The 282461-nt window shown below is 45.4% G+C and overlaps 1 protein-coding gene, 1 long non-coding RNA gene, 96 other non-coding genes and 7 pseudogenes across 100 annotated transcripts; all 105 read right to left on the bottom strand.

Moving 5' to 3' along the window:
• Window positions 1–5101: 5101 nt before the first annotated feature.
• Window positions 5102–5292, bottom strand: LOC130331829 (U2 spliceosomal RNA). Its single transcript, XR_008874635.1, has one exon. It is a non-coding gene; the product is annotated as a U2 spliceosomal RNA (small nuclear RNA).
• Window positions 5293–7373: 2081 nt separating this feature from the next.
• On the bottom strand, window positions 7374–7564 carry LOC130331828 (U2 spliceosomal RNA). Its single transcript, XR_008874634.1, has one exon. It is a non-coding gene; the product is annotated as a U2 spliceosomal RNA (small nuclear RNA).
• A 2087-nt stretch (window positions 7565–9651) lies between these two features.
• LOC130331825 (U2 spliceosomal RNA) lies at window positions 9652–9842 on the bottom strand. The gene has a single exon (XR_008874632.1). It is a non-coding gene; the product is annotated as a U2 spliceosomal RNA (small nuclear RNA).
• Window positions 9843–11927: 2085 nt separating this feature from the next.
• Window positions 11928–12118, bottom strand: LOC130331824 (U2 spliceosomal RNA). Its single transcript, XR_008874631.1, has one exon. It is a non-coding gene; the product is annotated as a U2 spliceosomal RNA (small nuclear RNA).
• A 2086-nt stretch (window positions 12119–14204) lies between these two features.
• On the bottom strand, window positions 14205–14395 carry LOC130331840 (U2 spliceosomal RNA). The gene has a single exon (XR_008874645.1). It is a non-coding gene; the product is annotated as a U2 spliceosomal RNA (small nuclear RNA).
• Window positions 14396–23598: 9203 nt separating this feature from the next.
• LOC130331823 (U2 spliceosomal RNA) lies at window positions 23599–23789 on the bottom strand. The gene has a single exon (XR_008874630.1). It is a non-coding gene; the product is annotated as a U2 spliceosomal RNA (small nuclear RNA).
• A 2080-nt stretch (window positions 23790–25869) lies between these two features.
• Window positions 25870–26060, bottom strand: LOC130331822 (U2 spliceosomal RNA). Its single transcript, XR_008874629.1, has one exon. It is a non-coding gene; the product is annotated as a U2 spliceosomal RNA (small nuclear RNA).
• Window positions 26061–28148: 2088 nt separating this feature from the next.
• LOC130331821 (U2 spliceosomal RNA) lies at window positions 28149–28339 on the bottom strand. The gene has a single exon (XR_008874628.1). It is a non-coding gene; the product is annotated as a U2 spliceosomal RNA (small nuclear RNA).
• A 2094-nt stretch (window positions 28340–30433) lies between these two features.
• LOC130331820 (U2 spliceosomal RNA) lies at window positions 30434–30624 on the bottom strand. The gene has a single exon (XR_008874627.1). It is a non-coding gene; the product is annotated as a U2 spliceosomal RNA (small nuclear RNA).
• Window positions 30625–32709: 2085 nt separating this feature from the next.
• Window positions 32710–32900, bottom strand: LOC130331819 (U2 spliceosomal RNA). Its single transcript, XR_008874626.1, has one exon. It is a non-coding gene; the product is annotated as a U2 spliceosomal RNA (small nuclear RNA).
• Window positions 32901–34987: 2087 nt separating this feature from the next.
• LOC130331818 (U2 spliceosomal RNA) lies at window positions 34988–35178 on the bottom strand. Its single transcript, XR_008874625.1, has one exon. It is a non-coding gene; the product is annotated as a U2 spliceosomal RNA (small nuclear RNA).
• Window positions 35179–37262: 2084 nt separating this feature from the next.
• Window positions 37263–37453, bottom strand: LOC130331817 (U2 spliceosomal RNA). Its single transcript, XR_008874624.1, has one exon. It is a non-coding gene; the product is annotated as a U2 spliceosomal RNA (small nuclear RNA).
• Window positions 37454–39531: 2078 nt separating this feature from the next.
• On the bottom strand, window positions 39532–39722 carry LOC130331815 (U2 spliceosomal RNA). Its single transcript, XR_008874623.1, has one exon. It is a non-coding gene; the product is annotated as a U2 spliceosomal RNA (small nuclear RNA).
• A 2086-nt stretch (window positions 39723–41808) lies between these two features.
• On the bottom strand, window positions 41809–41999 carry LOC130331813 (U2 spliceosomal RNA). The gene has a single exon (XR_008874621.1). It is a non-coding gene; the product is annotated as a U2 spliceosomal RNA (small nuclear RNA).
• Window positions 42000–44094: 2095 nt separating this feature from the next.
• On the bottom strand, window positions 44095–44285 carry LOC130331812 (U2 spliceosomal RNA). Its single transcript, XR_008874620.1, has one exon. It is a non-coding gene; the product is annotated as a U2 spliceosomal RNA (small nuclear RNA).
• A 2083-nt stretch (window positions 44286–46368) lies between these two features.
• On the bottom strand, window positions 46369–46559 carry LOC130331811 (U2 spliceosomal RNA). The gene has a single exon (XR_008874619.1). It is a non-coding gene; the product is annotated as a U2 spliceosomal RNA (small nuclear RNA).
• Window positions 46560–48651: 2092 nt separating this feature from the next.
• LOC130331810 (U2 spliceosomal RNA) lies at window positions 48652–48842 on the bottom strand. The gene has a single exon (XR_008874618.1). It is a non-coding gene; the product is annotated as a U2 spliceosomal RNA (small nuclear RNA).
• Window positions 48843–50932: 2090 nt separating this feature from the next.
• On the bottom strand, window positions 50933–51129 carry LOC130331850 (U2 spliceosomal RNA). Its single transcript, XR_008874651.1, has one exon. It is a non-coding gene; the product is annotated as a U2 spliceosomal RNA (small nuclear RNA).
• An 11727-nt stretch (window positions 51130–62856) lies between these two features.
• On the bottom strand, window positions 62857–63047 carry LOC130331809 (U2 spliceosomal RNA). The gene has a single exon (XR_008874617.1). It is a non-coding gene; the product is annotated as a U2 spliceosomal RNA (small nuclear RNA).
• Window positions 63048–65149: 2102 nt separating this feature from the next.
• On the bottom strand, window positions 65150–65340 carry LOC130331808 (U2 spliceosomal RNA). Its single transcript, XR_008874616.1, has one exon. It is a non-coding gene; the product is annotated as a U2 spliceosomal RNA (small nuclear RNA).
• Window positions 65341–67428: 2088 nt separating this feature from the next.
• On the bottom strand, window positions 67429–67619 carry LOC130331807 (U2 spliceosomal RNA). The gene has a single exon (XR_008874615.1). It is a non-coding gene; the product is annotated as a U2 spliceosomal RNA (small nuclear RNA).
• A 2097-nt stretch (window positions 67620–69716) lies between these two features.
• Window positions 69717–69907, bottom strand: LOC130331806 (U2 spliceosomal RNA). The gene has a single exon (XR_008874614.1). It is a non-coding gene; the product is annotated as a U2 spliceosomal RNA (small nuclear RNA).
• Window positions 69908–71994: 2087 nt separating this feature from the next.
• Window positions 71995–72188, bottom strand: LOC130331846 (U2 spliceosomal RNA). The gene has a single exon (XR_008874649.1). It is a non-coding gene; the product is annotated as a U2 spliceosomal RNA (small nuclear RNA).
• Window positions 72189–79069: 6881 nt separating this feature from the next.
• On the bottom strand, window positions 79070–79260 carry LOC130331804 (U2 spliceosomal RNA). Its single transcript, XR_008874613.1, has one exon. It is a non-coding gene; the product is annotated as a U2 spliceosomal RNA (small nuclear RNA).
• A 2087-nt stretch (window positions 79261–81347) lies between these two features.
• On the bottom strand, window positions 81348–81538 carry LOC130331803 (U2 spliceosomal RNA). Its single transcript, XR_008874612.1, has one exon. It is a non-coding gene; the product is annotated as a U2 spliceosomal RNA (small nuclear RNA).
• A 2082-nt stretch (window positions 81539–83620) lies between these two features.
• Window positions 83621–83811, bottom strand: LOC130331801 (U2 spliceosomal RNA). The gene has a single exon (XR_008874610.1). It is a non-coding gene; the product is annotated as a U2 spliceosomal RNA (small nuclear RNA).
• A 2059-nt stretch (window positions 83812–85870) lies between these two features.
• Window positions 85871–86053, bottom strand: LOC130331843 (U2 spliceosomal RNA). The gene has a single exon (XR_008874648.1). It is a non-coding gene; the product is annotated as a U2 spliceosomal RNA (small nuclear RNA).
• A 104-nt stretch (window positions 86054–86157) lies between these two features.
• On the bottom strand, window positions 86158–89037 carry LOC130331781 (uncharacterized). The gene is made up of 3 exons (XR_008874593.1): window positions 88982–89037; window positions 87087–87249; window positions 86158–86265 (listed from the first exon to the last, which is right to left on the bottom strand). It is a non-coding gene; the product is annotated as an uncharacterized LOC130331781 (long non-coding RNA).
• A 4205-nt stretch (window positions 89038–93242) lies between these two features.
• Window positions 93243–93423, bottom strand: LOC130331852 (U2 spliceosomal RNA; annotated as a pseudogene).
• Window positions 93424–96618: 3195 nt separating this feature from the next.
• LOC130331857 (U2 spliceosomal RNA) lies at window positions 96619–96778 on the bottom strand (annotated as a pseudogene).
• A 4514-nt stretch (window positions 96779–101292) lies between these two features.
• On the bottom strand, window positions 101293–101483 carry LOC130331800 (U2 spliceosomal RNA). The gene has a single exon (XR_008874609.1). It is a non-coding gene; the product is annotated as a U2 spliceosomal RNA (small nuclear RNA).
• Window positions 101484–103578: 2095 nt separating this feature from the next.
• LOC130331798 (U2 spliceosomal RNA) lies at window positions 103579–103769 on the bottom strand. Its single transcript, XR_008874608.1, has one exon. It is a non-coding gene; the product is annotated as a U2 spliceosomal RNA (small nuclear RNA).
• A 2089-nt stretch (window positions 103770–105858) lies between these two features.
• On the bottom strand, window positions 105859–106049 carry LOC130331797 (U2 spliceosomal RNA). Its single transcript, XR_008874607.1, has one exon. It is a non-coding gene; the product is annotated as a U2 spliceosomal RNA (small nuclear RNA).
• Window positions 106050–108144: 2095 nt separating this feature from the next.
• LOC130331796 (U2 spliceosomal RNA) lies at window positions 108145–108335 on the bottom strand. Its single transcript, XR_008874606.1, has one exon. It is a non-coding gene; the product is annotated as a U2 spliceosomal RNA (small nuclear RNA).
• Window positions 108336–110423: 2088 nt separating this feature from the next.
• On the bottom strand, window positions 110424–110614 carry LOC130331795 (U2 spliceosomal RNA). Its single transcript, XR_008874605.1, has one exon. It is a non-coding gene; the product is annotated as a U2 spliceosomal RNA (small nuclear RNA).
• Window positions 110615–112704: 2090 nt separating this feature from the next.
• Window positions 112705–112880, bottom strand: LOC130331845 (U2 spliceosomal RNA; annotated as a pseudogene).
• Window positions 112881–119684: 6804 nt separating this feature from the next.
• On the bottom strand, window positions 119685–119875 carry LOC130331794 (U2 spliceosomal RNA). Its single transcript, XR_008874604.1, has one exon. It is a non-coding gene; the product is annotated as a U2 spliceosomal RNA (small nuclear RNA).
• A 2091-nt stretch (window positions 119876–121966) lies between these two features.
• LOC130331792 (U2 spliceosomal RNA) lies at window positions 121967–122157 on the bottom strand. The gene has a single exon (XR_008874603.1). It is a non-coding gene; the product is annotated as a U2 spliceosomal RNA (small nuclear RNA).
• Window positions 122158–124254: 2097 nt separating this feature from the next.
• Window positions 124255–124445, bottom strand: LOC130331791 (U2 spliceosomal RNA). The gene has a single exon (XR_008874602.1). It is a non-coding gene; the product is annotated as a U2 spliceosomal RNA (small nuclear RNA).
• A 2092-nt stretch (window positions 124446–126537) lies between these two features.
• LOC130331790 (U2 spliceosomal RNA) lies at window positions 126538–126728 on the bottom strand. The gene has a single exon (XR_008874601.1). It is a non-coding gene; the product is annotated as a U2 spliceosomal RNA (small nuclear RNA).
• Window positions 126729–128827: 2099 nt separating this feature from the next.
• On the bottom strand, window positions 128828–129018 carry LOC130331788 (U2 spliceosomal RNA). Its single transcript, XR_008874599.1, has one exon. It is a non-coding gene; the product is annotated as a U2 spliceosomal RNA (small nuclear RNA).
• A 2103-nt stretch (window positions 129019–131121) lies between these two features.
• LOC130331787 (U2 spliceosomal RNA) lies at window positions 131122–131312 on the bottom strand. Its single transcript, XR_008874598.1, has one exon. It is a non-coding gene; the product is annotated as a U2 spliceosomal RNA (small nuclear RNA).
• Window positions 131313–133401: 2089 nt separating this feature from the next.
• LOC130331786 (U2 spliceosomal RNA) lies at window positions 133402–133592 on the bottom strand. Its single transcript, XR_008874597.1, has one exon. It is a non-coding gene; the product is annotated as a U2 spliceosomal RNA (small nuclear RNA).
• A 2086-nt stretch (window positions 133593–135678) lies between these two features.
• LOC130331785 (U2 spliceosomal RNA) lies at window positions 135679–135869 on the bottom strand. The gene has a single exon (XR_008874596.1). It is a non-coding gene; the product is annotated as a U2 spliceosomal RNA (small nuclear RNA).
• Window positions 135870–137949: 2080 nt separating this feature from the next.
• Window positions 137950–138140, bottom strand: LOC130331784 (U2 spliceosomal RNA). The gene has a single exon (XR_008874595.1). It is a non-coding gene; the product is annotated as a U2 spliceosomal RNA (small nuclear RNA).
• Window positions 138141–140232: 2092 nt separating this feature from the next.
• Window positions 140233–140423, bottom strand: LOC130331906 (U2 spliceosomal RNA). Its single transcript, XR_008874698.1, has one exon. It is a non-coding gene; the product is annotated as a U2 spliceosomal RNA (small nuclear RNA).
• Window positions 140424–142509: 2086 nt separating this feature from the next.
• On the bottom strand, window positions 142510–142700 carry LOC130331905 (U2 spliceosomal RNA). The gene has a single exon (XR_008874697.1). It is a non-coding gene; the product is annotated as a U2 spliceosomal RNA (small nuclear RNA).
• Window positions 142701–144783: 2083 nt separating this feature from the next.
• Window positions 144784–144974, bottom strand: LOC130331837 (U2 spliceosomal RNA). The gene has a single exon (XR_008874643.1). It is a non-coding gene; the product is annotated as a U2 spliceosomal RNA (small nuclear RNA).
• Window positions 144975–147060: 2086 nt separating this feature from the next.
• Window positions 147061–147251, bottom strand: LOC130331903 (U2 spliceosomal RNA). Its single transcript, XR_008874696.1, has one exon. It is a non-coding gene; the product is annotated as a U2 spliceosomal RNA (small nuclear RNA).
• Window positions 147252–149341: 2090 nt separating this feature from the next.
• LOC130331902 (U2 spliceosomal RNA) lies at window positions 149342–149532 on the bottom strand. The gene has a single exon (XR_008874695.1). It is a non-coding gene; the product is annotated as a U2 spliceosomal RNA (small nuclear RNA).
• Window positions 149533–151624: 2092 nt separating this feature from the next.
• On the bottom strand, window positions 151625–151815 carry LOC130331901 (U2 spliceosomal RNA). Its single transcript, XR_008874694.1, has one exon. It is a non-coding gene; the product is annotated as a U2 spliceosomal RNA (small nuclear RNA).
• Window positions 151816–153916: 2101 nt separating this feature from the next.
• LOC130331899 (U2 spliceosomal RNA) lies at window positions 153917–154107 on the bottom strand. Its single transcript, XR_008874692.1, has one exon. It is a non-coding gene; the product is annotated as a U2 spliceosomal RNA (small nuclear RNA).
• Window positions 154108–156202: 2095 nt separating this feature from the next.
• On the bottom strand, window positions 156203–156393 carry LOC130331898 (U2 spliceosomal RNA). The gene has a single exon (XR_008874691.1). It is a non-coding gene; the product is annotated as a U2 spliceosomal RNA (small nuclear RNA).
• Window positions 156394–158484: 2091 nt separating this feature from the next.
• LOC130331854 (U2 spliceosomal RNA) lies at window positions 158485–158680 on the bottom strand. Its single transcript, XR_008874653.1, has one exon. It is a non-coding gene; the product is annotated as a U2 spliceosomal RNA (small nuclear RNA).
• Window positions 158681–159028: 348 nt separating this feature from the next.
• Window positions 159029–163875, bottom strand: LOC130331780 (uncharacterized). Of its 3 annotated transcripts, XM_056553722.1 has the most exons (6): window positions 162303–163875; window positions 161919–162053; window positions 160788–160836; window positions 160656–160697; window positions 159903–159992; window positions 159029–159240 (listed from the first exon to the last, which is right to left on the bottom strand). In XM_056553722.1, exons 1-6 carry the CDS (start codon window positions 163593–163595, stop codon window positions 159179–159181), a joined length of 1671 nt encoding a protein of 556 aa, XP_056409697.1. In that variant the 5' UTR covers window positions 163596–163875; the 3' UTR covers window positions 159029–159178. The 3 variants fall into 3 exon arrangements, 1 of the variants encoding a protein (XP_056409697.1); XR_008874592.1 differs by lacking the exons at window positions 160656–160697; window positions 160788–160836 and having other exon boundaries at window positions 159179–159240; window positions 159934–159992; XR_008874591.1 differs by lacking the exons at window positions 160656–160697; window positions 160788–160836 and having other exon boundaries at window positions 159201–159240.
• A 2033-nt stretch (window positions 163876–165908) lies between these two features.
• On the bottom strand, window positions 165909–166112 carry LOC130331848 (U2 spliceosomal RNA; annotated as a pseudogene).
• A 5026-nt stretch (window positions 166113–171138) lies between these two features.
• On the bottom strand, window positions 171139–171271 carry LOC130331858 (U2 spliceosomal RNA; annotated as a pseudogene).
• A 2094-nt stretch (window positions 171272–173365) lies between these two features.
• Window positions 173366–173556, bottom strand: LOC130331897 (U2 spliceosomal RNA). The gene has a single exon (XR_008874690.1). It is a non-coding gene; the product is annotated as a U2 spliceosomal RNA (small nuclear RNA).
• A 2093-nt stretch (window positions 173557–175649) lies between these two features.
• LOC130331783 (U2 spliceosomal RNA) lies at window positions 175650–175840 on the bottom strand. Its single transcript, XR_008874594.1, has one exon. It is a non-coding gene; the product is annotated as a U2 spliceosomal RNA (small nuclear RNA).
• Window positions 175841–177905: 2065 nt separating this feature from the next.
• On the bottom strand, window positions 177906–178096 carry LOC130331896 (U2 spliceosomal RNA). The gene has a single exon (XR_008874689.1). It is a non-coding gene; the product is annotated as a U2 spliceosomal RNA (small nuclear RNA).
• A 2095-nt stretch (window positions 178097–180191) lies between these two features.
• Window positions 180192–180382, bottom strand: LOC130331895 (U2 spliceosomal RNA). The gene has a single exon (XR_008874688.1). It is a non-coding gene; the product is annotated as a U2 spliceosomal RNA (small nuclear RNA).
• Window positions 180383–182479: 2097 nt separating this feature from the next.
• LOC130331894 (U2 spliceosomal RNA) lies at window positions 182480–182670 on the bottom strand. The gene has a single exon (XR_008874687.1). It is a non-coding gene; the product is annotated as a U2 spliceosomal RNA (small nuclear RNA).
• Window positions 182671–184757: 2087 nt separating this feature from the next.
• On the bottom strand, window positions 184758–184948 carry LOC130331892 (U2 spliceosomal RNA). Its single transcript, XR_008874686.1, has one exon. It is a non-coding gene; the product is annotated as a U2 spliceosomal RNA (small nuclear RNA).
• A 2094-nt stretch (window positions 184949–187042) lies between these two features.
• On the bottom strand, window positions 187043–187233 carry LOC130331891 (U2 spliceosomal RNA). Its single transcript, XR_008874685.1, has one exon. It is a non-coding gene; the product is annotated as a U2 spliceosomal RNA (small nuclear RNA).
• A 2096-nt stretch (window positions 187234–189329) lies between these two features.
• Window positions 189330–189520, bottom strand: LOC130331890 (U2 spliceosomal RNA). The gene has a single exon (XR_008874684.1). It is a non-coding gene; the product is annotated as a U2 spliceosomal RNA (small nuclear RNA).
• Window positions 189521–191620: 2100 nt separating this feature from the next.
• On the bottom strand, window positions 191621–191811 carry LOC130331889 (U2 spliceosomal RNA). Its single transcript, XR_008874683.1, has one exon. It is a non-coding gene; the product is annotated as a U2 spliceosomal RNA (small nuclear RNA).
• Window positions 191812–193895: 2084 nt separating this feature from the next.
• Window positions 193896–194086, bottom strand: LOC130331887 (U2 spliceosomal RNA). Its single transcript, XR_008874681.1, has one exon. It is a non-coding gene; the product is annotated as a U2 spliceosomal RNA (small nuclear RNA).
• A 2092-nt stretch (window positions 194087–196178) lies between these two features.
• LOC130331886 (U2 spliceosomal RNA) lies at window positions 196179–196369 on the bottom strand. The gene has a single exon (XR_008874680.1). It is a non-coding gene; the product is annotated as a U2 spliceosomal RNA (small nuclear RNA).
• Window positions 196370–198459: 2090 nt separating this feature from the next.
• On the bottom strand, window positions 198460–198650 carry LOC130331885 (U2 spliceosomal RNA). The gene has a single exon (XR_008874679.1). It is a non-coding gene; the product is annotated as a U2 spliceosomal RNA (small nuclear RNA).
• A 2095-nt stretch (window positions 198651–200745) lies between these two features.
• Window positions 200746–200936, bottom strand: LOC130331884 (U2 spliceosomal RNA). The gene has a single exon (XR_008874678.1). It is a non-coding gene; the product is annotated as a U2 spliceosomal RNA (small nuclear RNA).
• Window positions 200937–203030: 2094 nt separating this feature from the next.
• On the bottom strand, window positions 203031–203221 carry LOC130331883 (U2 spliceosomal RNA). The gene has a single exon (XR_008874677.1). It is a non-coding gene; the product is annotated as a U2 spliceosomal RNA (small nuclear RNA).
• A 2095-nt stretch (window positions 203222–205316) lies between these two features.
• LOC130331881 (U2 spliceosomal RNA) lies at window positions 205317–205507 on the bottom strand. Its single transcript, XR_008874676.1, has one exon. It is a non-coding gene; the product is annotated as a U2 spliceosomal RNA (small nuclear RNA).
• A 2094-nt stretch (window positions 205508–207601) lies between these two features.
• LOC130331880 (U2 spliceosomal RNA) lies at window positions 207602–207792 on the bottom strand. The gene has a single exon (XR_008874675.1). It is a non-coding gene; the product is annotated as a U2 spliceosomal RNA (small nuclear RNA).
• A 2090-nt stretch (window positions 207793–209882) lies between these two features.
• LOC130331879 (U2 spliceosomal RNA) lies at window positions 209883–210073 on the bottom strand. Its single transcript, XR_008874674.1, has one exon. It is a non-coding gene; the product is annotated as a U2 spliceosomal RNA (small nuclear RNA).
• A 2096-nt stretch (window positions 210074–212169) lies between these two features.
• On the bottom strand, window positions 212170–212360 carry LOC130331878 (U2 spliceosomal RNA). The gene has a single exon (XR_008874673.1). It is a non-coding gene; the product is annotated as a U2 spliceosomal RNA (small nuclear RNA).
• A 2088-nt stretch (window positions 212361–214448) lies between these two features.
• On the bottom strand, window positions 214449–214639 carry LOC130331877 (U2 spliceosomal RNA). Its single transcript, XR_008874672.1, has one exon. It is a non-coding gene; the product is annotated as a U2 spliceosomal RNA (small nuclear RNA).
• A 2097-nt stretch (window positions 214640–216736) lies between these two features.
• LOC130331875 (U2 spliceosomal RNA) lies at window positions 216737–216927 on the bottom strand. Its single transcript, XR_008874670.1, has one exon. It is a non-coding gene; the product is annotated as a U2 spliceosomal RNA (small nuclear RNA).
• Window positions 216928–219015: 2088 nt separating this feature from the next.
• LOC130331842 (U2 spliceosomal RNA) lies at window positions 219016–219205 on the bottom strand. The gene has a single exon (XR_008874647.1). It is a non-coding gene; the product is annotated as a U2 spliceosomal RNA (small nuclear RNA).
• A 2093-nt stretch (window positions 219206–221298) lies between these two features.
• On the bottom strand, window positions 221299–221489 carry LOC130331874 (U2 spliceosomal RNA). The gene has a single exon (XR_008874669.1). It is a non-coding gene; the product is annotated as a U2 spliceosomal RNA (small nuclear RNA).
• A 2092-nt stretch (window positions 221490–223581) lies between these two features.
• On the bottom strand, window positions 223582–223772 carry LOC130331873 (U2 spliceosomal RNA). The gene has a single exon (XR_008874668.1). It is a non-coding gene; the product is annotated as a U2 spliceosomal RNA (small nuclear RNA).
• Window positions 223773–225861: 2089 nt separating this feature from the next.
• Window positions 225862–226052, bottom strand: LOC130331872 (U2 spliceosomal RNA). The gene has a single exon (XR_008874667.1). It is a non-coding gene; the product is annotated as a U2 spliceosomal RNA (small nuclear RNA).
• Window positions 226053–228144: 2092 nt separating this feature from the next.
• On the bottom strand, window positions 228145–228335 carry LOC130331870 (U2 spliceosomal RNA). Its single transcript, XR_008874666.1, has one exon. It is a non-coding gene; the product is annotated as a U2 spliceosomal RNA (small nuclear RNA).
• Window positions 228336–230436: 2101 nt separating this feature from the next.
• LOC130331869 (U2 spliceosomal RNA) lies at window positions 230437–230627 on the bottom strand. The gene has a single exon (XR_008874665.1). It is a non-coding gene; the product is annotated as a U2 spliceosomal RNA (small nuclear RNA).
• Window positions 230628–232719: 2092 nt separating this feature from the next.
• Window positions 232720–232912, bottom strand: LOC130331855 (U2 spliceosomal RNA). The gene has a single exon (XR_008874655.1). It is a non-coding gene; the product is annotated as a U2 spliceosomal RNA (small nuclear RNA).
• A 693-nt stretch (window positions 232913–233605) lies between these two features.
• LOC130331856 (U2 spliceosomal RNA) lies at window positions 233606–233765 on the bottom strand (annotated as a pseudogene).
• A 2083-nt stretch (window positions 233766–235848) lies between these two features.
• Window positions 235849–236039, bottom strand: LOC130331868 (U2 spliceosomal RNA). Its single transcript, XR_008874664.1, has one exon. It is a non-coding gene; the product is annotated as a U2 spliceosomal RNA (small nuclear RNA).
• Window positions 236040–238123: 2084 nt separating this feature from the next.
• LOC130331867 (U2 spliceosomal RNA) lies at window positions 238124–238314 on the bottom strand. Its single transcript, XR_008874663.1, has one exon. It is a non-coding gene; the product is annotated as a U2 spliceosomal RNA (small nuclear RNA).
• A 2093-nt stretch (window positions 238315–240407) lies between these two features.
• Window positions 240408–240598, bottom strand: LOC130331866 (U2 spliceosomal RNA). Its single transcript, XR_008874662.1, has one exon. It is a non-coding gene; the product is annotated as a U2 spliceosomal RNA (small nuclear RNA).
• Window positions 240599–242693: 2095 nt separating this feature from the next.
• LOC130331865 (U2 spliceosomal RNA) lies at window positions 242694–242884 on the bottom strand. The gene has a single exon (XR_008874661.1). It is a non-coding gene; the product is annotated as a U2 spliceosomal RNA (small nuclear RNA).
• Window positions 242885–244976: 2092 nt separating this feature from the next.
• On the bottom strand, window positions 244977–245167 carry LOC130331863 (U2 spliceosomal RNA). Its single transcript, XR_008874659.1, has one exon. It is a non-coding gene; the product is annotated as a U2 spliceosomal RNA (small nuclear RNA).
• A 2095-nt stretch (window positions 245168–247262) lies between these two features.
• LOC130331862 (U2 spliceosomal RNA) lies at window positions 247263–247453 on the bottom strand. The gene has a single exon (XR_008874658.1). It is a non-coding gene; the product is annotated as a U2 spliceosomal RNA (small nuclear RNA).
• A 2098-nt stretch (window positions 247454–249551) lies between these two features.
• LOC130331861 (U2 spliceosomal RNA) lies at window positions 249552–249742 on the bottom strand. The gene has a single exon (XR_008874657.1). It is a non-coding gene; the product is annotated as a U2 spliceosomal RNA (small nuclear RNA).
• Window positions 249743–251832: 2090 nt separating this feature from the next.
• LOC130331859 (U2 spliceosomal RNA) lies at window positions 251833–252023 on the bottom strand. Its single transcript, XR_008874656.1, has one exon. It is a non-coding gene; the product is annotated as a U2 spliceosomal RNA (small nuclear RNA).
• Window positions 252024–254117: 2094 nt separating this feature from the next.
• Window positions 254118–254308, bottom strand: LOC130331851 (U2 spliceosomal RNA). Its single transcript, XR_008874652.1, has one exon. It is a non-coding gene; the product is annotated as a U2 spliceosomal RNA (small nuclear RNA).
• Window positions 254309–256407: 2099 nt separating this feature from the next.
• Window positions 256408–256598, bottom strand: LOC130331841 (U2 spliceosomal RNA). Its single transcript, XR_008874646.1, has one exon. It is a non-coding gene; the product is annotated as a U2 spliceosomal RNA (small nuclear RNA).
• A 2097-nt stretch (window positions 256599–258695) lies between these two features.
• On the bottom strand, window positions 258696–258886 carry LOC130331839 (U2 spliceosomal RNA). Its single transcript, XR_008874644.1, has one exon. It is a non-coding gene; the product is annotated as a U2 spliceosomal RNA (small nuclear RNA).
• Window positions 258887–260988: 2102 nt separating this feature from the next.
• LOC130331826 (U2 spliceosomal RNA) lies at window positions 260989–261179 on the bottom strand. Its single transcript, XR_008874633.1, has one exon. It is a non-coding gene; the product is annotated as a U2 spliceosomal RNA (small nuclear RNA).
• A 2084-nt stretch (window positions 261180–263263) lies between these two features.
• Window positions 263264–263454, bottom strand: LOC130331814 (U2 spliceosomal RNA). The gene has a single exon (XR_008874622.1). It is a non-coding gene; the product is annotated as a U2 spliceosomal RNA (small nuclear RNA).
• Window positions 263455–265547: 2093 nt separating this feature from the next.
• Window positions 265548–265738, bottom strand: LOC130331802 (U2 spliceosomal RNA). The gene has a single exon (XR_008874611.1). It is a non-coding gene; the product is annotated as a U2 spliceosomal RNA (small nuclear RNA).
• A 2090-nt stretch (window positions 265739–267828) lies between these two features.
• On the bottom strand, window positions 267829–268019 carry LOC130331789 (U2 spliceosomal RNA). Its single transcript, XR_008874600.1, has one exon. It is a non-coding gene; the product is annotated as a U2 spliceosomal RNA (small nuclear RNA).
• A 2076-nt stretch (window positions 268020–270095) lies between these two features.
• LOC130331900 (U2 spliceosomal RNA) lies at window positions 270096–270286 on the bottom strand. Its single transcript, XR_008874693.1, has one exon. It is a non-coding gene; the product is annotated as a U2 spliceosomal RNA (small nuclear RNA).
• Window positions 270287–272368: 2082 nt separating this feature from the next.
• Window positions 272369–272559, bottom strand: LOC130331888 (U2 spliceosomal RNA). Its single transcript, XR_008874682.1, has one exon. It is a non-coding gene; the product is annotated as a U2 spliceosomal RNA (small nuclear RNA).
• Window positions 272560–274654: 2095 nt separating this feature from the next.
• Window positions 274655–274845, bottom strand: LOC130331876 (U2 spliceosomal RNA). The gene has a single exon (XR_008874671.1). It is a non-coding gene; the product is annotated as a U2 spliceosomal RNA (small nuclear RNA).
• A 2084-nt stretch (window positions 274846–276929) lies between these two features.
• On the bottom strand, window positions 276930–277120 carry LOC130331864 (U2 spliceosomal RNA). Its single transcript, XR_008874660.1, has one exon. It is a non-coding gene; the product is annotated as a U2 spliceosomal RNA (small nuclear RNA).
• Window positions 277121–279218: 2098 nt separating this feature from the next.
• On the bottom strand, window positions 279219–279392 carry LOC130331844 (U2 spliceosomal RNA; annotated as a pseudogene).
• Window positions 279393–282461: the final 3069 nt, after the last annotated feature.

Genomic DNA, 282461 nt, shown 5'->3' with positions numbered 1-282461 from the left:
ACATATTGCACAACCCGAGTAAAAACATCTTTTAAAAGAGGCCAAAATACAACATAAAACTCAGCTGGAAGGCCGTCACTACCAGGGGTTTTACCTTTTGCCATTCCATTCAGCGCCATTCTAATTTCATTTTCACTAACATCTTCCACCAAAAAAACTTTCTCCTCATCTGGAATTTGATCCTCTAAAATGTTACAGTAGTCTTCCATTTCATTAATAGCAGCTTTACTTTCATTACTAAAAAGTGTTTCATAAAATTTACAAACCTCCTCCTCCATCTCCCTACCAACCACCTCACCACTTGAGGTTAAAACTGACTTAAAGACCCCCTTTGGCTTAAAACACTTTTTAAAAAAATATCGACTACATTGTTCATTCTCCTCCAAATGTTGCACCTTAGCCCTGTAAACAATATTCCTTCCTCTTTCCTTCAACCTTGTCTTCATCTCTTCCTTAATTTCACAAATTTCAGCATCCACCTCTAGACCAGCGTTCTTAAACTTAAAGAGAGTCTCCAACTGTGAAACTAAAGTCTCATCTCTCCGCCTCTTCTCCTGTGCTCTCTTAATGCAAACAGACTTAAAATAACCAGCAAAGTTCACTTTAGCCCAATCCCACCAGTCTAAAATATTTTTAAAACAGTCTTGTTTAGCAGCACAGGATAAAAATATATTTTTAAAACCTGCCATTACCTCCTCTTCTTCAAGTAAACTCACATTCAACTTCCAGAGTCCCCTACCAAAGGCAATGGACTCTGAGATGCTTATTTCAGCAGATAAAATTTTATGATCTGAGAAAATCGACATCATCTGATTACACCGGGCCACCTTCATCCCTTCAGACACAAAAATATAATCTATTCGGGATTTACAGTGACCACTATCCGATACATATGTATATCTATCATCAGTGTCAATCATCAGTCCAGCATCTATATAGTGTAAGTCTTGTACTAATTGATTTAAAGCATTAGAGGTAATGTCAGTTCGGACTGCAGCAGCACTCTCACGGTCATTAACAGTACGGATACAGTTAAAATCACCAGCCACTATAGTACTTTCCCGACCAGGGATAAAAAACTTCAAGGACTCTAAAAAAACCAACCGCTCTTTCTTATCTGCTGGGGCATATACGTTAAAAACTCTAATCCTCTGGTCTAAAAACTCAAAGTTTAAAACCATGCAACGGCCTGGTATTAAAATCTGGCAATTTAAAACTTTGATATTGTTATTTTTGATTAAAAAACCGACTCCTTCATTCTTGTTATCCGTACTAGTTGACCAAAAAGATTGTCCCATCCTCCACTCATCAGCATAAGGTGCAGATTTAATTGCACACTCCTGTAAACATATTATATCAGCTCTCACATTCTCCAACACCTCAAAAATAGCAGCTCTTCTTACTTCTGATCCAATACTCCTGACATTAAGGGTTGTTAAGATAAGAGTCATAATAACTAAAATGAATAAAATCAAAACTTTAATATCCATCATAGTTAAAAATTACTGCTCTGACTCTCAACTTTCCTTAAAACATTTTCATAACAATCAGGCGACCCTGGATCAGAGTCCCTGTCCATTTCAACTCCTCTTCCAACCACTGGGTCCTCTTGATCCCCAGTCCAACTTCCTTTTTTACTTCTTTTACTTTCCACCCCCACCTCATCCTCCTCATCACTGCTGACAAATCTCTGAGCAGGTGTAAGGGACTTCTCAGATGACTGCACATTTTCTTGGAATTCCATTCCCTCCTCCTCCCCCACAACAGGGTCTGGACATTCCACATCACCACTCATGCTTCCACAAGGAAACACATCACCATACACAGTTTCAATCTTCTTGACCTCCACCCCCTTTGCACATGTTACTTCACTTGTGGAGACCACTTTCTTATACTCCTGTTCAACCACCACACTTGTCTCCACAAAAGCCTCTTTAATCACATCCACCTGAGCAACAACATTTTTAACAATCGTACCACCTGCGCTCCTCCCGACTTCACATTCCCCCTCCACATTAGATTTTTCACCTCCATCCACACCTCCATCCACACCTCCATCCACACCTGTGGCTTCTGAAAAAGACCTCCTTCCCATTCCCTGTTCATTGCTCTGTCCACCTTTACTTCCAGCCGCATCAGCATAACTCCTTCTCTTGTACCATAAGTGACATCCTCTTGCCAAATGGGAATTACTCCCACAAATATCACAAGTCTTTTCCTCAACGCAAAAACTTGTTTCATGCCCAGTCTTGCCACAGTTCCTACAAACAACACCCTTCACAGGACATGCGTCCTGCACGTGGCCATATGCTTGACATTTGCGGCAAAACTGAAGCTGCCCCTCATAAAAACAAAAACCACGCTCTCCTCCAATGGAAAAAACTTGAGGAATACTCTTAATTCCCTCCTCCATAGACTCATCCTTCTTGAACTTCACAACATATTTCCTTTTACAGTTAAAAAAACCATGTCTGTTCTTTAGTTTTCCAAAAAACTTCACTTCTTCACAATAACGATAAAGAAAATTTGTTACCATTGAGTCTGTAACTTTGGGATTGTACATATGTACGATGACCACTTTCTCTGTACTCAGAAACAAAGGCTCTACTTTAACTTTCCTCATAATATCCGGCTCATTCTTTCTCTTCATTCCTTCCAGGTCCTTGTAGACCCTCTGACAAATCTCGGAATTAACAAATGTAACATCATAAATACCCTGTCTAGGGAAATCTTGCATTGCAAATACATCTGTTACCTTTAGGTACTGGAGCCTGCGTAGAATCTCCAGCACAATCTGGTCCAGGCCAACCGTTCCCCGATGTTCCGTTGGGACGAAAATCCTGACCGTGTCTTCCATTCCGCGAATCCTCTCTCCTCCACTCATTTTTGCAGGCGATGAAACCCACTATCGCAACTCCGAAATAACCCAGGGCCCCCCGCAAAGAGGGCCCCGATCACCACCCCCTTCAACTCCTAACCCGCCCGGTAAACCGCACGGGATCGAAGCCAAAAGGCCGAGAAGCGATAACCGTGAAAGGGGCGGGCCCAACAAGGTCCCCTTCATGGGCACTATCACTGCTTGCTGTCAGGGAGGCTGCCAGACAATTTTCCATGCACACTCTGGGCTGGGGGGCAGTCAACCACCAGTACACACAGCAGAACCTAAACCCATACCATTATTGCTAAGCAGCAAGACAGGGGCCCATTGCACTCCCACGGGGCCTTTTTAAATGCAATCCATAACCCGGATTTGCCAGGAACCCTTCTTACTCCTCCTACTTGCATGTGACACTGGGCTTAGGATCTGCATAGGAAACACACACACAAGCACACACCTACCTTTGTTGCCTGCAGATGCCTCCTTGGCTGTCCCCAAACGGTATCAAACCAACACCCACGGGAAGCTGTAAGCATAGAGGACATGCCTGCACCCCATTGGACTTACCTGTGTGGGTTAAATCCGGGTTATTTGACAACCTATGGCGGTGATGGTTCTGCTCAGGCAGAGCAGTGCTGATGCTCCTCATAAAGCTGTCGCTGCTGTGAAGGTTCTAGGTGACATCACAAATCCCTTTGGTTACATACACAACAAAGCTGGGTTGTTGTTGTTTACACTCTGCAAGGCCTGTGGAAGTGAGTGACATCATAGCACTGTAGTTCTGAGGGTTCAAGATGGATGCAACAATCTCCTGTTGCTTCTATGAAGGCCGTAATAGACGACATCACCAAACAGCTCCATAGTCACATACACAGCAAAGGAGAGATGTTGTTTACACCTAGTGATGTCAGTGGTATTGAGTGACATCACAGCACAGTGCTAAGGCTCCTGGGCCTGGACACAGCAGCGGCTGCAATATCTCAACGGAGAATACGTTTATATCTATGTGTGTGTGTGCGCATATATATATATATATATATATATATATATATATATATATATTTCTCCGCCGAAATCACTTTTAAACCCATTTCCACCTTTTTTTCCCTTCTCTTCCTCTTACTTTTTTTTCACGTTTTTTAACGTTTTTCTCCTTTTCGCCTCTTTTCTGGGCGTATTATTCTTCTTTTTCTTCTTTTTTTTCGTCTAATGCATACCCCATCAGTGCAGCAATGCTTATTCAATACCGCCAGCAGATGGAGACACTGGGGGATAATTTTCTAAGGATTTATACTGATTTTTCCTGTCTGAATTTGTCGCACAGAAAGTTGCAGGCCAAATATGTGTGACATTTCTGCGACTTTAGCTTCTAGAGCATTTTTACAACATTATACATAGGTGCTGAATACATAAAAAGCGACTGTTCAGCGACAGACAAGTCGCATCGGCTGAAAGTAGGCCAGAATGTCAGTCCATGTTGGAGCAGGTTTAGATACAGTCTAAAGCATAGATCTCAAAGTCTGTGCACAGAATTTAGCAAGGGCCTCGCACCTTCTGATGCATCAGGTAGGTGCACAATAGCATAGCCTAACCCTCTGTACTTTGGTCTATATTGATGCGGGACATAGACAGCCAGCTGATGACCAATCCATTAGTGCAATGGATGGCTGGAAGCATTTGTCTTTGCCTTTGCAATACCACAGAAGCAATGCATGGTCAATGTACAGCAATGACACACCTGTGTGAACAGCCAGGAGACCCCCCCCATGTTATGTTACATAGTTACATAGTTAGTACGGTCGAAAAAAGACATATGTCCATCACGTTCAACCAGGGAATTAAGGGGTAGGGGTGTGGCGCGATATTGGGGAAGGGATGAGATTTTATATTTCTTCATAAGCATTAATCTTCTTTTGTCAATTAGGAACATTCAGCACCCACCCGCTATCAAGGCAGCTGCCTATCATGTCATGCCCTACCTGCACAGGTGTGCTGGCTACTCAAATGATCCAATTAAGGAGGCCATTTAGTCAGCAGCAGCAGAAGTCCTGTGCCTGGACGCTCCAACAGGGGCCAGACACAAGCAGAAGCAGCAGAAGCAGCAGCAGCACCACCTTTTGTTTTTTGGCTGCAGCAGCAGCAAGGCCCACAGGGCTGGCTAGCTGGCTAGCCAGCAAGCAGGTAGCAATGAAAGTAGGAATCTTTCTTTTTAACCCTGTAAGGGGGTGGTGCACTGTACCCGAAGATACTGCCATATCGGGTCAATGCATAGGGCGACGGAAGCAAGCTTCGAAATCGGCCCCCGTTCTCAAAAATCCATTTAATATATGGTCCCCAGATAGGGGACGTATCAGATATTAAACTGATAAGAACAGATACTACACTTGATCTTAGCCAAAAGGCCGAGAAGCGATAACCGTGAAAGGGGCGGGCCCAACAAGGTCCCCTTCATGGGCACTATCACTGCTTGCTGTCAGGGAGGCTGCCAGACAATTTTCCATGCACACTCTGGGCTGGGGGGCAGTCAACCACCAGTACACACAGCAGAACCTAAACCCATACCATTATTGCTAAGCAGCAAGACAGGGGCCCATTGCACTCCCACGGGGCCTTTTTAAATGCAATCCATAACCCGGATTTGCCAGGAACCCTTCTTACTCCTCCTACTTGCATGTGACACTGGGCTTAGGATCTGCATAGGAAACACACACACAAGCACACACCTACCTTTGTTGCCTGCAGATGCCTCCTTGGCTGTCCCCAAACGGTATCAAACCAACACCCACGGGAAGCTGTAAGCATAGAGGACATGCCTGCACCCCATTGGACTTACCTGTGTGGGTTAAATCCGGGTTATTTGACAACCTATGGCGGTGATGGTTCTGCTCAGGCAGAGCAGTGCTGATGCTCCTCATAAAGCTGTCGCTGCTGTGAAGGTTCTAGGTGACATCACAAATCCCTTTGGTTACATACACAACAAAGCTGGGTTGTTGTTGTTTACACTCTGCAAGGCCTGTGGAAGTGAGTGACATCATAGCACTGTAGTTCTGAGGGTTCAAGATGGATGCAACAATCTCCTGTTGCTTCTATGAAGGCCGTAATAGACGACATCACCAAACAGCTCCATAGTCACATACACAGCAAAGGAGAGATGTTGTTTACACCTAGTGATGTCAGTGGTATTGAGTGACATCACAGCACAGTGCTAAGGCTCCTGGGCCTGGACACAGCAGCGGCTGCAATATCTCAACGGAGAATACGTTTATATCTATGTGTGTGTGTGCGCATATATATATATATATATATATATATATATATATATATATATATATATTTCTCCGCCGAAATCACTTTTAAACCCATTTCCACCTTTTTTTCCCTTCTCTTCCTCTTACTTTTTTTTCACGTTTTTTTACGTTTTTCTCCTTTTCGCCTCTTTTCTGGGCGTATTATTCTTCTTTTTCTTCTTTTTTTTCGTCTAATGCATACCCCATCAGTGCAGCAATGCTTATTCAATACCGCCAGCAGATGGAGACACTGGGGGATAATTTTCTAAGGATTTATACTGATTTTTCCTGTCTGAATTTGTCGCACAGAAAGTTGCAGGCCAAATATGTGTGACATTTCTGCGACTTTAGCTTCTAGAGCATTTTTACAACATTATACATAGGTGCTGAATACATAAAAAGCGACTGTTCAGCGACAGACAAGTCGCATCGGCTGAAAGTAGGCCAGAATGTCAGTCCATGTTGGAGCAGGTTTAGATACAGTCTAAAGCATAGATCTCAAAGTCTGTGCACAGAATTTAGCAAGGGCCTCGCACCTTCTGATGCATCAGGTAGGTGCACAATAGCATAGCCTAACCCTCTGTACTTTGGTCTATATTGATGCGGGACATAGACAGCCAGCTGATGACCAATCCATTAGTGCAATGGATGGCTGGAAGCATTTGTCTTTGCCTTTGCAATACCACAGAAGCAATGCATGGTCAATGTACAGCAATGACACACCTGTGTGAACAGCCAGGAGACCCCCCCCATGTTATGTTACATAGTTACATAGTTAGTACGGTCGAAAAAAGACATATGTCCATCACGTTCAACCAGGGAATTAAGGGGTAGGGGTGTGGCGCGATATTGGGGAAGGGATGAGATTTTATATTTCTTCATAAGCATTAATCTTATTTTGTCAATTAGGAACATTCAGCACCCACCCGCTATCAAGGCAGCTGCCTATCATGTCATGCCCTACCTGCACAGGTGTGCTGGCTACTCAAATGATCCAATTAAGGAGGCCATTTAGTCAGCAGCAGCAGAAGTCCTGTGCCTGGACGCTCCAACAGGGGCCAGACACAAGCAGAAGCAGCAGAAGCAGCAGCAGCACCACCTTTTGTTTTTTGGCTGCAGCAGCAGCAAGGCCCACAGGGCTGGCTAGCTGGCTAGCCAGCAAGCAGGTAGCAATGAAAGTAGGAATCTTTCTTTTTAACCCTGTAAGGGGGTGGTGCACTGTACCCGAAGATACTGCCATATCGGGTCAATGCATAGGGCGACGGAAGCAAGCTTCGAAATCGGCCCCCGTTCTCAAAAATCCATTTAATATATGGTCCCCAGATAGGGGACGTATCAGATATTAAACTGATAAGAACAGATACTACACTTGATCTTAGCCAAAAGGCCGAGAAGCGATAACCGTGAAAGGGGCGGGCCCAACAAGGTCCCCTTCATGGGCACTATCACTGCTTGCTGTCAGGGAGGCTGCCAGACAATTTTCCATGCACACTCTGGGCTGGGGGGCAGTCAACCACCAGTACACACAGCAGAACCTAAACCCATACCATTATTGCTAAGCAGCAAGACAGGGGCCCATTGCACTCCCACGGGGCCTTTTTAAATGCAATCCATAACCCGGATTTGCCAGGAACCCTTCTTACTCCTCCTACTTGCATGTGACACTGGGCTTAGGATCTGCATAGGAAACACACACACAAGCACACACCTACCTTTGTTGCCTGCAGATGCCTCCTTGGCTGTCCCCAAACGGTATCAAACCAACACCCACGGGAAGCTGTAAGCATAGAGGACATGCCTGCACCCCATTGGACTTACCTGTGTGGGTTAAATCCGGGTTATTTGACAACCTATGGCGGTGATGGTTCTGCTCAGGCAGAGCAGTGCTGATGCTCCTCATAAAGCTGTCGCTGCTGTGAAGGTTCTAGGTGACATCACAAATCCCTTTGGTTACATACACAACAAAGCTGGGTTGTTGTTGTTTACACTCTGCAAGGCCTGTGGAAGTGAGTGACATCATAGCACTGTAGTTCTGAGGGTTCAAGATGGATGCAACAATCTCCTGTTGCTTCTATGAAGGCCGTAATAGACGACATCACCAAACAGCTCCATAGTCACATACACAGCAAAGGAGAGATGTTGTTTACACCTAGTGATGTCAGTGGTATTGAGTGACATCACAGCACAGTGCTAAGGCTCCTGGGCCTGGACACAGCAGCGGCTGCAATATCTCAACGGAGAATACGTTTATATCTATGTGTGTGTGTGCGCATATATATATATATATATATATATATATATATATATATATATATATTCTCCGCCGAAATCACTTTTAAACCCATTTCCACCTTTTTTTCCCTTCTCTTCCTCTTACTTTTTTTTCACGTTTTTTTACGTTTTTCTCCTTTTCGCCTCTTTTCTGGGCGTATTATTCTTCTTTTTCTTCTTTTTTTTCGTCTAATGCATACCCCATCAGTGCAGCAATGCTTATTCAATACCGCCAGCAGATGGAGACACTGGGGGATAATTTTCTAAGGATTTATACTGATTTTTCCTGTCTGAATTTGTCGCACAGAAAGTTGCAGGCCAAATATGTGTGACATTTCTGCGACTTTAGCTTCTAGAGCATTTTTACAACATTATACATAGGTGCTGAATACATAAAAAGCGACTGTTCAGCGACAGACAAGTCGCATCGGCTGAAAGTAGGCCAGAATGTCAGTCCATGTTGGAGCAGGTTTAGATACAGTCTAAAGCATAGATCTCAAAGTCTGTGCACAGAATTTAGCAAGGGCCTCGCACCTTCTGATGCATCAGGTAGGTGCACAATAGCATAGCCTAACCCTCTGTACTTTGGTCTATATTGATGCGGGACATAGACAGCCAGCTGATGACCAATCCATTAGTGCAATGGATGGCTGGAAGCATTTGTCTTTGCCTTTGCAATACCACAGAAGCAATGCATGGTCAATGTACAGCAATGACACACCTGTGTGAACAGCCAGGAGACCCCCCCCCCCCCCCCCATGTTATGTTACATAGTTACATAGTTAGTACGGTCGAAAAAAGACATATGTCCATCACGTTCAACCAGGGAATTAAGGGGTAGGGGTGTGGCGCGATATTGGGGAAGGGATGAGATTTTATATTTCTTCATAAGCATTAATCTTATTTTGTCAATTAGGAACATTCAGCACCCACCCGCTATCAAGGCAGCTGCCTATCATGTCATGCCCTACCTGCACAGGTGTGCTGGCTACTCAAATGATCCAATTAAGGAGGCCATTTAGTCAGCAGCAGCAGAAGTCCTGTGCCTGGACGCTCCAACAGGGGCCAGACACAAGCAGAAGCAGCAGAAGCAGCAGCAGCACCACCTTTTGTTTTTTGGCTGCAGCAGCAGCAAGGCCCACAGGGCTGGCTAGCTGGCTAGCCAGCAAGCAGGTAGCAATGAAAGTAGGAATCTTTCTTTTTAACCCTGTAAGGGGGTGGTGCACTGTACCCGAAGATACTGCCATATCGGGTCAATGCATAGGGCGACGGAAGCAAGCTTCGAAATCGGCCCCCGTTCTCAAAAATCCATTTAATATATGGTCCCCAGATAGGGGACGTATCAGATATTAAACTGATAAGAACAGATACTACACTTGATCTTAGCCAAAAGGCCGAGAAGCGATAACCGTGAAAGGGGCGGGCCCAACAAGGTCCCCTTCATGGGCACTATCACTGCTTGCTGTCAGGGAGGCTGCCAGACAATTTTCCATGCACACTCTGGGCTGGGGGGCAGTCAACCACCAGTACACACAGCAGAACCTAAACCCATACCATTATTGCTAAGCAGCAAGACAGGGGCCCATTGCACTCCCACGGGGCCTTTTTAAATGCAATCCATAACCCGGATTTGCCAGGAACCCTTCTTACTCCTCCTACTTGCATGTGACACTGGGCTTAGGATCTGCATAGGAAACACACACACAAGCACACACCTACCTTTGTTGCCTGCAGATGCCTCCTTGGCTGTCCCCAAACGGTATCAAACCAACACCCACGGGAAGCTGTAAGCATAGAGGACATGCCTGCACCCCATTGGACTTACCTGTGTGGGTTAAATCCGGGTTATTTGACAACCTATGGCGGTGATGGTTCTGCTCAGGCAGAGCAGTGCTGATGCTCCTCATAAAGCTGTCGCTGCTGTGAAGGTTCTAGGTGACATCACAAATCCCTTTGGTTACATACACAACAAAGCTGGGTTGTTGTTGTTTACACTCTGCAAGGCCTGTGGAAGTGAGTGACATCATAGCACTGTAGTTCTGAGGGTTCAAGATGGATGCAACAATCTCCTGTTGCTTCTATGAAGGCCGTAATAGACGACATCACCAAACAGCTCCATAGTCACATACACAGCAAAGGAGAGATGTTGTTTACACCTAGTGATGTCAGTGGTATTGAGTGACATCACAGCACAGTGCTAAGGCTCCTGGGCCTGGACACAGCAGCGGCTGCAATATCTCAACGGAGAATACGTTTATATCTATGTGTGTGTGTGCGCATATATATATATATATATATATATATATATATATATATATATATATTTCTCCGCCGAAATCACTTTTAAACCCATTTCCACCTTTTTTTCCCTTCTCTTCCTCTTACTTTTTTTTCACGTTTTTTTACGTTTTTCTCCTTTTCGCCTCTTTTCTGGGCGTATTATTCTTCTTTTTCTTCTTTTTTTTCGTCTAATGCATACCCCATCAGTGCAGCAATGCTTATTCAATACCGCCAGCAGATGGAGACACTGGGGGATAATTTTCTAAGGATTTATACTGATTTTTCCTGTCTGAATTTGTCGCACAGAAAGTTGCAGGCCAAATATGTGTGACATTTCTGCGACTTTAGCTTCTAGAGCATTTTTACAACATTATACATAGGTGCTGAATACATAAAAAGCGACTGTTCAGCGACAGACAAGTCGCATCGGCTGAAAGTAGGCCAGAATGTCAGTCCATGTTGGAGCAGGTTTAGATACAGTCTAAAGCATAGATCTCAAAGTCTGTGCACAGAATTTAGCAAGGGCCTCGCACCTTCTGATGCATCAGGTAGGTGCACAATAGCATAGCCTAACCCTCTGTACTTTGGTCTATATTGATGCGGGACATAGACAGCCAGCTGATGACCAATCCATTAGTGCAATGGATGGCTGGAAGCATTTGTCTTTGCCTTTGCAATACCACAGAAGCAATGCATGGTCAATGTACAGCAATGACACACCTGTGTGAACAGCCAGGAGACCCCCCCCCCCCCCATGTTATGTTACATAGTTACATAGTTAGTACGGTCGAAAAAAGACATATGTCCATCACGTTCAACCAGGGAATTAAGGGGTAGGGGTGTGGCGCGATATTGGGGAAGGGATGAGATTTTATATTTCTTCATAAGCATTAATCTTATTTTGTCAATTAGGAACATTCAGCACCCACCCGCTATCAAGGCAGCTGCCTATCATGTCATGCCCTACCTGCACAGGTGTGCTGGCTACTCAAATGATCCAATTAAGGAGGCCATTTAGTCAGCAGCAGCAGAAGTCCTGTGCCTGGACGCTCCAACAGGGGCCAGACACAAGCAGAAGCAGCAGAAGCAGCAGCAGCACCACCTTTTGTTTTTTGGCTGCAGCAGCAGCAAGGCCCACAGGGCTGGCTAGCTGGCTAGCCAGCAAGCAGGTAGCAATGAAAGTAGGAATCTTTCTTTTTAACCCTGTAAGGGGGTGGTGCACTGTACCCGAAGATACTGCCATATCGGGTCAATGCATAGGGCGACGGAAGCAAGCTTCGAAATCGGCCCCCGTTCTCAAAAATCCATTTAATATATGGTCCCCAGATAGGGGACGTATCAGATATTAAACTGATAAGAACAGATACTACACTTGATCTTAGCCAAAAGGCCGAGAAGCGATAACCGTGAAAGGGGCGGGCCCAACAAGGTCCCCTTCATGGGCACTATCACTGCTTGCTGTCAGGGAGGCTGCCAGACAATTTTCCATGCACACTCTGGGCTGGGGGGCAGTCAACCACCAGTACACACAGCAGAACCTAAACCCATACCATTATTGCTAAGCAGCAAGACAGGGGCCCATTGCACTCCCACGGGGCCTTTTTAAATGCAATCCATAACCCGGATTTGCCAGGAACCCTTCTTACTCCTCCTACTTGCATGTGACACTGGGCTTAGGATCTGCATAGGAAACACACACACAAGCACACACCTACCTTTGTTGCCTGCAGATGCCTCCTTGGCTGTCCCCAAACGGTATCAAACCAACACCCACGGGAAGCTGTAAGCATAGAGGACATGCCTGCACCCCATTGGACTTACCTGTGTGGGTTAAATCCGGGTTATTTGACAACCTATGGCGGTGATGGTTCTGCTCAGGCAGAGCAGTGCTGATGCTCCTCATAAAGCTGTCGCTGCTGTGAAGGTTCTAGGTGACATCACAAATCCCTTTGGTTACATACACAACAAAGCTGGGTTGTTGTTGTTTACACTCTGCAAGGCCTGTGGAAGTGAGTGACATCATAGCACTGTAGTTCTGAGGGTTCAAGATGGATGCAACAATCTCCTGTTGCTTCTATGAAGGCCGTAATAGACGACATCACCAAACAGCTCCATAGTCACATACACAGCAAAGGAGAGATGTTGTTTACACCTAGTGATGTCAGTGGTATTGAGTGACATCACAGCACAGTGCTAAGGCTCCTGGGCCTGGACACAGCAGCGGCTGCAATATCTCAACGGAGAATACGTTTATATCTATGTGTGTGTGTGCGCATATATATATATATATATATATATATATATATATATATATATATTTCTCCGCCGAAATCACTTTTAAACCCATTTCCACCTTTTTTTCCCTTCTCTTCCTCTTACTTTTTTTTCACGTTTTTTTACGTTTTTCTCCTTTTCGCCTCTTTTCTGGGCGTATTATTCTTCTTTTTCTTCTTTTTTTTCGTCTAATGCATACCCCATCAGTGCAGCAATGCTTATTCAATACCGCCAGCAGATGGAGACACTGGGGGATAATTTTCTAAGGATTTATACTGATTTTTCCTGTCTGAATTTGTCGCACAGAAAGTTGCAGGCCAAATATGTGTGACATTTCTGCGACTTTAGCTTCTAGAGCATTTTTACAACATTATACATAGGTGCTGAATACATAAAAAGCGACTGTTCAGCGACAGACAAGTCGCATCGGCTGAAAGTAGGCCAGAATGTCAGTCCATGTTGGAGCAGGTTTAGATACAGTCTAAAGCATAGATCTCAAAGTCTGTGCACAGAATTTAGCAAGGGCCTCGCACCTTCTGATGCATCAGGTAGGTGCACAATAGCATAGCCTAACCCTCTGTACTTTGGTCTATATTGATGCGGGACATAGACAGCCAGCTGATGACCAATCCATTAGTGCAATGGATGGCTGGAAGCATTTGTCTTTGCCTTTGCAATACCACAGAAGCAATGCATGGTCAATGTACAGCAATGACACACCTGTGTGAACAGCCAGGAGACCCCCCCCCCCCCCCCCATGTTATGTTACATAGTTACATAGTTAGTACGGTCGAAAAAAGACATATGTCCATCACGTTCAACCAGGGAATTAAGGGGTAGGGGTGTGGCGCGATATTGGGGAAGGGATGAGATTTTATATTTCTTCATAAGCATTAATCTTATTTTGTCAATTAGGAACATTCAGCACCCACCCGCTATCAAGGCAGCTGCCTATCATGTCATGCCCTACCTGCACAGGTGTGCTGGCTACTCAAATGATCCAATTAAGGAGGCCATTTAGTCAGCAGCAGCAGAAGTCCTGTGCCTGGACGCTCCAACAGGGGCCAGACACAAGCAGAAGCAGCAGAAGCAGCAGCAGCACCACCTTTTGTTTTTTGGCTGCAGCAGCAGCAAGGCCCACAGGGCTGGCTAGCTGGCTAGCCAGCAAGCAGGTAGCAATGAAAGTAGGAATCTTTCTTTTTAACCCTGTAAGGGGGTGGTGCACTGTACCCGAAGATACTGCCATATCGGGTCAATGCATAGGGCGACGGAAGCAAGCTTCGAAATCGGCCCCCGTTCTCAAAAATCCATTTAATATATGGTCCCCAGATAGGGGATGTATCAGATATTAAACTGATAAGAACAGATACTACACTTGATCTTAGCCAAAAGGCCGAGAAGCGATAACCGTGAAAGGGGCGGGCCCAACAAGGTCCCCTTCATGGGCACTATCACTGCTTGCTGTCAGGGAGGCTGCCAGACAATTTTCCATGCACACTCTGGGCTGGGGGGCAGTCAACCACCAGTACACACAGCAGAACCTAAACCCATACCATTATTGCTAAGCAGCAAGACAGGGGCCCATTGCACTCCCACGGGGCCTTTTTAAATGCAATCCATAACCCGGATTTGCCAGGAACCCTTCTTACTCCTCCTACTTGCATGTGACACTGGGCTTAGGATCTGCATAGGAAACACACACACAAGCACACACCTACCTTTGTTGCCTGCAGATGCCTCCTTGGCTGTCCCCAAACGGTATCAAACCAACACCCACGGGAAGCTGTAAGCATAGAGGACATGCCTGCACCCCATTGGACTTACCTGTGTGGGTTAAATCCGGGTTATTTGACAACCTATGGCGGTGATGGTTCTGCTCAGGCAGAGCAGTGCTGATGCTCCTCATAAAGCTGTCGCTGCTGTGAAGGTTCTAGGTGACATCACAAATCCCTTTGGTTACATACACAACAAAGCTGGGTTGTTGTTGTTTACACTCTGCAAGGCCTGTGGAAGTGAGTGACATCATAGCACTGTAGTTCTGAGGGTTCAAGATGGATGCAACAATCTCCTGTTGCTTCTATGAAGGCCGTAATAGACGACATCACCAAACAGCTCCATAGTCACATACACAGCAAAGGAGAGATGTTGTTTACACCTAGTGATGTCAGTGGTATTGAGTGACATCACAGCACAGTGCTAAGGCTCCTGGGCCTGGACACAGCAGCGGCTGCAATATCTCAACGGAGAATACGTTTATATCTATGTGTGTGTGTGCGCATATATATATATATATATATATATATATATATATATATATATATATATTTCTCCGCCGAAATCACTTTTAAACCCATTTCCACCTTTTTTTCCCTTCTCTTCCTCTTACTTTTTTTTCACGTTTTTTTACGTTTTTCTCCTTTTCGCCTCTTTTCTGGGCGTATTATTCTTCTTTTTCTTCTTTTTTTTCGTCTAATGCATACCCCATCAGTGCAGCAATGCTTATTCAATACCGCCAGCAGATGGAGACACTGGGGGATAATTTTCTAAGGATTTATACTGATTTTTCCTGTCTGAATTTGTCGCACAGAAAGTTGCAGGCCAAATATGTGTGACATTTCTGCGACTTTAGCTTCTAGAGCATTTTTACAACATTATACATAGGTGCTGAATACATAAAAAGCGACTGTTCAGCGACAGACAAGTCGCATCGGCTGAAAGTAGGCCAGAATGTCAGTCCATGTTGGAGCAGGTTTAGATACAGTCTAAAGCATAGATCTCAAAGTCTGTGCACAGAATTTAGCAAGGGCCTCGCACCTTCTGATGCATCAGGTAGGTGCACAATAGCATAGCCTAACCCTCTGTACTTTGGTCTATATTGATGCGGGACATAGACAGCCAGCTGATGACCAATCCATTAGTGCAATGGATGGCTGGAAGCATTTGTCTTTGCCTTTGCAATACCACAGAAGCAATGCATGGTCAATGTACAGCAATGACACACCTGTGTGAACAGCCAGGAGACCCCCCCCCCCCCCCCCCATGTTATGTTACATAGTTACATAGTTAGTACGGTCGAAAAAAGACATATGTCCATCACGTTCAACCAGGGAATTAAGGGGTAGGGGTGTGGCGCGATATTGGGGAAGGGATGAGATTTTATATTTCTTCATAAGCATTAATCTTATTTTGTCAATTAGGAACATTCAGCACCCACCCGCTATCAAGGCAGCTGCCTATTGATAGGTCCGAGCCAGAGGAGAATACATTTTTATTCTTTATAGACTTCATCTCCATTCTATATAAGACTTTAATTTTGACTTGTGTCCTTCTTCTGAACTTTGACTAAAGAGACACTCAGTGATTTATATATTCAAGATCCTGGAGAGAATGCTGAGCAAGAGACTTCTTATCTTTTCCTTCACATCTGTAGCAGAAGACAATTTAGGGGAACCTTCAACCAACAAACGTATTTAGTTTTTTTTACTAAGTCTAATGATTATGTAAAGATTTATTGCTTCCTTTCATTGTTAAAATCTACTACGCAAGTCCAATTGAATGTCATGTATATAAGCAATACACTGAGAAAGAGAAGTCAGTCCAGCTTCTGCTTTCATTTCAGTTACAACCTGTGTGTGTTGTATCTTTATTGGGAAGCACTATTGGGTATCCACCGGCAGAAGACGACTCAACCATTGGGGTTGAACCTAACATTATTTGGCGCTCGACTCACAGGGACCCACTGCCGAATCACAAGGAGCATCTTAGATATAGTGCGGGACCACTATGGCTCGGGCCTCCGGAGACCACAGACTACACAAAACCTGGCCAGGTAAGAAAAATATTTATTTTTCTTATATCTGTGCCCTCCTGAGATCTGTGGCTGTGGGTCCTGCACTTAGACTGGGTTTTAGAATAGCTAAACTCCTGTGATAGTGGGTCTATTTGAATAGACAATGAACCCATATACCTTCTGTCGGTTGGATAAGTACAGTGTTACTCCGCAGGGAGACATGGAATGAATGTATGAGCCAAGAGAGGATGGTATGTGATTTTATGAGGGTATTGCCGAACTGATCTGTGAAAGCGCCTAACGGGGTCACAGATTATGCTTAAATCCCATATTATCACATAAACCATTATCTGGTTGCTAGCATGAGCCTGGAATACATCATAAGTCCAGGACAGGATTCGTGTGATAAGCCCGTGTATTCTGGGGGAATAAGGTGCGGAAAAAAACAAAAAAAAACACACCTAGACGGACACTGACCCTATAAGAGTGATGTGGATGACGGTGAAAAGGCCAGGTGAGCCTTTTAGCAAATTAGTCGCCTAGGAGGATGGCAACGAGGGAAAGACACCTTACGAGGGTTTCCCCAATAAGCTACCTAGGAACGGACGGCTAGTATGAGTTAGCTAATATCTAATACAGAATTGTCATGCATCACAGGTAAAGGCCAGGAGAGCCTTTTAATCAGGTAAAAAGGCCAAAAGAGCCTTTTTAACCTACTAGCCGCCTAAGGAGAAGGCAATGAGGGGGACATACTTTCCGAAGTTCCCCCCAATAAGCTACTTAGGACCGGTCGGCTAGAGATGGGTCAGCAAAAGTCCAAGAATGCAGACGGAGAACCCCAGATACAAGCTCTTAAAACAATCCTTGAAGAATTACACGGCAAGGACAGGTTGTCAACCTAGCCCCTGTACACCTACTGAGGTACGAGGTTAGAAAGATGATAGGAGATAACCAGTATCAGACAGTACCTTTAAATAGGCACCCGTATAAACCATGGAGCCCTGCGGAATGTATGGCTCTTGTGCAAAATGCCCCTGACCCACTTACTAAGCCTTTGGGTTTTTGTAGGTACCTGACTCAGGTCATGGAATCTCATAATGCCACATGGCAGGATGGGGAAAACCTTTGTAGGTTAAAAATGCCACCCACCATGTTCTCTCAATTTATAACTGTCACTCATGCAGCTAGACCCAATGAACCCAGGGGAGAGGCCTCCAGACAGACGTTTACTAACTCTCTTAGAACCTTTTGCACGCAAAGACAGAGAGAGAGGGGGACGGTAGCAGTGGGCACTCAAACCCCGACCCAGACTGTATCTGACTATTACCTTGGTCTAGAGCAAGATTACTTAGACGAAGGATTAGCCATGGACAGTGACGTAATACAGAGACTGTATGTACGTGCTTTTGTGGACGGTTTAAGACCCCAGAGAAGGGAACAACTGAAAGCCCAGGGGATAGGACCTGACCTACGGGGAGCCCCTAAAAAGACTACAATAGCATATGTCTCTGAAAAATCCCAAGGTGGGGGTCAGAATAACAAAGGAGACAGACCCCGGAAACCCCCAATTTGTTATTATTGTGGCAAGTCAGGACACATAAAAAAAAACTGCAGAAAACGTATTGCTGACGAGGGGAGTGACAAGCAGGACTAAAGGGATGTATGGAGTTAAGAATGAAATCAGAATGTGACAGTGATGGAATACAGAGTAATCAGCGTTTGGAAAGATAGCAGGTTATGGGAATGTTGACAAGTTGAGTTGACTAAAGCTAAGTGAAGGAAATAGAAGCTTTCTGTGAAATCTATGTGTATGTTTGTTATTGCCATACAAATTGTTTTGTCAAGTTGTGTTGTCCGCTGTGTATGCAGGACATGGGATGTCTAACATGCTACATTTTTACGTGAGTCTTGTGATGGTAGAGAACGTGAATTGAAACTCTTTTTTTTCTTATGTGAGGTATGATACCTTTATGGTCTAAATATGGCGTCTAGGGACTAGCCAGCGCCAAAAATTCCAAGAGGAGGGGCTTGTACGTCACATACTGTAGACAAAGAAATAAATGTTTACCTTATGGGATAGTTTGTGAATACTTTTTAGTAAATGTGGAAGTTGCCAGATTAGTGGAAATTCTGGAGTATGCAATGTTTTAGTTGAATGAAGTGGAAATAATCTCTCAGTGAGACTGTTTTAAAAGGCTACTGATAAGCTTTTTGCGTATATATATATATATATATATATATATATATATATATATATATTTCTTTGTGTCAATATTAGGTTTGTTTGGTTGTGATTTCTGATCTCCAAAGATAATATTCAATGTTTGTGTTTGAACACTTGGTCTTTGTGACTTTTTTGTTTACTAATCCTGATCCTGTGTCACGATATCAGTTTAATATTTTAGTGTTCCCTATCTGTATCTAATTGTAATTGTATGTCACAGATCATTCTTGGATTAGTTCTTTAACCCTTGCCTCTTCTTGCTTATGCTGTTCTGTTTAACACCCTTGTATTGTAGTTCAGGAATAGGCTGGTGACTAGTTATCATGCAATCTGTGATTTATTGCTATGTGAATTCCTTTTTGTGTTTGTATTTTTTGAGTCTTTATGGTCCGTCCGTGTAAAAGCTGACACAGCATTCTAACCTGTGTGTGAACAGCTCGATGCTGCAGAGGGGGGCAGCCCCCCTTCCTGTCTTTATCTCTGAAGATTTTCTGTGTGAGAGCGGCATTCCTAGTTTGTTTTCATTTGTTTTTCTTGTGATTATTTAAATGTAGTTTATCTCTTATGATAAAAATATTAAGTCACCTTTTATTTTGCGTAATTTTGCCATAGTGCTGAAACCTTGTTGTCTTATTGGGTTAAAATTCTGTTCTTGTGAAAGATTGAGATAATTTCAGAATTACATTTTGGTTTGGGAGAGGGAGTCAACCTGTTGATTCCATTCACTGACTTGTAGCAGCTTGGTAGTCTGGTCTTCTTTCCAATCCAGTACACTCCTCTCCACGCTAGATAACTGTGCCCTTGAATCCAGCTTCATTGCTCTCTGGTGGAGAATGACTGGATTCAGAGGGGGTAAGAGATGATGGGAGAGGGGCATCATTTATTACAAACTCTGTGTATAATAATAATGATGATGAATGCCTGTATAGAGTTAATATTACAGGAGACAGCAGGGTTCTCACATGATGGGGTATGTATTCTGCATGACACCAAGTAGTCAAAAGAACAAACTCTCTACCTGCTTGCCCAGGGCAATAAGGTAATGAGTTGGCTGCACTAACTGGAACTTACAGACTTGTCTGGGGTAAAACCGCTAACAGACTTATCTGAAAGACTTTTCTCACCTCTTCAGGCAGACCAATAAAAGATGCAGAGAGTTGGAGCACACATGGAGGGGTCTGCTAATGTCAGAGGAGGTGGGAATTGTCAGAATTAGGGCCCATATGAAGACTGGTACCTTAGAAGCCAAAAATAATGAGTTGGCTGACACCACTACAGAGGCAGTCGCCGCACTGCCAGTGATATCTGTCAGAGACGTGAAGGTGAGCGTGGAAAAAAAACCTTCACAACAGGCAGATGTTGCTGTAAAAAGAATCTTGGAGGATGTTAAGGGACAGAGGAGAAAAGACGGCATATGGGGGACTTCTGCAAAAGTCTGCCTGCCTAGAACTCTGCTTCCCAATGATAGTCCAAGTAATAAATGGTAAAACACATTTTGTCCAAAGGGGCCATGCTGCAAGTCATAGACAAATCCTGGATAGCCCCTGGTATCTCCACTACCGTAGTAGCTTTTCTTCAAGCCTGTATGACCTGTGCTTCATACAATCCAGGGAGGACTATACCAGCCCCCTGAAAGTATTCCCAAAGCCACTCTGTCTGCTCTAGAGAGTCCAGGTAGATTACATAAGCTTGACCCCTTGTTCAGGCTATGTGTTTTGTCTTGGTGTGTGTTGATCTCTTTAGGCTGACCTGAGGCCTACCCCATGGGAGGATGTATGACATTAGTATGAGAATCTGTCCTCATATGTGCAGTTCTTGTGAAAGTATCTGAAACTAACATGTGGGCAAGTGTTGTCTTTCCTTCCCAGATCCGAACAGCATTGAAGGAACCCACACACTACTGCCTGGAGACTACGTGTATGTAAAGAAATATACCAGGAAGTCCCTCGAGCCCCGATTTGAAGGACCATATCAAGTCCTCTTCACTACAGCAACATCAGTCAAGCTGCAAGGAAAAGCCAGCTGGATTCATGCATCACACTGCAAAAGGACGGTATCTGACCATGACAACATGACAACTGTCTAATATGTTACATCACAACCTTACATGATGAGCTAGAAAAGCATCTAGATAACAAATTCTTGAAACACCACTTAATGTTGGCAAAAAATCTCACAGTGAAAGATTGCTGGATATGCACACATGCTCCTACATCTGCCCAGAGTATGCCTTATTTGGCTATCCCTGTGCCACCACATGAGATGTTCCAGGGGAATTGCTTCGACACATTAGCAAGCAACAAGCCACGGTATACAAAAAATTGGAACACTTCAGTGGGGATTCCAATAGTGGGGTGGATTGGGCAACCCTGGTGGCAGGGAAACCTGAGCAGTTATGGACAAGGACCACAGCAGATACTGACCTTTAAGGGGGGCTCCTGGGTAGCACGTGAAGTCACACAAATACTAGACCTAGGACGAATACCCACACAGGGGATAAAGGTCAGTTTTAGCAAAACATCTGTAAGTACTGATACATTTAAGCCTAGTCAAATAGAGAGGTGCTTACATGACAAAAACTGGCTGAATAATACACTTTTTCCTCAAGGTACCGGAGAAGAGTGTCATAACATGATAGGACATCAAAGATGTAATGAATCCTCATATTACCAGCCCTATGACCCGACATGTAATAACCCAGATATTGGTTACTGTGGTACATTGGGACAGAAACCTGGATGGTGCTACATGACTAACGCCTCAAGACTGGTTGACATAGTTAACAAACTGATAAATCAACATTCCTCATATTGGGAACTCCCAAGAGACACATATTGGGTATGCGGAAGAGGGGCCTACAAGTGGTTGCCAGTAGGGGTAAATGGCACATGTACCCTAGCAAGACTCACTCCCTCGACTTTTGTGATACCCAACAAAGACGTTGATATGAGAGCAGTCCCAAGACACATGCTATACCAGAGAGCAGCAAACAACAAGGAAAGAGAAAATGGAAGACCACACGTAGTTCAGATGGGAACAGCCAATAAACTCTTCAGCACTCTCTTTGTATACCCCATGATGATGCAAATATGGGACAAATTAGTTGAGACAACTGACTACCTTGACGACCAAATATATGACATTCTGGAAATCACTAACACCTCTGTGTCTGTACAACTAACCAGCACACAATAGTTCTTGATTACCTTACAGCTGCTCAAGGGGGAATGTGTCAGATTATAGGCCCCACTTGCTGTCATTACATAGACACCACAAGTACCATCCAGATGCACCACCAACTTGAGAACGTACAAAAACTAAGGGAACAGTACACTAAAGACAATGACCAAAATAAAGATAAATGGTGGGGGGATACTTTCTCCATAATGAACCCAGCTACCTGGTTGAAAGGTATTGGGGGATGGGTAGGAGGTGCCATACATTTTATATTACAAGTTGCAGTAGTTATTCTTTTATCTTATTTAGTTATTAAGCTTTTGATGATATGCATAAGTCGCTGCAAATATAGAATCGGTAAATACTGAGTATTGTTTACTTCAAATGAATGGGTTAACATAAACATTTTATGTTGTTTTCCCAGGTTGTAGAAGGAATAATGATCGGCATTTGTTTCCAGGTTCTCATGTCTCCTCTCTTTTTCGTTTGTTTTTAGATTGACATCACACCTGAAACACTCTTCCTGGTGAGGATGCCGGTCCATTACTCAGGGGACGGAGCCAATTTAAGAAGACTTGGTTCCCTCAGACAACTCGCGGTCTGGGATAGTACCTGAGGAAAGACCTGCTATGCACCTGACCTGGAGGATCCAGTTCTTTCAGATGATGATGTCAAAGGGGGAAATGATAGGTCCGAGCCAGAGGAGAATACATTTTTATTCTTTATAGACTTCATCTCCATTCTATATAAGACTTTAATTTTGACTTGTGTCCTTCTTCTGAACTTTGACTAAAGAGACACTCAGTGATTTATATATTCAAGATCCTGGAGAGAATGCTGAGCAAGAGACTTCTTATCTTTTCCTTCACATCTGTAGCAGAAGACAATTTAGGGGAACCTTCAACCAACAAACGTATTTTGTTTTTACTAAGTCTAATGATTATGTAAAGATTTATTGCTTCCTTTCATTGTTAAAATCTACTACGCAAGTCCAATTGAATGTCATGTATATAAGCAATACACTGAGAAAGAGAAGTCAGTCCAGCTTCTGCTTTCATTTCAGTTACAACCTGTGTGTGTTGTATCTTTATTGGGAAGCACTATTGGGTATCCACCGGCAGAAGACGACTCAACCATTGGGGTTGAACCTAACACTATCATGTCATGCCCTACCTGCACAGGTGTGCTGGCTACTCAAATGATCCAATTAAGGAGGCCATTTAGTCAGCAGCAGCAGAAGTCCTGTGCCTGGACGCTCCAACAGGGGCCAGACACAAGCAGAAGCAGCAGAAGCAGCAGCAGCACCACCTTTTGTTTTTTGGCTGCAGCAGCAGCAAGGCCCACAGGGCTGGCTAGCTGGCTAGCCAGCAAGCAGGTAGCAATGAAAGTAGGAATCTTTCTTTTTAACCCTGTAAGGGGGTGGTGCACTGTACCCGAAGATACTGCCATATCGGGTCAATGCATAGGGCGACGGAAGCAAGCTTCGAAATCGGCCCCCGTTCTCAAAAATCCATTTAATATATGGTCCCCAGATAGGGGACGTATCAGATATTAAACTGATAAGAACAGATACTACACTTGATCTTAGCCAAAAGGCCGAGAAGCGATAACCGTGAAAGGGGCGGGCCCAACAAGGTCCCCTTCATGGGCACTATCACTGCTTGCTGTCAGGGAGGCTGCCAGACAATTTTCCATGCACACTCTGGGCTGGGGGGCAGTCAACCACCAGTACACACAGCAGAACCTAAACCCATACCATTATTGCTAAGCAGCAAGACAGGGGCCCATTGCACTCCCACGGGGCCTTTTTAAATGCAATCCATAACCCGGATTTGCCAGGAACCCTTCTTACTCCTCCTACTTGCATGTGACACTGGGCTTAGGATCTGCATAGGAAACACACACACAAGCACACACCTACCTTTGTTGCCTGCAGATGCCTCCTTGGCTGTCCCCAAACGGTATCAAACCAACACCCACGGGAAGCTGTAAGCATAGAGGACATGCCTGCACCCCATTGGACTTACCTGTGTGGGTTAAATCCGGGTTATTTGACAACCTATGGCGGTGATGGTTCTGCTCAGGCAGAGCAGTGCTGATGCTCCTCATAAAGCTGTCGCTGCTGTGAAGGTTCTAGGTGACATCACAAATCCCTTTGGTTACATACACAACAAAGCTGGGTTGTTGTTGTTTACACTCTGCAAGGCCTGTGGAAGTGAGTGACATCATAGCACTGTAGTTCTGAGGGTTCAAGATGGATGCAACAATCTCCTGTTGCTTCTATGAAGGCCGTAATAGACGACATCACCAAACAGCTCCATAGTCACATACACAGCAAAGGAGAGATGTTGTTTACACCTAGTGATGTCAGTGGTATTGAGTGACATCACAGCACAGTGCTAAGGCTCCTGGGCCTGGACACAGCAGCGGCTGCAATATCTCAACGGAGAATACGTTTATATCTATGTGTGTGTGTGCGCATATATATATATATATATATATATATATATATATATATATATATATTTCTCCGCCGAAATCACTTTTAAACCCATTTCCACCTTTTTTTCCCTTCTCTTCCTCTTACTTTTTTTTCACGTTTTTTTACGTTTTTCTCCTTTTCGCCTCTTTTCTGGGCGTATTATTCTTCTTTTTCTTCTTTTTTTTCGTCTAATGCATAACCCCATCAGTGCAGCAATGCTTATTCAATACCGCCAGCAGATGGAGACACTGGGGGATAATTTTCTAAGGATTTATACTGATTTTTCCTGTCTGAATTTGTCGCACAGAAAGTTGCAGGCCAAATATGTGTGACATTTCTGCGACTTTAGCTTCTAGAGCATTTTTACAACATTATACATAGGTGCTGAATACATAAAAAGCGACTGTTCAGCGACAGACAAGTCGCATCGGCTGAAAGTAGGCCAGAATGTCAGTCCATGTTGGAGCAGGTTTAGATACAGTCTAAAGCATAGATCTCAAAGTCTGTGCACAGAATTTAGCAAGGGCCTCGCACCTTCTGATGCATCAGGTAGGTGCACAATAGCATAGCCTAACCCTCTGTACTTTGGTCTATATTGATGCGGGACATAGACAGCCAGCTGATGACCAATCCATTAGTGCAATGGATGGCTGGAAGCATTTGTCTTTGCCTTTGCAATACCACAGAAGCAATGCATGGTCAATGTACAGCAATGACACACCTGTGTGAACAGCCAGGAGACCCCCCCCATGTTATGTTACATAGTTACATAGTTAGTACGGTCGAAAAAAGACATATGTCCATCACGTTCAACCAGGGAATTAAGGGGTAGGGGTGTGGCGCGATATTGGGGAAGGGATGAGATTTTATATTTCTTCATAAGCATTAATCTTCTTTTGTCAATTAGGAACATTCAGCACCCACCCGCTATCAAGGCAGCTGCCTATCATGTCATGCCCTACCTGCACAGGTGTGCTGGCTACTCAAATGATCCAATTAAGGAGGCCATTTAGTCAGCAGCAGCAGAAGTCCTGTGCCTGGACGCTCCAACAGGGGCCAGACACAAGCAGAAGCAGCAGAAGCAGCAGCAGCACCACCTTTTGTTTTTTGGCTGCAGCAGCAGCAAGGCCCACAGGGCTGGCTAGCTGGCTAGCCAGCAAGCAGGTAGCAATGAAAGTAGGAATCTTTCTTTTTAACCCTGTAAGGGGGTGGTGCACTGTACCCGAAGATACTGCCATATCGGGTCAATGCATAGGGCGACGGAAGCAAGCTTCGAAATCGGCCCCCGTTCTCAAAAATCCATTTAATATATGGTCCCCAGATAGGGGACGTATCAGATATTAAACTGATAAGAACAGATACTACACTTGATCTTAGCCAAAAGGCCGAGAAGCGATAACCGTGAAAGGGGCGGGCCCAACAAGGTCCCCTTCATGGGCACTATCACTGCTTGCTGTCAGGGAGGCTGCCAGACAATTTTCCATGCACACTCTGGGCTGGGGGGCAGTCAACCACCAGTACACACAGCAGAACCTAAACCCATACCATTATTGCTAAGCAGCAAGACAGGGGCCCATTGCACTCCCACGGGGCCTTTTTAAATGCAATCCATAACCCGGATTTGCCAGGAACCCTTCTTACTCCTCCTACTTGCATGTGACACTGGGCTTAGGATCTGCATAGGAAACACACACACAAGCACACACCTACCTTTGTTGCCTGCAGATGCCTCCTTGGCTGTCCCCAAACGGTATCAAACCAACACCCACGGGAAGCTGTAAGCATAGAGGACATGCCTGCACCCCATTGGACTTACCTGTGTGGGTTAAATCCGGGTTATTTGACAACCTATGGCGGTGATGGTTCTGCTCAGGCAGAGCAGTGCTGATGCTCCTCATAAAGCTGTCGCTGCTGTGAAGGTTCTAGGTGACATCACAAATCCCTTTGGTTACATACACAACAAAGCTGGGTTGTTGTTGTTTACACTCTGCAAGGCCTGTGGAAGTGAGTGACATCATAGCACTGTAGTTCTGAGGGTTCAAGATGGATGCAACAATCTCCTGTTGCTTCTATGAAGGCCGTAATAGACGACATCACCAAACAGCTCCATAGTCACATACACAGCAAAGGAGAGATGTTGTTTACACCTAGTGATGTCAGTGGTATTGAGTGACATCACAGCACAGTGCTAAGGCTCCTGGGCCTGGACACAGCAGCGGCTGCAATATCTCAACGGAGAATACGTTTATATCTATGTGTGTGTGTGCGCATATATATATATATATATATATATATATATATATATATATATATTTCTCCGCCGAAATCACTTTTAAACCCATTTCCACCTTTTTTTCCCTTCTCTTCCTCTTACTTTTTTTTCACGTTTTTTTACGTTTTTCTCCTTTTCGCCTCTTTTCTGGGCGTATTATTCTTCTTTTTCTTCTTTTTTTTCGTCTAATGCATACCCCATCAGTGCAGCAATGCTTATTCAATACCGCCAGCAGATGGAGACACTGGGGGATAATTTTCTAAGGATTTATACTGATTTTTCCTGTCTGAATTTGTCGCACAGAAAGTTGCAGGCCAAATATGTGTGACATTTCTGCGACTTTAGCTTCTAGAGCATTTTTACAACATTATACATAGGTGCTGAATACATAAAAAGCGACTGTTCAGCGACAGACAAGTCGCATCGGCTGAAAGTAGGCCAGAATGTCAGTCCATGTTGGAGCAGGTTTAGATACAGTCTAAAGCATAGATCTCAAAGTCTGTGCACAGAATTTAGCAAGGGCCTCGCACCTTCTGATGCATCAGGTAGGTGCACAATAGCATAGCCTAACCCTCTGTACTTTGGTCTATATTGATGCGGGACATAGACAGCCAGCTGATGACCAATCCATTAGTGCAATGGATGGCTGGAAGCATTTGTCTTTGCCTTTGCAATACCACAGAAGCAATGCATGGTCAATGTACAGCAATGACACACCTGTGTGAACAGCCAGGAGACCCCCCCCCCCCCCCCCCCATGTTATGTTACATAGTTACATAGTTAGTACGGTCGAAAAAAGACATATGTCCATCACGTTCAACCAGGGAATTAAGGGGTAGGGGTGTGGCGCGATATTGGGGAAGGGATGAGATTTTATATTTCTTCATAAGCATTAATCTTATTTTGTCAATTAGGAACATTCAGCACCCACCCGCTATCAAGGCAGCTGCCTATCATGTCATGCCCTACCTGCACAGGTGTGCTGGCTACTCAAATGATCCAATTAAGGAGGCCATTTAGTCAGCAGCAGCAGAAGTCCTGTGCCTGGACGCTCCAACAGGGGCCAGACACAAGCAGAAGCAGCAGAAGCAGCAGCAGCACCACCTTTTGTTTTTTGGCTGCAGCAGCAGCAAGGCCCACAGGGCTGGCTAGCTGGCTAGCCAGCAAGCAGGTAGCAATGAAAGTAGGAATCTTTCTTTTTAACCCTGTAAGGGGGTGGTGCACTGTACCCGAAGATACTGCCATATCGGGTCAATGCATAGGGCGACGGAAGCAAGCTTCGAAATCGGCCCCCGTTCTCAAAAATCCATTTAATATATGGTCCCCAGATAGGGGACGTATCAGATATTAAACTGATAAGAACAGATACTACACTTGATCTTAGCCAAAAGGCCGAGAAGCGATAACCGTGAAAGGGGCGGGCCCAACAAGGTCCCCTTCATGGGCACTATCACTGCTTGCTGTCAGGGAGGCTGCCAGACAATTTTCCATGCACACTCTGGGCTGGGGGGCAGTCAACCACCAGTACACACAGCAGAACCTAAACCCATACCATTATTGCTAAGCAGCAAGACAGGGGCCCATTGCACTCCCACGGGGCCTTTTTAAATGCAATCCATAACCCGGATTTGCCAGGAACCCTTCTTACTCCTCCTACTTGCATGTGACACTGGGCTTAGGATCTGCATAGGAAACACACACACAAGCACACACCTACCTTTGTTGCCTGCAGATGCCTCCTTGGCTGTCCCCAAACGGTATCAAACCAACACCCACGGGAAGCTGTAAGCATAGAGGACATGCCTGCACCCCATTGGACTTACCTGTGTGGGTTAAATCCGGGTTATTTGACAACCTATGGCGGTGATGGTTCTGCTCAGGCAGAGCAGTGCTGATGCTCCTCATAAAGCTGTCGCTGCTGTGAAGGTTCTAGGTGACATCACAAATCCCTTTGGTTACATACACAACAAAGCTGGGTTGTTGTTGTTTACACTCTGCAAGGCCTGTGGAAGTGAGTGACATCATAGCACTGTAGTTCTGAGGGTTCAAGATGGATGCAACAATCTCCTGTTGCTTCTATGAAGGCCGTAATAGACGACATCACCAAACAGCTCCATAGTCACATACACAGCAAAGGAGAGATGTTGTTTACACCTAGTGATGTCAGTGGTATTGAGTGACATCACAGCACAGTGCTAAGGCTCCTGGGCCTGGACACAGCAGCGGCTGCAATATCTCAACGGAGAATACGTTTATATCTATGTGTGTGTGTGCGCATATATATATATATATATATATATATATATATATATATATATATATTTCTCCGCCGAAATCACTTTTAAACCCATTTCCACCTTTTTTTCCCTTCTCTTCCTCTTACTTTTTTTTCACGTTTTTTTACGTTTTTCTCCTTTTCGCCTCTTTTCTGGGCGTATTATTCTTCTTTTTCTTCTTTTTTTTCGTCTAATGCATACCCCATCAGTGCAGCAATGCTTATTCAATACCGCCAGCAGATGGAGACACTGGGGGATAATTTTCTAAGGATTTATACTGATTTTTCCTGTCTGAATTTGTCGCACAGAAAGTTGCAGGCCAAATATGTGTGACATTTCTGCGACTTTAGCTTCTAGAGCATTTTTACAACATTATACATAGGTGCTGAATACATAAAAAGCGACTGTTCAGCGACAGACAAGTCGCATCGGCTGAAAGTAGGCCAGAATGTCAGTCCATGTTGGAGCAGGTTTAGATACAGTCTAAAGCATAGATCTCAAAGTCTGTGCACAGAATTTAGCAAGGGCCTCGCACCTTCTGATGCATCAGGTAGGTGCACAATAGCATAGCCTAACCCTCTGTACTTTGGTCTATATTGATGCGGGACATAGACAGCCAGCTGATGACCAATCCATTAGTGCAATGGATGGCTGGAAGCATTTGTCTTTGCCTTTGCAATACCACAGAAGCAATGCATGGTCAATGTACAGCAATGACACACCTGTGTGAACAGCCAGGAGACCCCCCCCCCCCCCCCCATGTTATGTTACATAGTTACATAGTTAGTACGGTCGAAAAAAGACATATGTCCATCACGTTCAACCAGGGAATTAAGGGGTAGGGGTGTGGCGCGATATTGGGGAAGAAGGGATGAGATTTTATATTTCTTCATAAGCATTAATCTTATTTTGTCAATTAGGAACATTCAGCACCCACCCGCTATCAAGGCTGCCTATCATGTCATGCCCTACCTGCACAGGTGTGCTGGCTACTCAAATGATCCAATTAAGGAGGCCATTTAGTCAGCAGCAGCAGAAGTCCTGTGCCTGGACGCTCCAACAGGGGCCAGACACAAGCAGAAGCAGAAGCAGCAGAAGCAGCAGCAGCACCACCTTTTGTTTTTTGGCTGCAGCAGCAGCAAGGCCCACAGGGCTGGCTAGCTGGCTAGCCAGCAAGCAGGTAGCAATGAAAGTAGGAATCTTTCTTTTTAACCCTGTAAGGGGGTGGTGCACTGTACCCGAAGATACTGCCATATCGGGTCAATGCATAGGGCGACGGAAGCAAGCTTCGAAATCGGCCCCCGTTCTCAAAAATCCATTTAATATATGGTCCCCAGATAGGGGACGTATCAGATATTAAACTGATAAGAACAGATACTACACTTGATCTTAGCCAAAAGGCCGAGAAGCGATAACCGTGAAAGGGGCGGGCCCAACAAGGTCCCCTTCATGGGCACTATCACTGCTTGCTGTCAGGGAGGCTGCCAGACAATTTTCCATGCACACTCTGGGCTGGGGGGCAGTCAACCACCAGTACACACAGCAGAACCTAAACCCATACCATTATTGCTAAGCAGCAAGACAGGGGCCCATTGCACTCCCACGGGGCCTTTTTAAATGCAATCCATAACCCGGATTTGCCAGGAACCCTTCTTACTCCTCCTACTTGCATGTGACACTGGGCTTAGGATCTGCATAGGAAACACACACACAAGCACACACCTACCTTTGTTGCCTGCAGATGCCTCCTTGGCTGTCCCCAAACGGTATCAAACCAACACCCACGGGAAGCTGTAAGCATAGAGGACATGCCTGCACCCCATTGGACTTACCTGTGTGGGTTAAATCCGGGTTATTTGACAACCTATGGCGGTGATGGTTCTGCTCAGGCAGAGCAGTGCTGATGCTCCTCATAAAGCTGTCGCTGCTGTGAAGGTTCTAGGTGACATCACAAATCCCTTTGGTTACATACACAACAAAGCTGGGTTGTTGTTGTTTACACTCTGCAAGGCCTGTGGAAGTGAGTGACATCATAGCACTGTAGTTCTGAGGGTTCAAGATGGATGCAACAATCTCCTGTTGCTTCTATGAAGGCCGTAATAGACGACATCACCAAACAGCTCCATAGTCACATACACAGCAAAGGAGAGATGTTGTTTACACCTAGTGATGTCAGTGGTATTGAGTGACATCACAGCACAGTGCTAAGGCTCCTGGGCCTGGACACAGCAGCGGCTGCAATATCTCAACGGAGAATACGTTTATATCTATGTGTGTGTGTGCGCATATATATATATATATATATATATATATATATATATATATATATATTTCTCCGCCGAAATCACTTTTAAACCCATTTCCACCTTTTTTTCCCTTCTCTTCCTCTTACTTTTTTTTCACGTTTTTTTACGTTTTTCTCCTTTTCGCCTCTTTTCTGGGCGTATTATTCTTCTTTTTCTTCTTTTTTTTCGTCTAATGCATACCCCATCAGTGCAGCAATGCTTATTCAATACCGCCAGCAGATGGAGACACTGGGGGATAATTTTCTAAGGATTTATACTGATTTTTCCTGTCTGAATTTGTCGCACAGAAAGTTGCAGGCCAAATATGTGTGACATTTCTGCGACTTTAGCTTCTAGAGCATTTTTACAACATTATACATAGGTGCTGAATACATAAAAAGCGACTGTTCAGCGACAGACAAGTCGCATCGGCTGAAAGTAGGCCAGAATGTCAGTCCATGTTGGAGCAGGTTTAGATACAGTCTAAAGCATAGATCTCAAAGTCTGTGCACAGAATTTAGCAAGGGCCTCGCACCTTCTGATGCATCAGGTAGGTGCACAATAGCATAGCCTAACCCTCTGTACTTTGGTCTATATTGATGCGGGACATAGACAGCCAGCTGATGACCAATCCATTAGTGCAATGGATGGCTGGAAGCATTTGTCTTTGCCTTTGCAATACCACAGAAGCAATGCATGGTCAATGTACAGCAATGACACACCTGTGTGAACAGCCAGGAGACCCCCCCCCCCCCCATGTTATGTTACATAGTTACATAGTTAGTACGGTCGAAAAAAGACATATGTCCATCACGTTCAACCAGGGAATTAAGGGGTAGGGGTGTGGCGCGATATTGGGGAAGGGATGAGATTTTATATTTCTTCATAAGCATTAATCTTATTTTGTCAATTAGGAACATTCAGCACCCACCCGCTATCAAGGCAGCTGCCTATCATGTCATGCCCTACCTGCACAGGTGTGCTGGCTACTCAAATGATCCAATTAAGGAGGCCATTTAGTCAGCAGCAGCAGAAGTCCTGTGCCTGGACGCTCCAACAGGGGCCAGACACAAGCAGAAGCAGCAGAAGCAGCAGCAGCACCACCTTTTGTTTTTTGGCTGCAGCAGCAGCAAGGCCCACAGGGCTGGCTAGCTGGCTAGCCAGCAAGCAGGTAGCAATGAAAGTAGGAATCTTTCTTTTTAACCCTGTAAGGGGGTGGTGCACTGTACCCGAAGATACTGCCATATCGGGTCAATGCATAGGGCGACGGAAGCAAGCTTCGAAATCGGCCCCCGTTCTCAAAAATCCATTTAATATATGGTCCCCAGATAGGGGACGTATCAGATATTAAACTGATAAGAACAGATACTACACTTGATCTTAGCCAAAAGGCCGAGAAGCGATAACCGTGAAAGGGGCGGGCCCAACAAGGTCCCCTTCATGGGCACTATCACTGCTTGCTGTCAGGGAGGCTGCCAGACAATTTTCCATGCACACTCTGGGCTGGGGGGCAGTCAACCACCAGTACACACAGCAGAACCTAAACCCATACCATTATTGCTAAGCAGCAAGACAGGGGCCCATTGCACTCCCACGGGGCCTTTTTAAATGCAATCCATAACCCGGATTTGCCAGGAACCCTTCTTACTCCTCCTACTTGCATGTGACACTGGGCTTAGGATCTGCATAGGAAACACACACACAAGCACACACCTACCTTTGTTGCCTGCAGATGCCTCCTTGGCTGTCCCCAAACGGTATCAAACCAACACCCACGGGAAGCTGTAAGCATAGAGGACATGCCTGCACCCCATTGGACTTACCTGTGTGGGTTAAATCCGGGTTATTTGACAACCTATGGCGGTGATGGTTCTGCTCAGGCAGAGCAGTGCTGATGCTCCTCATAAAGCTGTCGCTGCTGTGAAGGTTCTAGGTGACATCACAAATCCCTTTGGTTACATACACAACAAAGCTGGGTTGTTGTTGTTTACACTCTGCAAGGCCTGTGGAAGTGAGTGACATCATAGCACTGTAGTTCTGAGGGTTCAAGATGGATGCAACAATCTCCTGTTGCTTCTATGAAGGCCGTAATAGACGACATCACCAAACAGCTCCATAGTCACATACACAGCAAAGGAGAGATGTTGTTTACACCTAGTGATGTCAGTGGTATTGAGTGACATCACAGCACAGTGCTAAGGCTCCTGGGCCTGGACACAGCAGCGGCTGCAATATCTCAACGGAGAATACGTTTATATCTATGTGTGTGTGTGCGCATATATATATATATATATATATATATATATATATATATATATATATTTCTCCGCCGAAATCACTTTTAAACCCATTTCCACCTTTTTTTCCCTTCTCTTCCTCTTACTTTTTTTTCACGTTTTTTTACGTTTTTCTCCTTTTCGCCTCTTTTCTGGGCGTATTATTCTTCTTTTTCTTCTTTTTTTTCGTCTAATGCATACCCCATCAGTGCAGCAATGCTTATTCAATACCGCCAGCAGATGGAGACACTGGGGGATAATTTTCTAAGGATTTATACTGATTTTTCCTGTCTGAATTTGTCGCACAGAAAGTTGCAGGCCAAATATGTGTGACATTTCTGCGACTTTAGCTTCTAGAGCATTTTTACAACATTATACATAGGTGCTGAATACATAAAAAGCGACTGTTCAGCGACAGACAAGTCGCATCGGCTGAAAGTAGGCCAGAATGTCAGTCCATGTTGGAGCAGGTTTAGATACAGTCTAAAGCATAGATCTCAAAGTCTGTGCACAGAATTTAGCAAGGGCCTCGCACCTTCTGATGCATCAGGTAGGTGCACAATAGCATAGCCTAACCCTCTGTACTTTGGTCTATATTGATGCGGGACATAGACAGCCAGCTGATGACCAATCCATTAGTGCAATGGATGGCTGGAAGCATTTGTCTTTGCCTTTGCAATACCACAGAAGCAATGCATGGTCAATGTACAGCAATGACACACCTGTGTGAACAGCCAGGAGACCCCCCCCCCCCCCCCATGTTATGTTACATAGTTACATAGTTAGTACGGTCGAAAAAAGACATATGTCCATCACGTTCAACCAGGGAATTAAGGGGTAGGGGTGTGGCGCGATATTGGGGAAGGGATGAGATTTTATATTTCTTCATAAGCATTAATCTTATTTTGTCAATTAGGAACATTCAGCACCCACCCGCTATCAAGGCAGCTGCCTATCATGTCATGCCCTACCTGCACAGGTGTGCTGGCTACTCAAATGATCCAATTAAGGAGGCCATTTAGTCAGCAGCAGCAGAAGTCCTGTGCCTGGACGCTCCAACAGGGGCCAGACACAAGCAGAAGCAGCAGAAGCAGCAGCAGCACCACCTTTTGTTTTTTGGCTGCAGCAGCAGCAAGGCCCACAGGGCTGGCTAGCTGGCTAGCCAGCAAGCAGGTAGCAATGAAAGTAGGAATCTTTCTTTTTAACCCTGTAAGGGGGTGGTGCACTGTACCCGAAGATACTGCCATATCGGGTCAATGCATAGGGCGACGGAAGCAAGCTTCGAAATCGGCCCCCGTTCTCAAAAATCCATTTAATATATGGTCCCCAGATAGGGGACGTATCAGATATTAAACTGATAAGAACAGATACTACACTTGATCTTAGCCAAAAGGCCGAGAAGCGATAACCGTGAAAGGGGCGGGCCCAACAAGGTCCCCTTCATGGGCACTATCACTGCTTGCTGTCAGGGAGGCTGCCAGACAATTTTCCATGCACACTCTGGGCTGGGGGGCAGTCAACCACCAGTACACACAGCAGAACCTAAACCCATACCATTATTGCTAAGCAGCAAGACAGGGGCCCATTGCACTCCCACGGGGCCTTTTTAAATGCAATCCATAACCCGGATTTGCCAGGAACCCTTCTTACTCCTCCTACTTGCATGTGACACTGGGCTTAGGATCTGCATAGGAAACACACACACAAGCACACACCTACCTTTGTTGCCTGCAGATGCCTCCTTGGCTGTCCCCAAACGGTATCAAACCAACACCCACGGGAAGCTGTAAGCATAGAGGACATGCCTGCACCCCATTGGACTTACCTGTGTGGGTTAAATCCGGGTTATTTGACAACCTATGGCGGTGATGGTTCTGCTCAGGCAGAGCAGTGCTGATGCTCCTCATAAAGCTGTCGCTGCTGTGAAGGTTCTAGGTGACATCACAAATCCCTTTGGTTACATACACAACAAAGCTGGGTTGTTGTTGTTTACACTCTGCAAGGCCTGTGGAAGTGAGTGACATCATAGCACTGTAGTTCTGAGGGTTCAAGATGGATGCAACAATCTCCTGTTGCTTCTATGAAGGCCGTAATAGACGACATCACCAAACAGCTCCATAGTCACATACACAGCAAAGGAGAGATGTTGTTTACACCTAGTGATGTCAGTGGTATTGAGTGACATCACAGCACAGTGCTAAGGCTCCTGGGCCTGGACACAGCAGCGGCTGCAATATCTCAACGGAGAATACGTTTATATCTATGTGTGTGTGTGCGCATATATATATATATATATATATATATATATATATATATATATATATTTCTCCGCCGAAATCACTTTTAAACCCATTTCCACCTTTTTTTCCCTTCTCTTCCTCTTACTTTTTTTTCACGTTTTTTTACGTTTTTCTCCTTTTCGCCTCTTTTCTGGGCGTATTATTCTTCTTTTTCTTCTTTTTTTTCGTCTAATGCATACCCCATCAGTGCAGCAATGCTTATTCAATACCGCCAGCAGATGGAGACACTGGGGGATAATTTTCTAAGGATTTATACTGATTTTTCCTGTCTGAATTTGTCGCACAGAAAGTTGCAGGCCAAATATGTGTGACATTTCTGCGACTTTAGCTTCTAGAGCATTTTTACAACATTATACATAGGTGCTGAATACATAAAAAGCGACTGTTCAGCGACAGACAAGTCGCATCGGCTGAAAGTAGGCCAGAATGTCAGTCCATGTTGGAGCAGGTTTAGATACAGTCTAAAGCATAGATCTCAAAGTCTGTGCACAGAATTTAGCAAGGGCCTCGCACCTTCTGATGCATCAGGTAGGTGCACAATAGCATAGCCTAACCCTCTGTACTTTGGTCTATATTGATGCGGGACATAGACAGCCAGCTGATGACCAATCCATTAGTGCAATGGATGGCTGGAAGCATTTGTCTTTGCCTTTGCAATACCACAGAAGCAATGCATGGTCAATGTACAGCAATGACACACCTGTGTGAACAGCCAGGAGACCCCCCCCCCCCCCCATGTTATGTTACATAGTTACATAGTTAGTACGGTCGAAAAAAGACATATGTCCATCACGTTCAACCAGGGAATTAAGGGGTAGGGGTGTGGCGCGATATTGGGGAAGGGATGAGATTTTATATTTCTTCATAAGCATTAATCTTATTTTGTCAATTAGGAACATTCAGCACCCACCCGCTATCAAGGCAGCTGCCTATCATGTCATGCCCTACCTACAGGTGTGCTGGCTACTCAAATGATCCAATTAAGGAGGCCATTTAGTCAGCAGCAGCAGAAGTCCTGTGCCTGGACGCTCCAACAGGGGCCAGACACAAGCAGAAGCAGCAGAAGCAGCAGCAGCACCACCTTTTGTTTTTTGGCTGCAGCAGCAGCAAGGCCCACAGGGCTGGCTAGCTGGCTAGCCAGCAAGCAGGTAGCAATGAAAGTAGGAATCTTTCTTTTTAACCCTGTAAGGGGGTGGTGCACTGTACCCGAAGATACTGCCATATCGGGTCAATGCATAGGGCGACGGAAGCAAGCTTCGAAATCGGCCCCCGTTCTCAAAAATCCATTTAATATATGGTCCCCAGATAGGGGACGTATCAGATATTAAACTGATAAGAACAGATACTACACTTGATCTTAGCCAAAAGGCCGAGAAGCGATAACCGTGAAAGGGGCGGGCCCAACAAGGTCCCCTTCATGGGCACTATCACTGCTTGCTGTCAGGGAGGCTGCCAGACAATTTTCCATGCACACTCTGGGCTGGGGGGCAGTCAACCACCAGTACACACAGCAGAACCTAAACCCATACCATTATTGCTAAGCAGCAAGACAGGGGCCCATTGCACTCCCACGGGGCCTTTTTAAATGCAATCCATAACCCGGATTTGCCAGGAACCCTTCTTACTCCTCCTACTTGCATGTGACACTGGGCTTAGGATCTGCATAGGAAACACACACACAAGCACACACCTACCTTTGTTGCCTGCAGATGCCTCCTTGGCTGTCCCCAAACGGTATCAAACCAACACCCACGGGAAGCTGTAAGCATAGAGGACATGCCTGCACCCCATTGGACTTACCTGTGTGGGTTAAATCCGGGTTATTTGACAACCTATGGCGGTGATGGTTCTGCTCAGGCAGAGCAGTGCTGATGCTCCTCATAAAGCTGTCGCTGCTGTGAAGGTTCTAGGTGACATCACAAATCCCTTTGGTTACATACACAACAAAGCTGGGTTGTTGTTGTTTACACTCTGCAAGGCCTGTGGAAGTGAGTGACATCATAGCACTGTAGTTCTGAGGGTTCAAGATGGATGCAACAATCTCCTGTTGCTTCTATGAAGGCCGTAATAGACGACATCACCAAACAGCTCCATAGTCACATACACAGCAAAGGAGAGATGTTGTTTACACCTAGTGATGTCAGTGGTATTGAGTGACATCACAGCACAGTGCTAAGGCTCCTGGGCCTGGACACAGCAGCGGCTGCAATATCTCAACGGAGAATACGTTTATATCTATGTGTGTGTGTGCGCATATATATATATATATATATATATATATATATATATATATATATATTTCTCCGCCGAAATCACTTTTAAACCCATTTCCACCTTTTTTTCCCTTCTCTTCCTCTTACTTTTTTTTCACGTTTTTTTACGTTTTTCTCCTTTTCGCCTCTTTTCTGGGCGTATTATTCTTCTTTTTCTTCTTTTTTTTCGTCTAATGCATACCCCATCAGTGCAGCAATGCTTATTCAATACCGCCAGCAGATGGAGACACTGGGGGATAATTTTCTAAGGATTTATACTGATTTTTCCTGTCTGAATTTGTCGCACAGAAAGTTGCAGGCCAAATATGTGTGACATTTCTGCGACTTTAGCTTCTAGAGCATTTTTACAACATTATACATAGGTGCTGAATACATAAAAAGCGACTGTTCAGCGACAGACAAGTCGCATCGGCTGAAAGTAGGCCAGAATGTCAGTCCATGTTGGAGCAGGTTTAGATACAGTCTAAAGCATAGATCTCAAAGTCTGTGCACAGAATTTAGCAAGGGCCTCGCACCTTCTGATGCATCAGGTAGGTGCACAATAGCATAGCCTAACCCTCTGTACTTTGGTCTATATTGATGCGGGACATAGACAGCCAGCTGATGACCAATCCATTAGTGCAATGGATGGCTGGAAGCATTTGTCTTTGCCTTTGCAATACCACAGAAGCAATGCATGGTCAATGTACAGCAATGACACACCTGTGTGAACAGCCAGGAGACCCCCCCCCCCCCCCCATGTTATGTTACATAGTTACATAGTTAGTACGGTCGAAAAAAGACATATGTCCATCACGTTCAACCAGGGAATTAAGGGGTAGGGGTGTGGCGCGATATTGGGGAAGGGATGAGATTTTATATTTCTTCATAAGCATTAATCTTATTTTGTCAATTAGGAACATTCAGCACCCACCCGCTATCAAGGCAGCTGCCTATCATGTCATGCCCTACCTGCACAGGTGTGCTGGCTACTCAAATGATCCAATTAAGGAGGCCATTTAGTCAGCAGCAGCAGAAGTCCTGTGCCTGGACGCTCCAACAGGGGCCAGACACAAGCAGAAGCAGCAGCAGCACCACCTTTTGTTTTTTGGCTGCAGCAGCAGCAAGGCCCACAGGGCTGGCTAGCTGGCTAGCCAGCAAGCAGGTAGCAATGAAAGTAGGAATCTTTCTTTTTAACCCTGTAAGGGGGTGGTGCACTGTACCCGAAGATACTGCCATATCGGGTCAATGCATAGGGCGACGGAAGCAAGCTTCGAAATCGGCCCCCGTTCTCAAAAATCCATTTAATATATGGTCCCCAGATAGGGGACGTATCAGATATTAAACTGATAAGAACAGATACTACACTTGATCTTAGCCAAAAGGCCGAGAAGCGATAACCGTGAAAGGGGCGGGCCCAACAAGGTCCCCTTCATGGGCACTATCACTGCTTGCTGTCAGGGAGGCTGCCAGACAATTTTCCATGCACACTCTGGGCTGGGGGGCAGTCAACCACCAGTACACACAGCAGAACCTAAACCCATACCATTATTGCTAAGCAGCAAGACAGGGGCCCATTGCACTCCCACGGGGCCTTTTTAAATGCAATCCATAACCCGGATTTGCCAGGAACCCTTCTTACTCCTCCTACTTGCATGTGACACTGGGCTTAGGATCTGCATAGGAAACACACACACAAGCACACACCTACCTTTGTTGCCTGCAGATGCCTCCTTGGCTGTCCCCAAACGGTATCAAACCAACACCCACGGGAAGCTGTAAGCATAGAGGACATGCCTGCACCCCATTGGACTTACCTGTGTGGGTTAAATCCGGGTTATTTGACAACCTATGGCGGTGATGGTTCTGCTCAGGCAGAGCAGTGCTGATGCTCCTCATAAAGCTGTCGCTGCTGTGAAGGTTCTAGGTGACATCACAAATCCCTTTGGTTACATACACAACAAAGCTGGGTTGTTGTTGTTTACACTCTGCAAGGCCTGTGGAAGTGAGTGACATCATAGCACTGTAGTTCTGAGGGTTCAAGATGGATGCAACAATCTCCTGTTGCTTCTATGAAGGCCGTAATAGACGACATCACCAAACAGCTCCATAGTCACATACACAGCAAAGGAGAGATGTTGTTTACACCTAGTGATGTCAGTGGTATTGAGTGACATCACAGCACAGTGCTAAGGCTCCTGGGCCTGGACACAGCAGCGGCTGCAATATCTCAACGGAGAATACGTTTATATCTATGTGTGTGTGTGCGCATATATATATATATATATATATATATATATATATATATATATATATCTCCGCCGAAATCACTTTTAAACCCATTTCCACCTTTTTTTCCCTTCTCTTCCTCTTACTTTTTTTTCACGTTTTTTTACGTTTTTCTCCTTTTCGCCTCTTTTCTGGGCGTATTATTCTTCTTTTTCTTCTTTTTTTTCGTCTAATGCATACCCCATCAGTGCAGCAATGCTTATTCAATACCGCCAGCAGATGGAGACACTGGGGGATAATTTTCTAAGGATTTATACTGATTTTTCCTGTCTGAATTTGTCGCACAGAAAGTTGCAGGCCAAATATGTGTGACATTTCTGCGACTTTAGCTTCTAGAGCATTTTTACAACATTATACATAGGTGCTGAATACATAAAAAGCGACTGTTCAGCGACAGACAAGTCGCATCGGCTGAAAGTAGGCCAGAATGTCAGTCCATGTTGGAGCAGGTTTAGATACAGTCTAAAGCATAGATCTCAAAGTCTGTGCACAGAATTTAGCAAGGGCCTCGCACCTTCTGATGCATCAGGTAGGTGCACAATAGCATAGCCTAACCCTCTGTACTTTGGTCTATATTGATGCGGGACATAGACAGCCAGCTGATGACCAATCCATTAGTGCAATGGATGGCTGGAAGCATTTGTCTTTGCCTTTGCAATACCACAGAAGCAATGCATGGTCAATGTACAGCAATGACACACCTGTGTGAACAGCCAGGAGACCCCCCCCCCCCCCCCCATGTTATGTTACATAGTTACATAGTTAGTACGGTCGAAAAAAGACATATGTCCATCACGTTCAACCAGGGAATTAAGGGGTAGGGGTGTGGCGCGATATTGGGGAAGGGATGAGATTTTATATTTCTTCATAAGCATTAATCTTATTTTGTCAATTAGGAACATTCAGCACCCACCTGCTATCAAGGCAGCTGCCTATCATGTCATGCCCTACCTGCACAGGTGTGCTGGCTACTCAAATGATCCAATTAAGGAGGCCATTTAGTCAGCAGCAGCAGAAGTCCTGTGCCTGGACGCTCCAACAGGGGCCAGACACAAGCAGAAGCAGCAGAAGCAGCAGCAGCACCACCTTTTGTTTTTTGGCTGCAGCAGCAGCAAGGCCCACAGGGCTGGCTAGCTGGCTAGCCAGCAAGCAGGTAGCAATGAAAGTAGGAATCTTTCTTTTTAACCCTGTAAGGGGGTGGTGCACTGTACCCGAAGATACTGCCATATCGGGTCAATGCATAGGGCGACGGAAGCAAGCTTCGAAATCGGCCCCCGTTCTCAAAAATCCATTTAATATATGGTCCCCAGATAGGGGACGTATCAGATATTAAACTGATAAGAACAGATACTACACTTGATCTTAGCCAAAAGGCCGAGAAGCGATAACCGTGAAAGGGGCGGGCCCAACAAGGTCCCCTTCATGGGCACTATCACTGCTTGCTGTCAGGGAGGCTGCCAGACAATTTTCCATGCACACTCTGGGCTGGGGGGCAGTCAACCACCAGTACACACAGCAGAACCTAAACCCATACCATTATTGCTAAGCAGCAAGACAGGGGCCCATTGCACTCCCACGGGGCCTTTTTAAATGCAATCCATAACCCGGATTTGCCAGGAACCCTTCTTACTCCTCCTACTTGCATGTGACACTGGGCTTAGGATCTGCATAGGAAACACACACACAAGCACACACCTACCTTTGTTGCCTGCAGATGCCTCCTTGGCTGTCCCCAAACGGTATCAAACCAACACCCACGGGAAGCTGTAAGCATAGAGGACATGCCTGCACCCCATTGGACTTACCTGTGTGGGTTAAATCCGGGTTATTTGACAACCTATGGCGGTGATGGTTCTGCTCAGGCAGAGCAGTGCTGATGCTCCTCATAAAGCTGTCGCTGCTGTGAAGGTTCTAGGTGACATCACAAATCCCTTTGGTTACATACACAACAAAGCTGGGTTGTTGTTGTTTACACTCTGCAAGGCCTGTGGAAGTGAGTGACATCATAGCACTGTAGTTCTGAGGGTTCAAGATGGATGCAACAATCTCCTGTTGCTTCTATGAAGGCCGTAATAGACGACATCACCAAACAGCTCCATAGTCACATACACAGCAAAGGAGAGATGTTGTTTACACCTAGTGATGTCAGTGGTATTGAGTGACATCACAGCACAGTGCTAAGGCTCCTGGGCCTGGACACAGCAGCGGCTGCAATATCTCAACGGAGAATACGTTTATATCTATGTGTGTGTGTGCGCATATATATATATATATATATATATATATATATATATATATATATATATATATTTCTCCGCCGAAATCACTTTTAAACCCATTTCCACCTTTTTTTCCCTTCTCTTCCTCTTACTTTTTTTTCACGTTTTTTTACGTTTTTCTCCTTTTCGCCTCTTTTCTGGGCGTATTATTCTTCTTTTTCTTCTTTTTTTTCGTCTAATGCATACCCCATCAGTGCAGCAATGCTTATTCAATACCGCCAGCAGATGGAGACACTGGGGGATAATTTTCTAAGGATTTATACTGATTTTTCCTGTCTGAATTTGTCGCACAGAAAGTTGCAGGCCAAATATGTGTGACATTTCTGCGACTTTAGCTTCTAGAGCATTTTTACAACATTATACATAGGTGCTGAATACATAAAAAGCGACTGTTCAGCGACAGACAAGTCGCATCGGCTGAAAGTAGGCCAGAATGTCAGTCCATGTTGGAGCAGGTTTAGATACAGTCTAAAGCATAGATCTCAAAGTCTGTGCACAGAATTTAGCAAGGGCCTCGCACCTTCTGATGCATCAGGTAGGTGCACAATAGCATAGCCTAACCCTCTGTACTTTGGTCTATATTGATGCGGGACATAGACAGCCAGCTGATGACCAATCCATTAGTGCAATGGATGGCTGGAAGCATTTGTCTTTGCCTTTGCAATACCACAGAAGCAATGCATGGTCAATGTACAGCAATGACACACCTGTGTGAACAGCCAGGAGACCCCCCCCCCCCCCCCCCATGTTATGTTACATAGTTACATAGTTAGTACGGTCGAAAAAAGACATATGTCCATCACGTTCAACCAGGGAATTAAGGGGTAGGGGTGTGGCGCGATATTGGGGAAGGGATGAGATTTTATATTTCTTCATAAGCATTAATCTTATTTTGTCAATTAGGAACATTCAGCACCCACCCGCTATCAAGGCAGCTGCCTATCATGTCATGCCCTACCTGCACAGGTGTGCTGGCTACTCAAATGATCCAATTAAGGAGGCCATTTAGTCAGCAGCAGCAGAAGTCCTGTGCCTGGACGCTCCAACAGGGGCCAGACACAAGCAGAAGCAGCAGAAGCAGCAGCAGCACCACCTTTTGTTTTTTGGCTGCAGCAGCAGCAAGGCCCACAGGGCTGGCTAGCTGGCTAGCCAGCAAGCAGGTAGCAATGAAAGTAGGAATCTTTCTTTTTAACCCTGTAAGGGGGTGGTGCACTGTACCCGAAGATACTGCCATATCGGGTCAATGCATAGGGCGACGGAAGCAAGCTTCGAAATCGGCCCCCGTTCTCAAAAATCCATTTAATATATGGTCCCCAGATAGGGGACGTATCAGATATTAAACTGATAAGAACAGATACTACACTTGATCTTAGCCAAAAGGCCGAGAAGCGATAACCGTGAAAGGGGCGGGCCCAACAAGGTCCCCTTCATGGGCACTATCACTGCTTGCTGTCAGGGAGGCTGCCAGACAATTTTCCATGCACACTCTGGGCTGGGGGGCAGTCAACCACCAGTACACACAGCAGAACCTAAACCCATACCATTATTGCTAAGCAGCAAGACAGGGGCCCATTGCACTCCCACGGGGCCTTTTTAAATGCAATCCATAACCCGGATTTGCCAGGAACCCTTCTTACTCCTCCTACTTGCATGTGACACTGGGCTTAGGATCTGCATAGGAAACACACACACAAGCACACACCTACCTTTGTTGCCTGCAGATGCCTCCTTGGCTGTCCCCAAACGGTATCAAACCAACACCCACGGGAAGCTGTAAGCATAGAGGACATGCCTGCACCCCATTGGACTTACCTGTGTGGGTTAAATCCGGGTTATTTGACAACCTATGGCGGTGATGGTTCTGCTCAGGCAGAGCAGTGCTGATGCTCCTCATAAAGCTGTCGCTGCTGTGAAGGTTCTAGGTGACATCACAAATCCCTTTGGTTACATACACAACAAAGCTGGGTTGTTGTTGTTTACACTCTGCAAGGCCTGTGGAAGTGAGTGACATCATAGCACTGTAGTTCTGAGGGTTCAAGATGGATGCAACAATCTCCTGTTGCTTCTATGAAGGCCGTAATAGACGACATCACCAAACAGCTCCATAGTCACATACACAGCAAAGGAGAGATGTTGTTTACACCTAGTGATGTCAGTGGTATTGAGTGACATCACAGCACAGTGCTAAGGCTCCTGGGCCTGGACACAGCAGCGGCTGCAATATCTCAACGGAGAATACGTTTATATCTATGTGTGTGTGTGCGCATATATATATATATATATATATATATATATATATATATATATATATATTCTCCGCCGAAATCACTTTTAAACCCATTTCCACCTTTTTTTCCCTTCTCTTCCTCTTACTTTTTTTTCACGTTTTTTTACGTTTTTCTCCTTTTCGCCTCTTTTCTGGGCGTATTATTCTTCTTTTTCTTCTTTTTTTTCGTCTAATGCATACCCCATCAGTGCAGCAATGCTTATTCAATACCGCCAGCAGATGGAGACACTGGGGGATAATTTTCTAAGGATTTATACTGATTTTTCCTGTCTGAATTTGTCGCACAGAAAGTTGCAGGCCAAATATGTGTGACATTTCTGCGACTTTAGCTTCTAGAGCATTTTTACAACATTATACATAGGTGCTGAATACATAAAAAGCGACTGTTCAGCGACAGACAAGTCGCATCGGCTGAAAGTAGGCCAGAATGTCAGTCCATGTTGGAGCAGGTTTAGATACAGTCTAAAGCATAGATCTCAAAGTCTGTGCACAGAATTTAGCAAGGGCCTCGCACCTTCTGATGCATCAGGTAGGTGCACAATAGCATAGCCTAACCCTCTGTACTTTGGTCTATATTGATGCGGGACATAGACAGCCAGCTGATGACCAATCCATTAGTGCAATGGATGGCTGGAAGCATTTGTCTTTGCCTTTGCAATACCACAGAAGCAATGCATGGTCAATGTACAGCAATGACACACCTGTGTGAACAGCCAGGAGACCCCCCCCCCCCCCCCCCCCATGTTATGTTACATAGTTACATAGTTAGTACGGTCGAAAAAAGACATATGTCCATCACGTTCAACCAGGGAATTAAGGGGTAGGGGTGTGGCGCGATATTGGGGAAGGGATGAGATTTTATATTTCTTCATAAGCATTAATCTTATTTTGTCAATTAGGAACATTCAGCACCCACCCGCTATCAAGGCAGCTGCCTATCATGTCATGCCCTACCTGCACAGGTGTGCTGGCTACTCAAATGATCCAATTAAGGAGGCCATTTAGTCAGCAGCAGCAGAAGTCCTGTGCCTGGACGCTCCAACAGGGGCCAGACACAAGCAGAAGCAGCAGAAGCACCACCTTTTGTTTTTTGGCTGCAGCAGCAGCAAGGCCCACAGGGCTGGCTAGCTGGCTAGCCAGCAAGCAGGTAGCAATGAAAGTAGGAATCTTTCTTTTTAACCCTGTAAGGGGGTGGTGCACTGTACCCGAAGATACTGCCATATCGGGTCAATGCATAGGGCGACGGAAGCAAGCTTCGAAATCGGCCCCCGTTCTCAAAAATCCATTTAATATATGGTCCCCAGATAGGGGACGTATCAGATATTAAACTGATAAGAACAGATACTACACTTGATCTTAGCCAAAAGGCCGAGAAGCGATAACCGTGAAAGGGGCGGGCCCAACAAGGTCCCCTTCATGGGCACTATCACTGCTTGCTGTCAGGGAGGCTGCCAGACAATTTTCCATGCACACTCTGGGCTGGGGGGCAGTCAACCACCAGTACACACAGCAGAACCTAAACCCATACCATTATTGCTAAGCAGCAAGACAGGGGCCCATTGCACTCCCACGGGGCCTTTTTAAATGCAATCCATAACCCGGATTTGCCAGGAACCCTTCTTACTCCTCCTACTTGCATGTGACACTGGGCTTAGGATCTGCATAGGAAACACACACACAAGCACACACCTACCTTTGTTGCCTGCAGATGCCTCCTTGGCTGTCCCCAAACGGTATCAAACCAACACCCACGGGAAGCTGTAAGCATAGAGGACATGCCTGCACCCCATTGGACTTACCTGTGTGGGTTAAATCCGGGTTATTTGACAACCTATGGCGGTGATGGTTCTGCTCAGGCAGAGCAGTGCTGATGCTCCTCATAAAGCTGTCGCTGCTGTGAAGGTTCTAGGTGACATCACAAATCCCTTTGGTTACATACACAACAAAGCTGGGTTGTTGTTGTTTACACTCTGCAAGGCCTGTGGAAGTGAGTGACATCATAGCACTGTAGTTCTGAGGGTTCAAGATGGATGCAACAATCTCCTGTTGCTTCTATGAAGGCCGTAATAGACGACATCACCAAACAGCTCCATAGTCACATACACAGCAAAGGAGAGATGTTGTTTACACCTAGTGATGTCAGTGGTATTGAGTGACATCACAGCACAGTGCTAAGGCTCCTGGGCCTGGACACAGCAGCGGCTGCAATATCTCAACGGAGAATACGTTTATATCTATGTGTGTGTGTGCGCATATATATATATATATATATATATATATATATATATATATATATATATATTTCTCCGCCGAAATCACTTTTAAACCCATTTCCACCTTTTTTTCCCTTCTCTTCCTCTTACTTTTTTTTCACGTTTTTTTACGTTTTTCTCCTTTTCGCCTCTTTTCTGGGCGTATTATTCTTCTTTTTCTTCTTTTTTTTCGTCTAATGCATACCCCATCAGTGCAGCAATGCTTATTCAATACCGCCAGCAGATGGAGACACTGGGGGAATTTTCTAAGGATTTATACTGATTTTTCCTGTCTGAATTTGTCGCACAGAAAGTTGCAGGCCAAATATGTGTGACATTTCTGCGACTTTAGCTTCTAGAGCATTTTTACAACATTATACATAGGTGCTGAATACATAAAAAGCGACTGTTCAGCGACAGACAAGTCGCATCGGCTGAAAGTAGGCCAGAATGTCAGTCCATGTTGGAGCAGGTTTAGATACAGTCTAAAGCATAGATCTCAAAGTCTGTGCACAGAATTTAGCAAGGGCCTCGCACCTTCTGATGCATCAGGTAGGTGCACAATAGCATAGCCTAACCCTCTGTACTTTGGTCTATATTGATGCGGGACATAGACAGCCAGCTGATGACCAATCCATTAGTGCAATGGATGGCTGGAAGCATTTGTCTTTGCCTTTGCAATACCACAGAAGCAATGCATGGTCAATGTACAGCAATGACACACCTGTGTGAACAGCCAGGAGACCCCCCCCCCCCCCCCCCCATGTTATGTTACATAGTTACATAGTTAGTACGGTCGAAAAAAGACATATGTCCATCACGTTCAACCAGGGAATTAAGGGGTAGGGGTGTGGCGCGATATTGGGGAAGGGATGAGATTTTATATTTCTTCATAAGCATTAATCTTATTTTGTCAATTAGGAACATTCAGCACCCACCCGCTATCAAGGCAGCTGCCTATCATGTCATGCCCTACCTGCACAGGTGTGCTGGCTACTCAAATGATCCAATTAAGGAGGCCATTTAGTCAGCAGCAGCAGAAGTCCTGTGCCTGGACGCTCCAACAGGGGCCAGACACAAGCAGAAGCAGCAGAAGCAGCAGCAGCACCACCTTTTGTTTTTTGGCTGCAGCAGCAGCAAGGCCCACAGGGCTGGCTAGCTGGCTAGCCAGCAAGCAGGTAGCAATGAAAGTAGGAATCTTTCTTTTTAACCCTGTAAGGGGGTGGTGCACTGTACCCGAAGATACTGCCATATCGGGTCAATGCATAGGGCGACGGAAGCAAGCTTCGAAATCGGCCCCCGTTCTCAAAAATCCATTTAATATATGGTCCCCAGATAGGGGACGTATCAGATATTAAACTGATAAGAACAGATACTACACTTGATCTTAGCCAAAAGGCCGAGAAGCGATAACCGTGAAAGGGGCGGGCCCAACAAGGTCCCCTTCATGGGCACTATCACTGCTTGCTGTCAGGGAGGCTGCCAGACAATTTTCCATGCACACTCTGGGCTGGGGGGCAGTCAACCACCAGTACACACAGCAGAACCTAAACCCATACCATTATTGCTAAGCAGCAAGACAGGGGCCCATTGCACTCCCACGGGGCCTTTTTAAATGCAATCCATAACCCGGATTTGCCAGGAACCCTTCTTACTCCTCCTACTTGCATGTGACACTGGGCTTAGGATCTGCATAGGAAACACACACACAAGCACACACCTACCTTTGTTGCCTGCAGATGCCTCCTTGGCTGTCCCCAAACGGTATCAAACCAACACCCACGGGAAGCTGTAAGCATAGAGGACATGCCTGCACCCCATTGGACTTACCTGTGTGGGTTAAATCCGGGTTATTTGACAACCTATGGCGGTGATGGTTCTGCTCAGGCAGAGCAGTGCTGATGCTCCTCATAAAGCTGTCGCTGCTGTGAAGGTTCTAGGTGACATCACAAATCCCTTTGGTTACATACACAACAAAGCTGGGTTGTTGTTGTTTACACTCTGCAAGGCCTGTGGAAGTGAGTGACATCATAGCACTGTAGTTCTGAGGGTTCAAGATGGATGCAACAATCTCCTGTTGCTTCTATGAAGGCCGTAATAGACGACATCACCAAACAGCTCCATAGTCACATACACAGCAAAGGAGAGATGTTGTTTACACCTAGTGATGTCAGTGGTATTGAGTGACATCACAGCACAGTGCTAAGGCTCCTGGGCCTGGACACAGCAGCGGCTGCAATATCTCAACGGAGAATACGTTTATATCTATGTGTGTGTGTGCGCATATATATATATATATATATATATATATATATATATATATATTTCTCTCCGCCGAAATCACTTTTAAACCCATTTCCACCTTTTTTTCCCTTCTCTTCCTCTTACTTTTTTTTCACGTTTTTTTACGTTTTTCTCCTTTTCGCCTCTTTTCTGGGCGTATTATTCTTCTTTTTCTTCTTTTTTTTCGTCTAATGCATACCCCATCAGTGCAGCAATGCTTATTCAATACCGCCAGCAGATGGAGACACTGGGGGATAATTTTCTAAGGATTTATACTGATTTTTCCTGTCTGAATTTGTCGCACAGAAAGTTGCAGGCCAAATATGTGTGACATTTCTGCGACTTTAGCTTCTAGAGCATTTTTACAACATTATACATAGGTGCTGAATACATAAAAAGCGACTGTTCAGCGACAGACAAGTCGCATCGGCTGAAAGTAGGCCAGAATGTCAGTCCATGTTGGAGCAGGTTTAGATACAGTCTAAAGCATAGATCTCAAAGTCTGTGCACAGAATTTAGCAAGGGCCTCGCACCTTCTGATGCATCAGGTAGGTGCACAATAGCATAGCCTAACCCTCTGTACTTTGGTCTATATTGATGCGGGACATAGACAGCCAGCTGATGACCAATCCATTAGTGCAATGGATGGCTGGAAGCATTTGTCTTTGCCTTTGCAATACCACAGAAGCAATGCATGGTCAATGTACAGCAATGACACACCTGTGTGAACAGCCAGGAGACCCCCCCCCCCCCCCCCCCCCATGTTATGTTACATAGTTACATAGTTAGTACGGTCGAAAAAAGACATATGTCCATCACGTTCAACCAGGGAATTAAGGGGTAGGGGTGTGGCGCGATATTGGGGAAGGGATGAGATTTTATATTTCTTCATAAGCATTAATCTTATTTTGTCAATTAGGAACATTCAGCACCCACCCGCTATCAAGGCAGCTGCCTATCATGTCATGCCCTACCTGCACAGGTGTGCTGGCTACTCAAATGATCCAATTAAGGAGGCCATTTAGTCAGCAGCAGCAGAAGTCCTGTGCCTGGACGCTCCAACAGGGGCCAGACACAAGCAGAAGCAGCAGAAGCAGCAGCAGCACCACCTTTTGTTTTTTGGCTGCAGCAGCAGCAAGGCCCACAGGGCTGGCTAGCTGGCTAGCCAGCAAGCAGGTAGCAATGAAAGTAGGAATCTTTCTTTTTAACCCTGTAAGGGGGTGGTGCACTGTACCCGAAGATACTGCCATATCGGGTCAATGCATAGGGCGACGGAAGCAAGCTTCGAAATCGGCCCCCGTTCTCAAAAATCCATTTAATATATGGTCCCCAGATAGGGGACGTATCAGATATTAAACTGATAAGAACAGATTTTTTTTTTTTTTTTTTTTTTTTTTTCCTCAGTTACAGACTATTGTTTGGACGATCATCAGGTCACCTACCAAGACTCGTCACTTAAAACAATATCTGAAAAAACATCATACGGAAAAAACTAACTAAGGGAACCGAGTGCCAAGAAAAAGTGACCAAACAACAAAACAAAAAAACATGTCAAAAACAATCACAGAAATTGGTCAAAAACTTACAGCTTTCTCCTTTACGTACTTCTTATAAATTTTTCCATCGTGTATGCATCCAGATTTTCTCCGCTTCTTCTTCACCAATTCTCTTTTTGTCCAGTAGAAAGATAGTAAAAATCCTTCCTAAAAACAATCTTTTCAATTCCCTCGGAGAAATAACAACATTTTTAAAAACAAGCAAATTGCGTGAGTCCCATAAAACCTCTTTAAAAACAGAAAAAAGAATCCAATTAGTACGTGTATCTTCCTTTTTACTAAGATCTTGACCAATAAAAACTTTCTCAAAAGAAAAACTGTTATATCCAGTGAGTTGGATTAAAAACTTCTTTAAAAACATAAAAAATTCTTTTGCATAAAAACAGTCCCAATAAAGGTGCACTAAGTCTTCTCTACCTCCACAACCCTCTCTTGGGCATCTGTCACTTATTCTCAAACCTCTTCCATTTAAAAAAGATCGGGTTGGGAGGCAGCCATGAAAGGACATCCAACTAACGTCTTTTTGTCTGTTTGATAGTCCAATAACTTTAAAAAACTTCCAAATCTTCACAGACTGAGCATTAGTGCAGAATGGTACTTCATATAATCTCTCATTTTTCCTTATTTCTTGTTCTATTTTCTTTTTATCAGGTTCACCTAAAGAGCTCAAACCAAATTGATCATTGAAAGACCTGAGGAGCACATAGAAGGTAGGTATCACATGTGCTATGGGTCTCCTCAAATCCCTCTCACACCAGCCCCATTTGGAAAACAACCATCCTGCAAGGTATTTACTCATGTCTGCCGCCCTATTATTGCACTGTATCAATTTAAAAATTAAAACAAAATAGTGCACCTTTAAAAACAGATCAATGTGTGGAAAGTTATATCCGCCCAAATTCATACTCTTCATCACTTCTTCTCTTCTCATTTTCTCCATCTTAGACCCCCAGAAGAACACAAAAAGCTTCCTTGTGACTCTCCTAGTCCATAACTTCCCTGGAGGAAGCACCATAGCCGTATACAAGAGAAGCGGTAGGATTACAGACTTAATGATAAGAACTTTCCCTTTAAGTGACAAGTTCCTTAACCTCCAGAAGGATAGCTTCTTCTCAATTTTACTGTCCAAAGTCTCATAACTTTTCTTTCCTTTGAGGTCTTTATCAAATATCACTCCTAGCACTTCAATGTCTTCTTTTTCCTTAACACCATCCACTACTATATTCTCTTGGTTCCCAAAACTGCATAATTGGCACTTCCCCCAGTTCACATTCATCCCAGCCACACAACAAAAAATCCTCACATGCAAATTTACTCTGTTGAGATCTGCTTGGGATGTACAAGTAAAAACCACATCGTCCATATAACTTAAAACCTTTAACTTACTACCATCACTACCTGGAATAAAAACACCACTCACACATTTATCTTTCTGCACATTCTTCAACAGGCCCTCTATAACGCATATAAACAGAATTGGGGAGAGTGGGCATCCCTGTCTGACTCCAGACAAGACATTAAAAGCAGGCCCCACATGCCCATTTACTAAAATCTGACTTGTCACCCCATGATAAAAACTCATAATAACAGATAATAACTTTTCTGGAATACCTAAGTGTTTTAAAGCAATGAACATAAAATCATGTGCAACCTTATCATAAGCCTTTTCGAAATCTATGGACTCAACAAACAGTGCATTCTTGTTAAAGTTACTGTAATAAATAGAGTCTCTTAAAAGCAATAAATTATCTGTTATTTTTCTTTTCGGTACTGCACAAACTTGGTATTCTCCCACAAGGTGGTCCACTACATCACTCAGTCTATTAGCCACAATCTTAGCAATTATCTTGTAGTCACAATTTAATAAAGTTATAGGTCTCCAATTTTTAAGATCTCTGCCATCACCTTTTTTATGAATTAATGTTATGACCCCTTTCTTCATAGATTCAGCTAAAACACCTGAGTTAAAAACATATTGCACCACCCGTGTAAACTCTTTACTTAAAATATTCCAGAACGCGGAATAAAACTCAGCGGGGAGACCATCACAGCCTGGTGTCTTCCCTTTGGCCATCTTATCCAGGGCCTGCTTGATCTCCCCTTCACTAACATCATCAATCAAAAAATCTACTTTTTCAACAGGAACATTATTCTCCAAAATATTACAATAATCATTCATCTCCGTCTCACTGGCTCTGCTCTTATTACTAAAGAGTGTCTCATAAAATCTGCCAATCTCCTTCACCATCTCCTCTCCAAAAACTTCCCCCGTAGGGGTAAAAACAGATTTAAAAACACCTTTAGCATTAAAACATTTTTTAAAGAAATACCGTGTACACTGCTCATTTTCTTCTAGGTGCTGCACTTTAGACTTATATACAATATTCCTTCCCTTTTCCAACAACCTTTTTTTCATCTCCCCCTTCACCTTAACAATCTCATCCTCCACCTCCACACCAACACGTTTAAACTTATAGAGAGTCTCTAACCGGGATACAAGCCTTTCATCACTCCTCCTCTTCTCTTGTGCTCTCTTTATGCAAAACATCTTAAAGAAATTAGAAAACTCTCCTTTAGCCCATTCCCACCACACTAAGACATTACTAAAATCAGGTTGTTTAGAAACACAGGATAAAAACACATGATTAAAACCAGCCATTACTTCCTCATCTTCCAATAGACTTACATTTAATTTCCAGAGCCCCCTCCCAAAATGAAGGGACTCTGTGACACTTATCTCAGCCGACACCATCTTGTGGTCTGAGAAAGTTGACATCATTTGATTGCACCGGACCACCTTAATCCCATCAGAGACCAGGATGTAATCGATCCGGGATTTACAGCGGCCACTATCTGATATGTACGTATATCTTTCATCAGTGCTAACCATCAGTCCAACATCAGTAAAATGCAAGTCTTGAATAATTTGATTTAAAACATTGGAAGTAATATCAGTTCTAACCTCAGCAGAGCTCTCACGATCATTGACGGATCTAATGCAGTTAAAATCGCCAACAATAATAGTATCTTCACGACCAGGGATAAAAAACTTAAGGGACTCTAAAAAAGACAAACGTGCTTGTTTTTCTGCTGGAGCATACACATTAAAAATTCTCATCCTCTGGCCCAAAACCTCAAAAATTAAAACCATACAACGACCAGGTACTAAAGTTTGGCAATTTAAAACTTTAATGTCCCTGTTTCGCAATAAAATCCCAACACCTTCATTTTTGTTTTCTGCACATGTGGACCAGAAGGACTGCCCACACTTCCACTCATTTGCATAAGGTGCTGACTTTATTGCACACTCCTGTAAACATATCACATCACTTCTAACATTCTCAAGAATATCAAAAATTGCAGCTCTCCTAATTTCAGACTCAATACTTCTTACATTAATAGTTGTTACAACCAAAGTCATAATAACTAGGAAAAGAAAACCAAATGCTTTAAAATCCATCTTAACTTAGAAATTAACATTTTGGCCTTCAACTTTCCTATGTAAACTTGCAAAACAATCAGGCGACCCTATGTTAGAGTCCCTGTCTATTTCATTATCACTACCAAGAACAAGGGCTTCCTGATCCTCAGACCAGCTCCCTGTCTTACACCTTTTATTCACAACCTGCACATCCTCATCTTCCTCCTCCTCTTCTTCCTTACTGCGAGAAACTCTCTGACCAGGTGTTAGAGATCTCTGAGATGACCCAACAACTTCCATTCCCTCCTCCTCCCCCACAATTGGGTTTGGACATTCAATATCATCCATAGCCTCTTCACTAGAAAGAACATCACCATACACTGTCTCAATTTTCTCCACCACTTTCACTTTTTTTGCTTTTTTCTTTTTCACCAAGGTAAATTCACCTCCCACACCTGTCTCCTCACCAGTCACAGCAGTGGAAACACCCTCCTCCCCTGACCTCTCCTGAGTGCTAATGTGCTCCACTATCACAGAACTTTCCTCAGCCACCTGTGCCACATTAACACTCACACTCACACTCTCACCAACTCCAGGAACAAACCTCCCTCCCCCTTTTTCTCTTTGTTCTCCTCTATTCCCAGCTGCATCAGCATAACTTCTCTTCTTTTTATACCACATATCACAGCCTCTTGCCAAATGTTCCTCACTTCCACAGATATCACATGTCTTCTTCTCTGTACAAATACTTGCTTCATGACCAGTTTTCCCACAATTTCTGCAACATTCTCCTTTCTCAGGGCAATAATCCTGCACATGGCCATAGGCATGGCACTTTCTACAATATTGCAACTGGCCTTCATAAAAGCAGAAACCTCTCTCTCCTCCGATAGAAAACACCTGTGGTATGCTCTTCCTTCCATCTTGCATTCCTTCATCTTTTTTAAATTTTACAATAAACTTTCTCTTACAATTAAAGTACCCAAACTTGTTCTTAAGTCTTCCTATAAATTTCACTTCCTCGCAATACCGGAACAAAAAGTTTGTAACCATTTCATCAGAAACCTTAGGATTATACATGTGGACAATTACTACCTTTGTTACATAGTTACATAGTTACATAGTTAGTATGGTTGAAAAAAGACATACGTCCATCAAGTCCAACCAGGGGATTGAAGGGAAGGATGTAAGGGGATAAGGGAAAGGGATGTAGTTTTATAATTCTGCATAAGCTTTAATGTTATTTTGTTCCAGGAATGTATCTAACCCTGTTTTAAAGCTGTTAATTGTTCCTGCTGTGACCAGTTCCTGAGGTAGACCGTTCCATAAATTCACAGTCCTCACGGTAAAGAAGGCGTGCCGCCCCTTTAGACTAAACCTTTTCTTCTCCAGACGGAGGGAGTGCCCCCTCGTCCTTTGGGGGGGTTTAACCTGGAACAGTTTTTCTCCATATTTTTTGTATGGGCCATTAATATACTTATATACGTTTATCATATCCCCCCTTAAACGTCTCTTCTCAAGACTAAACAATTGTAACTCCTTTAATCGCTCCTCATAGCTAAGATGTTCCATGCCCCATATTAGTTTGGTCGCGCGTCTCTGCACCCTTTCCAACTCTGCAGTGTCCCTTTTATGAACAGGCGACCAAAACTGAACAGCATATTCCAGGTGAGGCCGTACCAATGCTTTATAAAGGGGGAGTATTATGTCCCTGTCCCTTGAGTCCATGCCTCTTTTGATACATGACAATATCCTGCTGGCTTTGGAAGCAGCAGCCTGACATTGCATGCTATTCTGTAGTCTGTGATCTACAAGTACACCCAGATCCTTCTCTACCAGTGACTCTGCCAGTTTAATCCCCCCTAAGACATACGACGCATGCAGGTTATTAGTACCCAGATGCATAACTTTACATTTATCCACATTGAACCTCATTTGCCAAGTGGATGCCCAGACACTTAGTCTATCCAAGTCATCTTGTAACTTATACACATCCTCTATAGACTGTACCGTGCTACAAAGCTTGGTGTCATCTGCAAAGATAGAAACAGAGCTGTTAATACCATCCTCTATATCATTGATAAATAAATTAAACAGCAGCGGGCCCAGTACTGAACCTTGGGGTACACCACTAATAACCGGGGACCAATCAGAGTACGAATCATTTACCACCACTCTCTGGGTACGATCCATGAGCCAGTGTTCAATCCAGTTACAAACTAAAGTTTCCAAGCCCAAGGACCTTAACTTACCTGTCAGACGTCTGTGAGGGACAGTATCAAACGCTTTGGCAAAATCCAGAAACACTATATCCACAGCCATTCCTCTGTCAAGGCTTCTACTCACCTCTTCATAAAAGCAAATTAGATTGGTTTGACAACTTCTATCCTTAGTAAACCCATGCTGGCTATCACTTATAATACTATTATCCCCTATGTATTCCTGTATGTAATCCCTTATAAGTCCTTCAAACAATTTACCCACAATGCACGTTAGACTTACCGGTCTATAATTGCCTGGCGAAGACCTAGAGCCCTTCTTGAAGATTGGTACCACATTAGCCTTGCGCCAGTCCCTTGGCACAATACCAGACACCAGAGAATCTCTAAATATCATGAACAAGGGTACAGATATTACTGGACTTACCTCTCTAAGAACTCTTGGGTGTAGTCCATCCGGCCCTGGAGATTTGCTTACATTTACTTTACTTAACTTACCTTGTACCATCTCTACATTAAGCCAGTTCAGTACATTATATGATGTGTTACCAGCACTGACCTGGCCAATGTCAGCTCCTTCTTCCATAGTATATACAGAACTAAAGAACCCATTCAGTAGCTCCGCCTTCTCTTGATCGCCTGTGACAACCTCCCCATTATCATTATTAAGGGGTCCTACATGCTCTGTCCTTGGTTTTTTTGTATTTATATATCTAAAAAAATATTTAGGATTAGTTTTGCTTTCTTTGGCCACCTGTCTCTCATTTTGAATTTTTGCTGTTTTTATTACATTTTTACAGATTTTATTAAGCTCCTTGTACTGTTTAAATGTTATAGCTGACCCATCAGATTTGTATTTTTTGAAGGCTATTTTTTTGTTGTTTATTGCTCTTTTAACCTCATTTGTCAGCCATGTAGGATTTAGTTTTAATCGTTTATATTTGTTCCCCTTTGGTATATATTTAGCTGTATAGTTATTTAGAGTTGATTTAAAGATGTCCCATTTACCTTCTGTATCAGTATTTGAGAACACCTCCCCCCAGTCTATGTCCTGTAGTGCAGCCCTCAACCCAGGGAAGTTTGCCTTTTTAAAGTTATATGTTTTTGCTTTCCCCGTCTGTCTTTGTTTTCTACATTTTAAGTCAAAAGTAACTATATTGTGGTCGCTATTACCAAGGTTTTCCCGCACAGTTACATTACCAACCAGCTCTGCGTTGTTGGAAATGATCAGATCCAACAAGGCATCACTTCTTGTTGGGTCCTCCACAAACTGGCCCATAAAATTATCCTGCAATAAATTTAGGAATTTTCTCCCCTTTGTAGTTTTAGCCAACCCCGGACCCCAATCTATATCTGGATAGTTAAAATCTCCCATTATTACCACTGTACCTGCCCGGGCGGCCCTCTCTATTTGTTTATACAGCCGACCTTCTATCTCTTCAGTGATATTAGGGGGTCTGTAGATTACACCAAATATTATTTTTTCAGTATTTCCCTCCTTTTGTAATTCTACCCACAGTGATTCCACCTCCTCAGAATCATCACACACTATGGCATCGTTCACATTGACTTTCATACCACTTCTTACATACAGACAGACTCCACCACCTTTTCTGTTCATTCTATCCTTGCGAAACAATGTAAACCCCTGCAGATTGACAGCCCAGTCATGCGAGGAGTCCAGCCATGTCTCAGTGACCCCAACTATATCAATATGTTCCTCCAGTATCAAGGCCTCAAGCTCCCCCATTTTATTTGCTAGGCTTCTGGCATTTGTGAACATACACTTTACATTTCCATTAAGTTTTACACATGTAGTCTCACTAATGGGATTTTCAGAGTTATTGGGGTTAATGTCATTTTTTGAGTTATAAGGGCTAATTGTACTATTTAAGTTATTGGGGCTAATGGGATTTTTTGAGTTATTGGGTCTAACGTTATTATTTAAGTTATTGGGGCTAATGGGATTTTTTGCGTTATTGCGTCTAACGTTGTTATTTAAGTTATTGGGGCTAACGGTATTTTTTGAGTTAATGGGGCTTATTGTAGTTATTGAGTTATTGGGGCTAATGGAATTTTTTGAATTATTGGGATTACAATTTTTCGGGCTACATTTATTTTTACAGCTGGTTTGTAACGCATGAATCTCCTTATCCACTGCTCTTAACCTCCCCCCACAGGACTCCTCTCCACCCGCCATTATGTCCTGACCCCTCTCTAACCTATCCATCCCACTGTCTGCTTTCTTTGCTTTATTATCCTCCCCCCACTCACCTAGTTTAAATACTCAGCCACCCCTTCCAGGATTCTCTCCCCCAGCACAGCAGACCCCCTTCCATTCAGGTGCAAATTATCCGTAGAATAGAGTTTGTACCCCAATGAAAAGTCAGCCCAGTGCTCTAAAAACCCAAACCCTTCCCCCTCACACCACGACTTAAGCCATGCATTTAACTCCCTAAGCTCCCGCTGTCTTTCCTGCGATGCGCATGGCACAGGAAGTATTCCAGAGAACACAACCTTAGAGGTCCTTCCCTTCAGCTTGGCACCTAGTTCCTTGTAATTATTCTTCAAGGACCTCCACCTACCATGTATTCTGTCGTTGGTTCCCACATGGACCACGACAGCTGGGTCATCCCCAGCCCCCCCTAGTAATTTGTCCACCCTTTCCACCACATGCCGAACCCTGGCACCAGGGAGACAGCAAACCATTCGGTTGAGGTGGTCTTGGCGACAAATTATTCTATCCGTCTTCCTGATTATAGAATCCCCTACCACAACTAACTGTCTTGGCCTACCTGCGTTACCATCCCCCACACTACTAGTTGAGCTGTTCCCCCGGCTGTTAGGGAGAACAGTATCCACTAGGGTTGCCATCTCTGACACTGAGGCCCTCGCATCATCGCCCAACTTGGCAATTTTACTTGGGAGATCAGAAGCAGAAGTGACCTTCCTTTTCCTTGCCCCCTTTCCAGTCCCTCTAACTACATTAACCCAGCTCCCTACTTGGGCCTCCTGGCTAGTTTCTCCAACCTCCATTTCTGCCCCACTAACTGCTTGCTCTGTAAGATTGTCAATCGCCCTCAATGTTGCATTTTGCTCCTCTAGATCTCTAATACGAGCTTCCAGATGGGCAACATGCTCACATTTGTCACAGCGGTATTCACCCTGAAGCTGCTGCTCCAGAGATGTATACATGTGGCACAATGTGCACTGAAGAAAACCTCCAATCCTGCTGTCCATATCCTTGGTGACAAACAGCTGTTATTAACTATTAAGAAAAACTACTTTTATCAAGGGAGTGTAATACTTACAGTTACAGTGGGTCCTGCTTACAACTCCTGCTTTCTAAACTTCTGCTTATAAAACTTCTCAAATGTAACACTTAATAATACCACACTTTAGAATACAGACCCAGCTTCAGCTAGACTCAGTCAGAGCATAAATAACGGTTCCACTTTAATCTTCTTCATTATAGCAGGCTCACTTTTCCTCTTCATTTCTTCAAGATCCATATAGACTCTCTGGCAAATCTCAGAACCACAAAAAGTAATATCATAAATTCCTTGCCTAGGAAAATCCTGTATAGCCAATACATTCCATACCTGTAGGTAATCAAGCTTGCGAAGAATCTCCACAACGATTTGGTCAAGTCCGATCGTCCCCCGGTGCTCGCCAGGAACGTAGATCCGCACCGTGTCCTCAAGTCCACGCGCCTTCTCGCTCATTTTTGCAGGTAAAACCCACGATCGCAGCTCAGCAACAATCCAGGGCCCCCCGTAAAGAGGGCCCCGATCACCACTCCTTTCAACCCAAACCACGCACAGAAATCCACACGTGATCTTAGCCAAAAGGCCGAGAAGCGATAACCGTGAAAGGGGCGGGCCCAACAAGGTCCCCTTCATGGGCACTATCACTGCTTGCTGTCAGGGAGGCTGCCAGACAATTTTCCATGCACACTCTGGGCTGGGGGGCAGTCAACCACCAGTACACACAGCAGAACCTAAACCCATACCATTATTGCTAAGCAGCAAGACAGGGGCCCATTGCACTCCCACGGGGCCTTTTTAAATGCAATCCATAACCCGGATTTGCCAGGAACCCTTCTTACTCCTCCTACTTGCATGTGACACTGGGCTTAGGATCTGCATAGGAAACACACACACAAGCACACACCTACCTTTGTTGCCTGCAGATGCCTCCTTGGCTGTCCCCAAACGGTATCAAACCAACACCCACGGGAAGCTGTAAGCATAGAGGACATGCCTGCACCCCATTGGACTTACCTGTGTGGGTTAAATCCGGGTTATTTGACAACCTATGGCGGTGATGGTTCTGCTCAGGCAGAGCAGTGCTGATGCTCCTCATAAAGCTGTCGCTGCTGTGAAGGTTCTAGGTGACATCACAAATCCCTTTGGTTACATACACAACAAAGCTGGGTTGTTGTTGTTTACACTCTGCAAGGCCTGTGGAAGTGAGTGACATCATAGCACTGTAGTTCTGAGGGTTCAAGATGGATGCAACAATCTCCTGTTGCTTCTATGAAGGCCGTAATAGACGACATCACCAAACAGCTCCATAGTCACATACACAGCAAAGGAGAGATGTTGTTTACACCTAGTGATGTCAGTGGTATTGAGTGACATCACAGCACAGTGCTAAGGCTCCTGGGCCTGGACACAGCAGCGGCTGCAATATCTCAACGGAGAATACGTTTATATCTATGTGTGTGTGTGCGCATATATATATATATATATATATATATATATATATATTTCTCCGCCGAAATCACTTTTAAACCCATTTCCACCTTTTTTTCCCTTCTCTTCCTCTTACTTTTTTTTCACGTTTTTTTACGTTTTTCTCCTTTTCGCCTCTTTTCTGGGCGTATTATTCTTCTTTTTCTTCTTTTTTTTCGTCTAATGCATACCCCATCAGTGCAGCAATGCTTATTCAATACCGCCAGCAGATGGAGACACTGGGGGATAATTTTCTAAGGATTTATACTGATTTTTCCTGTCTGAATTTGTCGCACAGAAAGTTGCAGGCCAAATATGTGTGACATTTCTGCGACTTTAGCTTCTAGAGCATTTTTACAACATTATACATAGGTGCTGAATACATAAAAAGCGACTGTTCAGCGACAGACAAGTCGCATCGGCTGAAAGTAGGCCAGAATGTCAGTCCATGTTGGAGCAGGTTTAGATACAGTCTAAAGCATAGATCTCAAAGTCTGTGCACAGAATTTAGCAAGGGCCTCGCACCTTCTGATGCATCAGGTAGGTGCACAATAGCATAGCCTAACCCTCTGTACTTTGGTCTATATTGATGCGGGACATAGACAGCCAGCTGATGACCAATCCATTAGTGCAATGGATGGCTGGAAGCATTTGTCTTTGCCTTTGCAATACCACAGAAGCAATGCATGGTCAATGTACAGCAATGACACACCTGTGTGAACAGCCAGGAGACCCCCCCCCCCCCCCCCCCCCATGTTATGTTACATAGTTACATAGTTAGTACGGTCGAAAAAAGACATATGTCCATCACGTTCAACCAGGGAATTAAGGGGTAGGGGTGTGGCGCGATATTGGGGAAGGGATGAGATTTTATATTTCTTCATAAGCATTAATCTTATTTTGTCAATTAGGAACATTCAGCACCCACCCGCTATCAAGGCAGCTGCCTATCATGTCATGCCCTACCTGCACAGGTGTGCTGGCTACTCAAATGATCCAATTAAGGAGGCCATTTAGTCAGCAGCAGCAGAAGTCCTGTGCCTGGACGCTCCAACAGGGGCCAGACACAAGCAGAAGCAGCAGAAGCAGCAGCAGCACCACCTTTTGTTTTTTGGCTGCAGCAGCAGCAAGGCCCACAGGGCTGGCTAGCTGGCTAGCCAGCAAGCAGGTAGCAATGAAAGTAGGAATCTTTCTTTTTAACCCTGTAAGGGGGTGGTGCACTGTACCCGAAGATACTGCCATATCGGGTCAATGCATAGGGCGACGGAAGCAAGCTTCGAAATCGGCCCCCGTTCTCAAAAATCCATTTAATATATGGTCCCCAGATAGGGGACGTATCAGATATTAAACTGATAAGAACAGATACTACACTTGATCTTAGCCAAAAGGCCGAGAAGCGATAACCGTGAAAGGGGCGGGCCCAACAAGGTCCCCTTCATGGGCACTATCACTGCTTGCTGTCAGGGAGGCTGCCAGACAATTTTCCATGCACACTCTGGGCTGGGGGGCAGTCAACCACCAGTACACACAGCAGAACCTAAACCCATACCATTATTGCTAAGCAGCAAGACAGGGGCCCATTGCACTCCTACGGGGCCTTTTTAAATGCAATCCATAACCCGGATTTGCCAGGAACCCTTCTTACTCCTCCTACTTGCATGTGACACTGGGCTTAGGATCTGCATAGGAAACACACACACAAGCACACACCTACCTTTGTTGCCTGCAGATGCCTCCTTGGCTGTCCCCAAACGGTATCAAACCAACACCCACGGGAAGCTGTAAGCATAGAGGACATGCCTGCACCCCATTGGACTTACCTGTGTGGGTTAAATCCGGGTTATTTGACAACCTATGGCGGTGATGGTTCTGCTCAGGCAGAGCAGTGCTGATGCTCCTCATAAAGCTGTCGCTGCTGTGAAGGTTCTAGGTGACATCACAAATCCCTTTGGTTACATACACAACAAAGCTGGGTTGTTGTTGTTTACACTCTGCAAGGCCTGTGGAAGTGAGTGACATCATAGCACTGTAGTTCTGAGGGTTCAAGATGGATGCAACAATCTCCTGTTGCTTCTATGAAGGCCGTAATAGACGACATCACCAAACAGCTCCATAGTCACATACACAGCAAAGGAGAGATGTTGTTTACACCTAGTGATGTCAGTGGTATTGAGTGACATCACAGCACAGTGCTAAGGCTCCTGGGCCTGGACACAGCAGCGGCTGCAATATCTCAACGGAGAATACGTTTATATCTATGTGTGTGTGTGCGCATATATATATATATATATATATATATATATATATATATATATATATATATATATATTTCTCCGCCGAAATCACTTTTAAACCCATTTCCACCTTTTTTTCCCTTCTCTTCCTCTTACTTTTTTTTCACGTTTTTTTACGTTTTTCTCCTTTTCGCCTCTTTTCTGGGCGTATTATTCTTCTTTTTCTTCTTTTTTTTCGTCTAATGCATACCCCATCAGTGCAGCAATGCTTATTCAATACCGCCAGCAGATGGAGACACTGGGGGATAATTTTCTAAGGATTTATACTGATTTTTCCTGTCTGAATTTGTCGCACAGAAAGTTGCAGGCCAAATATGTGTGACATTTCTGCGACTTTAGCTTCTAGAGCATTTTTACAACATTATACATAGGTGCTGAATACATAAAAAGCGACTGTTCAGCGACAGACAAGTCGCATCGGCTGAAAGTAGGCCAGAATGTCAGTCCATGTTGGAGCAGGTTTAGATACAGTCTAAAGCATAGATCTCAAAGTCTGTGCACAGAATTTAGCAAGGGCCTCGCACCTTCTGATGCATCAGGTAGGTGCACAATAGCATAGCCTAACCCTCTGTACTTTGGTCTATATTGATGCGGGACATAGACAGCCAGCTGATGACCAATCCATTAGTGCAATGGATGGCTGGAAGCATTTGTCTTTGCCTTTGCAATACCACAGAAGCAATGCATGGTCAATGTACAGCAATGACACACCTGTGTGAACAGCCAGGAGACCCCCCCCCCCCCCCCCCCCCATGTTATGTTACATAGTTACATAGTTAGTACGGTCGAAAAAAGACATATGTCCATCACGTTCAACCAGGGAATTAAGGGGTAGGGGTGTGGCGCGATATTGGGGAAGGGATGAGATTTTATATTTCTTCATAAGCATTAATCTTATTTTGTCAATTAGGAACATTCAGCACCCACCCGCTATCAAGGCAGCTGCCTATCATGTCATGCCCTACCTGCACAGGTGTGCTGGCTACTCAAATGATCCAATTAAGGAGGCCATTTAGTCAGCAGCAGCAGAAGTCCTGTGCCTGGACGCTCCAACAGGGGCCAGACACAAGCAGAAGCAGCAGAAGCAGCAGCAGCACCACCTTTTGTTTTTTGGCTGCAGCAGCAGCAAGGCCCACAGGGCTGGCTAGCTGGCTAGCCAGCAAGCAGGTAGCAATGAAAGTAGGAATCTTTCTTTTTAACCCTGTAAGGGGGTGGTGCACTGTACCCGAAGATACTGCCATATCGGGTCAATGCATAGGGCGACGGAAGCAAGCTTCGAAATCGGCCCCCGTTCTCAAAAATCCATTTAATATATGGTCCCCAGATAGGGGACGTATCAGATATTAAACTGATAAGAACAGATACTACACTTGATCTTAGCCAAAAGGCCGAGAAGCGATAACCGTGAAAGGGGCGGGCCCAACAAGGTCCCCTTCATGGGCACTATCACTGCTTGCTGTCAGGGAGGCTGCCAGACAATTTTCCATGCACACTCTGGGCTGGGGGGCAGTCAACCACCAGTACACACAGCAGAACCTAAACCCATACCATTATTGCTAAGCAGCAAGACAGGGGCCCATTGCACTCCCACGGGGCCTTTTTAAATGCAATCCATAACCCGGATTTGCCAGGAACCCTTCTTACTCCTCCTACTTGCATGTGACACTGGGCTTAGGATCTGCATAGGAAACACACACACAAGCACACACCTACCTTTGTTGCCTGCAGATGCCTCCTTGGCTGTCCCCAAACGGTATCAAACCAACACCCACGGGAAGCTGTAAGCATAGAGGACATGCCTGCACCCCATTGGACTTACCTGTGTGGGTTAAATCCGGGTTATTTGACAACCTATGGCGGTGATGGTTCTGCTCAGGCAGAGCAGTGCTGATGCTCCTCATAAAGCTGTCGCTGCTGTGAAGGTTCTAGGTGACATCACAAATCCCTTTGGTTACATACACAACAAAGCTGGGTTGTTGTTGTTTACACTCTGCAAGGCCTGTGGAAGTGAGTGACATCATAGCACTGTAGTTCTGAGGGTTCAAGATGGATGCAACAATCTCCTGTTGCTTCTATGAAGGCCGTAATAGACGACATCACCAAACAGCTCCATAGTCACATACACAGCAAAGGAGAGATGTTGTTTACACCTAGTGATGTCAGTGGTATTGAGTGACATCACAGCACAGTGCTAAGGCTCCTGGGCCTGGACACAGCAGCGGCTGCAATATCTCAACGGAGAATACGTTTATATCTATGTGTGTGTGTGCGCATATATATATATATATATATATATATATATATATATATATATTTCTCCGCCGAAATCACTTTTAAACCCATTTCCACCTTTTTTTCCCTTCTCTTCCTCTTACTTTTTTTTCACGTTTTTTTACGTTTTTCTCCTTTTCGCCTCTTTTCTGGGCGTATTATTCTTCTTTTTCTTCTTTTTTTTCGTCTAATGCATACCCCATCAGTGCAGCAATGCTTATTCAATACCGCCAGCAGATGGAGACACTGGGGGATAATTTTCTAAGGATTTATACTGATTTTTCCTGTCTGAATTTGTCGCACAGAAAGTTGCAGGCCAAATATGTGTGACATTTCTGCGACTTTAGCTTCTAGAGCATTTTTACAACATTATACATAGGTGCTGAATACATAAAAAGCGACTGTTCAGCGACAGACAAGTCGCATCGGCTGAAAGTAGGCCAGAATGTCAGTCCATGTTGGAGCAGGTTTAGATACAGTCTAAAGCATAGATCTCAAAGTCTGTGCACAGAATTTAGCAAGGGCCTCGCACCTTCTGATGCATCAGGTAGGTGCACAATAGCATAGCCTAACCCTCTGTACTTTGGTCTATATTGATGCGGGACATAGACAGCCAGCTGATGACCAATCCATTAGTGCAATGGATGGCTGGAAGCATTTGTCTTTGCCTTTGCAATACCACAGAAGCAATGCATGGTCAATGTACAGCAATGACACACCTGTGTGAACAGCCAGGAGACCCCCCCCCCCCCCCCCCCCCATGTTATGTTACATAGTTACATAGTTAGTACGGTCGAAAAAAGACATATGTCCATCACGTTCAACCAGGGAATTAAGGGGTAGGGGTGTGGCGCGATATTGGGGAAGGGATGAGATTTTATATTTCTTCATAAGCATTAATCTTATTTTGTCAATTAGGAACATTCAGCACCCACCCGCTATCAAGGCAGCTGCCTATCATGTCATGCCCTACCTGCACAGGTGTGCTGGCTACTCAAATGATCCAATTAAGGAGGCCATTTAGTCAGCAGCAGCAGAAGTCCTGTGCCTGGACGCTCCAACAGGGGCCAGACACAAGCAGAAGCAGCAGAAGCAGCAGCAGCACCACCTTTTGTTTTTTGGCTGCAGCAGCAGCAAGGCCCACAGGGCTGGCTAGCTGGCTAGCCAGCAAGCAGGTAGCAATGAAAGTAGGAATCTTTCTTTTTAACCCTGTAAGGGGGTGGTGCACTGTACCCGAAGATACTGCCATATCGGGTCAATGCATAGGGCGACGGAAGCAAGCTTCGAAATCGGCCCCCGTTCTCAAAAATCCATTTAATATATGGTCCCCAGATAGGGGACGTATCAGATATTAAACTGATAAGAACAGATACTACACTTGATCTTAGCCAAAAGGCCGAGAAGCGATAACCGTGAAAGGGGCGGGCCCAACAAGGTCCCCTTCATGGGCACTATCACTGCTTGCTGTCAGGGAGGCTGCCAGACAATTTTCCATGCACACTCTGGGCTGGGGGGCAGTCAACCACCAGTACACACAGCAGAACCTAAACCCATACCATTATTGCTAAGCAGCAAGACAGGGGCCCATTGCACTCCCACGGGGCCTTTTTAAATGCAATCCATAACCCGGATTTGCCAGGAACCCTTCTTACTCCTCCTACTTGCATGTGACACTGGGCTTAGGATCTGCATAGGAAACACACACACAAGCACACACCTACCTTTGTTGCCTGCAGATGCCTCCTTGGCTGTCCCCAAACGGTATCAAACCAACACCCACGGGAAGCTGTAAGCATAGAGGACATGCCTGCACCCCATTGGACTTACCTGTGTGGGTTAAATCCGGGTTATTTGACAACCTATGGCGGTGATGGTTCTGCTCAGGCAGAGCAGTGCTGATGCTCCTCATAAAGCTGTCGCTGCTGTGAAGGTTCTAGGTGACATCACAAATCCCTTTGGTTACATACACAACAAAGCTGGGTTGTTGTTGTTTACACTCTGCAAGGCCTGTGGAAGTGAGTGACATCATAGCACTGTAGTTCTGAGGGTTCAAGATGGATGCAACAATCTCCTGTTGCTTCTATGAAGGCCGTAATAGACGACATCACCAAACAGCTCCATAGTCACATACACAGCAAAGGAGAGATGTTGTTTACACCTAGTGATGTCAGTGGTATTGAGTGACATCACAGCACAGTGCTAAGGCTCCTGGGCCTGGACACAGCAGCGGCTGCAATATCTCAACGGAGAATACGTTTATATCTATGTGTGTGTGTGCGCATATATATATATATATATATATATATATATATATATATATATATATATATTTCTCCGCCGAAATCACTTTTAAACCCATTTCCACCTTTTTTTCCCTTCTCTTCCTCTTACTTTTTTTTCACGTTTTTTTACGTTTTTCTCCTTTTCGCCTCTTTTCTGGGCGTATTATTCTTCTTTTTCTTCTTTTTTTTCGTCTAATGCATACCCCATCAGTGCAGCAATGCTTATTCAATACCGCCAGCAGATGGAGACACTGGGGGATAATTTTCTAAGGATTTATACTGATTTTTCCTGTCTGAATTTGTCGCACAGAAAGTTGCAGGCCAAATATGTGTGACATTTCTGCGACTTTAGCTTCTAGAGCATTTTTACAACATTATACATAGGTGCTGAATACATAAAAAGCGACTGTTCAGCGACAGACAAGTCGCATCGGCTGAAAGTAGGCCAGAATGTCAGTCCATGTTGGAGCAGGTTTAGATACAGTCTAAAGCATAGATCTCAAAGTCTGTGCACAGAATTTAGCAAGGGCCTCGCACCTTCTGATGCATCAGGTAGGTGCACAATAGCATAGCCTAACCCTCTGTACTTTGGTCTATATTGATGCGGGACATAGACAGCCAGCTGATGACCAATCCATTAGTGCAATGGATGGCTGGAAGCATTTGTCTTTGCCTTTGCAATACCACAGAAGCAATGCATGGTCAATGTACAGCAATGACACACCTGTGTGAACAGCCAGGAGACCCCCCCCCCCCCCCCCCCCCCATGTTATGTTACATAGTTACATAGTTAGTACGGTCGAAAAAAGACATATGTCCATCACGTTCAACCAGGGAATTAAGGGGTAGGGGTGTGGCGCGATATTGGGGAAGGGATGAGATTTTATATTTCTTCATAAGCATTAATCTTATTTTGTCAATTAGGAACATTCAGCACCCACCCGCTATCAAGGCAGCTGCCTATCATGTCATGCCCTACCTGCACAGGTGTGCTGGCTACTCAAATGATCCAATTAAGGAGGCCATTTAGTCAGCAGCAGCAGAAGTCCTGTGCCTGGACGCTCCAACAGGGGCCAGACACAAGCAGAAGCAGCAGAAGCAGCAGCAGCACCACCTTTTGTTTTTTGGCTGCAGCAGCAGCAAGGCCCACAGGGCTGGCTAGCTGGCTAGCCAGCAAGCAGGTAGCAATGAAAGTAGGAATCTTTCTTTTTAACCCTGTAAGGGGGTGGTGCACTGTACCCGAAGATACTGCCATATCGGGTCAATGCATAGGGCGACGGAAGCAAGCTTCGAAATCGGCCCCCGTTCTCAAAAATCCATTTAATATATGGTCCCCAGATAGGGGACGTATCAGATATTAAACTGATAAGAACAGATACTACACTTGATCTTAGCCAAAAGGCCGAGAAGCGATAACCGTGAAAGGGGCGGGCCCAACAAGGTCCCCTTCATGGGCACTATCACTGCTTGCTGTCAGGGAGGCTGCCAGACAATTTTCCATGCACACTCTGGGCTGGGGGGCAGTCAACCACCAGTACACACAGCAGAACCTAAACCCATACCATTATTGCTAAGCAGCAAGACAGGGGCCCATTGCACTCCCACGGGGCCTTTTTAAATGCAATCCATAACCCGGATTTGCCAGGAACCCTTCTTACTCCTCCTACTTGCATGTGACACTGGGCTTAGGATCTGCATAGGAAACACACACACAAGCACACACCTACCTTTGTTGCCTGCAGATGCCTCCTTGGCTGTCCCCAAACGGTATCAAACCAACACCCACGGGAAGCTGTAAGCATAGAGGACATGCCTGCACCCCATTGGACTTACCTGTGTGGGTTAAATCCGGGTTATTTGACAACCTATGGCGGTGATGGTTCTGCTCAGGCAGAGCAGTGCTGATGCTCCTCATAAAGCTGTCGCTGCTGTGAAGGTTCTAGGTGACATCACAAATCCCTTTGGTTACATACACAACAAAGCTGGGTTGTTGTTGTTTACACTCTGCAAGGCCTGTGGAAGTGAGTGACATCATAGCACTGTAGTTCTGAGGGTTCAAGATGGATGCAACAATCTCCTGTTGCTTCTATGAAGGCCGTAATAGACGACATCACCAAACAGCTCCATAGTCACATACACAGCAAAGGAGAGATGTTGTTTACACCTAGTGATGTCAGTGGTATTGAGTGACATCACAGCACAGTGCTAAGGCTCCTGGGCCTGGACACAGCAGCGGCTGCAATATCTCAACGGAGAATACGTTTATATCTATGTGTGTGTGTGCGCATATATATATATATATATATATATATATATATATATATATATTTCTCCGCCGAAATCACTTTTAAACCCATTTCCACCTTTTTTTCCCTTCTCTTCCTCTTACTTTTTTTTCACGTTTTTTTACGTTTTTCTCCTTTTCGCCTCTTTTCTGGGCGTATTATTCTTCTTTTTCTTCTTTTTTTTCGTCTAATGCATACCCCATCAGTGCAGCAATGCTTATTCAATACCGCCAGCAGATGGAGACACTGGGGGATAATTTTCTAAGGATTTATACTGATTTTTCCTGTCTGAATTTGTCGCACAGAAAGTTGCAGGCCAAATATGTGTGACATTTCTGCGACTTTAGCTTCTAGAGCATTTTTACAACATTATACATAGGTGCTGAATACATAAAAAGCGACTGTTCAGCGACAGACAAGTCGCATCGGCTGAAAGTAGGCCAGAATGTCAGTCCATGTTGGAGCAGGTTTAGATACAGTCTAAAGCATAGATCTCAAAGTCTGTGCACAGAATTTAGCAAGGGCCTCGCACCTTCTGATGCATCAGGTAGGTGCACAATAGCATAGCCTAACCCTCTGTACTTTGGTCTATATTGATGCGGGACATAGACAGCCAGCTGATGACCAATCCATTAGTGCAATGGATGGCTGGAAGCATTTGTCTTTGCCTTTGCAATACCACAGAAGCAATGCATGGTCAATGTACAGCAATGACACACCTGTGTGAACAGCCAGGAGACCCCCCCCCCCCCCCCCCCCATGTTATGTTACATAGTTACATAGTTAGTACGGTCGAAAAAAGACATATGTCCATCACGTTCAACCAGGGAATTAAGGGGTAGGGGTGTGGCGCGATATTGGGGAAGGGATGAGATTTTATATTTCTTCATAAGCATTAATCTTATTTTGTCAATTAGGAACATTCAGCACCCACCCGCTATCAAGGCAGCTGCCTATCATGTCATGCCCTACCTGCACAGGTGTGCTGGCTACTCAAATGATCCAATTAAGGAGGCCATTTAGTCAGCAGCAGCAGAAGTCCTGTGCCTGGACGCTCCAACAGGGGCCAGACACAAGCAGAAGCAGCAGAAGCAGCAGCAGCACCACCTTTTGTTTTTTGGCTGCAGCAGCAGCAAGGCCCACAGGGCTGGCTAGCTGGCTAGCCAGCAAGCAGGTAGCAATGAAAGTAGGAATCTTTCTTTTTAACCCTGTAAGGGGGTGGTGCACTGTACCCGAAGATACTGCCATATCGGGTCAATGCATAGGGCGACGGAAGCAAGCTTCGAAATCGGCCCCCGTTCTCAAAAATCCATTTAATATATGGTCCCCAGATAGGGGACGTATCAGATATTAAACTGATAAGAACAGATTTTTTTACGTTTTTATTAGTAAAGTGCAAAAACAAGAAATACATACAAGTAAACTTTCACTACTATTCAAAATGCATCATATTACATATCACATTATTGCATTCCAACGACTAAAGTGCCAAAGTGAATTAGCTTTCTGGGCCCCCAGTCTCTTTTTGTCCAATAAATAGTAGACAAAAAGATCACTCAGTGCAAGTTTAAAACAGTCACTTTCACTAATCAAGTCTTTCTGGAAAACCAAAATATTGCGAGACTTCCATAAGGCATTCTTGACGGTATTCACAACAGTCCATATCACTCTCTCTGTATCTTTATTTTGACTCGTAAAATTCCCGAATAAAACAACTTCATGATTAAAAGTCTTTAGACCGGTAAGAAACATTAAAAGACTCGCCACACTTTTCCACACCTCTTGAGCATAAAAACAGTTCCAAAACACATGTAAGACTGTCTCTTCTCCTCCACAGCTTCCTCTTGGACATCTTGAAGTATTGCACAATCCCCGTCTGTGCTGAAAGTGTCTGGTAGGTACACACTCATGTGCTATTGACCATGCAAGATCTTTATTGCAATTCTCCAGATACGGTGCATTAACCATCCTCCACACTCTGTCACATTTTGTTTTAGAGAAGTTTAAAATCCCAGAGGTTTGCTCCGATCTCCTGAGCTCCATCTCTATTCTTTTGGGATGCTTGAGAATCTCAATGTCCATGTCTTTCAAGTTATACAGACGAATCACTTTCTCTAAAACCATATAGTGCTTTGGAGGTATGATTAAAACAGGGGATGTCTGAGGTAGGTGAATCCATTTTCTTTTTCTAAATATATCACCAGCAGCATACTTTAGATAAAATGTCCATTGTTTAGAGGATAAAACAGTCTTAAAACACATGCTAAAAAACTTCAGGTATAAAAAATTTTTAAGATTAGGAACGTTTTTACCTCCATTTTTGTGCAGCTTGTACATAATGTCTCTCTTGAGTTTTTCCATCCTTGAACTCCAGATAAAATGAAAAAATTGTTTTTGCAGGTTTTTAAGAACAGTCTCTGATGGAGGAAACACTGTGTTAAGGTACAATAAAACAGGTAAAAGCAAGGAACGTATAATTAAAAGCTTCCCTTCAATTGATAGTTTCCTAAGCTTCCAAAAGTCAATTTTTTTCTGTACCTTTTCTTTAATAATGTTCCAACTCTCCTCTCCATCATTTTTTGCATTAAAAACCACTCCTAAAACCTTTATTTTCTCACTCTGGATCTTTAGTTGGGGGATGTCTGTATTTGACCACTTCCCAATCCCCAAACATTCACATTTAGCAATATTTAGTTTAAAAGCAGATGCTTGGCAAAAAAATTCAGTCTTCATCAAGGCTCTTCTGACAGATACTTCTGAGTCACATAAAATGGTCACATCATCCATATATGCAAGGGTTTTCGTAAACTGTCCATTACCCCCTGGTATGGGGACCCCTCTGATCACCTTGTCCTTTCTCAGCATAGCCAGTAGGGGTTCTATTGCACATATAAATAGCAGCGGTGACAAAGGGCATCCTTGCTTAACGCCCGAACTCAGTAAAACATCTTCAGATAAAAACCCATTGACTAAAATTTTGCTAAAGCAGTCATTGTATAAAAGTGCCACATGCTTGATAAAACTCTCTGGAAAACCCATCTTTTTTAAAACAGTCCATAAATGCTGGTGGGAAACTCTGTCATATGCTTTCATAAAATCAAGAGATAACACTGCAAGCTTCTGTTGGCGCTCCTGCTGGTACCAGATGGCATCTCTGATGACATTGAGATGCTCCCACACTGCACGCCCTGGGACACCACATACTTGGTCAGGGTGGATCACCGTCTCAATCACTAGCTTCATGCGGTTGACCAAGATTTTTGCAAAAATTTTATAGTCCACATTGAGTAGAGTGATTGGTCTCCAATTTTCTAGCTTTGTCTTGTCTCCTTTCTTGTACAACAAAGTCACCACACCACTCCTCCAGGACTCAGGCAGCTTCTCACAGTTAAAAACCTCTTTAAGAACAGCATAAAAATCAGACTTTAAAATTTCCCAAAAAGACAGGTAAAATTCTATTTGTAATCCATCAGATCCAGGAGTTTTCCCTTTTAAAAAACTCTTTACTGCACTTTCCACTTCAGCCATATTCACACTATTGCACAAAACATCTTTGTCCTGATCACTCAGACAATATTGCACAGAGTCCATTACTTCGGGTAAAAAGTCAGAGTCAATGTGTTTTTCACTAAAAAGATCATGATAAAAACTGTGTGCTTTATTTAAAAGTCCATCTTTAGTAGTCTCACCATCAAGATTTTTTATTAATTCTTTCTTTTCAACAAGTTTCTTTAAAAAGAAGCGTGAGCAAGTCTCATTTTTTTCCATATGTTCCACTTTTGCATTATAAATAATTTCTTTACCTTTTCCTTCCACAGCTTTCTTTATCTCCTCTTTCACCTTTACAATTGTATCATCCATGTTCACACCAATGCTCCTCAGCTGGTAACAGGTTTGCAGTTTTGTGTTTAGCCTTTTAAACCACCTTTGCTTCTCCTTGGCTTTGTTCACACCAGCACGCATAAAAAATTCTTTTATTTTGGCCTTTGCATGCTCCCACCAGTCCAGCATTGATGCAAACCGCTGTTGGAGATTTTTTAGTCTTTTATAATAAATAACAAAGTCTCTCTTTATGACTTCATCTTCTAGGAGCTGTGAGTTCAGTCTCCAAACACCTTTCCCTTTGATGACATCAGGTAAGTAAATTTCCACAGAGAGAAGTTTGTGGTCAGACAAGACATTATCTGTGAGTTTAGCATTATTTATTTTTATATTTTCAGAAATAAGGACAAAGTCAATTCTGGATTTATAGATGTTACTTTCCCAGGTGTAACCAGGGTCAGATGGGTTTTGACTTCTCCAGGCATCTTGCAATCTGTTGTCCTGAATTAGATTCTTCAGCTGCACTTCAGTCTTGTCTTTTCTCACAGACCCAGAGACTCTCCTCTCATCAGGCAACACACAGTTAAAATCTCCTCCCAAGACAAGAGAGGTAGCTCCATGCAAATACAACTGCACAATCTCTAGGAGGGAGGATCTTTCTTCTTTAACAGGGGAGGCATAGATGTTAATAATCCTCAACTCCACTCCATTATATTGTACATTCACAAGCAAAGCCCTCCCAGGCACAATTTCCACAAAGGACATGATGTTAAAGTCCTGGCCCTTAAAAAGTATTCCAACTCCAGAGTTCTTGTTTGAGTTGTCACCTGACCAGATAGATGGGCCATATATCCAGTCAGTTCTCAGGTATTCATAATTCATGTGATGATAAATTCCACATTCTTGAATTAGAAAAATTCTTGCATTCAAAGTTGACAAAAATGAAAAAAAAGCAGCCCTCCTTGCAGGACTCTTTATTCCTCTCGTATTAAGCGAGGCAATGCTGATGGTAGCCATTTAACCCTTTTCAGGAGTTGCTGCCTCAGACTCAGGAGATGTAAGTTCCTGGATTACTTGAGATGGTGCAACCAGTAACCGTTTTGTTTGGCCACTGTTCACATCTGAGACAACAGGATCTTTCTTTCTCTTTTTTTTCAAGTCTTCAACCTCCATTTCCTCTGACCAGTCTCTTGCAAGTGTAGCCACAGATGATCCCTGCTCCATATCTGACTCGGCAAAGTCCGACTCAGTGACAGCGACCACCGACTCCACCGCCCCCATGGTGACAGCAGGGACAGCACGGGGTTCACTGCCACCAACTTTCCGCTGGATAACATCTGGCTTTACAGCAGCAGGTTTTACAGTCTCTTTCTTTTTAACTGCAGAGACTGCAGTCTGAACAGACCCAACAGTAACAGCAACAGGAACAGGATCCGCAGTCTGAATAGTGTCCACAGGTTTGGATCCAGCCTCGGGTGTGGCAGCAATAGCAGCAGCAGCAGCAGCAGCAGCCTGGTCACAAGATGATGCAGCGACCTCCGCCCAAGTTCTGGACCTGTACAGACAGTCTTTGAACACATGTCCACGTTGCCCGCAGAGATTGCACACCACCTCCTCCGTGCAACCTCCTGAGGTATGTCCAGCTTTGCCGCAGCGACCACAGAACTGCACAGATGGTGAAGTGCAAGCATCCTGTCTGTGGCCAAAGCTCCTGCATTTTCTGCAAAATTCCGGCATGTTGTTATAAAACAGGTAGCCTCTGTCTCTGCCAATTGTAAAGCTGGAGGGCGGATGTTGCATGCCCTCAATTCCATCAGGATCAGCTCTAAACTTCACACGGAACTTGTATTTACCAGTCCAGAGATCCTCTGTATTGAAGATTTTCTCTCCTCCTTTCACCTCAGAGCAATATCTCTGGAGAAAGCGCCCAATGTCAGCCAGATTCACATACGGATTGTACATGAACACCACCAGGTTTGTCTCTCCTGCAGTGTATAACACAGTGAAGGTAAGTCCATCCAGCTCAGGTGAATTCAGCTTGGACTTTAATTGGTAGTGCAGATTCTGACAGGCGCTGTGAGATTCAAGCACAAGGACATATGAAGCTCTCCCATGCTGCTGCAGACATAGAATATCCTGCTTTTTCACCAGCAAGGTCTTTAGGAAGATGTTCTTCACAAGATGTTCCAAGCTGAACTTGTCCAATGCACTTTCAAGGATATCCACACGAAATCCATTCTTTATCCTGGTCTCTCCATCTTTCAGGTAATTAATTCGGCTCTGGAAAGCCATTATCGCACAATTCACAGTAGCCCCCGCAAGGGATAGCTCCTGCAATCCACCTCGCACCTCTTGATCTTAGCCAAAAGGCCGAGAAGCGATAACCGTGAAAGGGGCGGGCCCAACAAGGTCCCCTTCATGGGCACTATCACTGCTTGCTGTCAGGGAGGCTGCCAGACAATTTTCCATGCACACTCTGGGCTGGGGGGCAGTCAACCACCAGTACACACAGCAGAACCTAAACCCATACCATTATTGCTAAGCAGCAAGACAGGGGCCCATTGCACTCCCACGGGGCCTTTTTAAATGCAATCCATAACCCGGATTTGCCAGGAACCCTTCTTACTCCTCCTACTTGCATGTGACACTGGGCTTAGGATCTGCATAGGAAACACACACACAAGCACACACCTACCTTTGTTGCCTGCAGATGCCTCCTTGGCTGTCCCCAAACGGTATCAAACCAACACCCACGGGAAGCTGTAAGCATAGAGGACATGCCTGCACCCCATTGGACTTACCTGTGTGGGTTAAATCCGGGTTATTTGACAACCTATGGCGGTGATGGTTCTGCTCAGGCAGAGCAGTGCTGATGCTCCTCATAAAGCTGTCGCTGCTGTGAAGGTTCTAGGTGACATCACAAATCCCTTTGGTTACATACACAACAAAGCTGGGTTGTTGTTGTTTACACTCTGCAAGGCCTGTGGAAGTGAGTGACATCATAGCACTGTAGTTCTGAGGGTTCAAGATGGATGCAACAATCTCCTGTTGCTTCTATGAAGGCCGTAATAGACGACATCACCAAACAGCTCCATAGTCACATACACAGCAAAGGAGAGATGTTGTTTACACCTAGTGATGTCAGTGGTATTGAGTGACATCACAGCACAGTGCTAAGGCTCCTGGGCCTGGACACAGCAGCGGCTGCAATATCTCAACGGAGAATACGTTTATATCTATGTGTGTGTGTGCGCATATATATATATATATATATATATATATATATATATATATATATTTCTCCGCCGAAATCACTTTTAAACCCATTTCCACCTTTTTTTCCCTTCTCTTCCTCTTACTTTTTTTTCACGTTTTTTTACGTTTTTCTCCTTTTCGCCTCTTTTCTGGGCGTATTATTCTTCTTTTTCTTCTTTTTTTTCGTCTAATGCATACCCCATCAGTGCAGCAATGCTTATTCAATACCGCCAGCAGATGGAGACACTGGGGGATAATTTTCTAAGGATTTATACTGATTTTTCCTGTCTGAATTTGTCGCACAGAAAGTTGCAGGCCAAATATGTGTGACATTTCTGCGACTTTAGCTTCTAGAGCATTTTTACAACATTATACATAGGTGCTGAATACATAAAAAGCGACTGTTCAGCGACAGACAAGTCGCATCGGCTGAAAGTAGGCCAGAATGTCAGTCCATGTTGGAGCAGGTTTAGATACAGTCTAAAGCATAGATCTCAAAGTCTGTGCACAGAATTTAGCAAGGGCCTCGCACCTTCTGATGCATCAGGTAGGTGCACAATAGCATAGCCTAACCCTCTGTACTTTGGTCTATATTGATGCGGGACATAGACAGCCAGCTGATGACCAATCCATTAGTGCAATGGATGGCTGGAAGCATTTGTCTTTGCCTTTGCAATACCACAGAAGCAATGCATGGTCAATGTACAGCAATGACACACCTGTGTGAACAGCCAGGAGACCCCCCCCCCCCCCCCCATGTTATGTTACATAGTTACATAGTTAGTACGGTCGAAAAAAGACATATGTCCATCACGTTCAACCAGGGAATTAAGGGGGTAGGGGTGTGGCGCGATATTGGGGAAGGGATGAGATTTTATATTTCTTCATAAGCATTAATCTTATTTTGTCAATTAGGAACATTCAGCACCCACCCGCTATCAAGGCAGCTGCCTATCATGTCATGCCCTACCTGCACAGGTGTGCTGGCTACTCAAATGATCCAATTAAGGAGGCCATTTAGTCAGCAGCAGCAGAAGTCCTGTGCCTGGACGCTCCAACAGGGGCCAGACACAAGCAGAAGCAGCAGAAGCAGCAGCAGCACCACCTTTTGTTTTTTGGCTGCAGCAGCAGCAAGGCCCACAGGGCTGGCTAGCTGGCTAGCCAGCAAGCAGGTAGCAATGAAAGTAGGAATCTTTCTTTTTAACCCTGTAAGGGGGTGGTGCACTGTACCCGAAGATACTGCCATATCGGGTCAATGCATAGGGCGACGGAAGCAAGCTTCGAAATCGGCCCCCGTTCTCAAAAATCCATTTAATATATGGTCCCCAGATAGGGGACGTATCAGATATTAAACTGATAAGAACAGATACTACACTTGATCTTAGCCAAAAGGCCGAGAAGCGATAACCGTGAAAGGGGCGGGCCCAACAAGGTCCCCTTCATGGGCACTATCACTGCTTGCTGTCAGGGAGGCTGCCAGACAATTTTCCATGCACACTCTGGGCTGGGGGGCAGTCAACCACCAGTACACACAGCAGAACCTAAACCCATACCATTATTGCTAAGCAGCAAGACAGGGGCCCATTGCACTCCCACGGGGCCTTTTTAAATGCAATCCATAACCCGGATTTGCCAGGAACCCTTCTTACTCCTCCTACTTGCATGTGACACTGGGCTTAGGATCTGCATAGGAAACACACACACAAGCACACACCTACCTTTGTTGCCTGCAGATGCCTCCTTGGCTGTCCCCAAACGGTATCAAACCAACACCCACGGGAAGCTGTAAGCATAGAGGACATGCCTGCACCCCATTGGACTTACCTGTGTGGGTTAAATCCGGGTTATTTGACAACCTATGGCGGTGATGGTTCTGCTCAGGCAGAGCAGTGCTGATGCTCCTCATAAAGCTGTCGCTGCTGTGAAGGTTCTAGGTGACATCACAAATCCCTTTGGTTACATACACAACAAAGCTGGGTTGTTGTTGTTTACACTCTGCAAGGCCTGTGGAAGTGAGTGACATCATAGCACTGTAGTTCTGAGGGTTCAAGATGGATGCAACAATCTCCTGTTGCTTCTATGAAGGCCATAATAGACGACATCACCAAACAGCTCCATAGTCACATACACAGCAAAGGAGAGATGTTGTTTACACCTAGTGATGTCAGTGGTATTGAGTGACATCACAGCACAGTGCTAAGGCTCCTGGGCCTGGACACAGCAGCGGCTGCAATATCTCAACGGAGAATACGTTTATATCTATGTGTGTGTGTGCGCATATATATATATATATATATATATATATATATATATATATATATATATTTCTCCGCCGAAATCACTTTTAAACCCATTTCCACCTTTTTTTCCCTTCTCTTCCTCTTACTTTTTTTTCACGTTTTTTTACGTTTTTCTCCTTTTCGCCTCTTTTCTGGGCGTATTATTCTTCTTTTTCTTCTTTTTTTTCGTCTAATGCATACCCCATCAGTGCAGCAATGCTTATTCAATACCGCCAGCAGATGGAGACACTGGGGGATAATTTTCTAAGGATTTATACTGATTTTTCCTGTCTGAATTTGTCGCACAGAAAGTTGCAGGCCAAATATGTGTGACATTTCTGCGACTTTAGCTTCTAGAGCATTTTTACAACATTATACATAGGTGCTGAATACATAAAAAGCGACTGTTCAGCGACAGACAAGTCGCATCGGCTGAAAGTAGGCCAGAATGTCAGTCCATGTTGGAGCAGGTTTAGATACAGTCTAAAGCATAGATCTCAAAGTCTGTGCACAGAATTTAGCAAGGGCCTCGCACCTTCTGATGCATCAGGTAGGTGCACAATAGCATAGCCTAACCCTCTGTACTTTGGTCTATATTGATGCGGGACATAGACAGCCAGCTGATGACCAATCCATTAGTGCAATGGATGGCTGGAAGCATTTGTCTTTGCCTTTGCAATACCACAGAAGCAATGCATGGTCAATGTACAGCAATGACACACCTGTGTGAACAGCCAGGAGACCCCCCCCCCCCCCATGTTATGTTACATAGTTACATAGTTAGTACGGTCGAAAAAAGACATATGTCCATCACGTTCAACCAGGGAATTAAGGGGTAGGGGTGTGGCGCGATATTGGGGAAGGGATGAGATTTTATATTTCTTCATAAGCATTAATCTTATTTTGTCAATTAGGAACATTCAGCACCCACCCGCTATCAAGGCAGCTGCCTATCATGTCATGCCCTACCTGCACAGGTGTGCTGGCTACTCAAATGATCCAATTAAGGAGGCCATTTAGTCAGCAGCAGCAGAAGTCCTGTGCCTGGACGCTCCAACAGGGGCCAGACACAAGCAGAAGCAGCAGAAGCAGCAGCAGCACCACCTTTTGTTTTTTGGCTGCAGCAGCAGCAAGGCCCACAGGGCTGGCTAGCTGGCTAGCCAGCAAGCAGGTAGCAATGAAAGTAGGAATCTTTCTTTTTAACCCTGTAAGGGGGTGGTGCACTGTACCCGAAGATACTGCCATATCGGGTCAATGCATAGGGCGACGGAAGCAAGCTTCGAAATCGGCCCCCGTTCTCAAAAATCCATTTAATATATGGTCCCCAGATAGGGGACGTATCAGATATTAAACTGATAAGAACAGATACTACACTTGATCTTAGCCAAAAGGCCGAGAAGCGATAACCGTGAAAGGGGCGGGCCCAACAAGGTCCCCTTCATGGGCACTATCACTGCTTGCTGTCAGGGAGGCTGCCAGACAATTTTCCATGCACACTCTGGGCTGGGGGGCAGTCAACCACCAGTACACACAGCAGAACCTAAACCCATACCATTATTGCTAAGCAGCAAGACAGGGGCCCATTGCACTCCCACGGGGCCTTTTTAAATGCAATCCATAACCCGGATTTGCCAGGAACCCTTCTTACTCCTCCTACTTGCATGTGACACTGGGCTTAGGATCTGCATAGGAAACACACACACAAGCACACACCTACCTTTGTTGCCTGCAGATGCCTCCTTGGCTGTCCCCAAACGGTATCAAACCAACACCCACGGGAAGCTGTAAGCATAGAGGACATGCCTGCACCCCATTGGACTTACCTGTGTGGGTTAAATCCGGGTTATTTGACAACCTATGGCGGTGATGGTTCTGCTCAGGCAGAGCAGTGCTGATGCTCCTCATAAAGCTGTCGCTGCTGTGAAGGTTCTAGGTGACATCACAAATCCCTTTGGTTACATACACAACAAAGCTGGGTTGTTGTTGTTTACACTCTGCAAGGCCTGTGGAAGTGAGTGACATCATAGCACTGTAGTTCTGAGGGTTCAAGATGGATGCAACAATCTCCTGTTGCTTCTATGAAGGCCGTAATAGACGACATCACCAAACAGCTCCATAGTCACATACACAGCAAAGGAGAGATGTTGTTTACACCTAGTGATGTCAGTGGTATTGAGTGACATCACAGCACAGTGCTAAGGCTCCTGGGCCTGGACACAGCAGCGGCTGCAATATCTCAACGGAGAATACGTTTATATCTATGTGTGTGTGTGCGCATATATATATATATATATATATATATATATATATATATATATATATATTTCTCCGCCGAAATCACTTTTAAACCCATTTCCACCTTTTTTTCCCTTCTCTTCCTCTTACTTTTTTTTCACGTTTTTTTACGTTTTTCTCCTTTTCGCCTCTTTTCTGGGCGTATTATTCTTCTTTTTCTTCTTTTTTTTCGTCTAATGCATACCCCATCAGTGCAGCAATGCTTATTCAATACCGCCAGCAGATGGAGACACTGGGGGATAATTTTCTAAGGATTTATACTGATTTTTCCTGTCTGAATTTGTCGCACAGAAAGTTGCAGGCCAAATATGTGTGACATTTCTGCGACTTTAGCTTCTAGAGCATTTTTACAACATTATACATAGGTGCTGAATACATAAAAAGCGACTGTTCAGCGACAGACAAGTCGCATCGGCTGAAAGTAGGCCAGAATGTCAGTCCATGTTGGAGCAGGTTTAGATACAGTCTAAAGCATAGATCTCAAAGTCTGTGCACAGAATTTAGCAAGGGCCTCGCACCTTCTGATGCATCAGGTAGGTGCACAATAGCATAGCCTAACCCTCTGTACTTTGGTCTATATTGATGCGGGACATAGACAGCCAGCTGATGACCAATCCATTAGTGCAATGGATGGCTGGAAGCATTTGTCTTTGCCTTTGCAATACCACAGAAGCAATGCATGGTCAATGTACAGCAATGACACACCTGTGTGAACAGCCAGGAGACCCCCCCCCCCCCCCCCCATGTTATGTTACATAGTTACATAGTTAGTACGGTCGAAAAAAGACATATGTCCATCACGTTCAACCAGGGAATTAAGGGGTAGGGGTGTGGCGCGATATTGGGGAAGGGATGAGATTTTATATTTCTTCATAAGCATTAATCTTATTTTGTCAATTAGGAACATTCAGCACCCACCCGCTATCAAGGCAGCTGCCTATCATGTCATGCCCTACCTGCACAGGTGTGCTGGCTACTCAAATGATCCAATTAAGGAGGCCATTTAGTCAGCAGCAGCAGAAGTCCTGTGCCTGGACGCTCCAACAGGGGCCAGACACAAGCAGAAGCAGCAGCAGCACCACCTTTTGTTTTTTGGCTGCAGCAGCAGCAAGGCCCACAGGGCTGGCTAGCTGGCTAGCCAGCAAGCAGGTAGCAATGAAAGTAGGAATCTTTCTTTTTAACCCTGTAAGGGGGTGGTGCACTGTACCCGAAGATACTGCCATATCGGGTCAATGCATAGGGCGACGGAAGCAAGCTTCGAAATCGGCCCCCGTTCTCAAAAATCCATTTAATATATGGTCCCCAGATAGGGGACGTATCAGATATTAAACTGATAAGAACAGATACTACACTTGATCTTAGCCAAAAGGCCGAGAAGCGATAACCGTGAAAGGGGCGGGCCCAACAAGGTCCCCTTCATGGGCACTATCACTGCTTGCTGTCAGGGAGGCTGCCAGACAATTTTCCATGCACACTCTGGGCTGGGGGGCAGTCAACCACCAGTACACACAGCAGAACCTAAACCCATACCATTATTGCTAAGCAGCAAGACAGGGGCCCATTGCACTCCCACGGGGCCTTTTTAAATGCAATCCATAACCCGGATTTGCCAGGAACCCTTCTTACTCCTCCTACTTGCATGTGACACTGGGCTTAGGATCTGCATAGGAAACACACACACAAGCACACACCTACCTTTGTTGCCTGCAGATGCCTCCTTGGCTGTCCCCAAACGGTATCAAACCAACACCCACGGGAAGCTGTAAGCATAGAGGACATGCCTGCACCCCATTGGACTTACCTGTGTGGGTTAAATCCGGGTTATTTGACAACCTATGGCGGTGATGGTTCTGCTCAGGCAGAGCAGTGCTGATGCTCCTCATAAAGCTGTCGCTGCTGTGAAGGTTCTAGGTGACATCACAAATCCCTTTGGTTACATACACAACAAAGCTGGGTTGTTGTTGTTTACACTCTGCAAGGCCTGTGGAAGTGAGTGACATCATAGCACTGTAGTTCTGAGGGTTCAAGATGGATGCAACAATCTCCTGTTGCTTCTATGAAGGCCGTAATAGACGACATCACCAAACAGCTCCATAGTCACATACACAGCAAAGGAGAGATGTTGTTTACACCTAGTGATGTCAGTGGTATTGAGTGACATCACAGCACAGTGCTAAGGCTCCTGGGCCTGGACACAGCAGCGGCTGCAATATCTCAACGGAGAATACGTTTATATCTATGTGTGTGTGTGCGCATATATATATATATATATATATATATTTCTCCGCCGAAATCACTTTTAAACCCATTTCCACCTTTTTTTCCCTTCTCTTCCTCTTACTTTTTTTTCACGTTTTTTTACGTTTTTCTCCTTTTCGCCTCTTTTCTGGGCGTATTATTCTTCTTTTTCTTCTTTTTTTTCGTCTAATGCATACCCCATCAGTGCAGCAATGCTTATTCAATACCGCCAGCAGATGGAGACACTGGGGGATAATTTTCTAAGGATTTATACTGATTTTTCCTGTCTGAATTTGTCGCACAGAAAGTTGCAGGCCAAATATGTGTGACATTTCTGCGACTTTAGCTTCTAGAGCATTTTTACAACATTATACATAGGTGCTGAATACATAAAAAGCGACTGTTCAGCGACAGACAAGTCGCATCGGCTGAAAGTAGGCCAGAATGTCAGTCCATGTTGGAGCAGGTTTAGATACAGTCTAAAGCATAGATCTCAAAGTCTGTGCACAGAATTTAGCAAGGGCCTCGCACCTTCTGATGCATCAGGTAGGTGCACAATAGCATAGCCTAACCCTCTGTACTTTGGTCTATATTGATGCGGGACATAGACAGCCAGCTGATGACCAATCCATTAGTGCAATGGATGGCTGGAAGCATTTGTCTTTGCCTTTGCAATACCACAGAAGCAATGCATGGTCAATGTACAGCAATGACACACCTGTGTGAACAGCCAGGAGACCCCCCCCATGTTATGTTACATAGTTACATAGTTAGTACGGTCGAAAAAAGACATATGTCCATCACGTTCAACCAGGGAATTAAGGGGTAGGGGTGTGGCGCGATATTGGGGAAGGGATGAGATTTTATATTTCTTCATAAGCATTAATCTTATTTTGTCAATTAGGAACATTCAGCACCCACCCGCTATCAAGGCAGCTGCCTATCATGTCATGCCCTACCTGCACAGGTGTGCTGGCTACTCAAATGATCCAATTAAGGAGGCCATTTAGTCAGCAGCAGCAGAAGTCCTGTGCCTGGACGCTCCAACAGGGGCCAGACACAAGCAGAAGCAGCAGAAGCAGCAGCAGCACCACCTTTTGTTTTTTGGCTGCAGCAGCAGCAAGGCCCACAGGGCTGGCTAGCTGGCTAGCCAGCAAGCAGGTAGCAATGAAAGTAGGAATCTTTCTTTTTAACCCTGTAAGGGGGTGGTGCACTGTACCCGAAGATACTGCCATATCGGGTCAATGCATAGGGCGACGGAAGCAAGCTTCGAAATCGGCCCCCGTTCTCAAAAATCCATTTAATATATGGTCCCCAGATAGGGGACGTATCAGATATTAAACTGATAAGAACAGATTTTTTTTTTTTTTTTTATTGAAAAGGAAATATACAATACATAACCAAGTAAATCATTCAAAAAATTACATATTCATCTGAAAACACATGAATAACACATATTTGACATATACAATATATACAGGAAGCATGTCTTTACATGTACATATAACAAAAAGCTTTCCCTTCATGACTTTCCCTCAGAAAAAATTAATTGCAGCGGATTCTGTCCCTCCAACTGTCCCTTCATATCAGGATATAATCTGTAAGAAAAGAAAAAGAAAGACAAATAAGAATACACTCATAACCAGTGCTTCCATTTTTTGTGTTTCCAGATCCCCTCTGCATCATCAGAACCATAGTTTTTCCTATCACATAATACGTAAAGGTAAATTTTACCACGGATCATGCCCAGACATTCCTTCACACTTACTTCAGTTTGATTGAAAATCCTAATATTCCTTACATCCCACAGAACCTCTTTTACACAATTTACTATGAACCATAACACTCTTGCCTTCTCTCTCTCCACTGCACACAAACCAAACATCATCATATTAAAGGATAAGATTTCAATTCCAGTAAGATTTTTAATTAGACCAGACATTTTTCTCCACACAGACTTCGCATAACCACACTCCCAAAACACATGCACATAATTCTCACATCCACCGCAACCATCCCTGGGACACACTTCACTGTCTACCAATCTCCTTCTCCTCTGAAATTCCCTTGTTGGCAGACACCCATGAGCTAACATCCAAGACAAGTCCTTTTGTTTATTTGTCAGTTCCTTGTGACTGACATTTTTCCACACTACCTTACAATCCTTCTCAGACAGACCTCCCACACATTCCACTGTTTCTCTCTGCTCCAACACTTTCATCACCTTCTTACTATCATTCCATTCAGTCACACATTCCAGATTATTTTTCCTGACACACCGCCCTATTCTCTGATAGAACCAAGGAACCTCAAAACTTACAGGTACCCTTAAGTCCCTTTCCATTAGCTTATATTTCAACAACACATTACCAGCCAAATACCTTACCATGCACCCAAACACACATTCCTTCTTACTTACAGCGAGACAAAAACTGACATACTTCACAGCCAGGAACACTTCCACATTCATCATTCCTTTCCCACCATGCATTCTGCTTTTCACCACCTTCCCACGACTCAATTTCTCCATCCTTGAATTCCATAAGAAAACAAAGATCTGCCTGATAATTCTTGCCAGACACCTATCCGGTGGAGGAAACACATAATTAACATAAAGCAAAATAGGAATTATAACAGCTTTAATAACCAGAATCCTTCCCTCAATCGATAAAGTCCTTAAAGACCAGAAGTTTATTTTATTCCCCACCCTCCCCAAAACCCTCTCCCAACTTTCTTTCCCATACAAATCATTATCAAACACCACCCCAAGCACTTCCACACCCCCCTCTCTCACAGGCCACTCGCACAACCCACTCTCTCCCCACCCCTCAAAAAATTTACAACCACTCTTCCCAACATTAAGCTTAAACCCACTCATTAAACAGAAACACTCAATCAATAACTTAGCACGCCTTACCCCTGCCATTGACTTACATACAACAGTAACATCATCCATGTAACCAATCACTCGCATATCCTTCCCATGACTACCAGGTATTTCTATACCCCGCATCACCTTATCTCTCCTAATCATCCCCAACAAAGGCTCAATCATACAAATAAAAAGAATTGGCGACAGGGGACACCCCTGCCGCACTCCAGATTTTATACTCACTTCCCTACTCAGAAAACCATTGACCTGAATCTTACTATAAATGTCCCTATACAAACATTCAATCCACTTCACCATTCTGTCCGGCACATTCATCCTCCTCAAAACCCTAAACAATAAATCATGCACCACCCTATCATACGCTTTTTCAAAATCCACCGTAACAACAGCCACACCTTGCTTCCTAGTTTTACAGTCCCACAATACATCCCTCAGACCTAACAGACATTCAGAAATCCTACGATCAGGCACTGTACACATTTGCTCCTCACCTACCATACAATCAATCACATCCTTTAACCTATTCGCAATAACTTTAGCAATAATTTTGTAATCACAATTCAAGAGCGCTATAGGCCTCCAATTTTTAAGATCCCTCTTATCCCCTTTTTTAAACAATAACACAGTCACACTCTCACTCATACTTTTAGATAACTTCCCTCTCCTAAGTACTTCCTTACACACCTCCCATACATAATCCCCTAACATATCCCAAAACACAAGATAAAATTCCACAGGCAAACCATCACTCCCTGCCACTTTTCCTTTCTTCATCCCATTCACAGCATCCTCCACCTCACTCTTCCTCACATCCTCTTCCATAAAGAACCCATCAATTTCATCCAAACGCTTATCCACATATCCCAAACATTCCTCCTCTAGAGTCACGTCCCGCTCCTTCTCCGTGAATAAATCAGAATAAAACTTCCACACTTCCTCTAACACCTCATCCTTACCAAAGACCTCTACCCCATCATTCGTAAAAACACTCATCATCTCAGTTTTTTTACTGAATGCCTTTTTAAAGAAAAATTTGCTACATTTCTCATCCTTCTCTTTCACTTCAACCCTAGCCTGTGCAATAATCTTCCTTCCATTCCTCTCCAGACACTCATTCACACTTCCACGAGCTTCCTCAATCTCCTTCTCAACACTCATCCCCAAACGCCTCAATTCATACAAATACTCTAACCTTCTTTGCCATCTCTCATACTCTTCTCTATCTTTCCTCCCTTTCTCACACCCTTTTTTAATAAAAAACCTTTTAGTCTCTAACTTCACCCACTCCCACCACTCAACCACACTATAAAATGCATCCTTCCTCAACACCCATCCATCAAAACGCTCCCTATATTCTTGTAATACACATTCATTATCCAATAAAGACACATTCAACTTCCAAACACCCTTTCCATACTCACTTAGACCACCACCTTTTACCACACACTCAATCCAGGCATGATCCGTGAACGGTAACCTCCTCCGTCTGAAATTAGAAACAGACATTAGTTTTGAGACAAAAATGAAATCAATACGCGAACTTGTATTGTTAGAAAAATATGTATAACCGATAGTACCATCATTATGGGCAACAAAGGAATCCTTTAACCCAAATAAATTTACAATCTCTTTAAGCTGCTTACTAGTACTGTCTAAACCAGACCCACCACCCACCGTAGTACTACTCCTATCCCCCTCTGTTATTATACAATTGAAATCCCCTATAAGGAACACATCATCCCTCCCACTCAAAAAGAAATATAATTTCTCAAACACCTCCCCTCTTTCCTTCCTCCCAGTTGGAGCATAAACATTAATTACTTTATATGTGAAACCCCTGAAAATAAAATGCACTAATAATACCCTACCCGGAACAATATGGACAACTTTTTTAACAACAAACTCATTACTTTTGAACAAAATCCCCACCCCCGAATTACGTTCCATTGAACCAGACCATACCGATTGCCCATAAGGCCAGGAGATATTTGGCTCCCCATCCAAGCAGCACTCCTGGAGACCTAGAACATCAAAAGAATATCTAGAAAGTAAATCAAAAATGGCGGATCTCCTTTCTAAAGATCTAATACTGCGGACATTTAGAGAACCAATTGTTAAACTCATTCAAACATTTGAAGGAAAAAAAGGAAATACAAAATCAAGCATTATCAAAAGGAGGCCTAGCCTTTCCCCGACCTCTACCCTTATTTTTTGCCTCCCCTTCCTTAAACTTAAGAGTCTTTGTCAATTTTTTGACTGAACATTCCTCCAAATAACCTGTGCCCAGGGAGGATAAAGAGGAGTCAGAATCAATCTGACATGACGACCCTCCACCTGCCTCCTCCCTTCCCGGGCTAGGAAAGTCCTCAATCCTTTGACTCTGAGGAGTCGGACAGTCATCCTCCGATTCTTCCACCGGCATCTTTCTCTTCAAGGATTCTTTGTCCACAGTCATCTCCTCTGGGGGATCAGAGGCCTCCGAAACAGATGCCCCCGAAACAGACTCCGCCTTCTCCCCCTCTGCCACCAAAGCATCCGGAACAGACCTAGAAATGGAAGGAAAAACAGGGGCAGACTCTGCTTCACTGGTCAGCACGCTAACCTCTGCATCGCCTGCCCTGGCAGCATTGGAGTCCTCAGGAACTGTCCCACCTCGAAGAGCCATTGCATATGATCGGGGTGCCCCGGACTGGTAAGTGGGGCAACTCCTAGCCAGGTGATCCGAAGAACCACAGAAATGACACTTGCGTTTCTCGGGACAGTCTGCAGTGCGGTGATCAGGCTTGTGGCAGTTCCTGCAAACCTGCCCGGTTGTACAGTTCTCTCTGGTATGACCAAAGCAAAAACAGTCCCGGCAAAAACTTGGCATCCCCGGGTAGTGCAGAAACCCCCTGTTGTTCCCTATCGCAAAATTCTGCGGGGGGTGACAAAAACCTTCAGCACCACCCTCGGGGGCAGGCCTAAACTCCACCCAAAAACGTCTCATGCCTGTGAAAGTCCCCAGGATGTTATTTTTCCTCTAAGCACCAGAAACAGACACACAATACCTTCTTAGAAAGGTCTGGATCTCCTCATCCCGCACAAAAGGGTTGTACATATGCACTACCACTGGAACTTTCTTAGGCCGAGCCTCGCAGGAAATGAATCGGATCCCTTGTAGGTCAGGGTGAGAAGCATTCTCCTTACTCCGGTAGAGACAGGTACGGAGATCATCCAGGTTGTAGAAGGTCACGTCAAAGAATCCTTGGCTGGGAAAGACCTGGACACAGAAGATGGAAGCATGCGGCATCCTCAGCACTCCCTCCACGACCTTCTGCTGGACATGCAAAATCCCGTAGGCACTCCTCTTTTCCTCCTCGATAAACAGCCGTACTGTATTAGGAGCGTTCGGCGCATTAGCCATCCTCTCCGGCAGACCCGTCCTCCGATGATCACCTTCCCGTTATCCTGGGACTAAGCCCTCTCCCCAATAGCAGCAGGTGGGTGAAGCCCAGGCAATAAACCTGGGCGATCCCACAAGGCCGAGGAGAGGGGTACCCGAATACCTTAGGGCAAGACACTTGATCTTAGCCAAAAGGCCGAGAAGCGATAACCGTGAAAGGGGCGGGCCCAACAAGGTCCCCTTCATGGGCACTATCACTGCTTGCTGTCAGGGAGGCTGCCAGACAATTTTCCATGCACACTCTGGGCTGGGGGGCAGTCAACCACCAGTACACACAGCAGAACCTAAACCCATACCATTATTGCTAAGCAGCAAGACAGGGGCCCATTGCACTCCCACGGGGCCTTTTTAAATGCAATCCATAACCCGGATTTGCCAGGAACCCTTCTTACTCCTCCTACTTGCATGTGACACTGGGCTTAGGATCTGCATAGGAAACACACACACAAGCACACACCTACCTTTGTTGCCTGCAGATGCCTCCTTGGCTGTCCCCAAACGGTATCAAACCAACACCCACGGGAAGCTGTAAGCATAGAGGACATGCCTGCACCCCATTGGACTTACCTGTGTGGGTTAAATCCGGGTTATTTGACAACCTATGGCGGTGATGGTTCTGCTCAGGCAGAGCAGTGCTGATGCTCCTCATAAAGCTGTCGCTGCTGTGAAGGTTCTAGGTGACATCACAAATCCCTATGGTTACATACACAACAAAGCTGGGTTGTTGTTGTTTACACTCTGCAAGGCCTGTGGAAGTGAGTGACATCATAGCACTGTAGTTCTGAGGGTTCAAGATGGATGCAACAATCTCCTGTTGCTTCTATGAAGGCCGTAATAGACGACATCACCAAACAGCTCCATAGTCACATACACAGCAAAGGAGAGATGTTGTTTACACCTAGTGATGTCAGTGGTATTGAGTGACATCACAGCACAGTGCTAAGGCTCCTGGGCCTGGACACAGCAGCGGCTGCAATATCTCAACGGAGAATACGTTTATATCTATGTGTGTGTGTGCGCATATATATATATATATATATATATATATATATATATATATATATATATATTTCTCCGCCGAAATCACTTTTAAACCCATTTCCACCTTTTTTTCCCTTCTCTTCCTCTTACTTTTTTTTCACGTTTTTTTACGTTTTTCTCCTTTTCGCCTCTTTTCTGGGCGTATTATTCTTCTTTTTCTTCTTTTTTTTCGTCTAATGCATACCCCATCAGTGCAGCAATGCTTATTCAATACCGCCAGCAGATGGAGACACTGGGGGATAATTTTCTAAGGATTTATACTGATTTTTCCTGTCTGAATTTGTCGCACAGAAAGTTGCAGGCCAAATATGTGTGACATTTCTGCGACTTTAGCTTCTAGAGCATTTTTACAACATTATACATAGGTGCTGAATACATAAAAAGCGACTGTTCAGCGACAGACAAGTCGCATCGGCTGAAAGTAGGCCAGAATGTCAGTCCATGTTGGAGCAGGTTTAGATACAGTCTAAAGCATAGATCTCAAAGTCTGTGCACAGAATTTAGCAAGGGCCTCGCACCTTCTGATGCATCAGGTAGGTGCACAATAGCATAGCCTAACCCTCTGTACTTTGGTCTATATTGATGCGGGACATAGACAGCCAGCTGATGACCAATCCATTAGTGCAATGGATGGCTGGAAGCATTTGTCTTTGCCTTTGCAATACCACAGAAGCAATGCATGGTCAATGTACAGCAATGACACACCTGTGTGAACAGCCAGGAGACCCCCCCCCCCATGTTATGTTACATAGTTACATAGTTAGTACGGTCGAAAAAAGACATATGTCCATCAAGTTCAACCAGGGAATTAAGGGGTAGGGGTGTGGCGCGATATTGGGGAAGGGATGAGATTTTATATTTCTTCATAAGCATTAATCTTATTTTGTCAATTAGGAACATTCAGCACCCACCCGCTATCAAGGCAGCTGCCTATCATGTCATGCCCTACCTGCACAGGTGTGCTGGCTACTCAAATGATCCAATTAAGGAGGCCATTTAGTCAGCAGCAGCAGAAGTCCTGTGCCTGGACGCTCCAACAGGGGCCAGACACAAGCAGAAGCAGAAGCAGCAGAAGCAGCAGCAGCACCACCTTTTGTTTTTTGGCTGCAGCAGCAGCAAGGCCCACAGGGCTGGCTAGCTGGCTAGCCAGCAAGCAGGTAGCAATGAAAGTAGGAATCTTTCTTTTTAACCCTGTAAGGGGGTGGTGCACTGTACCCGAAGATACTGCCATATCGGGTCAATGCATAGGGCGACGGAAGCAAGCTTCGAAATCGGCCCCCGTTCTCAAAAATCCATTTAATATATGGTCCCCAGATAGGGGACGTATCAGATATTAAACTGATAAGAACAGATTTTTTTTTTTTTTTTTTTATAAACCTTCAGGTTTAGACTAAACACCACTTAGATAACGCGTCATTTTTGACTCATGGTAAAGTCTAACTCATCATTAGGTCATTCTTTATTTGTTCAAAGCAAATTCAAAACAAATTCAAATACCATCACCATTACACCCTTACAACATGTCTCCACTTCAAAAATTTCCATATCCCCTCTTCATCTATTTCACCTAATTTCTTTTTATCACGTAAATAAACGGTGTACAACCTATCCAGAATCATTCTTAAACTTCCTTCCACAGTCACATCTTTTCTCTTAAACACATATAAATTTCTAACATCCCACAAGACTTCCTTCACAATCGCCAACAACACAAACAACACCCTTTCATTCTTTCTTCCAATCATACTAAGACCAAACATCACAACCTCATATGAGAACCTATTTATCCCAGTCAACTCCTTACACAACGGACCTATCCCTCTCCATACATTCTGAGCCATGTCACAATTCCAAATCACATGCATCACACTTTCAACCCCACTACAATCTTCCCTCGGACATATTTCACTCCTTCCAATACCTCTATTCCTTTGGAACTCTCTTACTGGTAAGGCTCCATGCAAACACTGCCATCCTATCTCTCTCTGTCTATTTGATATTCCATCTGTCATTAAACTCTTCCACACCTTAGACACATCCTGGCCTCTTACCATATTAATCAGACACTCCACCTCACTTGCGGCGACATACCCAAACACATTCTTCTTACTTTCAAACAACTCCTTTCTCACACCAATCAACCTATAACTCTCCAAAAACTTTTCCACATACAAATACCAACTCGGGCACACAAACGCATAAGGCACTCTCAAATCTCTCTCCAGCCAACCTAATTTGCATAACACACGCCCACCTAAATATCTCAACATACATGCAAAATTCTTTTCTCCTCTCATCATCCTTCTAACCGCAAACACCACATTCACCCCCAAATACACATCTAGATTTGGAAATCCCATTCCACCCTTACTACCATCCTTCATCACAACTTCTCTCCTCACTCTTTCCACTTTTGTACCCCAAAAAAACACAAACAAAATTCTTTTTAACTTCCTTAAAACCATGTAACTTGGCGGAAACACTATTGCCACATACAATAAAATAGGCAATATTACACTTTTCACAACCAGCACTTTCCCAACCATAGACAAATCTCTCAACCTCCAAAGACTCAATTTTTTGGACACTCTCTTCTCTACATCATCCCAACTTTCTCTCCCATCCAATCTTTCATCCATTTTAACACCTAAAACCTGAATACCACCTTCAATATTCTTCATACCCACATCCTCACTTCCTTGCATACTACCAAAACATTTATACTCACTTTTGTCCCAATTCACCTTAAACCCAGATGCTCCACAAAACAATCCAACTAGTAACTTTGCCCTTCTCATAACAGCCACAGACTCTCCCAAAATACACACATCATCCATGTAGGCCAAAACTTTGACTTCTCTCCCACCACTCCCTGGAATTTTTAACCCTCTAACACACTTATCCCGCCGCAACATCTCTAATAATGGCTCCATAGCACATATAAAAGCCATAGGGGACAACGGACAACCCTGCCTTACACCAGAACATACTTTCACCTTCTCAGACATCCAACCATTTATCAAAACCTTACTATATACTCCATCATACAGCATCCTTACAACATTTACAAAATCCCCCGGGAATCCCATTCTCACTAATACTCTAAACAAAAACCTATGTGACAGACGATCAAACGCCTTTTCAAAATCTATCGACATCACTCTAACCTCCTGTTTCCTACTCATACTATCCCATAACAAATCTCTCAACAAACACAAATTTTCATTTATTCTTCTCCCAGGCACTCCACACACTTGTTCTTCTCCAATCACCTGCTCAACCACATCTCTCATCCTATTTGTAATTATTTTAGCAAACACCTTATAATCTACATTCAACAAAGTTATCGGCCTCCAATTCCTCACATCATTCACATCACCTTTCTTATAAATCAACACAACCACTCCACTCTTCATACTTTCCACCATTCTCTCCTTCCTCCACATATACCTATACACTTCCACCAAATCATCCTTCACAACATCCCAAATCCAAGCATAAAATTCAACAGGCAACCCATCCTCTCCAGGCGTTTTATTTCTTGACATACTATCCACAGTCCTCTTCACTTCCTCCTCTCCAATCTCTCTCATCAGAGTCCCATATTCACTACCATCCACTCTCTTATCAAGCACTCTCAACACTTCATCCTGCAAGTCCTCTTCACAATCTTTTACCGCATACAACTCTTCATAAAAAATTTTAACCACTCCCAACACAGCTTTACCTTTAACCAGACAGCCATCATCATCATACACTCTTACCATATCCTCTCTCTTCCCAATAACTTTTTTAAAGAAATATCTCGAACATTTTTCATCTTTCTCTAACTTATCAAGTTTTGCTTGATTTTTTTTTTTTTTTTTTTTATCTAAAGCCGAGGAACGTGCTTTCGATTCACCCAAAGTGCAAGAAAAAGTGCAAACGTGTTACACTAAAAAAAACGTGCACAAAGGATGCGGTCTATCGCAAGCCCTTCTCCGATAGGAGAGAGGCCCCCCAACAAACCTTACCCTTCGCCTCCGGACCAAAAGGTACCTGCGAGGTTCCAGGTTCGATGTCCCTTTTCGCCGAAGCTACTAGGAGACCACAAATGCTCCCGGCATCCCCCTTGGCGTTAGCCAAGGTATCTGCCCGCAGAGCCGATTACGGTAGGTACCCTGCGAAGCAGGAGTACCCGGGGTGTTTGCAGGGAGGTGCGGAACCTAATGGCCACACACACCTCCCCTAGACCGCCAGGAGGGACACCCAGAAGGGCTACCGCATCCTGACAAATCCTGTGAACACACAACACGCAAAAAGTGACACAGTGAGACAAAAAATAAATAAATAAGTGAATGTGTGCAGATATACTGCCCGGACATCCGGCCGGATCTATAAAAATTTCTCTGATCCTAGCCAGAAGGCCGGGAATCAAGAGGTGAGTGCCACAAGGTGAAGAGATTATGGTGCCCGTGCTTCAACTCAGTGAGCCTATTCTCCCAGTGAGTTTCGGCACCTCGGGGTCACCACTCCCCGAGGCACAAAAGTACCTCGGCTCTAGACCCTCTCAGCCTCATGGCGAGACCCGGAGGGAACAGGTCACATCGGGGCAGCCGTCGAGCTGATTCCTCAGAACCAGCCCCGGAAAGCCCTGGTACACCTGCATCCTCCATGCAGCACCCATCCCCACCAGCATGAAAACTGATAAGAACAGATACTACACTTGATCTTAGCCAAAAGGCCGAGAAGCGATCAAGTTTTGCTTGATACATCAACTCTTTACCTTTCTCATTCAACCAATTTTTTAGATCACTCTTCACAACCTCAATCTGCTCACCCACACTCCAGCCATACTTCTTTAACTTATTGAGAAACACCAATCTTTTATTCAACCATTCATACTTCTTCTTCCTCCCAGCATTCCGCTTATATCCCTCTCTTTTAAAGAAAACTTTTGTTTGACCCTTAACCCATTCCCACCAACACAATATATCAGGAAAATCATTCTTTTTCTTACACCAACCCCTATACTTATTAACATATCTATCATACACTCCTTCCACTTCCAACAATTTAACATTTAATTTCCATACACCCCTCCCACTCACACAATCTGCATCCAATACTAACTCACAACACACATACTCATGATCTGAATATCCTACTTTTTCTTGCATATAATTCTTACATAACACACCCTTAGACACAAAACACATATCAAGTCTGGAACTATGACTTCCACTATCAGAATAATATGTATCTAACAAAGGACACACTCCACACGCTTCAGCCACATCCTTTAACTTAAAGTCACACACCATACTTTTAAGAATATTCCCAGATACATCCACATTCCCCTCAATTTCACAGTTGAAATCCCCCACCCACACCAAAGGTATTTTACCCGGCAGAAACCTCTTAATTACCTCCAACAACCCCACCCGCTCCTCCCTCCTTACCGGCGCATACACATTTATCAACCTAAATTTAACCCCCTGCACCTTAACCTCCACCATGATACACCTCCCCTCCTCTATTACCACATAACTACAAACTTCAAACTTAAAGCTCTTAAAAAGCACCCCTACCCCATCATTCCTATTATGCCCAGACACCGACCAAACAGCAGGACCATAAGCCCATTCTCCCTTCCCCGGAATATCATTTAGCCCACATTCCTGCAAACAAATAATGTCCGCTTTTTTCCCTGCCAAGTCCTCCAAAATTACTGTCCTTCTGACTTTACTTCTAAAGACTCTAACGTTTATAGAACCGACTAAAAAAGACATACCACCATCTTAACAACCCTAAGGAAGAATTTGACAGAAAAGAAGAAAGTTATTTAGGTAGCTTTCCTCAGCGGTGTGGGAGAAGCTTCTCCCGCAGAGCACGCATCCATGTCGCTCTCAGATAGCGGTTGATACCGATTGTCCGTAGCCACCAGCGTCGACTCCATCTGTCCACCAGAAAGCTTCCTGGCCGTCTTCTTGGGGGGACGAAAAAGATCAAAGTCATCCTCTCTCTCTCTCTCTCTCTATGTCTCTCCTCACGGTCTTCACCCTCAGAAGAAGACCACTCTTCAATTTGCGGCGACTCCTCAGCCGGGGGACTGGGAGCATCCTCAATCTCCCCTTCTTCCACTTGCACCGCCATTTGCTCCTCCTCCACCACCACTTGCTCCTCCACCACCTTCACTTGCTCCTCTACCACCACAGGACTCTGTACCTCTCCAATAATAACGCTCTCTCTTGCAGGAACCACTGCAGCCGCAGCTGCAGCTGCCCTCCTCCTCTCCACCATTTCCTCTTCCATTCTCCTCTCCTCCTCCCTCCTCTTCAACACTGGACAGTTCTTGTACACATGGCCAGCTTCCCCACATAGGTCACAGGTCCTCGGGTGTGGACATGCACCCGCCTCATGCCCCGGTTGCTTACAGTTCCTGCATTTCTTACTGCCAGGGCAGGCCTCCTTCACATGTCCAAACAATAGACAATTTCTACAGAAAGATGGCTGTCCGTAGTAATAGAGATAACCTCTGAAACCAGCAATGGTAAAGTTCGCCGGAGGGTGCTTAACGCCTCCAATGCAATCTCCATCAAGCCGCAACTTCACAAAGAACTTATACGTGCCATTAAATACACCAATGCTGCTTGTCTGCTTAGTACCACCAGCAATAGACTCACAATAGATGCTCAAGAAGTTCTTAATCATAGAGACATCAACAAACGGATTGTACATGTGGATAAACAAAGTCTTTGTCCCCATTTCAAAAAGGGGATAAAAGGACACATCCCGCAAAACCTCACTTCCACTGTTCCGTTTTAAGCACTCATAAAAGTTCTGGCAGTCAGCATCATATAAGAAGGACACGTCATAAATACCTTGGCGCTTGTTCTCCTGGACACAAAAGAGGTCGCTCAAGGAAAATCCTGCCAGTCGCTCCACAATGGTATGGCCGATGTATTCAATGCTGTTTCTTAGACGATCCGTGGTTAGCACCTTGATGCGTACGGTCTTCTCCACTGCAGACATGTTGGATCCAGCCATCTTTCCAAATCTGTCGGTAACGATTACCACAGTCTTGATCACCTACGCAGCTAGTCGCGGCGCAGTTCACTCGAACCCTCAGCGCCGACCGAGGCAATAAACCCCGATCTTAGCCAAAAGGCCGAGAAGCGATAACCGTGAAAGGGGCGGGCCCAACAAGGTCCCCTTCATGGGCACTATCACTGCTTGCTGTCAGGGAGGCTGCCAGACAATTTTCCATGCACACTCTGGGCTGGGGGGCAGTCAACCACCAGTACACACAGCAGAACCTAAACCCATACCATTATTGCTAAGCAGCAAGACAGGGGCCCATTGCACTCCCACGGGGCCTTTTTAAATGCAATCCATAACCCGGATTTGCCAGGAACCCTTCTTACTCCTCCTACTTGCATGTGACACTGGGCTTAGGATCTGCATAGGAAACACACACACAAGCACACACCTACCTTTGTTGCCTGCAGATGCCTCCTTGGCTGTCCCCAAACGGTATCAAACCAACACCCACGGGAAGCTGTAAGCATAGAGGACATGCCTGCACCCCATTGGACTTACCTGTGTGGGTTAAATCCGGGTTATTTGACAACCTATGGCGGTGATGGTTCTGCTCAGGCAGAGCAGTGCTGATGCTCCTCATAAAGCTGTCGCTGCTGTGAAGGTTCTAGGTGACATCACAAATCCCTATGGTTACATACACAACAAAGCTGGGTTGTTGTTGTTTACACTCTGCAAGGCCTGTGGAAGTGAGTGACATCATAGCACTGTAGTTCTGAGGGTTCAAGATGGATGCAACAATCTCCTGTTGCTTCTATGAAGGCCGTAATAGACGACATCACCAAACAGCTCCATAGTCACATACACAGCAAAGGAGAGATGTTGTTTACACCTAGTGATGTCAGTGGTATTGAGTGACATCACAGCACAGTGCTAAGGCTCCTGGGCCTGGACACAGCAGCGGCTGCAATATCTCAACGGAGAATACGTTTATATCTATGTGTGTGTGTGCGCATATATATATATATATATATATATATATATATATATATATTTCTCCGCCGAAATCACTTTTAAACCCATTTCCACCTTTTTTTCCCTTCTCTTCCTCTTACTTTTTTTTCACGTTTTTTTACGTTTTTCTCCTTTTCGCCTCTTTTCTGGGCGTATTATTCTTCTTTTTCTTCTTTTTTTTCGTCTAATGCATACCCCATCAGTGCAGCAATGCTTATTCAATACCGCCAGCAGATGGAGACACTGGGGGATAATTTTCTAAGGATTTATACTGATTTTTCCTGTCTGAATTTGTCGCACAGAAAGTTGCAGGCCAAATATGTGTGACATTTCTGCGACTTTAGCTTCTAGAGCATTTTTACAACATTATACATAGGTGCTGAATACATAAAAAGCGACTGTTCAGCGACAGACAAGTCGCATCGGCTGAAAGTAGGCCAGAATGTCAGTCCATGTTGGAGCAGGTTTAGATACAGTCTAAAGCATAGATCTCAAAGTCTGTGCACAGAATTTAGCAAGGGCCTCGCACCTTCTGATGCATCAGGTAGGTGCACAATAGCATAGCCTAACCCTCTGTACTTTGGTCTATATTGATGCGGGACATAGACAGCCAGCTGATGACCAATCCATTAGTGCAATGGATGGCTGGAAGCATTTGTCTTTGCCTTTGCAATACCACAGAAGCAATGCATGGTCAATGTACAGCAATGACACACCTGTGTGAACAGCCAGGAGACCCCCCCCCCCCCCCCATGTTATGTTACATAGTTACATAGTTAGTACGGTCGAAAAAAGACATATGTCCATCACGTTCAACCAGGGAATTAAGGGGTAGGGGTGTGGCGCGATATTGGGGAAGGGATGAGATTTTATATTTCTTCATAAGCATTAATCTTATTTTGTCAATTAGGAACATTCAGCACCCACCCGCTATCAAGGCAGCTGCCTATCATGTCATGCCCTACCTGCACAGGTGTGCTGGCTACTCAAATGATCCAATTAAGGAGGCCATTTAGTCAGCAGCAGCAGAAGTCCTGTGCCTGGACGCTCCAACAGGGGCCAGACACAAGCAGAAGCAGAAGCAGCAGAAGCAGCAGCAGCACCACCTTTTGTTTTTTGGCTGCAGCAGCAGCAAGGCCCACAGGGCTGGCTAGCTGGCTAGCCAGCAAGCAGGTAGCAATGAAAGTAGGAATCTTTCTTTTTAACCCTGTAAGGGGGTGGTGCACTGTACCCGAAGATACTGCCATATCGGGTCAATGCATAGGGCGACGGAAGCAAGCTTCGAAATCGGCCCCCGTTCTCAAAAATCCATTTAATATATGGTCCCCAGATAGGGGACGTATCAGATATTAAACTGATAAGAACAGATACTACACTTGATCTTAGCCAAAAGGCCGAGAAGCGATAACCGTGAAAGGGGCGGGCCCAACAAGGTCCCCTTCATGGGCACTATCACTGCTTGCTGTCAGGGAGGCTGCCAGACAATTTTCCATGCACACTCTGGGCTGGGGGGCAGTCAACCACCAGTACACACAGCAGAACCTAAACCCATACCATTATTGCTAAGCAGCAAGACAGGGGCCCATTGCACTCCCACGGGGCCTTTTTAAATGCAATCCATAACCCGGATTTGCCAGGAACCCTTCTTACTCCTCCTACTTGCATGTGACACTGGGCTTAGGATCTGCATAGGAAACACACACACAAGCACACACCTACCTTTGTTGCCTGCAGATGCCTCCTTGGCTGTCCCCAAACGGTATCAAACCAACACCCACGGGAAGCTGTAAGCATAGAGGACATGCCTGCACCCCATTGGACTTACCTGTGTGGGTTAAATCCGGGTTATTTGACAACCTATGGCGGTGATGGTTCTGCTCAGGCAGAGCAGTGCTGATGCTCCTCATAAAGCTGTCGCTGCTGTGAAGGTTCTAGGTGACATCACAAATCCCTATGGTTACATACACAACAAAGCTGGGTTGTTGTTGTTTACACTCTGCAAGGCCTGTGGAAGTGAGTGACATCATAGCACTGTAGTTCTGAGGGTTCAAGATGGATGCAACAATCTCCTGTTGCTTCTATGAAGGCCGTAATAGACGACATCACCAAACAGCTCCATAGTCACATACACAGCAAAGGAGAGATGTTGTTTACACCTAGTGATGTCAGTGGTATTGAGTGACATCACAGCACAGTGCTAAGGCTCCTGGGCCTGGACACAGCAGCGGCTGCAATATCTCAACGGAGAATACGTTTATATCTATGTGTGTGTGTGCGCATATATATATATATATATATATATATATATATATATATATATATATATATATATATCTCCGCCGAAATCACTTTTAAACCCATTTCCACCTTTTTTTCCCTTCTCTTCCTCTTACTTTTTTTTCACGTTTTTTTACGTTTTTCTCCTTTTCGCCTCTTTTCTGGGCGTATTATTCTTCTTTTTCTTCTTTTTTTTCGTCTAATGCATACCCCATCAGTGCAGCAATGCTTATTCAATACCGCCAGCAGATGGAGACACTGGGGGATAATTTTCTAAGGATTTATACTGATTTTTCCTGTCTGAATTTGTCGCACAGAAAGTTGCAGGCCAAATATGTGTGACATTTCTGCGACTTTAGCTTCTAGAGCATTTTTACAACATTATACATAGGTGCTGAATACATAAAAAGCGACTGTTCAGCGACAGACAAGTCGCATCGGCTGAAAGTAGGCCAGAATGTCAGTCCATGTTGGAGCAGGTTTAGATACAGTCTAAAGCATAGATCTCAAAGTCTGTGCACAGAATTTAGCAAGGGCCTCGCACCTTCTGATGCATCAGGTAGGTGCACAATAGCATAGCCTAACCCTCTGTACTTTGGTCTATATTGATGCGGGACATAGACAGCCAGCTGATGACCAATCCATTAGTGCAATGGATGGCTGGAAGCATTTGTCTTTGCCTTTGCAATACCACAGAAGCAATGCATGGTCAATGTACAGCAATGACACACCTGTGTGAACAGCCAGGAGACCCCCCCCCCATGTTATGTTACATAGTTACATAGTTAGTACGGTCGAAAAAAGACATATGTCCATCAAGTTCAACCAGGGAATTAAGGGGTAGGGGTGTGGCACGATATTGGGGAAGGGATGAGATTTTATATTTCTTCATAAGCATTAATCTTATTTTGTCAATTAGGAACATTCAGCACCCACCCGCTATCAAGGCAGCTGCCTATCATGTCATGCCCTACCTGCACAGGTGTGCTGGCTACTCAAATGATCCAATTAAGGAGGCCATTTAGTCAGCAGCAGCAGAAGTCCTGTGCCTGGACGCTCCAACAGGGGCCAGACACAAGCAGAAGCAGAAGCAGCAGAAGCAGCAGCAGCACCACCTTTTGTTTTTTGGCTGCAGCAGCAGCAAGGCCCACAGGGCTGGCTAGCTGGCTAGCCAGCAAGCAGGTAGCAATGAAAGTAGGAATCTTTCTTTTTAACCCTGTAAGGGGGTGGTGCACTGTACCCGAAGATACTGCCATATCGGGTCAATGCATAGGGCGACGGAAGCAAGCTTCGAAATCGGCCCCCGTTCTCAAAAATCCATTTAATATATGGTCCCCAGATAGGGGACGTATCAGATATTAAACTGATAAGAACAGATACTACACTTGATCTTAGCCAAAAGGCCGAGAAGCGATAACCGTGAAAGGGGCGGGCCCAACAAGGTCCCCTTCATGGGCACTATCACTGCTTGCTGTCAGGGAGGCTGCCAGACAATTTTCCATGCACACTCTGGGCTGGGGGGCAGTCAACCACCAGTACACACAGCAGAACCTAAACCCATACCATTATTGCTAAGCAGCAAGACAGGGGCCCATTGCACTCCCACGGGGCCTTTTTAAATGCAATCCATAACCCGGATTTGCCAGGAACCCTTCTTACTCCTCCTACTTGCATGTGACACTGGGCTTAGGATCTGCATAGGAAACACACACACAAGCACACACCTACCTTTGTTGCCTGCAGATGCCTCCTTGGCTGTCCCCAAACGGTATCAAACCAACACCCACGGGAAGCTGTAAGCATAGAGGACATGCCTGCACCCCATTGGACTTACCTGTGTGGGTTAAATCCGGGTTATTTGACAACCTATGGCGGTGATGGTTCTGCTCAGGCAGAGCAGTGCTGATGCTCCTCATAAAGCTGTCGCTGCTGTGAAGGTTCTAGGTGACATCACAAATCCCTATGGTTACATACACAACAAAGCTGGTTTGTTGTTGTTTACACTCTGCAAGGCCTGTGGAAGTGAGTGACATCATAGCACTGTAGTTCTGAGGGTTCAAGATGGATGCAACAATCTCCTGTTGCTTCTATGAAGGCCGTAATAGACGACATCACCAAACAGCTCCATAGTCACATACACAGCAAAGGAGAGATGTTGTTTACACCTAGTGATGTCAGTGGTATTGAGTGACATCACAGCACAGTGCTAAGGCTCCTGGGCCTGGACACAGCAGCGGCTGCAATATCTCAACGGAGAATACGTTTATATCTATGTGTGTGTGTGCGCATATATATATATATATATATATATATATATATATATATATTTCTCCGCCGAAATCACTTTTAAACCCATTTCCACCTTTTTTTCCCTTCTCTTCCTCTTACTTTTTTTTCACGTTTTTTTACGTTTTTCTCCTTTTCGCCTCTTTTCTGGGCGTATTATTCTTCTTTTTCTTCTTTTTTTTCGTCTAATGCATACCCCATCAGTGCAGCAATGCTTATTCAATACCGCCAGCAGATGGAGACACTGGGGGATAATTTTCTAAGGATTTATACTGATTTTTCCTGTCTGAATTTGTCGCACAGAAAGTTGCAGGCCAAATATGTGTGACATTTCTGCGACTTTAGCTTCTAGAGCATTTTTACAACATTATACATAGGTGCTGAATACATAAAAAGCGACTGTTCAGCGACAGACAAGTCGCATCGGCTGAAAGTAGGCCAGAATGTCAGTCCATGTTGGAGCAGGTTTAGATACAGTCTAAAGCATAGATCTCAAAGTCTGTGCACAGAATTTAGCAAGGGCCTCGCACCTTCTGATGCATCAGGTAGGTGCACAATAGCATAGCCTAACCCTCTGTACTTTGGTCTATATTGATGCGGGACATAGACAGCCAGCTGATGACCAATCCATTAGTGCAATGGATGGCTGGAAGCATTTGTCTTTGCCTTTGCAATACCACAGAAGCAATGCATGGTCAATGTACAGCAATGACACACCTGTGTGAACAGCCAGGAGACCCCCCCCCCATGTTATGTTACATAGTTACATAGTTAGTACGGTCGAAAAAAGACATATGTCCATCAAGTTCAACCAGGGAATTAAGGGGTAGGGGTGTGGCGCGATATTGGGGAAGGGATGAGATTTTATATTTCTTCATAAGCATTAATCTTATTTTGTCAATTAGGAACATTCAGCACCCACCCGCTATCAAGGCAGCTGCCTATCATGTCATGCCCTACCTGCACAGGTGTGCTGGCTACTCAAATGATCCAATTAAGGAGGCCATTTAGTCAGCAGCAGCAGAAGTCCTGTGCCTGGACGCTCCAACAGGGGCCAGACACAAGCAGAAGCAGAAGCAGCAGAAGCAGCAGCAGCACCACCTTTTGTTTTTTGGCTGCAGCAGCAGCAAGGCCCACAGGGCTGGCTGGCTGGCTAGCTGGCTAGCCAGCAAGCAGGTAGCAATGAAAGTAGGAATCTTTCTTTTTAACCCTGTAAGGGGGTGGTGCACTGTACCCGAAGATACTGCCATATCGGGTCAATGCATAGGGCGACGGAAGCAAGCTTCGAAATCGGCCCCCGTTCTCAAAAATCCATTTAATATATGGTCCCCAGATAGGGGACGTATCAGATATTAAACTGATAAGAACAGATACTACACTTGATCTTAGCCAAAAGGCCGAGAAGCGATAACCGTGAAAGGGGCGGGCCCAACAAGGTCCCCTTCATGGGCACTATCACTGCTTGCTGTCAGGGAGGCTGCCAGACAATTTTCCATGCACACTCTGGGCTGGGGGGCAGTCAACCACCAGTACACACAGCAGAACCTAAACCCATACCATTATTGCTAAGCAGCAAGACAGGGGCCCATTGCACTCCCACGGGGCCTTTTTAAATGCAATCCATAACCCGGATTTGCCAGGAACCCTTCTTACTCCTCCTACTTGCATGTGACACTGGGCTTAGGATCTGCATAGGAAACACACACACAAGCACACACCTACCTTTGTTGCCTGCAGATGCCTCCTTGGCTGTCCCCAAACGGTATCAAACCAACACCCACGGGAAGCTGTAAGCATAGAGGACATGCCTGCACCCCATTGGACTTACCTGTGTGGGTTAAATCCGGGTTATTTGACAACCTATGGCGGTGATGGTTCTGCTCAGGCAGAGCAGTGCTGATGCTCCTCATAAAGCTGTCGCTGCTGTGAAGGTTCTAGGTGACATCACAAATCCCTATGGTTACATACACAACAAAGCTGGTTTGTTGTTGTTTACACTCTGCAAGGCCTGTGGAAGTGAGTGACATCATAGCACTGTAGTTCTGAGGGTTCAAGATGGATGCAACAATCTCCTGTTGCTTCTATGAAGGCCGTAATAGACGACATCACCAAACAGCTCCATAGTCACATACACAGCAAAGGAGAGATGTTGTTTACACCTAGTGATGTCAGTGGTATTGAGTGACATCACAGCACAGTGCTAAGGCTCCTGGGCCTGGACACAGCAGCGGCTGCAATATCTCAACGGAGAATACGTTTATATCTATGTGTGTGTGTGCGCATATATATATATATATATATATATATATATATATATATATATATATATATATATATTTCTCCGCCGAAATCACTTTTAAACCCATTTCCACCTTTTTTTCCCTTCTCTTCCTCTTACTTTTTTTTCACGTTTTTTTACGTTTTTCTCCTTTTCGCCTCTTTTCTGGGCGTATTATTCTTCTTTTTCTTCTTTTTTTTCGTCTAATGCATACCCCATCAGTGCAGCAATGCTTATTCAATACCGCCAGCAGATGGAGACACTGGGGGATAATTTTCTAAGGATTTATACTGATTTTTCCTGTCTGAATTTGTCGCACAGAAAGTTGCAGGCCAAATATGTGTGACATTTCTGCGACTTTAGCTTCTAGAGCATTTTTACAACATTATACATAGGTGCTTAATACATAAAAAGCGACTGTTCAGCGACAGACAAGTCGCATCGGCTGAAAGTAGGCCAGAATGTCAGTCCATGTTGGAGCAGGTTTAGATACAGTCTAAAGCATAGATCTCAAAGTCTGTGCACAGAATTTAGCAAGGGCCTCGCACCTTCTGATGCATCAGGTAGGTGCACAATAGCATAGCCTAACCCTCTGTACTTTGGTCTATATTGATGCGGGACATAGACAGCCAGCTGATGACCAATCCATTAGTGCAATGGATGGCTGGAAGCATTTGTCTTTGCCTTTGCAATACCACAGAAGCAATGCATGGTCAATGTACAGCAATGACACACCTGTGTGAACAGCCAGGAGACCCCCCCCATGTTATGTTACATAGTTACATAGTTAGTACGGTCGAAAAAAGACATATGTCCATCACGTTCAACCAGGGAATTAAGGGGTAGGGGTGTGGCGCGATATTGGGGAAGGGATGAGATTTTATATTTCTTCATAAGCATTAATCTTATTTTGTCAATTAGGAACATTCAGCACCCACCCGCTATCAAGGCAGCTGCCTATCATGTCATGCCCTACCTGCACAGGTGTGCTGGCTACTCAAATGATCCAATTAAGGAGGCCATTTAGTCAGCAGCAGCAGAAGTCCTGTGCCTGGACGCTCCAACAGGGGCCAGACACAAGCAGAAGCAGAAGCAGCAGAAGCAGCAGCAGCACCACCTTTTGTTTTTTGGCTGCAGCAGCAGCAAGGCCCACAGGGCTGGCTAGCTGGCTAGCCAGCAAGCAGGTAGCAATGAAAGTAGGAATCTTTCTTTTTAACCCTGTAAGGGGGTGGTGCACTGTACCCGAAGATACTGCCATATCGGGTCAATGCATAGGGCGACGGAAGCAAGCTTCGAAATCGGCCCCCGTTCTCAAAAATCCATTTAATATATGGTCCCCAGATAGGGGACGTATCAGATATTAAACTGATAAGAACAGATACTACACTTGATCTTAGCCAAAAGGCCGAGAAGCGATAACCGTGAAAGGGGCGGGCCCAACAAGGTCCCCTTCATGGGCACTATCACTGCTTGCTGTCAGGGAGGCTGCCAGACAATTTTCCATGCACACTCTGGGCTGGGGGGCAGTCAACCACCAGTACACACAGCAGAACCTAAACCCATACCATTATTGCTAAGCAGCAAGACAGGGGCCCATTGCACTCCCACGGGGCCTTTTTAAATGCAATCCATAACCCGGATTTGCCAGGAACCCTTCTTACTCCTCCTACTTGCATGTGACACTGGGCTTAGGATCTGCATAGGAAACACACACACAAGCACACACCTACCTTTGTTGCCTGCAGATGCCTCCTTGGCTGTCCCCAAACGGTATCAAACCAACACCCACGGGAAGCTGTAAGCATAGAGGACATGCCTGCACCCCATTGGACTTACCTGTGTGGGTTAAATCCGGGTTATTTGACAACCTATGGCGGTGATGGTTCTGCTCAGGCAGAGCAGTGCTGATGCTCCTCATAAAGCTGTCGCTGCTGTGAAGGTTCTAGGTGACATCACAAATCCCTTTGGTTACATACACAACAAAGCTGGGTTGTTGTTGTTTACACTCTGCAAGGCCTGTGGAAGTGAGTGACATCATAGCACTGTAGTTCTGAGGGTTCTAGATGGATGCAACAATCTCCTGTTGCTTCTATGAAGGCCGTAATAGACGACATCACCAAACAGCTCCATAGTCACATACACAGCAAAGGAGAGATGTTGTTTACACCTAGTGATGTCAGTGGTATTGAGTGACATCACAGCACAGTGCTAAGGCTCCTGGGCCTGGACACAGCAGCGGCTGCAATATCTCAACGGAGAATACGTTTATATCTATGTGTGTGTGTGCGCATATATATATATATATATATATATATATATATATATTTCTCCGCCGAAATCACTTTTAAACCCATTTCCACCTTTTTTTCCCTTCTCTTCCTCTTACTTTTTTTTCACGTTTTTTTACGTTTTTCTCCTTTTCGCCTCTTTTCTGGGCGTATTATTCTTCTTTTTCTTCTTTTTTTTCGTCTAATGCATACCCCATCAGTGCAGCAATGCTTATTCAATACCGCCAGCAGATGGAGACACTGGGGGATAATTTTCTAAGGATTTATACTGATTTTTCCTGTCTGAATTTGTCGCACAGAAAGTTGCAGGCCAAATATGTGTGACATTTCTGCGACTTTAGCTTCTAGAGCATTTTTACAACATTATACATAGGTGCTGAATACATAAAAAGCGACTGTTCAGCGACAGACAAGTCGCATCGGCTGAAAGTAGGCCAGAATGTCAGTCCATGTTGGAGCAGGTTTAGATACAGTCTAAAGCATAGATCTCAAAGTCTGTGCACAGAATTTAGCAAGGGCCTCGCACCTTCTGATGCATCAGGTAGGTGCACAATAGCATAGCCTAACCCTCTGTACTTTGGTCTATATTGATGCGGGACATAGACAGCCAGCTGATGACCAATCCATTAGTGCAATGGATGGCTGGAAGCATTTGTCTTTGCCTTTGCAATACCACAGAAGCAATGCATGGTCAATGTACAGCAATGACACACCTGTGTGAACAGCCAGGAGACCCCCCCCCCCCCCCCCCATGTTATGTTACATAGTTACATAGTTAGTACGGTCGAAAAAAGACATATGTCCATCACGTTCAACCAGGGAATTAAGGGGTAGGGGTGTGGCGCGATATTGGGGAAGGGATGAGATTTTATATTTCTTCATAAGCATTAATCTTATTTTGTCAATTAGGAACATTCAGCACCCACCCGCTATCAAGGCAGCTGCCTATCATGTCATGCCCTACCTGCACAGGTGTGCTGGCTACTCAAATGATCCAATTAAGGAGGCCATTTAGTCAGCAGCAGCAGAAGTCCTGTGCCTGGACGCTCCAACAGGGGCCAGACACAAGCAGAAGCAGAAGCAGCAGAAGCAGCAGCAGCACCACCTTTTGTTTTTTGGCTGCTGCAGCAGCAGCAAGGCCCACAGGGCTGGCTAGCTGGCTAGCCAGCAAGCAGGTAGCAATGAAAGTAGGAATCTTTCTTTTTAACCCTGTAAGGGGGTGGTGCACTGTACCCGAAGATACTGCCATATCGGGTCAATGCATAGGGCGACGGAAGCAAGCTTCGAAATCGGCCCCCGTTCTCAAAAATCCATTTAATATATGGTCCCCAGATAGGGGACGTATCAGATATTAAACTGATAAGAACAGATACTACACTTGATCTTAGCCAAAAGGCCGAGAAGCGATAACCGTGAAAGGGGCGGGCCCAACAAGGTCCCCTTCATGGGCACTATCACTGCTTGCTGTCAGGGAGGCTGCCAGACAATTTTCCATGCACACTCTGGGCTGGGGGGCAGTCAACCACCAGTACACACAGCAGAACCTAAACCCATACCATTATTGCTAAGCAGCAAGACAGGGGCCCATTGCACTCCCACGGGGCCTTTTTAAATGCAATCCATAACCCGGATTTGCCAGGAACCCTTCTTACTCCTCCTACTTGCATGTGACACTGGGCTTAGGATCTGCATAGGAAACACACACACAAGCACACACCTACCTTTGTTGCCTGCAGATGCCTCCTTGGCTGTCCCCAAACGGTATCAAACCAACACCCACGGGAAGCTGTAAGCATAGAGGACATGCCTGCACCCCATTGGACTTACCTGTGTGGGTTAAATCCGGGTTATTTGACAACCTATGGCGGTGATGGTTCTGCTCAGGCAGAGCAGTGCTGATGCTCCTCATAAAGCTGTCGCTGCTGTGAAGGTTCTAGGTGACATCACAAATCCCTTTGGTTACATACACAACAAAGCTGGGTTGTTGTTGTTTACACTCTGCAAGGCCTGTGGAAGTGAGTGACATCATAGCACTGTAGTTCTGAGGGTTCAAGATGGATGCAACAATCTCCTGTTGCTTCTATGAAGGCCGTAATAGACGACATCACCAAACAGCTCCATAGTCACATACACAGCAAAGGAGAGATGTTGTTTACACCTAGTGATGTCAGTGGTATTGAGTGACATCACAGCACAGTGCTAAGGCTCCTGGGCCTGGACACAGCAGCGGCTGCAATATCTCAACGGAGAATACGTTTATATCTATGTGTGTGTGTGCGCATATATATATATATATATATATATATATATATATATATATATATATTTCTCCGCCGAAATCACTTTTAAACCCATTTCCACCTTTTTTTCCCTTCTCTTCCTCTTACTTTTTTTTCACGTTTTTTTACGTTTTTCTCCTTTTCGCCTCTTTTCTGGGCGTATTATTCTTCTTTTTCTTCTTTTTTTTCGTCTAATGCATACCCCATCAGTGCAGCAATGCTTATTCAATACCGCCAGCAGATGGAGACACTGGGGGATAATTTTCTAAGGATTTATACTGATTTTTCCTGTCTGAATTTGTCGCACAGAAAGTTGCAGGCCAAATATGTGTGACATTTCTGCGACTTTAGCTTCTAGAGCATTTTTACAACATTATACATAGGTGCTGAATACATAAAAAGCGACTGTTCAGCGACAGACAAGTCGCATCGGCTGAAAGTAGGCCAGAATGTCAGTCCATGTTGGAGCAGGTTTAGATACAGTCTAAAGCATAGATCTCAAAGTCTGTGCACAGAATTTAGCAAGGGCCTCGCACCTTCTGATGCATCAGGTAGGTGCACAATAGCATAGCCTAACCCTCTGTACTTTGGTCTATATTGATGCGGGACATAGACAGCCAGCTGATGACCAATCAATTAGTGCAATGGATGGCTGGAAGCATTTGTCTTTGCCTTTGCAATACCACAGAAGCAATGCATGGTCAATGTACAGCAATGACACACCTGTGTGAACAGCCAGGAGACCCCCCCCCCCCCATGTTATGTTACATAGTTACATAGTTAGTACGGTCGAAAAAAGACATATGTCCATCACGTTCAACCAGGGAATTAAGGGGTAGGGGTGTGGCGCGATATTGGGGAAGGGATGAGATTTTATATTTCTTCATAAGCATTAATCTTATTTTGTCAATTAGGAACATTCAGCACCCACCCGCTATCAAGGCAGCTGCCTATCATGTCATGCCCTACCTGCACAGGTGTGCTGGCTACTCAAATGATCCAATTAAGGAGGCCATTTAGTCAGCAGCAGCAGAAGTCCTGTGCCTGGACGCTCCAACAGGGGCCAGACACAAGCAGAAGCAGAAGCAGCAGAAGCAGCAGCAGCACCACCTTTTGTTTTTTGGCTGCAGCAGCAGCAAGGCCCACAGGGCTGGCTAGCTGGCTAGCCAGCAAGCAGGTAGCAATGAAAGTAGGAATCTTTCTTTTTAACCCTGTAAGGGGGTGGTGCACTGTACCCGAAGATACTGCCATATCGGGTCAATGCATAGGGCGACGGAAGCAAGCTTCGAAATCGGCCCCCGTTCTCAAAAATCCATTTAATATATGGTCCCCAGATAGGGGACGTATCAGATATTAAACTGATAAGAACAGATTTTTTACTTTTAGATATAATATTCTTAGACTAAAAGACCTTACGCAGTCCAGATTATACTTAGTCTGCTAAAAGCATATTCCACAGATGTAGATTCCAAAGACTTTTAGCCACTTTGTGACCTAATCTTTTTTTATCCAATAAATAGAAAACATACATCTCACTAAGAGCTAGGCGAACACAATCTTTAGAGGTAATAGTGTCTCTTTTAAAAAGAAGAATATTCCTCGTCTTCCATAGTGCAATTTTAATACAATTTATACTAATCCACAAAACCCGAGACTTTTCCACAGATAAAACATTATAAAATCCATATAAAATAACTTCATGATTTAAAAAATTAAGATCAGAAATGAATTTTAGTAAGGGTCCTATCAAATGCCATATCTCTTGGGCGTAAAAACAGTTCCAAAAAAGGTGTAAAACTGTTTCCTCACTAGGACACCCCATTCTCGGGCACTTTGCACTACGACACAATCCTCTTCTGTGTTGGAATTCTCTGGTAGGCAAACATTGATGTGCTATCTGCCAGGCCAGATCTTTTAAGTCATTAGATAAGAATCCCATATTCACCATCCTCCAAACTCTTAGAGATTTCTCAGTGGAATAATTAGATATTAAGCAAATCTGTTCTATCTTCCTGATTTCAGGAACTAATTTTCGTGCATTACTACAAATTTCTTGACTAAAATTAGCAATGCCATAAATACGAATAATCTTTTCTAAAACCACATAGTGCGCTGGGGGAATAAATAAGATTGGGGACGTTAAAGGTAAGGTTATCCACTTTCTTTTTCTAAAAATGTGACCTGCAGCATATTTTAAAAAATAAGACCAATAACAGTTTCTTTGCAAGCCATTAAAACACATAGAAAAAAAGTGAATATATAAAAACCTTTTTAAATCAGGCACATCCTTACCCCCCAATTTCTTTGTCTTCATCATTACATCTCTCCTGAGTTTATCCATTTTAGACCCCCATAAAAAATGAAAGCAAATCTTGTTTAAAAACTTTAAGGTGCGTTCACTCGGTGGGAAAACCAAGCTTAAATATAGCATGATAGGTAGCAACAAAGCTTTCATTATCAGTACTTTTCCTTCTATTGTTAATTTCCTCATTTTCCAAAAACTTATTTTCTTTTGCACTTTCTCTTTGACGATGGACCAGCTTTCCTCTCCATTATTTTCATTGTCAAAGATGACACCCAAGATTTTGATTTTATCATATTGCACATTCACCTCCGTATTGCCCCAATTCCCTATTGCAAAGCAATCACATTTATTTTTATTTAATTTGAAGCCAGAGCCCTCACAAAAAAATTCTGTCTGTCTGATAGCACGTTTCAGGGATGGTTCATCTGGACATAGAATATTAACATCATCCATGTATGCTATCGTCTTTACGCTCTGTCCTCCACTTCCAGGGATTGGCACTCCTCTAATGAGCTTATCTTTTCTCAAAACATTCAACAGAGGTTCTATTGCACATATGAAAAGAATGGGTGATAGGGGGCACCCCTGTTTCACCCCAGACTGTAAACATACCTCTTGGGATAAAAAACCGTTAATTAAAATACGACTAAAACAGTTTTTATATAAAAGTGCAATTTTTCCAACAATAAAATCAGGAAAATTCATTTTCTTTAAAACCAACCATAAAAAATCATGAGAAACACGGTCATAAGCCTTTTGAAAATCCAAGGATAAAATTGCCAATTTCTGATCACATTGTTTCTGATACCATAAAACATCTTTTACAAGGTTTAGATGATCACTTATTTTCCTTCCAGGTACTCCGCATACTTGGTCACTGTGTATAACCTTAGAAATTACCTGCTTGAGCCTATTTGCTAAAATTTTTGCTAAAACCTTATAGTCTGTATTTAGCAGGGTAATAGGCCTCCAATTTTCTAATTTAGAGATGTCTCCTTTTTTAAAAATCAGAGTAACAACACCATCTCTCCAGGACGCAGGTAAAATCTCAGATTTAAAAGCACAGTTAAAAATACCTAAAAGATCATCTTTTAAAATGGACCAAAAACACAGATAAAATTCAACTGGCAACCCATCCGAACCAGGTGTTTTACCATTTAAAAAACTCTTAAAAGTGCTTAAAAGTTCAGGTAAAAAGATTTCATCACAAAGGCTCTCTTGGTCAGTTTTGTCAAGTTTTGAATCCAAGGTATCTAAAACATCATTAGTAAAGGAAATATCAATATCTTTTTTATTAAAAAGCTCCTGATAAAATACTTGTGCTTCTCGCAACATCTCTTCATTAGTTATCTTCCCTTCTATTACAGATATCATTTCTTTCTTTCCCACCACCTTCTTAAAAAAGAATCTCGAACACTTTTCATCATTCTCCAGACATTGCACCTTGCTGTTAAAAATCATTTCTTTTCCTTTTTGACTAATGGCATTTTTTATTTCATTCTTTGTCTGAGCAATAACATCATCCATCTCAAGCCCGGCTTGCTTTAGTTTATAATATGTTTGGATTTTAGTGTTTAACATTTTAAACCATAACTTTTTCTCCTTAGCCTTTTGGATGCCCACACGGATAAAAAACAGTTTAGTCCACTTTTTAACATCCTCCCACCAATCCAAAATATTTTTATATTGGGATTGACGCAATCTCCATTTGTTATAAGCAGCAATAAAATCATTTTTTGTTTTCATGTCCTCTAATAAAGTAGTGTTGAGCTTCCAAACGCCTCTGCCTTTCTCTAGGCCAGGTAAAGTGACATGTGCATGTAATAACTTATGATCAGAGAAAATATTCGATAAAAGAGAAACCTCAACTAGATTAAAACTTTTCCGATAAAAAAATAAAATCAATCCTGGATTTGCAGACATTATTTTCCCATGTGTAACCAGGGTCGTCTGGGTATTTTCTCCTCCAGACATCGGTAAAGTTAAAATCCTCAGTCATACTCTTAATCTGTTTCTCTGTTTTATCCACTCTGACATGCACACTTCCACTCTCACGATGATCACCACTCATACAACAATTAAAATCTCCAGCCATTAAAATAGGTGTTGAACCTGGGATAAAAGCCTGAATATCATTAATCAAGTCGGCTCTCTCATTTTTTTCAGGAGAAGCATAGATGTTAAAAAGCTTAATCTCTGAGCCATTGTACTTAATATTAACTAATAGCGCTCTACCAGGTATAATTTCTAAGAAGGACAAAACTTGTACATCTGAACCTCTAAACAAGATCCCAACACCTGAAGATCTGTTCAGATTGTCACCCGACCAGACCGATGGTCCCAAAGTCCAGCTACGACAAAGGTCCTCATAATTTGGACTATGTTCAATTCCACATTCTTGTAAAAAGAACAGAGAACAGTCCAAGGTCTCTAAAAAACTAAACAAAGCAGCCCTTCTCGTAGGGCTCTTTAGACCTCTCACATTAAGAGAGGAGCACTTTAAGGAAGCTATTCGCTACTGGAGTTTGAGTCCGATATGAAACCCACAGGTGACTCCGGGCTTTCGAACTCTTTGATATTTTTTGGATCGGACGCTGATCTTATAGAAGGCCTCCATGCATGTTGACTGTCCTCACATTCGTCTGAGCTTTTTTTGACAGGCCGTTTAATGCCAAGTTGTGGCTCATCTCCAAGTTCCTTCTTCCGCTTGATCTCCTTCACGCCAACCTCCATGGCTTCACTGCTCACTAGTGACCCTCCACCACCAGAACCCTCCACAGAAGGTCTCCCCTCTGTCTCAGGCACAGCAGAAAGGTCCATAAGCTCCGCCACGACATGAGAAGTTACAGCCGGCTTTTCTGAAGGCGCCTCAGACCGCTGGGGTGCTTTCGCAGGTGGTACTTCAGCTTGCACTACACCCACTCTCCCCGCTACACGGTCAGCCCACGATCTAGCTACACTGGAACGGAGACTGCAATCTTTAAAGGCATGGCCTTCTTCACCACAAATGTTGCAGACGATTTTAGCACAGTCCTTAGAAACATGGCCTTCTTGATTGCACCGACCACAGCGAACTGTAGTGTCCGTGCAAACTTCCATAGTATGTCCGAATTTCTTACATTTCCTACAAAAAGTAGGCATCTCGGGATAAAACAAATAGCCCTTATCCCGACCGATAGAAAAGTTGGAGGGTGGATGACACAACCCTCCAATGCCAGTAGCATCCTCCTTCATTTTCACAAAAAACTTATGTTTCCCCGTCCATAGGTCTTCTGAATTCATCACCTTATGGGAATACTTAACAGAACTGCAGTATTTCCCCAAAAAGAGCTCAATATGGGACACAGTCACAAAGGGATTGTGCATACACACAACTAGAGGAATATCGCCTCCAGTATACAACACTGTGACCGTGATCCCATCAAGCTCAGCAAGGTCTTGATTGCTTTTCAGCTTCTCAAAAAGATTCTGGCATGCATAAGCAGAGTCCAGAGTTAGGATGAAGCTGCCCTTCCGAGGATCTCTGAGACAGACGATGTTCTCTTTCTTCACCCCAAGAAGCTTGTAGAGAGTTTCTTTCACAAAATAAGAAAGTTGGACGAGTTCTTGCTTGTCTTCATCAACATCAAAGCGAAAGGAAAAACGAATCCGCGTTTCACCGGATGTAAGGTAACGGATGCGAACACCCATCTTGTCGATCGCCTTTTCGGTTCCTCGTAGCAGCCCCCCTTGGAAAAGGTAGGACAAACTCCCAGGATCCTCCTGACCAGACACTTGATCTAGCCAAAAGGCCGAGAAGCGATAACCGTGAAAGGGGCGGGCCCAACAAGGTCCCCTTCATGGGCACTATCACTGCTTGCTGTCAGGGAGGCTGCCAGACAATTTTCCATGCACACTCTGGGCTGGGGGGCAGTCAACCACCAGTACACACAGCAGAACCTAAACCCATACCATTATTGCTAAGCAGCAAGACAGGGGCCCATTGCACTCCCACGGGGCCTTTTTAAATGCAATCCATAACCCGGATTTGCCAGGAACCCTTCTTACTCCTCCTACTTGCATGTGACACTGGGCTTAGGATCTGCATAGGAAACACACACACAAGCACACACCTACCTTTGTTGCCTGCAGATGCCTCCTTGGCTGTCCCCAAACGGTATCAAACCAACACCCACGGGAAGCTGTAAGCATAGAGGACATGCCTGCACCCCATTGGACTTACCTGTGTGGGTTAAATCCGGGTTATTTGACAACCTATGGCGGTGATGGTTCTGCTCAGGCAGAGCAGTGCTGATGCTCCTCATAAAGCTGTCGCTGCTGTGAAGGTTCTAGGTGACATCACAAATCCCTTTGGTTACATACACAACAAAGCTGGGTTGTTGTTGTTTACACTCTGCAAGGCCTGTGGAAGTGAGTGACATCATAGCACTGTAGTTCTGAGGGTTCAAGATGGATGCAACAATCTCCTGTTGCTTCTATGAAGGCCGTAATAGACGACATCACCAAACAGCTCCATAGTCACATACACAGCAAAGGAGAGATGTTGTTTACACCTAGTGATGTCAGTGGTATTGAGTGACATCACAGCACAGTGCTAAGGCTCCTGGGCCTGGACACAGCAGCGGCTGCAATATCTCAACGGAGAATACGTTTATATCTATGTGTGTGTGTGCGCATATATATATATATATATATATATATATATATATATATATATTTCTCCGCCGAAATCACTTTTAAACCCATTTCCACCTTTTTTTCCCTTCTCTTCCTCTTACTTTTTTTTCACGTTTTTTTACGTTTTTCTCCTTTTCGCCTCTTTTCTGGGCGTATTATTCTTCTTTTTCTTCTTTTTTTTCGTCTAATGCATACCCCATCAGTGCAGCAATGCTTATTCAATACCGCCAGCAGATGGAGACACTGGGGGATAATTTTCTAAGGATTTATACTGATTTTTCCTGTCTGAATTTGTCGCACAGAAAGTTGCAGGCCAAATATGTGTGACATTTCTGCGACTTTAGCTTCTAGAGCATTTTTACAACATTATACATAGGTGCTGAATACATAAAAAGCGACTGTTCAGCGACAGACAAGTCGCATCGGCTGAAAGTAGGCCAGAATGTCAGTCCATGTTGGAGCAGGTTTAGATACAGTCTAAAGCATAGATCTCAAAGTCTGTGCACAGAATTTAGCAAGGGCCTCGCACCTTCTGATGCATCAGGTAGGTGCACAATAGCATAGCCTAACCCTCTGTACTTTGGTCTATATTGATGCGGGACATAGACAGCCAGCTGATGACCAATCCATTAGTGCAATGGATGGCTGGAAGCATTTGTCTTTGCCTTTGCAATACCACAGAAGCAATGCATGGTCAATGTACAGCAATGACACACCTGTGTGAACAGCCAGGAGACCCCCCCCCCCCCCCCCCATGTTATGTTACATAGTTACATAGTTAGTACGGTCGAAAAAAGACATATGTCCATCACGTTCAACCAGGGAATTAAGGGGTAGGGGTGTGGCGCGATATTGGGGAAGGGATGAGATTTTATATTTCTTCATAAGCATTAATCTTATTTTGTCAATTAGGAACATTCAGCACCCACCCGCTATCAAGGCAGCTGCCTATCATGTCATGCCCTACCTGCACAGGTGTGCTGGCTACTCAAATGATCCAATTAAGGAGGCCATTTAGTCAGCAGCAGCAGAAGTCCTGTGCCTGGACGCTCCAACAGGGGCCAGACACAAGCAGAAGCAGAAGCAGCAGAAGCAGCAGCAGCACCACCTTTTGTTTTTTGGCTGCAGCAGCAGCAAGGCCCACAGGGCTGGCTAGCTGGCTAGCCAGCAAGCAGGTAGCAATGAAAGTAGGAATCTTTCTTTTTAACCCTGTAAGGGGGTGGTGCACTGTACCCGAAGATACTGCCATATCGGGTCAATGCATAGGGCGACGGAAGCAAGCTTCGAAATCGGCCCCCGTTCTCAAAAATCCATTTAATATATGGTCCCCAGATAGGGGACGTATCAGATATTAAACTGATAAGAACAGATACTACACTTGATCTTAGCCAAAAGGCCGAGAAGCGATAACCGTGAAAGGGGCGGGCCCAACAAGGTCCCCTTCATGGGCACTATCACTGCTTGCTGTCAGGGAGGCTGCCAGACAATTTTCCATGCACACTCTGGGCTGGGGGGCAGTCAACCACCAGTACACACAGCAGAACCTAAACCCATACCATTATTGCTAAGCAGCAAGACAGGGGCCCATTGCACTCCCACGGGGCCTTTTTAAATGCAATCCATAACCCGGATTTGCCAGGAACCCTTCTTACTCCTCCTACTTGCATGTGACACTGGGCTTAGGATCTGCATAGGAAACACACACACAAGCACACACCTACCTTTGTTGCCTGCAGATGCCTCCTTGGCTGTCCCCAAACGGTATCAAACCAACACCCACGGGAAGCTGTAAGCATAGAGGACATGCCTGCACCCCATTGGACTTACCTGTGTGGGTTAAATCCGGGTTATTTGACAACCTATGGCGGTGATGGTTCTGCTCAGGCAGAGCAGTGCTGATGCTCCTCATAAAGCTGTCGCTGCTGTGAAGGTTCTAGGTGACATCACAAATCCCTTTGGTTACATACACAACAAAGCTGGGTTGTTGTTGTTTACACTCTGCAAGGCCTGTGGAAGTGAGTGACATCATAGCACTGTAGTTCTGAGGGTTCAAGATGGATGCAACAATCTCCTGTTGCTTCTATGAAGGCCGTAATAGACGACATCACCAAACAGCTCCATAGTCACATACACAGCAAAGGAGAGATGTTGTTTACACCTAGTGATGTCAGTGGTATTGAGTGACATCACAGCACAGTGCTAAGGCTCCTGGGCCTGGACACAGCAGCGGCTGCAATATCTCAACGGAGAATACGTTTATATCTATGTGTGTGTGTGCGCATATATATATATATATATATATATATATATATATATATATATATATATTCTCCGCCGAAATCACTTTTAAACCCATTTCCACCTTTTTTTCCCTTCTCTTCCTCTTACTTTTTTTTCACGTTTTTTTACGTTTTTCTCCTTTTCGCCTCTTTTCTGGGCGTATTATTCTTCTTTTTCTTCTTTTTTTTCGTCTAATGCATACCCCATCAGTGCAGCAATGCTTATTCAATACCGCCAGCAGATGGAGACACTGGGGGATAATTTTCTAAGGATTTATACTGATTTTTCCTGTCTGAATTTGTCGCACAGAAAGTTGCAGGCCAAATATGTGTGACATTTCTGCGACTTTAGCTTCTAGAGCATTTTTACAACATTATACATAGGTGCTTAATACATAAAAAGCGACTGTTCAGCGACAGACAAGTCGCATCGGCTGAAAGTAGGCCAGAATGTCAGTCCATGTTGGAGCAGGTTTAGATACAGTCTAAAGCATAGATCTCAAAGTCTGTGCACAGAATTTAGCAAGGGCCTCGCACCTTCTGATGCATCAGGTAGGTGCACAATAGCATAGCCTAACCCTCTGTACTTTGGTCTATATTGATGCGGGACATAGACAGCCAGCTGATGACCAATCCATTAGTGCAATGGATGGCTGGAAGCATTTGTCTTTGCCTTTGCAATACCACAGAAGCAATGCATGGTCAATGTACAGCAATGACACACCTGTGTGAACAGCCAGGAGACCCCCCCCCCCCCATGTTATGTTACATAGTTACATAGTTAGTACGGTCGAAAAAAGACATATGTCCATCACGTTCAACCAGGGAATTAAGGGGTAGGGGTGTGGCGCGATATTGGGGAAGGGATGAGATTTTATATTTCTTCATAAGCATTAATCTTATTTTGTCAATTAGGAACATTCAGCACCCACCCGCTATCAAGGCAGCTGCCTATCATGTCATGCCCTACCTGCACAGGTGTGCTGGCTACTCAAATGATCCAATTAAGGAGGCCATTTAGTCAGCAGCAGCAGAAGTCCTGTGCCTGGACGCTCCAACAGGGGCCAGACACAAGCAGAAGCAGAAGCAGCAGAAGCAGCAGCAGCACCACCTTTTGTTTTTTGGCTGCAGCAGCAGCAAGGCCCACAGGGCTGGCTAGCTGGCTAGCCAGCAAGCAGGTAGCAATGAAAGTAGGAATCTTTCTTTTTAACCCTGTAAGGGGGTGGTGCACTGTACCCGAAGATACTGCCATATCGGGTCAATGCATAGGGCGACGGAAGCAAGCTTCGAAATCGGCCCCCGTTCTCAAAAATCCATTTAATATATGGTCCCCAGATAGGGGACGTATCAGATATTAAACTGATAAGAACAGATACTACACTTGATCTTAGCCAAAAGGCCGAGAAGCGATAACCGTGAAAGGGGCGGGCCCAACAAGGTCCCCTTCATGGGCACTATCACTGCTTGCTGTCAGGGAGGCTGCCAGACAATTTTCCATGCACACTCTGGGCTGGGGGGCAGTCAACCACCAGTACACACAGCAGAACCTAAACCCATACCATTATTGCTAAGCAGCAAGACAGGGGCCCATTGCACTCCCACGGGGCCTTTTTAAATGCAATCCATAACCCGGATTTGCCAGGAACCCTTCTTACTCCTCCTACTTGCATGTGACACTGGGCTTAGGATCTGCATAGGAAACACACACACAAGCACACACCTACCTTTGTTGCCTGCAGATGCCTCCTTGGCTGTCCCCAAACGGTATCAAACCAACACCCACGGGAAGCTGTAAGCATAGAGGACATGCCTGCACCCCATTGGACTTACCTGTGTGGGTTAAATCCGGGTTATTTGACAACCTATGGCGGTGATGGTTCTGCTCAGGCAGAGCAGTGCTGATGCTCCTCATAAAGCTGTCGCTGCTGTGAAGGTTCTAGGTGACATCACAAATCCCTTTGGTTACATACACAACAAAGCTGGGTTGTTGTTGTTTACACTCTGCAAGGCCTGTGGAAGTGAGTGACATCATAGCACTGTAGTTCTGAGGGTTCTAGATGGATGCAACAATCTCCTGTTGCTTCTATGAAGGCCGTAATAGACGACATCACCAAACAGCTCCATAGTCACATACACAGCAAAGGAGAGATGTTGTTTACACCTAGTGATGTCAGTGGTATTGAGTGACATCACAGCACAGTGCTAAGGCTCCTGGGCCTGGACACAGCAGCGGCTGCAATATCTCAACGGAGAATACGTTTATATCTATGTGTGTGTGTGCGCATATATATATATATATATATATATATATATATATATATATATATATTTCTCCGCCGAAATCACTTTTAAACCCATTTCCACCTTTTTTTCCCTTCTCTTCCTCTTACTTTTTTTTCACGTTTTTTTACGTTTTTCTCCTTTTCGCCTCTTTTCTGGGCGTATTATTCTTCTTTTTCTTCTTTTTTTTCGTCTAATGCATACCCCATCAGTGCAGCAATGCTTATTCAATACCGCCAGCAGATGGAGACACTGGGGGATAATTTTCTAAGGATTTATACTGATTTTTCCTGTCTGAATTTGTCGCACAGAAAGTTGCAGGCCAAATATGTGTGACATTTCTGCGACTTTAGCTTCTAGAGCATTTTTACAACATTATACATAGGTGCTGAATACATAAAAAGCGACTGTTCAGCGACAGACAAGTCGCATCGGCTGAAAGTAGGCCAGAATGTCAGTCCATGTTGGAGCAGGTTTAGATACAGTCTAAAGCATAGATCTCAAAGTCTGTGCACAGAATTTAGCAAGGGCCTCGCACCTTCTGATGCATCAGGTAGGTGCACAATAGCATAGCCTAACCCTCTGTACTTTGGTCTATATTGATGCGGGACATAGACAGCCAGCTGATGACCAATCCATTAGTGCAATGGATGGCTGGAAGCATTTGTCTTTGCCTTTGCAATACCACAGAAGCAATGCATGGTCAATGTACAGCAATGACACACCTGTGTGAACAGCCAGGAGACCCCCCCCCCCCCCCCCATGTTATGTTACATAGTTACATAGTTAGTACGGTCGAAAAAAGACATATGTCCATCACGTTCAACCAGGGAATTAAGGGGTAGGGGTGTGGCGCGATATTGGGGAAGGGATGAGATTTTATATTTCTTCATAAGCATTAATCTTATTTTGTCAATTAGGAACATTCAGCACCCACCCGCTATCAAGGCAGCTGCCTATCATGTCATGCCCTACCTGCACAGGTGTGCTGGCTACTCAAATGATCCAATTAAGGAGGCCATTTAGTCAGCAGCAGCAGAAGTCCTGTGCCTGGACGCTCCAACAGGGGCCAGACACAAGCAGAAGCAGAAGCAGCAGAAGCAGCAGCAGCACCACCTTTTGTTTTTTGGCTGCTGCAGCAGCAGCAAGGCCCACAGGGCTGGCTAGCTGGCTAGCCAGCAAGCAGGTAGCAATGAAAGTAGGAATCTTTCTTTTTAACCCTGTAAGGGGGTGGTGCACTGTACCCGAAGATACTGCCATATCGGGTCAATGCATAGGGCGACGGAAGCAAGCTTCGAAATCGGCCCCCGTTCTCAAAAATCCATTTAATATATGGTCCCCAGATAGGGGACGTATCAGATATTAAACTGATAAGAACAGATACTACACTTGATCTTAGCCAAAAGGCCGAGAAGCGATAACCGTGAAAGGGGCGGGCCCAACAAGGTCCCCTTCATGGGCACTATCACTGCTTGCTGTCAGGGAGGCTGCCAGACAATTTTCCATGCACACTCTGGGCTGGGGGGCAGTCAACCACCAGTACACACAGCAGAACCTAAACCCATACCATTATTGCTAAGCAGCAAGACAGGGGCCCATTGCACTCCCACGGGGCCTTTTTAAATGCAATCCATAACCCGGATTTGCCAGGAACCCTTCTTACTCCTCCTACTTGCATGTGACACTGGGCTTAGGATCTGCATAGGAAACACACACACAAGCACACACCTACCTTTGTTGCCTGCAGATGCCTCCTTGGCTGTCCCCAAACGGTATCAAACCAACACCCACGGGAAGCTGTAAGCATAGAGGACATGCCTGCACCCCATTGGACTTACCTGTGTGGGTTAAATCCGGGTTATTTGACAACCTATGGCGGTGATGGTTCTGCTCAGGCAGAGCAGTGCTGATGCTCCTCATAAAGCTGTCGCTGCTGTGAAGGTTCTAGGTGACATCACAAATCCCTTTGGTTACATACACAACAAAGCTGGGTTGTTGTTGTTTACACTCTGCAAGGCCTGTGGAAGTGAGTGACATCATAGCACTGTAGTTCTGAGGGTTCAAGATGGATGCAACAATCTCCTGTTGCTTCTATGAAGGCCGTAATAGACGACATCACCAAACAGCTCCATAGTCACATACACAGCAAAGGAGAGATGTTGTTTACACCTAGTGATGTCAGTGGTATTGAGTGACATCACAGCACAGTGCTAAGGCTCCTGGGCCTGGACACAGCAGCGGCTGCAATATCTCAACGGAGAATACGTTTATATCTATGTGTGTGTGTGCGCATATATATATATATATATATATATATATATATATATATATATATTTCTCCGCCGAAATCACTTTTAAACCCATTTCCACCTTTTTTTCCCTTCTCTTCCTCTTACTTTTTTTTCACGTTTTTTTACGTTTTTCTCCTTTTCGCCTCTTTTCTGGGCGTATTATTCTTCTTTTTCTTCTTTTTTTTCGTCTAATGCATACCCCATCAGTGCAGCAATGCTTATTCAATACCGCCAGCAGATGGAGACACTGGGGGATAATTTTCTAAGGATTTATACTGATTTTTCCTGTCTGAATTTGTCGCACAGAAAGTTGCAGGCCAAATATGTGTGACATTTCTGCGACTTTAGCTTCTAGAGCATTTTTACAACATTATACATAGGTGCTTAATACATAAAAAGCGACTGTTCAGCGACAGACAAGTCGCATCGGCTGAAAGTAGGCCAGAATGTCAGTCCATGTTGGAGCAGGTTTAGATACAGTCTAAAGCATAGATCTCAAAGTCTGTGCACAGAATTTAGCAAGGGCCTCGCACCTTCTGATGCATCAGGTAGGTGCACAATAGCATAGCCTAACCCTCTGTACTTTGGTCTATATTGATGCGGGACATAGACAGCCAGCTGATGACCAATCCATTAGTGCAATGGATGGCTGGAAGCATTTGTCTTTGCCTTTGCAATACCACAGAAGCAATGCATGGTCAATGTACAGCAATGACACACCTGTGTGAACAGCCAGGAGACCCCCCCCCCCCCCCCCATGTTATGTTACATAGTTACATAGTTAGTACGGTCGAAAAAAGACATATGTCCATCACGTTCAACCAGGGAATTAAGGGGTAGGGGTGTGGCGCGATATTGGGGAAGGGATGAGATTTTATATTTCTTCATAAGCATTAATCTTATTTTGTCAATTAGGAACATTCAGCACCCACCCGCTATCAAGGCAGCTGCCTATCATGTCATGCCCTACCTGCACAGGTGTGCTGGCTACTCAAATGATCCAATTAAGGAGGCCATTTAGTCAGCAGCAGCAGAAGTCCTGTGCCTGGACGCTCCAACAGGGGCCAGACACAAGCAGAAGCAGAAGCAGCAGAAGCAGCAGCAGCACCACCTTTTGTTTTTTGGCTGCAGCAGCAGCAAGGCCCACAGGGCTGGCTAGCTGGCTAGCCAGCAAGCAGGTAGCAATGAAAGTAGGAATCTTTCTTTTTAACCCTGTAAGGGGGTGGTGCACTGTACCCGAAGATACTGCCATATCGGGTCAATGCATAGGGCGACGGAAGCAAGCTTCGAAATCGGCCCCCGTTCTCAAAAATCCATTTAATATATGGTCCCCAGATAGGGGACGTATCAGATATTAAACTGATAAGAACAGATACTACACTTGATCTTAGCCAAAAGGCCGAGAAGCGATAACCGTGAAAGGGGCGGGCCCAACAAGGTCCCCTTCATGGGCACTATCACTGCTTGCTGTCAGGGAGGCTGCCAGACAATTTTCCATGCACACTCTGGGCTGGGGGGCAGTCAACCACCAGTACACACAGCAGAACCTAAACCCATACCATTATTGCTAAGCAGCAAGACAGGGGCCCATTGCACTCCCACGGGGCCTTTTTAAATGCAATCCATAACCCGGATTTGCCAGGAACCCTTCTTACTCCTCCTACTTGCATGTGACACTGGGCTTAGGATCTGCATAGGAAACACACACACAAGCACACACCTACCTTTGTTGCCTGCAGATGCCTCCTTGGCTGTCCCCAAACGGTATCAAACCAACACCCACGGGAAGCTGTAAGCATAGAGGACATGCCTGCACCCCATTGGACTTACCTGTGTGGGTTAAATCCGGGTTATTTGACAACCTATGGCGGTGATGGTTCTGCTCAGGCAGAGCAGTGCTGATGCTCCTCATAAAGCTGTCGCTGCTGTGAAGGTTCTAGGTGACATCACAAATCCCTTTGGTTACATACACAACAAAGCTGGGTTGTTGTTGTTTACACTCTGCAAGGCCTGTGGAAGTGAGTGACATCATAGCACTGTAGTTCTGAGGGTTCAAGATGGATGCAACAATCTCCTGTTGCTTCTATGAAGGCCGTAATAGACGACATCACCAAACAGCTCCATAGTCACATACACAGCAAAGGAGAGATGTTGTTTACACCTAGTGATGTCAGTGGTATTGAGTGACATCACAGCACAGTGCTAAGGCTCCTGGGCCTGGACACAGCAGCGGCTGCAATATCTCAACGGAGAATACGTTTATATCTATGTGTGTGTGTGCGCATATATATATATATATATATATATATATATATATATATATATATATATTTCTCCGCCGAAATCACTTTTAAACCCATTTCCACCTTTTTTTCCCTTCTCTTCCTCTTACTTTTTTTTCACGTTTTTTTACGTTTTTCTCCTTTTCGCCTCTTTTCTGGGCGTATTATTCTTCTTTTTCTTCTTTTTTTTCGTCTAATGCATACCCCATCAGTGCAGCAATGCTTATTCAATACCGCCAGCAGATGGAGACACTGGGGGATAATTTTCTAAGGATTTATACTGATTTTTCCTGTCTGAATTTGTCGCACAGAAAGTTGCAGGCCAAATATGTGTGACATTTCTGCGACTTTAGCTTCTAGAGCATTTTTACAACATTATACATAGGTGCTGAATACATAAAAAGCGACTGTTCAGCGACAGACAAGTCGCATCGGCTGAAAGTAGGCCAGAATGTCAGTCCATGTTGGAGCAGGTTTAGATACAGTCTAAAGCATAGATCTCAAAGTCTGTGCACAGAATTTAGCAAGGGCCTCGCACCTTCTGATGCATCAGGTAGGTGCACAATAGCATAGCCTAACCCTCTGTACTTTGGTCTATATTGATGCGGGACATAGACAGCCAGCTGATGACCAATCCATTAGTGCAATGGATGGCTGGAAGCATTTGTCTTTGCCTTTGCAATACCACAGAAGCAATGCATGGTCAATGTACAGCAATGACACACCTGTGTGAACAGCCAGGAGACCCCCCCCCCCCCCCCCCCCATGTTATGTTACATAGTTACATAGTTAGTACGGTCGAAAAAAGACATATGTCCATCACGTTCAACCAGGGAATTAAGGGGTAGGGGTGTGGCGCGATATTGGGGAAGGGATGAGATTTTATATTTCTTCATAAGCATTAATCTTATTTTGTCAATTAGGAACATTCAGCACCCACCCGCTATCAAGGCAGCTGCCTATCATGTCATGCCCTACCTGCACAGGTGTGCTGGCTACTCAAATGATCCAATTAAGGAGGCCATTTAGTCAGCAGCAGCAGAAGTCCTGTGCCTGGACGCTCCAACAGGGGCCAGACACAAGCAGAAGCAGAAGCAGCAGAAGCAGCAGCAGCACCACCTTTTGTTTTTTGGCTGCAGCAGCAGCAAGGCCCACAGGGCTGGCTAGCTGGCTAGCCAGCAAGCAGGTAGCAATGAAAGTAGGAATCTTTCTTTTTAACCCTGTAAGGGGGTGGTGCACTGTACCCGAAGATACTGCCATATCGGGTCAATGCATAGGGCGACGGAAGCAAGCTTCGAAATCGGCCCCCGTTCTCAAAAATCCATTTAATATATGGTCCCCAGATAGGGGACGTATCAGATATTAAACTGATAAGAACAGATACTACACTTGATCTTAGCCAAAAGGCCGAGAAGCGATAACCGTGAAAGGGGCGGGCCCAACAAGGTCCCCTTCATGGGCACTATCACTGCTTGCTGTCAGGGAGGCTGCCAGACAATTTTCCATGCACACTCTGGGCTGGGGGGCAGTCAACCACCAGTACACACAGCAGAACCTAAACCCATACCATTATTGCTAAGCAGCAAGACAGGGGCCCATTGCACTCCCACGGGGCCTTTTTAAATGCAATCCATAACCCGGATTTGCCAGGAACCCTTCTTACTCCTCCTACTTGCATGTGACACTGGGCTTAGGATCTGCATAGGAAACACACACACAAGCACACACCTACCTTTGTTGCCTGCAGATGCCTCCTTGGCTGTCCCCAAACGGTATCAAACCAACACCCACGGGAAGCTGTAAGCATAGAGGACATGCCTGCACCCCATTGGACTTACCTGTGTGGGTTAAATCCGGGTTATTTGACAACCTATGGCGGTGATGGTTCTGCTCAGGCAGAGCAGTGCTGATGCTCCTCATAAAGCTGTCGCTGCTGTGAAGGTTCTAGGTGACATAACAAATCCCTTTGGTTACATACACAACAAAGCTGGGTTGTTGTTGTTTACACTCTGCAAGGCCTGTGGAAGTGAGTGACATCATAGCACTGTAGTTCTGAGGGTTCAAGATGGATGCAACAATCTCCTGTTGCTTCTATGAAGGCCGTAATAGACGACATCACCAAACAGCTCCATAGTCACATACACAGCAAAGGAGAGATGTTGTTTACACCTAGTGATGTCAGTGGTATTGAGTGACATCACAGCACAGTGCTAAGGCTCCTGGGCCTGGACACAGCAGCGGCTGCAATATCTCAACGGAGAATACGTTTATATCTATGTGTGTGTGTGCGCATATATATATATATATATATATATATATATATATATATATATATATATATATATATATTTCTCCGCCGAAATCACTTTTAAACCCATTTCCACCTTTTTTTCCCTTCTCTTCCTCTTACTTTTTTTTCACGTTTTTTTACGTTTTTCTCCTTTTCGCCTCTTTTCTGGGCGTATTATTCTTCTTTTTCTTCTTTTTTTTCGTCTAATGCATACCCCATCAGTGCAGCAATGCTTATTCAATACCGCCAGCAGATGGAGACACTGGGGGATAATTTTCTAAGGATTTATACTGATTTTTCCTGTCTGAATTTGTCGCACAGAAAGTTGCAGGCCAAATATGTGTGACATTTCTGCGACTTTAGCTTCTAGAGCATTTTTACAACATTATACATAGGTGCTGAATACATAAAAAGCGACTGTTCAGCGACAGACAAGTCGCATCGGCTGAAAGTAGGCCAGAATGTCAGTCCATGTTGGAGCAGGTTTAGATACAGTCTAAAGCATAGATCTCAAAGTCTGTGCACAGAATTTAGCAAGGGCCTCGCACCTTCTGATGCATCAGGTAGGTGCACAATAGCATAGCCTAACCCTCTGTACTTTGGTCTATATTGATGCGGGACATAGACAGCCAGCTGATGACCAATCCATTAGTGCAATGGATGGCTGGAAGCATTTGTCTTTGCCTTTGCAATACCACAGAAGCAATGCATGGTCAATGTACAGCAATGACACACCTGTGTGAACAGCCAGGAGACCCCCCCCCCCCCCATGTTATGTTACATAGTTACATAGTTAGTACGGTCGAAAAAAGACATATGTCCATCACGTTCAACCAGGGAATTAAGGGGTAGGGGTGTGGCGCGATATTGGGGAAGGGATGAGATTTTATATTTCTTCATAAGCATTAATCTTATTTTGTCAATTAGGAACATTCAGCACCCACCCGCTATCAAGGCAGCTGCCTATCATGTCATGCCCTACCTGCACAGGTGTGCTGGCTACTCAAATGATCCAATTAAGGAGGCCATTTAGTCAGCAGCAGCAGAAGTCCTGTGCCTGGACGCTCCAACAGGGGCCAGACACAAGCAGAAGCAGAAGCAGCAGAAGCAGCAGCAGCACCACCTTTTGTTTTTTGGCTGCAGCAGCAGCAAGGCCTACAGGGCTGGCTAGCTGGCTAGCCAGCAAGCAGGTAGCAATGAAAGTAGGAATCTTTCTTTTTAACCCTGTAAGGGGGTGGTGCACTGTACCCGAAGATACTGCCATATCGGGTCAATGCATAGGGCGACGGAAGCAAGCTTCGAAATCGGCCCCCGTTCTCAAAAATCCATTTAATATATGGTCCCCAGATAGGGGACGTATCAGATATTAAACTGATAAGAACAGATACTACACTTGATCTTAGCCAAAAGGCCGAGAAGCGATAACCGTGAAAGGGGCGGGCCCAACAAGGTCCCCTTCATGGGCACTATCACTGCTTGCTGTCAGGGAGGCTGCCAGACAATTTTCCATGCACACTCTGGGCTGGGGGGCAGTCAACCACCAGTACACACAGCAGAACCTAAACCCATACCATTATTGCTAAGCAGCAAGACAGGGGCCCATTGCACTCCCACGGGGCCTTTTTAAATGCAATCCATAACCCGGATTTGCCAGGAACCCTTCTTACTCCTCCTACTTGCATGTGACACTGGGCTTAGGATCTGCATAGGAAACACACACACAAGCACACACCTACCTTTGTTGCCTGCAGATGCCTCCTTGGCTGTCCCCAAACGGTATCAAACCAACACCCACGGGAAGCTGTAAGCATAGAGGACATGCCTGCACCCCATTGGACTTACCTGTGTGGGTTAAATCCGGGTTATTTGACAACCTATGGCGGTGATGGTTCTGCTCAGGCAGAGCAGTGCTGATGCTCCTCATAAAGCTGTCGCTGCTGTGAAGGTTCTAGGTGACATCACAAATCCCTTTGGTTACATACACAACAAAGCTGGGTTGTTGTTGTTTACACTCTGCAAGGCCTGTGGAAGTGAGTGACATCATAGCACTGTAGTTCTGAGGGTTCAAGATGGATGCAACAATCTCCTGGTTGCTTCTATGAAGGCCGTAATAGACGACATCACCAAACAGCTCCATAGTCACATACACAGCAAAGGAGAGATGTTGTTTACACCTAGTGATGTCAGTGGTATTGAGTGACATCACAGCACAGTGCTAAGGCTCCTGGGCCTGGACACAGCAGCGGCTGCAATATCTCAACGGAGAATACGTTTATATCTATGTGTGTGTGTGCCCATATATATATATATATATATATATATATATATATATATATATATTTCTCCGCCGAAATCACTTTTAAACCCATTTCCACCTTTTTTTCCCTTCTCTTCCTCTTACTTTTTTTTCACGTTTTTTTACGTTTTTCTCCTTTTCGCCTCTTTTCTGGGCGTATTATTCTTCTTTTTCTTCTTTTTTTTCGTCTAATGCATACCCCATCAGTGCAGCAATGCTTATTCAATACCGCCAGCAGATGGAGACACTGGGGGATAATTTTCTAAGGATTTATACTGATTTTTCCTGTCTGAATTTGTCGCACAGAAAGTTGCAGGCCAAATATGTGTGACATTTCTGCGACTTTAGCTTCTAGAGCATTTTTACAACATTATACATAGGTGCTGAATACATAAAAAGCGACTGTTCAGCGACAGACAAGTCGCATCGGCTGAAAGTAGGCCAGAATGTCAGTCCATGTTGGAGCAGGTTTAGATACAGTCTAAAGCATAGATCTCAAAGTCTGTGCACAGAATTTAGCAAGGGCCTCGCACCTTCTGATGCATCAGGTAGGTGCACAATAGCATAGCCTAACCCTCTGTACTTTGGTCTATATTGATGCGGGACATAGACAGCCAGCTGATGACCAATCCATTAGTGCAATGGATGGCTGGAAGCATTTGTCTTTGCCTTTGCAATACCACAGAAGCAATGCATGGTCAATGTACAGCAATGACACACCTGTGTGAACAGCCAGGAGACCCCCCCCCCCCCATGTTATGTTACATAGTTACATAGTTAGTACGGTCGAAAAAAGACATATGTCCATCACGTTCAACCAGGGAATTAAGGGGTAGGGGTGTGGCGCGATATTGGGGAAGGGATGAGATTTTATATTTCTTCATAAGCATTAATCTTATTTTGTCAATTAGGAACATTCAGCACCCACCCGCTATCAAGGCAGCTGCCTATCATGTCATGCCCTACCTGCACAGGTGTGCTGGCTACTCAAATGATCCAATTAAGGAGGCCATTTAGTCAGCAGCAGCAGAAGTCCTGTGCCTGGACGCTCCAACAGGGGCCAGACACAAGCAGAAGCAGAAGCAGCAGAAGCAGCAGCAGCACCACCTTTTGTTTTTTGGCTGCAGCAGCAGCAAGGCCCACAGGGCTGGCTAGCTGGCTAGCCAGCAAGCAGGTAGCAATGAAAGTAGGAATCTTTCTTTTTAACCCTGTAAGGGGGTGGTGCACTGTACCCGAAGATACTGCCATATCGGGTCAATGCATAGGGCGACGGAAGCAAGCTTCGAAATCGGCCCCCGTTCTCAAAAATCCATTTAATATATGGTCCCCAGATAGGGGACGTATCAGATATTAAACTGATAAGAACAGATACTACACTTGATCTTAGCCAAAAGGCCGAGAAGCGATAACCGTGAAAGGGGCGGGCCCAACAAGGTCCCCTTCATGGGCACTATCACTGCTTGCTGTCAGGGAGGCTGCCAGACAATTTTCCATGCACACTCTGGGCTGGGGGGCAGTCAACCACCAGTACACACAGCAGAACCTAAACCCATACCATTATTGCTAAGCAGCAAGACAGGGGCCCATTGCACTCCCACGGGGCCTTTTTAAATGCAATCCATAACCCGGATTTGCCAGGAACCCTTCTTACTCCTCCTACTTGCATGTGACACTGGGCTTAGGATCTGCATAGGAAACACACACACAAGCACACACCTACCTTTGTTGCCTGCAGATGCCTCCTTGGCTGTCCCCAAACGGTATCAAACCAACACCCACGGGAAGCTGTAAGCATAGAGGACATGCCTGCACCCCATTGGACTTACCTGTGTGGGTTAAATCCGGGTTATTTGACAACCTATGGCGGTGATGGTTCTGCTCAGGCAGAGCAGTGCTGATGCTCCTCATAAAGCTGTCGCTGCTGTGAAGGTTCTAGGTGACATCACAAATCCCTTTGGTTACATACACAACAAAGCTGGGTTGTTGTTGTTTACACTCTGCAAGGCCTGTGGAAGTGAGTGACATCATAGCACTGTAGTTCTGAGGGTTCAAGATGGATGCAACAATCTCCTGTTGCTTCTATGAAGGCCGTAATAGACGACATCACCAAACAGCTCCATAGTCACATACACAGCAAAGGAGAGATGTTGTTTACACCTAGTGATGTCAGTGGTATTGAGTGACATCACAGCACAGTGCTAAGGCTCCTGGGCCTGGACACAGCAGCGGCTGCAATATCTCAACGGAGAATACGTTTATATCTATGTGTGTGTGTGCGCATATATATATATATATATATATATATATATATATATATATATATATTTCTCCGCCGAAATCACTTTTAAACCCATTTCCACCTTTTTTTCCCTTCTCTTCCTCTTACTTTTTTTTCACGTTTTTTTACGTTTTTCTCCTTTTCGCCTCTTTTCTGGGCGTATTATTCTTCTTTTTCTTCTTTTTTTTCGTCTAATGCATACCCCATCAGTGCAGCAATGCTTATTCAATACCGCCAGCAGATGGAGACACTGGGGGATAATTTTCTAAGGATTTATACTGATTTTTCCTGTCTGAATTTGTCGCACAGAAAGTTGCAGGCCAAATATGTGTGACATTTCTGCGACTTTAGCTTCTAGAGCATTTTTACAACATTATACATAGGTGCTGAATACATAAAAAGCGACTGTTCAGCGACAGACAAGTCGCATCGGCTGAAAGTAGGCCAGAATGTCAGTCCATGTTGGAGCAGGTTTAGATACAGTCTAAAGCATAGATCTCAAAGTCTGTGCACAGAATTTAGCAAGGGCCTCGCACCTTCTGATGCATCAGGTAGGTGCACAATAGCATAGCCTAACCCTCTGTACTTTGGTCTATATTGATGCGGGACATAGACAGCCAGCTGATGACCAATCCATTAGTGCAATGGATGGCTGGAAGCATTTGTCTTTGCCTTTGCAATACCACAGAAGCAATGCATGGTCAATGTACAGCAATGACACACCTGTGTGAACAGCCAGGAGACCCCCCCCCATGTTATGTTACATAGTTACATAGTTAGTACGGTCGAAAAAAGACATATGTCCATCACGTTCAACCAGGGAATTAAGGGGTAGGGGTGTGGCGCGATATTGGGGAAGGGATGAGATTTTATATTTCTTCATAAGCATTAATCTTATTTTGTCAATTAGGAACATTCAGCACCCACCCGCTATCAAGGCAGCTGCCTATCATGTCATGCCCTACCTGCACAGGTGTGCTGGCTACTCAAATGATCCAATTAAGGAGGCCATTTAGTCAGCAGCAGCAGAAGTCCTGTGCCTGGACGCTCCAACAGGGGCCAGACACAAGCAGAAGCAGAAGCAGCAGAAGCAGCAGCAGCACCACCTTTTGTTTTTTGGCTGCAGCAGCAGCAAGGCCCACAGGGCTGGCTAGCTGGCTAGCCAGCAAGCAGGTAGCAATGAAAGTAGGAATCTTTCTTTTTAACCCTGTAAGGGGGTGGTGCACTGTACCCGAAGATACTGCCATATCGGGTCAATGCATAGGGCGACGGAAGCAAGCTTCGAAATCGGCCCCCGTTCTCAAAAATCCATTTAATATATGGTCCCCAGATAGGGGACGTATCAGATATTAAACTGATAAGAACAGATACTACACTTGATCTTAGCCAAAAGGCCGAGAAGCGATAACCGTGAAAGGGGCGGGCCCAACAAGGTCCCCTTCATGGGCACTATCACTGCTTGCTGTCAGGGAGGCTGCCAGACAATTTTCCATGCACACTCTGGGCTGGGGGGCAGTCAACCACCAGTACACACAGCAGAACCTAAACCCATACCATTATTGCTAAGCAGCAAGACAGGGGCCCATTGCACTCCCACGGGGCCTTTTTAAATGCAATCCATAACCCGGATTTGCCAGGAACCCTTCTTACTCCTCCTACTTGCATGTGACACTGGGCTTAGGATCTGCATAGGAAACACACACACAAGCACACACCTACCTTTGTTGCCTGCAGATGCCTCCTTGGCTGTTCCCAAACGGTATCAAACCAACACCCACGGGAAGCTGTAAGCATAGAGGACATGCCTGCACCCCATTGGACTTACCTGTGTGGGTTAAATCCGGGTTATTTGACAACCTATGGCGGTGATGGTTCTGCTCAGGCAGAGCAGTGCTGATGCTCCTCATAAAGCTGTCGCTGCTGTGAAGGTTCTAGGTGACATCACAAATCCCTTTGGTTACATACACAACAAAGCTGGGTTGTTGTTGTTTACACTCTGCAAGGCCTGTGGAAGTGAGTGACATCATAGCACTGTAGTTCTGAGGGTTCAAGATGGATGCAACAATCTCCTGTTGCTTCTATGAAGGCCGTAATAGACGACATCACCAAACAGCTCCATAGTCACATACACAGCAAAGGAGAGATGTTGTTTACACCTAGTGATGTCAGTGGTATTGAGTGACATCACAGCACAGTGCTAAGGCTCCTGGGCCTGGACACAGCAGCGGCTGCAATATCTCAACGGAGAATACGTTTATATCTATGTGTGTGTGTGCGCATATATATATATATATATATATATATATTTCTCCGCCGAAATCACTTTTAAACCCATTTCCACCTTTTTTTCCCTTCTCTTCCTCTTACTTTTTTTTCACGTTTTTTTACGTTTTTCTCCTTTTCGCCTCTTTTCTGGGCGTATTATTCTTCTTTTTCTTCTTTTTTTTCGTCTAATGCATACCCCATCAGTGCAGCAATGCTTATTCAATACCGCCAGCAGATGGAGACACTGGGGGATAATTTTCTAAGGATTTATACTGATTTTTCCTGTCTGAATTTGTCGCACAGAAAGTTGCAGGCCAAATATGTGTGACATTTCTGCGACTTTAGCTTCTAGAGCATTTTTACAACATTATACATAGGTGCTGAATACATAAAAAGCGACTGTTCAGCGACAGACAAGTCGCATCGGCTGAAAGTAGGCCAGAATGTCAGTCCATGTTGGAGCAGGTTTAGATACAGTCTAAAGCATAGATCTCAAAGTCTGTGCACAGAATTTAGCAAGGGCCTCGCACCTTCTGATGCATCAGGTAGGTGCACAATAGCATAGCCTAACCCTCTGTACTTTGGTCTATATTGATGCGGGACATAGACAGCCAGCTGATGACCAATCCATTAGTGCAATGGATGGCTGGAAGCATTTGTCTTTGCCTTTGCAATACCACAGAAGCAATGCATGGTCAATGTACAGCAATGACACACCTGTGTGAACAGCCAGGAGACCCCCCCCCCCCCCCCCCCCCATGTTATGTTACATAGTTACATAGTTAGTACGGTCGAAAAAAGACATATGTCCATCACGTTCAACCAGGGAATTAAGGGGTAGGGGTGTGGCGCGATATTGGGGAAGGGATGAGATTTTATATTTCTTCATAAGCATTAATCTTATTTTGTCAATTAGGAACATTCAGCACCCACCCGCTATCAAGGCAGCTGCCTATCATGTCATGCCCTACCTGCACAGGTGTGCTGGCTACTCAAATGATCCAATTAAGGAGGCCATTTAGTCAGCAGCAGCAGAAGTCCTGTGCCTGGACGCTCCAACAGGGGCCAGACACAAGCAGAAGCAGAAGCAGCAGAAGCAGCAGCAGCACCACCTTTTGTTTTTTGGCTGCAGCAGCAGCAAGGCCCACAGGGCTGGCTAGCTGGCTAGCCAGCAAGCAGGTAGCAATGAAAGTAGGAATCTTTCTTTTTAACCCTGTAAGGGGGTGGTGCACTGTACCCGAAGATACTGCCATATCGGGTCAATGCATAGGGCGACGGAAGCAAGCTTCGAAATCGGCCCCCGTTCTCAAAAATCCATTTAATATATGGTCCCCAGATAGGGGACGTATCAGATATTAAACTGATAAGAACAGATACTACACTTGATCTTAGCCAAAAGGCCGAGAAGCGATAACCGTGAAAGGGGCGGGCCCAACAAGGTCCCCTTCATGGGCACTATCACTGCTTGCTGTCAGGGAGGCTGCCAGACAATTTTCCATGCACACTCTGGGCTGGGGGGCAGTCAACCACCAGTACACACAGCAGAACCTAAACCCATACCATTATTGCTAAGCAGCAAGACAGGGGCCCATTGCACTCCCACGGGGCCTTTTTAAATGCAATCCATAACCCGGATTTGCCAGGAACCCTTCTTACTCCTCCTACTTGCATGTGACACTGGGCTTAGGATCTGCATAGGAAACACACACACAAGCACACACCTACCTTTGTTGCCTGCAGATGCCTCCTTGGCTGTCCCCAAACGGTATCAAACCAACACCCACGGGAAGCTGTAAGCATAGAGGACATGCCTGCACCCCATTGGACTTACCTGTGTGGGTTAAATCCGGGTTATTTGACAACCTATGGCGGTGATGGTTCTGCTCAGGCAGAGCAGTGCTGATGCTCCTCATAAAGCTGTCGCTGCTGTGAAGGTTCTAGGTGACATCACAAATCCCTTTGGTTACATACACAACAAAGCTGGGTTGTTGTTGTTTACACTCTGCAAGGCCTGTGGAAGTGAGTGACATCATAGCACTGTAGTTCTGAGGGTTCAAGATGGATGCAACAATCTCCTGTTGCTTCTATGAAGGCCGTAATAGACGACATCACCAAACAGCTCCATAGTCACATACACAGCAAAGGAGAGATGTTGTTTACACCTAGTGATGTCAGTGGTATTGAGTGACATCACAGCACAGTGCTAAGGCTCCTGGGCCTGGACACAGCAGCGGCTGCAATATCTCAACGGAGAATACGTTTATATCTATGTGTGTGTGTGCGCATATATATATATATATATATATATATATATATATATATATATTTCTCCGCCGAAATCACTTTTAAACCCATTTCCACCTTTTTTTCCCTTCTCTTCCTCTTACTTTTTTTTCACGTTTTTTTACGTTTTTCTCCTTTTCGCCTCTTTTCTGGGCGTATTATTCTTCTTTTTCTTCTTTATTTTCGTCTAATGCATACCCCATCAGTGCAGCAATGCTTATTCAATACCGCCAGCAGATGGAGACACTGGGGGATAATTTTCTAAGGATTTATACTGATTTTTCCTGTCTGAATTTGTCGCACAGAAAGTTGCAGGCCAAATATGTGTGACATTTCTGCGACTTTAGCTTCTAGAGCATTTTTACAACATTATACATAGGTGCTGAATACATAAAAAGCGACTGTTCAGCGACAGACAAGTCGCATCGGCTGAAAGTAGGCCAGAATGTCAGTCCATGTTGGAGCAGGTTTAGATACAGTCTAAAGCATAGATCTCAAAGTCTGTGCACAGAATTTAGCAAGGGCCTCGCACCTTCTGATGCATCAGGTAGGTGCACAATAGCATAGCCTAACCCTCTGTACTTTGGTCTATATTGATGCGGGACATAGACAGCCAGCTGATGACCAATCCATTAGTGCAATGGATGGCTGGAAGCATTTGTCTTTGCCTTTGCAATACCACAGAAGCAATGCATGGTCAATGTACAGCAATGACACACCTGTGTGAACAGCCAGGAGACCCCCCCCCCCCCCCCCCCATGTTATGTTACATAGTTACATAGTTAGTACGGTCGAAAAAAGACATATGTCCATCACGTTCAACCAGGGAATTAAGGGGTAGGGGTGTGGCGCGATATTGGGGAAGGGATGAGATTTTATATTTCTTCATAAGCATTAATCTTATTTTGTCAATTAGGAACATTCAGCACCCACCCGCTATCAAGGCAGCTGCCTATCATGTCATGCCCTACCTGCACAGGTGTGCTGGCTACTCAAATGATCCAATTAAGGAGGCCATTTAGTCAGCAGCAGCAGAAGTCCTGTGCCTGGACGCTCCAACAGGGGCCAGACACAAGCAGAAGCAGAAGCAGCAGAAGCAGCAGCAGCACCACCTTTTGTTTTTTGGCTGCAGCAGCAGCAAGGCCCACAGGGCTGGCTAGCTGGCTAGCCAGCAAGCAGGTAGCAATGAAAGTAGGAATCTTTCTTTTTAACCCTGTAAGGGGGTGGTGCACTGTACCCGAAGATACTGCCATATCGGGTCAATGCATAGGGCGACGGAAGCAAGCTTCGAAATCGGCCCCCGTTCTCAAAAATCCATTTAATATATGGTCCCCAGATAGGGGACGTATCAGATATTAAACTGATAAGAACAGATACTACACTTGATCTTAGCCAAAAGGCCGAGAAGCGATAACCGTGAAAGGGGCGGGCCCAACAAGGTCCCCTTCATGGGCACTATCACTGCTTGCTGTCAGGGAGGCTGCCAGACAATTTTCCATGCACACTCTGGGCTGGGGGGCAGTCAACCACCAGTACACACAGCAGAACCTAAACCCATACCATTATTGCTAAGCAGCAAGACAGGGGCCCATTGCACTCCCACGGGGCCTTTTTAAATGCAATCCATAACCCGGATTTGCCAGGAACCCTTCTTACTCCTCCTACTTGCATGTGACACTGGGCTTAGGATCTGCATAGGAAACACACACACAAGCACACACCTACCTTTGTTGCCTGCAGATGCCTCCTTGGCTGTCCCCAAACGGTATCAAACCAACACCCACGGGAAGCTGTAAGCATAGAGGACATGCCTGCACCCCATTGGACTTACCTGTGTGGGTTAAATCCGGGTTATTTGACAACCTATGGCGGTGATGGTTCTGCTCAGGCAGAGCAGTGCTGATGCTCCTCATAAAGCTGTCGCTGCTGTGAAGGTTCTAGGTGACATCACAAATCCCTTTGGTTACATACACAACAAAGCTGGGTTGTTGTTGTTTACACTCTGCAAGGCCTGTGGAAGTGAGTGACATCATAGCACTGTAGTTCTGAGGGTTCAAGATGGATGCAACAATCTCCTGTTGCTTCTATGAAGGCCGTAATAGACGACATCACCAAACAGCTCCATAGTCACATACACAGCAAAGGAGAGATGTTGTTTACACCTAGTGATGTCAGTGGTATTGAGTGACATCACAGCACAGTGCTAAGGCTCCTGGGCCTGGACACAGCAGCGGCTGCAATATCTCAACGGAGAATACGTTTATATCTATGTGTGTGTGTGCATATATATATATATATCTATATATATATATATATATATTTCTCCGCCGAAATCACTTTTAAACCCATTTCCACCTTTTTTTCCCTTCTCTTCCTCTTACTTTTTTTTCACGTTTTTTTACGTTTTTCTCCTTTTCGCCTCTTTTCTGGGCGTATTATTCTTCTTTTTCTTCTTTTTTTTCGTCTAATGCATACCCCATCAGTGCAGCAATGCTTATTCAATACCGCCAGCAGATGGAGACACTGGGGGATAATTTTCTAAGGATTTATACTGATTTTTCCTGTCTGAATTTGTCGCACAGAAAGTTGCAGGCCAAATATGTGTGACATTTCTGCGACTTTAGCTTCTAGAGCATTTTTACAACATTATACATAGGTGCTGAATACATAAAAAGCGACTGTTCAGCGACAGACAAGTCGCATCGGCTGAAAGTAGGCCAGAATGTCAGTCCATGTTGGAGCAGGTTTAGATACAGTCTAAAGCATAGATCTCAAAGTCTGTGCACAGAATTTAGCAAGGGCCTCGCACCTTCTGATGCATCAGGTAGGTGCACAATAGCATAGCCTAACCCTCTGTACTTTGGTCTATATTGATGCGGGACATAGACAGCCAGCTGATGACCAATCCATTAGTGCAATGGATGGCTGGAAGCATTTGTCTTTGCCTTTGCAATACCACAGAAGCAATGCATGGTCAATGTACAGCAATGACACACCTGTGTGAACAGCCAGGAGACCCCCCCCCCCCCCCCCCCATGTTATGTTACATAGTTACATAGTTAGTACGGTCGAAAAAAGACATATGTCCATCACGTTCAACCAGGGAATTAAGGGGTAGGGGTGTGGCGCGATATTGGGGAAGGGATGAGATTTTATATTTCTTCATAAGCATTAATCTTATTTTGTCAATTAGGAACATTCAGCACCCACCCGCTATCAAGGCAGCTGCCTATCATGTCATGCCCTACCTGCACAGGTGTGCTGGCTACTCAAATGATCCAATTAAGGAGGCCATTTAGTCAGCAGCAGCAGAAGTCCTGTGCCTGGACGCTCCAACAGGGGCCAGACACAAGCAGAAGCAGAAGCAGCAGAAGCAGCAGCAGCACCACCTTTTGTTTTTTGGCTGCAGCAGCAGCAAGGCCCACAGGGCTGGCTAGCTGGCTAGCCAGCAAGCAGGTAGCAATGAAAGTAGGAATCTTTCTTTTTAACCCTGTAAGGGGGTGGTGCACTGTACCCGAAGATACTGCCATATCGGGTCAATGCATAGGGCGACGGAAGCAAGCTTCGAAATCGGCCCCCGTTCTCAAAAATCCATTTAATATATGGTCCCCAGATAGGGGACGTATCAGATATTAAACTGATAAGAACAGATACTACACTTGATCTTAGCCAAAAGGCCGAGAAGCGATAACCGTGAAAGGGGCGGGCCCAACAAGGTCCCCTTCATGGGCACTATCACTGCTTGCTGTCAGGGAGGCTGCCAGACAATTTTCCATGCACACTCTGGGCTGGGGGGCAGTCAACCACCAGTACACACAGCAGAACCTAAACCCATACCATTATTGCTAAGCAGCAAGACAGGGGCCCATTGCACTCCCACGGGGCCTTTTTAAATGCAATCCATAACCCGGATTTGCCAGGAACCCTTCTTACTCCTCCTACTTGCATGTGACACTGGGCTTAGGATCTGCATAGGAAACACACACACAAGCACACACCTACCTTTGTTGCCTGCAGATGCCTCCTTGGCTGTCCCCAAACGGTATCAAACCAACACCCACGGGAAGCTGTAAGCATAGAGGACATGCCTGCACCCCATTGGACTTACCTGTGTGGGTTAAATCCGGGTTATTTGACAACCTATGGCGGTGATGGTTCTGCTCAGGCAGAGCAGTGCTGATGCTCCTCATAAAGCTGTCGCTGCTGTGAAGGTTCTAGGTGACATCACAAATCCCTTTGGTTACATACACAACAAAGCTGGGTTGTTGTTGTTTACACTCTGCAAGGCCTGTGGAAGTGAGTGACATCATAGCACTGTAGTTCTGAGGGTTCAAGATGGATGCAACAATCTCCTGTTGCTTCTATGAAGGCCGTAATAGACGACATCACCAAACAGCTCCATAGTCACATACACAGCAAAGGAGAGATGTTGTTTACACCTAGTGATGTCAGTGGTATTGAGTGACATCACAGCACAGTGCTAAGGCTCCTGGGCCTGGACACAGCAGCGGCTGCAATATCTCAACGGAGAATACGTTTATATCTATGTGTGTGTGTGCATATATATATATATATCTATATATATATATATATATATTTCTCCGCCGAAATCACTTTTAAACCCATTTCCACCTTTTTTTCCCTTCTCTTCCTCTTACTTTTTTTTCACGTTTTTTTACGTTTTTCTCCTTTTCGCCTCTTTTCTGGGCGTATTATTCTTCTTTTTCTTCTTTTTTTTCGTCTAATGCATACCCCATCAGTGCAGCAATGCTTATTCAATACCGCCAGCAGATGGAGACACTGGGGGATAATTTTCTAAGGATTTATACTGATTTTTCCTGTCTGAATTTGTCGCACAGAAAGTTGCAGGCCAAATATGTGTGACATTTCTGCGACTTTAGCTTCTAGAGCATTTTTACAACATTATACATAGGTGCTGAATACATAAAAAGCGACTGTTCAGCGACAGACAAGTCGCATCGGCTGAAAGTAGGCCAGAATGTCAGTCCATGTTGGAGCAGGTTTAGATACAGTCTAAAGCATAGATCTCAAAGTCTGTGCACAGAATTTAGCAAGGGCCTCGCACCTTCTGATGCATCAGGTAGGTGCACAATAGCATAGCCTAACCCTCTGTACTTTGGTCTATATTGATGCGGGACATAGACAGCCAGCTGATGACCAATCCATTAGTGCAATGGATGGCTGGAAGCATTTGTCTTTGCCTTTGCAATACCACAGAAGCAATGCATGGTCAATGTACAGCAATGACACACCTGTGTGAACAGCCAGGAGACCCCCCCCCCCCCCCCATGTTATGTTACATAGTTACATAGTTAGTACGGTCGAAAAAAGACATATGTCCATCACGTTCAACCAGGGAATTAAGGGGTAGGGGTGTGGCGCGATATTGGGGAAGGGATGAGATTTTATATTTCTTCATAAGCATTAATCTTATTTTGTCAATTAGGAACATTCAGCACCCACCCGCTATCAAGGCAGCTGCCTATCATGTCATGCCCTACCTGCACAGGTGTGCTGGCTACTCAAATGATCCAATTAAGGAGGCCATTTAGTCAGCAGCAGCAGAAGTCCTGTGCCTGGACGCTCCAACAGGGGCCAGACACAAGCAGAAGCAGAAGCAGCAGAAGCAGCAGCAGCACCACCTTTTGTTTTTTGGCTGCAGCAGCAGCAAGGCCCACAGGGCTGGCTAGCTGGCTAGCCAGCAAGCAGGTAGCAATGAAAGTAGGAATCTTTCTTTTTAACCCTGTAAGGGGGTGGTGCACTGTACCCGAAGATACTGCCATATCGGGTCAATGCATAGGGCGACGGAAGCAAGCTTCGAAATCGGCCCCCGTTCTCAAAAATCCTTTTAATATATGGTCCCCAGATAGGGGACGTATCAGATATTAAACTGATAAGAACAGATACTACACTTGATCTTAGCCAAAAGGCCGAGAAGCGATAACCGTGAAAGGGGCGGGCCCAACAAGGTCCCCTTCATGGGCACTATCACTGCTTGCTGTCAGGGAGGCTGCCAGACAATTTTCCATGCACACTCTGGGCTGGGGGGCAGTCAACCACCAGTACACACAGCAGAACCTAAACCCATACCATTATTGCTAAGCAGCAAGACAGGGGCCCATTGCACTCCCACGGGGCCTTTTTAAATGCAATCCATAACCCGGATTTGCCAGGAACCCTTCTTACTCCTCCTACTTGCATGTGACACTGGGCTTAGGATCTGCATAGGAAACACACACACAAGCACACACCTACCTTTGTTGCCTGCAGATGCCTCCTTGGCTGTCCCCAAACGGTATCAAACCAACACCCACGGGAAGCTGTAAGCATAGAGGACATGCCTGCACCCCATTGGACTTACCTGTGTGGGTTAAATCCGGGTTATTTGACAACCTATGGCGGTGATGGTTCTGCTCAGGCAGAGCAGTGCTGATGCTCCTCATAAAGCTGTCGCTGCTGTGAAGGTTCTAGGTGACATCACAAATCCCTTTGGTTACATACACAACAAAGCTGGGTTGTTGTTGTTTACACTCTGCAAGGCCTGTGGAAGTGAGTGACATCATAGCACTGTAGTTCTGAGGGTTCAAGATGGATGCAACAATCTCCTGTTGCTTCTATGAAGGCCGTAATAGACGACATCACCAAACAGCTCCATAGTCACATACACAGCAAAGGAGAGATGTTGTTTACACCTAGTGATGTCAGTGGTATTGAGTGACATCACAGCACAGTGCTAAGGCTCCTGGGCCTGGACACAGCAGCGGCTGCAATATCTCAACGGAGAATACGTTTATATCTATGTGTGTGTGTGCGCATATATATATATATATATATATATATATATATATATATATATTTCTCCGCCGAAATCACTTTTAAACCCATTTCCACCTTTTTTTCCCTTCTCTTCCTCTTACTTTTTTTTCACGTTTTTTTACGTTTTTCTCCTTTTCGCCTCTTTTCTGGGCGTATTATTCTTCTTTTTCTTCTTTTTTTTCGTCTAATGCATACCCCATCAGTGCAGCAATGCTTATTCAATACCGCCAGCAGATGGAGACACTGGGGGATAATTTTCTAAGGATTTATACTGATTTTTCCTGTCTGAATTTGTCGCACAGAAAGTTGCAGGCCAAATATGTGTGACATTTCTGCGACTTTAGCTTCTAGAGCATTTTTACAACATTATACATAGGTGCTGAATACATAAAAAGCGACTGTTCAGCGACAGACAAGTCGCATCGGCTGAAAGTAGGCCAGAATGTCAGTCCATGTTGGAGCAGGTTTAGATACAGTCTAAAGCATAGATCTCAAAGTCTGTGCACAGAATTTAGCAAGGGCCTCGCACCTTCTGATGCATCAGGTAGGTGCACAATAGCATAGCCTAACCCTCTGTACTTTGGTCTATATTGATGCGGGACATAGACAGCCAGCTGATGACCAATCCATTAGTGCAATGGATGGCTGGAAGCATTTGTCTTTGCCTTTGCAATACCACAGAAGCAATGCATGGTCAATGTACAGCAATGACACACCTGTGTGAACAGCCAGGAGACCCCCCCCCCCCCATGTTATGTTACATAGTTACATAGTTAGTACGGTCGAAAAAAGACATATGTCCATCACGTTCAACCAGGGAATTAAGGGGTAGGGGTGTGGCGCGATATTGGGGAAGGGATGAGATTTTATATTTCTTCATAAGCATTAATCTTATTTTGTCAATTAGGAACATTCAGCACCCACCCGCTATCAAGGCAGCTGCCTATCATGTCATGCCCTACCTGCACAGGTGTGCTGGCTACTCAAATGATCCAATTAAGGAGGCCATTTAGTCAGCAGCAGCAGAAGTCCTGTGCCTGGACGCTCCAACAGGGGCCAGACACAAGCAGAAGCAGAAGCAGCAGAAGCAGCAGCAGCACCACCTTTTGTTTTTTGGCTGCAGCAGCAGCAAGGCCCACAGGGCTGGCTAGCTGGCTAGCCAGCAAGCAGGTAGCAATGAAAGTAGGAATCTTTCTTTTTAACCCTGTAAGGGGGTGGTGCACTGTACCCGAAGATACTGCCATATCGGGTCAATGCATAGGGCGACGGAAGCAAGCTTCGAAATCGGCCCCCGTTCTCAAAAATCCATTTAATATATGGTCCCCAGATAGGGGACGTATCAGATATTAAACTGATAAGAACAGATACTACACTTGATCTTAGCCAAAAGGCCGAGAAGCGATAACCGTGAAAGGGGCGGGCCCAACAAGGTCCCCTTCATGGGCACTATCACTGCTTGCTGTCAGGGAGGCTGCCAGACAATTTTCCATGCACACTCTGGGCTGGGGGGCAGTCAACCACCAGTACACACAGCAGAACCTAAACCCATACCATTATTGCTAAGCAGCAAGACAGGGGCCCATTGCACTCCCACGGGGCCTTTTTAAATGCAATCCATAACCCGGATTTGCCAGGAACCCTTCTTACTCCTCCTACTTGCATGTGACACTGGGCTTAGGATCTGCATAGGAAACACACACACAAGCACACACCTACCTTTGTTGCCTGCAGATGCCTCCTTGGCTGTCCCCAAACGGTATCAAACCAACACCCACGGGAAGCTGTAAGCATAGAGGACATGCCTGCACCCCATTGGACTTACCTGTGTGGGTTAAATCCGGGTTATTTGACAACCTATGGCGGTGATGGTTCTGCTCAGGCAGAGCAGTGCTGATGCTCCTCATAAAGCTGTCGCTGCTGTGAAGGTTCTAGGTGACATCACAAATCCCTTTGGTTACATACACAACAAAGCTGGGTTGTTGTTGTTTACACTCTGCAAGGCCTGTGGAAGTGAGTGACATCATAGCACTGTAGTTCTGAGGGTTCAAGATGGATGCAACAATCTCCTGTTGCTTCTATGAAGGCCGTAATAGACGACATCACCAAACAGCTCCATAGTCACATACACAGCAAAGGAGAGATGTTGTTTACACCTAGTGATGTCAGTGGTATTGAGTGACATCACAGCACAGTGCTAAGGCTCCTGGGCCTGGACACAGCAGCGGCTGCAATATCTCAACGGAGAATACGTTTATATCTATGTGTGTGTGTGCGCATATATATATATATATATATATATATATATATATATATATATATTCTCCGCCGAAATCACTTTTAAACCCATTTCTCCACCTTTTTTTCCCTTCTCTTCCTCTTACTTTTTTTTCACGTTTTTTTACGTTTTTCTCCTTTTCGCCTCTTTTCTGGGCGTATTATTCTTCTTTTTCTTCTTTTTTTTCGTCTAATGCATACCCCATCAGTGCAGCAATGCTTATTCAATACCGCCAGCAGATGGAGACACTGGGGGATAATTTTCTAAGGATTTATACTGATTTTTCCTGTCTGAATTTGTCGCACAGAAAGTTGCAGGCCAAATATGTGTGACATTTCTGCGACTTTAGCTTCTAGAGCATTTTTACAACATTATACATAGGTGCTGAATACATAAAAAGCGACTGTTCAGCGACAGACAAGTCGCATCGGCTGAAAGTAGGCCAGAATGTCAGTCCATGTTGGAGCAGGTTTAGATACAGTCTAAAGCATAGATCTCAAAGTCTGTGCACAGAATTTAGCAAGGGCCTCGCACCTTCTGATGCATCAGGTAGGTGCACAATAGCATAGCCTAACCCTCTGTACTTTGGTCTATATTGATGCGGGACATAGACAGCCAGCTGATGACCAATCCATTAGTGCAATGGATGGCTGGAAGCATTTGTCTTTGCCTTTGCAATACCACAGAAGCAATGCATGGTCAATGTACAGCAATGACACACCTGTGTGAACAGCCAGGAGACCCCCCCCCCCCCCATGTTATGTTACATAGTTACATAGTTAGTACGGTCGAAAAAAGACATATGTCCATCACGTTCAACCAGGGAATTAAGGGGTAGGGGTGTGGCGCGATATTGGGGAAGGGATGAGATTTTATATTTCTTCATAAGCATTAATCTTATTTTGTCAATTAGGAACATTCAGCACCCACCCGCTATCAAGGCAGCTGCCTATCATGTCATGCCCTACCTGCACAGGTGTGCTGGCTACTCAAATGATCCAATTAAGGAGGCCATTTAGTCAGCAGCAGCAGAAGTCCTGTGCCTGGACGCTCCAACAGGGGCCAGACACAAGCAGAAGCAGAAGCAGCAGAAGCAGCAGCAGCACCACCTTTTGTTTTTTGGCTGCAGCAGCAGCAAGGCCCACAGGGCTGGCTAGCTGGCTAGCCAGCAAGCAGGTAGCAATGAAAGTAGGAATCTTTCTTTTTAACCCTGTAAGGGGGTGGTGCACTGTACCCGAAGATACTGCCATATCGGGTCAATGCATAGGGCGACGGAAGCAAGCTTCGAAATCGGCCCCCGTTCTCAAAAATCCATTTAATATATGGTCCCCAGATAGGGGACGTATCAGATATTAAACTGATAAGAACAGATACTACACTTGATCTTAGCCAAAAGGCCGAGAAGCGATAACCGTGAAAGGGGCGGGCCCAACAAGGTCCCCTTCATGGGCACTATCACTGCTTGCTGTCAGGGAGGCTGCCAGACAATTTTCCATGCACACTCTGGGCTGGGGGGCAGTCAACCACCAGTACACACAGCAGAACCTAAACCCATACCATTATTGCTAAGCAGCAAGACAGGGGCCCATTGCACTCCCACGGGGCCTTTTTAAATGCAATCCATAACCCGGATTTGCCAGGAACCCTTCTTACTCCTCCTACTTGCATGTGACACTGGGCTTAGGATCTGCATAGGAAACACACACACAAGCACACACCTACCTTTGTTGCCTGCAGATGCCTCCTTGGCTGTCCCCAAACGGTATCAAACCAACACCCACGGGAAGCTGTAAGCATAGAGGACATGCCTGCACCCCATTGGACTTACCTGTGTGGGTTAAATCCGGGTTATTTGACAACCTATGGCGGTGATGGTTCTGCTCAGGCAGAGCAGTGCTGATGCTCCTCATAAAGCTGTCGCTGCTGTGAAGGTTCTAGGTGACATCACAAATCCCTTTGGTTACATACACAACAAAGCTGGGTTGTTGTTGTTTACACTCTGCAAGGCCTGTGGAAGTGAGTGACATCATAGCACTGTAGTTCTGAGGGTTCAAGATGGATGCAACAATCTCCTGTTGCTTCTATGAAGGCCGTAATAGACGACATCACCAAACAGCTCCATAGTCACATACACAGCAAAGGAGAGATGTTGTTTACACCTAGTGATGTCAGTGGTATTGAGTGACATCACAGCACAGTGCTAAGGCTCCTGGGCCTGGACACAGCAGCGGCTGCAATATCTCAACGGAGAATACGTTTATATCTATGTGTGTGTGTGCGCATATATATATATATATATATATATATATATATATATATATATTTTCTCCGCCGAAATCACTTTTAAACCCATTTCCACCTTTTTTTCCCTTCTCTTCCTCTTACTTTTTTTTCACGTTTTTTTACGTTTTTCTCCTTTTCGCCTCTTTTCTGGGCGTATTATTCTTCTTTTTCTTCTTTTTTTTCGTCTAATGCATACCCCATCAGTGCAGCAATGCTTATTCAATACCGCCAGCAGATGGAGACACTGGGGGATAATTTTCTAAGGATTTATACTGATTTTTCCTGTCTGAATTTGTCGCACAGAAAGTTGCAGGCCAAATATGTGTGACATTTCTGCGACTTTAGCTTCTAGAGCATTTTTACAACATTATACATAGGTGCTGAATACATAAAAAGCGACTGTTCAGCGACAGACAAGTCGCATCGGCTGAAAGTAGGCCAGAATGTCAGTCCATGTTGGAGCAGGTTTAGATACAGTCTAAAGCATAGATCTCAAAGTCTGTGCACAGAATTTAGCAAGGGCCTCGCACCTTCTGATGCATCAGGTAGGTGCACAATAGCATAGCCTAACCCTCTGTACTTTGGTCTATATTGATGCGGGACATAGACAGCCAGCTGATGACCAATCCATTAGTGCAATGGATGGCTGGAAGCATTTGTCTTTGCCTTTGCAATACCACAGAAGCAATGCATGGTCAATGTACAGCAATGACACACCTGTGTGAACAGCCAGGAGACCCCCCCCCCCCCCCCCCCCCCCCATGTTATGTTACATAGTTACATAGTTAGTACGGTCGAAAAAAGACATATGTCCATCACGTTCAACCAGGGAATTAAGGGGTAGGGGTGTGGCGCGATATTGGGGAAGGGATGAGATTTTATATTTCTTCATAAGCATTAATCTTATTTTGTCAATTAGGAACATTCAGCACCCACCCGCTATCAAGGCAGCTGCCTATCATGTCATGCCCTACCTGCACAGGTGTGCTGGCTACTCAAATGATCCAATTAAGGAGGCCATTTAGTCAGCAGCAGCAGAAGTCCTGTGCCTGGACGCTCCAACAGGGGCCAGACACAAGCAGAAGCAGCAGAAGCAGCAGCAGCACCACCTTTTGTTTTTTGGCTGCAGCAGCAGCAAGGCCCACAGGGCTGGCTAGCTGGCTAGCCAGCAAGCAGGTAGCAATGAAAGTAGGAATCTTTCTTTTTAACCCTGTAAGGGGGTGGTGCACTGTACCCGAAGATACTGCCATATCGGGTCAATGCATAGGGCGACGGAAGCAAGCTTCGAAATCGGCCCCCGTTCTCAAAAATCCATTTAATATATGGTCCCCAGATAGGGGACGTATCAGATATTAAACTGATAAGAACAGATACTACACTTGATCTTAGCCAAAAGGCCGAGAAGCGATAACCGTGAAAGGGGCGGGCCCAACAAGGTCCCCTTCATGGGCACTATCACTGCTTGCTGTCAGGGAGGCTGCCAGACAATTTTCCATGCACACTCTGGGCTGGGGGGCAGTCAACCACCAGTACACACAGCAGAACCTAAACCCATACCATTATTGCTAAGCAGCAAGACAGGGGCCCATTGCACTCCCACGGGGCCTTTTTAAATGCAATCCATAACCCGGATTTGCCAGGAACCCTTCTTACTCCTCCTACTTGCATGTGACACTGGGCTTAGGATCTGCATAGGAAACACACACACAAGCACACACCTACCTTTGTTGCCTGCAGATGCCTCCTTGGCTGTCCCCAAACGGTATCAAACCAACACCCACGGGAAGCTGTAAGCATAGAGGACATGCCTGCACCCCATTGGACTTACCTGTGTGGGTTAAATCCGGGTTATTTGACAACCTATGGCGGTGATGGTTCTGCTCAGGCAGAGCAGTGCTGATGCTCCTCATAAAGCTGTCGCTGCTGTAAAGGTTCTAGGTGACATCACAAATCCCTTTGGTTACATACACAACAAAGCTGGGTTGTTGTTGTTTACACTCTGCAAGGCCTGTGGAAGTGAGTGACATCATAGCACTGTAGTTCTGAGGGTTCAAGATGGATGCAACAATCTCCTGTTGCTTCTATGAAGGCCGTAATAGACGACATCACCAAACAGCTCCATAGTCACATACACAGCAAAGGAGAGATGTTGTTTACACCTAGTGATGTCAGTGGTATTGAGTGACATCACAGCACAGTGCTAAGGCTCCTGGGCCTGGACACAGCAGCGGCTGCAATATCTCAACGGAGAATACGTTTATATCTATGTGTGTGTGTGCGCATATATATATATATATATATATATATATATATATATATATATATATATATATATATTTCTCCGCCGAAATCACTTTTAAACCCATTTCCACCTTTTTTTCCCTTCTCTTCCTCTTACTTTTTTTTCACGTTTTTTTACGTTTTTCTCCTTTTCGCCTCTTTTCTGGGCGTATTATTCTTCTTTTTCTTCTTTTTTTTCGTCTAATGCATACCCCATCAGTGCAGCAATGCTTATTCAATACCGCCAGCAGATGGAGACACTGGGGGATAATTTTCTAAGGATTTATACTGATTTTTCCTGTCTGAATTTGTCGCACAGAAAGTTGCAGGCCAAATATGTGTGACATTTCTGCGACTTTAGCTTCTAGAGCATTTTTACAACATTATACATAGGTGCTGAATACATAAAAAGCGACTGTTCAGCGACAGACAAGTCGCATCGGCTGAAAGTAGGCCAGAATGTCAGTCCATGTTGGAGCAGGTTTAGATACAGTCTAAAGCATAGATCTCAAAGTCTGTGCACAGAATTTAGCAAGGGCCTCGCACCTTCTGATGCATCAGGTAGGTGCACAATAGCATAGCCTAACCCTCTGTACTTTGGTCTATATTGATGCGGGACATAGACAGCCAGCTGATGACCAATCCATTAGTGCAATGGATGGCTGGAAGCATTTGTCTTTGCCTTTGCAATACCACAGAAGCAATGCATGGTCAATGTACAGCAATGACACACCTGTGTGAACAGCCAGGAGACCCCCCCCCCCCCCATGTTATGTTACATAGTTACATAGTTAGTACGGTCGAAAAAAGACATATGTCCATCACGTTCAACCAGGGAATTAAGGGGTAGGGGTGTGGCGCGATATTGGGGAAGGGATGAGATTTTATATTTCTTCATAAGCATTAATCTTATTTTGTCAATTAGGAACATTCAGCACCCACCCGCTATCAAGGCAGCTGCCTATCATGTCATGCCCTACCTGCACAGGTGTGCTGGCTACTCAAATGATCCAATTAAGGAGGCCATTTAGTCAGCAGCAGCAGAAGTCCTGTGCCTGGACGCTCCAACAGGGGCCAGACACAAGCAGAAGCAGAAGCAGCAGAAGCAGCAGCAGCACCACCTTTTGTTTTTTGGCTGCAGCAGCAGCAAGGCCCACAGGGCTGGCTAGCTGGCTAGCCAGCAAGCAGGTAGCAATGAAAGTAGGAATCTTTCTTTTTAACCCTGTAAGGGGGTGGTGCACTGTACCCGAAGATACTGCCATATCGGGTCAATGCATAGGGCGACGGAAGCAAGCTTCGAAATCGGCCCCCGTTCTCAAAAATCCATTTAATATATGGTCCCCAGATAGGGGACGTATCAGATATTAAACTGATAAGAACAGATACTACACTTGATCTTAGCCAAAAGGCCGAGAAGCGATAACCGTGAAAGGGGCGGGCCCAACAAGGTCCCCTTCATGGGCACTATCACTGCTTGCTGTCAGGGAGGCTGCCAGACAATTTTCCATGCACACTCTGGGCTGGGGGGCAGTCAACCACCAGTACACACAGCAGAACCTAAACCCATACCATTATTGCTAAGCAGCAAGACAGGGGCCCATTGCACTCCCACGGGGCCTTTTTAAATGCAATCCATAACCCGGATTTGCCAGGAACCCTTCTTACTCCTCCTACTTGCATGTGACACTGGGCTTAGGATCTGCATAGGAAACACACACACAAGCACACACCTACCTTTGTTGCCTGCAGATGCCTCCTTGGCTGTCCCCAAACGGTATCAAACCAACACCCACGGGAAGCTGTAAGCATAGAGGACATGCCTGCACCCCATTGGACTTACCTGTGTGGGTTAAATCCGGGTTATTTGACAACCTATGGCGGTGATGGTTCTGCTCAGGCAGAGCAGTGCTGATGCTCCTCATAAAGCTGTCGCTGCTGTGAAGGTTCTAGGTGACATCACAAATCCCTTTGGTTACATACACAACAAAGCTGGGTTGTTGTTGTTTACACTCTGCAAGGCCTGTGGAAGTGAGTGACATCATAGCACTGTAGTTCTGAGGGTTCAAGATGGATGCAACAATCTCCTGTTGCTTCTATGAAGGCCGTAATAGACGACATCACCAAACAGCTCCATAGTCACATACACAGCAAAGGAGAGATGTTGTTTACACCTAGTGATGTCAGTGGTATTGAGTGACATCACAGCACAGTGCTAAGGCTCCTGGGCCTGGACACAGCAGCGGCTGCAATATCTCAACGGAGAATACGTTTATATCTATGTGTGTGTGTGCGCATATATATATATATATATATATATATATATATATATATATATATTTCTCCGCCGAAATCACTTTTAAACCCATTTCCACCTTTTTTTCCCTTCTCTTCCTCTTACTTTTTTTTCACGTTTTTTTACGTTTTTCTCCTTTTCGCCTCTTTTCTGGGCGTATTATTCTTCTTTTTCTTCTTTTTTTTCGTCTAATGCATACCCCATCAGTGCAGCAATGCTTATTCAATACCGCCAGCAGATGGAGACACTGGGGGATAATTTTCTAAGGATTTATACTGATTTTTCCTGTCTGAATTTGTCGCACAGAAAGTTGCAGGCCAAATATGTGTGACATTTCTGCGACTTTAGCTTCTAGAGCATTTTTACAACATTATACATAGGTGCTGAATACATAAAAAGCGACTGTTCAGCGACAGACAAGTCGCATCGGCTGAAAGTAGGCCAGAATGTCAGTCCATGTTGGAGCAGGTTTAGATACAGTCTAAAGCATAGATCTCAAAGTCTGTGCACAGAATTTAGCAAGGGCCTCGCACCTTCTGATGCATCAGGTAGGTGCACAATAGCATAGCCTAACCCTCTGTACTTTGGTCTATATTGATGCGGGACATAGACAGCCAGCTGATGACCAATCCATTAGTGCAATGGATGGCTGGAAGCATTTGTCTTTGCCTTTGCAATACCACAGAAGCAATGCATGGTCAATGTACAGCAATGACACACCTGTGTGAACAGCCAGGAGACCCCCCCCCCCCCCCCCCCCATGTTATGTTACATAGTTACATAGTTAGTACGGTCGAAAAAAGACATATGTCCATCACGTTCAACCAGGGAATTAAGGGGTAGGGGTGTGGCGCGATATTGGGGAAGGGATGAGATTTTATATTTCTTCATAAGCATTAATCTTATTTTGTCAATTAGGAACATTCAGCACCCACCCGCTATCAAGGCAGCTGCCTATCATGTCATGCCCTACCTGCACAGGTGTGCTGGCTACTCAAATGATCCAATTAAGGAGGCCATTTAGTCAGCAGCAGCAGAAGTCCTGTGCCTGGACGCTCCAACAGGGGCCAGACACAAGCAGAAGCAGAAGCAGCAGAAGCAGCAGCAGCACCACCTTTTGTTTTTTGGCTGCAGCAGCAGCAAGGCCCACAGGGCTGGCTAGCTGGCTAGCCAGCAAGCAGGTAGCAATGAAAGTAGGAATCTTTCTTTTTAACCCTGTAAGGGGGTGGTGCACTGTACCCGAAGATACTGCCATATCGGGTCAATGCATAGGGCGACGGAAGCAAGCTTCGAAATCGGCCCCCGTTCTCAAAAATCCATTTAATATATGGTCCCCAGATAGGGGACGTATCAGATATTAAACTGATAAGAACAGATACTACACTTGATCTTAGCCAAAAGGCCGAGAAGCGATAACCGTGAAAGGGGCGGGCCCAACAAGGTCCCCTTCATGGGCACTATCACTGCTTGCTGTCAGGGAGGCTGCCAGACAATTTTCCATGCACACTCTGGGCTGGGGGGCAGTCAACCACCAGTACACACAGCAGAACCTAAACCCATACCATTATTGCTAAGCAGCAAGACAGGGGCCCATTGCACTCCCACGGGGCCTTTTTAAATGCAATCCATAACCCGGATTTGCCAGGAACCCTTCTTACTCCTCCTACTTGCATGTGACACTGGGCTTAGGATCTGCATAGGAAACACACACACAAGCACACACCTACCTTTGTTGCCTGCAGATGCCTCCTTGGCTGTCCCCAAACGGTATCAAACCAACACCCACGGGAAGCTGTAAGCATAGAGGACATGCCTGCACCCCATTGGACTTACCTGTGTGGGTTAAATCCGGGTTATTTGACAACCTATGGCGGTGATGGTTCTGCTCAGGCAGAGCAGTGCTGATGCTCCTCATAAAGCTGTCGCTGCTGTGAAGGTTCTAGGTGACATCACAAATCCCTTTGGTTACATACACAACAAAGCTGGGTTGTTGTTGTTTACACTCTGCAAGGCCTGTGGAAGTGAGTGACATCATAGCACTGTAGTTCTGAGGGTTCAAGATGGATGCAACAATCTCCTGTTGCTTCTATGAAGGCCGTAATAGACGACATCACCAAACAGCTCCATAGTCACATACACAGCAAAGGAGAGATGTTGTTTACACCTAGTGATGTCAGTGGTATTGAGTGACATCACAGCACAGTGCTAAGGCTCCTGGGCCTGGACACAGCAGCGGCTGCAATATCTCAACGGAGAATACGTTTATATCTATGTGTGTGTGTGCGCATATATATATATATATATATATATATATATATATATATATATTTCTCCGCCGAAATCACTTTTAAACCCATTTCCACCTTTTTTTCCCTTCTCTTCCTCTTACTTTTTTTTCACGTTTTTTTACGTTTTTCTCCTTTTCGCCTCTTTTCTGGGCGTATTATTCTTCTTTTTCTTCTTTTTTTTCGTCTAATGCATACCCCATCAGTGCAGCAATGCTTATTCAATACCGCCAGCAGATGGAGACACTGGGGGATAATTTTCTAAGGATTTATACTGATTTTTCCTGTCTGAATTTGTCGCACAGAAAGTTGCAGGCCAAATATGTGTGACATTTCTGCGACTTTAGCTTCTAGAGCATTTTTACAACATTATACATAGGTGCTGAATACATAAAAAGCGACTGTTCAGCGACAGACAAGTCGCATCGGCTGAAAGTAGGCCAGAATGTCAGTCCATGTTGGAGCAGGTTTAGATACAGTCTAAAGCATAGATCTCAAAGTCTGTGCACAGAATTTAGCAAGGGCCTCGCACCTTCTGATGCATCAGGTAGGTGCACAATAGCATAGCCTAACCCTCTGTACTTTGGTCTATATTGATGCGGGACATAGACAGCCAGCTGATGACCAATCCATTAGTGCAATGGATGGCTGGAAGCATTTGTCTTTGCCTTTGCAATACCACAGAAGCAATGCATGGTCAATGTACAGCAATGACACACCTGTGTGAACAGCCAGGAGACCCCCCCCCCCCCCCCCCATGTTATGTTACATAGTTACATAGTTAGTACGGTCGAAAAAAGACATATGTCCATCACGTTCAACCAGGGAATTAAGGGGTAGGGGTGTGGCGCGATATTGGGGAAGGGATGAGATTTTATATTTCTTCATAAGCATTAATCTTATTTTGTCAATTAGGAACATTCAGCACCCACCCGCTATCAAGGCAGCTGCCTATCATGTCATGCCCTACCTGCACAGGTGTGCTGGCTACTCAAATGATCCAATTAAGGAGGCCATTTAGTCAGCAGCAGCAGAAGTCCTGTGCCTGGACGCTCCAACAGGGGCCAGACACAAGCAGAAGCAGAAGCAGCAGAAGCAGCAGCAGCACCACCTTTTGTTTTTTGGCTGCAGCAGCAGCAAGGCCCACAGGGCTGGCTAGCTGGCTAGCCAGCAAGCAGGTAGCAATGAAAGTAGGAATCTTTCTTTTTAACCCTGTAAGGGGGTGGTGCACTGTACCCGAAGATACTGCCATATCGGGTCAATGCATAGGGCGACGGAAGCAAGCTTCGAAATCGGCCCCCGTTCTCAAAAATCCATTTAATATATGGTCCCCAGATAGGGGACGTATCAGATATTAAACTGATAAGAACAGATTTTTTTTTTTTTTTTTTAACTTGGCTGCACCTTCACAGGTACACACCTATTTTATTTAAGTTTCAAGTTTTAACATAGTTACATAGTTACATAGCATTAAAACCAGGGGAACATAAAAAACTTACAATTTTACAATTTCACATATGCCAGTCGGTAAAATGCCATTTTAAGAATGCAAACTCATCACTTTGTTTATCGATTAAAAGATAGATGTACATTTCACTTAATATCATTCCAATAACATCATCGAAAGATAAAATGTCCTTTTTAAATAATAAAATATTCCTATTTTTCCACAGAGCTGCCTTCACACAGTTTATTATTTGCCATGCCTTCCGTTTCTCTTGTTCGCCGGGACAATCCAAACACCCATATAAAACCATATTATAGTCCAAGTCTTTTATAGCAGCAATTTTGTTTAAAAGTGGCAGCATTTTAGTCCATATCCTTCTAGAAAAATCACATGTCCATAAAAGATGTAAAACAGTCTCCTCTTCGTGGCATCCCTCTCTTGGACACTTTGCTGTGCTTGCAAATCCTCTACGGTGTTGGAAAGCCCGGCACGGAAGGCAACTGTGGATGCAGCTCCAGGATAAGTCCTTCTGTGAGTTAAAAAGATAAAATGAGTTCACAATTCTCCAGATTTCTTTACATTTATCATCATTAAAATTTCCAACTTGGCACATGTTAATATTGTTTAAAATGACTCTCGTAAGTTTTTTCCCATCGATTAGAATATCTTTACTAAAATCAAACAGTTTAAAAAGAGAAACAATCTTTTCTAAAATACAATAAGTAATAGGGAGGTTAAAAGCATAAGGGTGTTTAAGATCTGTTTCAAACCAACCATGGTGTCTCATGAGATTACCAACATTATAGCGCAAAAAGAACGACCAATAGTTGTCTTTAAAAACATTCTTAAGACACAATGAAAAGAATTTTGTATAAAGGAACGCAGTAAAATCAGTAAAACTTTTCCCCCCTTTCTCTTTAGGTTTAGATACAATTTCTCTTTTTAACTTCTCATATTTGGAATTCCAAAAAAAGGTGTAACAGACTTTTGAGACTTTACGTATTATATGTGTGTTAGGTGGGAACACTAAACTTAAATATAAAAGCAAAGGTAAAATCACCATCTTTAAAATCAGCACTTTTCCTTCCATTGTAAGGTCTCTTAGTCTCCATACACATAATTTTTGGTTCACCTTTTGCATTGTTAGCTCCCAGCTTTCGTTTCCATTATTTAATTCATTAAAATACACACCTAAAATTTTTACTTTTTCTACTACCGGTACCTTTATGTCTCTTGTATCCAGCTTGCCGACTTTTAAAATCTCGCACTTGTTAAAATTCACTTTAAAACCAGAAGCACAACAGAAATAGTTAATTTGTGTTAAAGTTTTTTTAAGTGCCAGGCTATCTTGACATGTCACTGCTACATCATCCATATAACTGACTACTTTAGCTTCAAGACCATTTCCTCCGGGGAGCCTTATCCCACGGATCTGTTTATCACCTCTTATGACACATAAAAGTGGCTCTAGTGCACAAATAAATAAAAGGGGTGATAGGGGGCAACCCTGCTTCACACCAGATTTTAAAGGAACCATTTCAGTCTTAAAACCATTAATTAAAATTTTGCTAAAACAGTCATTATAAAAGGCTTTGAGTGACGTTAAAAAACCTTCTGGTATGCCCATTTTATTTAAAACATTAAATAAAAAACAGTGCGAGACTCTGTCAAATGCTTTTTCAAAGTCTATTGTTAAAATTGCTAAATTACTTTTCCTTATTTTAGCATCTTCTATTATATCTTTTATGAGGTTTAAATTTTCCCACATGTTTCTACCCGGTATACCACACACTTGATTATTATGTATTAATTTATCTATAACATTTTTTAGTCTGTTTGCACATATTTTAGCCATTATTTTATAATCAGCGTTTAAAAGGGTTATTGGTCTCCAATTCCTAATATCCTCTTTATCACCTTTTTTAAAGAGCAGAGAAACCTCACCCATTTTCCATGACTGTGGTAAAATCTTGGTATTAAAAACATCTGTAAAAAGAGATAAAAGATCATCTTTTAAAACCTCATAAAAAACCTTATAAAATTCGATTGGCAGGCCATCAGACCCTGGTACTTTACCCAAATTAAAACTGTTTATGGTATCCAATATTTCCTTCTCTGGGATAGACTGTAAAAGAAAGGATTGAGAATTATTCTCTAAAACACGTTCTATTTTGTTTAAGGCATCGTTCATGAAATTAGCATCTATTTTTTTCTCATTAAAAAGTTCCCTATAATAACATTGTACTTTAAATAAAATTTTATTCATCTCCACTTCTCCTTCTAGTTTTTCGATATGGACTCTTTTTTGATTAGATTTTTTAAAAAAATATCTTGTACATTTTTCGTTATTTTCAATATGTTTGATTTTAGCTTTAAAAATGATCTCTTTACCTTTTTCATTTAAAAATGTTTTTATTTCTTTTTTAATGTTAACAATATCATCTTTTACATCTATCCCTATATTGTGCAATTTAAAAAGAGTTTGAAGATGTGTATTTAAAATATCATAACAATGTCTTTTATCTTTAGCTTTTTGGATACCTTGTTTTATAAAAAAATCTTTAGTTTTTTTCTTCATATTTTCCCACCATACTTTTATATCTATATTTGGGTCTCTATTATTTTTACATTTATTATAAAAATTGGCGTATTCTGTTAAGATTATTTTATCTTCTAAAAGAGATATGTTCAATTTCCATGAACCAATACCCCTCTTAAAACCAGGAACAGGATTTAAAACAAATAGAAGACATTTATGATCAGAAAATATATTAGTTAAAAGCTCACATTTGGCAGGTAAAACATTTTGAGAAGAGAAGATAAAATCAATCCTCGAGCTACAATTCACATTACTCCATGTAATGCCTTCAGTATCAGGTAAATTTGGATTACATTTTTTAAAAACATCTATAAGCCTAAAATCTAAAGTAATATTTTTTAAAATGTTAGATGTCTTATCATAATTTCTACTAGTAGCTCGAGAATATCTTTTCTCACCTCTTAAAACACAATTAAAATCCCCAGCTAAAATCAAAGGATAAGAATCATTAATAAAAAGAGGTAAAATCTCTAACATCTCTTCTCTTTCTTTTTTATCAGGTGAACCATAAAAGTTTAAAAACTGCCATGTAAAACCATTTATAAAAGCTTTAACTAATAAAATCCTTCCTGGTAAAATCTCTTGCTTAAAAATTATATTAACATTACCCTTAAAAAGTATAGCAACTCCTCCAGATTTAGATGCGTTGGACCCTGACCACACTGAGGGGCCATGCTTCCAGTCTTCTTCATATTTCTTGTATGATGCTTGGTGAGGGATGCCACATTCCTGTAAGAAGAAAACTGATGCAGACAAAAAGGATAAAAAATTAAAAATAGCAGTTCTTCTTGCGTGTGTCTTAAGGCCCCTCACATTGAGGGAGAGTCCATGGAGCGCCATCATTAAAGGTTACAGAGAGACCACTTTCAATATCTTTGTGCACATTCTATCTCATCCTCATCAGCCAGACCCCCAAAACTATCATTTTCCCCTTCTGATCTCACTGTCACCAGAGATTCCGGTGAGCTGCTACCGTCTGACTCCTCCATTACCTCCTCCTGAAGATCCTCCGGTAGGGGACTAAGGAGAGGATTCCTCTTCGCCGGAACAGGGGTTGTCCCGTCTCCGTCACCTTGCCCAGTGTCCATCTCCTCCCCGGGATGACCTGTCGGAGCCACCCCGGGCAGCTGGTCGGGCACAACGACTTCCACCGTGTCGGGAACCATGGACGAGTTGCCTGTTTCACTTGGGGAGGGGGCTGGAACACCTGATGGCATCCCTACCCCCCCCTCTTCTTCCACAAACGCCTCTTCTCTTCCTGTTCCGGTCTTTCTTCTCTTAGCCCCAACATTTTCTGGCTTCCTCAGGGGGGCACTCTGAGGCTTGCTGACAGCTTCATCCAGGTTACTACCCCTCTGCTGCGAGAGAGGAGCTCCTGTCTGCCATGCTTTCTTCTCCTTTCTTCTTACCTTCATGCTGGAGGGTTTCTCATATCCATCTTCATCAGAGGTAGCAGACTCACCATGTTGATCAGTTGGGTTTTCTTCTGGTTTGCTGTCTTCTCTGTTCATATGACGGGGGTCTGGCTGGCTTCTCTGTTGTTTCTCTTTGTTTCTGTGAGGACAAGAAGCATACAAATGGTCAACTCTGTAACATAAACTGCATTTCTTTTCTTTTGTGCATTCTCTGGAGGAGTGCTCAGTGCTGCCACAATTTGTACATGTACTCTCACATACGTTTTTATCATGTCCATATCTTCTACAAGCTCTGCAGAAATTGGGCATTCCTGGGAAAAACACGTCACCATTTACATTTCCTAACTTGAACCGAGCTGGAGGCATAACCTTTCGTCCTGGGAGTAATAGATCTTCTTTGAACTCAACCAGAAACTTCCACTTAGAGGACCATATTCCACACTCATTCATCACTTTCCCTCTATTTATAATTTTTTTACAAAAATTCCTTAAAAACACAACAATTTCATCTTCTTTAACGTATGGAGAGTACATTTTTATAACTAAAAGCATAAGTTCATCGGGAAAGTGCTCAACAATTCTTATTCCACTCAAGCGGGCATCTCCGCTTACCTTCTTCATCTGTATAACAAAGTCCTTGTAAATACCTCCTTCCGTAAAAGTAACATCGTATACTCCTCTTTTCGGATAATCTTGGATGGATAATATCTCATGCTTCCTTAATCCAAAGACGCCCAGCAGAACTTGCTCCACGATGTACTTCAGGTCCCGGTTCTTTCTCTGGTCCTCCAAGTACGATATACGTACTGAGTTCTTGAGCTTGGCATAAGATGGTACCATGCCTGGATCTCCGTCACTGGCTGACGCCATGCTCACAATCAAGCGCACCAAAGAGACACTAGGTCCCTAAGGCAAAGGGGGATCGCAACTCTACACTGAGGTGGGCCCCCTCCCCAATAGCAGCAAGGGACTTAAGCCCAACGAAGGGCGATGTCCCAGGGCCGAGGAGGGGGGTCTCAGAGCACCCACAAAAGCAGGAACCGGATCAGCCAAGGTATATCCCTATACCTTAGCCAAAAGGCCGAGAAGCGATAACCGTGAAAGGGGCGGGCCCAACAAGGTCCCCTTCATGGGCACTATCACTGCTTGCTGTCAGGGAGGCTGCCAGACAATTTTCCATGCACACTCTGGGCTGGGGGGCAGTCAACCACCAGTACACACAGCAGAACCTAAACCCATACCATTATTGCTAAGCAGCAAGACAGGGGCCCATTGCACTCCCACGGGGCCTTTTTAAATGCAATCCATAACCCGGATTTGCCAGGAACCCTTCTTACTCCTCCTACTTGCATGTGACACTGGGCTTAGGATCTGCATAGGAAACACACACACAAGCACACACCTACCTTTGTTGCCTGCAGATGCCTCCTTGGCTGTCCCCAAACGGTATCAAACCAACACCCACGGGAAGCTGTAAGCATAGAGGACATGCCTGCACCCCATTGGACTTACCTGTGTGGGTTAAATCCGGGTTATTTGACAACCTATGGCGGTGATGGTTCTGCTCAGGCAGAGCAGTGCTGATGCTCCTCATAAAGCTGTCGCTGCTGTGAAGGTTCTAGGTGACATCACAAATCCCTTTGGTTACATACACAACAAAGCTGGGTTGTTGTTGTTTACACTCTGCAAGGCCTGTGGAAGTGAGTGACATCATAGCACTGTAGTTCTGAGGGTTCAAGATGGATGCAACAATCTCCTGTTGCTTCTATGAAGGCCGTAATAGACGACATCACCAAACAGCTCCATAGTCACATACACAGCAAAGGAGAGATGTTGTTTACACCTAGTGATGTCAGTGGTATTGAGTGACATCACAGCACAGTGCTAAGGCTCCTGGGCCTGGACACAGCAGCGGCTGCAATATCTCAACGGAGAATACGTTTATATCTATGTGTGTGTGTGCGCATATATATATATATATATATATATATATATATATATATATTTCTCCGCCGAAATCACTTTTAAACCCATTTCCACCTTTTTTTCCCTTCTCTTCCTCTTACTTTTTTTTCACGTTTTTTTACGTTTTTCTCCTTTTCGCCTCTTTTCTGGGCGTATTATTCTTCTTTTTCTTCTTTTTTTTCGTCTAATGCATACCCCATCAGTGCAGCAATGCTTATTCAATACCGCCAGCAGATGGAGACACTGGGGGATAATTTTCTAAGGATTTATACTGATTTTTCCTGTCTGAATTTGTCGCACAGAAAGTTGCAGGCCAAATATGTGTGACATTTCTGCGACTTTAGCTTCTAGAGCATTTTTACAACATTATACATAGGTGCTGAATACATAAAAAGCGACTGTTCAGCGACAGACAAGTCGCATCGGCTGAAAGTAGGCCAGAATGTCAGTCCATGTTGGAGCAGGTTTAGATACAGTCTAAAGCATAGATCTCAAAGTCTGTGCACAGAATTTAGCAAGGGCCTCGCACCTTCTGATGCATCAGGTAGGTGCACAATAGCATAGCCTAACCCTCTGTACTTTGGTCTATATTGATGCGGGACATAGACAGCCAGCTGATGACCAATCCATTAGTGCAATGGATGGCTGGAAGCATTTGTCTTTGCCTTTGCAATACCACAGAAGCAATGCATGGTCAATGTACAGCAATGACACACCTGTGTGAACAGCCAGGAGACCCCCCCCCCCCCCCCCCCATGTTATGTTACATAGTTACATAGTTAGTACGGTCGAAAAAAGACATATGTCCATCACGTTCAACCAGGGAATTAAGGGGTAGGGGTGTGGCGCGATATTGGGGAAGGGATGAGATTTTATATTTCTTCATAAGCATTAATCTTATTTTGTCAATTAGGAACATTCAGCACCCACCCGCTATCAAGGCAGCTGCCTATCATGTCATGCCCTACCTGCACAGGTGTGCTGGCTACTCAAATGATCCAATTAAGGAGGCCATTTAGTCAGCAGCAGCAGAAGTCCTGTGCCTGGACGCTCCAACAGGGGCCAGACACAAGCAGAAGCAGAAGCAGCAGAAGCAGCAGCAGCACCACCTTTTGTTTTTTGGCTGCAGCAGCAGCAAGGCCCACAGGGCTGGCTAGCTGGCTAGCCAGCAAGCAGGTAGCAATGAAAGTAGGAATCTTTCTTTTTAACCCTGTAAGGGGGTGGTGCACTGTACCCGAAGATACTGCCATATCGGGTCAATGCATAGGGCGACGGAAGCAAGCTTCGAAATCGGCCCCCGTTCTCAAAAATCCATTTAATATATGGTCCCCAGATAGGGGACGTATCAGATATTAAACTGATAAGAACAGATTTTTTTTTTAACTTGACTACCCTTACGGGGGCAACTTTATTAAAAATTAAATAATATTAACAAAGTTGTGCAAATATGTCAATAAATACAGTTACATATAAATAACATATTTACAACATATTAAAACATAAAATGGGCACTTGGTGGCTTTACAAGATAGAATTCCATTCTTTTAAAAACCATTTTCTAGATAAAAGCGGAAATCTCTTCTTGTCTAAAAGATAGTACTGGTACATTTCATAAAAACAGATAGATAAAATGTCCTTCACAGATAAAACCTCATGCTTGAACAATAAAATATTCCTGGCCTTCCACAGAGCTGCCTTCACACAGTTTATGATCTTCCATGCAATAGTCTCTTGAGTCCGTGTTGGGCATTCCAGGCAACCATAAAAAACCACTGCAATATTTAAGTCTTTTAGTCCAGTTATCCTTTTTACCAGAGGGAGTATCTTTGTCCATATTTTCTGCGAGTAAAAACAAGTCCATATTAGATGGTGCACGGTCTCCTCTTGTCGGCATCCCTCCCTCGGGCAGGTTGCAGAGTTGGATAATCCTCTTCGGTGCTGGAATGCCCGGCATGGAAGACACTCGTGTGCGCAGCTCCAGGCCAGGTCCTTCTGTGAATTAAAAAGATAATTAATACTCAACATCTTCCAAATCTGTATACACTTCTGTTCGTTAAAATTTTTGATGGGAGTCACGGTACTGGTTTCTTTTATTTCCTTTAGTAGTTTTTTGCTATTGCACAGATCCTGAACACTTTTACCTTTAAAATTATATAAGTTTAAAATTTTTCCTAAAATCATGTATTGAGGGGGTAAATTCAAAGAATAAGGGCAACTTAAAACTGTAGAAAACCAGCCGTTCCTCCGCATAAAATAACCAGTATTAAAACGAACAAAATAAGACCAGTAGCTATCTTTAAAAACAGTAGTAAAACACATGCTAAAAAACTTTATTAAAAGGAAAGCTTTAAAATCTGGAAAATCCTTACCGCCCCTGGAGTTCGGTTTTATCACAATTTGTCTCTTTAATTTTTCGCTCTTAGAACTCCAAAAGAAAGTAAAACAAGCTTTTGTTATTTTCTTTAGAACCATTTCGGGGGGTGGGAAAACCAGACTTAAATACAATAAAATAGGTAAAAGCACCATTTTTGTAATTAAAACCTTCCCTTCCATTGTAAGTTCTCGCATGTTCCACATACATATTTTCTTATTTATTTTCTGAGCCACCAAGTCCCAGCTATTAAAACCATTATTAGACTCGTCAAAGGAGACACCTAAAATCTGCACCGACTCAGACACAGGGACGGGCACATCATACAAAGGCATTCCGCCTATGTTTAAAATGTTACTTTTGTTAAAATTGACTTTAAAACCGGAGGCACAATTAAAATATTGAATCTGTTTTAGCGTCTTCTGAAGCGATGGGGTGTCCCTGCAAAACACCGCAACATCGTCCATGTACCCCACTACCTTCGCCTCTAGTCCCCCTCCTCCTGGCAGGGGGACTCCATGGATCTGCTTATCCTTTCGTATTGTACATAAAAGAGGCTCTATTGCGCAAATGAAGAGTAGTGGGGACAAGGGACACCCCTGCTTCACTCCGGAATTTAAAATCACGCCCTGTGTCTTAAAACCATTTACTAAAATTTTACTAGTACAGTTATCATAAAAAGCTCTAAGAGACAATAAAAAGCCATCAGGTATACCCATTTTCTCTAAAACCTTAAAAAGATAAAAATGTGACACCCTGTCGAAAGCTTTTTCAAAATCTATGGATAAAACCGCCAGCTTTCCTTTTCTTAATTTGGTGTCGCTAATTACATCCTTTAAAAGGTTTAGGTTCTCCCATAAACTCCTCCCAGGCACCCCACAGACTTGGTTTGTATGAATTATTTTATGGATTACGTTCTTTAAGCGGTTAGCACACAGTTTCGCCATTATTTTATAGTCGCAGTTCAGAAGGGTGATTGGTCTCCAGTTTTTGAGTTCCGACCGGTCTCCCTTTTTGAATAGCAGGGAGACATCACCCTTCTTCCATGAGCCTGGGAGGATTTTAGACTTAAAGACTTCCGTAAAAAGGGAGAACAAATCTTCTTTTAAAATACCATAAAAAGTAACATAAAATTCAATGGGTATACCATCCGGCCCAGGCACTTTACCTGTTTTAAAACTCTTGACGGTCTCTAAAATCTCCTGCTCTGAAATATTCTGCAATAAAAAAGACTGTGAGACAGGATCTAAAAAATTGGTGATCTCCTTTAACGAGTCATTCATAAAACATTCATCAATGTGTTTTACATTAAAAAGATCCGCATAAAACTCTTGCACCTTTTTTAAAATACCCTGTACATCATTCACTCCTTCAATGTTTTCTATTAACCTTCTATTTTCATGTATTTTCTTAAAAAAATACCTGGAGCAGGTCTCGTTTTCCTCAAGATGCTGTATTCGAGACCTAAAGATAATTTCTTTTCCTTTCTGCTCCAGGCACTTAGTTATTTCTTTTTTAAGATCATGTACCTCCTTCTCCACCTCCATCCCATGTGCTCTGAATTTGTACAGGGTTTGCAGACGAGTATTTAGGATATTATAAAATTCACGTTTTTCTTTAGCTTTCCTAACCCCAACACGGATAAAAAATTCTTTTATTTTTAGTTTCATTTTTTCCCACCAGATACTGGTGGGAGTGTTGGGGTCTTTTACTCGTCTGCATTCCTTGTAAAAGGTGATAAAATCTGATAAAACCTGCGGATCTTCTAAAAGGGACACGTTTAACTTCCAGGCATTCCTACCAGTTCTCCTTTTAAAATCACTTTTAACTTTAAAATACAATAATTTATGGTCAGAAAAAACATTGGTAAAAAGATCACAGTTAAAAGGCAGTACTTGATAAGAACAAAAAATAAAATCTATCCTGGAGCTACAGCTTGCATTGCTCCAGGTAACACCGTCTTCCTCTGGTACGTTAAAATTACATTTTTTAAAAACATCAGTGAGATTAAAATCTAAAATCAAGTTTTTTAACATAAAAGACGTCTTATCATAGTTCCTACTCACTGCGTTCGAAAAACGGCGTTCTCCCCTTAAAATACAATTAAAATCACCTGATAAAACAAGAGGACTAGAATTGTTAATAAAAAGGGGTAAAATCTCCAACATTTTTATTCTTTCATTCTTATCAGGAGAACCATAAAAATTTAAAAACTGCCATTTAATACCATTAATAAAAGCGCTGACCAATAAAATTCTGCCTGGTAAAATTTCGTTAAAACTCTCAATTAAAACGTTCCCTTTAAAAAGTATGGCGACCCCTGCTGATCTGGACTCATTTGATCCAGACCAGACTGATGGACCGTGCACCCAATCATCTTCATATTCTTTATAATTTAATCTGTGCGGGATGCCACATTCCTGCAGGAAAAGGACGGAAGCAGCAAAAACCGACAAGTAATTAAATAGGGCAACCCTTCTTACTCTGGCGCTCACACTTCTCACGTTCAAGGACAGACCGGACAACTCAGCCATGGGAATGTACAAGAAAACGTCTTACACCTCTGATTCCCCCTCCGAAGCCTCATACCCCCCAAAATCTGACTCAACTGTACGCATAGAGGAAGCAGGAGAGGAGGCACCATCACTCAGCCGACCCCCCTCCTCCATCATGATTGAGGCATAGTTGTTCTCGGGCATCCTGGCAATCAGGGCTCCAGACTCATTGGGTTCTTCCACCTCTTGCCCCTCCATAGGGGTCGGGTGTTCACTTAGTTCCGTCTCTGGTACCTCAGAGACGGTCACCCCTGAAACCTCCTCCTGGCAGGGAGGAGGGGGGGTATCCCCTATGGGGACCTGTGGAGGAACGTCACTTGGGTTCCCTGCATCCGCAGGTACTTCCATCGGCTCCCCCTGGACCGCCTCCGAATAGAGTCTTCTGGAGCCCCTCCGCCTTTTAACCTTCACCTCTCCACCCGGATCATCGCTCTCAGGGGGACCCTGAGCCAGAGGTTGCTGAGGAGCGGATTCGGCCGCCGTCCGCTCCTCTCTTAACCCAGCATGCTCCTGGGGGCCAGTTTTTTCACCACTTGCACGTTTTTTGGCCATCCTCTGCTCTTTAGGGTCCCCTCCTTTTGACTGAGGGGGGTCTTTCTCCTTCTCCATCTCACCGCTTACCTCTTGTGGGGGGGTAATCACTGGCTCTGCTTGCCTCGGCTGGTGTCCCGGTTGCTGTCCTTGCTGCCTCCAGGGTTGCCACTGCTGCTCCGTCCTATGTCTGTGGGGACAAGAGGAGAAAAGGTGACCGAATTGTTGACAGAAATTGCACCTCCCTCCTCTTGTGCATTTCTCTGTCTCGTGCTGTGTGCTACCACATTTTTTGCATGTACTTTCACAGTTTTCTTTTGTGTGTCCATATCTGTGACACTTCCTGCAGTAGCTTGGCATCCCCGCATAAAAGAGGTCGCCACACATATTATTTATTTTAAAACGAGCTGGTGGTAGTTGAATTCCCCCTGGCAATCTGTCATCTTTTTTGCATGTAACCTGAAATCTCCACTTAGATGTCCAGATGCCACAGCTGTTCATGATTTTTCCTCTGCACTCAACCTTACTAAAATAGACTTGTAAAAACAACTCAACATCGTGTAGGTTGGCGAAAGGGGAATACATCTTTACTACCACCAGCTTAATATCGTCTAGAACGTGCTCAATAATCCGGACACCCTGAAGCTTTTTGTCTTTACTCGCAGCAGCTCTGGTAACAAAATCTCTGTGGATGCCATTTTGTGTGAACGTCACATCAAAAATTTTACGCTTCGGGTAGTCCTGGATTGCCAATATCTCGCCCTTCTGTATTCCGAAAACTCCTCCGAGCACGTCCTCTACTACGAATTTCAAATCGTCCGCCCTTTTGGTATCATCCGTGAGAATGACTCTCACGGTGTTTTTGATCCTTGCGTATGCCGGCACAGAACCTGGATCCGGATCATCATCCATGGTTCTAACCTCTCTCCACCCGAAGGTCTTGAGAGGCGATCGCTACTCGTTACCCTGGGACTAGGCCCTCTCCCCAATAGCAACAAGTGGGTGAAGCCCAGGCAATAAACCTGGGCGATCCCACAAGGCCGAGGAGAGGGGTACCCGAGTACCTTCTGACCAGATCTCCTGTATTACTACACTTGATCTTAGCCAAAAGGCCGAGAAGCGATAACCGTGAAAGGGGCGGGCCCAACAAGGTCCCCTTCATGGGCACTATCACTGCTTGCTGTCAGGGAGGCTGCCAGACAATTTTCCATGCACACTCTGGGCTGGGGGGCAGTCAACCACCAGTACACACAGCAGAACCTAAACCCATACCATTATTGCTAAGCAGCAAGACAGGGGCCCATTGCACTCCCACGGGGCCTTTTTAAATGCAATCCATAACCCGGATTTGCCAGGAACCCTTCTTACTCCTCCTACTTGCATGTGACACTGGGCTTAGGATCTGCATAGGAAACACACACACAAGCACACACCTACCTTTGTTGCCTGCAGATGCCTCCTTGGCTGTCCCCAAACGGTATCAAACCAACACCCACGGGAAGCTGTAAGCATAGAGGACATGCCTGCACCCCATTGGACTTACCTGTGTGGGTTAAATCCGGGTTATTTGACAACCTATGGCGGTGATGGTTCTGCTCAGGCAGAGCAGTGCTGATGCTCCTCATAAAGCTGTCGCTGCTGTGAAGGTTCTAGGTGACATCACAAATCCCTTTGGTTACATACACAACAAAGCTGGGTTGTTGTTGTTTACACTCTGCAAGGCCTGTGGAAGTGAGTGACATCATAGCACTGTAGTTCTGAGGGTTCAAGATGGATGCAACAATCTCCTGTTGCTTCTATGAAGGCCGTAATAGACGACATCACCAAACAGCTCCATAGTCACATACACAGCAAAGGAGAGATGTTGTTTACACCTAGTGATGTCAGTGGTATTGAGTGACATCACAGCACAGTGCTAAGGCTCCTGGGCCTGGACACAGCAGCGGCTGCAATATCTCAACGGAGAATACGTTTATATCTATGTGTGTGTGTGCGCATATATATATATATATATATATATATATATATATATATATATATTTCTCCGCCGAAATCACTTTTAAACCCATTTCCACCTTTTTTTCCCTTCTCTTCCTCTTACTTTTTTTTCACGTTTTTTTACGTTTTTCTCCTTTTCGCCTCTTTTCTGGGCGTATTATTCTTCTTTTTCTTCTTTTTTTTCGTCTAATGCATACCCCATCAGTGCAGCAATGCTTATTCAATACCGCCAGCAGATGGAGACACTGGGGGATAATTTTCTAAGGATTTATACTGATTTTTCCTGTCTGAATTTGTCGCACAGAAAGTTGCAGGCCAAATATGTGTGACATTTCTGCGACTTTAGCTTCTAGAGCATTTTTACAACATTATACATAGGTGCTGAATACATAAAAAGCGACTGTTCAGCGACAGACAAGTCGCATCGGCTGAAAGTAGGCCAGAATGTCAGTCCATGTTGGAGCAGGTTTAGATACAGTCTAAAGCATAGATCTCAAAGTCTGTGCACAGAATTTAGCAAGGGCCTCGCACCTTCTGATGCATCAGGTAGGTGCACAATAGCATAGCCTAACCCTCTGTACTTTGGTCTATATTGATGCGGGACATAGACAGCCAGCTGATGACCAATCCATTAGTGCAATGGATGGCTGGAAGCATTTGTCTTTGCCTTTGCAATACCACAGAAGCAATGCATGGTCAATGTACAGCAATGACATACCTGTGTGAACAGCCAGGAGACCCCCCCCCCCCCCCCCCCATGTTATGTTACATAGTTACATAGTTAGTACGGTCGAAAAAAGACATATGTCCATCACGTTCAACCAGGGAATTAAGGGGTAGGGGTGTGGCGCGATATTGGGGAAGGGATGAGATTTTATATTTCTTCATAAGCATTAATCTTATTTTGTCAATTAGGAACATTCAGCACCCACCCGCTATCAAGGCAGCTGCCTATCATGTCATGCCCTACCTGCACAGGTGTGCTGGCTACTCAAATGATCCAATTAAGGAGGCCATTTAGTCAGCAGCAGCAGAAGTCCTGTGCCTGGACGCTCCAACAGGGGCCAGACACAAGCAGAAGCAGAAGCAGCAGAAGCAGCAGCAGCACCACCTTTTGTTTTTTGGCTGCAGCAGCAGCAAGGCCCACAGGGCTGGCTAGCTGGCTAGCCAGCAAGCAGGTAGCAATGAAAGTAGGAATCTTTCTTTTTAACCCTGTAAGGGGGTGGTGCACTGTACCCGAAGATACTGCCATATCGGGTCAATGCATAGGGCGACGGAAGCAAGCTTCGAAATCGGCCCCCGTTCTCAAAAATCCATTTAATATATGGTCCCCAGATAGGGGACGTATCAGATATTAAACTGATAAGAACAGATACTACACTTGATCTTAGCCAAAAGGCCGAGAAGCGATAACCGTGAAAGGGGCGGGCCCAACAAGGTCCCCTTCATGGGCACTATCACTGCTTGCTGTCAGGGAGGCTGCCAGACAATTTTCCATGCACACTCTGGGCTGGGGGGCAGTCAACCACCAGTACACACAGCAGAACCTAAACCCATACCATTATTGCTAAGCAGCAAGACAGGGGCCCATTGCACTCCCACGGGGCCTTTTTAAATGCAATCCATAACCCGGATTTGCCAGGAACCCTTCTTACTCCTCCTACTTGCATGTGACACTGGGCTTAGGATCTGCATAGGAAACACACACACAAGCACACACCTACCTTTGTTGCCTGCAGATGCCTCCTTGGCTGTCCCCAAACGGTATCAAACCAACACCCACGGGAAGCTGTAAGCATAGAGGACATGCCTGCACCCCATTGGACTTACCTGTGTGGGTTAAATCCGGGTTATTTGACAACCTATGGCGGTGATGGTTCTGCTCAGGCAGAGCAGTGCTGATGCTCCTCATAAAGCTGTCGCTGCTGTGAAGGTTCTAGGTGACATCACAAATCCCTTTGGTTACATACACAACAAAGCTGGGTTGTTGTTGTTTACACTCTGCAAGGCCTGTGGAAGTGAGTGACATCATAGCACTGTAGTTCTGAGGGTTCAAGATGGATGCAACAATCTCCTGTTGCTTCTATGAAGGCCGTAATAGACGACATCACCAAACAGCTCCATAGTCACATACACAGCAAAGGAGAGATGTTGTTTACACCTAGTGATGTCAGTGGTATTGAGTGACATCACAGCACAGTGCTAAGGCTCCTGGGCCTGGACACAGCAGCGGCTGCAATATCTCAACGGAGAATACGTTTATATCTATGTGTGTGTGTGCGCATATATATATATATATATATATATATATATATATATATATATATTTCTCCGCCGAAATCACTTTTAAACCCATTTCCACCTTTTTTTCCCTTCTCTTCCTCTTACTTTTTTTTCACGTTTTTTTACGTTTTTCTCCTTTTCGCCTCTTTTCTGGGCGTATTATTCTTCTTTTTCTTCTTTTTTTTCGTCTAATGCATACCCCATCAGTGCAGCAATGCTTATTCAATACCGCCAGCAGATGGAGACACTGGGGGATAATTTTCTAAGGATTTATACTGATTTTTCCTGTCTGAATTTGTCGCACAGAAAGTTGCAGGCCAAATATGTGTGACATTTCTGCGACTTTAGCTTCTAGAGCATTTTTACAACATTATACATAGGTGCTGAATACATAAAAAGCGACTGTTCAGCGACAGACAAGTCGCATCGGCTGAAAGTAGGCCAGAATGTCAGTCCATGTTGGAGCAGGTTTAGATACAGTCTAAAGCATAGATCTCAAAGTCTGTGCACAGAATTTAGCAAGGGCCTCGCACCTTCTGATGCATCAGGTAGGTGCACAATAGCATAGCCTAACCCTCTGTACTTTGGTCTATATTGATGCGGGACATAGACAGCCAGCTGATGACCAATCCATTAGTGCAATGGATGGCTGGAAGCATTTGTCTTTGCCTTTGCAATACCACAGAAGCAATGCATGGTCAATGTACAGCAATGACACACCTGTGTGAACAGCCAGGAGACCCCCCCCCCCCCCCCCCATGTTATGTTACATAGTTACATAGTTAGTACGGTCGAAAAAAGACATATGTCCATCACGTTCAACCAGGGAATTAAGGGGTAGGGGTGTGGCGCGATATTGGGGAAGGGATGAGATTTTATATTTCTTCATAAGCATTAATCTTATTTTGTCAATTAGGAACATTCAGCACCCACCCGCTATCAAGGCAGCTGCCTATCATGTCATGCCCTACCTGCACAGGTGTGCTGGCTACTCAAATGATCCAATTAAGGAGGCCATTTAGTCAGCAGCAGCAGAAGTCCTGTGCCTGGACGCTCCAACAGGGGCCAGACACAAGCAGAAGCAGAAGCAGCAGAAGCAGCAGCAGCACCACCTTTTGTTTTTTGGCTGCAGCAGCAGCAAGGCCCACAGGGCTGGCTAGCTGGCTAGCCAGCAAGCAGGTAGCAATGAAAGTAGGAATCTTTCTTTTTAACCCTGTAAGGGGGTGGTGCACTGTACCCGAAGATACTGCCATATCGGGTCAATGCATAGGGCGACGGAAGCAAGCTTCGAAATCGGCCCCTGTTCTCAAAAATCCATTTAATATATGGTCCCCAGATAGGGGACGTATCAGATATTAAACTGATAAGAACAGATACTACACTTGATCTTAGCCAAAAGGCCGAGAAGCGATAACCGTGAAAGGGGCGGGCCCAACAAGGTCCCCTTCATGGGCACTATCACTGCTTGCTGTCAGGGAGGCTGCCAGACAATTTTCCATGCACACTCTGGGCTGGGGGGCAGTCAACCACCAGTACACACAGCAGAACCTAAACCCATACCATTATTGCTAAGCAGCAAGACAGGGGCCCATTGCACTCCCACGGGGCCTTTTTAAATGCAATCCATAACCCGGATTTGCCAGGAACCCTTCTTACTCCTCCTACTTGCATGTGACACTGGGCTTAGGATCTGCATAGGAAACACACACACAAGCACACACCTACCTTTGTTGCCTGCAGATGCCTCCTTGGCTGTCCCCAAACGGTATCAAACCAACACCCACGGGAAGCTGTAAGCATAGAGGACATGCCTGCACCCCATTGGACTTACCTGTGTGGGTTAAATCCGGGTTATTTGACAACCTATGGCGGTGATGGTTCTGCTCAGGCAGAGCAGTGCTGATGCTCCTCATAAAGCTGTCGCTGCTGTGAAGGTTCTAGGTGACATCACAAATCCCTTTGGTTACATACACAACAAAGCTGGGTTGTTGTTGTTTACACTCTGCAAGGCCTGTGGAAGTGAGTGACATCATAGCACTGTAGTTCTGAGGGTTCAAGATGGATGCAACAATCTCCTGTTGCTTCTATGAAGGCCGTAATAGACGACATCACCAAACAGCTCCATAGTCACATACACAGCAAAGGAGAGATGTTGTTTACACCTAGTGATGTCAGTGGTATTGAGTGACATCACAGCACAGTGCTAAGGCTCCTGGGCCTGGACACAGCACTCAACGGAGAATACGTTTATATCTATGTGTGTGTGTGCGCATATATATATATATATATATATATATATATATATATATATATATATATTCTCCGCCGAAATCACTTTTAAACCCATTTCCACCTTTTTTTCCCTTCTCTTCCTCTTACTTTTTTTTCACGTTTTTTTACGTTTTTCTCCTTTTCGCCTCTTTTCTGGGCGTATTATTCTTCTTTTTCTTCTTTTTTTTCGTCTAATGCATACCCCATCAGTGCAGCAATGCTTATTCAATACCGCCAGCAGATGGAGACACTGGGGGATAATTTTCTAAGGATTTATACTGATTTTTCCTGTCTGAATTTGTCGCACAGAAAGTTGCAGGCCAAATATGTGTGACATTTCTGCGACTTTAGCTTCTAGAGCATTTTTACAACATTATACATAGGTGCTGAATACATAAAAAGCGACTGTTCAGCGACAGACAAGTCGCATCGGCTGAAAGTAGGCCAGAATGTCAGTCCATGTTGGAGCAGGTTTAGATACAGTCTAAAGCATAGATCTCAAAGTCTGTGCACAGAATTTAGCAAGGGCCTCGCACCTTCTGATGCATCAGGTAGGTGCACAATAGCATAGCCTAACCCTCTGTACTTTGGTCTATATTGATGCGGGACATAGACAGCCAGCTGATGACCAATCCATTAGTGCAATGGATGGCTGGAAGCATTTGTCTTTGCCTTTGCAATACCACAGAAGCAATGCATGGTCAATGTACAGCAATGACACACCTGTGTGAACAGCCAGGAGACCCCCCCCCCCCCCCATGTTATGTTACATAGTTACATAGTTAGTACGGTCGAAAAAAGACATATGTCCATCACGTTCAACCAGGGAATTAAGGGGTAGGGGTGTGGCGCGATATTGGGGAAGGGATGAGATTTTATATTTCTTCATAAGCATTAATCTTATTTTGTCAATTAGGAACATTCAGCACCCACCCGCTATCAAGGCAGCTGCCTATCATGTCATGCCCTACCTGCACAGGTGTGCTGGCTACTCAAATGATCCAATTAAGGAGGCCATTTAGTCAGCAGCAGCAGAAGTCCTGTGCCTGGACGCTCCAACAGGGGCCAGACACAAGCAGAAGCAGCAGCAGCACCACCTTTTGTTTTTTGGCTGCAGCAGCAGCAAGGCCCACAGGGCTGGCTAGCTGGCTAGCCAGCAAGCAGGTAGCAATGAAAGTAGGAATCTTTCTTTTTAACCCTGTAAGGGGGTGGTGCACTGTACCCGAAGATACTGCCATATCGGGTCAATGCATAGGGCGACGGAAGCAAGCTTCGAAATCGGCCCCCGTTCTCAAAAATCCATTTAATATATGGTCCCCAGATAGGGGACGTATCAGATATTAAACTGATAAGAACAGATACTACACTTGATCTTAGCCAAAAGGCCGAGAAGCGATAACCGTGAAAGGGGCGGGCCCAACAAGGTCCCCTTCATGGGCACTATCACTGCTTGCTGTCAGGGAGGCTGCCAGACAATTTTCCATGCACACTCTGGGCTGGGGGGCAGTCAACCACCAGTACACACAGCAGAACCTAAACCCATACCATTATTGCTAAGCAGCAAGACAGGGGCCCATTGCACTCCCACGGGGCCTTTTTAAATGCAATCCATAACCCGGATTTGCCAGGAACCCTTCTTACTCCTCCTACTTGCATGTGACACTGGGCTTAGGATCTGCATAGGAAACACACACACAAGCACACACCTACCTTTGTTGCCTGCAGATGCCTCCTTGGCTGTCCCCAAACGGTATCAAACCAACACCCACGGGAAGCTGTAAGCATAGAGGACATGCCTGCACCCCATTGGACTTACCTGTGTGGGTTAAATCCGGGTTATTTGACAACCTATGGCGGTGATGGTTCTGCTCAGGCAGAGCAGTGCTGATGCTCCTCATAAAGCTGTCGCTGCTGTGAAGGTTCTAGGTGACATCACAAATCCCTATGGTTACATACACAACAAAGCTGGGTTGTTGTTGTTTACACTCTGCAAGGCCTGTGGAAGTGAGTGACATCATAGCACTGTAGTTCTGAGGGTTCAAGATGGATGCAACAATCTCCTGTTGCTTCTATGAAGGCCGTAATAGACGACATCACCAAACAGCTCCATAGTCACATACACAGCAAAGGAGAGATGTTGTTTACACCTAGTGATGTCAGTGGTATTGAGTGACATCACAGCACAGTGCTAAGGCTCCTGGGCCTGGACACAGCAGCGGCTGCAATATCTCAACGGAGAATACGTTTATATCTATGTGTGTGTGTGCGCATATATATATATATATATATATATATATATATATATATATATATATATATATATTTCTCCGCCGAAATCACTTTTAAACCCATTTCCACCTTTTTTTCCCTTCTCTTCCTCTTACTTTTTTTTCACGTTTTTTTACGTTTTTCTCCTTTTCGCCTCTTTTCTGGGCGTATTATTCTTCTTTTTCTTCTTTTTTTTCGTCTAATGCATACCCCATCAGTGCAGCAATGCTTATTCAATACCGCCAGCAGATGGAGACACTGGGGGATAATTTTCTAAGGATTTATACTGATTTTTCCTGTCTGAATTTGTCGCACAGAAAGTTGCAGGCCAAATATGTGTGACATTTCTGCGACTTTAGCTTCTAGAGCATTTTTACAACATTATACATAGGTGCTGAATACATAAAAAGCGACTGTTCAGCGACAGACAAGTCGCATCGGCTGAAAGTAGGCCAGAATGTCAGTCCATGTTGGAGCAGGTTTAGATACAGTCTAAAGCATAGATCTCAAAGTCTGTGCACAGAATTTAGCAAGGGCCTCGCACCTTCTGATGCATCAGGTAGGTGCACAATAGCATAGCCTAACCCTCTGTACTTTGGTCTATATTGATGCGGGACATAGACAGCCAGCTGATGACCAATCCATTAGTGCAATGGATGGCTGGAAGCATTTGTCTTTGCCTTTGCAATACCACAGAAGCAATGCATGGTCAATGTACAGCAATGACACACCTGTGTGAACAGCCAGGAGACCACCCCCCCCCCCCCCCCATGTTATGTTACATAGTTACATAGTTAGTACGGTCGAAAAAAGACATATGTCCATCACGTTCAACCAGGGAATTAAGGGGTAGGGGTGTGGCGCGATATTGGGGAAGGGATGAGATTTTATATTTCTTCATAAGCATTAATCTTATTTTGTCAATTAGGAACATTCAGCACCCACCCGCTATCAAGGCAGCTGCCTATCATGTCATGCCCTACCTGCACAGGTGTGCTGGCTACTCAAATGATCCAATTAAGGAGGCCATTTAGTCAGCAGCAGCAGAAGTCCTGTGCCTGGACGCTCCAACAGGGGCCAGACACAAGCAGAAGCAGAAGCAGCAGCAGCACCACCTTTTGTTTTTTGGCTGCAGCAGCAGCAAGGCCCACAGGGCTGGCTAGCTGGCTAGCCAGCAAGCAGGTAGCAATGAAAGTAGGAATCTTTCTTTTTAACCCTGTAAGGGGGTGGTGCACTGTACCCGAAGATACTGCCATATCGGGTCAATGCATAGGGCGACGGAAGCAAGCTTCGAAATCGGCCCCCGTTCTCAAAAATCCATTTAATATATGGTCCCCAGATAGGGGACGTATCAGATATTAAACTGATAAGAACAGATACTACACTTGATCTTAGCCAAAAGGCCGAGAAGCGATAACCGTGAAAGGGGCGGGCCCAACAAGGTCCCCTTCATGGGCACTATCACTGCTTGCTGTCAGGGAGGCTGCCAGACAATTTTCCATGCACACTCTGGGCTGGGGGGCAGTCAACCACCAGTACACACAGCAGAACCTAAACCCATACCATTATTGCTAAGCAGCAAGACAGGGGCCCATTGCACTCCCACGGGGCCTTTTTAAATGCAATCCATAACCCGGATTTGCCAGGAACCCTTCTTACTCCTCCTACTTGCATGTGACACTGGGCTTAGGATCTGCATAGGAAACACACACACAAGCACACACCTACCTTTGTTGCCTGCAGATGCCTCCTTGGCTGTCCCCAAACGGTATCAAACCAACACCCACGGGAAGCTGTAAGCATAGAGGACATGCCTGCACCCCATTGGACTTACCTGTGTGGGTTAAATCCGGGTTATTTGACAACCTATGGCGGTGATGGTTCTGCTCAGGCAGAGCAGTGCTGATGCTCCTCATAAAGCTGTCGCTGCTGTGAAGGTTCTAGGTGACATCACAAATCCCTTTGGTTACATACACAACAAAGCTGGGTTGTTGTTGTTTACACTCTGCAAGGCCTGTGGAAGTGAGTGACATCATAGCACTGTAGTTCTGAGGGTTCAAGATGGATGCAACAATCTCCTGTTGCTTCTATGAAGGCCGTAATAGACGACATCACCAAACAGCTCCATAGTCACATACACAGCAAAGGAGAGATGTTGTTTACACCTAGTGATGTCAGTGGTATTGAGTGACATCACAGCACAGTGCTAAGGCTCCTGGGCCTGGACACAGCAGCGGCTGCAATATCTCAACGGAGAATACGTTTATATCTATGTGTGTGTGTGCGCATATATATATATATATATATATATATATATATATATATATATATATTTCTCCGCCGAAATCACTTTTAAACCCATTTCCACCTTTTTTTCCCTTCTCTTCCTCTTACTTTTTTTTCACGTTTTTTTACGTTTTTCTCCTTTTCGCCTCTTTTCTGGGCGTATTATTCTTCTTTTTCTTCTTTTTTTTCGTCTAATGCATACCCCATCAGTGCAGCAATGCTTATTCAATACCGCCAGCAGATGGAGACACTGGGGGATAATTTTCTAAGGATTTATACTGATTTTTCCTGTCTGAATTTGTCGCACAGAAAGTTGCAGGCCAAATATGTGTGACATTTCTGCGACTTTAGCTTCTAGAGCATTTTTACAACATTATACATAGGTGCTGAATACATAAAAAGCGACTGTTCAGCGACAGACAAGTCGCATCGGCTGAAAGTAGGCCAGAATGTCAGTCCATGTTGGAGCAGGTTTAGATACAGTCTAAAGCATAGATCTCAAAGTCTGTGCACAGAATTTAGCAAGGGCCTCGCACCTTCTGATGCATCAGGTAGGTGCACAATAGCATAGCCTAACCCTCTGTACTTTGGTCTATATTGATGCGGGACATAGACAGCCAGCTGATGACCAATCCATTAGTGCAATGGATGGCTGGAAGCATTTGTCTTTGCCTTTGCAATACCACAGAAGCAATGCATGGTCAATGTACAGCAATGACACACCTGTGTGAACAGCCAGGAGACCCCCCCCCCCCCCCCCCCCATGTTATGTTACATAGTTACATAGTTAGTACGGTCGAAAAAAGACATATGTCCATCACGTTCAACCAGGGAATTAAGGGGTAGGGGTGTGGCGCGATATTGGGGAAGGGATGAGATTTTATATTTCTTCATAAGCATTAATCTTATTTTGTCAATTAGGAACATTCAGCACCCACCCGCTATCAAGGCAGCTGCCTATCATGTCATGCCCTACCTGCACAGGTGTGCTGGCTACTCAAATGATCCAATTAAGGAGGCCATTTAGTCAGCAGCAGCAGAAGTCCTGTGCCTGGACGCTCCAACAGGGGCCAGACACAAGCAGAAGCAGAAGCAGCAGAAGCAGCAGCAGCACCACCTTTTGTTTTTTGGCTGCAGCAGCAGCAAGGCCCACAGGGCTGGCTAGCTGGCTAGCCAGCAAGCAGGTAGCAATGAAAGTAGGAATCTTTCTTTTTAACCCTGTAAGGGGGTGGTGCACTGTACCCGAAGATACTGCCATATCGGGTCAATGCATAGGGCGACGGAAGCAAGCTTCGAAATCGGCCCCCGTTCTCAAAAATCCATTTAATATATGGTCCCCAGATAGGGGACGTATCAGATATTAAACTGATAAGAACAGATACTACACTTGATCTTAGCCAAAAGGCCGAGAAGCGATAACCGTGAAAGGGGCGGGCCCAACAAGGTCCCCTTCATGGGCACTATCACTGCTTGCTGTCAGGGAGGCTGCCAGACAATTTTCCATGCACACTCTGGGCTGGGGGGCAGTCAACCACCAGTACACACAGCAGAACCTAAACCCATACCATTATTGCTAAGCAGCAAGACAGGGGCCCATTGCACTCCCACGGGGCCTTTTTAAATGCAATCCATAACCCGGATTTGCCAGGAACCCTTCTTACTCCTCCTACTTGCATGTGACACTGGGCTTAGGATCTGCATAGGAAACACACACACAAGCACACACCTACCTTTGTTGCCTGCAGATGCCTCCTTGGCTGTCCCCAAACGGTATCAAACCAACACCCACGGGAAGCTGTAAGCATAGAGGACATGCCTGCACCCCATTGGACTTACCTGTGTGGGTTAAATCCGGGTTATTTGACAACCTATGGCGGTGATGGTTCTGCTCAGGCAGAGCAGTGCTGATGCTCCTCATAAAGCTGTCGCTGCTGTGAAGGTTCTAGGTGACATCACAAATCCCTTTGGTTACATACACAACAAAGCTGGGTTGTTGTTGTTTACACTCTGCAAGGCCTGTGGAAGTGAGTGACATCATAGCACTGTAGTTCTGAGGGTTCAAGATGGATGCAACAATCTCCTGTTGCTTCTATGAAGGCCGTAATAGACGACATCACCAAACAGCTCCATAGTCACATACACAGCAAAGGAGAGATGTTGTTTACACCTAGTGATGTCAGTGGTATTGAGTGACATCACAGCACAGTGCTAAGGCTCCTGGGCCTGGACACAGCAGCGGCTGCAATATCTCAACGGAGAATACGTTTATATCTATGTGTGTGTGTGCGCATATATATATATATATATATATATATATATATATATATATATTTCTCCGCCGAAATCACTTTTAAACCCATTTCCACCTTTTTTTCCCTTCTCTTCCTCTTACTTTTTTTTCACGTTTTTTTACGTTTTTCTCCTTTTCGCCTCTTTTCTGGGCGTATTATTCTTCTTTTTCTTCTTTTTTTTCGTCTAATGCATACCCCATCAGTGCAGCAATGCTTATTCAATACCGCCAGCAGATGGAGACACTGGGGGATAATTTTCTAAGGATTTATACTGATTTTTCCTGTCTGAATTTGTCGCACAGAAAGTTGCAGGCCAAATATGTGTGACATTTCTGCGACTTTAGCTTCTAGAGCATTTTTACAACATTATACATAGGTGCTGAATACATAAAAAGCGACTGTTCAGCGACAGACAAGTCGCATCGGCTGAAAGTAGGCCAGAATGTCAGTCCATGTTGGAGCAGGTTTAGATACAGTCTAAAGCATAGATCTCAAAGTCTGTGCACAGAATTTAGCAAGGGCCTCGCACCTTCTGATGCATCAGGTAGGTGCACAATAGCATAGCCTAACCCTCTGTACTTTGGTCTATATTGATGCGGGACATAGACAGCCAGCTGATGACCAATCCATTAGTGCAATGGATGGCTGGAAGCATTTGTCTTTGCCTTTGCAATACCACAGAAGCAATGCATGGTCAATGTACAGCAATGACACACCTGTGTGAACAGCCAGGAGACCCCCCCCCCCCCCATGTTATGTTACATAGTTACATAGTTAGTACGGTCGAAAAAAGACATATGTCCATCACGTTCAACCAGGGAATTAAGGGGTAGGGGTGTGGCGCGATATTGGGGAAGGGATGAGATTTTATATTTCTTCATAAGCATTAATCTTATTTTGTCAATTAGGAACATTCAGCACCCACCCGCTATCAAGGCAGCTGCCTATCATGTCATGCCCTACCTGCACAGGTGTGCTGGCTACTCAAATGATCCAATTAAGGAGGCCATTTAGTCAGCAGCAGCAGAAGTCCTGTGCCTGGACGCTCCAACAGGGGCCAGACACAAGCAGAAGCAGAAGCAGCAGAAGCAGCAGCAGCACCACCTTTTGTTTTTTGGCTGCAGCAGCAGCAAGGCCCACAGGGCTGGCTAGCTGGCTAGCCAGCAAGCAGGTAGCAATGAAAGTAGGAATCTTTCTTTTTAACCCTGTAAGGGGGTGGTGCACTGTACCCGAAGATACTGCCATATCGGGTCAATGCATAGGGCGACGGAAGCAAGCTTCGAAATCGGCCCCCGTTCTCAAAAATCCATTTAATATATGGTCCCCAGATAGGGGACGTATCAGATATTAAACTGATAAGAACAGATACTACACTTGATCTTAGCCAAAAGGCCGAGAAGCGATAACCGTGAAAGGGGCGGGCCCAACAAGGTCCCCTTCATGGGCACTATCACTGCTTGCTGTCAGGGAGGCTGCCAGACAATTTTCCATGCACACTCTGGGCTGGGGGGCAGTCAACCACCAGTACACACAGCAGAACCTAAACCCATACCATTATTGCTAAGCAGCAAGACAGGGGCCCATTGCACTCCCACGGGGCCTTTTTAAATGCAATCCATAACCCGGATTTGCCAGGAACCCTTCTTACTCCTCCTACTTGCATGTGACACTGGGCTTAGGATCTGCATAGGAAACACACACACAAGCACACACCTACCTTTGTTGCCTGCAGATGCCTCCTTGGCTGTCCCCAAACGGTATCAAACCAACACCCACGGGAAGCTGTAAGCATAGAGGACATGCCTGCACCCCATTGGACTTACCTGTGTGGGTTAAATCCGGGTTATTTGACAACCTATGGCGGTGATGGTTCTGCTCAGGCAGAGCAGTGCTGATGCTCCTCATAAAGCTGTCGCTGCTGTGAAGGTTCTAGGTGACATCACAAATCCCTTTGGTTACATACACAACAAAGCTGGGTTGTTGTTGTTTACACTCTGCAAGGCCTGTGGAAGTGAGTGACATCATAGCACTGTAGTTCTGAGGGTTCAAGATGGATGCAACAATCTCCTGTTGCTTCTATGAAGGCCGTAATAGACGACATCACCAAACAGCTCCATAGTCACATACACAGCAAAGGAGAGATGTTGTTTACACCTAGTGATGTCAGTGGTATTGAGTGACATCACAGCACAGTGCTAAGGCTCCTGGGCCTGGACACAGCAGCGGCTGCAATATCTCAACGGAGAATACGTTTATATCTATGTGTGTGTGTGCGCATATATATATATATAATATATATATATATATATATATATATTTCTCCGCCGAAATCACTTTTAAACCCATTTCCACCTTTTTTTCCCTTCTCTTCCTCTTACTTTTTTTTCACGTTTTTTTTACGTTTTTCTCCTTTTCGCCTCTTTTCTGGGCGTATTATTCTTCTTTTTCTTCTTTTTTTTCGTCTAATGCATACCCCATCAGTGCAGCAATGCTTATTCAATACCGCCAGCAGATGGAGACACTGGGGGATAATTTTCTAAGGATTTATACTGATTTTTCCTGTCTGAATTTGTCGCACAGAAAGTTGCAGGCCAAATATGTGTGACATTTCTGCGACTTTAGCTTCTAGAGCATTTTTACAACATTATACATAGGTGCTGAATACATAAAAAGCGACTGTTCAGCGACAGACAAGTCGCATCGGCTGAAAGTAGGCCAGAATGTCAGTCCATGTTGGAGCAGGTTTAGATACAGTCTAAAGCATAGATCTCAAAGTCTGTGCACAGAATTTAGCAAGGGCCTCGCACCTTCTGATGCATCAGGTAGGTGCACAATAGCATAGCCTAACCCTCTGTACTTTGGTCTATATTGATGCGGGACATAGACAGCCAGCTGATGACCAATCCATTAGTGCAATGGATGGCTGGAAGCATTTGTCTTTGCCTTTGCAATACCACAGAAGCAATGCATGGTCAATGTACAGCAATGACACACCTGTGTGAACAGCCAGGAGACCCCCCCCCCCCCCCCCCCCCATGTTATGTTACATAGTTACATAGTTAGTACGGTCGAAAAAAGACATATGTCCATCACGTTCAACCAGGGAATTAAGGGGTAGGGGTGTGGCGCGATATTGGGGAAGGGATGAGATTTTATATTTCTTCATAAGCATTAATCTTATTTTGTCAATTAGGAACATTCAGCACCCACCCGCTATCAAGGCAGCTGCCTATCATGTCATGCCCTACCTGCACAGGTGTGCTGGCTACTCAAATGATCCAATTAAGGAGGCCATTTAGTCAGCAGCAGCAGAAGTCCTGTGCCTGGACGCTCCAACAGGGGCCAGACACAAGCAGAAGCAGAAGCAGCAGAAGCAGCAGCAGCACCACCTTTTGTTTTTTGGCTGCAGCAGCAGCAAGGCCCACAGGGCTGGCTAGCTGGCTAGCCAGCAAGCAGGTAGCAATGAAAGTAGGAATCTTTCTTTTTAACCCTGTAAGGGGGTGGTGCACTGTACCCGAAGATACTGCCATATCGGGTCAATGCATAGGGCGACGGAAGCAAGCTTCGAAATCGGCCCCCGTTCTCAAAAATCCATTTAATATATGGTCCCCAGATAGGGGACGTATCAGATATTAAACTGATAAGAACAGATACTACACTTGATCTTAGCCAAAAGGCCGAGAAGCGATAACCGTGAAAGGGGCGGGCCCAACAAGGTCCCCTTCATGGGCACTATCACTGCTTGCTGTCAGGGAGGCTGCCAGACAATTTTCCATGCACACTCTGGGCTGGGGGGCAGTCAACCACCAGTACACACAGCAGAACCTAAACCCATACCATTATTGCTAAGCAGCAAGACAGGGGCCCATTGCACTCCCACGGGGCCTTTTTAAATGCAATCCATAACCCGGATTTGCCAGGAACCCTTCTTACTCCTCCTACTTGCATGTGACACTGGGCTTAGGATCTGCATAGGAAACACACACACAAGCACACACCTACCTTTGTTGCCTGCAGATGCCTCCTTGGCTGTCCCCAAACGGTATCAAACCAACACCCACGGGAAGCTGTAAGCATAGAGGACATGCCTGCACCCCATTGGACTTACCTGTGTGGGTTAAATCCGGGTTATTTGACAACCTATGGCGGTGATGGTTCTGCTCAGGCAGAGCAGTGCTGATGCTCCTCATAAAGCTGTCGCTGCTGTGAAGGTTCTAGGTGACATCACAAATCCCTTTGGTTACATACACAACAAAGCTGGGTTGTTGTTGTTTACACTCTGCAAGGCCTGTGGAAGTGAGTGACATCATAGCACTGTAGTTCTGAGGGTTCAAGATGGATGCAACAATCTCCTGTTGCTTCTATGAAGGCCGTAATAGACGACATCACCAAACAGCTCCATAGTCACATACACAGCAAAGGAGAGATGTTGTTTACACCTAGTGATGTCAGTGGTATTGAGTGACATCACAGCACAGTGCTAAGGCTCCTGGGCCTGGACACAGCAGCGGCTGCAATATCTCAACGGAGAATACGTTTATATCTATGTGTGTGTGTGCGCATATATATATATATATATATATATATATATATATATATATATATATTTCTCCGCCGAAATCACTTTTAAACCCATTTCCACCTTTTTTTCCCTTCTCTTCCTCTTACTTTTTTTTCACGTTTTTTTACGTTTTTCTCCTTTTCGCCTCTTTTCTGGGCGTATTATTCTTCTTTTTCTTCTTTTTTTTCGTCTAATGCATACCCCATCAGTGCAGCAATGCTTATTCAATACCGCCAGCAGATGGAGACACTGGGGGATAATTTTCTAAGGATTTATACTGATTTTTCCTGTCTGAATTTGTCGCACAGAAAGTTGCAGGCCAAATATGTGTGACATTTCTGCGACTTTAGCTTCTAGAGCATTTTTACAACATTATACATAGGTGCTGAATACATAAAAAGCGACTGTTCAGCGACAGACAAGTCGCATCGGCTGAAAGTAGGCCAGAATGTCAGTCCATGTTGGAGCAGGTTTAGATACAGTCTAAAGCATAGATCTCAAAGTCTGTGCACAGAATTTAGCAAGGGCCTCGCACCTTCTGATGCATCAGGTAGGTGCACAATAGCATAGCCTAACCCTCTGTACTTTGGTCTATATTGATGCGGGACATAGACAGCCAGCTGATGACCAATCCATTAGTGCAATGGATGGCTGGAAGCATTTGTCTTTGCCTTTGCAATACCACAGAAGCAATGCATGGTCAATGTACAGCAATGACACACCTGTGTGAACAGCCAGGAGACCCCCCCCCCCCCCCCCCCATGTTATGTTACATAGTTACATAGTTAGTACGGTCGAAAAAAGACATATGTCCATCACGTTCAACCAGGGAATTAAGGGGTAGGGGTGTGGCGCGATATTGGGGAAGGGATGAGATTTTATATTTCTTCATAAGCATTAATCTTATTTTGTCAATTAGGAACATTCAGCACCCACCCGCTATCAAGGCAGCTGCCTATCATGTCATGCCCTACCTGCACAGGTGTGCTGGCTACTCAAATGATCCAATTAAGGAGGCCATTTAGTCAGCAGCAGCAGAAGTCCTGTGCCTGGACGCTCCAACAGGGGCCAGACACAAGCAGAAGCAGAAGCAGCAGAAGCAGCAGCAGCACCACCTTTTGTTTTTTGGCTGCAGCAGCAGCAAGGCCCACAGGGCTGGCTAGCTGGCTAGCCAGCAAGCAGGTAGCAATGAAAGTAGGAATCTTTCTTTTTAACCCTGTAAGGGGGTGGTGCACTGTACCCGAAGATACTGCCATATCGGGTCAATGCATAGGGCGACGGAAGCAAGCTTCGAAATCGGCCCCCGTTCTCAAAAATCCATTTAATATATGGTCCCCAGATAGGGGACGTATCAGATATTAAACTGATAAGAACAGATACTACACTTGATCTTAGCCAAAAGGCCGAGAAGCGATAACCGTGAAAGGGGCGGGCCCAACAAGGTCCCCTTCATGGGCACTATCACTGCTTGCTGTCAGGGAGGCTGCCAGACAATTTTCCATGCACACTCTGGGCTGGGGGGCAGTCAACCACCAGTACACACAGCAGAACCTAAACCCATACCATTATTGCTAAGCAGCAAGACAGGGGCCCATTGCACTCCCACGGGGCCTTTTTAAATGCAATCCATAACCCGGATTTGCCAGGAACCCTTCTTACTCCTCCTACTTGCATGTGACACTGGGCTTAGGATCTGCATAGGAAACACACACACAAGCACACACCTACCTTTGTTGCCTGCAGATGCCTCCTTGGCTGTCCCCAAACGGTATCAAACCAACACCCACGGGAAGCTGTAAGCATAGAGGACATGCCTGCACCCCATTGGACTTACCTGTGTGGGTTAAATCCGGGTTATTTGACAACCTATGGCGGTGATGGTTCTGCTCAGGCAGAGCAGTGCTGATGCTCCTCATAAAGCTGTCGCTGCTGTGAAGGTTCTAGGTGACATCACAAATCCCTTTGGTTACATACACAACAAAGCTGGGTTGTTGTTGTTTACACTCTGCAAGGCCTGTGGAAGTGAGTGACATCATAGCACTGTAGTTCTGAGGGTTCAAGATGGATGCAACAATCTCCTGTTGCTTCTATGAAGGCCGTAATAGACGACATCACCAAACAGCTCCATAGTCACATACACAGCAAAGGAGAGATGTTGTTTACACCTAGTGATGTCAGTGGTATTGAGTGACATCACAGCACAGTGCTAAGGCTCCTGGGCCTGGACACAGCAGCGGCTGCAATATCTCAACGGAGAATACGTTTATATCTATGTGTGTGTGTGCGCATATATATATATATATATATATATATATATATATATATATATATATATATTTCTCCGCCGAAATCACTTTTAAACCCATTTCCACCTTTTTTTTCCCTTCTCTTCCTCTTACTTTTTTTTCACGTTTTTTTACGTTTTTCTCCTTTTCGCCTCTTTTCTGGGCGTATTATTCTTCTTTTTCTTCTTTTTTTTCGTCTAATGCATACCCCATCAGTGCAGCAATGCTTATTCAATACCGCCAGCAGATGGAGACACTGGGGGATAATTTTCTAAGGATTTATACTGATTTTTCCTGTCTGAATTTGTCGCACAGAAAGTTGCAGGCCAAATATGTGTGACATTTCTGCGACTTTAGCTTCTAGAGCATTTTTACAACATTATACATAGGTGCTGAATACATAAAAAGCGACTGTTCAGCGACAGACAAGTCGCATCGGCTGAAAGTAGGCCAGAATGTCAGTCCATGTTGGAGCAGGTTTAGATACAGTCTAAAGCATAGATCTCAAAGTCTGTGCACAGAATTTAGCAAGGGCCTCGCACCTTCTGATGCATCAGGTAGGTGCACAATAGCATAGCCTAACCCTCTGTACTTTGGTCTATATTGATGCGGGACATAGACAGCCAGCTGATGACCAATCCATTAGTGCAATGGATGGCTGGAAGCATTTGTCTTTGCCTTTGCAATACCACAGAAGCAATGCATGGTCAATGTACAGCAATGACACACCTGTGTGAACAGCCAGGAGACCCCCCCCCCCCCCCCCCATGTTATGTTACATAGTTACATAGTTAGTACGGTCGAAAAAAGACATATGTCCATCACGTTCAACCAGGGAATTAAGGGGTAGGGGTGTGGCGCGATATTGGGGAAGGGATGAGATTTTATATTTCTTCATAAGCATTAATCTTATTTTGTCAATTAGGAACATTCAGCACCCACCCGCTATCAAGGCAGCTGCCTATCATGTCATGCCCTACCTGCACAGGTGTGCTGGCTACTCAAATGATCCAATTAAGGAGGCCATTTAGTCAGCAGCAGCAGAAGTCCTGTGCCTGGACGCTCCAACAGGGGCCAGACACAAGCAGAAGCAGAAGCAGCAGAAGCAGCAGCAGCACCACCTTTTGTTTTTTGGCTGCAGCAGCAGCAAGGCCCACAGGGCTGGCTAGCTGGCTAGCCAGCAAGCAGGTAGCAATGAAAGTAGGAATCTTTCTTTTTAACCCTGTAAGGGGGTGGTGCACTGTACCCGAAGATACTGCCATATCGGGTCAATGCATAGGGCGACGGAAGCAAGCTTCGAAATCGGCCCCCGTTCTCAAAAATCCATTTAATATATGGTCCCCAGATAGGGGACGTATCAGATATTAAACTGATAAGAACAGATACTACACTTGATCTTAGCCAAAAGGCCGAGAAGCGATAACCGTGAAAGGGGCGGGCCCAACAAGGTCCCCTTCATGGGCACTATCACTGCTTGCTGTCAGGGAGGCTGCCAGACAATTTTCCATGCACACTCTGGGCTGGGGGGCAGTCAACCACCAGTACACACAGCAGAACCTAAACCCATACCATTATTGCTAAGCAGCAAGACAGGGGCCCATTGCACTCCCACGGGGCCTTTTTAAATGCAATCCATAACCCGGATTTGCCAGGAACCCTTCTTACTCCTCCTACTTGCATGTGACACTGGGCTTAGGATCTGCATAGGAAACACACACACAAGCACACACCTACCTTTGTTGCCTGCAGATGCCTCCTTGGCTGTCCCCAAACGGTATCAAACCAACACCCACGGGAAGCTGTAAGCATAGAGGACATGCCTGCACCCCATTGGACTTACCTGTGTGGGTTAAATCCGGGTTATTTGACAACCTATGGCGGTGATGGTTCTGCTCAGGCAGAGCAGTGCTGATGCTCCTCATAAAGCTGTCGCTGCTGTGAAGGTTCTAGGTGACATCACAAATCCCTTTGGTTACATACACAACAAAGCTGGGTTGTTGTTGTTTACACTCTGCAAGGCCTGTGGAAGTGAGTGACATCATAGCACTGTAGTTCTGAGGGTTCAAGATGGATGCAACAATCTCCTGTTGCTTCTATGAAGGCCGTAATAGACGACATCACCAAACAGCTCCATAGTCACATACACAGCAAAGGAGAGATGTTGTTTACACCTAGTGATGTCAGTGGTATTGAGTGACATCACAGCACAGTGCTAAGGCTCCTGGGCCTGGACACAGCAGCGGCTGCAATATCTCAACGGAGAATACGTTTATATCTATGTGTGTGTGTGCGCATATATATATATATATATATATATATATATATATATATATATTTCTCCGCCGAAATCACTTTTAAACCCATTTCCACCTTTTTTTCCCTTCTCTTCCTCTTACTTTTTTTTCACGTTTTTTTACGTTTTTCTCCTTTTCGCCTCTTTTCTGGGCGTATTATTCTTCTTTTTCTTCTTTTTTTTCGTCTAATGCATAATCAGTGCAGCAATGCTTATTCAATACCGCCAGCAGATGGAGACACTGGGGGATAATTTTCTAAGGATTTATACTGATTTTTCCTGTCTGAATTTGTCGCACAGAAAGTTGCAGGCCAAATATGTGTGACATTTCTGCGACTTTAGCTTCTAGAGCATTTTTACAACATTATACATAGGTGCTGAATACATAAAAAGCGACTGTTCAGCGACAGACAAGTCGCATCGGCTGAAAGTAGGCCAGAATGTCAGTCCATGTTGGAGCAGGTTTAGATACAGTCTAAAGCATAGATCTCAAAGTCTGTGCACAGAATTTAGCAAGGGCCTCGCACCTTCTGATGCATCAGGTAGGTGCACAATAGCATAGCCTAACCCTCTGTACTTTGGTCTATATTGATGCGGGACATAGACAGCCAGCTGATGACCAATCCATTAGTGCAATGGATGGCTGGAAGCATTTGTCTTTGCCTTTGCAATACCACAGAAGCAATGCATGGTCAATGTACAGCAATGACACACCTGTGTGAACAGCCAGGAGACCCCCCCCCCCCCCCATGTTATGTTACATAGTTACATAGTTAGTACGGTCGAAAAAAGACATATGTCCATCACGTTCAACCAGGGAATTAAGGGGTAGGGGTGTGGCGCGATATTGGGGAAGGGATGAGATTTTATATTTCTTCATAAGCATTAATCTTATTTTGTCAATTAGGAACATTCAGCACCCACCCGCTATCAAGGCAGCTGCCTATCATGTCATGCCCTACCTGCACAGGTGTGCTGGCTACTCAAATGATCCAATTAAGGAGGCCATTTAGTCAGCAGCAGCAGAAGTCCTGTGCCTGGACGCTCCAACAGGGGCCAGACACAAGCAGAAGCAGAAGCAGCAGAAGCAGCAGCAGCACCACCTTTTGTTTTTTGGCTGCAGCAGCAGCAAGGCCCACAGGGCTGGCTAGCTGGCTAGCCAGCAAGCAGGTAGCAATGAAAGTAGGAATCTTTCTTTTTAACCCTGTAAGGGGGTGGTGCACTGTACCCGAAGATACTGCCATATCGGGTCAATGCATAGGGCGACGGAAGCAAGCTTCGAAATCGGCCCCCGTTCTCAAAAATCCATTTAATATATGGTCCCCAGATAGGGGACGTATCAGATATTAAACTGATAAGAACAGATACTACACTTGATCTTAGCCAAAAGGCCGAGAAGCGATAACCGTGAAAGGGGCGGGCCCAACAAGGTCCCCTTCATGGGCACTATCACTGCTTGCTGTCAGGGAGGCTGCCAGACAATTTTCCATGCACACTCTGGGCTGGGGGGCAGTCAACCACCAGTACACACAGCAGAACCTAAACCCATACCATTATTGCTAAGCAGCAAGACAGGGGCCCATTGCACTCCCACGGGGCCTTTTTAAATGCAATCCATAACCCGGATTTGCCAGGAACCCTTCTTACTCCTCCTACTTGCATGTGACACTGGGCTTAGGATCTGCATAGGAAACACACACACAAGCACACACCTACCTTTGTTGCCTGCAGATGCCTCCTTGGCTGTCCCCAAACGGTATCAAACCAACACCCACGGGAAGCTGTAAGCATAGAGGACATGCCTGCACCCCATTGGACTTACCTGTGTGGGTTAAATCCGGGTTATTTGACAACCTATGGCGGTGATGGTTCTGCTCAGGCAGAGCAGTGCTGATGCTCCTCATAAAGCTGTCGCTGCTGTGAAGGTTCTAGGTGACATCACAAATCCCTTTGGTTACATACACAACAAAGCTGGGTTGTTGTTGTTTACACTCTGCAAGGCCTGTGGAAGTGAGTGACATCATAGCACTGTAGTTCTGAGGGTTCAAGATGGATGCAACAATCTCCTGTTGCTTCTATGAAGGCCGTAATAGACGACATCACCAAACAGCTCCATAGTCACATACACAGCAAAGGAGAGATGTTGTTTACACCTAGTGATGTCAGTGGTATTGAGTGACATCACAGCACAGTGCTAAGGCTCCTGGGCCTGGACACAGCAGCGGCTGCAATATCTCAACGGAGAATACGTTTATATCTATGTGTGTGTGTGCGCATATATATATATATATATATATATATATATATATATATATATATATATATTCTCCGCCGAAATCACTTTTAAACCCATTTCCACCTTTTTTTCCCTTCTCTTCCTCTTACTTTTTTTTCACGTTTTTTTACGTTTTTCTCCTTTTCGCCTCTTTTCTGGGCGTATTATTCTTCTTTTTCTTCTTTTTTTTCGTCTAATGCATACCCCATCAGTGCAGCAATGCTTATTCAATACCGCCAGCAGATGGAGACACTGGGGGATAATTTTCTAAGGATTTATACTGATTTTTCCTGTCTGAATTTGTCGCACAGAAAGTTGCAGGCCAAATATGTGTGACATTTCTGCGACTTTAGCTTCTAGAGCATTTTTACAACATTATACATAGGTGCTGAATACATAAAAAGCGACTGTTCAGCGACAGACAAGTCGCATCGGCTGAAAGTAGGCCAGAATGTCAGTCCATGTTGGAGCAGGTTTAGATACAGTCTAAAGCATAGATCTCAAAGTCTGTGCACAGAATTTAGCAAGGGCCTCGCACCTTCTGATGCATCAGGTAGGTGCACAATAGCATAGCCTAACCCTCTGTACTTTGGTCTATATTGATGCGGGACATAGACAGCCAGCTGATGACCAATCCATTAGTGCAATGGATGGCTGGAAGCATTTGTCTTTGCCTTTGCAATACCACAGAAGCAATGCATGGTCAATGTACAGCAATGACACACCTGTGTGAACAGCCAGGAGACCCCCCCCCCCCATGTTATGTTACATAGTTACATAGTTAGTACGGTCGAAAAAAGACATATGTCCATCACGTTCAACCAGGGAATTAAGGGGTAGGGGTGTGGCGCGATATTGGGGAAGGGATGAGATTTTATATTTCTTCATAAGCATTAATCTTATTTTGTCAATTAGGAACATTCAGCACCCACCCGCTATCAAGGCAGCTGCCTATCATGTCATGCCCTACCTGCACAGGTGTGCTGGCTACTCAAATGATCCAATTAAGGAGGCCATTTAGTCAGCAGCAGCAGAAGTCCTGTGCCTGGACGCTCCAACAGGGGCCAGACACAAGCAGAAGCAGAAGCAGCAGAAGCAGCAGCAGCACCACCTTTTGTTTTTTGGCTGCAGCAGCAGCAAGGCCCACAGGGCTGGCTAGCTGGCTAGCCAGCAAGCAGGTAGCAATGAAAGTAGGAATCTTTCTTTTTAACCCTGTAAGGGGGTGGTGCACTGTACCCGAAGATACTGCCATATCGGGTCAATGCATAGGGCGACGGAAGCAAGCTTCGAAATCGGCCCCCGTTCTCAAAAATCCATTTAATATATGGTCCCCAGATAGGGGACGTATCAGATATTAAACTGATAAGAACAGATACTACACTTGATCTTAGCCAAAAGGCCGAGAAGCGATAACCGTGAAAGGGGCGGGCCCAACAAGGTCCCCTTCATGGGCACTATCACTGCTTGCTGTCAGGGAGGCTGCCAGACAATTTTCCATGCACACTCTGGGCTGGGGGGCAGTCAACCACCAGTACACACAGCAGAACCTAAACCCATACCATTATTGCTAAGCAGCAAGACAGGGGCCCATTGCACTCCCACGGGGCCTTTTTAAATGCAATCCATAACCCGGATTTGCCAGGAACCCTTCTTACTCCTCCTACTTGCATGTGACACTGGGCTTAGGATCTGCATAGGAAACACACACACAAGCACACACCTACCTTTGTTGCCTGCAGATGCCTCCTTGGCTGTCCCCAAACGGTATCAAACCAACACCCACGGGAAGCTGTAAGCATAGAGGACATGCCTGCACCCCATTGGACTTACCTGTGTGGGTTAAATCCGGGTTATTTGACAACCTATGGCGGTGATGGTTCTGCTCAGGCAGAGCAGTGCTGATGCTCCTCATAAAGCTGTCGCTGCTGTGAAGGTTCTAGGTGACATCACAAATCCCTTTGGTTACATACACAACAAAGCTGGGTTGTTGTTGTTTACACTCTGCAAGGCCTGTGGAAGTGAGTGACATCATAGCACTGTAGTTCTGAGGGTTCAAGATGGATGCAACAATCTCCTGTTGCTTCTATGAAGGCCGTAATAGACGACATCACCAAACAGCTCCATAGTCACATACACAGCAAAGGAGAGATGTTGTTTACACCTAGTGATGTCAGTGGTATTGAGTGACATCACAGCACAGTGCTAAGGCTCCTGGGCCTGGACACAGCAGCGGCTGCAATATCTCAACGGAGAATACGTTTATATCTATGTGTGTGTGTGCGCATATATATATATATATATATATATATATATATATATATATATATTCTCCGCCGAAATCACTTTTAAACCCATTTCCACCTTTTTTTCCCTTCTCTTCCTCTTACTTTTTTTTCACGTTTTTTTTACGTTTTTCTCCTTTTCGCCTCTTTTCTGGGCGTATTATTCTTCTTTTTCTTATTTTTTTTCGTCTAATGCATACCCCATCAGTGCAGCAATGCTTATTCAATACCGCCAGCAGATGGAGACACTGGGGGATAATTTTCTAAGGATTTATACTGATTTTTCCTGTCTGAATTTGTCGCACAGAAAGTTGCAGGCCAAATATGTGTGACATTTCTGCGACTTTAGCTTCTAGAGCATTTTTACAACATTATACATAGGTGCTGAATACATAAAAAGCGACTGTTCAGCGACAGACAAGTCGCATCGGCTGAAAGTAGGCCAGAATGTCAGTCCATGTTGGAGCAGGTTTAGATACAGTCTAAAGCATAGATCTCAAAGTCTGTGCACAGAATTTAGCAAGGGCCTCGCACCTTCTGATGCATCAGGTAGGTGCACAATAGCATAGCCTAACCCTCTGTACTTTGGTCTATATTGATGCGGGACATAGACAGCCAGCTGATGACCAATCCATTAGTGCAATGGATGGCTGGAAGCATTTGTCTTTGCCTTTGCAATACCACAGAAGCAATGCATGGTCAATGTACAGCAATGACACACCTGTGTGAACAGCCAGGAGACCCCCCCCCCCCCCCATGTTATGTTACATAGTTACATAGTTAGTACGGTCGAAAAAAGACATATGTCCATCACGTTCAACCAGGGAATTAAGGGGTAGGGGTGTGGCGCGATATTGGGGAAGGGATGAGATTTTATATTTCTTCATAAGCATTAATCTTATTTTGTCAATTAGGAACATTCAGCACCCACCCGCTATCAAGGCAGCTGCCTATCATGTCATGCCCTACCTGCACAGGTGTGCTGGCTACTCAAATGATCCAATTAAGGAGGCCATTTAGTCAGCAGCAGCAGAAGTCCTGTGCCTGGACGCTCCAACAGGGGCCAGACACAAGCAGAAGCAGAAGCAGCAGAAGCAGCAGCAGCACCACCTTTTGTTTTTTGGCTGCAGCAGCAGCAAGGCCCACAGGGCTGGCTAGCTGGCTAGCCAGCAAGCAGGTAGCAATGAAAGTAGGAATCTTTCTTTTTAACCCTGTAAGGGGGTGGTGCACTGTACCCGAAGATACTGCCATATCGGGTCAATGCATAGGGCGACGGAAGCAAGCTTCGAAATCGGCCCCCGTTCTCAAAAATCCATTTAATATATGGTCCCCAGATAGGGGACGTATCAGATATTAAACTGATAAGAACAGATACTACACTTGATCTTAGCCAAAAGGCCGAGAAGCGATAACCGTGAAAGGGGCGGGCCCAACAAGGTCCCCTTCATGGGCACTATCACTGCTTGCTGTCAGGGAGGCTGCCAGACAATTTTCCATGCACACTCTGGGCTGGGGGGCAGTCAACCACCAGTACACACAGCAGAACCTAAACCCATACCATTATTGCTAAGCAGCAAGACAGGGGCCCATTGCACTCCCACGGGGCCTTTTTAAATGCAATCCATAACCCGGATTTGCCAGGAACCCTTCTTACTCCTCCTACTTGCATGTGACACTGGGCTTAGGATCTGCATAGGAAACACACACACAAGCACACACCTACCTTTGTTGCCTGCAGATGCCTCCTTGGCTGTCCCCAAACGGTATCAAACCAACACCCACGGGAAGCTGTAAGCATAGAGGACATGCCTGCACCCCATTGGACTTACCTGTGTGGGTTAAATCCGGGTTATTTGACAACCTATGGCGGTGATGGTTCTGCTCAGGCAGAGCAGTGCTGATGCTCCTCATAAAGCTGTCGCTGCTGTGAAGGTTCTAGGTGACATCACAAATCCCTTTGGTTACATACACAACAAAGCTGGGTTGTTGTTGTTTACACTCTGCAAGGCCTGTGGAAGTGAGTGACATCATAGCACTGTAGTTCTGAGGGTTCAAGATGGATGCAACAATCTCCTGTTGCTTCTATGAAGGCCGTAATAGACGACATCACCAAACAGCTCCATAGTCACATACACAGCAAAGGAGAGATGTTGTTTACACCTAGTGATGTCAGTGGTATTGAGTGACATCACAGCACAGTGCTAAGGCTCCTGGGCCTGGACACAGCAGCGGCTGCAATATCTCAACGGAGAATACGTTTATATCTATGTGTGTGTGTGCGCATATATATATATATATATATATATATATATATATATATATATATATTTCTCCGCCGAAATCACTTTTAAACCCATTTCCACCTTTTTTTCCCTTCTCTTCCTCTTACTTTTTTTTCACGTTTTTTTACGTTTTTCTCCTTTTCGCCTCTTTTCTGGGCGTATTATTCTTCTTTTTCTTCTTTTTTTTCGTCTAATGCATACCCCATCAGTGCAGCAATGCTTATTCAATACCGCCAGCAGATGGAGACACTGGGGGATAATTTTCTAAGGATTTATACTGATTTTTCCTGTCTGAATTTGTCGCACAGAAAGTTGCAGGCCAAATATGTGTGACATTTCTGCGACTTTAGCTTCTAGAGCATTTTTACAACATTATACATAGGTGCTGAATACATAAAAAGCGACTGTTCAGCGACAGACAAGTCGCATCGGCTGAAAGTAGGCCAGAATGTCAGTCCATGTTGGAGCAGGTTTAGATACAGTCTAAAGCATAGATCTCAAAGTCTGTGCACAGAATTTAGCAAGGGCCTCGCACCTTCTGATGCATCAGGTAGGTGCACAATAGCATAGCCTAACCCTCTGTACTTTGGTCTATATTGATGCGGGACATAGACAGCCAGCTGATGACCAATCCATTAGTGCAATGGATGGCTGGAAGCATTTGTCTTTGCCTTTGCAATACCACAGAAGCAATGCATGGTCAATGTACAGCAATGACACACCTGTGTGAACAGCCAGGAGACCCCCCCCCCCCCCCCCCATGTTATGTTACATAGTTACATAGTTAGTACGGTCGAAAAAAGACATATGTCCATCACGTTCAACCAGGGAATTAAGGGGTAGGGGTGTGGCGCGATATTGGGGAAGGGATGAGATTTTATATTTCTTCATAAGCATTAATCTTATTTTGTCAATTAGGAACATTCAGCACCCACCCGCTATCAAGGCAGCTGCCTATCATGTCATGCCCTACCTGCACAGGTGTGCTGGCTACTCAAATGATCCAATTAAGGAGGCCATTTAGTCAGCAGCAGCAGAAGTCCTGTGCCTGGACGCTCCAACAGGGGCCAGACACAAGCAGAAGCAGAAGCAGCAGAAGCAGCAGCAGCACCACCTTTTGTTTTTTGGCTGCAGCAGCAGCAAGGCCCACAGGGCTGGCTAGCTGGCTAGCCAGCAAGCAGGTAGCAATGAAAGTAGGAATCTTTCTTTTTAACCCTGTAAGGGGGTGGTGCACTGTACCCGAAGATACTGCCATATCGGGTCAATGCATAGGGCGACGGAAGCAAGCTTCGAAATCGGCCCCCGTTCTCAAAAATCCATTTAATATATGGTCCCCAGATAGGGGACGTATCAGATATTAAACTGATAAGAACAGATACTACACTTGATCTTAGCCAAAAGGCCGAGAAGCGATAACCGTGAAAGGGGCGGGCCCAACAAGGTCCCCTTCATGGGCACTATCACTGCTTGCTGTCAGGGAGGCTGCCAGACAATTTTCCATGCACACTCTGGGCTGGGGGGCAGTCAACCACCAGTACACACAGCAGAACCTAAACCCATACCATTATTGCTAAGCAGCAAGACAGGGGCCCATTGCACTCCCACGGGGCCTTTTTAAATGCAATCCATAACCCGGATTTGCCAGGAACCCTTCTTACTCCTCCTACTTGCATGTGACACTGGGCTTAGGATCTGCATAGGAAACACACACACAAGCACACACCTACCTTTGTTGCCTGCAGATGCCTCCTTGGCTGTCCCCAAACGGTATCAAACCAACACCCACGGGAAGCTGTAAGCATAGAGGACATGCCTGCACCCCATTGGACTTACCTGTGTGGGTTAAATCCGGGTTATTTGACAACCTATGGCGGTGATGGTTCTGCTCAGGCAGAGCAGTGCTGATGCTCCTCATAAAGCTGTCGCTGCTGTGAAGGTTCTAGGTGACATCACAAATCCCTTTGGTTACATACACAACAAAGCTGGGTTGTTGTTGTTTACACTCTGCAAGGCCTGTGGAAGTGAGTGACATCATAGCACTGTAGTTCTGAGGGTTCAAGATGGATGCAACAATCTCCTGTTGCTTCTATGAAGGCCGTAATAGACGACATCACCAAACAGCTCCATAGTCACATACACAGCAAAGGAGAGATGTTGTTTACACCTAGTGATGTCAGTGGTATTGAGTGACATCACAGCACAGTGCTAAGGCTCCTGGGCCTGGACACAGCAGCGGCTGCAATATCTCAACGGAGAATACGTTTATATCTATGTGTGTGTGTGCGCATATATATATATATATATATATATATATATATATATATATATATATTTCTCCGCCGAAATCACTTTTAAACCCATTTCCACCTTTTTTTCCCTTCTCTTCCTCTTACTTTTTTTTCACGTTTTTTTACGTTTTTCTCCTTTTCGCCTCTTTTCTGGGCGTATTATTCTTCTTTTTCTTCTTTTTTTTCGTCTAATGCATACCCCATCAGTGCAGCAATGCTTATTCAATACCGCCAGCAGATGGAGACACTGGGGGATAATTTTCTAAGGATTTATACTGATTTTTCCTGTCTGAATTTGTCGCACAGAAAGTTGCAGGCCAAATATGTGTGACATTTCTGCGACTTTAGCTTCTAGAGCATTTTTACAACATTATACATAGGTGCTGAATACATAAAAAGCGACTGTTCAGCGACAGACAAGTCGCATCGGCTGAAAGTAGGCCAGAATGTCAGTCCATGTTGGAGCAGGTTTAGATACAGTCTAAAGCATAGATCTCAAAGTCTGTGCACAGAATTTAGCAAGGGCCTCGCACCTTCTGATGCATCAGGTAGGTGCACAATAGCATAGCCTAACCCTCTGTACTTTGGTCTATATTGATGCGGGACATAGACAGCCAGCTGATGACCAATCCATTAGTGCAATGGATGGCTGGAAGCATTTGTCTTTGCAATACCACAGAAGCAATGCATGGTCAATGTACAGCAATGACACACCTGTGTGAACAGCCAGGAGACCCCCCCCCCCCCCCCCCCCCCCATGTTATGTTACATAGTTACATAGTTAGTACGGTCGAAAAAAGACATATGTCCATCACGTTCAACCAGGGAATTAAGGGGTAGGGGTGTGGCGCGATATTGGGGAAGGGATGAGATTTTATATTTCTTCATAAGCATTAATCTTATTTTGTCAATTAGGAACATTCAGCACCCACCCGCTATCAAGGCAGCTGCCTATCATGTCATGCCCTACCTGCACAGGTGTGCTGGCTACTCAAATGATCCAATTAAGGAGGCCATTTAGTCAGCAGCAGCAGAAGTCCTGTGCCTGGACGCTCCAACAGGGGCCAGACACAAGCAGAAGCAGAAGCAGCAGAAGCAGCAGCAGCACCACCTTTTGTTTTTTGGCTGCAGCAGCAGCAAGGCCCACAGGGTTGGCTAGCTGGCTAGCCAGCAAGCAGGTAGCAATGAAAGTAGGAATCTTTCTTTTTAACCCTGTAAGGGGGTGGTGCACTGTACCCGAAGATACTGCCATATCGGGTCAATGCATAGGGCGACGGAAGCAAGCTTCGAAATCGGCCCCCGTTCTCAAAAATCCATTTAATATATGGTCCCCAGATAGGGGACGTATCAGATATTAAACTGATAAGAACAGATACTACACTTGATCTTAGCCAAAAGGCCGAGAAGCGATAACCGTGAAAGGGGCGGGCCCAACAAGGTCCCCTTCATGGGCACTATCACTGCTTGCTGTCAGGGAGGCTGCCAGACAATTTTCCATGCACACTCTGGGCTGGGGGGCAGTCAACCACCAGTACACACAGCAGAACCTAAACCCATACCATTATTGCTAAGCAGCAAGACAGGGGCCCATTGCACTCCCACGGGGCCTTTTTAAATGCAATCCATAACCCGGATTTGCCAGGAACCCTTCTTACTCCTCCTACTTGCATGTGACACTGGGCTTAGGATCTGCATAGGAAACACACACACAAGCACACACCTACCTTTGTTGCCTGCAGATGCCTCCTTGGCTGTCCCCAAACGGTATCAAACCAACACCCACGGGAAGCTGTAAGCATAGAGGACATGCCTGCACCCCATTGGACTTACCTGTGTGGGTTAAATCCGGGTTATTTGACAACCTATGGCGGTGATGGTTCTGCTCAGGCAGAGCAGTGCTGATGCTCCTCATAAAGCTGTCGCTGCTGTGAAGGTTCTAGGTGACATCACAAATCCCTTTGGTTACATACACAACAAAGCTGGGTTGTTGTTGTTTACACTCTGCAAGGCCTGTGGAAGTGAGTGACATCATAGCACTGTAGTTCTGAGGGTTCAAGATGGATGCAACAATCTCCTGTTGCTTCTATGAAGGCCGTAATAGACGACATCACCAAACAGCTCCATAGTCACATACACAGCAAAGGAGAGATGTTGTTTACACCTAGTGATGTCAGTGGTATTGAGTGACATCACAGCACAGTGCTAAGGCTCCTGGGCCTGGACACAGCAGCGGCTGCAATATCTCAACGGAGAATACGTTTATATCTATGTGTGTGTGTGCGCATATATATATATATATATATATATATATATATATATATATATATTTCTCCGCCGAAATCACTTTTAAACCCATTTCCACCTTTTTTTCCCTTCTCTTCCTCTTACTTTTTTTTCACGTTTTTTTACGTTTTTCTCCTTTTCGCCTCTTTTCTGGGCGTATTATTCTTCTTTTTCTTCTTTTTTTTCGTCTAATGCATACCCCATCAGTGCAGCAATGCTTATTCAATACCGCCAGCAGATGGAGACACTGGGGGATAATTTTCTAAGGATTTATACTGATTTTTCCTGTCTGAATTTGTCGCACAGAAAGTTGCAGGCCAAATATGTGTGACATTTCTGCGACTTTAGCTTCTAGAGCATTTTTACAACATTATACATAGGTGCTGAATACATAAAAAGCGACTGTTCAGCGACAGACAAGTCGCATCGGCTGAAAGTAGGCCAGAATGTCAGTCCATGTTGGAGCAGGTTTAGATACAGTCTAAAGCATAGATCTCAAAGTCTGTGCACAGAATTTAGCAAGGGCCTCGCACCTTCTGATGCATCAGGTAGGTGCACAATAGCATAGCCTAACCCTCTGTACTTTGGTCTTTATTGATGCGGGACATAGACAGCCAGCTGATGACCAATCCATTAGTGCAATGGATGGCTGGAAGCATTTGTCTTTGCCTTTGCAATACCACAGAAGCAATGCATGGTCAATGTACAGCAATGACACACCTGTGTGAACAGCCAGGAGACCCCCCCCCCCCCCCCCCCCATGTTATGTTACATAGTTACATAGTTAGTACGGTCGAAAAAAGACATATGTCCATCACGTTCAACCAGGGAATTAAGGGGTAGGGGTGTGGCGCGATATTGGGGAAGGGATGAGATTTTATATTTCTTCATAAGCATTAATCTTATTTTGTCAATTAGGAACATTCAGCACCCACCCGCTATCAAGGCAGCTGCCTATCATGTCATGCCCTACCTGCACAGGTGTGCTGGCTACTCAAATGATCCAATTAAGGAGGCCATTTAGTCAGCAGCAGCAGAAGTCCTGTGCCTGGACGCTCCAACAGGGGCCAGACACAAGCAGAAGCAGAAGCAGCAGAAGCAGCAGCAGCACCACCTTTTGTTTTTTGGCTGCAGCAGCAGCAAGGCCCACAGGGCTGGCTAGCTGGCTAGCCAGCAAGCAGGTAGCAATGAAAGTAGGAATCTTTCTTTTTAACCCTGTAAGGGGGTGGTGCACTGTACCCGAAGATACTGCCATATCGGGTCAATGCATAGGGCGACGGAAGCAAGCTTCGAAATCGGCCCCCGTTCTCAAAAATCCATTTAATATATGGTCCCCAGATAGGGGACGTATCAGATATTAAACTGATAAGAACAGATACTACACTTGATCTTAGCCAAAAGGCCGAGAAGCGATAACCGTGAAAGGGGCGGGCCCAACAAGGTCCCCTTCATGGGCACTATCACTGCTTGCTGTCAGGGAGGCTGCCAGACAATTTTCCATGCACACTCTGGGCTGGGGGGCAGTCAACCACCAGTACACACAGCAGAACCTAAACCCATACCATTATTGCTAAGCAGCAAGACAGGGGCCCATTGCACTCCCACGGGGCCTTTTTAAATGCAATCCATAACCCGGATTTGCCAGGAACCCTTCTTACTCCTCCTACTTGCATGTGACACTGGGCTTAGGATCTGCATAGGAAACACACACACAAGCACACACCTACCTTTGTTGCCTGCAGATGCCTCCTTGGCTGTCCCCAAACGGTATCAAACCAACACCCACGGGAAGCTGTAAGCATAGAGGACATGCCTGCACCCCATTGGACTTACCTGTGTGGGTTAAATCCGGGTTATTTGACAACCTATGGCGGTGATGGTTCTGCTCAGGCAGAGCAGTGCTGATGCTCCTCATAAAGCTGTCGCTGCTGTGAAGGTTCTAGGTGACATCACAAATCCCTTTGGTTACATACACAACAAAGCTGGGTTGTTGTTGTTTACACTCTGCAAGGCCTGTGGAAGTGAGTGACATCATAGCACTGTAGTTCTGAGGGTTCAAGATGGATGCAACAATCTCCTGTTGCTTCTATGAAGGCCGTAATAGACGACATCACCAAACAGCTCCATAGTCACATACACAGCAAAGGAGAGATGTTGTTTACACCTAGTGATGTCAGTGGTATTGAGTGACATCACAGCACAGTGCTAAGGCTCCTGGGCCTGGACACAGCAGCGGCTGCAATATCTCAACGGAGAATACGTTTATATCTATGTGTGTGTGTGCGCATATATATATATATATATATATATATATATATATATATATATATTCTCCGCCGAAATCACTTTTAAACCCATTTCCACCTTTTTTTCCCTTCTCTTCCTCTTACTTTTTTTTCACGTTTTTTTACGTTTTTCTCCTTTTCGCCTCTTTTCTGGGCGTATTATTCTTCTTTTTCTTCTTTTTTTTCGTCTAATGCATACCCCATCAGTGCAGCAATGCTTATTCAATACCGCCAGCAGATGGAGACACTGGGGGATAATTTTCTAAGGATTTATACTGATTTTTCCTGTCTGAATTTGTCGCACAGAAAGTTGCAGGCCAAATATGTGTGACATTTCTGCGACTTTAGCTTCTAGAGCATTTTTACAACATTATACATAGGTGCTGAATACATAAAAAGCGACTGTTCAGCGACAGACAAGTCGCATCGGCTGAAAGTAGGCCAGAATGTCAGTCCATGTTGGAGCAGGTTTAGATACAGTCTAAAGCATAGATCTCAAAGTCTGTGCACAGAATTTAGCAAGGGCCTCGCACCTTCTGATGCATCAGGTAGGTGCACAATAGCATAGCCTAACCCTCTGTACTTTGGTCTATATTGATGCGGGACATAGACAGCCAGCTGATGACCAATCCATTAGTGCAATGGATGGCTGGAAGCATTTGTCTTTGCCTTTGCAATACCACAGAAGCAATGCATGGTCAATGTACAGCAATGACACACCTGTGTGAACAGCCAGGAGACCCCCCCCCCCCCCCCCCCCATGTTATGTTACATAGTTACATAGTTAGTACGGTCGAAAAAAGACATATGTCCATCACGTTCAACCAGGGAATTAAGGGGTAGGGGTGTGGCGCGATATTGGGGAAGGGATGAGATTTTATATTTCTTCATAAGCATTAATCTTATTTTGTCAATTAGGAACATTCAGCACCCACCCGCTATCAAGGCAGCTGCCTATCATGTCATGCCCTACCTGCACAGGTGTGCTGGCTACTCAAATGATCCAATTAAGGAGGCCATTTAGTCAGCAGCAGCAGAAGTCCTGTGCCTGGACGCTCCAACAGGGGCCAGACACAAGCAGAAGCAGAAGCAGCAGAAGCAGCAGCAGCACCACCTTTTGTTTTTTGGCTGCAGCAGCAGCAAGGCCCACAGGGCTGGCTAGCTGGCTAGCCAGCAAGCAGGTAGCAATGAAAGTAGGAATCTTTCTTTTTAACCCTGTAAGGGGGTGGTGCACTGTACCCGAAGATACTGCCATATCGGGTCAATGCATAGGGCGACGGAAGCAAGCTTCGAAATCGGCCCCCGTTCTCAAAAATCCATTTAATATATGGTCCCCAGATAGGGGACGTATCAGATATTAAACTGATAAGAACAGATACTACACTTGATCTTAGCCAAAAGGCCGAGAAGCGATAACCGTGAAAGGGGCGGGCCCAACAAGGTCCCCTTCATGGGCACTATCACTGCTTGCTGTCAGGGAGGCTGCCAGACAATTTTCCATGCACACTCTGGGCTGGGGGGCAGTCAACCACCAGTACACACAGCAGAACCTAAACCCATACCATTATTGCTAAGCAGCAAGACAGGGGCCCATTGCACTCCCACGGGGCCTTTTTAAATGCAATCCATAACCCGGATTTGCCAGGAACCCTTCTTACTCCTCCTACTTGCATGTGACACTGGGCTTAGGATCTGCATAGGAAACACACACACAAGCACACACCTACCTTTGTTGCCTGCAGATGCCTCCTTGGCTGTCCCCAAACGGTATCAAACCAACACCCACGGGAAGCTGTAAGCATAGAGGACATGCCTGCACCCCATTGGACTTACCTGTGTAGGTTAAATCCGGGTTATTTGACAACCTATGGCGGTGATGGTTCTGCTCAGGCAGAGCAGTGCTGATGCTCCTCATAAAGCTGTCGCTGCTGTGAAGGTTCTAGGTGACATCACAAATCCCTTTGGTTACATACACAACAAAGCTGGGTTGTTGTTGTTTACACTCTGCAAGGCCTGTGGAAGTGAGTGACATCATAGCACTGTAGTTCTGAGGGTTCTAGATGGATGCAACAATCTCCTGTTGCTTCTATGAAGGCCGTAATAGACGACATCACCAAACAGCTCCATAGTCACATACACAGCAAAGGAGAGATGTTGTTTACACCTAGTGATGTCAGTGGTATTGAGTGACATCACAGCACAGTGCTAAGGCTCCTGGGCCTGGACACAGCAGCGGCTGCAATATCTCAACGGAGAATACGTTTATATCTATGTGTGTGTGTGCGCATATATATATATATATATATATATATATATATATATATATATTTCTCCGCCGAAATCACTTTTAAACCCATTTCCACCTTTTTTTCCCTTCTCTTCCTCTTACTTTTTTTTCACGTTTTTTTACGTTTTTCTCCTTTTCGCCTCTTTTCTGGGCGTATTATTCTTCTTTTTCTTCTTTTTTTTCGTCTAATGCATACCCCATCAGTGCAGCAATGCTTATTCAATACCGCCAGCAGATGGAGACACTGGGGGATAATTTTCTAAGGATTTATACTGATTTTTCCTGTCTGAATTTGTCGCACAGAAAGTTGCAGGCCAAATATGTGTGACATTTCTGCGACTTTAGCTTCTAGAGCATTTTTACAACATTATACATAGGTGCTGAATACATAAAAAGCGACTGTTCAGCGACAGACAAGTCGCATCGGCTGAAAGTAGGCCAGAATGTCAGTCCATGTTGGAGCAGGTTTAGATACAGTCTAAAGCATAGATCTCAAAGTCTGTGCACAGAATTTAGCAAGGGCCTCGCACCTTCTGATGCATCAGGTAGGTGCACAATAGCATAGCCTAACCCTCTGTACTTTGGTCTATATTGATGCGGGACATAGACAGCCAGCTGATGACCAATCCATTAGTGCAATGGATGGCTGGAAGCATTTGTCTTTGCCTTTGCAATACCACAGAAGCAATGCATGGTCAATGTACAGCAATGACACACCTGTGTGAACAGCCAGGAGACCCCCCCCCCCCCCCCCATGTTATGTTACATAGTTACATAGTTAGTACGGTCGAAAAAAGACATATGTCCATCACGTTCAACCAGGGAATTAAGGGGTAGGGGTGTGGCGCGATATTGGGGAAGGGATGAGATTTTATATTTCTTCATAAGCATTAATCTTATTTTGTCAATTAGGAACATTCAGCACCCACCCGCTATCAAGGCAGCTGCCTATCATGTCATGCCCTACCTGCACAGGTGTGCTGGCTACTCAAATGATCCAATTAAGGAGGCCATTTAGTCAGCAGCAGCAGAAGTCCTGTGCCTGGACGCTCCAACAGGGGCCAGACACAAGCAGAAGCAGAAGCAGCAGAAGCAGCAGCAGCACCACCTTTTGTTTTTTGGCTGCAGCAGCAGCAAGGCCCACAGGGCTGGCTAGCTGGCTAGCCAGCAAGCAGGTAGCAATGAAAGTAGGAATCTTTCTTTTTAACCCTGTAAGGGGGTGGTGCACTGTACCCGAAGATACTGCCATATCGGGTCAATGCATAGGGCGACGGAAGCAAGCTTCGAAATCGGCCCCCGTTCTCAAAAATCCATTTAATATATGGTCCCCAGATAGGGGACGTATCAGATATTAAACTGATAAGAACAGATACTACACTTGATCTTAGCCAAAAGGCCGAGAAGCGATAACCGTGAAAGGGGCGGGCCCAACAAGGTCCCCTTCATGGGCACTATCACTGCTTGCTGTCAGGGAGGCTGCCAGACAATTTTCCATGCACACTCTGGGCTGGGGGGCAGTCAACCACCAGTACACACAGCAGAACCTAAACCCATACCATTATTGCTAAGCAGCAAGACAGGGGCCCATTGCACTCCCACGGGGCCTTTTTAAATGCAATCCATAACCCGGATTTGCCAGGAACCCTTCTTACTCCTCCTACTTGCATGTGACACTGGGCTTAGGATCTGCATAGGAAACACACACACAAGCACACACCTACCTTTGTTGCCTGCAGATGCCTCCTTGGCTGTCCCCAAACGGTATCAAACCAACACCCACGGGAAGCTGTAAGCATAGAGGACATGCCTGCACCCCATTGGACTTACCTGTGTGGGTTAAATCCGGGTTATTTGACAACCTATGGCGGTGATGGTTCTGCTCAGGCAGAGCAGTGCTGATGCTCCTCATAAAGCTGTCGCTGCTGTGAAGGTTCTAGGTGACATCACAAATCCCTTTGGTTACATACACAACAAAGCTGGGTTGTTGTTGTTTACACTCTGCAAGGCCTGTGGAAGTGAGTGACATCATAGCACTGTAGTTCTGAGGGTTCAAGATGGATGCAACAATCTCCTGTTGCTTCTATGAAGGCCGTAATAGACGACATCACCAAACAGCTCCATAGTCACATACACAGCAAAGGAGAGATGTTGTTTACACCTAGTGATGTCAGTGGTATTGAGTGACATCACAGCACAGTGCTAAGGCTCCTGGGCCTGGACACAGCAGCGGCTGCAATATCTCAACGGAGAATACGTTTATATCTATGTGTGTGTGTGCGCATATATATATATATATATATATATATATATATATATATATATATATATTTCTCCGCCGAAATCACTTTTAAACCCATTTCCACCTTTTTTTCCCTTCTCTTCCTCTTACTTTTTTTTCACGTTTTTTTACGTTTTTCTCCTTTTCGCCTCTTTTCTGGGCGTATTATTCTTCTTTTTCTTCTTTTTTTTCGTCTAATGCATACCCCATCAGTGCAGCAATGCTTATTCAATACCGCCAGCAGATGGAGACACTGGGGGATAATTTTCTAAGGATTTATACTGATTTTTCCTGTCTGAATTTGTCGCACAGAAAGTTGCAGGCCAAATATGTGTGACATTTCTGCGACTTTAGCTTCTAGAGCATTTTTACAACATTATACATAGGTGCTGAATACATAAAAAGCGACTGTTCAGCGACAGACAAGTCGCATCGGCTGAAAGTAGGCCAGAATGTCAGTCCATGTTGGAGCAGGTTTAGATACAGTCTAAAGCATAGATCTCAAAGTCTGTGCACAGAATTTAGCAAGGGCCTCGCACCTTCTGATGCATCAGGTAGGTGCACAATAGCATAGCCTAACCCTCTGTACTTTGGTCTATATTGATGCGGGACATAGACAGCCAGCTGATGACCAATCCATTAGTGCAATGGATGGCTGGAAGCATTTGTCTTTGCCTTTGCAATACCACAGAAGCAATGCATGGTCAATGTACAGCAATGACACACCTGTGTGAACAGCCAGGAGACCCCCCCCCCCCCCCCCATGTTATGTTACATAGTTACATAGTTAGTACGGTCGAAAAAAGACATATGTCCATCACGTTCAACCAGGGAATTAAGGGGTAGGGGTGTGGCGCGATATTGGGGAAGGGATGAGATTTTATATTTCTTCATAAGCATTAATCTTATTTTGTCAATTAGGAACATTCAGCACCCACCCGCTATCAAGGCAGCTGCCTATCATGTCATGCCCTACCTGCACAGGTGTGCTGGCTACTCAAATGATCCAATTAAGGAGGCCATTTAGTCAGCAGCAGCAGAAGTCCTGTGCCTGGACGCTCCAACAGGGGCCAGACACAAGCAGAAGCAGAAGCAGCAGAAGCAGCAGCAGCACCACCTTTTGTTTTTTGGCTGCAGCAGCAGCAAGGCCCACAGGGCTGGCTAGCTGGCTAGCCAGCAAGCAGGTAGCAATGAAAGTAGGAATCTTTCTTTTTAACCCTGTAAGGGGGTGGTGCACTGTACCCGAAGATACTGCCATATCGGGTCAATGCATAGGGCGACGGAAGCAAGCTTCGAAATCGGCCCCCGTTCTCAAAAATCCATTTAATATATGGTCCCCAGATAGGGGACGTATCAGATATTAAACTGATAAGAACAGATACTACACTTGATCTTAGCCAAAAGGCCGAGAAGCGATAACCGTGAAAGGGGCGGGCCCAACAAGGTCCCCTTCATGGGCACTATCACTGCTTGCTGTCAGGGAGGCTGCCAGACAATTTTCCATGCACACTCTGGGCTGGGGGGCAGTCAACCACCAGTACACACAGCAGAACCTAAACCCATACCATTATTGCTAAGCAGCAAGACAGGGGCCCATTGCACTCCCACGGGGCCTTTTTAAATGCAATCCATAACCCGGATTTGCCAGGAACCCTTCTTACTCCTCCTACTTGCATGTGACACTGGGCTTAGGATCTGCATAGGAAACACACACACAAGCACACACCTACCTTTGTTGCCTGCAGATGCCTCCTTGGCTGTCCCCAAACGGTATCAAACCAACACCCACGGGAAGCTGTAAGCATAGAGGACATGCCTGCACCCCATTGGACTTACCTGTGTGGGTTAAATCCGGGTTATTTGACAACCTATGGCGGTGATGGTTCTGCTCAGGCAGAGCAGTGCTGATGCTCCTCATAAAGCTGTCGCTGCTGTGAAGGTTCTAGGTGACATCACAAATCCCTTTGGTTACATACACAACAAAGCTGGGTTGTTGTTGTTTACACTCTGCAAGGCCTGTGGAAGTGAGTGACATCATAGCACTGTAGTTCTGAGGGTTCAAGATGGATGCAACAATCTCCTGTTGCTTCTATGAAGGCCGTAATAGACGACATCACCAAACAGCTCCATAGTCACATACACAGCAAAGGAGAGATGTTGTTTACACCTAGTGATGTCAGTGGTATTGAGTGACATCACAGCACAGTGCTAAGGCTCCTGGGCCTGGACACAGCAGCGGCTGCAATATCTCAACGGAGAATACGTTTATATCTATGTGTGTGTGTGCGCATATATATATATATATATATATATATATATATATATATATATTTCTCCGCCGAAATCACTTTTAAACCCATTTCCACCTTTTTTTCCCTTCTCTTCCTCTTACTTTTTTTTCACGTTTTTTTACGTTTTTCTCCTTTTCGCCTCTTTTCTGGGCGTATTATTCTTCTTTTTCTTCTTTTTTTTCGTCTAATGCATACCCCATCAGTGCAGCAATGCTTATTCAATACCGCCAGCAGATGGAGACACTGGGGGATAATTTTCTAAGGATTTATACTGATTTTTCCTGTCTGAATTTGTCGCACAGAAAGTTGCAGGCCAAATATGTGTGACATTTCTGCGACTTTAGCTTCTAGAGCATTTTTACAACATTATACATAGGTGCTGAATACATAAAAAGCGACTGTTCAGCGACAGACAAGTCGCATCGGCTGAAAGTAGGCCAGAATGTCAGTCCATGTTGGAGCAGGTTTAGATACAGTCTAAAGTATAGATCTCAAAGTCTGTGCACAGAATTTAGCAAGGGCCTCGCACCTTCTGATGCATCAGGTAGGTGCACAATAGCATAGCCTAACCCTCTGTACTTTGGTCTATATTGATGCGGGACATAGACAGCCAGCTGATGACCAATCCATTAGTGCAATGGATGGCTGGAAGCATTTGTCTTTGCCTTTGCAATACCACAGAAGCAATGCATGGTCAATGTACAGCAATGACACACCTGTGTGAACAGCCAGGAGACCCCCCCCCCCCCCCCCCATGTTATGTTACATAGTTACATAGTTAGTACGGTCGAAAAAAGACATATGTCCATCACGTTCAACCAGGGAATTAAGGGGTAGGGGTGTGGCGCGATATTGGGGAAGGGATGAGATTTTATATTTCTTCATAAGCAATCTTATTTTGTCAATTAGGAACATTCAGCACCCACCCGCTATCAAGGCAGCTGCCTATCATGTCATGCCCTACCTGCACAGGTGTGCTGGCTACTCAAATGATCCAATTAAGGAGGCCATTTAGTCAGCAGCAGCAGAAGTCCTGTGCCTGGACGCTCCAACAGGGGCCAGACACAAGCAGAAGCAGAAGCAGCAGAAGCAGCAGCAGCACCACCTTTTGTTTTTTGGCTGCAGCAGCAGCAAGGCCCACAGGGCTGGCTAGCTGGCTAGCCAGCAAGCAGGTAGCAATGAAAGTAGGAATCTTTCTTTTTAACCCTGTAAGGGGGTGGTGCACTGTACCCGAAGATACTGCCATATCGGGTCAATGCATAGGGCGACGGAAGCAAGCTTCGAAATCGGCCCCCGTTCTCAAAAATCCATTTAATATATGGTCCCCAGATAGGGGACGTATCAGATATTAAACTGATAAGAACAGATACTACACTTGATCTTAGCCAAAAGGCCGAGAAGCGATAACCGTGAAAGGGGCGGGCCCAACAAGGTCCCCTTCATGGGCACTATCACTGCTTGCTGTCAGGGAGGCTGCCAGACAATTTTCCATGCACACTCTGGGCTGGGGGGCAGTCAACCACCAGTACACACAGCAGAACCTAAACCCATACCATTATTGCTAAGCAGCAAGACAGGGGCCCATTGCACTCCCACGGGGCCTTTTTAAATGCAATCCATAACCCGGATTTGCCAGGAACCCTTCTTACTCCTCCTACTTGCATGTGACACTGGGCTTAGGATCTGCATAGGAAACACACACACAAGCACACACCTACCTTTGTTGCCTGCAGATGCCTCCTTGGCTGTCCCCAAACGGTATCAAACCAACACCCACGGGAAGCTGTAAGCATAGAGGACATGCCTGCACCCCATTGGACTTACCTGTGTGGGTTAAATCCGGGTTATTTGACAACCTATGGCGGTGATGGTTCTGCTCAGGCAGAGCAGTGCTGATGCTCCTCATAAAGCTGTCGCTGCTGTGAAGGTTCTAGGTGACATCACAAATCCCTTTGGTTACATACACAACAAAGCTGGGTTGTTGTTGTTTACACTCTGCAAGGCCTGTGGAAGTGAGTGACATCATAGCACTGTAGTTCTGAGGGTTCAAGATGGATGCAACAATCTCCTGTTGCTTCTATGAAGGCCGTAATAGACGACATCACCAAACAGCTCCATAGTCACATACACAGCAAAGGAGAGATGTTGTTTACACCTAGTGATGTCAGTGGTATTGAGTGACATCACAGCACAGTGCTAAGGCTCCTGGGCCTGGACACAGCAGCGGCTGCAATATCTCAACGGAGAATACGTTTATATCTATGTGTGTGTGTGCGCATATATATATATATATATATATATTATATATATATATATATATATATATATTCTCCGCCGAAATCACTTTTAAACCCATTTCCACCTTTTTTTCCCTTCTCTTCCTCTTACTTTTTTTTCACGTTTTTTTACGTTTTTCTCCTTTTCGCCTCTTTTCTGGGCGTATTATTCTTCTTTTTCTTCTTTTTTTTCGTCTAATGCATACCCCATCAGTGCAGCAATGCTTATTCAATACCGCCAGCAGATGGAGACACTGGGGGATAATTTTCTAAGGATTTATACTGATTTTTCCTGTCTGAATTTGTCGCACAGAAAGTTGCAGGCCAAATATGTGTGACATTTCTGCGACTTTAGCTTCTAGAGCATTTTTACAACATTATACATAGGTGCTGAATACATAAAAAGCGACTGTTCAGCGACAGACAAGTCGCATCGGCTGAAAGTAGGCCAGAATGTCAGTCCATGTTGGAGCAGGTTTAGATACAGTCTAAAGCATAGATCTCAAAGTCTGTGCACAGAATTTAGCAAGGGCCTCGCACCTTCTGATGCATCAGGTAGGTGCACAATAGCATAGCCTAACCCTCTGTACTTTGGTCTATATTGATGCGGGACATAGACAGCCAGCTGATGACCAATCCATTAGTGCAATGGATGGCTGGAAGCATTTGTCTTTGCCTTTGCAATACCACAGAAGCAATGCATGGTCAATGTACAGCAATGACACACCTGTGTGAACAGCCAGGAGACCCCCCCCCCCCCCCCATGTTATGTTACATAGTTACATAGTTAGTACGGTCGAAAAAAGACATATGTCCATCACGTTCAACCAGGGAATTAAGGGGTAGGGGTGTGGCGCGATATTGGGGAAGGGATGAGATTTTATATTTCTTCATAAGCATTAATCTTATTTTGTCAATTAGGAACATTCAGCACCCACCCGCTATCAAGGCAGCTGCCTATCATGTCATGCCCTACCTGCACAGGTGTGCTGGCTACTCAAATGATCCAATTAAGGAGGCCATTTAGTCAGCAGCAGCAGAAGTCCTGTGCCTGGACGCTCCAACAGGGGCCAGACACAAGCAGAAGCAGAAGCAGCAGAAGCAGCAGCAGCACCACCTTTTGTTTTTTGGCTGCAGCAGCAGCAAGGCCCACAGGGCTGGCTAGCTGGCTAGCCAGCAAGCAGGTAGCAATGAAAGTAGGAATCTTTCTTTTTAACCCTGTAAGGGGGTGGTGCACTGTACCCGAAGATACTGCCATATCGGGTCAATGCATAGGGCGACGGAAGCAAGCTTCGAAATCGGCCCCCGTTCTCAAAAATCCATTTAATATATGGTCCCCAGATAGGGGACGTATCAGATATTAAACTGATAAGAACAGATACTACACTTGATCTTAGCCAAAAGGCCGAGAAGCGATAACCGTGAAAGGGGCGGGCCCAACAAGGTCCCCTTCATGGGCACTATCACTGCTTGCTGTCAGGGAGGCTGCCAGACAATTTTCCATGCACACTCTGGGCTGGGGGGCAGTCAACCACCAGTACACACAGCAGAACCTAAACCCATACCATTATTGCTAAGCAGCAAGACAGGGGCCCATTGCACTCCCACGGGGCCTTTTTAAATGCAATCCATAACCCGGATTTGCCAGGAACCCTTCTTACTCCTCCTACTTGCATGTGACACTGGGCTTAGGATCTGCATAGGAAACACACACACAAGCACACACCTACCTTTGTTGCCTGCAGATGCCTCCTTGGCTGTCCCCAAACGGTATCAAACCAACACCCACGGGAAGCTGTAAGCATAGAGGACATGCCTGCACCCCATTGGACTTACCTGTGTGGGTTAAATCCGGGTTATTTGACAACCTATGGCGGTGATGGTTCTGCTCAGGCAGAGCAGTGCTGATGCTCCTCATAAAGCTGTCGCTGCTGTGAAGGTTCTAGGTGACATCACAAATCCCTTTGGTTACATACACAACAAAGCTGGGTTGTTGTTGTTTACACTCTGCAAGGCCTGTGGAAGTGAGTGACATCATAGCACTGTAGTTCTGAGGGTTCAAGATGGATGCAACAATCTCCTGTTGCTTCTATGAAGGCCGTAATAGACGACATCACCAAACAGCTCCATAGTCACATACACAGCAAAGGAGAGATGTTGTTTACACCTAGTGATGTCAGTGGTATTGAGTGACATCACAGCACAGTGCTAAGGCTCCTGGGCCTGGACACAGCAGCGGCTGCAATATCTCAACGGAGAATACGTTTATATCTATGTGTGTGTGTGCGCATATATATATATATATATATATATATATATATATATATTTCTCCGCCGAAATCACTTTTAAACCCATTTCCACCTTTTTTTCCCTTCTCTTCCTCTTACTTTTTTTTCACGTTTTTTTACGTTTTTCTCCTTTTCGCCTCTTTTCTGGGCGTATTATTCTTCTTTTTCTTCTTTTTTTTCGTCTAATGCATACCCCATCAGTGCAGCAATGCTTATTCAATACCGCCAGCAGATGGAGACACTGGGGGATAATTTTCTAAGGATTTATACTGATTTTTCCTGTCTGAATTTGTCGCACAGAAAGTTGCAGGCCAAATATGTGTGACATTTCTGCGACTTTAGCTTCTAGAGCATTTTTACAACATTATACATAGGTGCTGAATACATAAAAAGCGACTGTTCAGCGACAGACAAGTCGCATCGGCTGAAAGTAGGCCAGAATGTCAGTCCATGTTGGAGCAGGTTTAGATACAGTCTAAAGCATAGATCTCAAAGTCTGTGCACAGAATTTAGCAAGGGCCTCGCACCTTCTGATGCATCAGGTAGGTGCACAATAGCATAGCCTAACCCTCTGTACTTTGGTCTATATTGATGCGGGACATAGACAGCCAGCTGATGACCAATCCATTAGTGCAATGGATGGCTGGAAGCATTTGTCTTTGCCTTTGCAATACCACAGAAGCAATGCATGGTCAATGTACAGCAATGACACACCTGTGTGAACAGCCAGGAGACCCCCCCCCCCCCCCCCCATGTTATGTTACATAGTTACATAGTTAGTACGGTCGAAAAAAGACAAATGTCCATCACGTTCAACCAGGGAATTAAGGGGTAGGGGTGTGGCGCGATATTGGGGAAGGGATGAGATTTTATATTTCTTCATAAGCATTAATCTTATTTTGTCAATTAGGAACATTCAGCACCCACCCGCTATCAAGGCAGCTGCCTATCATGTCATGCCCTACCTGCACAGGTGTGCTGGCTACTCAAATGATCCAATTAAGGAGGCCATTTAGTCAGCAGCAGCAGAAGTCCTGTGCCTGGACGCTCCAACAGGGGCCAGACACAAGCAGAAGCAGAAGCAGCAGAAGCAGCAGCAGCACCACCTTTTGTTTTTTGGCTGCAGCAGCAGCAAGGCCCACAGGGCTGGCTAGGCTGGCTAGCCAGCAAGCAGGTAGCAATGAAAGTAGGAATCTTTCTTTTTAACCCTGTAAGGGGGTGGTGCACTGTACCCGAAGATACTGCCATATCGGTCAATGCATAGGGCGACGGAAGCAAGCTTCGAAATCGGCCCCCGTTCTCAAAAATCCATTTAATATATGGTCCCCAGATAGGGGACGTATCAGATATTAAACTGATAAGAACAGATACTACACTTGATCTTAGCCAAAAGGCCGAGAAGCGATAACCGTGAAAGGGGCGGGCCCAACAAGGTCCCCTTCATGGGCACTATCACTGCTTGCTGTCAGGGAGGCTGCCAGACAATTTTCCATGCACACTCTGGGCTGGGGGGCAGTCAACCACCAGTACACACAGCAGAACCTAAACCCATACCATTATTGCTAAGCAGCAAGACAGGGGCCCATTGCACTCCCACGGGGCCTTTTTAAATGCAATCCATAACCCGATTTGCCAGGAACCCTTCTTACTCCTCCTACTTGCATGTGACACTGGGCTTAGGATCTGCATAGGAAACACACACACAAGCACACACCTACCTTTGTTGCCTGCAGATGCCTCCTTGGCTGTCCCCAAACAGTATCAAACCAACACCCACGGGAAGCTGTAAGCATAGAGGACATGCCTGCACCCCATTGGACTTACCTGTGTGGGTTAAATCCGGGTTATTTGACAACCTATGGCGGTGATGGTTCTGCTCAGGCAGAGCAGTGCTGATGCTCCTCATAAAGCTGTCGCTGCTGTGAAGGTTCTAGGTGACATCACAAATCCCTTTGGTTACATACACAACAAAGCTGGGTGTTGTTGTTTACACTCTGCAAGGCCTGTGGAAGTGAGTGACATCATAGCACTGTAGTTCTGAGGGTTCAAGATGGATGCAACAATCTCCTGTTGCTTCTATGAAGGCCGTAATAGACGACATCACCAAACAGCTCCATAGTCACATACACAGCAAAGGAGAGATGTTGTTTACACCTAGTGATGTCAGTGGTATTGAGTGACATCACAGCACAGTGCTAAGGCTCCTGGGCCTGGACACAGCAGCGGCTGCAATATCTCAACGGAGAATACGTTTATATCTATGTGTGTGTGTGCGCATATATATATATATATATATATATATATATATATATATATATATTTCTCCGCCGAAATCACTTTTAAACCCATTTCCACCTTTTTTTCCCTTCTCTTCCTCTTACTTTTTTTTCACGTTTTTTTACGTTTTTCTCCTTTTCGCCTCTTTTCTGGGCGTATTATTCTTCTTTTTCTTCTTTTTTTTCGTCTAATGCATACCCCATCAGTGCAGCAATGCTTATTCAATACCGCCAGCAGATGGAGACACTGGGGGATAATTTTCTAAGGATTTATACTGATTTTTCCTGTCTGAATTTGTCGCACAGAAAGTTGCAGGCCAAATATGTGTGACATTTCTGCGACTTTAGCTTCTAGAGCATTTTTACAACATTATACATAGGTGCTGAATACATAAAAAGCGACTGTTCAGCGACAGACAAGTCGCATCGGCTGAAAGTAGGCCAGAATGTCAGTCCATGTTGGAGCAGGTTTAGATACAGTCTAAAGCATAGATCTCAAAGTCTGTGCACAGAATTTAGCAAGGGCCTCGCACCTTCTGATGCATCAGGTAGGTGCACAATAGCATAGCCTAACCCTCTGTACTTTGGTCTATATTGATGCGGGACATAGACAGCCAGCTGATGACCAATCCATTAGTGCAATGGATGGCTGGAAGCATTTGTCTTTGCCTTTGCAATACCACAGAAGCAATGCATGGTCAATGTACAGCAATGACACACCTGTGTGAACAGCCAGGAGACCCCCCCCCCCCCCCCCCCCATGTTATGTTACATAGTTACATAGTTAGTACGGTCGAAAAAAGACATATGTCCATCACGTTCAACCAGGGAATTAAGGGGTAGGGGTGTGGCGCGATATTGGGGAAGGGATGAGATTTTATATTTCTTCATAAGCATTAATCTTATTTTGTCAATTAGGAACATTCAGCACCCACCCGCTATCAAGGCAGCTGCCTATCATGTCATGCCCTACCTGCACAGGTGTGCTGGCTACTCAAATGATCCAATTAAGGAGGCCATTTAGTCAGCAGCAGCAGAAGTCCTGTGCCTGGACGCTCCAACAGGGGCCAGACACAAGCAGAAGCAGAAGCAGCAGAAGCAGCAGCAGCACCACCTTTTGTTTTTTGGCTGCAGCAGCAGCAAGGCCCACAGGGCTGGCTAGCTGGCTAGCCAGCAAGCAGGTAGCAATGAAAGTAGGAATCTTTCTTTTTAACCCTGTAAGGGGGTGGTGCACTGTACCCGAAGATACTGCCATATCGGGTCAATGCATAGGGCGACGGAAGCAAGCTTCGAAATCGGCCCCCGTTCTCAAAAATCCATTTAATATATGGTCCCCAGATAGGGGACGTATCAGATATTAAACTGATAAGAACAGATACTACACTTGATCTTAGCCAAAAGGCCGAGAAGCGATAACCGTGAAAGGGGCGGGCCCAACAAGGTCCCCTTCATGGGCACTATCACTGCTTGCTGTCAGGGAGGCTGCCAGACAATTTTCCATGCACACTCTGGGCTGGGGGGCAGTCAACCACCAGTACACACAGCAGAACCTAAACCCATACCATTATTGCTAAGCAGCAAGACAGGGGCCCATTGCACTCCCACGGGGCCTTTTTAAATGCAATCCATAACCCGGATTTGCCAGGAACCCTTCTTACTCCTCCTACTTGCATGTGACACTGGGCTTAGGATCTGCATAGGAAACACACACACAAGCACACACCTACCTTTGTTGCCTGCAGATGCCTCCTTGGCTGTCCCCAAACGGTATCAAACCAACACCCACGGGAAGCTGTAAGCATAGAGGACATGCCTGCACCCCATTGGACTTACCTGTGTGGGTTAAATCCGGGTTATTTGACAACCTATGGCGGTGATGGTTCTGCTCAGGCAGAGCAGTGCTGATGCTCCTCATAAAGCTGTCGCTGCTGTGAAGGTTCTAGGTGACATCACAAATCCCTTTGGTTACATACACAACAAAGCTGGGTTGTTGTTGTTTACACTCTGCAAGGCCTGTGGAAGTGAGTGACATCATAGCACTGTAGTTCTGAGGGTTCAAGATGGATGCAACAATCTCCTGTTGCTTCTATGAAGGCCGTAATAGACGACATCACCAAACAGCTCCATAGTCACATACACAGCAAAGGAGAGATGTTGTTTACACCTAGTGATGTCAGTGGTATTGAGTGACATCACAGCACAGTGCTAAGGCTCCTGGGCCTGGACACAGCAGCGGCTGCAATATCTCAACGGAGAATACGTTTATATCTATGTGTGTGTGTGCGCATATATATATATATATATATATATATATATATATATATATATATATATTTCTCCGCCGAAATCACTTTTAAACCCATTTCCACCTTTTTTTCCCTTCTCTTCCTCTTACTTTTTTTTCACGTTTTTTTACGTTTTTCTCCTTTTCGCCTCTTTTCTGGGCGTATTATTCTTCTTTTTCTTCTTTTTTTTCGTCTAATGCATACCCCATCAGTGCAGCAATGCTTATTCAATACCGCCAGCAGATGGAGACACTGGGGGATAATTTTCTAAGGATTTATACTGATTTTTCCTGTCTGAATTTGTCGCACAGAAAGTTGCAGGCCAAATATGTGTGACATTTCTGCGACTTTAGCTTCTAGAGCATTTTTACAACATTATACATAGGTGCTGAATACATAAAAAGCGACTGTTCAGCGACAGACAAGTCGCATCGGCTGAAAGTAGGCCAGAATGTCAGTCCATGTTGGAGCAGGTTTAGATACAGTCTAAAGCATAGATCTCAAAGTCTGTGCACAGAATTTAGCAAGGGCCTCGCACCTTCTGATGCATCAGGTAGGTGCACAATAGCATAGCCTAACCCTCTGTACTTTGGTCTATATTGATGCGGGACATAGACAGCCAGCTGATGACCAATCCATTAGTGCAATGGATGGCTGGAAGCATTTGTCTTTGCCTTTGCAATACCACAGAAGCAATGCATGGTCAATGTACAGCAATGACACACCTGTGTGAACAGCCAGGAGACCCCCCCCCCCCCATGTTATGTTACATAGTTACATAGTTAGTACGGTCGAAAAAAGACATATGTCCATCACGTTCAACCAGGGAATTAAGGGGTAGGGGTGTGGCGCGATATTGGGGAAGGGATGAGATTTTATATTTCTTCATAAGCATTAATCTTATTTTGTCAATTAGGAACATTCAGCACCCACCCGCTATCAAGGCAGCTGCCTATCATGTCATGCCCTACCTGCACAGGTGTGCTGGCTACTCAAATGATCCAATTAAGGAGGCCATTTAGTCAGCAGCAGCAGAAGTCCTGTGCCTGGACGCTCCAACAGGGGCCAGACACAAGCAGAAGCAGAAGCAGCAGAAGCAGCAGCAGCACCACCTTTTGTTTTTTGGCTGCAGCAGCAGCAAGGCCCACAGGGCTGGCTAGCTGGCTAGCCAGCAAGCAGGTAGCAATGAAAGTAGGAATCTTTCTTTTTAACCCTGTAAGGGGGTGGTGCACTGTACCCGAAGATACTGCCATATCGGGTCAATGCATAGGGCGACGGAAGCAAGCTTCGAAATCGGCCCCCGTTCTCAAAAATCCATTTAATATATGGTCCCCAGATAGGGGACGTATCAGATATTAAACTGATAAGAACAGATACTACACTTGATCTTAGCCAAAAGGCCGAGAAGCGATAACCGTGAAAGGGGCGGGCCCAACAAGGTCCCCTTCATGGGCACTATCACTGCTTGCTGTCAGGGAGGCTGCCAGACAATTTTCCATGCACACTCTGGGCTGGGGGGCAGTCAACCACCAGTACACACAGCAGAACCTAAACCCATACCATTATTGCTAAGCAGCAAGACAGGGGCCCATTGCACTCCCACGGGGCCTTTTTAAATGCAATCCATAACCCGGATTTGCCAGGAACCCTTCTTACTCCTCCTACTTGCATGTGACACTGGGCTTAGGATCTGCATAGGAAACACACACACAAGCACACACCTACCTTTGTTGCCTGCAGATGCCTCCTTGGCTGTCCCCAAACGGTATCAAACCAACACCCACGGGAAGCTGTAAGCATAGAGGACATGCCTGCACCCCATTGGACTTACCTGTGTGGGTTAAATCCGGGTTATTTGACAACCTATGGCGGTGATGGTTCTGCTCAGGCAGAGCAGTGCTGATGCTCCTCATAAAGCTGTCGCTGCTGTGAAGGTTCTAGGTGACATCACAAATCCCTTTGGTTACATACACAACAAAGCTGGGTTGTTGTTGTTTACACTCTGCAAGGCCTGTGGAAGTGAGTGACATCATAGCACTGTAGTTCTGAGGGTTCAAGATGGATGCAACAATCTCCTGTTGCTTCTATGAAGGCCGTAATAGACGACATCACCAAACAGCTCCATAGTCACATACACAGCAAAGGAGAGATGTTGTTTACACCTAGTGATGTCAGTGGTATTGAGTGACATCACAGCACAGTGCTAAGGCTCCTGGGCCTGGACACAGCAGCGGCTGCAATATCTCAACGGAGAATACGTTTATATCTATGTGTGTGTGTGCGCATATATATATATATATATATATATATATATATATATATATATTTCTCCGCCGAAATCACTTTTAAACCCATTTCCACCTTTTTTTCCCTTCTCTTCCTCTTACTTTTTTTTCACGTTTTTTTACGTTTTTCTCCTTTTCGCCTCTTTTCTGGGCGTATTATTCTTCTTTTTCTTCTTTTTTTTCGTCTAATGCATACCCCATCAGTGCAGCAATGCTTATTCAATACCGCCAGCAGATGGAGACACTGGGGGATAATTTTCTAAGGATTTATACTGATTTTTCCTGTCTGAATTTGTCGCACAGAAAGTTGCAGGCCAAATATGTGTGACATTTCTGCGACTTTAGCTTCTAGAGCATTTTTACAACATTATACATAGGTGCTGAATACATAAAAAGCGACTGTTCAGCGACAGACAAGTCGCATCGGCTGAAAGTAGGCCAGAATGTCAGTCCATGTTGGAGCAGGTTTAGATACAGTCTAGAGCATAGATCTCAAAGTCTGTGCACAGAATTTAGCAAGGGCCTCGCACCTTCTGATGCATCAGGTAGGTGCACAATAGCATAGCCTAACCCTCTGTACTTTGGTCTATATTGATGCGGGACATAGACAGCCAGCTGATGACCAATCCATTAGTGCAATGGATGGCTGGAAGCATTTGTCTTTGCCTTTGCAATACCACAGAAGCAATGCATGGTCAATGTACAGCAATGACACACCTGTGTGAACAGCCAGGAGACCCCCCCCCCCCCCCCATGTTATGTTACATAGTTACATAGTTAGTACGGTCGAAAAAAGACATATGTCCATCACGTTCAACCAGGGAATTAAGGGGTAGGGGTGTGGCGCGATATTGGGGAAGGGATGAGATTTTATATTTCTTCATAAGCATTAATCTTATTTTGTCAATTAGGAACATTCAGCACCCACCCGCTATCAAGGCAGCTGCCTATCATGTCATGCCCTACCTGCACAGGTGTGCTGGCTACTCAAATGATCCAATTAAGGAGGCCATTTAGTCAGCAGCAGCAGAAGTCCTGTGCCTGGACGCTCCAACAGGGGCCAGACACAAGCAGAAGCAGAAGCAGCAGAAGCAGCAGCAGCACCACCTTTTGTTTTTTGGCTGCAGCAGCAGCAAGGCCCACAGGGCTGGCTAGCTGGCTAGCCAGCAAGCAGGTAGCAATGAAAGTAGGAATCTTTCTTTTTAACCCTGTAAGGGGGTGGTGCACTGTACCCGAAGATACTGCCATATCGGGTCAATGCATAGGGCGACGGAAGCAAGCTTCGAAATCGGCCCCCGTTCTCAAAAATCCATTTAATATATGGTCCCCAGATAGGGGACGTATCAGATATTAAACTGATAAGAACAGATACTACACTTGATCTTAGCCAAAAGGCCGAGAAGCGATAACCGTGAAAGGGGCGGGCCCAACAAGGTCCCCTTCATGGGCACTATCACTGCTTGCTGTCAGGGAGGCTGCCAGACAATTTTCCATGCACACTCTGGGCTGGGGGGCAGTCAACCACCAGTACACACAGCAGAACCTAAACCCATACCATTATTGCTAAGCAGCAAGACAGGGGCCCATTGCACTCCCACGGGGCCTTTTTAAATGCAATCCATAACCCGGATTTGCCAGGAACCCTTCTTACTCCTCCTACTTGCATGTGACACTGGGCTTAGGATCTGCATAGGAAACACACACACAAGCACACACCTACCTTTGTTGCCTGCAGATGCCTCCTTGGCTGTCCCCAAACGGTATCAAACCAACACCCACGGGAAGCTGTAAGCATAGAGGACATGCCTGCACCCCATTGGACTTACCTGTGTGGGTTAAATCCGGGTTATTTGACAACCTATGGCGGTGATGGTTCTGCTCAGGCAGAGCAGTGCTGATGCTCCTCATAAAGCTGTCGCTGCTGTGAAGGTTCTAGGTGACATCACAAATCCCTTTGGTTACATACACAACAAAGCTGGGTTGTTGTTGTTTACACTCTGCAAGGCCTGTGGAAGTGAGTGACATCATAGCACTGTAGTTCTGAGGGTTCAAGATGGATGCAACAATCTCCTGTTGCTTCTATGAAGGCCGTAATAGACGACATCACCAAACAGCTCCATAGTCACATACACAGCAAAGGAGAGATGTTGTTTACACCTAGTGATGTCAGTGGTATTGAGTGACATCACAGCACAGTGCTAAGGCTCCTGGGCCTGGACACAGCAGCGGCTGCAATATCTCAACGGAGAATACGTTTATATCTATGTGTGTGTGTGCGCATATATATATATATATATATATATATATATATATATATATATATATATTTCTCCGCCGAAATCACTTTTAAACCCATTTCCACCTTTTTTTCCCTTCTCTTCCTCTTACTTTTTTTTCACGTTTTTTTACGTTTTTCTCCTTTTCGCCTCTTTTCTGGGCGTATTATTCTTCTTTTTCTTCTTTTTTTTCGTCTAATGCATACCCCATCAGTGCAGCAATGCTTATTCAATACCGCCAGCAGATGGAGACACTGGGGGATAATTTTCTAAGGATTTATACTGATTTTTCCTGTCTGAATTTGTCGCACAGAAAGTTGCAGGCCAAATATGTGTGACATTTCTGCGACTTTAGCTTCTAGAGCATTTTTACAACATTATACATAGGTGCTGAATACATAAAAAGCGACTGTTCAGCGACAGACAAGTCGCATCGGCTGAAAGTAGGCCAGAATGTCAGTCCATGTTGGAGCAGGTTTAGATACAGTCTAAAGCATAGATCTCAAAGTCTGTGCACAGAATTTAGCAAGGGCCTCGCACCTTCTGATGCATCAGGTAGGTGCACAATAGCATAGCCTAACCCTCTGTACTTTGGTCTATATTGATGCGGGACATAGACAGCCAGCTGATGACCAATCCATTAGTGCAATGGATGGCTGGAAGCATTTGTCTTTGCCTTTGCAATACCACAGAAGCAATGCATGGTCAATGTACAGCAATGACACACCTGTGTGAACAGCCAGGAGACCCCCCCCCCCCCCCCCATGTTATGTTACATAGTTACATAGTTAGTACGGTCGAAAAAAGACATATGTCCATCACGTTCAACCAGGGAATTAAGGGGTAGGGGTGTGGCGCGATATTGGGGAAGGGATGAGATTTTATATTTCTTCATAAGCATTAATCTTATTTTGTCAATTAGGAACATTCAGCACCCACCCGCTATCAAGGCAGCTGCCTATCATGTCATGCCCTACCTGCACAGGTGTGCTGGCTACTCAAATGATCCAATTAAGGAGGCCATTTAGTCAGCAGCAGCAGAAGTCCTCTGGACGCTCCAACAGGGGCCAGACACAAGCAGAAGCAGAAGCAGCAGAAGCAGCAGCAGCACCACCTTTTGTTTTTTGGCTGCAGCAGCAGCAAGGCCCACAGGGCTGGCTAGCTGGCTAGCCAGCAAGCAGGTAGCAATGAAAGTAGGAATCTTTCTTTTTAACCCTGTAAGGGGGTGGTGCACTGTACCCGAAGATACTGCCATATCGGGTCAATGCATAGGGCGACGGAAGCAAGCTTCGAAATCGGCCCCCGTTCTCAAAAATCCATTTAATATATGGTCCCCAGATAGGGGACGTATCAGATATTAAACTGATAAGAACAGATACTACACTTGATCTTAGCCAAAAGGCCGAGAAGCGATAACCGTGAAAGGGGCGGGCCCAACAAGGTCCCCTTCATGGGCACTATCACTGCTTGCTGTCAGGGAGGCTGCCAGACAATTTTCCATGCACACTCTGGGCTGGGGGGCAGTCAACCACCAGTACACACAGCAGAACCTAAACCCATACCATTATTGCTAAGCAGCAAGACAGGGGCCCATTGCACTCCCACGGGGCCTTTTTAAATGCAATCCATAACCCGGATTTGCCAGGAACCCTTCTTACTCCTCCTACTTGCATGTGACACTGGGCTTAGGATCTGCATAGGAAACACACACACAAGCACACACCTACCTTTGTTGCCTGCAGATGCCTCCTTGGCTGTCCCCAAACGGTATCAAACCAACACCCACGGGAAGCTGTAAGCATAGAGGACATGCCTGCACCCCATTGGACTTACCTGTGTGGGTTAAATCCGGGTTATTTGACAACCTATGGCGGTGATGGTTCTGCTCAGGCAGAGCAGTGCTGATGCTCCTCATAAAGCTGTCGCTGCTGTGAAGGTTCTAGGTGACATCACAAATCCCTTTGGTTACATACACAACAAAGCTGGGTTGTTGTTGTTTACACTCTGCAAGGCCTGTGGAAGTGAGTGACATCATAGCACTGTAGTTCTGAGGGTTCAAGATGGATGCAACAATCTCCTGTTGCTTCTATGAAGGCCGTAATAGACGACATCACCAAACAGCTCCATAGTCACATACACAGCAAAGGAGAGATGTTGTTTACACCTAGTGATGTCAGTGGTATTGAGTGACATCACAGCACAGTGCTAAGGCTCCTGGGCCTGGACACAGCAGCGGCTGCAATATCTCAACGGAGAATACGTTTATATCTATGTGTGTGTGTGCGCATATATATATATATATATATATATATATATATATATATATATATATATATATATATTTCTCCGCCGAAATCACTTTTAAACCCATTTCCACCTTTTTTTCCCTTCTCTTCCTCTTACTTTTTTTTCACGTTTTTTTACGTTTTTCTCCTTTTCACCTCTTTTCTGGGCGTATTATTCTTCTTTTTCTTCTTTTTTTTCGTCTAATGCATACCCCATCAGTGCAGCAATGCTTATTCAATACCGCCAGCAGATGGAGACACTGGGGGATAATTTTCTAAGGATTTATACTGATTTTTCCTGTCTGAATTTGTCGCACAGAAAGTTGCAGGCCAAATATGTGTGACATTTCTGCGACTTTAGCTTCTAGAGCATTTTTACAACATTATACATAGGTGCTGAATACATAAAAAGCGACTGTTCAGCGACAGACAAGTCGCATCGGCTGAAAGTAGGCCAGAATGTCAGTCCATGTTGGAGCAGGTTTAGATACAGTCTAAAGCATAGATCTCAAAGTCTGTGCACAGAATTTAGCAAGGGCCTCGCACCTTCTGATGCATCAGGTAGGTGCACAATAGCATAGCCTAACCCTCTGTACTTTGGTCTATATTGATGCGGGACATAGACAGCCAGCTGATGACCAATCCATTAGTGCAATGGATGGCTGGAAGCATTTGTCTTTGCCTTTGCAATACCACAGAAGCAATGCATGGTCAATGTACAGCAATGACACACCTGTGTGAACAGCCAGGAGACCCCCCCCCCCCCCATGTTATGTTACATAGTTACATAGTTAGTACGGTCGAAAAAAGACATATGTCCATCACGTTCAACCAGGGAATTAAGGGGTAGGGGTGTGGCGCGATATTGGGGAAGGGATGAGATTTTATATTTCTTCATAAGCATTAATCTTATTTTGTCAATTAGGAACATTCAGCACCCACCCGCTATCAAGGCAGCTGCCTATCATGTCATGCCCTACCTGCACAGGTGTGCTGGCTACTCAAATGATCCAATTAAGGAGGCCATTTAGTCAGCAGCAGCAGAAGTCCTGTGCCTGGACGCTCCAACAGGGGCCAGACACAAGCAGAAGCAGAAGCAGCAGAAGCAGCAGCAGCACCACCTTTTGTTTTTTGGCTGCAGCAGCAGCAAGGCCCACAGGGCTGGCTAGCTGGCTAGCCAGCAAGCAGGTAGCAATGAAAGTAGGAATCTTTCTTTTTAACCCTGTAAGGGGGTGGTGCACTGTACCCGAAGATACTGCCATATCGGGTCAATGCATAGGGCGACGGAAGCAAGCTTCGAAATCGGCCCCCGTTCTCAAAAATCCATTTAATATATGGTCCCCAGATAGGGGACGTATCAGATATTAAACTGATAAGAACAGATACTACACTTGATCTTAGCCAAAAGGCCGAGAAGCGATAACCGTGAAAGGGGCGGGCCCAACAAGGTCCCCTTCATGGGCACTATCACTGCTTGCTGTCAGGGAGGCTGCCAGACAATTTTCCATGCACACTCTGGGCTGGGGGGCAGTCAACCACCAGTACACACAGCAGAACCTAAACCCATACCATTATTGCTAAGCAGCAAGACAGGGGCCCATTGCACTCCCACGGGGCCTTTTTAAATGCAATCCATAACCCGGATTTGCCAGGAACCCTTCTTACTCCTCCTACTTGCATGTGACACTGGGCTTAGGATCTGCATAGGAAACACACACACAAGCACACACCTACCTTTGTTGCCTGCAGATGCCTCCTTGGCTGTCCCCAAACGGTATCAAACCAACACCCACGGGAAGCTGTAAGCATAGAGGACATGCCTGCACCCCATTGGACTTACCTGTGTGGGTTAAATCCGGGTTATTTGACAACCTATGGCGGTGATGGTTCTGCTCAGGCAGAGCAGTGCTGATGCTCCTCATAAAGCTGTCGCTGGTGTGAAGGTTCTAGGTGACATCACAAATCCCTTTGGTTACATACACAACAAAGCTGGGTTGTTGTTGTTTACACTCTGCAAGGCCTGTGGAAGTGAGTGACATCATAGCACTGTAGTTCTGAGGGTTCAAGATGGATGCAACAATCTCCTGTTGCTTCTATGAAGGCCGTAATAGACGACATCACCAAACAGCTCCATAGTCACATACACAGCAAAGGAGAGATGTTGTTTACACCTAGTGATGTCAGTGGTATTGAGTGACATCACAGCACAGTGCTAAGGCTCCTGGGCCTGGACACAGCAGCGGCTGCAATATCTCAACGGAGAATACGTTTATATCTATGTGTGTGTGTGCGCATATATATATATATATATATATATATATATATATATATATATATTTCTCCGCCGAAATCACTTTTAAACCCATTTCCACCTTTTTTTCCCTTCTCTTCCTCTTACTTTTTTTTCACGTTTTTTTACGTTTTTCTCCTTTTCGCCTCTTTTCTGGGCGTATTATTCTTCTTTTTCTTCTTTTTTTTCGTCTAATGCATACCCCATCAGTGCAGCAATGCTTATTCAATACCGCCAGCAGATGGAGACACTGGGGGATAATTTTCTAAGGATTTATACTGATTTTTCCTGTCTGAATTTGTCGCACAGAAAGTTGCAGGCCAAATATGTGTGACATTTCTGCGACTTTAGCTTCTAGAGCATTTTTACAACATTATACATAGGTGCTGAATACATAAAAAGCGACTGTTCAGCGACAGACAAGTCGCATCGGCTGAAAGTAGGCCAGAATGTCAGTCCATGTTGGAGCAGGTTTAGATACAGTCTAAAGCATAGATCTCAAAGTCTGTGCACAGAATTTAGCAAGGGCCTCGCACCTTCTGATGCATCAGGTAGGTGCACAATAGCATAGCCTAACCCTCTGTACTTTGGTCTATATTGATGCGGGACATAGACAGCCAGCTGATGACCAATCCATTAGTGCAATGGATGGCTGGAAGCATTTGTCTTTGCCTTTGCAATACCACAGAAGCAATGCATGGTCAATGTACAGCAATGACACACCTGTGTGAACAGCCAGGAGACCCCCCCCCCCCCCCCCATGTTATGTTACATAGTTACATAGTTAGTACGGTCGAAAAAAGACATATGTCCATCACGTTCAACCAGGGAATTAAGGGGTAGGGGTGTGGCGCGATATTGGGGAAGGGATGAGATTTTATATTTCTTCATAAGCATTAATCTTATTTTGTCAATTAGGAACATTCAGCACCCACCCGCTATCAAGGCAGCTGCCTATCATGTCATGCCCTACCTGCACAGGTGTGCTGGCTACTCAAATGATCCAATTAAGGAGGCCATTTAGTCAGCAGCAGCAGAAGTCCTGTGCCTGGACGCTCCAACAGGGGCCAGACACAAGCAGAAGCAGAAGCAGCAGAAGCAGCAGCAGCACCACCTTTTGTTTTTTGGCTGCAGCAGCAGCAAGGCCCACAGGGCTGGCTAGCTGGCTAGCCAGCAAGCAGGTAGCAATGAAAGTAGGAATCTTTCTTTTTAACCCTGTAAGGGGGTGGTGCACTGTACCCGAAGATACTGCCATATCGGGTCAATGCATAGGGCGACGGAAGCAAGCTTCGAAATCGGCCCCCGTTCTCAAAAATCCATTTAATATATGGTCCCCAGATACGGGACGTATCAGATATTAAACTGATAAGAACAGATTTTTTTTTTATTTTTTTTTTTTTTTTATCTAAAGCCGAGGAACGTGCTTTCGATTCACCCAAAGTGCAAGAAAAAGTGCAAACGTGTTACACTAAAAAAAACGTGCACAAAGGATGCGGTCTATCGCAAGCCCTTCTCCGATAGGAGAGAGGCCCCCCAACAAACCTTACCCTTCGCCTCCGGACCAAAAGGTACCTGCGAGGTTCCAGGTTCGATGTCCCTTTTCGCCGAAGCTACTAGGAGACCACAAATGCTCCCGGCATCCCCCTTGGCGTTAGCCAAGGTATCTGCCCGCAGAGCCGATTACGGTAGGTACCCTGCGAAGCAGGAGTACCCGGGGTGTTTGCAGGGAGGTGCGGAACCTAATGGCCACACACACCTCCCCTAGACCGCCAGGAGGGACACCCAGAAGGGCTACCGCATCCTGACAAATCCTGTGAACACACAACACGCAAAAAGTGACACAGTGAGACAAAAAATAAATAAATAAGTGAATGTGTGCAGATATACTGCCCGGACATCCGGCCGGATCTATAAAAATTTCTCTGATCCTAGCCAGAAGGCCGGGAATCAAGAGGTGAGTGCCACAAGGTGAAGAGATTATGGTGCCCGTGCTTCAACTCAGTGAGCCTATTCTCCCAGTGAGTTTCGGCACCTCGGGGTCACCACTCCCCGAGGCACAAAAGTACCTCGGCTCTAGACCCTCTCAGCCTCATGGCGAGACCCGGAGGGAACAGGTCACATCGGGGCAGCCGTCGAGCTGATTCCTCAGAACCAGCCCCGGAAAGCCCTGGTACACCTGCATCCTCCATGCAGCACCCATCCCCACCAGCATGAAAACTGATAAGAACAGATACTACACTTGATCTTAGCCAAAAGGCCGAGAAGCGATAACCGTGAAAGGGGCGGGCCCAACAAGGTCCCCTTCATGGGCACTATCACTGCTTGCTGTCAGGGAGGCTGCCAGACAATTTTCCATGCACACTCTGGGCTGGGGGGCAGTCAACCACCAGTACACACAGCAGAACCTAAACCCATACCATTATTGCTAAGCAGCAAGACAGGGGCCCATTGCACTCCCACGGGGCCTTTTTAAATGCAATCCATAACCCGGATTTGCCAGGAACCCTTCTTACTCCTCCTACTTGCATGTGACACTGGGCTTAGGATCTGCATAGGAAACACACACACAAGCACACACCTACCTTTGTTGCCTGCAGATGCCTCCTTGGCTGTCCCCAAACGGTATCAAACCAACACCCACGGGAAGCTGTAAGCATAGAGGACATGCCTGCACCCCATTGGACTTACCTGTGTGGGTTAAATCCGGGTTATTTGACAACCTATGGCGGTGATGGTTCTGCTCAGGCAGAGCAGTGCTGATGCTCCTCATAAAGCTGTCGCTGCTGTGAAGGTTCTAGGTGACATCACAAATCCCTTTGGTTACATACACAACAAAGCTGGGTTGTTGTTGTTTACACTCTGCAAGGCCTGTGGAAGTGAGTGACATCATAGCACTGTAGTTCTGAGGGTTCAAGATGGATGCAACAATCTCCTGTTGCTTCTATGAAGGCCGTAATAGACGACATCACCAAACAGCTCCATAGTCACATACACAGCAAAGGAGAGATGTTGTTTACACCTAGTGATGTCAGTGGTATTGAGTGACATCACAGCACAGTGCTAAGGCTCCTGGGCCTGGACACAGCAGCGGCTGCAATATCTCAACGGAGAATACGTTTATATCTATGTGTGTGTGTGCGCATATATATATATATATATATATATATATATATATATATATATTTCTCCGCCGAAATCACTTTTAAACCCATTTCCACCTTTTTTTCCCTTCTCTTCCTCTTACTTTTTTTTCACGTTTTTTTACGTTTTTCTCCTTTTCGCCTCTTTTCTGGGCGTATTATTCTTCTTTTTCTTCTTTTTTTTCGTCTAATGCATACCCCATCAGTGCAGCAATGCTTATTCAATACCGCCAGCAGATGGAGACACTGGGGGATAATTTTCTAAGGATTTATACTGATTTTTCCTGTCTGAATTTGTCGCACAGAAAGTTGCAGGCCAAATATGTGTGACATTTCTGCGACTTTAGCTTCTAGAGCATTTTTACAACATTATACATAGGTGCTGAATACATAAAAAGCGACTGTTCAGCGACAGACAAGTCGCATCGGCTGAAAGTAGGCCAGAATGTCAGTCCATGTTGGAGCAGGTTTAGATACAGTCTAAAGCATAGATCTCAAAGTCTGTGCACAGAATTTAGCAAGGGCCTCGCACCTTCTGATGCATCAGGTAGGTGCACAATAGCATAGCCTAACCCTCTGTACTTTGGTCTATATTGATGCGGGACATAGACAGCCAGCTGATGACCAATCCATTAGTGCAATGGATGGCTGGAAGCATTTGTCTTTGCCTTTGCAATACCACAGAAGCAATGCATGGTCAATGTACAGCAATGACACACCTGTGTGAACAGCCAGGAGACCCCCCCCCCATGTTATGTTACATAGTTACATAGTTAGTACGGTCGAAAAAAGACATATGTCCATCACGTTCAACCAGGGAATTAAGGGGTAGGGGTGTGGCGCGATATTGGGGAAGGGATGAGATTTTATATTTCTTCATAAGCATTAATCTTATTTTGTCAATTAGGAACATTCAGCACCCACCCGCTATCAAGGCAGCTGCCTATCATGTCATGCCCTACCTGCACAGGTGTGCTGGCTACTCAAATGATCCAATTAAGGAGGCCATTTAGTCAGCAGCAGCAGAAGTCCTGTGCCTGGACGCTCCAACAGGGGCCAGACACAAGCAGAAGCAGAAGCAGCAGAAGCAGCAGCAGCACCACCTTTTGTTTTTTGGCTGCAGCAGCAGCAAGGCCCACAGGGCTGGCTAGCTGGCTAGCCAGCAAGCAGGTAGCAATGAAAGTAGGAATCTTTCTTTTTAACCCTGTAAGGGGGTGGTGCACTGTACCCGAAGATACTGCCATATCGGGTCAATGCATAGGGCGACGGAAGCAAGCTTCGAAATCGGCCCCCGTTCTCAAAAATCCATTTAATATATGGTCCCCAGATAGGGGACGTATCAGATATTAAACTGATAAGAACAGATACTACACTTGATCTTAGCCAAAAGGCCGAGAAGCGATAACCGTGAAAGGGGCGGGCCCAACAAGGTCCCCTTCATGGGCACTATCACTGCTTGCTGTCAGGGAGGCTGCCAGACAATTTTCCATGCACACTCTGGGCTGGGGGGCAGTCAACCACCAGTACACACAGCAGAACCAACCCATACCATTATTGCTAAGCAGCAAGACAGGGGCCCATTGCACTCCCACGGGGCCTTTTTAAATGCAATCCATAACCCGGATTTGCCAGGAACCCTTCTTACTCCTCCTACTTGCATGTGACACTGGGCTTAGGATCTGCATAGGAAACACACACACAAGCACACACCTACCTTTGTTGCCTGCAGATGCCTCCTTGGCTGTCCCCAAACGGTATCAAACCAACACCCACGGGAAGCTGTAAGCATAGAGGACATGCCTGCACCCCATTGGACTTACCTGTGTGGGTTAAATCCGGGTTATTTGACAACCTATGGCGGTGATGGTTCTGCTCAGGCAGAGCAGTGCTGATGCTCCTCATAAAGCTGTCGCTGCTGTGAAGGTTCTAGGTGACATCACAAATCCCTTTGGTTACATACACAACAAAGCTGGGTTGTTGTTGTTTACACTCTGCAAGGCCTGTGGAAGTGAGTGACATCATAGCACTGTAGTTCTGAGGGTTCAAGATGGATGCAACAATCTCCTGTTGCTTCTATGAAGGCCGTAATAGACGACATCACCAAACAGCTCCATAGTCACATACACAGCAAAGGAGAGATGTTGTTTACACCTAGTGATGTCAGTGGTATTGAGTGACATCACAGCACAGTGCTAAGGCTCCTGGGCCTGGACACAGCAGCGGCTGCAATATCTCAACGGAGAATACGTTTATATCTATGTGTGTGTGTGCGCATATATATATATATATATATATATATATATATATATATATATATTTCTCCGCCGAAATCACTTTTAAACCCATTTCCACCTTTTTTTCCCTTCTCTTCCTCTTACTTTTTTTTCACGTTTTTTTACGTTTTTCTCCTTTTCGCCTCTTTTCTGGGCGTATTATTCTTCTTTTTCTTCTTTTTTTTCGTCTAATGCATACCCCATCAGTGCAGCAATGCTTATTCAATACCGCCAGCAGATGGAGACACTGGGGGATAATTTTCTAAGGATTTATACTGATTTTTCCTGTCTGAATTTGTCGCACAGAAAGTTGCAGGCCAAATATGTGTGACATTTCTGCGACTTTAGCTTCTAGAGCATTTTTACAACATTATACATAGGTGCTGAATACATAAAAAGCGACTGTTCAGCGACAGACAAGTCGCATCGGCTGAAAGTAGGCCAGAATGTCAGTCCATGTTGGAGCAGGTTTAGATACAGTCTAAAGCATAGATCTCAAAGTCTGTGCACAGAATTTAGCAAGGGCCTCGCACCTTCTGATGCATCAGGTAGGTGCACAATAGCATAGCCTAACCCTCTGTACTTTGGTCTATATTGATGCGGGACATAGACAGCCAGCTGATGACCAATCCATTAGTGCAATGGATGGCTGGAAGCATTTGTCTTTGCCTTTGCAATACCACAGAAGCAATGCATGGTCAATGTACAGCAATGACACACCTGTGTGAACAGCCAGGAGACCCCCCCCCCCATGTTATGTTACATAGTTACATAGTTAGTACGGTCGAAAAAAGACATATGTCCATCACGTTCAACCAGGGAATTAAGGGGTAGGGGTGTGGCGCGATATTGGGGAAGGGATGAGATTTTATATTTCTTCATAAGCATTAATCTTATTTTGTCAATTAGGAACATTCAGCACCCACCCGCTATCAAGGCAGCTGCCTATCATGTCATGCCCTACCTGCACAGGTGTGCTGGCTACTCAAATGATCCAATTAAGGAGGCCATTTAGTCAGCAGCAGCAGAAGTCCTGTGCCTGGACGCTCCAACAGGGGCCAGACACAAGCAGAAGCAGAAGCAGCAGAAGCAGCAGCAGCACCACCTTTTGTTTTTTGGCTGCAGCAGCAGCAAGGCCCACAGGGCTGGCTAGCTGGCTAGCCAGCAAGCAGGTAGCAATGAAAGTAGGAATCTTTCTTTTTAACCCTGTAAGGGGGTGGTGCACTGTACCCGAAGATACTGCCATATCGGGTCAATGCATAGGGCGACGGAAGCAAGCTTCGAAATCGGCCCCCGTTCTCAAAAATCCATTTAATATATGGTCCCCAGATAGGGGACGTATCAGATATTAAACTGATAAGAACAGATACTACACTTGATCTTAGCCAAAAGGCCGAGAAGCGATAACCGTGAAAGGGGCGGGCCCAACAAGGTCCCCTTCATGGGCACTATCACTGCTTGCTGTCAGGGAGGCTGCCAGACAATTTTCCATGCACACTCTGGGCTGGGGGGCAGTCAACCACCAGTACACACAGCAGAACCTAAACCCATACCATTATTGCTAAGCAGCAAGACAGGGGCCCATTGCACTCCCACGGGGCCTTTTTAAATGCAATCCATAACCCGGATTTGCCAGGAACCCTTCTTACTCCTCCTACTTGCATGTGACACTGGGCTTAGGATCTGCATAGGAAACACACACACAAGCACACACCTACCTTTGTTGCCTGCAGATGCCTCCTTGGCTGTCCCCAAACGGTATCAAACCAACACCCACGGGAAGCTGTAAGCATAGAGGACATGCCTGCACCCCATTGGACTTACCTGTGTGGGTTAAATCCGGGTTATTTGACAACCTATGGCGGTGATGGTTCTGCTCAGGCAGAGCAGTGCTGATGCTCCTCATAAAGCTGTCGCTGCTGTGAAGGTTCTAGGTGACATCACAAATCCCTTTGGTTACATACACAACAAAGCTGGGTTGTTGTTGTTTACACTCTGCAAGGCCTGTGGAAGTGAGTGACATCATAGCACTGTAGTTCTGAGGGTTCAAGATGGATGCAACAATCTCCTGTTGCTTCTATGAAGGCCGTAATAGACGACATCACCAAACAGCTCCATAGTCACATACACAGCAAAGGAGAGATGTTGTTTACACCTAGTGATGTCAGTGGTATTGAGTGACATCACAGCACAGTGCTAAGGCTCCTGGGCCTGGACACAGCAGCGGCTGCAATATCTCAACGGAGAATACGTTTATATCTATGTGTGTGTGTGCGCATATATATATATATATATATATATATATATATATATATATATATATTTCTCCGCCGAAATCACTTTTAAACCCATTTCCACCTTTTTTTCCCTTCTCTTCCTCTTACTTTTTTTTCACGTTTTTTTACGTTTTTCTCCTTTTCGCCTCTTTTCTGGGCGTATTATTCTTCTTTTTCTTCTTTTTTTTCGTCTAATGCATACCCCATCAGTGCAGCAATGCTTATTCAATACCGCCAGCAGATGGAGACACTGGGGGATAATTTTCTAAGGATTTATACTGATTTTTCCTGTCTGAATTTGTCGCACAGAAAGTTGCAGGCCAAATATGTGTGACATTTCTGCGACTTTAGCTTCTAGAGCATTTTTACAACATTATACATAGGTGCTGAATACATAAAAAGCGACTGTTCAGCGACAGACAAGTCGCATCGGCTGAAAGTAGGCCAGAATGTCAGTCCATGTTGGAGCAGGTTTAGATACAGTCTAAAGCATAGATCTCAAAGTCTGTGCACAGAATTTAGCAAGGGCCTCGCACCTTCTGATGCATCAGGTAGGTGCACAATAGCATAGCCTAACCCTCTGTACTTTGGTCTATATTGATGCGGGACATAGACAGCCAGCTGATGACCAATCCATTAGTGCAATGGATGGCTGGAAGCATTTGTCTTTGCCTTTGCAATACCACAGAAGCAATGCATGGTCAATGTACAGCAATGACACACCTGTGTGAACAGCCAGGAGACCCCCCCCCCCCCCCCATGTTATGTTACATAGTTACATAGTTAGTACGGTCGAAAAAAGACATATGTCCATCACGTTCAACCAGGGAATTAAGGGGTAGGGGTGTGGCGCGATATTGGGGAAGGGATGAGATTTTATATTTCTTCATAAGCATTAATCTTATTTTGTCAATTAGGAACATTCAGCACCCACCCGCTATCAAGGCAGCTGCCTATCATGTCATGCCCTACCTGCACAGGTGTGCTGGCTACTCAAATGATCCAATTAAGGAGGCCATTTAGTCAGCAGCAGCAGAAGTCCTGTGCCTGGACGCTCCAACAGGGGCCAGACACAAGCAGAAGCAGAAGCAGCAGAAGCAGCAGCAGCACCACCTTTTGTTTTTTGGCTGCAGCAGCAGCAAGGCCCACAGGGCTGGCTAGCTGGCTAGCCAGCAAGCAGGTAGCAATGAAAGTAGGAATCTTTCTTTTTAACCCTGTAAGGGGGTGGTGCACTGTACCCGAAGATACTGCCATATCGGGTCAATGCATAGGGCGACGGAAGCAAGCTTCGAAATCGGCCCCCGTTCTCAAAAATCCATTTAATATATGGTCCCCAGATAGGGGACGTATCAGATATTAAACTGATAAGAACAGATACTACACTTGATCTTAGCCAAAAGGCCGAGAAGCGATAACCGTGAAAGGGGCGGGCCCAACAAGGTCCCCTTCATGGGCACTATCACTGCTTGCTGTCAGGGAGGCTGCCAGACAATTTTCCATGCACACTCTGGGCTGGGGGGCAGTCAACCACCAGTACACACAGCAGAACCTAAACCCATACCATTATTGCTAAGCAGCAAGACAGGGGCCCATTGCACTCCCACGGGGCCTTTTTAAATGCAATCCATAACCCGGATTTGCCAGGAACCCTTCTTACTCCTCCTACTTGCATGTGACACTGGGCTTAGGATCTGCATAGGAAACACACACACAAGCACACACCTACCTTTGTTGCCTGCAGATGCCTCCTTGGCTGTCCCCAAACGGTATCAAACCAACACCCACGGGAAGCTGTAAGCATAGAGGACATGCCTGCACCCCATTGGACTTACCTGTGTGGGTTAAATCCGGGTTATTTGACAACCTATGGCGGTGATGGTTCTGCTCAGGCAGAGCAGTGCTGATGCTCCTCATAAAGCTGTCGCTGCTGTGAAGGTTCTAGGTGACATCACAAATCCCTTTGGTTACATACACAACAAAGCTGGGTTGTTGTTGTTTACACTCTGCAAGGCCTGTGGAAGTGAGTGACATCATAGCACTGTAGTTCTGAGGGTTCAAGATGGATGCAACAATCTCCTGTTGCTTCTATGAAGGCCGTAATAGACGACATCACCAAACAGCTCCATAGTCACATACACAGCAAAGGAGAGATGTTGTTTACACCTAGTGATGTCAGTGGTATTGAGTGACATCACAGCACAGTGCTAAGGCTCCTGGGCCTGGACACAGCAGCGGCTGCAATATCTTAACGGAGAATACGTTTATATCTATGTGTGTGTGTGCGCATATATATATATATATATATATATATATATATATATATATATATTTCTCCGCCGAAATCACTTTTAAACCCATTTCCACCTTTTTTTCCCTTCTCTTCCTCTTACTTTTTTTTCACGTTTTTTTACGTTTTTCTCCTTTTCGCCTCTTTTCTGGGCGTATTATTCTTCTTTTTCTTCTTTTTTTTCGTCTAATGCATACCCCATCAGTGCAGCAATGCTTATTCAATACCGCCAGCAGATGGAGACACTGGGGGATAATTTTCTAAGGATTTATACTGATTTTTCCTGTCTGAATTTGTCGCACAGAAAGTTGCAGGCCAAATATGTGTGACATTTCTGCGACTTTAGCTTCTAGAGCATTTTTACAACATTATACATAGGTGCTGAATACATAAAAAGCGACTGTTCAGCGACAGACAAGTCGCATCGGCTGAAAGTAGGCCAGAATGTCAGTCCATGTTGGAGCAGGTTTAGATACAGTCTAAAGCATAGATCTCAAAGTCTGTGCACAGAATTTAGCAAGGGCCTCGCACCTTCTGATGCATCAGGTAGGTGCACAATAGCATAGCCTAACCCTCTGTACTTTGGTCTATATTGATGCGGGACATAGACAGCCAGCTGATGACCAATCCATTAGTGCAATGGATGGCTGGAAGCATTTGTCTTTGCCTTTGCAATACCACAGAAGCAATGCATGGTCAATGTACAGCAATGACACACCTGTGTGAACAGCCAGGAGACCCCCCCCCCCCCCCCCCCCATGTTATGTTACATAGTTACATAGTTAGTACGGTCGAAAAAAGACATATGTCCATCACGTTCAACCAGGGAATTAAGGGGTAGGGGTGTGGCGCGATATTGGGGAAGGGATGAGATTTTATATTTCTTCATAAGCATTAATCTTATTTTGTCAATTAGGAACATTCAGCACCCACCCGCTATCAAGGCAGCTGCCTATCATGTCATGCCCTACCTGCACAGGTGTGCTGGCTACTCAAATGATCCAATTAAGGAGGCCATTTAGTCAGCAGCAGCAGAAGTCCTGTGCCTGGACGCTCCAACAGGGGCCAGACACAAGCAGAAGCAGAAGCAGCAGAAGCAGCAGCAGCACCACCTTTTGTTTTTTGGCTGCAGCAGCAGCAAGGCCCACAGGGCTGGCTAGCTGGCTAGCCAGCAAGCAGGTAGCAATGAAAGTAGGAATCTTTCTTTTTAACCCTGTAAGGGGGTGGTGCACTGTACCCGAAGATACTGCCATATCGGGTCAATGCATAGGGCGACGGAAGCAAGCTTCGAAATCGGCCCCCGTTCTCAAAAATCCATTTAATATATGGTCCCCAGATAGGGGACGTATCAGATATTAAACTGATAAGAACAGATACTACACTTGATCTTAGCCAAAAGGCCGAGAAGCGATAACCGTGAAAGGGGCGGGCCCAACAAGGTCCCCTTCATGGGCACTATCACTGCTTGCTGTCAGGGAGGCTGCCAGACAATTTTCCATGCACACTCTGGGCTGGGGGGCAGTCAACCACCAGTACACACAGCAGAACCTAAACCCATACCATTATTGCTAAGCAGCAAGACAGGGGCCCATTGCACTCCCACGGGGCCTTTTTAAATGCAATCCATAACCCGGATTTGCCAGGAACCCTTCTTACTCCTCCTACTTGCATGTGACACTGGGCTTAGGATCTGCATAGGAAACACACACACAAGCACACACCTACCTTTGTTGCCTGCAGATGCCTCCTTGGCTGTCCCCAAACGGTATCAAACCAACACCCACGGGAAGCTGTAAGCATAGAGGACATGCCTGCACCCCATTGGACTTACCTGTGTGGGTTAAATCCGGGTTATTTGACAACCTATGGCGGTGATGGTTCTGCTCAGGCAGAGCAGTGCTGATGCTCCTCATAAAGCTGTCGCTGCTGTGAAGGTTCTAGGTGACATCACAAATCCCTTTGGTTACATACACAACAAAGCTGGGTTGTTGTTGTTTACGCTCTGCAAGGCCTGTGGAAGTGAGTGACATCATAGCACTGTAGTTCTGAGGGTTCTAGATGGATGCAACAATCTCCTGTTGCTTCTATGAAGGCCATAATAGACGACATCACCAAACAGCTCCATAGTCACATACACAGCAAAGGAGAGATGTTGTTTACACCTAGTGATGTCAGTGGTATTGAGTGACATCACAGCACAGTGCTAAGGCTCCTGGGCCTGGACACAGCAGCGGCTGCAATATCTCAACGGAGAATACGTTTATATCTATGTGTGTGTGTGCGCATATATATATATATATATATATATATATATATATATATATATTTCTCCGCCGAAATCACTTTTAAACCCATTTCCACCTTTTTTTCCCTTCTCTTCCTCTTACTTTTTTTTCACGTTTTTTTACGTTTTTCTCCTTTTCGCCTCTTTTCTGGGCGTATTATTCTTCTTTTTCTTCTTTTTTTTCGTCTAATGCATACCCCATCAGTGCAGCAATGCTTATTCAATACCGCCAGCAGATGGAGACACTGGGGGATAATTTTCTAAGGATTTATACTGATTTTTCCTGTCTGAATTTGTCGCACAGAAAGTTGCAGGCCAAATATGTGTGACATTTCTGCGACTTTAGCTTCTAGAGCATTTTTACAACATTATACATAGGTGCTGAATACATAAAAAGCGACTGTTCAGCGACAGACAAGTCGCATCGGCTGAAAGTAGGCCAGAATGTCAGTCCATGTTGGAGCAGGTTTAGATACAGTCTAAAGCATAGATCTCAAAGTCTGTGCACAGAATTTAGCAAGGGCCTCGCACCTTCTGATGCATCAGGTAGGTGCACAATAGCATAGCCTAACCCTCTGTACTTTGGTCTATATTGATGCGGGACATAGACAGCCAGCTGATGACCAATCCATTAGTGCAATGGATGGCTGGAAGCATTTGTCTTTGCCTTTGCAATACCACAGAAGCAATGCATGGTCAATGTACAGCAATGACACACCTGTGTGAACAGCCAGGAGAACCCCCCCCCCCCCCCCCCATGTTATGTTACATAGTTACATAGTTAGTACGGTCGAAAAAAGACATATGTCCATCACGTTCAACCAGGGAATTAAGGGGTAGGGGTGTGGCGCGATATTGGGGAAGGGATGAGATTTTATATTTCTTCATAAGCATTAATCTTATTTTGTCAATTAGGAACATTCAGCACCCACCCGCTATCAAGGCAGCTGCCTATCATGTCATGCCCTACCTGCACAGGTGTGCTGGCTACTCAAATGATCCAATTAAGGAGGCCATTTAGTCAGCAGCAGCAGAAGTCCTGTGCCTGGACGCTCCAACAGGGGCCAGACACAAGCAGAAGCAGAAGCAGCAGAAGCAGCAGCAGCACCACCTTTTGTTTTTTGGCTGCAGCAGCAGCAAGGCCCACAGGGCTGGCTAGCTGGCTAGCCAGCAAGCAGGTAGCAATGAAAGTAGGAATCTTTCTTTTTAACCCTGTAAGGGGGTGGTGCACTGTACCCGAAGATACTGCCATATCGGGTCAATGCATAGGGCGACGGAAGCAAGCTTCGAAATCGGCCCCCGTTCTCAAAAATCCATTTAATATATGGTCCCCAGATAGGGGACGTATCAGATATTAAACTGATAAGAACAGATACTACACTTGATCTTAGCCAAAAGGCCGAGAAGCGATAACCGTGAAAGGGGCGGGCCCAACAAGGTCCCCTTCATGGGCACTATCACTGCTTGCTGTCAGGGAGGCTGCCAGACAATTTTCCATGCACACTCTGGGCTGGGGGGCAGTCAACCACCAGTACACACAGCAGAACCTAAACCCATACCATTATTGCTAAGCAGCAAGACAGGGGCCCATTGCACTCCCACGGGGCCTTTTTAAATGCAATCCATAACCCGGATTTGCCAGGAACCCTTCTTACTCCTCCTACTTGCATGTGACACTGGGCTTAGGATCTGCATAGGAAACACACACACAAGCACACACCTACCTTTGTTGCCTGCAGATGCCTCCTTGGCTGTCCCCAAACGGTATCAAACCAACACCCACGGGAAGCTGTAAGCATAGAGGACATGCCTGCACCCCATTGGACTTACCTGTGTGGGTTAAATCCGGGTTATTTGACAACCTATGGCGGTGATGGTTCTGCTCAGGCAGAGCAGTGCTGATGCTCCTCATAAAGCTGTCGCTGCTGTGAAGGTTCTAGGTGACATCACAAATCCCTTTGGTTACATACACAACAAAGCTGGGTTGTTGTTGTTTACACTCTGCAAGGCCTGTGGAAGTGAGTGACATCATAGCACTGTAGTTCTGAGGGTTCTAGATGGATGCAACAATCTCCTGTTGCTTCTATGAAGGCCGTAATAGACGACATCACCAAACAGCTCCATAGTCACATACACAGCAAAGGAGAGATGTTGTTTACACCTAGTGATGTCAGTGGTATTGAGTGACATCACAGCACAGTGCTAAGGCTCCTGGGCCTGGACACAGCAGCGGCTGCAATATCTCAACGGAGAATACGTTTATATCTATGTGTGTGTGTGCGCATATATATATATATATATATATATATATATATATATATATATATATTTCTCCGCCGAAATCACTTTTAAACCCATTTCCACCTTTTTTTCCCTTCTCTTCCTCTTACTTTTTTTTCACGTTTTTTTACGTTTTTCTCCTTTTCGCCTCTTTTCTGGGCGTATTATTCTTCTTTTTCTTCTTTTTTTTCGTCTAATGCATACCCCATCAGTGCAGCAATGCTTATTCAATACCGCCAGCAGATGGAGACACTGGGGGATAATTTTCTAAGGATTTATACTGATTTTTCCTGTCTGAATTTGTCGCACAGAAAGTTGCAGGCCAAATATGTGTGACATTTCTGCGACTTTAGCTTCTAGAGCATTTTTACAACATTATACATAGGTGCTGAATACATAAAAAGCGACTGTTCAGCGACAGACAAGTCGCATCGGCTGAAAGTAGGCCAGAATGTCAGTCCATGTTGGAGCAGGTTTAGATACAGTCTAAAGCATAGATCTCAAAGTCTGTGCACAGAATTTAGCAAGGGCCTCGCACCTTCTGATGCATCAGGTAGGTGCACAATAGCATAGCCTAACCCTCTGTACTTTGGTCTATATTGATGCGGGACATAGACAGCCAGCTGATGACCAATCCATTAGTGCAATGGATGGCTGGAAGCATTTGTCTTTGCCTTTGCAATACCACAGAAGCAATGCATGGTCAATGTACAGCAATGACACACCTGTGTGAACAGCCAGGAGACCCCCCCCCCCCCCCCCCATGTTATGTTACATAGTTACATAGTTAGTACGGTCGAAAAAAGACATATGTCCATCACGTTCAACCAGGGAATTAAGGGGTAGGGGTGTGGCGCGATATTGGGGAAGGGATGAGATTTTATATTTCTTCATAAGCATTAATCTTATTTTGTCAATTAGGAACATTCAGCACCCACCCGCTATCAAGGCAGCTGCCTATCATGTCATGCCCTACCTGCACAGGTGTGCTGGCTACTCAAATGATCCAATTAAGGAGGCCATTTAGTCAGCAGCAGCAGAAGTCCTGTGCCTGGACGCTCCAACAGGGGCCAGACACAAGCAGAAGCAGAAGCAGCAGAAGCAGCAGCAGCACCACCTTTTGTTTTTTGGCTGCAGCAGCAGCAAGGCCCACAGGGCTGGCTAGCTGGCTAGCCAGCAAGCAGGTAGCAATGAAAGTAGGAATCTTTCTTTTTAACCCTGTAAGGGGGTGGTGCACTGTACCCGAAGATACTGCCATATCGGGTCAATGCATAGGGCGACGGAAGCAAGCTTCGAAATCGGCCCCCGTTCTCAAAAATCCATTTAATATATGGTCCCCAGATAGGGGACGTATCAGATATTAAACTGATAAGAACAGATACTACACTTGATCTTAGCCAAAAGGCCGAGAAGCGATAACCGTGAAAGGGGCGGGCCATACAAGGTCCCCTTCATGGGCACTATCACTGCTTGCTGTCAGGGAGGCTGCCAGACAATTTTCCATGCACACTCTGGGCTGGGGGGCAGTCAACCACCAGTACACACAGCAGAACCTAAACCCATACCATTATTGCTAAGCAGCAAGACAGGGGCCCATTGCACTCCCACGGGGCCTTTTTAAATGCAATCCATAACCCGGATTTGCCAGGAACCCTTCTTACTCCTCCTACTTGCATGTGACACTGGGCTTAGGATCTGCATAGGAAACACACACACAAGCACACACCTACCTTTGTTGCCTGCAGATGCCTCCTTGGCTGTCCCCAAACGGTATCAAACCAACACCCACGGGAAGCTGTAAGCATAGAGGACATGCCTGCACCCCATTGGACTTACCTGTGTGGGTTAAATCCGGGTTATTTGACAACCTATGGCGGTGATGGTTCTGCTCAGGCAGAGCAGTGCTGATGCTCCTCATAAAGCTGTCGCTGCTGTGAAGGTTCTAGGTGACATCACAAATCCCTTTGGTTACATACACAACAAAGCTGGGTTGTTGTTGTTTACACTCTGCAAGGCCTGTGGAAGTGAGTGACATCATAGCACTGTAGTTCTGAGGGTTCAAGATGGATGCAACAATCTCCTGTTGCTTCTATGAAGGCCGTAATAGACGACATCACCAAACAGCTCCATAGTCACATACACAGCAAAGGAGAGATGTTGTTTACACCTAGTGATGTCAGTGGTATTGAGTGACATCACAGCACAGTGCTAAGGCTCCTGGGCCTGGACACAGCAGCGGCTGCAATATCTCAACGGAGAATACGTTTATATCTATGTGTGTGTGTGCGCATATATATATATATATATATATATATATATATATATATATATATATATATATTTCTCCGCCGAAATCACTTTTAAACCCATTTCCACCTTTTTTTCCCTTCTCTTCCTCTTACTTTTTTTCACGTTTTTTTACGTTTTTCTCCTTTTCGCCTCTTTTCTGGGCGTATTATTCTTCTTTTTCTTCTTTTTTTTCGTCTAATGCATACCCCATCAGTGCAGCAATGCTTATTCAATACCGCCAGCAGATGGAGACACTGGGGGATAATTTTCTAAGGATTTATACTGATTTTTCCTGTCTGAATTTGTCGCACAGAAAGTTGCAGGCCAAATATGTGTGACATTTCTGCGACTTTAGCTTCTAGAGCATTTTTACAACATTATACATAGGTGCTGAATACATAAAAAGCGACTGTTCAGCGACAGACAAGTCGCATCGGCTGAAAGTAGGCCAGAATGTCAGTCCATGTTGGAGCAGGTTTAAATACAGTCTAAAGCATAGATCTCAAAGTCTGTGCACAGAATTTAGCAAGGGCCTCGCACCTTCTGATGCATCAGGTAGGTGCACAATAGCATAGCCTAACCCTCTGTACTTTGGTCTATATTGATGCGGGACATAGACAGCCAGCTGATGACCAATCCATTAGTGCAATGGATGGCTGGAAGCATTTGTCTTTGCCTTTGCAATACCACAGAAGCAATGCATGGTCAATGTACAGCAATGACACACCTGTGTGAACAGCCAGGAGACCCCCCCCCCCCCCCCCCATGTTATGTTACATAGTTACATAGTTAGTACGGTCGAAAAAAGACATATGTCCATCACGTTCAACCAGGGAATTAAGGGGTAGGGGTGTGGCGCGATTGGGGAAGGGATGAGATTTTATATTTCTTCATAAGCATTAATCTTATTTTGTCAATTAGGAACATTCAGCACCCACCCGCTATCAAGGCAGCTGCCTATCATGTCATGCCCTACCTGCACAGGTGTGCTGGCTACTCAAATGATCCAATTAAGGAGGCCATTTAGTCAGCAGCAGCAGAAGTCCTGTGCCTGGACGCTCCAACAGGGGCCAGACACAAGCAGAAGCAGAAGCAGCAGAAGCAGCAGCAGCACCACCTTTTGTTTTTTGGCTGCAGCAGCAGCAAGGCCCACAGGGCTGGCTAGCTGGCTAGCCAGCAAGCAGGTAGCAATGAAAGTAGGAATCTTTCTTTTTAACCCTGTAAGGGGGTGGTGCACTGTACCCGAAGATACTGCCATATCGGGTCAATGCATAGGGCGACGGAAGCAAGCTTCGAAATCGGCCCCCGTTCTCAAAAATCCATTTAATATATGGTCCCCAGATAGGGGACGTATCAGATATTAAACTGATAAGAACAGATACTACACTTGATCTTAGCCAAAAGGCCGAGAAGCGATAACCGTGAAAGGGGCGGGCCCAACAAGGTCCCCTTCATGGGCACTATCACTGCTTGCTGTCAGGGAGGCTGCCAGACAATTTTCCATGCACACTCTGGGCTGGGGGGCAGTCAACCACCAGTACACACAGCAGAACCTAAACCCATACCATTATTGCTAAGCAGCAAGACAGGGGCCCATTGCACTCCCACGGGGCCTTTTTAAATGCAATCCATAACCCGGATTTGCCAGGAACCCTTCTTACTCCTCCTACTTGCATGTGACACTGGGCTTAGGATCTGCATAGGAAACACACACACAAGCACACACCTACCTTTGTTGCCTGCAGATGCCTCCTTGGCTGTCCCCAAACGGTATCAAACCAACACCCACGGGAAGCTGTAAGCATAGAGGACATGCCTGCACCCCATTGGACTTACCTGTGTGGGTTAAATCCGGGTTATTTGACAACCTATGGCGGTGATGGTTCTGCTCAGGCAGAGCAGTGCTGATGCTCCTCATAAAGCTGTCGCTGCTGTGAAGGTTCTAGGTGACATCACAAATCCCTTTGGTTACATACACAACAAAGCTGGGTTGTTGTTGTTTACACTCTGCAAGGCCTGTGGAAGTGAGTGACATCATAGCACTGTAGTTCTGAGGGTTCAAGATGGATGCAACAATCTCCTGTTGCTTCTATGAAGGCCGTAATAGACGACATCACCAAACAGCTCCATAGTCACATACACAGCAAAGGAGAGATGTTGTTTACACCTAGTGATGTCAGTGGTATTGAGTGACATCACAGCACAGTGCTAAGGCTCCTGGGCCTGGACACAGCAGCGGCTGCAATATCTCAACGGAGAATACGTTTATATCTATGTGTGTGTGTGCGCATATATATATATATATATATATATATATATATATATATATATATATTTCTCCGCCGAAATCACTTTTAAACCCATTTCCACCTTTTTTTCCCTTCTCTTCCTCTTACTTTTTTTTCACGTTTTTTTACGTTTTTCTCCTTTTCGCCTCTTTTCTGGGCGTATTATTCTTCTTTTTCTTCTTTTTTTTCGTCTAATGCATACCCCATCAGTGCAGCAATGCTTATTCAATACCGCCAGCAGATGGAGACACTGGGGGATAATTTTCTAAGGATTTATACTGATTTTTCCTGTCTGAATTTGTCGCACAGAAAGTTGCAGGCCAAATATGTGTGACATTTCTGCGACTTTAGCTTCTAGAGCATTTTTACAACATTATACATAGGTGCTGAATACATAAAAAGCGACTGTTCAGCGACAGACAAGTCGCATCGGCTGAAAGTAGGCCAGAATGTCAGTCCATGTTGGAGCAGGTTTAGATACAGTCTAAAGCATAGATCTCAAAGTCTGTGCACAGAATTTAGCAAGGGCCTCGCACCTTCTGATGCATCAGGTAGGTGCACAATAGCATAGCCTAACCCTCTGTACTTTGGTCTATATTGATGCGGGACATAGACAGCCAGCTGATGACCAATCCATTAGTGCAATGGATGGCTGGAAGCATTTGTCTTTGCCTTTGCAATACCACAGAAGCAATGCATGGTCAATGTACAGCAATGACACACCTGTGTGAACAGCCAGGAGACCCCCCCCCCCCCATGTTATGTTACATAGTTACATAGTTAGTACGGTCGAAAAAAGACATATGTCCATCACGTTCAACCAGGGAATTAAGGGGTAGGGGTGTGGCGCGATATTGGGGAAGGGATGAGATTTTATATTTCTTCATAAGCATTAATCTTATTTTGTCAATTAGGAACATTCAGCACCCACCCGCTATCAAGGCAGCTGCCTATCATGTCATGCCCTACCTGCACAGGTGTGCTGGCTACTCAAATGATCCAATTAAGGAGGCCATTTAGTCAGCAGCAGCAGAAGTCCTGTGCCTGGACGCTCCAACAGGGGCCAGACACAAGCAGAAGCAGAAGCAGCAGAAGCAGCAGCAGCACCACCTTTTGTTTTTTGGCTGCAGCAGCAGCAAGGCCCACAGGGCTGGCTAGCTGGCTAGCCAGCAAGCAGGTAGCAATGAAAGTAGGAATCTTTCTTTTTAACCCTGTAAGGGGGTGGTGCACTGTACCCGAAGATACTGCCATATCGGGTCAATGCATAGGGCGACGGAAGCAAGCTTCGAAATCGGCCCCCGTTCTCAAAAATCCATTTAATATATGGTCCCCAGATAGGGGACGTATCAGATATTAAACTGATAAGAACAGATACTACACTTGATCTTAGCCAAAAGGCCGAGAAGCGATAACCGTGAAAGGGGCGGGCCCAACAAGGTCCCCTTCATGGGCACTATCACTGCTTGCTGTCAGGGAGGCTGCCAGACAATTTTCCATGCACACTCTGGGCTGGGGGGCAGTCAACCACCAGTACACACAGCAGAACCTAAACCCATACCATTATTGCTAAGCAGCAAGACAGGGGCCCATTGCACTCCCACGGGGCCTTTTTAAATGCAATCCATAACCCGGATTTGCCAGGAACCCTTCTTACTCCTCCTACTTGCATGTGACACTGGGCTTAGGATCTGCATAGGAAACACACACACAAGCACACACCTACCTTTGTTGCCTGCAGATGCCTCCTTGGCTGTCCCCAAACGGTATCAAACCAACACCCACGGGAAGCTGTAAGCATAGAGGACATGCCTGCACCCCATTGGACTTACCTGTGTGGGTTAAATCCGGGTTATTTGACAACCTATGGCGGTGATGGTTCTGCTCAGGCAGAGCAGTGCTGATGCTCCTCATAAAGCTGTCGCTGCTGTGAAGGTTCTAGGTGACATCACAAATCCCTTTGGTTACATACACAACAAAGCTGGGTTGTTGTTGTTTACACTCTGCAAGGCCTGTGGAAGTGAGTGACATCATAGCACTGTAGTTCTGAGGGTTCAAGATGGATGCAACAATCTCCTGTTGCTTCTATGAAGGCCGTAATAGACGACATCACCAAACAGCTCCATAGTCACATACACAGCAAAGGAGAGATGTTGTTTACACCTAGTGATGTCAGTGGTATTGAGTGACATCACAGCACAGTGCTAAGGCTCCTGGGCCTGGACACAGCAGCGGCTGCAATATCTCAACGGAGAATACGTTTATATCTATGTGTGTGTGTGCGCATATATATATATATATATATATATATATATATATATATATATATATATTTCTCCGCCGAAATCACTTTTAAACCCATTTCCACCTTTTTTTCCCTTCTCTTCCTCTTACTTTTTTTTCACGTTTTTTTACGTTTTTCTCCTTTTCGCCTCTTTTCTGGGCGTATTATTCTTCTTTTTCTTCTTTTTTTTCGTCTAATGCATACCCCATCAGTGCAGCAATGCTTATTCAATACCGCCAGCAGATGGAGACACTGGGGGATAATTTTCTAAGGATTTATACTGATTTTTCCTGTCTGAATTTGTCGCACAGAAAGTTGCAGGCCAAATATGTGTGACATTTCTGCGACTTTAGCTTCTAGAGCATTTTTACAACATTATACATAGGTGCTGAATACATAAAAAGCGACTGTTCAGCGACAGACAAGTCGCATCGGCTGAAAGTAGGCCAGAATGTCAGTCCATGTTGGAGCAGGTTTAGATACAGTCTAAAGCATAGATCTCAAAGTCTGTGCACAGAATTTAGCAAGGGCCTCGCACCTTCTGATGCATCAGGTAGGTGCACAATAGCATAGCCTAACCCTCTGTACTTTGGTCTATATTGATGCGGGACATAGACAGCCAGCTGATGACCAATCCATTAGTGCAATGGATGGCTGGAAGCATTTGTCTTTGCCTTTGCAATACCACAGAAGCAATGCATGGTCAATGTACAGCAATGACACACCTGTGTGAACAGCCAGGAGACCCCCCCCCCCCCCCATGTTATGTTACATAGTTACATAGTTAGTACGGTCGAAAAAAGACATATGTCCATCACGTTCAACCAGGGAATTAAGGGGTAGGGGTGTGGCGCGATATTGGGGAAGGGATGAGATTTTATATTTCTTCATAAGCATTAATCTTATTTTGTCAATTAGGAACATTCAGCACCCACCCGCTATCAAGGCAGCTGCCTATCATGTCATGCCCTACCTGCACAGGTGTGCTGGCTACTCAAATGATCCAATTAAGGAGGCCATTTAGTCAGCAGCAGCAGAAGTCCTGTGCCTGGACGCTCCAACAGGGGCCAGACACAAGCAGAAGCAGAAGCAGCAGAAGCAGCAGCAGCACCACCTTTTGTTTTTTGGCTGCAGCAGCAGCAAGGCCCACAGGGCTGGCTAGCTGGCTAGCCAGCAAGCAGGTAGCAATGAAAGTAGGAATCTTTCTTTTTAACCCTGTAAGGGGGTGGTGCACTGTACCCGAAGATACTGCCATATCGGGTCAATGCATAGGGCGACGGAAGCAAGCTTCGAAATCGGCCCCCGTTCTCAAAAATCCATTTAATATATGGTCCCCAGATAGGGGACGTATCAGATATTAAACTGATAAGAACAGATACTACACTTGATCTTAGCCAAAAGGCCGAGAAGCGATAACCGTGAAAGGGGCGGGCCCAACAAGGTCCCCTTCATGGGCACTATCACTGCTTGCTGTCAGGGAGGCTGCCAGACAATTTTCCATGCACACTCTGGGCTGGGGGGCAGTCAACCACCAGTACACACAGCAGAACCTAAACCCATACCATTATTGCTAAGCAGCAAGACAGGGGCCCATTGCACTCCCACGGGGCCTTTTTAAATGCAATCCATAACCCGGATTTGCCAGGAACCCTTCTTACTCCTCCTACTTGCATGTGACACTGGGCTTAGGATCTGCATAGGAAACACACACACAAGCACACACCTACCTTTGTTGCCTGCAGATGCCTCCTTGGCTGTCCCCAAACGGTATCAAACCAACACCCACGGGAAGCTGTAAACATAGAGGACATGCCTGCACCCCATTGGACTTACCTGTGTGGGTTAAATCCGGGTTATTTGACAACCTATGGCGGTGATGGTTCTGCTCAGGCAGAGCAGTGCTGATGCTCCTCATAAAGCTGTCGCTGCTGTGAAGGTTCTAGGTGACATCACAAATCCCTTTGGTTACATACACAACAAAGCTGGGTTGTTGTTGTTTACACTCTGCAAGGCCTGTGGAAGTGAGTGACATCATAGCACTGTAGTTCTGAGGGTTCAAGATGGATGCAACAATCTCCTGTTGCTTCTATGAAGGCCGTAATAGACGACATCACCAAACAGCTCCATAGTCACATACACAGCAAAGGAGAGATGTTGTTTACACCTAGTGATGTCAGTGGTATTGAGTGACATCACAGCACAGTGCTAAGGCTCCTGGGCCTGGACACAGCAGCGGCTGCAATATCTCAACGGAGAATACGTTTATATCTATGTGTGTGTGTGCGCATATATATATATATATATATATATATATATATATATATATATATATTTCTCCGCCGAAATCACTTTTAAACCCATTTCCACCTTTTTTTCCCTTCTCTTCCTCTTACTTTTTTTTCACGTTTTTTTACGTTTTTCTCCTTTTCGCCTCTTTTCTGGGCGTATTCTTCTTCTTTTTCTTCTTTTTTTTCGTCTAATGCATACCCCATCAGTGCAGCAATGCTTATTCAATACCGCCAGCAGATGGAGACACTGGGGGATAATTTTCTAAGGATTTATACTGATTTTTCCTGTCTGAATTTGTCGCACAGAAAGTTGCAGGCCAAATATGTGTGACATTTCTGCGACTTTAGCTTCTAGAGCATTTTTACAACATTATACATAGGTGCTGAATACATAAAAAGCGACTGTTCAGCGACAGACAAGTCGCATCGGCTGAAAGTAGGCCAGAATGTCAGTCCATGTTGGAGCAGGTTTAGATACAGTCTAAAGCATAGATCTCAAAGTCTGTGCACAGAATTTAGCAAGGGCCTCGCACCTTCTGATGCATCAGGTAGGTGCACAATAGCATAGCCTAACCCTCTGTACTTTGGTCTATATTGATGCGGGACATAGACAGCCAGCTGATGACCAATCCATTAGTGCAATGGATGGCTGGAAGCATTTGTCTTTGCCTTTGCAATACCACAGAAGCAATGCATGGTCAATGTACAGCAATGACACACCTGTGTGAACAGCCAGGAGACCCCCCCCCCCCCCCCCCCCCCATGTTATGTTACATAGTTACATAGTTAGTACGGTCGAAAAAAGACATATGTCCATCACGTTCAACCAGGGAATTAAGGGGTAGGGGTGTGGCGCGATATTGGGGAAGGGATGAGATTTTATATTTCTTCATAAGCATTAATCTTATTTTGTCAATTAGGAACATTCAGCACCCACCCGCTATCAAGGCAGCTGCCTATCATGTCATGCCCTACCTGCACAGGTGTGCTGGCTACTCAAATGATCCAATTAAGGAGGCCATTTAGTCAGCAGCAGCAGAAGTCCTGTGCCTGGACGCTCCAACAGGGGCCAGACACAAGCAGACGCAGAAGCAGCAGAAGCAGCAGCAGCACCACCTTTTGTTTTTTGGCTGCAGCAGCAGCAAGGCCCACAGGGCTGGCTAGCTGGCTAGCCAGCAAGCAGGTAGCAATGAAAGTAGGAATCTTTCTTTTTAACCCTGTAAGGGGGTGGTGCACTGTACCCGAAGATACTGCCATATCGGGTCAATGCATAGGGCGACGGAAGCAAGCTTCGAAATCGGCCCCCGTTCTCAAAAATCCATTTAATATATGGTCCCCAGATAGGCGACGTATCAGATATTAAACTGATAAGAACAGATACTACACTTGATCTTAGCCAAAAGGCCGAGAAGCGATAACCGTGAAAGGGGCGGGCCCAACAAGGTCCCCTTCATGGGCACTATCACTGCTTGCTGTCAGGGAGGCTGCCAGACAATTTTCCATGCACACTCTGGGCTGGGGGGCAGTCAACCACCAGTACACACAGCAGAACCTAAACCCATACCATTATTGCTAAGCAGCAAGACAGGGGCCCATTGCACTCCCACGGGGCCTTTTTAAATGCAATCCATAACCCGGATTTGCCAGGAACCCTTCTTACTCCTCCTACTTGCATGTGACACTGGGCTTAGGATCTGCATAGGAAACACACACACAAGCACACACCTACCTTTGTTGCCTGCAGATGCCTCCTTGGCTGTCCCCAAACGGTATCAAACCAACACCCACGGGAAGCTGTAAGCATAGAGGACATGCCTGCACCCCATTGGACTTACCTGTGTGGGTTAAATCCGGGTTATTTGACAACCTATGGCGGTGATGGTTCTGCTCAGGCAGAGCAGTGCTGATGCTCCTCATAAAGCTGTCGCTGCTGTGAAGGTTCTAGGTGACATCACAAATCCCTTTGGTTACATACACAACAAAGCTGGGTTGTTGTTGTTTACACTCTGCAAGGCCTGTGGAAGTGAGTGACATCATAGCACTGTAGTTCTGAGGGTTCAAGATGGATGCAACAATCTCCTGTTGCTTCTATGAAGGCCGTAATAGACGACATCACCAAACAGCTCCATAGTCACATACACAGCAAAGGAGAGATGTTGTTTACACCTAGTGATGTCAGTGGTATTGAGTGACATCACAGCACAGTGCTAAGGCTCCTGGGCCTGGACACAGCAGCGGCTGCAATATCTCAACGGAGAATACGTTTATATCTATGTGTGTGTGTGCGCATATATATATATATATATATATATATATATATATATATATATATATATTTCTCCGCCGAAATCACTTTTAAACCCATTTCCACCTTTTTTTCCCTTCTCTTCCTCTTACTTTTTTTTCACGTTTTTTTACGTTTTTCTCCTTTTCGCCTCTTTTCTGGGCGTATTATTCTTCTTTTTCTTCTTTTTTTTCGTCTAATGCATACCCCATCAGTGCAGCAATGCTTATTCAATACCGCCAGCAGATGGAGACACTGGGGGATAATTTTCTAAGGATTTATACTGATTTTTCCTGTCTGAATTTGTCGCACAGAAAGTTGCAGGCCAAATATGTGTGACATTTCTGCGACTTTAGCTTCTAGAGCATTTTTACAACATTATACATAGGTGCTGAATACATAAAAAGCGACTGTTCAGCGACAGACAAGTCGCATCGGCTGAAAGTAGGCCAGAATGTCAGTCCATGTTGGAGCAGGTTTAGATACAGTCTAAAGCATAGATCTCAAAGTCTGTGCACAGAATTTAGCAAGGGCCTCGCACCTTCTGATGCATCAGGTAGGTGCACAATAGCATAGCCTAACCCTCTGTACTTTGGTCTATATTGATGCGGGACATAGACAGCCAGCTGATGACCAATCCATTAGTGCAATGGATGGCTGGAAGCATTTGTCTTTGCCTTTGCAATACCACAGAAGCAATGCATGGTCAATGTACAGCAATGACACACCTGTGTGAACAGCCAGGAGACCCCCCCCCCCCCCCCCCATGTTATGTTACATAGTTACATAGTTAGTACGGTCGAAAAAAGACATATGTCCATCACGTTCAACCAGGGAATTAAGGGGTAGGGGTGTGGCGCGATATTGGGGAAGGGATGAGATTTTATATTTCTTCATAAGCATTAATCTTATTTTGTCAATTAGGAACATTCAGCACCCACCCGCTATCAAGGCAGCTGCCTATCATGTCATGCCCTACCTGCACAGGTGTGCTGGCTACTCAAATGATCCAATTAAGGAGGCCATTTAGTCAGCAGCAGCAGAAGTCCTGTGCCTGGACGCTCCAACAGGGGCCAGACACAAGCAGAAGCAGAAGCAGCAGAAGCAGCAGCAGCACCACCTTTTGTTTTTTGGCTGCAGCAGCAGCAAGGCCCACAGGGCTGGCTAGCTGGCTAGCCAGCAAGCAGGTAGCAATGAAAGTAGGAATCTTTCTTTTTAACCCTGTAAGGGGGTGGTGCACTGTACCCGAAGATACTGCCATATCGGGTCAATGCATAGGGCGACGGAAGCAAGCTTCGAAATCGGCCCCCGTTCTCAAAAATCCATTTAATATATGGTCCCCAGATAGGGGACGTATCAGATATTAAACTGATAAGAACAGATACTACACTTGATCTTAGCCAAAAGGCCGAGAAGCGATAACCGTGAAAGGGGCGGGCCCAACAAGGTCCCCTTCATGGGCACTATCACTGCTTGCTGTCAGGGAGGCTGCCAGACAATTTTCCATGCACACTCTGGGCTGGGGGGCAGTCAACCACCAGTACACACAGCAGAACCTAAACCCATACCATTATTGCTAAGCAGCAAGACAGGGGCCCATTGCACTCCCACGGGGCCTTTTTAAATGCAATCCATAACCCGGATTTGCCAGGAACCCTTCTTACTCCTCCTACTTGCATGTGACACTGGGCTTAGGATCTGCATAGGAAACACACACACAAGCACACACCTACCTTTGTTGCCTGCAGATGCCTCCTTGGCTGTCCCCAAACGGTATCAAACCAACACCCACGGGAAGCTGTAAGCATAGAGGACATGCCTGCACCCCATTGGACTTACCTGTGTGGGTTAAATCCGGGTTATTTGACAACCTATGGCGGTGATGGTTCTGCTCAGGCAGAGCAGTGCTGATGCTCCTCATAAAGCTGTCGCTGCTGTGAAGGTTCTAGGTGACATCACAAATCCCTTTGGTTACATACACAACAAAGCTGGGTTGTTGTTGTTTACACTCTGCAAGGCCTGTGGAAGTGAGTGACATCATAGCACTGTAGTTCTGAGGGTTCAAGATGGATGCAACAATCTCCTGTTGCTTCTATGAAGGCCGTAATAGACGACATCACCAAACAGCTCCATAGTCACATACACAGCAAAGGAGAGATGTTGTTTACACCTAGTGATGTCAGTGGTATTGAGTGACATCACAGCACAGTGCTAAGGCTCCTGGGCCTGGACACAGCAGCGGCTGCAATATCTCAACGGAGAATACGTTTATATCTATGTGTGTGTGTGCGCATATATATATATATATATATATATATATATATATATATATATATATATATATATATTTCTCCGCCGAAATCACTTTTAAACCCATTTCCACCTTTTTTTCCCTTCTCTTCCTCTTACTTTTTTTTCACGTTTTTTTACGTTTTTCTCCTTTTCGCCTCTTTTCTGGGCGTATTATTCTTCTTTTTCTTCTTTTTTTTCGTCTAATGCATACCCCATCAGTGCAGCAATGCTTATTCAATACCGCCAGCAGATGGAGACACTGGGGGATAATTTTCTAAGGATTTATACTGATTTTTCCTGTCTGAATTTGTCGCACAGAAAGTTGCAGGCCAAATATGTGTGACATTTCTGCGACTTTAGCTTCTAGAGCATTTTTACAACATTATACATAGGTGCTGAATACATAAAAAGCGACTGTTCAGCGACAGACAAGTCGCATCGGCTGAAAGTAGGCCAGAATGTCAGTCCATGTTGGAGCAGGTTTAGATACAGTCTAAAGCATAGATCTCAAAGTCTGTGCACAGAATTTAGCAAGGGCCTCGCACCTTCTGATGCATCAGGTAGGTGCACAATAGCATAGCCTAACCCTCTGTACTTTGGTCTATATTGATGCGGGACATAGACAGCCAGCTGATGACCAATCCATTAGTGCAATGGATGGCTGGAAGCATTTGTCTTTGCCTTTGCAATACCACAGAAGCAATGCATGGTCAATGTACAGCAATGACACACCTGTGTGAACAGCCAGGAGACCCCCCCCCCCCCCCATGTTATGTTACATAGTTACATAGTTAGTACGGTCGAAAAAAGACATATGTCCATCACGTTCAACCAGGGAATTAAGGGGTAGGGGTGTGGCGCGATATTGGGGAAGGGATGAGATTTTATATTTCTTCATAAGCATTAATCTTATTTTGTCAATTAGGAACATTCAGCACCCACCCGCTATCAAGGCAGCTGCCTATCATGTCATGCCCTACCTGCACAGGTGTGCTGGCTACTCAAATGATCCAATTAAGGAGGCCATTTAGTCAGCAGCAGCAGAAGTCCTGTGCCTGGACGCTCCAACAGGGGCCAGACACAAGCAGAAGCAGAAGCAGCAGAAGCAGCAGCAGCACCACCTTTTGTTTTTTGGCTGCAGCAGCAGCAAGGCCCACAGGGCTGGCTAGCTGGCTAGCCAGCAAGCAGGTAGCAATGAAAGTAGGAATCTTTCTTTTTAACCCTGTAAGGGGGTGGTGCACTGTACCCGAAGATACTGCCATATCGGGTCAATGCATAGGGCGACGGAAGCAAGCTTCGAAATCGGCCCCCGTTCTCAAAAATCCATTTAATATATGGTCCCCAGATAGGGGACGTATCAGATATTAAACTGATAAGAACAGATACTACACTTGATCTTAGCCAAAAGGCCGAGAAGCGATAACCGTGAAAGGGGCGGGCCCAACAAGGTCCCCTTCATGGGCACTATCACTGCTTGCTGTCAGGGAGGCTGCCAGACAATTTTCCATGCACACTCTGGGCTGGGGGGCAGTCAACCACCAGTACACACAGCAGAACCTAAACCCATACCATTATTGCTAAGCAGCAAGACAGGGGCCCATTGCACTCCCACGGGGCCTTTTTAAATGCAATCCATAACCCGGATTTGCCAGGAACCCTTCTTACTCCTCCTACTTGCATGTGACACTGGGCTTAGGATCTGCATAGGAAACACACACACAAGCACACACCTACCTTTGTTGCCTGCAGATGCCTCCTTGGCTGTCCCCAAACGGTATCAAACCAACACCCACGGGAAGCTGTAAGCATAGAGGACATGCCTGCACCCCATTGGACTTACCTGTGTGGGTTAAATCCGGGTTATTTGACAACCTATGGCGGTGATGGTTCTGCTCAGGCAGAGCAGTGCTGATGCTCCTCATAAAGCTGTCGCTGCTGTGAAGGTTCTAGGTGACATCACAAATCCCTTTGGTTACATACACAACAAAGCTGGGTTGTTGTTGTTTACACTCTGCAAGGCCTGTGGAAGTGAGTGACATCATAGCACTGTAGTTCTGAGGGTTCAAGATGGATGCAACAATCTCCTGTTGCTTCTATGAAGGCCGTAATAGACGACATCACCAAACAGCTCCATAGTCACATACACAGCAAAGGAGAGATGTTGTTTACACCTAGTGATGTCAGTGGTATTGAGTGACATCACAGCACAGTGCTAAGGCTCCTGGGCCTGGACACAGCAGCGGCTGCAATATCTCAACGGAGAATACGTTTATATCTATGTGTGTGTGTGCGCATATATATATATATATATATATATATATATATATATATATTTCTCCGCCGAAATCACTTTTAAACCCATTTCCACCTTTTTTTCCCTTCTCTTCCTCTTACTTTTTTTTCACGTTTTTTTACGTTTTTCTCCTTTTCGCCTCTTTTCTGGGCGTATTCTTCTTCTTTTTCTTCTTTTTTTTCGTCTAATGCATACCCCATCAGTGCAGCAATGCTTATTCAATACCGCCAGCAGATGGAGACACTGGGGGATAATTTTCTAAGGATTTATACTGATTTTTCCTGTCTGAATTTGTCGCACAGAAAGTTGCAGGCCAAATATGTGTGACATTTCTGCGACTTTAGCTTCTAGAGCATTTTTACAACATTATACATAGGTGCTGAATACATAAAAAGCGACTGTTCAGCGACAGACAAGTCGCATCGGCTGAAAGTAGGCCAGAATGTCAGTCCATGTTGGAGCAGGTTTAGATACAGTCTAAAGCATAGATCTCAAAGTCTGTGCACAGAATTTAGCAAGGGCCTCGCACCTTCTGATGCATCAGGTAGGTGCACAATAGCATAGCCTAACCCTCTGTACTTTGGTCTATATTGATGCGGGACATAGACAGCCAGCTGATGACCAATCCATTAGTGCAATGGATGGCTGGAAGCATTTGTCTTTGCCTTTGCAATACCACAGAAGCAATGCATGGTCAATGTACAGCAATGACACACCTGTGTGAACAGCCAGGAGACCCCCCCCCCCCCATGTTATGTTACATAGTTACATAGTTAGTACGGTCGAAAAAAGACATATGTCCATCACGTTCAACCAGGGAATTAAGGGGTAGGGGTGTGGCGCGATATTGGGGAAGGGATGAGATTTTATATTTCTTCATAAGCATTAATCTTATTTTGTCAATTAGGAACATTCAGCACCCACCCGCTATCAAGGCAGCTGCCTATCATGTCATGCCCTACCTGCACAGGTGTGCTGGCTACTCAAATGATCCAATTAAGGAGGCCATTTAGTCAGCAGCAGCAGAAGTCCTGTGCCTGGACGCTCCAACAGGGGCCAGACACAAGCAGAAGCAGAAGCAGCAGAAGCAGCAGCAGCACCACCTTTTGTTTTTTGGCTGCAGCAGCAGCAAGGCCCACAGGGCTGGCTAGCTGGCTAGCCAGCAAGCAGGTAGCAATGAAAGTAGGAATCTTTCTTTTTAACCCTGTAAGGGGGTGGTGCACTGTACCCGAAGATACTGCCATATCGGGTCAATGCATAGGGCGACGGAAGCAAGCTTCGAAATCGGCCCCCGTTCTCAAAAATCCATTTAATATATGGTCCCCAGATAGGGGACGTATCAGATATTAAACTGATAAGAACAGATACTACACTTGATCTTAGCCAAAAGGCCGAGAAGCGATAACCGTGAAAGGGGCGGGCCCAACAAGGTCCCCTTCATGGGCACTATCACTGCTTGCTGTCAGGGAGGCTGCCAGACAATTTTCCATGCACACTCTGGGCTGGGGGGCAGTCAACCACCAGTACACACAGCAGAACCTAAACCCATACCATTATTGCTAAGCAGCAAGACAGGGGCCCATTGCACTCCCACGGGGCCTTTTTAAATGCAATCCATAACCCGGATTTGCCAGGAACCCTTCTTACTCCTCCTACTTGCATGTGACACTGGGCTTAGGATCTGCATAGGAAACACACACACAAGCACACACCTACCTTTGTTGCCTGCAGATGCCTCCTTGGCTGTCCCCAAACGGTATCAAACCAACACCCACGGGAAGCGGAAGCTGTAAGCATAGAGGACATGCCTGCACCCCATTGGACTTACCTGTGTGGGTTAAATCCGGGTTATTTGACAACCTATGGCGGTGATGGTTCTGCTCAGGCAGAGCAGTGCTGATGCTCCTCATAAAGCTGTCGCTGCTGTGAAGGTTCTAGGTGACATCACAAATCCCTTTGGTTACATACACAACAAAGCTGGGTTGTTGTTGTTTACACTCTGCAAGGCCTGTGGAAGTGAGTGACATCATAGCACTGTAGTTCTGAGGGTTCAAGATGGATGCAACAATCTCCTGTTGCTTCTATGAAGGCCGTAATAGACGACATCACCAAACAGCTCCATAGTCACATACACAGCAAAGGAGAGATGTTGTTTACACCTAGTGATGTCAGTGGTATTGAGTGACATCACAGCACAGTGCTAAGGCTCCTGGGCCTGGACACAGCAGCGGCTGCAATATCTCAACGGAGAATACGTTTATATCTATGTGTGTGTGTGCGCATATATATATATATATATATATATATATATATATATATATATATTTCTCCGCCGAAATCACTTTTAAACCCATTTCCACCTTTTTTTCCCTTCTCTTCCTCTTACTTTTTTTTCACGTTTTTTTACGTTTTTCTCCTTTTCGCCTCTTTTCTGGGCGTATTATTCTTCTTTTTCTTCTTTTTTTTCGTCTAATGCATACCCCATCAGTGCAGCAATGCTTATTCAATACCGCCAGCAGATGGAGACACTGGGGGATAATTTTCTAAGGATTTATACTGATTTTTCCTGTCTGAATTTGTCGCACAGAAAGTTGCAGGCCAAATATGTGTGACATTTCTGCGACTTTAGCTTCTAGAGCATTTTTACAACATTATACATAGGTGCTGAATACATAAAAAGCGACTGTTCAGCGACAGACAAGTCGCATCGGCTGAAAGTAGGCCAGAATGTCAGTCCATGTTGGAGCAGGTTTAGATACAGTCTAAAGCATAGATCTCAAAGTCTGTGCACAGAATTTAGCAAGGGCCTCGCACCTTCTGATGCATCAGGTAGGTGCACAATAGCATAGCCTAACCCTCTGTACTTTGGTCTATATTGATGCGGGACATAGACAGCCAGCTGATGACCAATCCATTAGTGCAATGGATGGCTGGAAGCATTTGTCTTTGCCTTTGCAATACCACAGAAGCAATGCATGGTCAATGTACAGCAATGACACACCTGTGTGAACAGCCAGGAGACCCCCCCCCCCCCCCCCCATGTTATGTTACATAGTTACATAGTTAGTACGGTCGAAAAAAGACATATGTCCATCACGTTCAACCAGGGAATTAAGGGGTAGGGGTGTGGCGCGATATTGGGGAAGGGATGAGATTTTATATTTCTTCATAAGCATTAATCTTATTTTGTCAATTAGGAACATTCAGCACCCACCCGCTATCAAGGCAGCTGCCTATCATGTCATGCCCTACCTGCACAGGTGTGCTGGCTACTCAAATGATCCAATTAAGGAGGCCATTTAGTCAGCAGCAGCAGAAGTCCTGTGCCTGGACGCTCCAACAGGGGCCAGACACAAGCAGAAGCAGCAGAAGCAGCAGCAGCACCACCTTTTGTTTTTTGGCTGCAGCAGCAGCAAGGCCCACAGGGCTGGCTAGCTGGCTAGCCAGCAAGCAGGTAGCAATGAAAGTAGGAATCTTTCTTTTTAACCCTGTAAGGGGGTGGTGCACTGTACCCGAAGATACTGCCATATCGGGTCAATGCATAGGGCGACGGAAGCAAGCTTCGAAATCGGCCCCCGTTCTCAAAAATCCATTTAATATATGGTCCCCAGATAGGGGACGTATCAGATATTAAACTGATAAGAACAGATACTACACTTGATCTTAGCCAAAAGGCCGAGAAGCGATAACCGTGAAAGGGGCGGGCCCAACAAGGTCCCCTTCATGGGCACTATCACTGCTTGCTGTCAGGGAGGCTGCCAGACAATTTTCCATGCACACTCTGGGCTGGGGGGCAGTCAACCACCAGTACACACAGCAGAACCTAAACCCATACCATTATTGCTAAGCAGCAAGACAGGGGCCCATTGCACTCCCACGGGGCCTTTTTAAATGCAATCCATAACCCGGATTTGCCAGGAACCCTTCTTACTCCTCCTACTTGCATGTGACACTGGGCTTAGGATCTGCATAGGAAACACACACACAAGCACACACCTACCTTTGTTGCCTGCAGATGCCTCCTTGGCTGTCCCCAAACGGTATCAAACCAACACCCACGGGAAGCTGTAAGCATAGAGGACATGCCTGCACCCCATTGGACTTACCTGTGTGGGTTAAATCCGGGTTATTTGACAACCTATGGCGGTGATGGTTCTGCTCAGGCAGAGCAGTGCTGATGCTCCTCATAAAGCTGTCGCTGCTGTGAAGGTTCTAGGTGACATCACAAATCCCTTTGGTTACATACACAACAAAGCTGGGTTGTTGTTGTTTACACTCTGCAAGGCCTGTGGAAGTGAGTGACATCATAGCACTGTAGTTCTGAGGGTTCAAGATGGATGCAACAATCTCCTGTTGCTTCTATGAAGGCCGTAATAGACGACATCACCAAACAGCTCCATAGTCACATACACAGCAAAGGAGAGATGTTGTTTACACCTAGTGATGTCAGTGGTATTGAGTGACATCACAGCACAGTGCTAAGGCTCCTGGGCCTGGACACAGCAGCGGCTGCAATATCTCAACGGAGAATACGTTTATATCTATGTGTGTGTGTGCGCATATATATATATATATATATATATATATATATATATATATATTTCTCCACCGAAATCACTTTTAAACCCATTTCCACCTTTTTTTCCCTTCTCTTCCTCTTACTTTTTTTTCACGTTTTTTTACGTTTTTCTCCTTTTCGCCTCTTTTCTGGGCGTATTATTCTTCTTTTTCTTCTTTTTTTTCGTCTAATGCATACCCCATCAGTGCAGCAATGCTTATTCAATACCGCCAGCAGATGGAGACACTGGGGGATAATTTTCTAAGGATTTATACTGATTTTTCCTGTCTGAATTTGTCGCACAGAAAGTTGCAGGCCAAATATGTGTGACATTTCTGCGACTTTAGCTTCTAGAGCATTTTTACAACATTATACATAGGTGCTGAATACATAAAAAGCGACTGTTCAGCGACAGACAAGTCGCATCGGCTGAAAGTAGGCCAGAATGTCAGTCCATGTTGGAGCAGGTTTAGATACAGTCTAAAGCATAGATCTCAAAGTCTGTGCACAGAATTTAGCAAGGGCCTCGCACCTTCTGATGCATCAGGTAGGTGCACAATAGCATAGCCTAACCCTCTGTACTTTGGTCTATATTGATGCGGGACATAGACAGCCAGCTGATGACCAATCCATTAGTGCAATGGATGGCTGGAAGCATTTGTCTTTGCCTTTGCAATACCACAGAAGCAATGCATGGTCAATGTACAGCAATGACACACCTGTGTGAACAGCCAGGAGACCCCCCCCCCCCCCCCCATGTTATGTTACATAGTTACATAGTTAGTACGGTCGAAAAAAGACATATGTCCATCACGTTCAACCAGGGAATTAAGGGGTAGGGGTGTGGCGCGATATTGGGGAAGGGATGAGATTTTATATTTCTTCATAAGCATTAATCTTATTTTGTCAATTAGGAACATTCAGCACCCACCCGCTATCAAGGCAGCTGCCTATCATGTCATGCCCTACCTGCACAGGTGTGCTGGCTACTCAAATGATCCAATTAAGGAGGCCATTTAGTCAGCAGCAGCAGAAGTCCTGTGCCTGGACGCTCCAACAGGGGCCAGACACAAGCAGAAGCAGAAGCAGCAGAAGCAGCAGCAGCACCACCTTTTGTTTTTTGGCTGCAGCAGCAGCAAGGCCCACAGGGCTGGCTAGCTGGCTAGCCAGCAAGCAGGTAGCAATGAAAGTAGGAATCTTTCTTTTTAACCCTGTAAGGGGGTGGTGCACTGTACCCGAAGATACTGCCATATCGGGTCAATGCATAGGGCGACGGAAGCAAGCTTCGAAATCGGCCCCCGTTCTCAAAAATCCATTTAATATATGGTCCCCAGATAGGGGACGTATCAGATATTAAACTGATAAGAACAGATACTACACTTGATCTTAGCCAAAAGGCCGAGAAGCGATAACCGTGAAAGGGGCGGGCCCAACAAGGTCCCCTTCATGGGCACTATCACTGCTTGCTGTCAGGGAGGCTGCCAGACAATTTTCCATGCACACTCTGGGCTGGGGGGCAGTCAACCACCAGTACACACAGCAGAACCTAAACCCATACCATTATTGCTAAGCAGCAAGACAGGGGCCCATTGCACTCCCACGGGGCCTTTTTAAATGCAATCCATAACCCGGATTTGCCAGGAACCCTTCTTACTCCTCCTACTTGCATGTGACACTGGGCTTAGGATCTGCATAGGAAACACACACACAAGCACACACCTACCTTTGTTGCCTGCAGATGCCTCCTTGGCTGTCCCCAAACGGTATCAAACCAACACCCACGGGAAGCTGTAAGCATAGAGGACATGCCTGCACCCCATTGGACTTACCTGTGTGGGTTAAATCCGGGTTATTTGACAACCTATGGCGGTGATGGTTCTGCTCAGGCAGAGCAGTGCTGATGCTCCTCATAAAGCTGTCGCTGCTGTGAAGGTTCTAGGTGACATCACAAATCCCTTTGGTTACATACACAACAAAGCTGGGTTGTTGTTGTTTACACTCTGCAAGGCCTGTGGAAGTGAGTGACATCATAGCACTGTAGTTCTGAGGGTTCAAGATGGATGCAACAATCTCCTGTTGCTTCTATGAAGGCCGTAATAGACGACATCACCAAACAGCTCCATAGTCACATACACAGCAAAGGAGAGATGTTGTTTACACCTAGTGATGTCAGTGGTATTGAGTGACATCACAGCACAGTGCTAAGGCTCCTGGGCCTGGACACAGCAGCGGCTGCAATATCTCAACGGAGAATACGTTTATATCTATGTGTGTGTGTGCGCATATATATATATATATATATATATATATATATATATATATATATATTTCTCCGCCGAAATCACTTTTAAACCCATTTCCACCTTTTTTTCCCTTCTCTTCCTCTTACTTTTTTTTCACGTTTTTTTACGTTTTTCTCCTTTTCGCCTCTTTTCTGGGCGTATTATTCTTCTTTTTCTTCTTTTTTTTCGTCTAATGCATACCCCATCAGTGCAGCAATGCTTATTCAATACCGCCAGCAGATGGAGACACTGGGGGATAATTTTCTAAGGATTTATACTGATTTTTCCTGTCTGAATTTGTCGCACAGAAAGTTGCAGGCCAAATATGTGTGACATTTCTGCGACTTTAGCTTCTAGAGCATTTTTACAACATTATACATAGGTGCTGAATACATAAAAAGCGACTGTTCAGCGACAGACAAGTCGCATCGGCTGAAAGTAGGCCAGAATGTCAGTCCATGTTGGAGCAGGTTTAGATACAGTCTAAAGCATAGATCTCAAAGTCTGTGCACAGAATTTAGCAAGGGCCTCGCACCTTCTGATGCATCAGGTAGGTGCACAATAGCATAGCCTAACCCTCTGTACTTTGGTCTATATTGATGCGGGACATAGACAGCCAGCTGATGACCAATCCATTAGTGCAATGGATGGCTGGAAGCATTTGTCTTTGCCACAGAAGCAATGCATGGTCAATGTACAGCAATGACACACCTGTGTGAACAGCCAGGAGACCCCCCCCCCCCCCCCATGTTATGTTACATAGTTACATAGTTAGTACGGTCGAAAAAAGACATATGTCCATCACGTTCAACCAGGGAATTAAGGGGTAGGGGTGTGGCGCGATATTGGGGAAGGGATGAGATTTTATATTTCTTCATAAGCATTAATCTTATTTTGTCAATTAGGAACATTCAGCACCCACCCGCTATCAAGGCAGCTGCCTATCATGTCATGCCCTACCTGCACAGGTGTGCTGGCTACTCAAATGATCCAATTAAGGAGGCCATTTAGTCAGCAGCAGCAGAAGTCCTGTGCCTGGACGCTCCAACAGGGGCCAGACACAAGCAGAAGCAGCAGAAGCAGCAGCAGCACCACCTTTTGTTTTTTGGCTGCAGCAGCAGCAAGGCCCACAGGGCTGGCTAGCTGGCTAGCCAGCAAGCAGGTAGCAATGAAAGTAGGAATCTTTCTTTTTAACCCTGTAAGGGGGTGGTGCACTGTACCCGAAGATACTGCCATATCGGGTCAATGCATAGGGCGACGGAAGCAAGCTTCGAAATCGGCCCCCGTTCTCAAAAATCCATTTAATATATGGTCCCCAGATAGGGGACGTATCAGATATTAAACTGATAAGAACAGATACTACACTTGATCTTAGCCAAAAGGCCGAGAAGCGATAACCGTGAAAGGGGCGGGCCCAACAAGGTCCCCTTCATGGGCACTATCACTGCTTGCTGTCAGGGAGGCTGCCAGACAATTTTCCATGCACACTCTGGGCTGGGGGGCAGTCAACCACCAGTACACACAGCAGAACCTAAACCCATACCATTATTGCTAAGCAGCAAGACAGGGGCCCATTGCACTCCCACGGGGCCTTTTTAAATGCAATCCATAACCCGGATTTGCCAGGAACCCTTCTTACTCCTCCTACTTGCATGTGACACTGGGCTTAGGATCTGCATAGGAAACACACACACAAGCACACACCTACCTTTGTTGCCTGCAGATGCCTCCTTGGCTGTCCCCAAACGGTATCAAACCAACACCCACGGGAAGCTGTAAGCATAGAGGACATGCCTGCACCCCATTGGACTTACCTGTGTGGGTTAAATCCGGGTTATTTGACAACCTATGGCGGTGATGGTTCTGCTCAGGCAGAGCAGTGCTGATGCTCCTCATAAAGCTGTCGCTGCTGTGAAGGTTCTAGGTGACATCACAAATCCCTTTGGTTACATACACAACAAAGCTGGGTTGTTGTTGTTTACACTCTGCAAGGCCTGTGGAAGTGAGTGACATCATAGCACTGTAGTTCTGAGGGTTCAAGATGGATGCAACAATCTCCTGTTGCTTCTATGAAGGCCGTAATAGACGACATCACCAAACAGCTCCATAGTCACATACACAGCAAAGGAGAGATGTTGTTTACACCTAGTGATGTCAGTGGTATTGAGTGACATCACAGCACAGTGCTAAGGCTCCTGGGCCTGGACACAGCAGCGGCTGCAATATCTCAACGGAGAATACGTTTATATCTATGTGTGTGTGTGCGCATATATATATATATATATATATATATATATATATATATTTCTCCGCCGAAATCACTTTTAAACCCATTTCCACCTTTTTTTCCCTTCTCTTCCTCTTACTTTTTTTTCACGTTTTTTTACGTTTTTCTCCTTTTCGCCTCTTTTCTGGGCGTATTATTCTTCTTTTTCTTCTTTTTTTTCGTCTAATGCATACCCCATCAGTGCAGCAATGCTTATTCAATACCGCCAGCAGATGGAGACACTGGGGGATAATTTTCTAAGGATTTATACTGATTTTTCCTGTCTGAATTTGTCGCACAGAAAGTTGCAGGCCAAATATGTGTGACATTTCTGCGACTTTAGCTTCTAGAGCATTTTTACAACATTATACATAGGTGCTGAATACATAAAAAGCGACTGTTCAGCGACAGACAAGTCGCATCGGCTGAAAGTAGGCCAGAATGTCAGTCCATGTTGGAGCAGGTTTAGATACAGTCTAAAGCATAGATCTCAAAGTCTGTGCACAGAATTTAGCAAGGGCCTCGCACCTTCTGATGCATCAGGTAGGTGCACAATAGCATAGCCTAACCCTCTGTACTTTGGTCTATATTGATGCGGGACATAGACAGCCAGCTGATGACCAATCCATTAGTGCAATGGATGGCTGGAAGCATTTGTCTTTGCCTTTGCAATACCACAGAAGCAATGCATGGTCAATGTACAGCAATGACACACCTGTGTGAACAGCCAGGAGACCCCCCCCCCCCCCCCCCCATGTTATGTTACATAGTTACATAGTTAGTACGGTCGAAAAAAGACATATGTCCATCACGTTCAACCAGGGAATTAAGGGGTAGGGGTGTGGCGCGATATTGGGGAAGGGATGAGATTTTATATTTCTTCATAAGCATTAATCTTATTTTGTCAATTAGGAACATTCAGCACCCACCCGCTATCAAGGCAGCTGCCTATCATGTCATGCCCTACCTGCACAGGTGTGCTGGCTACTCAAATGATCCAATTAAGGAGGCCATTTAGTCAGCAGCAGCAGAAGTCCTGTGCCTGGACGCTCCAACAGGGGCCAGACACAAGCAGAAGCAGCAGAAGCAGCAGCAGCACCACCTTTTGTTTTTTGGCTGCAGCAGCAGCAAGGCCCACAGGGCTGGCTAGCTGGCTAGCCAGCAAGCAGGTAGCAATGAAAGTAGGAATCTTTCTTTTTAACCCTGTAAGGGGGTGGTGCACTGTACCCGAAGATACTGCCATATCGGGTCAATGCATAGGGCGACGGAAGCAAGCTTCGAAATCGGCCCCCGTTCTCAAAAATCCATTTAATATATGGTCCCCAGATAGGGGACGTATCAGATATTAAACTGATAAGAACAGATACTACACTTGATCTTAGCCAAAAGGCCGAGAAGCGATAACCGTGAAAGGGGCGGGCCCAACAAGGTCCCCTTCATGGGCACTATCACTGCTTGCTGTCAGGGAGGCTGCCAGACAATTTTCCATGCACACTCTGGGCTGGGGGGCAGTCAACCACCAGTACACACAGCAGAACCTAAACCCATACCATTATTGCTAAGCAGCAAGACAGGGGCCCATTGCACTCCCACGGGGCCTTTTTAAATGCAATCCATAACCCGGATTTGCCAGGAACCCTTCTTACTCCTCCTACTTGCATGTGACACTGGGCTTAGGATCTGCATAGGAAACACACACACAAGCACACACCTACCTTTGTTGCCTGCAGATGCCTCCTTGGCTGTCCCCAAACGGTATCAAACCAACACCCACGGGAAGCTGTAAGCATAGAGGACATGCCTGCACCCCATTGGACTTACCTGTGTGGGTTAAATCCGGGTTATTTGACAACCTATGGCGGTGATGGTTCTGCTCAGGCAGAGCAGTGCTGATGCTCCTCATAAAGCTGTCGCTGCTGTGAAGGTTCTAGGTGACATCACAAATCCCTTTGGTTACATACACAACAAAGCTGGGTTGTTGTTGTTTACACTCTGCAAGGCCTGTGGAAGTGAGTGACATCATAGCACTGTAGTTCTGAGGGTTCAAGATGGATGCAACAATCTCCTGTTGCTTCTATGAAGGCCGTAATAGACGACATCACCAAACAGCTCCATAGTCACATACACAGCAAAGGAGAGATGTTGTTTACACCTAGTGATGTCAGTGGTATTGAGTGACATCACAGCACAGTGCTAAGGCTCCTGGGCCTGGACACAGCAGCGGCTGCAATATCTCAACGGAGAATACGTTTATATCTATGTGTGTGTGTGCGCATATATATATATATATATATATATATATATATATATATATATATATATATTCTCCGCCGAAATCACTTTTAAACCCATTTCCACCTTTTTTTCCCTTCTCTTCCTCTTACTTTTTTTTCACGTTTTTTTACGTTTTTCTCCTTTTCGCCTCTTTTCTGGGCGTATTATTCTTCTTTTTCTTCTTTTTTTTCGTCTAATGCATACCCCATCAGTGCAGCAATGCTTATTCAATACCGCCAGCAGATGGAGACACTGGGGGATAATTTTCTAAGGATTTATACTGATTTTTCCTGTCTGAATTTGTCGCACAGAAAGTTGCAGGCCAAATATGTGTGACATTTCTGCGACTTTAGCTTCTAGAGCATTTTTACAACATTATACATAGGTGCTGAATACATAAAAAGCGACTGTTCAGCGACAGACAAGTCGCATCGGCTGAAAGTAGGCCAGAATGTCAGTCCATGTTGGAGCAGGTTTAGATACAGTCTAAAGCATAGATCTCAAAGTCTGTGCACAGAATTTAGCAAGGGCCTCGCACCTTCTGATGCATCAGGTAGGTGCACAATAGCATAGCCTAACCCTCTGTACTTTGGTCTATATTGATGCGGGACATAGACAGCCAGCTGATGACCAATCCATTAGTGCAATGGATGGCTGGAAGCATTTGTCTTTGCCTTTGCAATACCACAGAAGCAATGCATGGTCAATGTACAGCAATGACACACCTGTGTGAACAGCCAGGAGACCCCCCCCCCCCCCCATGTTATGTTACATAGTTACATAGTTAGTACGGTCGAAAAAAGACATATGTCCATCACGTTCAACCAGGGAATTAAGGGGTAGGGGTGTGGCGCGATATTGGGGAAGGGATGAGATTTTATATTTCTTCATAAGCATTAATCTTATTTTGTCAATTAGGAACATTCAGCACCCACCCGCTATCAAGGCAGCTGCCTATCATGTCATGCCCTACCTGCACAGGTGTGCTGGCTACTCAAATGATCCAATTAAGGAGGCCATTTAGTCAGCAGCAGCAGAAGTCCTGTGCCTGGACGCTCCAACAGGGGCCAGACACAAGCAGAAGCAGAAGCAGCAGAAGCAGCAGCAGCACCACCTTTTGTTTTTTGGCTGCAGCAGCAGCAAGGCCCACAGGGCTGGCTAGCTGGCTAGCCAGCAAGCAGGTAGCAATGAAAGTAGGAATCTTTCTTTTTAACCCTGTAAGGGGGTGGTGCACTGTACCCGAAGATACTGCCATATCGGGTCAATGCATAGGGCGACGGAAGCAAGCTTCGAAATCGGCCCCCGTTCTCAAAAATCCATTTAATATATGGTCCCCAGATAGGGGACGTATCAGATATTAAACTGATAAGAACAGATACTACACTTGATCTTAGCCAAAAGGCCGAGAAGCGATAACCGTGAAAGGGGCGGGCCCAACAAGGTCCCCTTCATGGGCACTATCACTGCTTGCTGTCAGGGAGGCTGCCAGACAATTTTCCATGCACACTCTGGGCTGGGGGGCAGTCAACCACCAGTACACACAGCAGAACCTAAACCCATACCATTATTGCTAAGCAGCAAGACAGGGGCCCATTGCACTCCCACGGGGCCTTTTTAAATGCAATCCATAACCCGGATTTGCCAGGAACCCTTCTTACTCCTCCTACTTGCATGTGACACTGGGCTTAGGATCTGCATAGGAAACACACACACAAGCACACACCTACCTTTGTTGCCTGCAGATGCCTCCTTGGCTGTCCCCAAACGGTATCAAACCAACACCCACGGGAAGCTGTAAGCATAGAGGACATGCCTGCACCCCATTGGACTTACCTGTGTGGGTTAAATCCGGGTTATTTGACAACCTATGGCGGTGATGGTTCTGCTCAGGCAGAGCAGTGCTGATGCTCCTCATAAAGCTGTCGCTGCTGTGAAGGTTCTAGGTGACATCACAAATCCCTTTGGTTACATACACAACAAAGCTGGGTTGTTGTTGTTTACACTCTGCAAGGCCTGTGGAAGTGAGTGACATCATAGCACTGTAGTTCTGAGGGTTCAAGATGGATGCAACAATCTCCTGTTGCTTCTATGAAGGCCGTAATAGACGACATCACCAAACAGCTCCATAGTCACATACACAGCAAAGGAGAGATGTTGTTTACACCTAGTGATGTCAGTGGTATTGAGTGACATCACAGCACAGTGCTAAGGCTCCTGGGCCTGGACACAGCAGCGGCTGCAATATCTCAACGGAGAATACGTTTATATCTATGTGTGTGTGTGCGCATATATATATATATATATATATATATATATATATATATATATTTCTCCGCCGAAATCACTTTTAAACCCATTTCCACCTTTTTTTCCCTTCTCTTCCTCTTACTTTTTTTTCATGTTTTTTTACGTTTTTCTCCTTTTCGCCTCTTTTCTGGGCGTATTATTCTTCTTTTTCTTCTTTTTTTTCGTCTAATGCATACCCCATCAGTGCAGCAATGCTTATTCAATACCGCCAGCAGATGGAGACACTGGGGGATAATTTTCTAAGGATTTATACTGATTTTTCCTGTCTGAATTTGTCGCACAGAAAGTTGCAGGCCAAATATGTGTGACATTTCTGCGACTTTAGCTTCTAGAGCATTTTTACAACATTATACATAGGTGCTGAATACATAAAAAGCGACTGTTCAGCGACAGACAAGTCGCATCGGCTGAAAGTAGGCCAGAATGTCAGTCCATGTTGGAGCAGGTTTAGATACAGTCTAAAGCATAGATCTCAAAGTCTGTGCACAGAATTTAGCAAGGGCCTCGCACCTTCTGATGCATCAGGTAGGTGCACAATAGCATAGCCTAACCCTCTGTACTTTGGTCTATATTGATGCGGGACATAGACAGCCAGCTGATGACCAATCCATTAGTGCAATGGATGGCTGGAAGCATTTGTCTTTGCCTTTGCAATACCACAGAAGCAATGCATGGTCAATGTACAGCAATGACACACCTGTGTGAACAGCCAGGAGACCCCCCCCCCCCGCCCCATGTTATGTTACATAGTTACATAGTTAGTACGGTCGAAAAAAGACATATGTCCATCACGTTCAACCAGGGAATTAAGGGGTAGGGGTGTGGCGCGATATTGGGGAAGGGATGAGATTTTATATTTCTTCATAAGCATTAATCTTATTTTGTCAATTAGGAACATTCAGCACCCACCCGCTATCAAGGCAGCTGCCTATCATGTCATGCCCTACCTGCACAGGTGTGCTGGCTACTCAAATGATCCAATTAAGGAGGCCATTTAGTCAGCAGCAGCAGAAGTCCTGTGCCTGGACGCTCCAACAGGGGCCAGACACAAGCAGAAGCAGCAGAAGCAGCAGCAGCACCACCTTTTGTTTTTTGGCTGCAGCAGCAGCAAGGCCCACAGGGCTGGCTAGCTGGCTAGCCAGCAAGCAGGTAGCAATGAAAGTAGGAATCTTTCTTTTTAACCCTGTAAGGGGGTGGTGCACTGTACCCGAAGATACTGCCATATCGGGTCAATGCATAGGGCGACGGAAGCAAGCTTCGAAATCGGCCCCCGTTCTCAAAAATCCATTTAATATATGGTCCCCAGATAGGGGACGTATCAGATATTAAACTGATAAGAACAGATACTACACTTGATCTTAGCCAAAAGGCCGAGAAGCGATAACCGTGAAAGGGGCGGGCCCAACAAGGTCCCCTTCATGGGCACTATCACTGCTTGCTGTCAGGGAGGCTGCCAGACAATTTTCCATGCACACTCTGGGCTGGGGGGCAGTCAACCACCAGTACACACAGCAGAACCTAAACCCATACCATTATTGCTAAGCAGCAAGACAGGGGCCCATTGCACTCCCACGGGGCCTTTTTAAATGCAATCCATAACCCGGATTTGCCAGGAACCCTTCTTACTCCTCCTACTTGCATGTGACACTGGGCTTAGGATCTGCATAGGAAACACACACACAAGCACACACCTACCTTTGTTGCCTGCAGATGCCTCCTTGGCTGTCCCCAAACGGTATCAAACCAACACCCACGGGAAGCTGTAAGCATAGAGGACATGCCTGCACCCCATTGGACTTACCTGTGTGGGTTAAATCCGGGTTATTTGACAACCTATGGCGGTGATGGTTCTGCTCAGGCAGAGCAGTGCTGATGCTCCTCATAAAGCTGTCGCTGCTGTGAAGGTTCTAGGTGACATCACAAATCCCTTTGGTTACATACACAACAAAGCTGGGTTGTTGTTGTTTACACTCTGCAAGGCCTGTGGAAGTGAGTGACATCATAGCACTGTAGTTCTGAGGGTTCAAGATGGATGCAACAATCTCCTGTTGCTTCTATGAAGGCCGTAATAGACGACATCACCAAACAGCTCCATAGTCACATACACAGCAAAGGAGAGATGTTGTTTACACCTAGTGATGTCAGTGGTATTGAGTGACATCACAGCACAGTGCTAAGGCTCCTGGGCCTGGACACAGCAGCGGCTGCAATATCTCAACGGAGAATACGTTTATATCTATGTGTGTGTGTGCGCATATATATATATATATATATATATATATATATATATATATATATATATATATTTCTCCGCCGAAATCACTTTTAAACCCATTTCCACCTTTTTTTCCCTTCTCTTCCTCTTACTTTTTTTTCACGTTTTTTTACGTTTTTCTCCTTTTCGCCTCTTTTCTGGGCGTATTATTCTTCTTTTTCTTCTTTTTTTTCGTCTAATGCATACCCCATCAGTGCAGCAATGCTTATTCAATACCGCCAGCAGATGGAGACACTGGGGGATAATTTTCTAAGGATTTATACTGATTTTTCCTGTCTGAATTTGTCGCACAGAAAGTTGCAGGCCAAATATGTGTGACATTTCTGCGACTTTAGCTTCTAGAGCATTTTTACAACATTATACATAGGTGCTGAATACATAAAAAGCGACTGTTCAGCGACAGACAAGTCGCATCGGCTGAAAGTAGGCCAGAATGTCAGTCCATGTTGGAGCAGGTTTAGATACAGTCTAAAGCATAGATCTCAAAGTCTGTGCACAGAATTTAGCAAGGGCCTCGCACCTTCTGATGCATCAGGTAGGTGCACAATAGCATAGCCTAACCCTCTGTACTTTGGTCTATATTGATGCGGGACATAGACAGCCAGCTGATGACCAATCCATTAGTGCAATGGATGGCTGGAAGCATTTGTCTTTGCCTTTGCAATACCACAGAAGCAATGCATGGTCAATGTACAGCAATGACACACCTGTGTGAACAGCCAGGAGACCCCCCCCCCCCCCCCCCCCCATGTTATGTTACATAGTTACATAGTTAGTACGGTCGAAAAAAGACATATGTCCATCACGTTCAACCAGGGAATTAAGGGGTAGGGGTGTGGCGCGATATTGGGGAAGGGATGAGATTTTATATTTCTTCATAAGCATTAATCTTATTTTGTCAATTAGGAACATTCAGCACCCACCCGCTATCAAGGCAGCTGCCTATCATGTCATGCCCTACCTGCACAGGTGTGCTGGCTACTCAAATGATCCAATTAAGGAGGCCATTTAGTCAGCAGCAGCAGAAGTCCTGTGCCTGGACGCTCCAACAGGGGCCAGACACAAGCAGAAGCAGCAGAAGCAGCAGCAGCACCACCTTTTGTTTTTTGGCTGCAGCAGCAGCAAGGCCCACAGGGCTGGCTAGCTGGCTAGCCAGCAAGCAGGTAGCAATGAAAGTAGGAATCTTTCTTTTTAACCCTGTAAGGGGGTGGTGCACTGTACCCGAAGATACTGCCATATCGGGTCAATGCATAGGGCGACGGAAGCAAGCTTCGAAATCGGCCCCCGTTCTCAAAAATCCATTTAATATATGGTCCCCAGATAGGGGACGTATCAGATATTAAACTGATAAGAACAGATTTTTTGATTGAAAGAGCTTTATTTACCGTTCAGTCATTACAAGTCGTACAATAAATTACAGTCACACAAAGCATGATAGTACAATACACAGCAAAGGTTCCCTAAGCTATACATCGCACACCATGCTACTCTAACATTCAGCTCAATCCTGCAATATAAAGGCACAAGAGATCAAACAAAAACCAAATAATACAATCTGTGATCGGGGTAGGGGTGTGGGCGACTATGTGGGGGTAGGGAGGGGGCGGATCACAGGGCCAAACTGTTGGGCTGTATCTTCAGGGAGACATGGGAGAAGGAGAGGGGTCTTCACTCCTCTTCTTCCTCATCAACGGCCGAGCTGTCCAAGATGGAATAGTCTCTAAGCAGGTTCTTGATGAACCTGCGGCAGTCCCGGACGGACATGTTTTCCCTGTTGATCACGAGGCGGTTCCTGGCAAGCCACACTGCGTCCTTAAAACAGTTCATAAGGCGCCAGGCCTCCTGGATGGCCTCCACGTCGTGGGTCCCAGGGAACAGGCCGTAAAGCACCGAATGGTACGATAGGCAGCTCCTGGGCACTGAGTCTCTGAGTTCCTGTTCTAGGGCGTCCAACAGACCCTGTGCAAAGGGGCACTGCCAAAACACGTGGAAAGATGTTTCCTCCACGTAGGGGCAACGGGGGCAGTACCGGGTCTTGCACAGGTTGCGGGCATGCATGAATGACCTGAGAGAGAGACCTCCCATGACGGCCATCCACGACAAGTCCTTGTGTCCATTGGTAAGCCGCTTTGAGGCCACATTGTTCCAAACTGTCTCTGCAGTGGCTGCGGGGAGTCCCGGAACCAGCTCGGTCGAGTCCTTAGCTCGGATGAGCTTGTGGATTGTCTTTGGCTTCCATAGGTCTGGTTTCAGTCCTTCCAGCTGGTGCTCCCTCACAAACCGGACAACATCCCCATAGAACCAGGGAGTGTTCCAGTTGTAAGGGATGGAGCTGTCCCACTTGTCCCAGCCCAGCTGTCTCCAGAGGGGCATGAGAAGCAAGCGAGACATGGACCTGCCCGCTGAGCCAGTCTTTTCTACAAGAGTCCGCTGCACCGTGACGCATGCAAAGGAGGCCCTCAGCAGAGCGGGGATGTCGGGTATTCCCTTCCCACCCTTGCGGGGTTCCTTGTACATCACGGTCCTCTTGACTCTGTCCATTTTGCCCCAGACGAAGCCAAACACTGTCCGGGTGATGGCCTTGCAAACGGTGGTATGGGGAGGCCAGGCCTGTGCGGTATATTGGAGCACAGGCAAAACTTCACTCCGCAGGACAAGTGCCTTGCCTTCCATCGTGAGCTTTCTGGAGCTCCACAGTCCGATCTTCGAGTTTATCCTTCCTAGTCGGTCTTGCCAAGACTTAAGGGCCGCTCCTTCCTTCCCGAACCAGACTCCAAGAATTTGAATGAAGTCCGGCTTAATAGTAAAGGGGAAGGGGGCGGAAGAAGCCAGGTGCCATTCCCCGAAGAGCATGGCCTCCGACTTCCCGCAGTTGACTTTTGCCCCCGAAGCTCTGCCGAAGTCCTCGCAGGTCTGGACGAGTGCAGTCACCGAACGCTGGTCAGCGCAGAAGACGGTCACGTCGTCCATGTAGAGCGAGCACTTGACCTCGTGGCGATCTGGTCCTGGTGCGGTGATCCCTCTGATCTCTCCATTCTGCCGGATAGTCTCAGCGAAGAGCTCTATAACACAAACAAAAAGGAGAGGTGAAAGAGGGCAGCCTTGTCTAACCCCTGAAAGAATAGGAAAGGGGTCAGTCTTCCAGCCGTTCACCAACACCGTGCTGTAAATGTCAAAATACATAACGTTAACAAAAGAGCAAAACATCTTCCCCAGACCCAGCCTGCGCAAAACCCTGTCCATGAATGCGTGGGAGACACGGTCGAACGCCTTCTCCTGATCTAAGCTGACCAGGGCGGCGCGGCCCCCGCGGTCCTGGATGTAATGGACCGTGTCTCTCACAAGGGCAAGGCTGTCGGCAATCCTGCGGCCAGGAATGCTGCAGGTCTGGTCCGGATGGACGATCTGCCCCATGACAGGTTTCAGCCTGTTGGCCAGCACCTTGGCGAGGATCTTGTAGTCCACGTTCAGGAGAGAGATGGGACGCCAGTTTTTCAGGTCACATCTCTCCCCCTTCCGCTTATACAAGATCGTGATCATCCCTTCCCTCAACGACGGAGGCATTCTGCCCCCCACCACCATCTCCTCGTACACCTCCAACAGGTCCGGACAGATCAGGTCACCCAGCGCTACGTAGAGCTCGGCCGGGAGACCGTCACTGCCCGGGGTCCTGCCGGGCTTAAAGGATTTAGCGGCAGAGAGCAGCTCCCCCACCGTCAAGGGATCGTCCATAGCCGCCGCACCTGCGGGATCAACAACGTTAGTGACACCTGACAGGAACCTCTCGGCGGCTTCGGGGTCGGATGACTTGGGGGCGTAGAGGTTGCTGTAGAAGTCGTGGACGACCCCCATCACTTCCTCCTTGCCGCTCCTCATGTGTCCGGTCTCATCTCGTAGCTCAGTCAGGGGCGTGTGGCCGGCATGGAGCTTCCTGAAAAAGAAAGAGTTACATTTCTCACCCTTCTCCAGGTTCTCCACCTTGGAACGAAAGACGATTCGCTTGGATTCCTCCTCAAAGTGCCTTTTCAAGCTCTTTTTGGTCTCCTCCAGCTCCTCCCTGACGTCCCAGCCACACTGGAGCAGGTCCTGCAGGGACCGCAGCTCGCGCTGCAGTTTCCTCAAGTCCCACTTCTTCGCACACGCCTGTTGTCTGCCTTTTGCCTGAAAGAAACAACGGAATTCGACTTTAACATATTCCCACCAATCGCTGATGCACTTGAACAGACATTTGTCATTTCGCCATACAAGGTAAGCATCCCTAAGTTCCTCCATGACCTCCCTCTGCTCCAACAGGGCACAATTCAACTTCCAGGAGCCCGGGCCAGGTGGGAATCCATGGCCCAGAGTCCCCCGGAATCGAATGGCCCTGTGGTCAGAGAAGAAGCAGGGGACCATAGAGTACGACACCTTTCTGACTGCTCTCGAAGTGAAGATGAAGTCTATCCGAG

The sequence above is a fragment of the Hyla sarda genome, unplaced genomic scaffold (assembly GCF_029499605.1).
Source record: "Hyla sarda isolate aHylSar1 unplaced genomic scaffold, aHylSar1.hap1 scaffold_358, whole genome shotgun sequence".
Classification (NCBI taxonomy): domain Eukaryota; kingdom Metazoa; phylum Chordata; class Amphibia; order Anura; family Hylidae; genus Hyla; species Hyla sarda.
Note: the sequence above shows the minus strand (reverse complement) of the source record. Positions and strands in the feature narration are given on the sequence as shown.

Excerpts from the sequence above, each read along its gene's own strand:
- LOC130331780 (XM_056553722.1), bottom strand. The coding sequence starts at position 163,595 with ATGGCGTCAGCCAGTGACGGAGATCCAGGCATGGTACCATCTTATGCC. Across the intron at positions 160,698-160,787 it reads CATAAACAGTTTTAATTTGG|ATGTTTTTAATACCAAGATT; the intron begins GTAAAGTACCAG and ends CTCTTTTTACAG. Across the intron at positions 159,993-160,655 it reads ACCACAGTCATGGAAAATGG|TGAATTTTAACAAGTGCGAG; the intron begins GTGAGGTTTCTC and ends CTGGTTTTAAAG.